Source organism: Notothenia rossii, assembly GCF_949606895.1.
Source record: "Notothenia rossii genome assembly, chromosome: 10".
NCBI classification, from domain to species: domain Eukaryota; kingdom Metazoa; phylum Chordata; class Actinopteri; order Perciformes; family Nototheniidae; genus Notothenia; species Notothenia rossii.
This window is the reverse complement of record NC_136908.1, coordinates 8,259,323-8,547,680: the sequence shown is the minus strand read 5'-3', so window position 1 is coordinate 8,547,680 and position 288,358 is coordinate 8,259,323. Positions and strand designations below refer to the sequence as shown.

Below are 288,358 nucleotides of genomic sequence, written 5' to 3'. Positions count from 1 at the left end.
AAGAAAAAGAAAATCTGTTTACAGTTCTGTCTCATATGGGTGCTGGGAGACGAATCCATAGATCTCTTCATGTTGCTCTCAAAGTGCACCAGATTGATGCTTTCAACTTCCGTATTTAAAAAAAAATCTTCCCGGGTGGAGCATCCCCCGGACCCCCCTAGAGGAGGTGAGGATCCCCCTAGAGGAGTTGAGGTCCGCCCCCCAATAGCACTTTACCCCTGCCCATAGACAAGTTTACGCGCCAAAACACGGGTAGCGCCATGACACTACACAAATGCACTTCATTTCCGCCGGAAGTCTTTTGCACAGCGTCTGTCGGTGTAAACCGATGTAAACAGTCAGACGGGCACTGGTGTAAACACAGCGATTTCGATGCTAACAGTGATGCTAGCTTGGGAACACGATTCTACTTCTTTGACTGGAGATGGCGTTACTCTCCCCCACCCGAATTCAGTGCAAAACTGGGAGGATAACATGACGACGTGGCCCAGCATAAAACCAAAATAAACTGCCTTATTTAGGTCATGCCCACAGGAGCCAACAGTTGTCTGTTGTTTACATAATGCACAATTTACATGATCTCTTTATGCTGTGCAATATATCATATGTGCCTGTACTGTTTGAGTGAAAATAAAGTTTGATGTAATTTCATTTCATTATTGCACTGTTATTGCATTATTGCATTTCATATGTTCCTTAGAGTGCTACAATTTCTTTTAACACAGTTCATCATTCATATTAAGCTCATACTGTACATAAATAACACTGAATGAATTAATTGTTGAGAGGAAACTAAAGAAATGGCTTCAACAAGAAAGATCACATGTTTAATCCTAACAGGTATTACAAATTAAAATATAAAAGCAGCCCACACAATTACATCACTATGAAAATATTCATATATAATATTAAAAAATACAATGCATGCAGTATTTGTTGTGTTTATCTGTATTTAATGAACAACATGGCTGGGTGCTGGGTGCTGGTTTGTGGTCGTAGCACTCTCTATCTAACCACTCGTTCAGGTGCTTTCTCGAGTGATTGCAACCAACTACCGCACACGTAGTTCCCGAACCACTTTTCTTCATGTTGTAATTGTTATATCCTCTTTGTCTCTGCGATATCAGTGCTTTGTCGGCACAACGGAGCTAGCTAGCAAAACAAACCCAGTCCGCCAAAACGGAAGTGCATTGCATCGAAGGGAGGAGTTCAGGATGTAGAGCGGAAACGGCTCAATAACTTGTGTATATGCTGTGAGCTGATTATGGAGCCTTCATTGTAACAGTAATTCAGATGCAATTAGCCTATATAAAAGGCCTCAAATTGGAAGCACTGTCTGGGCCGTCTTTTTCACTCAATTCTGCAATAGGTAGATCTCGCCTTTCACCTAGGCCGAGGTCGGTGATCTTGGGCTTAAAAAGGTTGGTGACCACTGCTCTAGAGCATTAAATAGACCCTCCAGAAAAACGCAATTCTGCAATCGCAGAATTGACCGCATAATCAGCAAAATGGCGAAGATTTTTAAAAGGCCGCATATTTATCAAAAGGCCGCATAATCCCCGCATTTTTCCACACAAAGTTGAAAAAAAAAAAACTTAACTCGTCTTGACGTCATCAGCTCGCGCATCACAGAATGTAAACAACACTGTATAGAGTGAACGTGTGGAGCTCACACGATAGAGAAAACACCAAGATGAAAAAATCTAATCCATCTCATTTACCTACGAACATTTCTACTAAAGACCGGGCAAAAAGTGGGGAGAAACTATTCTGCACCCCGTGCAACTGTGTGTTGGAGCATAAGAGAAAACCGACGGTGACGACCCACTTTGATTCATTCAAACATTCGAAAATGCTTTCTGCTGCTGCGGAAAAGAAAGCCAAACAACTCACATTCACCGAGGCATCAACCTCCAAAACCCTTTAGAGCGCTACAAGAAACGAAGTGAGTAGCCTACAAGATTGAAGCTGGTCAGATAACGAACGAGTAAATGAAAACAGAATGAGGCGGAGAAGTGTGTGTGTGTGTGTGGGGGGGGGGGGGGGGGGGGTGAGATTAAAATAGCCCAATTGCTTTTACAATAAATAAACATTGAATTTGTTTAATTGAATAGTAAAGGGGTTTAACGTTAGTGGCAGGTTGTGTGTGAGAGAGAATAAATAAGCCAGCCCAATATTTAAAAAAATTGTTATTCTTTTTTCCCGCATATTTAGCATATTTCGCAACTTTCCGCATATTTCGCAACTTCCCGCAATTTCACCGCATAAAATCACATAAAAACCCCGCATGTTTAATCGTATAATCAAGGAATTTAGCCCGCGTTTTTCTGGAGGGTCTAATTAAAGGGACAGGACCGATAATGCATGTCAATAAAAAAGAAAAGAGGTGGGCCTGCAAGGTCCAATTACATTTTTTGTAATATATAACTGTAACAATCAACACTCCAACCTTTATTTATACTGCATTGGGAACTCAAGGCTATGCTAACAATGTAATGAGGAATTAAATAGAAAGGCTAACTTCCGGGAACTCAAGGCTATGCTAACAATGTAATGAGGAATTAAATAGAAAGGCTAACTTCCTGTTGAATTCAGTGCATGCGGTCTTCCTGAAAACTTTTGCACATATGCTGCAAAAGCAACACCAAGTATTTTATTCATTTATACATTCATTTGTTTGTTTACATACAGTATTATCTACTCATTTTTAATGTGCTGGAGCCTGGGGTACTTTGCAAAGATTTGTTTGTAGTCTGGGTTGTTTGAATGTATTTTAATTGAAAACCTAATCTACCTATGGTTACAATTACAGACCTGAACCTGAAACATAATATGCCACAAAAGTTAAAAATAATTTCATATTCTTGAAGTTTCCGCCCCTAATGAATGAACTTCCAGTAAACTCGCTTAAGGGATTTTTTGCGAGCAACGCGTCCAACAACCAATCACATGAATCTCCCGCCCCCGACATAGAAAGCAAAAAACCCCGGGGATTTTATGCGAGCAATATATATATATATATATATATATATATATATATAAACTCCCCAAACAGGCGAAAACCTACCAGTTTCACCCACTGTCTCTGCCACCTACCTCCATGCCTGGTTCCTCCGGTTTGTATCCCGGTAAATAGTTCTGGTCGTAAAGAACCGGGTGATTTGCTACCGTAATTTCTCATTTGGAATATGAGGAAATAAACTGCGGTCTGGCTCTCCCAGCTTGCACGCGTTTTGATTGGCTAGCGCTTGTACTGTCAGATTTGCATAAACGGGATTTGATTGGCTGACGCTTCCAGCTCAGCTTCAAAAGTTGAACATTGCTCATCTTTTGAATCATGAAAATCCTGAAAATCCTGGAAATCTTCGCTTTGCTTCCCCACAATGCAGTTCGGCGAAAAGCGAGGCAAAGTGACGTCATCCCCATTCAAAGTTATTCATTCATTTTAAAGCTGCTGTGTGGACGTACCGTTACTGACACAAAGCTTTGTGGAAAGGAAGCGTGATTTAAATCCAATTTGTAGTAATTTGTCTTCACTTGGATATTAAAGAGTCTTGTTCTTTTGATCAGTGTCAAAGTGCCTAATAAATCCAACGTGTTTCAAAGTTTCGTTTTTTATTAGGCACCGTATGCTCTTTGAAAAAAACAACTGGTGACAGGCAGTATCAAGAGCACATGGATGTTCACTGTTCATTTCAGTAATTGCAAGTGTAAATTAGGATGTCAGCAGCTGAGAACAAAGAGATGAGGACTTAAAAGCAATCCACAGGAAAGACTAAAAGGACAACGGGAAAAAAATCACGCAATGAGCCCATAAAAAGGAAAATGTTTGAAATACAAATAAACAAAGCTTTTCATCTTTTTTAAAAACAGCATTGAGGCTCGATGCGTCATGAAGGAGAGCTTGTGTCAGGAAAAATGACAGAGGATTAGACACTATTATATGCTAATAGGCGTTTCCCTCAGAATTGTGACGTTGTTTGATAGTGTGAAGATCTGGAATTGTGGGCTTTTGTGTTACTTCAAATGTCTGTTTCTAAATGAAACACTTTAATACCAAGTCGCTGTGCTCGGAGAAGGATCACAGCTCGCCGTAATAATGTCACAAAATGAAGAAGCTGTTTTATAAACATGAGTGTGAGGCGCTGAGGCATAGCACATCTTCCTGCCTGTGACCACATATTCTTGCTCTGACATCTTTAGCGGCCTCGTAGGCATCTCATTGTCCTCTGAAGGCAAGAGATTGATTCCTTTATTACGAGATATCTATGTATAAAATGAGATATGCTGCTTCTACGCTTTGAAACAACATTTTAGATATGTGTAGCACTTCATTCGTATTCTTCCGGGATACTGATTATTAAATATCAGCACTTGGTAAGCATGCATAACATTTCATCTCCAGTCATATATAATGTGAATTCAGTCCCCTAAAATGCATACTAGAGATTAAATGCCTCCCCAACCCAATGCACTTTTCCTGCTTATTTCAGCAGATCATTTCAGATTCTCACAAAAATGTCTATTCCATTTGGTACTCTAACAGAACCCTAATGTAGCTCATGTTAACTTTGGAGCCTGTGTGCCTTGTTTGTTGCAACACCCTAGCACTGATTCATGTTTACACCTAAGTGGCACAATTAACGGATCAATACGAAGTGGAGAAACACGGAGCTCTTCAGCCAGCCTTTGTTGGACATACATGAAAGCAGACCCTCACTCATACAGTATCAGAGCACACAAACAGCAGTGCCTGGTTACTACTTAATATGCAAATATGCATGAGTAATGGCTGCAAGGCAGACAGGGAATGAGAATGAAGACAAAGCAATGCTACATGTTTATTTACCAAGCCTTGGGATGGAAATTTGAATAGGCCCACGGACATGTATTCCTTTGACTATTCACATGACCTTTACATAATTTGTGATAACATTTACACTAATTGCTTGCATTTATTCTTCAATTACTTCAGCTTTCATCAGTAAAATGAATCAGATTTAAAGGATTAGAAAGCTTTTACAAAGAACATCCAATTACACCTCAAGTCATGCTCTTGAAGTGTGTCTGTCCACAGGCGGCGTGGGGGGCCAGGGTTGTCCCATCACTCTTCAGCCTTCATCATGGATGAGTATCAGCTATGTTTTGGCTTCCAGCTGTGAGTGGCGCTGATGCACACGGACACAAATCAAATCCAAGTGAAAGAGGTGTTTGTGTACTCTGTGGGGAGAGAGTTTGTCTTTAGGTACGTGCGTTACATCACGCCATGTTGTGACATACGTAGTGTGGGATTGTCTGTTGTATAACCACCTCTCAGTGATGGCCAGGTATGGATGTGAGGCAGGCGGGGGGGCTGATTGCGGTGGTGCCTCCGCCCCCTGGGGAGGGACGAGGTTGACGGTCTCAGCTCTCTGATCACCAGGTGATATACTGTATGTTTATGGGATGTAGGGTCTGTTTGATGAGAGAGCATGAAGGTTAGCATTTGTGCATGTGCCCACACGCGCAGGACCAGGTATGTCATCAAATGGAAAAGAGGTAGAAAGTCCCAGTGACAAATTTAACTTCGTCTCTGGGACTGACGGCTTCGGGCCTTGTAACTCAGCACTTTAGTGAACAGTTTGCACTTTATTATCTTGATTGCACAGTACAGTTTGGCATTACATATTCGCACATAATTTCTACTAATTATTGAGGTAGTATTTATTAACTGATTAAACCGTATTGATTGGAATGTCGTCTGGCAGGTGCTGGTCGGGTGCTCGGCTCCGCCTGAAAAGATAGGGGAGTTAGCGAGAGCTCCGAAAGTATTTATGCTGGTGTAAGAATGACAGCGGTTGAGAATAATCAGGGTGCAAATAATATGTTGATTGTGTATAAATTATGACGTTAAGTTGCATTAATTGTACAAGTTACCACTGTGTAAAGTTGACATATCACTCCCCCATGTCTGTTGCTGCTGATGGTGTGCATCTGGTGCCCTGTGTTGTCTCCTCCCCCCTCACCTGTGTCTTGTTGGTTTGATTGGTCTGGGTCTCTGTTTTCCTGTCAGTGTGGGTGATGGTGTTCACATGGACAGTCAGATTGAGGCTGTGGCATGTGTCTATGATTAAATAAATGCCCACACCGGGATAGATGTGAACTCTGCCTCTGCCTCCTTGCTTGGTCGGGCCGCTTAATTGTCAGCTTCACAGTCCCCTTTAAATCCAGCTAGAGTTTTTGTATTTTGGCAAAAAAAGTCGGAGAAATAATGCCTGTTTTGTACTCCTGGCACACACCCTGAGCTTTCGTGTGTGTGTGTGTGTGTGTGTGTGTGTGTGTGTGTGTGTGTGTGTGTGTGTGTGTGTGTGTGTGTGTGTGTGTGTGTGTGTGTGTGTGTGTGTGTGTGTGTGTGTGTGTGTTGGAAGTCATCCACATATTACAGCTGCTGCTGGGTTGAATCACCCCCATACCATAGAACAGCCAGACAAGCCATCGTCCAACAGAGAAGGATTTGGAGGATTTAAACTCTGTGAAGGCAGTGTACTCAAACACACATTCCCACACACATTAAACCTCACATACTCCAAAGAGAAAGAAAAAAAATCACACCTGCAAAGCAATTGAGGTGAAGGAAAGGGATTTTTCTTCTGTCCTCATACCTCATTTAAAGCGCTCTATCTCGGCAAACCACATTTGTTTTATTAATTTAATGTCACATGAGGAGGAGGCCGTCAGGCGGCTGAGTCAGAAACTCAGTTCCAAGAACTTTTTTTCTCTGTGTGCAAAGTACGGAGAGAACAAAGCATCATCGTGTAATAAAAAGGCATGGAAGGAGAAAGATAGTCATAGAGAGGAGGGGTGCTGGGGGATTAAAAGTAGCTTTCCTACTCCGATTAAATTGCCCTTTAGATAAAAGTAAATCTAGTAAAAGGCTGCGTAGAAAAAACAGGGGAAATTATTAATGATTCTCTCCTCTAATGTGATTTTCAGCCATTATGTCAGAGATGAATAATAAAGATAAGGGGGGGGAAATGTGTGTTTTCCGTGTGTTGGGATCTTAATCCCTTTAAAAGGAACTCTGCATGAACCATGCACAAGCCACTATCACCAACACATGTTTCTGTATCAGTTGGGAGTTGAGGACCCTCTTTTATTATGGACATGCTGTGAGGATCTGCTGTACTTCCTCCTTCTGTGTTTGTTTTGTCTGTTTGTCTGTCTCCCTGGATGGGCGTGGCTGTCCTACTTTCAATTCCCGCCAACTCACCTCCTCAGCTGCTGCTCATCTCACTGATTGCCACTACCCACCTGCTTAAAACCCTGGTTCCCATCCTCAGACTTCGCCAGTTCTTCGTTTAATCTTCAGTGGTAAACTATCGTCCAGGCCTACTAGTGGTTTTCCTAGTGACTTTTTGATGCTCCTTGTGAAAGGAAATGATTTCCTAATCCTGCTTGTTTTTCCTGTTCCAGATCCACATACTCCAGCCGCTCTGCCTGCCACGTCCAGCCTCCCCTCCTGGTCAGCCCAGCTCCACGTCTCCCCTCTATTTGCTCATCGTCAACTCCTTCTCAGTGTCGTGGACAAAATAAAGCCTTTTTTTGACACTTCACCACTGTCTCAGTTTTAGTGCTTGCATAGCGGGTTCTCATCTCCAGTTACTTCTCGGGAAGCCTAACACATGCATTTTGATGGACAATATTTCAATTCTCAAAAAAGTTACATCCCTACCCCGGCACTAACACGCTGAGTAATTTCAGACTCAAGTCATCTTGCAATTTCAACATCTTTACAATTAGTGAGAAAAGCTATTATTGCGAATTTGTTAGCAGTGGCATTATGACCCATCAATTAAAACAGATGTTCATCTTTGATAAATACAAAAATAATCCCATACAAGTAATGTGTCGAGTAACTAGTGAGGCATGTAATGACAGGGTGCGAACATCCCTACCAACACATAGAAAGGAAAATAACCTACTCATCTCAACTTTAGTATTTGTTAATGATTGCACACTTTATCAGAAACCTCTTAAGGCTCCAATTAAGATAATGTATTTATGTTTATGTTGATTAATACAAAAATAATGAATGAAGCTTTACTGTGAAAAAAAACTGACATTTATTTTTAAAGAGCAAAGCCACAGGCAGCTAACTAGCTTCTCAACTCAGTCTGTGAAGGAAATGAACAGCTCGAAGGCAATGATGTGATTGCATGTAAAACGGATGCTGGCATTAGCAAGAGTGGCTATAACAACATTAGTGGCAATAATGTCATCCAATAATCAGTATTTTTTCCATTTGTTCCAGGGGCACTTAAGTTATAAGGTCAAAAGGCCACTCAAGCCAATTACCACCAGTATGTTTTGCGCTCATATAATGGACACCTATAGGAAACAATTAGAAATGCCTGTAAAGAGGTTAATACATACATTGCTATAATTTAATGAGTATTTTACTTCTTATATGTTGAATTTCCTGAAATATATTTTAAGTTATTCATCCAACCTCAAAACCACATTAGTTTAGCTCTTTTTTCTTTTCCTGTAACAATCAGGATGCAACAATAACACAAGTCTGTATCTCACTGCATTGCTTAAAAAAATACCTAAACAAATCCCTTAGCATGTTACAGTGGTATGATGCCTGGTTTTCTTAGTGTTATTTTGTTAACAATTTAAGTATAGTACATGTTGTTCTTAAAGTTTACATATTTTTTAATTGAATTTAAGCAATTGTTGGTATATTGATCTTGTGTTTAATATAAAACTTAGATTTAAAAAATGTTTTTAGGTAGAGGCTTTAAATAAGCCCAATGGGTTATTTGCCTCTGCACTGTTGTTCGCATGTTATCTGTTATGCTTGTGTGTTATTGTTGGATTGTGCATAACCATTAAAACCTAAAATAAAAACTTAAAATCTAAAAAATCATTAGCTTCTCAAAGGTAAACAAAAAAAAGCAGTAATACCAGAATCAACTTTATGTCAGTATATGCGAGACTACAGGGAGCTAACATGTTAAGCCGACGCCCTTTAATACTCTGTGTGACCTACACAATCAACATGCAGCCGTAATCTTTCATCAGCAACACTTTCATCAGATTGCGCTCCTGTTACATACAGTTGATTGCCTCCTTTTGCATTTTCATCAGCATATGACTGTGGGTTTAGCCTCAGCATGCTCGGACTACATCATTTCCCCTATTCTCATAGAGGAGGGAAATAATGGCCCTCTGTCATTTATTTGCAACATATTCTGATTAATAATGTGTCTATTCATTTTATTAAATGTGTGATGTGTGATATGAACAATGTTGTGTTAACTATGTAAAATGGCCGCATTGAATTCAATGAAATTCCAGGAAAGGAGGCAATGCAAGTTTATTGATATAGCACCTTTCAACACAAGGCAGTTGAAAGTGCGACAAAAATTAAAGACATTAAGAAAATGGCATTTAAAGACAGTCATTAAAAAGCAAAGATAATAAAAGAAAAATCCAAAGGAAAAAACATGAATAAAAGTTAAAGTGCAGTTTAAGATACGAATAGTTCAATTAAAAGCAGTGGCAAAAAGAAAAGTCTTCAGCCTGGATTTAAAAGTAGTCAGAGTTTCAGCGGACCTGCAGGAGGATTTGTTTGTAAATAATGTGAAGGAAGGTTAACTATTCCTTTACCTTTGCTTCTATAATGATGAATCAATTTGAAATTTCCATTCTCTAGGTACACAACAGTTTTCTCTCTATCCTGTGTGGTGTTGTTTTTCCTTTATTATTCTTTCACCGGCATTGCTGAGCCCAAGAGGGCACTGTTTGATGTCGGAATTGGTATCTTGCCACAGAGGTGGGAAATAGGAAATTAGATTTGTGGCCTCTCTAAGGTATTGGCCTGATGGTGGCAGCAAGTTAGTCTCAACTTTGCTCTGCATGACACTGCCTGGTATTTTTTAATATCAAGTTTCCCTCATCTGATTCAAAGCAGCAGAGACTTGAAAGTACGTATACCACCACAAAACCAGTGCAGAGTAGAGACCCTGCTGCGATGATGCTACTATGTCCCCAATGCTTCCTGACATTTATAACTTTTTTAAATGTAAAACTTATTTTATTCTCTGCCGCAGTCAAGTGCTATAAAGGCCATTATATTCTGGAGCATAAGTGCGTGAACTCAACGAAAACATCTTAGGACATTATGTGTTTTTCTTTTCTGTCAGCTTTTGGTAAACAAAACAATAAATGACTAAAAAACGGGTAACAACAAGAAGGAGGACGCAACAAAATTGAGAAAATGCATGTGATTGGAAAGTAATAAAAATGATTGACGATAGAAATATCAGTGATGAATGATGATGAGTCCCGTTAGTATTCTTGAGGGGCAGAAGACTCCAAAGACAGAGCCAGTAATCCATCTCAAAGCAGTACACTGCCATCGATTGGTACATTTGCTTTTTGTAGCATATAACTATTTCTATCTATTGAAATGTATTATGTTCAGTACATACACTGAACAAAAATATAAACGCAACACTTTTGTTTTTGCTCCCATTTTTCATGAGATGAACTCGAAAATCTAAAACATTTTCTATTTACACAAAATAACCATTTCTCTCAAATATTGTTCACAAATCTGAAAAAATCTGTGATAGTGAGCACTTCTCCTTTGCCGAGATAATCCATCCCACCTCACAGGTGTGGCATATCAAGATGCTGATTAGACAGCATGATTATTGCACAGGTGTGCCTTAGGCTGGCCACAAGAAAAGTCCACTCTGAAACGTGCAGTTTTGCTTTATTGGGGGGGTCTGGGGGGGTCCGAAACCAGTCAGTATCTGGTGTGAGGGTTAGGGTTAGGGTTATGGTTAGGGTTAGGGTAATGTTGTGAATCGAGTGGCCTGTGTTCATCGTCCATAACATACGCCTGCCCATACCATAACCCCACCACCACCATGGGCCACCCTAACCCTAATCCTAACCCTCACACCAGATACTGACTGGTTTCGGACCCCCCCAGACCCCCCGATTATAGCAAAACTGCACGTTTCAGAGTGGCCTTTTATTGTGGCCAGCCTAAGGCACACCTGTGCAATAATCATGCTGTCTAATCAGCATCTTGATATGCCACACCTGTGAGGTGGGATGGATTATCTCGACAAAGGAGAAGTGCTCACTATCACAGATTTTTTCAGATTTGTGAACAACATTTGAGAGAAATGGTTATTTTGTGTATATAGAAAATGTTTTAGATCTTTGAGTTCATCTCATGAAAAATGGGAGCAAAAACAAAAGTGTTGCGTTTATATTTTTGTTCAGTGTATAAAACATGTTGAAAAGAGTAACAATGCAGTGCGATTGTTGGTTTGTTGTTCGCTAATCATACCTTATCTTTTTGTTATTTAGTTTATTTGCCATAACCCCAATCTTTACATAACCATAACCATTCCTTAGAGCATATGCAATGAAGTTAAGATAAGATAGTACTTTATTGATCCCAATTTGGGAAATGTTTGTGTTACAGCAGCATAAAAAGAAATGGCAGAGTACAATACAAATACAAAAATAAGAAATAAACAAGAAAGTAGAAAATATTATACATGTTGAATTTAAAAATGAACAACAACAAGATATAAAGCAAGGTATTATATATACATAGGTATGTGACGGATGGGATATTAAATAGTAAACTGAATATATAAATGTAAAATGTACAGTGTGATTTTACTCCAAGAGACATTGTGGATACCAACATTTTGCATAAACACTAACACCCAGCAGAGACATGTTAGGTATTCACTTCTCAATTTAACATTTGGAATATGTCAAAGATCTATATTATCTTTCCCCAATCTCAATATATTTTTTATTTTGTATTTCTTCACACATATGAGGAACCCAACTAGGAGCGAACTAATAAGTCTTCAAAAGTATTTTAGTGGAGTGCAGTGATGTGAAGTTTCCGTTCTTCAACAGCAGCTTTGTGACTAAGCTCAGTGATGCTAAAGCACAGCCCACAATTGATGACTGTTTCCTAATTAACACCCATCCGGGCAACACAATTAAAAATAACTTCAAAGAAAAACGTAAGCTCTAAAAATACTAACCAGAGCCAGCACTGAAATAAACTACTCTCTTTTCGCTTGATAGAACACACACACACACACACACACACACACACACACACACACACACACACACACACACACACACACACACACACACACACACACACACACACACACACACACACACACACACACACACACACACACACACACACACACACACACACACACACACACACACACACACACACACACACACACACACACACACACACACACACACACAGCCATGTGCATTGCTTAAAAAGATTAGCGTTTTAGGTTTGTGGATTTACAGTCCCGCTATTTGGTTAAGCCCTATAACCAAGGGTAACATAAAGTTATTTTAAATCGTTTGTGACCATTCCGATATTGTTTGTTGTAATTATCACCCTCTATAAGTTGAACCCTAACGAGCTGAATTGTGTCTGGCAAACAACAAACAGTGCTTGTGTACAATCCCCCTCATTATGATTCATCTCCTCCACAAGTGAGCTGAAAGTTATTGCTGGGAAAATGATAAACAAGCCTTCTTCTCTCTGCATCACATCTGTCCTGGCCCTTGCCTGATTGCTTTGTGAGCGCTGCTTAATTGCCAATTAGGGGGAGACCAGGACTGCAATTACAATAGGTGTGTGTGTGTGATTGTGTTTGCTTGTGTGTAGTTCAAAACTTGTAAGAGGCATCAAACGAGACAAGGTTAATTGGTCGTCCTTGAAGCGATGCTCAACATACGTATATGTTGACCAGTCAGTGTAGAAAAGTGCATTGAAAGGTCATGGCAGACACGGGTTTATGTATTCTCCAGTGATGGATAAATACTACCTGCCCAATTAAAAACTAAACCTATGTGGTGTGACTGCGGATATGAGTCTAAATGGAATACTGAATAACAGGACATGACAGGGTTTCTCCTAAAAATATCGAAACCAGCAGCGGAAAAAAAGGAATTAGTCATAAATGGTTGCATGCTGACACACGTAGACTAGATGATTATAAGGATGTCTGTTAGATAGAAAGTATCATCATTACTGGCAATGATAATTGCTGTTCTTGACTATTGTTTTTGAAAACAACATTTGAAGTGAAAAAAAACTTAATTTGACCAGTTGGGTCATTTTGTAAGAATATCTAAAAAAGTGTTGTTGAATTCAACTGAACTGAAATACCCCCAAGATAAAAAAGGCTGTCTCTGTCCCTGGCTCGTGTTTTTTTGTGTCCTTCAGCATGCCTCTGTTGATTTCCAATAGGCACTTGCCCTTAGGGGGAATCCCTGCCGACATAAAAAAAAACTAGAAAAAACTGATTTGAACTTGGTCAGATCGACCCTCTGAGGGGGCAGGCTAACAACAATGCTCCCTCAGAGGAGTACTGAATCGACATCAGTGCATTCAGGGACAGAACATACAACCATGGTTCAGTGACAGTATGTAACATTGTGTAAAACTCCTGTTACTTACCTCCAAAGATGAACTAATGGTGGTAAATCAAGTGTTTGTTTCTATTACATCTTAGGTTACAATGTGTATGTGTATAAAATCACATTAGTATAATTTGATGTAATGAAAAATGTCATAAAGCATAACTAACTTTTACAATGACTTGTTTACTTGTTATTGTTACACGCTTCCCCTTTTTGTTCCCTCTCTTCTCTCCTCTTTGCTCTGTATGCTCAGGTGCTCTAGGCTTTCCCTCTTTAATTGGTCCTTATGTATTGTTGTTGTTGTTTCTCTTAAATATGGAGAATATGGTATAGTCCAGTTTTTGCATCTTTGTTTCTCTGTTGAGTTTATGCATTTGCCTTTTGGTTTTGTTGGGGAGTTATTTGTCCTATACGGCCCCTTTTAATAAAATCCCCTCTTATAAAACACAGCCCCTGTCTCCAGCCCCTGCTCACTCCCCCCCCCCCCCCCCACCCCCCACCCTATACCTGCCATTCTCTACCTGTCCACCAGATGCCCTCACCTTCCCACCGGTCCAAGTCACATGACCCACTCACCTGCTTTAACTTACCCTAATTAACCCCGCAGCCCCCTTTCTCCAGCCATTTTGAAAATGTGCCATGTGCTGCATAGCTGTGTTTTCTAGCCTCTCTTGTCTTTTTACCTGAAACATGTTGGTGTTCCCATGCTCTTTTAAACATCAGATTGGTCTTTGGACTTTATTTATTTGTTTGTACCTGTTTGGACTACCTTCTCGATGTTGACTACCACCTGCTCAATATTCCTGTTCCTGCCTTTAAGATTTTATCAATGTATGTATACCTTTCATTTTGGCAACGAATCCCATGACATTATCATTCAGTCAGTGCTTACATCAACCGTTTTCAATAGAAACTATACAGCAAACACAACAAGTTATACCAGTGAAGTGTGTGTGAGTATTTCTACTTCACAGCAAACATTGCCAATTGAGATTGGTTGTTGGATGTGCTAAATTCAACAAGCTAAGAGACACTTGCCACTTTCATTAGCAAGGAATATGCCACCAGTGTTGGCATTGGCCTTTACCTGGGATTTGTTGATAATGACATTGTACAATTTGACCTTTCCAAAGTCAATTTCTCTCATTTCCTAATTACTCTTTCAACCTAAAGCTTTCTTTTACAATAGTAAGGGAATCTTTTGAGTATTCCTGGGTTTAGGGAGTCCTTCTAGTGGTTTAAAAACCATCTGCTGGCCATTGGTTGAGCATGTTAGAGATTGTGGTGCCTGAGGTGAGCAGGTGCTAAAGCAAGATCAGGTTCTTAAAGGGACTCTAGGAATCTTTGACATTCAATTACCCTTCTCCCTACTATGTCCATTCACTGAGCATGAACTCATGTCCACCTTTTGGTTAGCACATTGATAAGGGTGGCACTTCCCTGCCTGCCTTCTTGCATCCTACATTCAATCTAACAATAGTTGGTGTTGTTTACATGTGTTGTTGGTATCTTTCTTGTTAAATCACTTTCATGCCACAAACCTCACTAAAGCGTCTGTAGCCCGTGAGCTGCCTAAAACTAAATAGCGGATTTCTCACAATTTTCCACACACTGTCACAACATTTAGTTTAAAATATGTATTTTTCCATTTGCGATCAGTATTGACACATTTTTTAAGTTGTACAGAGAACAAGCCTCAAGCCCAGTGTTTTTTTTTTCGCTCCTGTTGGATTTATTTAATGCCCTAGTCTCCGCTCATATGTTTGACGCAGACTTGAGTTGACACTCTAAAAAGGTTAAATGACGCGTATAGTTGTCCTAAACACAGACATATGGTATGAATGTGTGCAATGACATATATTCCTCAGATTTGCTGGTTTTATTGGATTTGACACACTGTGCTGACATTTGGCAAGGACAATTGATTATTCAATAACTCCTGTCAGGCCATGATAGATTGCACCGAATCACAGGCAAGGTGCACTGTTTGCAGCTTTAACCTTTTGCAATTGCTACTAGCTGTGCTTTTGTTTGGTGATAATTTGTTGTACTTCAAAACTGCAGTGGTCTGAGAGGCTCAATGCAGTCACTGTAGTTTCCATTGCTGTGATGTGCTGCATGTTGGTGTTTCACATATCAATGTTCAATACTCATCAGTGTAAACTACAGTTTCACTTCAATGTCATGATCTCCAATTGAGTATATTTTGATGTACTTTACAACTGGATGAACTGGTTAAGCCCGATTTATAAATGTAATCAAATATTTATATAAGCCAATGATTTAAGCAAGACAAGAAACGCCAACATTGTGTCACTGTTTGTGTACAAAATATTTATTTAATACTGCTCAATGTTTAATTTGGTTAGTTTAAGCACTTGAACAAATCTTTTGAGCTTGTGTCCTCTTTTAATATTAGTGTCCAAACGTTCCCACACCACAAATTAATTATAGCACACTCTGAAATGCCCCCCAAAGTGCCATCATTAAACATTCTTTGAAATGTAAACAACTATTACACCAACTTAAAAGTGCCGTGAAGCTTGGTGAATAGAATTATAAAAAGTACTGAGCTTTATATGAGACACATTTTAATTTGTTTTAGATAAAACCACATTCCCTTACGGTGCATACTTCTTTACGGTATTTATCACTGCAGCAGTTGTCGGCTGATTTCATTCTGACTGAAGGGACATATTTCACCCCAAGAGGATAATGTTATCTTCAATGGTAGTTCCATCTGTATCAGTATCTGCTCCTAAAACATTAGCAAAGCGTAATGGTTTAGGTGTCACATGAGTTATCCACATGAAATGCTGGTTTGTATAGTCATTGTCATTGTAAGGGAAAAGAAAAGAAAAAGAAAGCATCTGTTGTTTAGTACATTTGTCCAAATCAAGTTTGTTTGTCTTCAAGTTCTGAAACCCTTTAGTAAGTGGTGCAGGTCATTGTGGATGCTTTTTGTTTGGGATAGAGCCATATAATCCACATGCATAAAGATGTGTGACAATCAACTAAATATGGGACCTTTCCATCATGGGATTGCGGTTTGTTTCCCATTTCCTACCATCAGTTAATGCTAATTTTCATTGCAAATTACCGCTATTGTCTCCCTACCTTATGGTTTCCCAAACCTTAACTGAGTACTCATCTTACTTTTTATCTTATTGATTTTGGGACGTACAGACAAACAAGGAGCCAGCATACTGTTACTGTCAACATGCATGCATGTTATATAAAGTGAGACTTAAAGAAAAAAATAGTTTTAACATAATAAGGGGTTTGACATAGTCGTCCGTGTCCAACCATATGGTGATGTTTCATACATTGCACGTATAATTATACATGATTAAGTATTGGTTTGTTTGGGTTTGGTGACATTATGTTGATGATTAATTATTCTTGCCTTCATCATTCAAGCCATAGTAAACCAAATAATAATATACCTTTACATTTTATTTTTTACATGCTGGTGGTGATTTATGTGTCGATGTCAATATATTCATTTCCTGCAGACTTTTGGCACCATTTGATGTTGTTAGAGCCATATAAGGTTTGCCCATTTCCTCAAACTTTTTACTTTATTCTCATGACCACAGTAGCCCGAAAAAGTCAAATAAAACCCAGCAAAACCTTTCGATGAATATTTTTTGTTTCCCATCCAAATACAGTATTCCTCAGTAGTTCAGTTCTATGCCCTGTTGTTGCTGAATAAAGAACTGCCTGCATGTGCATTTCAAAGGCTTCAGCATCATAAAAGGAAGCGTCAGTCTCGGATGAAAGCTGCTTCACTGTTGACTGAAACATCCAGCACCATCCCTTCCCCTATCTGAGCACTCCTCCTATGATGACACATGTTCTAATCATTGGGTCATGTCACATCTGATGCTCTCATCCACATCAAAAGTCACACGTTGAGATGCAGAAATTCTCAAAGAAGCAGAGGAAGGAGAAGGGAAACCGCCTTCCTGCATTGGTTATGTCAGGGAGGAGTAGAAAACGTTTGACACTTCCTTCCCTGCTCTCCCCCTTTAGAAGCCCTCCAGGATACAAGGAGGACTGTGTAGCTGCTCTCTGCCTCTGATTAGCGGTCATCCATTGGGAATTGGTGCAGAAATTTATTTTATTTATATACATTCATTGTGCATGAAGGAGTCATCAGGGAGACGAGGCAGTGTCAGCAGCGTTGGTCTCTGGCTAGCACGATGCATTTTTTTTACGTTATTTATAGATTCCAGAGCAACCTGACCTAGTTAAAGCGCCTTGAATGGGCTTTGTTACTGTAGCTGTGTGCTTGAATGGAGAAATACTATTAAAATATTCACAGATTTCTGTCAACATGTAGCAAATTATTTGTATGCTAGCTGTTTCCTACTGCCAATGAAATTGCTCGCACAATTTTAACATGAAAAATTCACATGGATAATTCCTTCATATTCACATATTGTGTGTTTCAATTGTTTTTTAGAATTTATAATTTTTTCCCAACGTTTTCTCAAAATACTTAAATCTCTCAGTGCATTTATTTGTTTACCCCCAACAGTGGCCGTAATGCACTGGGATTACAGGATCCAAAGGCACCTGAAAACCATGTTTCCCCGTCACAGGTACGTGCATTTTACACCTACACTGGATTTCTGTTCTAGCTTTGGAGTCCTGAACCTGAGTAATACAAAGCGCAGTTAGCTCATTATATATTTAATCCTACAATACCACCTAAAATATATATTATGTCTACAGTTATGGTTTGTCGCCATGCGTAGTAGCAGCATGCCCGCTCTTTGGTCACCTGTCTTATAGTTATTTATGTCTGCATATTAAATCTACTTAGATACTGATTGAAGATATAATGCTTGATGTGGCTACATGGTATTAAGGTAAACCAATAATGCATTATAATGAATGGATTGACACGACTCATGTGCTCACTAAGATACTCTGACATCTTCAACCAGATCCAAATGGTGACGATATTAAAAAACCTTTTTGATTAACGGCATTCTTTCATGTGTAGCTCAACGGTTGCTCGTATGGACATACACCATAAATGCTATATATCTGCTGCTAGCTAATGAATGTAATACATGTCACTATCCACTCATCCTGCTTTTACTTACTGTACACATAACTCCAGGGAAATATGTAGTTTTTTTAATGAAGCTAGTGAATACTGTTATACTTTTATTTATTTGTCTGTTTTTGTGCAGTGAAAATGTATGTGTTGAATGAATGAGAATAATAGTAATTGGCTCTCACACTAAACAATGAAAAGGGGAAAGGCAAATTGATCCCTCTCGCTCTTTCCGCCCCCCCCCCCCCACATCAAACACAACAACATGCACCTGTTAAAGCCGGTGCCAGCATGCACTGCAGCAACACGGACCCATTAACACACAAACACACACGGACACACCATCTTGGCCACAGTGCACCTGATCACAGCCCACTCACAGGGAAAACATACACATAGCTCCACTTGCCAAAAGAATCCCGGCGTGTTGTGTGAGAGCAGCGGATGACTAAGGCAGGAAATAAAAGAAAGTCAAAGCCTTTTAGTGAGCGGAGAAGAAAAACACTCGGCTGGCTCTTTGTTGTCTGCAGAGTAGAATACAGAGTTCTTTTAACATCTGGAAATCCCATCTTGTAATATGTTTTTGGTTCAATGTAGGAAACAGTGGAGGTAAATGTAGATGAGGCGCATCTCAGAAAGACCTTTCTCTGTACTTCCTTTGTGACTTCTCCAAACCCCCCCAGCTAACCCTCACATCTGCTCGCCCACGTGAGCTGGTAATAACTCTCTGCTCCTGTTCACCTTTTCCCCTCTCATAAGGTTCAAGCTCTGTGGCACATTGTGCACAATGCCGGGTACCGCTCTGCCACTGACCTCTTGGCCACCCTGCGACAGCCACACAAGTAAACCCCCATCACTGGTGCACACACTAAAACATTCATATGCATTAAAGTGTGCTCATGCCTTCTTATGGGCACCGCTCCAGTCTTAGTGACATATGGCTGAAAGTCCTTTAGGGACATGCCGTCCAATATGGACACACACAGTAATGTTATTGAGAAATCTCTGTGGACTTTTTTGCATCACTGCTTTTTGTCCCTGAGGGAGAAATCTCTCTTTGTCATGACGGGGGCACAGTGAACATTGTTTGTCACAAGCATTGGAGTACATTTATGAAATATACTGTGAGTTGTGCTCAGTTTTCAAACAGCTGTGTGAACGTTTTCATTATGAATACATTCAGATTGCACAAACAAAGCATGTTTTCATAAATTGCTTCCAGCTAATCCGCATTATAGTGTGATAAGTATATTGTGTGAACATTTGCAGTGTTTGTGTCTGTAGCAACACATCCTACTTTAGGTGTAAATCACCATTTTAGAATGTCGGAAAAGCTTTAATTATATGATAAGGTGTCGAGAAAAACAAACGTAGGAGCCTTATTCACTTTGGACAGTTACATTTGCTTGTATATTTTCAGCTCCAAAACAATGCTTGGAAAGAGTCCGATTATTCCTGACAATTACATTTGTTTGTTGAGGAACAAAAAGATGCTCTCTTGGAGTAAGAAGCAGGATTTTCTATGAGTGGGTGTGTTTGTGTGAGTGCTTAAGAGAAAGTTAAATAATTCATAAAGCTTGTGAAAACCAACATGAAGCAAAGCCTCCGAATCTCTCCATCCTTAGTGCATCTACAAATGTATATAACGTTAAGGCAAACAGTAATAATTCAAATATTTGTTTTTAGTTTTCTGTTCCTACCTGGGAGTTCTCACTAGAGGAAATGCAATAATATGGCATTGTTACCATGGTGACACCCAACTTGTTGATTTATCTCCCGCTGATTTGTTGCCAGTGAGTTCAGTTTTGAGTGCGCCCTGGGAAATGAAGTCTGGAGGTAGTGAATTACAGTGCTGGTTGATGCACTTCCCAGCCAATAATAACTTACCTTCAAACACAATTAAGGAGACTTTATTTAGGCTACCGGAGTGGAATGGTAAATAAATAAAAGAATACAAGAAGAAAGTTCAGAGGCCGCTCAAAGTAGTACACATTGATCACAAGTGTCCCAATACTGTTCATCAGATAGACCTAGAAAAGGGCTAAGACTAATAACCTTGTGTCACACAACAAAGATTTACAAGGACCTTTAAGCCAAGTTGTGTGAAACTATTATAAAAATAGTGCACATTAGCTTGCCTTTCCTGTCTTCTCCATCACCAAAAACTGTCACTAATGTGCTCCGCCTGCTGTGTGGGCTACAGACAGGAAAGAGACAAACAAATGCAGGCAAACAGGCAGACATGAGTAACCTCGTGTTTTGTTCCCCTCTATCTGTCTCTTTCTCTTACTTTGTTTGTCTTACCGGGTCTTTCATCCTCACATACAGAGACACTTTGTCAGACAGATACATACTCATTCGAATGCACAACGATAACAGAAAGGGAAGGGAAAGACACTCCTTTGCTCTTTAGATATGCTCACGTGAGCATGTAAGAGCCCCCATAAAGCAGCACTCGTGGACGCATACAGGAACACATAATGATATAGCGGTGAGTAATCAGGTCTGCAGTCCTAATTACACTCTCATCTGGCATTCAGTCCCCCTTGAGTAGCCAGGCACATCCGGGTAAACAAGCCCTTTTGTTTCACATCTCAGAAATAACAAGGGTGACACTAGGGGCAGGGACAGAGAAGCATTGAGAAAGGAAACTACTAATGTAAAAAGATACCACCCGCCATGGAGTACAGTTTTTACAGCCCTGTAGCACAGAATGATAATATATCTGTATCAGGTTTAAAAGGTTAACGATGCAGGCCAATGACTCAAGAATGACTTTGCCGTGTGCTAAAGCTCCCTCCCATGCCTTCAACTCCTGACATATGAGAGCTGCGCCTCGTGTGAACAAAGGCTGCAGCGAGACATTTAAGGAAAGCAGCCTTATTTTCCAGCAAAGGACAATGCAGCGGCGTACACAATCACTTCTTCACCGGGAGTTTCTGATTACATTAAGACGTTTGTTCTCTGATGAGCTAGCTTGCCAGCCTCTGTGTTGACTTCATTGCTCGCTACAGGTCAGTGAAGCGTGAGCAGATAGCAGGGGGGAAGCGACGCCAGAGGCTGAAGCAGGGAGAGTCGAGTCTTGTCGATGTTGTTGCATTTGCTGGTGAAAGCTGGTAAAGGTCAGGGGGTCACGCGTCACCGAAAGCCAATATGTCAAGTAATTTGTGGTAATAAGTGCAAAATGTTGCTCTCTTTTCCCCACAGATCTGAAATGATTTTTTTCTAGTTGCAAAGGCATTTTCAGCATCAGGCAACACAACTGGTTTGCACTGGAAGCAGCTGTTGTTTTGTCAACCTCTTTTTACGGAAAAAAATATATAATATAGTTGCTTGATGTAGATTTTGAAATGTGTTTGCCGTTTCCTGTGACAACTATTCCAAAAATAATCCAACAGCAGCAAACATCCAGGTCAATCTTTCAATCATTTAGCACTGTGGCATTTTATATTTACTCCACTGTCAGTGATAGATATTGTGTTGGAGACAAACACTTTACTTTCAACCACTATTGACCACATCTTATAGACAATTATAGGCTAGCAAGATGCTAAGGACGGCTATTTTAAGTATTCTACAGCTGTGAAGCAGTGTCTTGACAGTCGGATACATTGTTGGTTATTTTGCCTCAAGTAGGGTTACAAAGAATTGCATTCCCTCAGAAAAAGGTTCAAGCCTATGGCTGAAGTCGAATAGTCCATTTAGCTTAGGAGCCTTCCTAACGGAGTGAAATGACCCGGAAGTCCCTCAGTGTCAGCCATGATAAGTGCCGTTCGAATTCTCTAGATGATAGGAAAGGAGGTTTCAAACGTCCTTTATAACCTCCTTTAGCTTAGGAACCACTGGACCTCCTTAACCGAAAGGAGAGGAGAAAATGCTGCCCCACAATGCCTTGCAGCCGCGGCATCTGCCGTCACACAACAGTCGGCCGTTCACGGAAACAACCGATTATGACCGAGAAATTATATCATGAAAGTTACGGTGCTTATTAAGCATTTTAAAACGTATGTGGTAAGTTCCCAAAGTGCTTTGTTTTGAACGTTCGTCAGTATTATAATCAAAAAGAGAAATATGAACGTTAGTTTTTACTGAAATGATCAAATAAAGTCAACATTTCACTGAGCTGTGTGGGGTTTGTTCAACTTTTAAAAGATGTTTGAATGGTGAAATACACAGTGATAGATGTTAAGGACTAACGTTTATAATTAATACATTTGTATTTATTTTAAGATCTTTTCATAGTTACATTACATTTCATTTAGCTGAAGCGACTTACAATTACAGGGACATTCTCCCTGGAGTAACTAAGGGCTAAGTGCCTTACTCAAGGGCACACTAGCGGTGGCCTTCCTGGCGGGATTTGAACTCACAACCTTCAAATCTTCAGCCCACCTCACTATCCATTAGACCACCACTAACACAGTTCATACAATCATACGTATTGGGATCATTTGTATAAATGTGGACCGGAGGGAGAGGGTGACGACGAGCATAAGTTTCACTTTCCTTTTTTATTCAATTCCAACTTTGGTCATGAAGAATATGTTTCTCTGTTGTCCACGTTCATAAAGCATAAAACAACAGCATCAGAGCACGGTGCAGAGTCTCTAGATGAGTTTACAGTAGTCCCTCGTTCTTATTATACATCCATGTTGTAGTCCGCTGTATAGAAAACTGTAGTTTCCATAGTTTCCCCACAGCAGCAGACGCACATGTATGACCTCCACTGGCGCATCATAAACACGTCCGATAGTGAAAGTGCAGTCGGATTCTCTAAAGTACCGCAGTCTCTTCTCCTAAGTCCTTTTGAATTCTCCTATCCACTATCCCTTAACCCCGTGACGTTCCACTCAGAGGTCAAGGGATAGACGATAGGGTTAGAATTTAGGAGCTGATTTCTGGATTATCCGACCGCAACCTATCTCTTGATTTAGTTGTGTTGAGTGAAGTAAAATAGGCGACTAGAGCCCGACTTTCCCTAACAGTCAGACTGGGGTTTAAGTTAGATTTGATTTGAGGTGGCCTAGCTTGCAGCTGGAACTGATAAACTTTGGGAATTGGAAGAGAAGTTGTTTTGTTTATTTGAACAAGAGGTAGTGGGACATTTTGACTTCAAGCCCCACTGCAACGATGACAGTTGCAGAGACAAGGGAGCAGGAATAAAACTCTTGGGAGTGAATTACATCATTTGACAGGAAATTGAATAGATATGACTTCCAGGCATCTGTAATACATAGAAGCCTGCATATACTAGATTTAACTTGTATTCCTTTTGCGATTTGGCCCAGTTTAAGGTGTTTGAGTCCTGCAATAAATCAGTAGTTTCTTAGATATTGGAGCCGGTTTCATCATCTTTGTTCGGCAAAGCACAAATAATGCTTTGGAAATAATAATAATAATAATAATAACAAATGATATTTATATTTCAAGGGACCCAAGGTCGCTGTACATGGTGGACAAACAAAACAAACAGACAATCAAAGGGGGGACTAAGAAAGGACTAGGGCCCGAAGGCCAGGGTGAACAGGTGTGTTTTTAATGATGATTTGAAGGTGTCCAGGGAGGCAGCATTACGGATCTCGGCAGGAAGTGCATTCCAGAGGGCGGGGCCCGCAACACTGAACGCCCTGTCGCCAACAGTTCGGAGGCGAGAGCGGGGGATGGAGAGCAGGCCCGTGTCTGAGGACCGCAGACTCCGAGAAGGGGTGTAGGGATGGAGGAGGTCCGATAAGTACTGGGGGGCGGAGGGTATGGAGGGATATTTCTTCTTAAAAGACCCTTAAAATAAATCCTTGTGGATGAATTGTGGATTTAATGTCAATTTCTGCTACTGTACATGAGCTGGTTTTATGTTTCCTCTCTTTTCTTACGTTTCCACCTATTTTTGTATGTGTTGGTGCATTACATTGAATGTGCTGATGGGACAATGACAGGCTGATTATACCGCGCATAAATCGTGACCAATTCAACCTGGCAAATTAGCATTATGCTTCCTTATGCATTATGCTGCCTGTCCTTAAGTACCTCCATTGGTTGCCTGTCAACTTTAGAATAGATTTTAAGATCCTTTTTATTAGTGTTCAAATCACTCCATGGACTGGAGCCTGAATACTTGTCAAACATCCTTTCAATTTATGCTCCCCCTAGATCCCTCAGGTCCTTTGACACTGACCTATTAATTATTCCTTGGATAAGGACAAAGACACAGTGCGAGGCAGCATTTAGTGCATTCAGTCCTCCACTCTGAAATGACCTGAAAATCTGAGGGCATCAGAATATAATATAAATGCCTTTGAGCAAATAAATCGTTTTATATATTTCCTATGTGTTTATTGGTATTGTTAAGCACTTGCATTGCAACCTAGGGTGATATAAACATTAAGTTGGATGAAAATATTGGGAATGGATGACGGTGTGGCTAAATATCACAAATGATTATTTTCCTATACCCCGGAATATCTGTTGCTTTGGCTTGTGAACACAGAGGCGCTGTTATGTTTGATCATTTGAGTAAAGCGTTTTGTTCACGCTTTTCATGTGAAATACATTTTCTATTGATCTTACTTCCCCTGTGCTAACCTGGTAATCATGCTGATGCTAATGTACTGCTTCTCAGTCACTTCCCTCTACACCAATTCCACTTTGCTCTCACCAACATCCCATCATCCACCTGTGAGCATCGTCCCAACTTCTTCCTGTCACCCAAAGTTCCTCTCCAATATGTTGACATGGAGTGACAAGATCCATAGATTTGCTACTAAAACATATCAAAGCACATGTTCTTCTTATTTGCATCTGTGTAGGGAGAACCATATGTTGAGTTGTGATACTACATCCTTGTTTCTGAAGTTATTGGACATTGCAAAGACCACGCTATACAACAACATGTATTTAATATTAAAACAAAAACAATGAGAAAGCTGCAGAAAAAGAGGAAACGAGAATAAAATGCGTTTTTGAAGCATAAATGCCGGATAAGTCAACATCATTTCTCGTGCTGATAGTCATCATTATCACATGCTGTGATCCCAACGCCATAGATACAACCAAAGGGCAGACAGAGAGAGAGTGGAAAACTGGAGTAGAGCTTCAGTCCCTGCTGGTATTTGTGTTGGTTTGAGTTTGAAGTATCATCAATAGAGTAAAGTGTGTTCGGTTTTAAGCTTGTTTTTGAAGACTTCACTGCCAATTATTCTTTAATCGCAGCAGGGAGACTGTTTCATGGAAAGGGGAGCACAGTGCACAGAAAGCTCTATCAATACTTGTCTTATGTACCACTGTGATGGATGAAAAGCCTACATCTCGCGTTTGGAGGTTGCTAGATAATATATGCGTTGTAACAAGGTACAATACAGAGAATAGGAAGCTGTAAGTCTTTGTCATGTGTGTTCTTTTAGCTCATTGAAGTCACAATAAATAGGAGACTGTTGACAAAGGATACAGTACTATTTGAAGTCAGAATATTTGTATGCCAACAGCAGAATACAGTTAAAGATGAAGATGTGTAGTACCCACATTCAGTCGGAAAACAACTACTTAACAAAAAAATATAAACTAGATAAATATAAATGTATAATAGAAATCCATCTACTGAACAATTGGTTTCCCAAGTCCCAGCGTTTTTTTATTTGCCTGCACTGAGAAGGTTATATTTTAAAATATAAATCCCTGTCTAAAGGCTCACATTTCAGTCCAAGATGTTATGAATGGTGTTAATCAGGAAACACAAGACTAACAACAAGACGAAAAAACCACTTCAATCATCTCCAAATAACTTGTTTATGTTACGCATGGGTCAGTTGATTATGTGTCATATAAAAGGTGTTGATTTCAGTTTATCATCTGACTCTGCATTTCCTCTTGGCTTTATAAAAGAGGATTGCAAGCTTGCCGCCCTTTGTGTGTGTTTTGTGGTCCAGAATTCTGTTCAGCCTCTGTGCCCTCATCAACCTTATTTCCATTTGTGGTTGGCTGTTGTGGTTAGTAAAACAAAAATGATGATAATAATTTATTATAAGAAGTGGACACAGTCACTTTGAAGCCAACCATTGGTTTGTAGATTAGGGGTTTTGAAGCCTACAGTATAAGTCTTGGTTGTCAGGGGGGAGTTCAAGTTGTAAGATAAACAAGACCGAACAACAGCATAGCAACCTTTCACTCACAAGGTAACCCTGCTCTGAGTATATTACCATTAATTAACCATAATGTACACAATGTTGCCTTGACTTATTGAGATCGTAAACTCGTCATAAAAGTGTTTTGAGGGAATCAATCAGGCAAGAAGTAGGGTCATTTCCCTATAGACTTCTATAAAGCCATATCTTTTGCACATTGTTTAATTGCTGGATCTTCGCGATAATTAAAGATTAAGACACTTAAACATTTGCCTCCTTTTGAGACATGGCGGTTGCAGCCTATCCAAAACATACTGTACTGTACATCACAATGGCCAAGGCAAACTAGGTTAGTGCCTAGCCTGAACAATCTGTGGATTTAGCATGTAGCAGCAGCTGAGCCAGATGTTTCCCTCTGGGGTTGAATACCTTAACAAAGCACACAGTGGCGTGGGTATTGGTTTTACATTTGCAATGTGATCAGAGACCTGTCCATATAGTTGCACTGCTTTGTGACTGACAGATGTGTAAATGTGCAGCTCTTAGCAAACATTTTCACCGCCGCTGAAAACAAGATTATATCAATGTTGTGTTTGCAGCTATTGTACTTCCCCAAGAATCAGTTCATGCATGTTAAACCTTAAAAGCTCTTCTACTCATGAAGCCTTCAAGGGAGTTGACCTTATTTAAAAGAAAGCCATGCTCAGGTCAAACATTAATAATGCATAGATTCCAGGGTCAATAAGTAGCACCAACTAAGGTCAGACTACCCTAAGTGGAAACACAATAGGGGGATGTAGCTATGTGAAATTAAATTGAATGCATTAAGCTTTGGCATGTAGAATGCGTTTAGGGCTGCTCAAAGGACCAATTTGAGAGTTCGATATCACAGCTGCAACTGGAGACGATTTAGTGCAGCTGGTGGCAAGCGCTAATCAAATTAGAGCTAGTTGAAGGGCTGCGGCTGACAAGAGGCTGCTATGAAGGCTGTGTTGCTAGTGATTGGGTTCTTACTCGGGGCCAGGGCCGGCCCTTGGCATAGGCAGTATAGGCGAATGCTAAGGGCGCAATAATCTATGGGGGGCACCGAAAATTGAACAAAAAATAAAAATAGTTAGACATTTAAAAAAAATGTTTTTATTTCATAACAACACAATTTCACGATTTTGGATCCACAAAGTATATCTTATTATCTTATACTAACATAACTATGCCTATATTGCGTACAGCGCCCATAAACTATGCCACCCCCCCCCCCCCCCCCAAAAATCAAGTTGAACTGCCCCAGTAAAAACCAGAGGTTTATGTGAAAAAGTTCTTTTTTTGAAATAATGGTGTTAGTAGGTTTTCATTTTGTATTTGTGTTAATTTAAAATAAATCAGACTCCCAAAAAACGTATACAGCTTTTATTAACATTGGAATTTATTGTGCAGGCAGCCGCGGGGGGGAGAGCTTTGGAGAGCTCTCTCCTGAAAGACTGAGAGGCTCTGATAGCCTCAGCTCAGTGAGGTAAAGGCACACCGTTATATGATCATTATAGTTATAACAAAAAGAAGATATAAAATACTATATGACAATAAAAAAAAGTTGTTATTAATAAACAAGAATAAAGTTTAAAAGTAGTGATTTATAAAATATCCATAAATAAAAAAAAAATCTGTTTACAGGTCTGTTTCATATGGGTGTTGAGATGTATCCATAGATCTCAAAGTGCACCAGATTGATGCTTTTAACTTCAATATTTAAAAAAAGAAATCTTCCCGGGGGAGCACGCCCCGGAGGTTAGGTCCACCCCCCACTTAAATCATGTTCAAATGGATAGGATACTAAATACATTTGCACACATCTTGTGTCCATATCTTTCTGTTTTGGTGGTCATGCCACAACCGTGCACGTGCATGCATGCGCAAGTCATAGTGAGTGTCTGCATTTTGCAGCTAAAATCTTGTCTAGGGCAGCAAATTGGTCAGGGCCGGCCCTGCTCGGGGCAAGGGTGATTGACATAAGTATCAGCGTTCACAACCGCAGTACATCATTCTCATGCTCTGAGACAATAAGACTAATATTGCAACAGATGCAGGCTATTATTGGTTGTGTATTTCCAATGGGTTTGGGAACAATGCTAATATGGAAATGGATGCAATCTGTTAATGTGGAGCATGCCCAGCAATGACTAAGCTACGCTTCATGAGCCTTGCTGGCCTGATGGAGAGACTTGACTTGGCTAGTGCGACCATGGAAGTGTAAGCATGGGCATCTATTATTCAAGACTTAATTATGCAGCGGGCCGCATTGTCAGCCAGTCAATCAGAACCCAGCTTTTCATTAGGCTGCCTGTCATAGCACTGCGCTGGAGGCATGCCTTTCATTCACAATATACATGCAGGACACACAGCCACGCTCACTTATACACATATAGATATACATGCCAATGAACATAAACACACACCCATAGACACTCTATATTCTCACTGCCAATATATCATCAGAAAAACAAGAGGAAGCGTCAAGAAAAAGTAGCAGAATGACCATAGCTCCCTCCTAATTTCCCTACTTTTTTCGTCCAATAGGCCCCCATGGAGATTCAATTTAAATGTCAAATGAGACTAATTGGATTATGGTAGAGTGAAATCTGAGGAAGACAGACTGAGAGGGAGGAAGGGAGGCAAGAGGGAGGGATATATAAGGGATGTGCTGATGGAGGGTAAAAGGGAGGGGGGCGATATTGGCTTGCAATGTAACCTTGTTTAGTGTAGAACTGGCAGCATTGTCTTTAATATACTATGATGGTTTGCACTTTGACTATAACATAATAAGGAAAGAGATTAATAATTCAGGTCAATTTACTTTTAGAATATAGCTCATGGTGTCCTGCTGTTCTGTACAGTAGAACATGCTACGTGCATACTGCATGCACACAAAACACTACTTCCTGTGGTTAACACATGGTGAAGAATGAATAATATACCAGATAAATGTCGATTTTAGAATGCTGACCTTGAATTCTGAGCTCTAAGCGCCATTATATTTAAATAACTATTTGAAACACAATACTAAAAAAACTAAATATTTAATTGATTAAAGTAATTTTGGAGAAACCAGCTCGAGTGCGCTAGAATTTGAAAATACACAGCCGGAAAAAATCTGCCACTTCCTTAGAGAGCCCCTCCTCCAACACACACGAACGCGCACATGACCAATGAGGGCACGAGATACATTTGTGCACAGATGGAAGGCTGACAGGCAGGTAGGCCATCCAGTTATTTTAGCCGGACCGGCTCAGAGGATTGGTCGTACTTTTTACAGTACTACGGCTTCCACAGATGACATTTTTTAATGGATTTTTTATCAAAGCACTTAAGATATTCATTGCTATCGGGATGTTAAGAGCATTCCATGGAATATAGCAAAAACTGTATCTCGAGCCGGTTTCTCAAACTTACCTACCCCACCTTTAACAAAAAATAATCAAAGGATTCATCCACAATGAACATTATGATTTTCAGCCCTTGTTTTACTCTATAACCCGTTAGAGAAATGTTTTGCACTAAAGAAAGGCTGTTAAATGTGTCTTAATTTGAAGTATGTGTCGTCCCAATACAATACAAATATTGTCATATAGTCCCATTTATAAACCTTAAAAAACGGGGCTTTACAGTGTTGCATATTAAACATAATAAGAAAAACATAATGACCCCAGAGACGCAAAGAAGAAATTGTCAAAGAAAGCTACGCTCTGTTGAAAAGGCAAAACATAACACGGTATGACTAAAAGCACAGGGAGGATAGGAAAATAAAAAGGTACGTTCAGAGTCACGATGAGAGTGAATAAATAAAGAGAGAACAAATATCCAGAAAGGAAAGAGGTATGATATTAAGAGATAATGATGGGATAAGGGGGTAAGTTGAGCCAGTGGGTAAATTGAACCACCCCCTGTAACAAGGCAATGCCTTATAGTTGTAATCAAGTGACCAGAAATTATGCAAGCTCCACCCATTTCTCATTGCCTGTGAAAGAGAGATACTCATTGTGGTCTGGTAAGTAAACATTTTTACAAAAAAACGTTTTTTGCTTGTCAAAGTAAATGTTCTAGATGTCAGCTATATCGGCTGTCATGTAAAAAAAAAAGTATCCAGGTTTAAACATATATATGTTGATGTGTTGGCTGAATCATTAAGCTAAAGATGACTCTGAATTTTAATGCTAGGCTATTTTTTCTAAAATGGTGGCTATGGGGTGAAGTGAACCATGGGCCTTGGGGTAAGTTGAGCCAGTTTTTCAATGGAGAAATTAATGAAAGTAGGCCAAGTTGATAATAAGAGCTCATTGTAGTCTACATTTAAAGTTGAATTTATCCTGTGTTTGATTGGTAAGATGTATGAAATTGTATCACCATTTGTATGATTACTTTTCCTTTTAACATGTTAAAAAAAATCAATCAATTTAATCGAAATGTTTATAAAAAATATTAGAAAAACTAAGCTTGTATTTGGTTTGTTATGTATTGTTTATAGTTACCTTTAAGGTATGCCCAGGTTTGAACAGGTATGCCCAGGTTTGAACAGTGGTTCAATTTACCCCCTGACCTGGATCAACTGACCCCTACACTGGGGCAAGTTGAGCCACAAGACAAGAAGTAATATTTTCACTGCCCTTGATCAAATATGAATTATTATCATTGCCATTGCTAGGAGACATCCTGAATTATAGGTGTGTGTTTTCATTTTTACTATGTGTCATCCTTGCTTAGAGGACAGCATAACTACAAAATGGCTCAATTTACCCCACTCTCCCCTACTGTACGTCCCGATGTTCTGAAAGGAAACGAGGTTGAGGACATGCTTTCCTGCTGTAGCCCCTGCAGTTAGATTGCATAAATATGGATGTCTACATCTTGTACACACATGTTCTTTCGCATAGGAATGTTTGCTCTCCTTTTGACCAAGACGTCTCATTATATGTGACAGGCGTGAGGATGAGAGGAAAAGGGAGGTCCGTGCTGTAGACCTTGGGATCAAAGCTATCAGCATTTCGCTCCACTCCAGAGAAGAGCAGCGTGCAGTAATGATGTTGACTCAAGTCTGATCCAATGTGTACACTTCCTCGTCACTCGGCGTGCCTGGAGAGGGAGGTTAGTGGATGTTTAGTTTTGAAGGGGCGTGTGCATAATCAGCACAGTGACAGAGGGCTACAGTTAGATCTACATTACAACAAGGCCGTCCGAACATTTTTGAATACTGTTGCAAAATTGGTTCTAGATATGTTTGGGTGCAAGAGTAAAGACAGCAGTAGGATAACGCAGTTAAAGGAGCTGCTCACATGTTCGGGTAAGAAACCTTTCTGTGTCTTGAAGGACAAAATCAAATATAGCTTGTTTGTTTATTTTACTTGTTGATTTAAAGGGGATCTATAATGCAAAATGCACTTATTCACGTCTTTTATAGATACATATGTGTCCCCGGTGTGTCAGGGAACTCACAAAGTGTCAGAAAACAAAACCCCTTTCTCTTATTTGAGCTGATCCAGATTTGCGTCATATCGTTAATGCAGACCCACGGCCCTATCAGAAACGTTGCTATCAGAAACAATGCACGTGTTTTGCACGTAACATGGTCTTTGTTTACATTAGCAAGCATCGCTAACACTCAGCGCTAACCTGTACTGGAGAGAGTTTGTGTAAAAAAGCAGGAAATAAAAACAAACAATATTTGAGACTCATAATATATGCCTAAAAATATCACAATAGGAGACCTTTAAGTGTCTCTAATAAGAAAAAGCGTAATCTACAAAGTTATGAATTAACTTGACTGTAGCCCAGGGGTGTCAAACTCAAGGCCCGGGGGCCAAATCCGGCCCGTGACTTCACTTCATGCGGCCCCACAAGAGCTTGCAAAAAAAATATTACATTTATTATACGGTTACAGGCCGATTTACCCGTTGCACATAAACTACATGTCCCACAATGCATCTCAAATTTGCCTTTTTTTCTCCAAATGTCACTTCCTTTTTTTTCATTCTGACTTTTTTTCCAGAATGTTGCTTTTCTCTTTAAATCATTTTTGTGACATTCTCACTGAAGAGACTTGCAATTATTTGCCCTAGACTTCTGCTTTCAGACGTAGTTAATTATGAAGTTATTACCCTATCCGATAATAATCCAATGCAGAGGAAATAATGGAATATACATTATTTTATATATTAAACATTTATATATGTATTTGTATATAGTCTTGAAGTTACAGCCGGCCCTTTGAGTGCAACCATAATGCGAAAGTGGCCCGCGATGAAATTGAGTTTGACACCCCTGCTGTAGCCTATACATATTTGCATCCTTAACTGTAGCATTGCACCAGCGAACTCCCCCTCGCTCTCAACCCATTCCCTTCAACGCCTCGGAAGTAAAGCAAATGAACAATAAATGAGGAATCTTTGGTTGTTAAACAGTTATTCAAATTGTCGACAGATTTATTTAATCAGAGGAAGTCAGAGCCAACAACACATGAGCTGGCTGCCCGCAGGTATGTGTGCATGCTAATCATGGGTGTGTTTAGAAAACGGGGAAGAGCGGCCTCATTAGCCGAGATGTTTAACAAACAGAGGAGGAGGGGACTCAACGGGCAACGTGCTGGGAGAGAGGTGGAAGAAAAAGGAAGAAGTGACAGTGTAGGAGTGACGAGAAGGAATGAAATGTCTTGACAGTTGTTAAATAGGCTTAAAAATTATTTCTAAAATCCTCCTATAAAGTTGTTGTGGCATGTTTGTAGGAGACAGGAGACAAGTGGCAACATTAGCGATCACTTGGAGACATGTTTTTGGCCAACTAACGAATCACTTTTATTATTTTAGCACTACATGGTGCACATCAACTCCAAAGGGAAATGTCTCTGGAGTTGCTAAATGCATTAGTCACTAACTATGTCTCTCTGCAGTTAGATGGAGCATTTACAGTGTTGAGTTGTTTCACTGTAATCCGCCTGTTTTAGTTGCAAAATGAGTGGAGAGTGAAGAGCAGAGTTACACAAAAAAATGGATAGAAAAAGGGCTGAAACGCTCCTTAGATTAAGGAATCCTTGCCATAATATCCACTTTAAAATATTAATATTAAATTAAAATAAACCATTTTATGAATTTAATTTATTATAAATAATTAAGTGCATATTTTAATGAAGCAGACTCTCTGATATGTTGCTACAGTGTGAAAGCAAGTTCCAAGCACTTCCAATCACATTAATGATATTTGAATTAAGAGCATTATTTTTGCAGTTTTCATTATTAGTATCACAAGATCATCATTGCTTATATTGTGATTAGCAATAAAGTAAACATTTTCACTTTGAACTATTTGTACGCTAATTTGGCACTGGAAGGTCTGATAGGTTTTGATAAGTGAGTAAAAAACATGAGCAGAATTGATTACATTTTCCCTTTTATTATCATACATAATAAAAAATAAATCATCACCTTGCGTCCGATAGAAGTACCACAGCAATGCCTTGAAAGTCCTAGCAGTATTACTGGAAAGAATATCTGGAGGACCTTTCTCCGAATATCAAAAAACAAAAATAAAGTGGTACCACTTTACAATAAGACTACCCTTATAAAGGATTCATAAAGGGTTCATAATTAGGTTATGAATTAGGTTGTAAACACTTTATTAGTCATTAAGAACCATTTATAAACCAGTTCTAACATAGTTTTCATACATCAACACAGGCTCACTATTTGGCAAGATGACTAAGCCTTATATTAGCTACTTAGCGAGAATCAACTCAGTGAACAGATACCAAGGATGCTTGCTGATGAAGAAGACGAAGTAAGCTAAGTAGCCAATATAAGGCTTAGCAGCACAGATAAATGTGGGCTCACTATTTGGCAAGCAACCGGTCACAGTTGCCCTGTTTATCTCATGTCTTATAAAAGCTTATTAGTGATTTATAAAGTGTTCACAACCTAATTAATCAATTAATTACAAACTATTCGCAAACCCTTTATACTGTAAGGGTAGTCTTATTGTAAAGTGGCACCTATGTGTTTGTCAAATATTAAAGAAAATATTGCATATCTGTCAAACCTGCCAACACCTGCATTGTTCTTGTTAACGTTATTATGTTTCCCTCACATATCTTTCTAATCAATTTCCTTAAATTGCTCAGGGAAATGTCAGGCGACTGTGTTTTGGCCCCTGGTTTGGATTAACGGGGAATTTGGTTTTCTGAGAAACTCCAATTTGTCAGGAACAATCCCATTTGAAGAGACAAAGGGTTTAGTTCAATGGATGATGTCTGCTTCCATTTTCTTGAAATGCTTTATAAAAGCACCATTCTCGCCTGCCTGCTGTTACATTTTAAGCATTAGCTAGTTTTGTCTCTTTGTTAAGTCATAGTAGTTATCAGTAGTTTTTGGTGCTTAAGTGCAGTGTTTATCCACAGCAAAAATACAGTTCATATCCCCCTGCCAATGAAGAAAAGCGATCAGTTGAACATGAATGAAAGAGAAACGGCCATGAGTCTGCCAGCGAGGGAAAGGGCCTTGACTGCCTCTTCACCTGATAATGCTTTTGATCTGATGTGTCACAAGATGATGCACAGTTGACAATTGCTACTCTACCGCAGCACTCAGGAAAAAAGCACTCTTTCCAGCCTACATACACTCAGGTGCACACATACAAACTAATGTTCCTCCATTCGCTGTTGTGACCACTTGGGCCAGCCTCCGACCTGTTGAACACAAAGCCGAGATAAGATGGATTTAGGCACCCTGTCTCTCTTTGTGTTTCCCCGAGCAACATGTCAACAATACAAGGTGTCCTGGGGAGTGGCTCAAACGAAATACTGTCAGTCTGTGTGGCCTCTGATCTCCTTTGATGCCACGTTGTTCCATTAAAACTGTGAAAGGATATGGCTTCCTTATCTTCCATCTACAAACTGCTTGCCTTGCCTATGGGTGTGAAAGTGTGGGCATGTGCAGTTTAAAGTATAAGACCAACATGTCTTTGTGGATATAGTTTGTGTGTGAATGTGTGTGTAGTACATGTGTGTGTACTAGGGGAGGTAAGTGGCTTTTGACAGTCCTTCTGGCATTGTGCAGAGAGCCTTGAGTGACGTGCGGTATTAAAAGTGTCAGTGTTGGGTGACATGGCTGCGATAAGGAGCCAGTGAGAGTCATCCTCATTAAACATCAATCCAGCTCGGCTTACAGGGTTGTTGCCCCGGGCGACACCCTGAATGGAACAACAACTAATGCAAAAAAATACACATAAATTCTTTCTCCGTGTGCTTTTCACCTGGAGGTAATATGGTGTGTTGTTTTGTAGAAATCTGATGAACACTGAAGCATTTCCCTGTTTTGACACTTTTACAGTCAACATATGAGCAGATTAGTTGGAGATGCATGCGTTTCTTTTTCTGAAGTATTTAATTAAATTCTAGTCATCTGTTGAGTATTATAGGATTACAATAAGTTTGTTACCAAATGAAAAGGATTCCTGGTATGTCAGTGTGCAAACCTTTCATATGCATCTGTGTGCGAATCAGTTGTCGTTGGAGCAAATAATAGAAGCAATGAGACCGGCATGATGTGGGTCTCACACTGGGCTTGCAATTGATATAGTAGCAAGAATGTTGTAGCAGCTGTTCAAAAATAATTATAATCTTGCTTATCCTGGTTCGATTTTTAAATGAGGTTCTGTATTTCATGCGTTTTTGCTACTTTTCCTACATATTCAACCATATGCATGCTCAATAGAATGTGATGTTCATTTTAAGAAGTATGCTCCTTTTTAGAGGAAGTAGAATATGAACCATAAATGCTTTAGGGCGTGGCTACCTCGTGATTGACAAGTTGCTTCCACACTGTTGACTAGTTGGGTGCTTTGTGTTTTTGCACCACTAAACCTACACCTCACTCTCACTTTTGGTTCCAAAAAAACAAGATTGAGATCCAAATCAACTTCCACAAACCAGTGCATGACATTATGATGACGATTTCCACTTCTTATATTCAGATTCCATCCCTTTCTGTTTTCTACTCTGAGAGGCTATGAGGACTTTTCTTATCCAGACCGGAGTCACAGGCATATTTGTTTTAATGGCACTGGTCTCTGGAAGACAATTCTGGAGATGCAAACTGCAGTGATATTGATATTCTCCAAATGAGGTGCCCTAGCACAATTCCAAGCAACATATTTTTTATCCTTTCATGTGCTCATTTTGTCAGGTGAAAATCAATCAGTTTGGAAAGTGTGTGTGCTCCACTTCCTTGTCAAAGCGTATCATGTGCCTGCCAATCGATCACGGAAATGCAAAATTGGCAGGTGTATCAATTCTCAAAGGGCGAGAAGAGCTGGGACCTCACAAAAACCAATCAAGTGCACGTCCAACTGGTTTCCACCTCGAAGAACTCATCTTTGGAGACTGGGAGCTATCTCTATTCATGACTCACTGCTGATTATCTCCTCATCTCTGGAAATCCTGCAGTACGTTTTCCCTTTGGCCTCCCTCCACTATAACTCTCTGAAGTTTAAATGGACCTTCCTCCTGTTTCCTTCAGCAGCCAATCACATCATTTAGCGGCTGGTGTCATGCTAATTACCATCAGCCCAAATGCCTCAGTTCAGAGGCTATGTTGGATCCAGTCTTGGTTATGAGTCATTGGCCAAGGGGCTGGCAACTGCGGTTGGATCATTTGCATGAAGACACCAGCAGAGTTTGGCTTTAAATGATCAGGGTCAGTGGAATAATAGAGCGATTCCTTTTTCTTTTTAATCAATGTGGTGTCCTGAGGCCTTGTGCGAGGCTGTTCTGAGAGTTATTAGGAGCGCTTTGCTTTATGTACTCTGCTCATGCTGAACATTTTGCTGACAATCAGCAGTATTGGATCCGTGCTGGATACACTTGACCCCATCTGGGCGAATTACATACCATGCGTTCTCCTCCCATTGGTCTATTCACTCTTTTTTCCTTCCAAACCCACAGTTTTTCAGTCAGAGGCATGACTTCAGATACATAAATCCCTAATTCACATAAGCTTGATATCATTTTGTTTGGAAAATGCAGACTGAGATTATTTTTCCCTAAGCTTTTAAATGTGGAAAACACAGTAGTAAATTAACCCCACCAGGACTCTTGTCATTGGACAACTATAACCAGAGTTGTAAATTAACTTTGCCCGGTTTTAGCAACTGATTTAGAGCCCTTAAAATACTCTTTGTTTTGATGTTGTGTTTAATAGATGAGGTCAAAGGTTTGTCCTGGACCCTGGAAAACAGCAGCTGACAAAAACAACTTTAGCATGCTGTCTATAGTTTTTCTGGAGCTGTGGAGAAACAGTCTTATTCAGAGGTGACGTCATGTACAATAGTCACAAATTATCTGTACGCTGTCAAAACCTGTATGGATATAAACCCCTCAGTATTTGTTAAATGTTGGAATAGTTTTGGTGTCAGACCAGGTCAAATACATGAACAGGCATTTGTGAATGAAGGTAAGCATAACAGCCCTAACAATGCTACTATTATTGTGGGATATATCAAGAATTGGGGGTGATACCTCCTGCTTACACTATAGAGAGGACTGTTTATTTAATGAATTATGTTGTAATGATAAAATAGTGATGGAAAATAACACATTCCATTTGCTTAGAATAGCTTAAAAAACCTGAAACACCAACTGCAGCAATACATTATAAACAAAATGATTATTATATCCTTTTGGTGTTACATTTTAGCCATGACACTGATGTGACTCGTGTGTGTGTGTGTGTGTGTGTGTGTGTGTGTGTGTGTGTGTGTGTGTGTGTGTGTGTGTGTGTGTGTGTGTGTGTGTGTGTGTGTGTGTGTGTGTGTGTGTGTGTGTGTGTGTGTGTGTGTGTGTGTGTGTGTGTGTGCGTGTGCGCGCGTGGTCAAATCAATAGCAGGTACTGCAATAACCCAACAGTGATAACCCTAACCCATGTTACAGTCCAAACCCCAATATATCATTTAAAATGAAATGCCACTATGAGAATTACTGTATCTAATGTGTCTGTTTTACAATCATTACATTTTCCCATGAAAGCAGATGCTTTATGTTCCTTTTTTAAATGTCATAAATGTACCTTAGCCTTAATCAAATTGTTCAAATCAAAATCAAATCCTGTTCCTTACCAACGATTTATTTTCCTTCCCGTTGAAGCTAATCATTTCACATGATGAACACATCAAAAATTCATGTCGCATTTACAGTGTCACATGGTTTGTGGTTGCGAAATGGGATTTTCACATAATTTATCTCCACATCATGTAATGTGTTTCCCAGCTTGTTCCATTCAATAACGATGTATATGGCTGTGTGCTTATGTCATGTGTATTTCACGTCACGCCTTGACATTAAGCTTTACAGTTTCTTGCGGGCAAGTTGCTGAGATGTATTACTTGCCCGATGGCCAAACGTGCTTTTCCCAAATAGAAAATGTAACAAGACTCAACTCACTTTTTTTTTATGTCTTGGAACCACGAAATCGGCATAAAAGTCAAAAATTGAAAAGTATTTCATTGAGCAGAGATGTGATCGTTGATGGGGTTTGAATTTGATGCGGTATGCGAATGCGAGCAAAAAACAATATGTGAAACCCATCGTGAAACAAAGGATTGGATCAGCAATCCACATGTTAAGAGTGTTAGGAACCTTGACAGACACTTGGACTCAAACGCACAACTCAAAAGAAAGTTTGTTCAAAAAAAGTCTTTACTTTGGAAAAGTATAAAGTTCAAACAAAAATCACTCCTGAGAGGCAAAACGTAGCAAAGCAAATTACAAACTAAATAAACTTGACTATGGTCACAAAGTACAATAATCTCTTGGCGAGACAAGCTCGCTCTCTAAATGACACAAGGCACAAGACATACTGGCACAGGACAAAGGGAGACAGGACTATTTATACATGAGGTAAGGGGAACTGGTGGAAACAAAAAGGGGCGGGGCTGACGATGGCGGGAAAACACACAAAGGGAGGAAGTAAGGTTACCTGAAATGAGAGACAAGAGGTAAGTACAAAAATAAAACAGGAAGTACAATGACAGGACTAGACAGGTGAACAAAAAGACTTGACTAAACATAAATCTAACATGGGCTATGAACTAAACGTGAAACAATAACATGAACCTGATTAACATGACATGAATAATTTAGCAGACATGACGGGATTTTACAAAGAGGCCAAAATGCATCATTCCGGAGTGCTTTTTTAGGGGACAAAAAACATGAGGAAATAAATACCGTAGATATTCTTGATAGGCCGGTCTGTATCTTGTAGTATTATTCTGTTTGTGTTGTGGATATACCCAAGTGCATCTTTCAACATGCATCTTTTGGATCTCTGCAGTGTCTGAATCACACATCAAAGCCCTTTTTGTGGAGATGAAGTGCCATTTCAAGTTGACATTTTCATTCACTTCCAGAAATAACTGCCATTTAAAAGATTTTGTTTTTCCAAACCAATGCAATCCAAACTGTAATGTGTCTATCCCCAGATATTGTTTTTGTTCCTGATTCCGTTATCTCTCCTGAAGCTCGATTGCTAGGCAGACATAATTATGAACAACTCATTTCACAAACCACATTACAAACAATTATGATGCAGGACGTGTGTATGAAGTGAATTTTGATAACAAAGGTGGAAAAACTTCCAACTTAACTCACAGCAACAAGAGTTTTGCTCTTGTGTAACTTATGTTAACTTATGCAGCAAACAGAGGAACATGGGCATTGTTTTGGAGTTCCACTTGGAGTGGAAGATTAATGTTCACTGGCATTTTATCCATTTTTGTTTGGAACATTTTTTGTTCAGCAACCCTGTTAATTGAGTGCAGCTGCCCCTGCTTTTATATGAAAGCTCAGTGTTAGTTTTTGTCAGACTAACAAGCAACATGCTAAGTGTGAAATTACATCAAGCAATTAGTGATACATAGCATGTCTGGATTTATCTGAAACGTTTATAACAAACAATTAATAGTTATTTGCAAATAAGTTGGAGGAAACTTTGGCCAATATGTTTCCCTGAAGTATTATTCTGCACAATAGCTGCTGAATGGTTCAAGAGCAACATTGATCTCACGTCTCACATGACAGTTGACTTGCTACATTTTGGTGACAAATAGAGACATCGTAGATCATGTAAAAGGTTTCATTACCTAGGCATTGTTTTGCAGTGGCATCAATTGGTAATCCCCAGACACACACACACACACACACAAAACACACGCATATGTCCCAACACACCATCTTTCCCTCATTTGACAGTCTCTGCAGTCTGCCACACTGCAACACTATGGACTCGGGATTGATTTTAATCAGGGCTGTCACTGGATCAATGGAAGTTTATTACCCCCAGAAGGAGTACTGGCAATGAAGCTCTGCCCCCTGGGATTTTAAGTTTCACCAGCCTTCATCATCCAGCCTGCTAACACACCTTTGGGAGCATCTGGTATGGGAATTGCAGTTTTTATTGTTTGCAGTAAACCTCATTGTTATTCTTCTGAAATGTGATGGTTTGGCCAACACTGGTGTCACGGAGGAAAATTGAAAGAAGCGCCACAGCAGAGTATACATTATGAATAAATAGCTGAGAGCAAATGCGCCTTTTATGAAATGCAAAGCAATGGGTCCAGAGGTGGATAGACAAAAGGGAACTGAACAACAGAGCGATGTTATTTATTAGTGTTCAAAGTCCTGTCAGTATCCAATGTCGGGGGTATTTGCGTGCACCAGGCGTTCGTTTGACAAACAACCGAGCTTACAGCACAGCATGATGTTTAAGAGCCATTTAGATTGACTGCTGGAGCCCACTTCCCACTGCTCTCATTACACACGGGGTTTCAGTTGCCCAGGTGACCACTGCAAAGCTGTGATTAATTGCACTTTGTTAATAAGCAATTCATCCAACTACTGTCTACGAGGGCAATTATACATGTCTGCCTCGGTTGGCAGCAGAGGTATATATCTGCATACACACACACACATGTTTCTGCACCAAGCCATTGTGCCTCCGTGCTATTGTACTTGTTCACATTCACTTGGAGGTTAAAAATGACCAACAAGAGAAGTCTTTACCCAATATCATCCTCATTGCTCACTGTCCCCACCACTAGTATTTGTCCAATGATATACGAGGTGAACCTAATACTGTTCTCACCAACCCAATGTCCTGATTACAAACAATTATTCATTGTTACTTACAGTAATAAAAGGGTAATGGGGCCTCATAAATCTACTAGTTGGTACACCCATTCATTCCCAGTGGGAGTTGCAAGACTGGGCGAGCAGGATGTTCAACGCCAATGTTAAATATTTTGAACTGCTTCATTGATTTACGTCTGCTTTATGGTCACATCAAAAAGCATCACATTATTGTTTAGTAAATGGTACTGATTATAAATCTTGGCTGCAATTTCACCTCGGCGGAAACGGACAAGACGTAAAGTGTTTGAGTTTGTCAATAGATGAGGGCGTTAGAGTTGAGATGCATGCCAGCCAGGCTCTGATTTGATGCTCTTGAAAACTGTGATTATTAGATGAAAGAAAAGGACTTGGGTGTGTGGGATCAGATTACGGAGCATAATGAAGAAGGTGACGTTTAATTATCTGCAAGAAGGTTGATGCTTTCAATTATATGCTGATGTTGTAGAAACTTGTGATTAGCACATGTCAAGGGAAAAGCTTTTGATGTGCAATGTCAGGGAACGAAATGAGAGAAACGGGGGAGGGAAGTTGGCAGAAGATCTTATATAATCTCAGCGCATGATTTAGGTAGCCTCCCTCCACTAGTTCAATCTTGAAAGAAATGCAACATTTTCAACAAATCAACTGATTTCTCATTTCCCACGCTCTTCCTCCTACGCGCAGACACACACACACACACACACACACACACACACACACACACACACACACACACACACACACACACACACACACACACACACACACACACTTGATTCCTGGACTACCTTGCAACAGAACGGCAGTGTTACAATGACGCTACTCCAGTCAGTCATCAAGGACAGCTCGTTGAAATTCCGCTCATCTCTCCCCTTTCTCCCTCACTTAGCCTCTGTCCTCCCAAACCCTCTCTCCTTCCAAGGCCACAGAGAAGCGGCTTGCTTTTGTTAACAGCATTACATAAGTGCCTGAAGACGAGCAGAGCTGTGAGCAAGGGAAATATGGAGTGTACAAATGCAAAGAAATCAGCGGCCAAGATTCTGCAGAAAAAAAAAATCTACTCATGTATATATTACTAAAATAATCCGCTGTAAACCACTTATTATGCGCCTTTGTAAAACGGGGATAACATGATTAGGAGGCCATTTGAACAGAACCCTGCTTGTCCCCCTTCCCACCAAGACCACACACACAAAAACACACACTTACAACCCACCACTAAGGCGATGATAATTGCCAGGAAGCACTTAGCATTGCACTGACCTCAGTGTTTATTGTGAGGATGGAAGGGAGGATTATAGAAAATATATTATAGGGCTGCAGATGGGAGGGGAAAGAGGGTGTGGTGCGCAGATGGATGGAGGAAGGCGGATACTTAGGTAATTTGTGACGGCAGACTCGTTGAGGGAAAGATCTTTGATGGACTGCATGTCCGGCGCTTCAAGGACAGGTTGAAGTCGATGCGTGTAGGCGGGGGAAGTAGAGGTTAGGAGAAGGGGTTTGTGGGTAGGCTGGTGGTCGTTGTGGTGTGATGCAATAAGTGGGCAGTTTATTCAACCGCCATCCTCGCACAACATGTGTTTCATTCCGCTTCATTTAGCATAGCCGAGTCCAGACCCCCTCTTATACTGAAACACACACACATTCTGAAACCATGAGCACCCGCTTACATGTGTTCACATGCCTACACTCATAGGCGCCAATGGCATAAATATCCATCAATACCATGCTGTAGGACTTAAATGCGCACAAACGTATAGTTACACACACACACACACACACACGCACACGCACACGCACACGCACACGCACACATACACACACACGCACGCACATACACGCTTGCATACATGAAGCTGCACCTGCCTCTGACTGGCCCATTAAGCATGTTGAGAGGGAGGAAAGTCGGGGGCAGTGGAGTGTCTTTTATTCCTACAATCAATCATACATTAGCTAGATAGCATATCCAACTGAGCAAACCGACCAACCAGACAGAGAGACAGAGGAGGAAATCACTAACACCAGGGGCCAGATTTATAAAAGTCTGTTTGAGTGTATCGGAGATGATTCATATTTCTAAAGATGTTCTGTTTTGTAAATTGTGTGCACATACAGTACACAAACCTGATTTCCACCCCCACAGTTAGCCATCATTTGATTTTGTAATGTCGTTGGGCCTGTCAGTGAAAAGTATGCAAAGGAAAGATCTCCAACATCAGAGCAACAGTGGCCATGTATAGCTTCCACACTGTCATTAATGGATCACATGCACCTGTACCTCATTATGTACGCAGCCACTGTGTCGTCACCCACGCTGGAGAATGACTGTTTAGAAGGCATTTTGGTTGTCATCTTGTTTTTTGAAAACAGAAGTGCTATTCAGGCTGGAGCTTATTACAACCAAACACTGAATAAGAATAGTTTAGGAGCCTAAATTGTTGTAATGAACTTTCATAAACCAAAAACCCCACAGTGAAGGGGTGAAAGTTCTATGATGAAAACAGGGAGAGAACTCAGAGTGGATCAGCTTCAGCTGTGCTCAGTGCTGATTAACATGCTAAACAATGACATAACCGCTACAAATCAGCCACCATTGTCATTGTGAGAATGTTAGCGTTATTATGTTCTCATTAAGCTTTCAGCACCACTGTACCTAAGTAGAGCCCCCTCACAGTAGTCTTGATTGCGCTGCTAATGCTTCACTTCTGTTGCCTACTATACCTTAAAAGTTACAAATACTGCAGGCACGAATGTGGATGGAGGAATCAAAGCCAAAAAAGTCAAAGTCAACTTTAATGTCAATCTTTCAGTTTGTGTGTAAAGACAGAGAGATCGAAATGACGTTTCCAACAATCCCGAGTACAAAAATACAATTATACAATATACAGATACGTATACAAATATGTATATCCTATATACACAATCAACACATTTGCACATATGCACACATTAAGATAAAAAACCCAACAATCAATATGTACAAAATAACAGTCACTTCAATATCTTTGGGAATTTACATTAGTGCAAGATTGTCCTTAGCAGCATATACAAAAGTGTCTGGTGCTGGATTTGAGTGTCTGAGTGTGTGGGGGAGTTATAGTCCAGTTGGGGCAGGGGGGAGAGAGGGGAGGGGGGGAGGGGGGAGAGGGGCGAGAGAGTTCAGCCAATTGACGTTTTTGTTTATAAGAAGCAGCAAAGAGTAAAAAGAACTTCAATCAATCAATCAATCAATGTTTATTTATAAAGCCCAATATCACAAATGTAAAATTTGTCGCAGTGGACTTCACAGTTTGTACAGAATATCAGTATGACAATACGACACCCTCTGTCCTTAGACCCTCTGTCCTTAGACCCTCACATCGTACAAGGAAAGACTTCCAGAGAAAACCCACAGTTTAAAGGGAAAAATGGGAGAAACCTCAGGGAGAGCAACAGAGGAGGGATCCCTCTCCCAGGACGGACAGACGTGCAATAGATGCCGTGTGTAAATTGAAAAGATAATACATTTACAACATAGGTAGTCCAAATGTTTGGAAATGCATGTGTGTATAATAGGAAGATGAATCCATGAGTATATCCATCCAGGACTTATGATCCAGGACCACAGCCACGACTCAAGATCCAGGACTCGCAATCCATGACACAGGACCGCAGGATCATCCATGACTCCGGATCCCGGCGTATATAGACACCAAAAAGAAAGAAATTTGGGGAAGCTGGGTTAATCGGAACATGAGAGTACACAGGTATAGACAGAGAGAAGGAAGAAGTAAGATGTCCCCCGACAAACTAAGCCTATATCAGCAAAACTAGGGGCTGAATCTAATCAGCCCTAATTATAAGCTTTATCAAAAAGGAAGGTCTTAAGCGCACTCTTAAAAACGGATAGGGTGTCTGCCGTCCGAACACAAACTGGAAGCTGATTCCACAAAAGTGGAGCTTGATAAGAAAAGGCTCTGGCTCCCATTGTACTTTTAGAGACTCTAGGAACAACCAACAACCCTGCATTCTTGGAACGCAATGCCCTAGTAGGACAATAGGGTATAATGAGTTCTTTAAGGTAAGATGGCGCCTGCCCATTAAGGGCTTTGTAGGCGAGAAGAAGAATTTTAAATTCTATCCTGTGTTCTATAGGGAGCCAGTGTAAGGCAGCCAGAACAGGAGTAATGCGGTCCCTTTTCCTAACTCTGGTTAGTACACGAGCTGCAGCATTTTGAATCAGCTGAAGCGACTTGACTGACTTCTTGGTACACCCTGATAATAAGGAGTTACAATAATCCAGCCTTGAAGTAACAAATGCATGGACACTTGAACATTGCTACTGCAAATCTGGAGACAGCAAAGTCTCGAGAAACAAACTTAGTTTAGAAATGTTATCAGAAGGGCAATTAGGGAAACAACAGAAGATGTATAGGGGTTGAATTAAAAATGATTGAGTAACAGGAAGCATTTAGATAACTTTATTAACACTCTGATTAAGGCTTAAAAAAAGCAAACTACAAGAGTTGGTTGTATTATCTGAAGCTCTACTAGGAGTATATCCTTCGCAGTGGTAATGTTCAGAGCAATTGTTTACTGCCATTAAAGTCAGGCTTTAAGAGGTTGAGTGGACCAACAGGAACTGCTTTCCCATTCCCTTTTATTTTATATCTTCCTCAGCAGTTTCTTTTATGTTGCCATTGCGTACATATCAGCAGAAATACTGTAGTCAACACAACAGACAGTAACACATGCTTCAGTGAAAAGATTCAGGATTCATGTTTGCTTTTCTGTTCCCTGACATTTGTAAGTATTAAAATTACATGAATCTCCTTTGTTTCAGCGTTGTCACTGCTGCATCAGCAACCTTGCTCAAACCTAATACCTACATGATGGAAAGTCATAAAACTCGACATAATGTCACAAAACAGATGCTTTTATCACATCAACAAGGAAACAAAATGTGTGTGACTTAGGGAAACAGGTGGAGCTCAGCTCATTGAAAACCAACATGGCAGGGATGGTTGCTCTAATGGAAAAAGAAAGCACATACAAAATGAATGGAATTGAAATACGGGAACAAGTTTATCAAGTTTAAGATGCAGCAACTTCAGAAGTTAGTTATAAACTAGCCAAGCCTGACTAAATGGGTGTTTGGAAGTCATGACATGGTTGACTGGTCTAATATGATTGTGTAAAATCGTCAAATATTGGAATCCCATCTGCATATCATAAATGAAGCAGTGGTGCATGATGGTGTAGGTTTAGCATTTTAGTGCCACACAAAAGTATGTGCCATGTTGGGATCTGCAACTCATTTTAGGGGATGCATTATTTATATTGGTGCTATGGTAATAACAGCAGACTGAGGGTGCTTATTCACATCAGTGTGTAAGAGGACATTAGTGGTGCTCCTGTTTGTGTAGGCCTAGTACTGTAGCTTTTGTCCTTTTTTTCATAGTTGAACTTTCTTTTTTTAGCACCACGGGAAAAAGGGTCAGAAATGGCAACACCGTAAGTTCAAAAACATGATTGAATTTCCAAAGAATCCACAAGGAAGCCACTCGAGGGCATTTACTCTTGTTCTATCAGGACAACAAAGCATCACAGGGTTTTTTCACACACACTCCTCAGATCCCAACTCAACTTTTTATTTTTTTCAGTTTTTAGATCAATACTTCTTTTCTGATTTCTTTTACAGTATTATTCTGCACTCAATACAAATATCTTTTATATGTCATGGAACAAATCCTATTAAAGTAAAACAAAATGGACCCATATCTGTGCCAGCATTAGTAATAGCAAGAACTTTTTGCTCCAGTGCCTTTCCATGTATCTGTTTTTATTCTTATCTTTAAGATGCTCATTTAAGTGAGTGAGTCAAAAAGCCAGAAAAAGTTCCAGGTTTCTTTCCTCATGTTTCTGTTTGTTTTCCATCGATTGAGATTACACTTTGCATCTTTGAATAACATCATCTCTTTATACTCTCTTCCTTTGCAATAATTGAAAAGCACCCCACTGGTAACATTTCCCCCGAAAGCTGTATCTTGTTGAGATAAAAGTACTGGATGGAAACAGGCTTTCATTTGCATTTCCTCTTACAAATATTTCCGGAAATTCTGTTAAAATGTATACATTTTTATTTTTATTTAACCAGAAAAAGCATTGAGATACAATCTCATTTTCAATGCTGACCGGGCCAAGAAGGCAGCAACGTTACACATAAACAAACATATAAAATACAGAGAACATAACTAAGAGAACAAATATATGATTACTACCCTGGCTAACGATGCCCAGACCTCTTATTAAACGGTGTCCTCTGACTACATCATGTGACACTCTGGTATGGTTTTGGCCCACAGAAATCGTCTCTACTGCATCCTTAACCCTTATGTTGTGTTCGGGTCTCCCGTGACCCGTTTCAAGTTAAAATGATATATTAACTACGCTCTAGTTTTTTTTATCAGAACAAGGCTTCACGACATCCTCCACAACAGCTTTATAAACACTACAAAACAGATTTTGACAATTTTAGCCAAGTCTGAACGTCTCTAAAAAAAAAGTGTATCATTTGGTGTTCGGGTCTGGGGAGACCCAGCAGAATTGTTTTGGGTGTCTCGAGGTCAAATGTTGCCCAATCAAGATTCATCTTTGACTTTGACCCCCTTCATCCACTGTAACAATCATTTAAAACTTTTTTGGGGGAAATTGTATTCTAATAGTCTATTATAGTCAGATAACGTAATGATCCACTGTCTTCACTATAGGAAATATTGAGTTAATTGAATCGCATGCGTTACTTAAATATGTGGTGTAATGTTTTTTGGGGCCATAAAATACAATAACAACAGGATGGTATGGTTATGAATTCATAATAAGTTAGTTATGATGTAGTTAAAACAATATTGGATGATTATTTTTGAGTGTTTTGGACTGAGATAAATCATGGGTCAAAAGTTGTCACGCGAACACCATGAACGGTAACAGCTTTCGAACACAACACAAGGGTTAAATCAGTATCTTAAAGCAGGAGAAATAGCCAAAAGTCAAACCAGCGGCAAGTTGCATTCAAAAGCTTTCATGCAAAAAACTGCCTTTCATAGGAAAGTAGAGGAAGTGGATTGTAAATATTTAATATTTACTGCAGTCAGCCACCATGTGATGCTGCTGTTTGGACAGCTTTTTTGACCTTTCCTTGCTCGTGGGGTCATGAGAGGCCTACCCATGTTGCGACAGCCTGCTATCATCATCACATGCGTCCGTCTGTTCAACAAAAACATGCAACACATTTAAAAAAAAAAAGAATTTCATGACCCACTGAGCACTGGAAATGAAATCCATTCAGTGTGTGCAGTATGTTTTTCTTCTGTGTCACTGAGCACATGCTGCAGCTCTTTTTGAGCCCCGTCTATTAAAAGATACCACACGTATGAATAATGGATGGCCTGTTAGAGGCTAAAATTGAGCCAAAATGGCTATTTCTCCTAAGAACAGAGCATGCAGCTTGAGTGTTGTTCTTTATGCCGACAAATTGCTCATGTAGCGCTGGCAGAGTACAGTATGTGCTCATTAAGTAACCCTTTGATTGCACGGCAGAATACATTAAACAACAACTCAAGTCTACAACATGTGTAACATTTTTGATAATGTCTTCCGCTTTGCTATCTCACCCCTACTTCATTCCTCTCTCGCACAAGCAATCACAAACCAGCTAGGGACTAAGGGCCGTGGCCTTTTTACCTTTTAGTGTTTGGGGTGCTTATTGGAGCGTGCCGTATATGCCATGGCCCAGCTCTCAACAATGGCCTCAGCAAAGATCCCATTTAGTTAAGAGCCCATATAAGACATATCTTGAGGCTAAACACAGAGTAGGAAAAAAGGAAGGAAGAGCAATACACATAGAAGGAGAGGAAAGCTGGTGGAAGACAACATGAGTACCTGGTGGCACGGTTGGTGATATATATCTACTATTGGTTGGTGAAACTAGTCTTTATTGACTTGTCATCTCTCCTTAAACCCAGCTCCTTCTGTAAATAATTATTTGACTAATAGAAACCTTACTAACTACCCGTGTTGGACAACTTAAACTAGTCAGCGTTTCTGATAACCCCTCTCAAAGTCCAACTCTCAATCTCAGTACACGGAGCAATCTCCCTCTCATCTTGATTCCCTTTTGGTATTGTCAAAAATGATGGAAATAGCAGCAATTCCTCAGTGAGTGTAGCTCTGTAATGGTGATGGGTGTTTTTAGCTGGCATGAAATTGCTAACTCATCTCTTTGAGGGCAAGATCAACCGTCATCACTACTGTCACGCCAAGTTTTATTCATCGCCCCACTCTGCCCACCTCATGGTGATGGAGTACCACAAAGACTCGTATTTTATATGCCCTAAACACTCAATTAGGATCATGTCTGGCAAGGGAAGCAGCCACAGGTATATATTATAATGCAGATAGAGTTTGACAAGCTTTGGTGAGTTTTATATCCTTTTCCAAAAGCAACTGAAACCACATATATTTTTGTTGGTAAATAAATTACGAATTGATTCTGTGCCCCAGCTATAAGTTTTCAATGCAACATTTTGTCATGTTGACGAGATACGGTAATTCTGACACCCCAGAAAAACTATCCTGGGATATTTTACTCCTGTCACAGTTGTTTCTTATATTAGTGTCACGATTCTTGTGTTATGTCACGTTTTTAGTTTTGTATGTCTTGTATTGGGTTTGTTTTGCTGTTCGGTTCTCCATATATTTTTCCTCCCTGTCGTTAGTTTCCCTGCTGTGTCTGATTGTCTGATTGTGTTCACCTGTTGCCCTTGTGTTTCTCCTCCCCTGCCCGGCTGTTTCTCCTCTCGTGATTACCCCTCCCTGTATTTAGTCTTGTCTCTTCCTGTGTCCAGTGTTGGTTCGCCTTTTGTTGGTGACTGAGTTCACCGGGGAGTGTTCTGTTTGTCCGAGTTATATGATTATCCTTATCCTTGAGGTTATATCAGTGTTATCTGCATTTGGGTCCTGCTTGCTTCACTCACCGTAACAATTAGCCCTTGTTTGCTTATATTTGCAACTTTACATTAATCTGGACAAGGCAGTTCATTGTTTTGCTTCATCAGACAAAAACTCCAAAATACCCTTTAAGCAAGGGACACACATAATGGCCATTCCTGTGTTGCCTGGCATCCCACTGAAGCAAGCTAATGGCTTCCTAGATTGAAATGATTTTGTGCAAACACTAGGGTGTGTCGAGTGTTATTCAGTAACTTTCTGACAAGCACATGAAGTGTTCTGTACAGTATGTTCCAAATGAGCCAAGTTGAGAGCTATTCTTGACTATATTCAAGATGCTGATTGTGCCTGAAAGCCAATCAGAGGTATGTGTTCCATGCAGGAGAGGGAGGTCATAATGAAACACTTTTATTCTCTCTTTCTACTTGGAATACATCACGCACAGAAGATGCCCTTTTCCAACCCACAGTAAAGGCTATTGAGTGCTATCATAAAAACCATGCTTTCTGCTTGCTAGATGTGAAATTAAAGATACTTACTTTGAGACCATGTTTATAATTAATCCTTTTGATTTTAGTGTTCTTCACATTCTTTGGAGAGAAAAAAAGAGATGCAAGCAGTGAAGACCAACTTTGCTTTAAACGCAGAACTCCAAACTTACCAAAATGACTTTTATCAGAGTTTTTTAGATCTGAGGAACAGCTGGGGCACAGCAGCCCGCCCAGCCAAGAGCAAGGTAGACTTAAATCATAGATTCTTTCTTTTTTCTTTTGGACCTGTTTGGTCTACAGTCAGCCATGATGGATGGGGCAACAAAGTATGGTCTGCTGTGGGCTTCCGCTGCTCTTAAATGTATGAGCAGGGGGGCTGGAGAAATTGGATGAATGGAGCAGACAGAGAGATGAGATGGAGGGACCAGAGGAGATATATGAGAAGTAGGCCAGGGAGAGGTGATAGATTTATATGAAGGACGGGATAGGAGAACTGAGATGACCACAGAGAAGTTATACAGTGGGCAAAGCAGTGGCTGGGGGGGGGGGGGGCATGGTCAGCCTGCGATCTGTCTCTGTCAGCTGAAGGAAAGGATGCTTTCCCTCAGATAATCTGAAATGTAACACCACAGCTGAAGGTAAAGGTGGTTGTGTGTGGGTATGTGGAAATACACCACTCACTATCTGGCCCTGTGTGAGTGTGATTTATTGCATGGTGGGAATGGACCTGGATGCTTCCTGATGAGCCTGACTTTGTGGGCTCACCATCATGACTGTAGCGTGTTCTCAGAATGATGAGGAGAAAAGAAAAGAGACAGAGATGAATAGGCATGGTAAAGGGAAAAGGTACAGATTAAGCAAAAGGAAGAACATGTACTTGATACATGTTTCCATTAACACTAGAACCGCTAACGGGTACATTTTACCCGCAGCTGTTTATTGATTGTAGGCAACTTTCTTTTTAAATAAAATATTCAAGTCTCCCAGTCCGTGACTTTTCCTGAAAGTGTGTTATATAGCACCCTCTGTTGTTAAAAATGGTCAATATGAAGTCAGATTAAAAAAATTGCCAAAAAAGGGCCATTTATACCCATACCTTACCTTATAGAACATGCAGTGATTTTCGCGCGATTGATCTTGTGCGTAAACATGACGTGTTGCTATAGCAATGCCTGTTGTTTAGATAGATGGATAGATTGATAGATGGATAGATAGATAGATGGATTGATAGATAGATAGATGGATAGATGGATAGATGGATAGATAGATAGATAGATGGATAGATAGGCAAGGCAAGGCAAGTTTATTTATATAGCACTTTTCAACACAAGGCAATTCAAAGTGCTTTACAAAAAATGAAAGACATTGATAGATAGAGACACTTTTAGCGATATTTTATACTTCATGCTATCTGCACAAACTAGATATCATGTGAAAGCTGAGAGTCCACAGATTATATTGGTATAAAAAATTCACTGTTAACCCTGTGTTCTAGTATGATAAATAAAAGAACATTGTACCTTGAAAATCTATGCATTGGCGGGTAAATTTGACCCGTTGGCGGTTTTAGTGTTAAAGCACCTGAATCGCTTGTAGTTCTACTGGAACATCAGACAGTAGTGTATTCGCCTCTCCTCTCCTTTCTTCTCTTTTTTTCCTGTTTTATTTTTTTGTCTTTCACACACATTTCCCACCACTCATAGGTTTAAAACAAATACAGCAGACACAATACAAAAGAAACAATAAATACAGTTTTAGTGGTCAAACATTATATTCAAAAGAACATGCTCAGTGATACACTGATACAGTAGTATAATGCCTTCCCTCCCAGATTTGCCAAATAAAACCTATTTAAAAAATCCTGCTATAAGAATATGAGTCATATTAATTTAATCTATTTAAGGCTGTCTTCCAACGATAATTAATATGATATCTTCCTCAGCTTAGAAACTGTTTTTGAAGACAGAAACAAATGTAGTTAAAATACAGATGTCATTTGGGAAAAGGCTCTCCAACGTCTTTACTGCCTATCAAAAGCTGATTGATGAATCATTATGAAATGTTGTACAGACAGACCATTAAAGCTAATGACTTTGGTGATAACTGATATTTCCACAATTGCCACAATTAGTTTGACACTTGTTGTTTTATGTAAGACAACTAATGGATGGATTACCAAGACATAGGGTTATATCCGTACATTACATTACATGTCACTTGTTAGACGCTTTTATCCAATTTTGGGGTGAAGTGTCTTGCCCAGGGACACAACGACATGCTGACTGTAGTGGGGTTTGAACCTGTGCTCCCCTGATCCGAAAACCATCGCACACCCCAATGCACCACACGCCTCCCTGTATACCTGATCAGCCTTCACTTTGCTTGTATAGTGGTTGTATGTGGGAAAGACTTTGCATAATTAATGTGTGTGTTATCATTACATTTTATTCTACTGTTGAATACATACATGACTACTGTTATCCAAAAATATGTGTTCTACTGGACGTGGCAGCTTCTCTACCAAACAAGTAACAGAACAAAATGCACACGACTTTCTGATTATTTTCAGGTCAAACCGTACTGCCAGTCGATGATTGAAATAAGACGGGAGCAGAGGAAAGGATGGAAATGTCAGAAGGGGCCTGGACAGCTCAACAATAAGTCAAAAAAGCAGTTCAGTGAGATTCTGCATGTCCTGCAATGCCGTCATTGTTTCCTTAATAGATGTCAAAAGATCATTGTGATCTCAATTCCTTCAGTTCCACTTCAATCCAACTCGAGCCATTTAAAGACCCTCCTCTACACACTTGGCAGAAACTCAACAATTCAGGCAGGAACTTCATAGAATATAATGGATTATTGGCTTTGAGGAATGTCTCTTTCTTTCCCATGTAGAGAAGTACTATCAACAAGCCCTTTTTCTGTATGGGAATGTTCCCTTTGAGTGTGACTGATAATTACAATGACGTTCATTTATTAATATTATCATTATTATAACTGCACTAGCATGTGAGCGTTGTGTGTATGTGTGCGTTTTCGGATCTACATCTTTTTTGCGTGACTTCTAAATTCTCAATATCTTCTTACGTGTGTACCCAACCCAGTCTCACATCTAAACGTGTAATAACTATGTTGGGCCACAACTTGGGACGTACTATTTCTACAAAAATGCCTCTGAAATTGTACGATCCCTATGTTTCTTTTCACCCTTCATTTCCAATGGCTGGCGGCTATGTCGCGTAATCTTCAAATTTCTCTCAAAAAACATTGCCGACCTTCGTTTTATTCTCGGTGGAAAAATGCCTATTTTAACACTAGAACCACCAGAGATTTTTTTATACCTAAAACCGCCACCGGGGTCAAATTGACCCGGTATTAGAATGCAGTGATTTTCAAGGTAAAAGTATTGCTTTAAAAAGAAAAAATTGTCCTGTGGTATTGGTATTCTTGCAATTTTGTTAAATTGTTTTGTTTATTAATGCTACAACATAGCGTTTCATGAGGCAGTTGTCGTTGTTTGGTGAAAAGCAAACAGCTGTTTGCTGCGGAGCAGTTTCCCGTGAGCGGGAGCGCGCTCCTTCACTACAGAATGTCCCTATCAATATCTCTCTCTCTCTCTCTCTCTCTCTCTCTCTCTCTCTCTCTCTCTCTCTCTCTATAAGGAACCGCAGTAGACAAAAGGCGTTGCTATAGCAACACGTCATGTTTGTATTCAGGCAAAATCAATAGCGCAAAAAGGGGTGGGGTCAATATGACCCGCTGGGCAGAAATACGTATAAATGGCAATCTTTTGGGCAATTTCTTCAATCTGACTCCATATTGACAATTTTTAACAACATTGGGTGCTACATAACACACTTTCAGGAAAAGTCACGGACTGGGAGACTTTAATATTTTATTGAAAAAAAAGTTACATACAATAAAATACAGCTCTGGGTCAAATTGACCCGATTGGCGGTTCTAGTGTTAAGGTTAGTTTGGCCATTAAAATGCGTTTTGATGTCATTTGATGCGAGAAATATGAGTTGTTATTTCAGATTATGTGTGCAGTGGATGCACATGATCTTTAGTTTGCTAGTTATTACGAAGAGTACTTCAGGAAATTGTGTCTATACAACGTGTTCATTGTTACCAAGGTGGTTGCTAGGGACGCTGCTATCGATATTATTTCTTTTATGTTGTGTAACTTTTTAATGGTGTTACCTTTATTGCTACCCCCTTCCCCGTCAATTTATAGTGTTGGTCCACAGCGCAAACGTATTAGTTAAACAAAATCTGCATCTAAAATGGTGGCATAGATACGTTATTTTCCCCTGTGCAATTCTCCAACCCAGTGTCACATCTCACATCACATCATCATAAGCAATACCGGAAACAGACGTAGGCAAGATCCTCAGCTCGGGGACGGTTTAGCCGCAATGCACGTTGGGAAATGGTGTTTATGCGATGTGAAATCCGAAAACATTAAAATAATACTTTATTCCGAGTGTGCTTGCTTTTCTCTTTGGAGGTCATCACATAACGGAAGACTTCTAGACAAACAGGAGAACTGCCGCCAACACTGAAAACGTGACGTGGATCATAAATATATCAGCAATTAAACAACATCTTACATTTCTTTTCACACAATACGTCTCCTCGCAGTATCAACACTAATTCATCTGACTTTTATATTTGATCCAATTAGTAGATAGGCTGTATTTACACCATAACGGTGCACAGCTGATAGAAAGGGACACCTAGTGGTTAAAGCACGTTATTGAATTGTATTATTTGTATTATTAGATATTAATAGGATCCCTATAAAGTATATTCATTACTCGTTATTCTCTACTAATAGTTAATTAAAGACTGTATATAATGACTGTTTTGCTCATCCCTTTCAAGATTTCAAAATGTTCTAAGGTTTATTGACATATCATATTATACACAACTACGGTGTATTTATACAATGAATGAAAAACTTGGGTCGCAGGTTCCTCAACAGTGCATTACAAGACATCTATCAATATGTGTGTATAACTTCAGCAATGTTAACTATGTTGAAGCACTTATTTTAACTGATATTAAACATATGAATTATACTCTTATGTATGTAGACAGTATAAGAAATGTGCACAATATGACAGTTTAATGGTGGAGGTATACACACATATTGATAGATGTCTTGTAATGCACTGTTGAGGAACCTGCGACCCAAGTTTTTCATTCATTGAGTTGGATGTAGAAAAGTCAGAATCAATATAGATGTTTTTATTTTAAAGTAAATTCAGAATGAACATAGTAAAGAAACGTAACTTATGGTGTCCGTCCAAAAGCAAAACATTACTTAAAGTGAAAACCACCCTTGAAGGAGGGGATAGCAGAATAAAATCTTTAGGAATCCAAACCATAACATATAATAAGTACCCTGTATCAAGATTGATGCAAAACAAGTGATATTTGACCTTTTTAGAGAGATTTAGAAACAAAAACCCCTTCTCTGGGGTCATTTGAGTGGATTTGCCATCTCTCTGGAACCCATCGGTCGATTTTGATGATTGACACTTTTGAACCGTTAGAGCCAATAGAATCGAGGGGAAGTTCCTAAATCCATCTCAACTTTACCATTGGTGGGCTATGGGGCTTAACAGGTTAAAACATTTTGTAAACAGGACACAAAACATTGGGAAGTTTCCATTTAACCTTGGCTCTAAATATATTAGCAACTCAGAGACAACAATTCCATTTCAAGGCATTTTAGATTATCAAAGACTCACAACTTTTCAAACGGAGAGGGATGCATGCACTGTTTCCCGTAAGGATAGCAAAAGATTGGCCAACATAATTTCTCCATATGATTTTCAACTCTTTACTTAAATGTTTTTATGTGTATCTGTGTGAATGAATTGTTTATGTTTACAAACGTGCAGGCCTTTAATTGGTCCTTCAGGGATGAAGGGAATATTTTTGAATTCATCATTAATGCAGGTGGAGAGAAGAGAGTCTGATGTTGTTGGTGAGTGAAAGATGAGAGGGATATATGTATTACTTTTGAGTGGGTCGGGTAAACATGAACTGAAAAAGATGCATGTTGGAGAAAAGGGCAGCACGCTGAAGGATGGAAAGAGGAGGTGGCAATAGGTGAGAGGAGTAAGGAATGCATGGGGGAGTCATGGGGGAGTTTTGTACCAAGGAGCACTATCATAATTGTCACATTTGATCAGGGAGGAACTCCAGTAAGCTTCATGGACCGCTGCTTTTTCCCCAGCTCCCACCCCACCGAGGGTTCAGTAGGATGAGCATTACACACACACACACACACACACACACACACACACACACACACACACACACACACACACACACACACACACACACACACACACACACACACACACACACACACACACACATACACATACACACACACACAGACACACACACACACACACACACACACACACACACACACACACACACACACACACACACACATTCAATGTTCTGTTGGCATTCATGTACAGTATAGGGTTAAACACAAACACATGTGCAAACGTAATCACGCTCGCACAAGTATACACATCTGTACATTTTGCAGATATAAGACGAATAAAAAGGGAGATTTGTAGCTATTTCCTGATATTTTATTCAGATGTTTGTGTGCTCGGATTTAGTTCAACACAACATCCCCAAAGCACTCTCTGTCTTGATTTGAAATGTAGGCAGAGGAGAGATGCATTAGCACAGAGAACCGAGGATCACTGAAGTGTATCTCTTGAAAGTGTGAATGGCAAAGTGGAAGAGGGAAACCATTACTATGTTTGTGTTATGTTTGATCGAAGTTGGAGCACTGGCAAACTTCAAAGGGATTACTGCAAACAGGGATCAGAAAAGGAGAGGATGAATCCTTAAGGCAAGTGATGAGTACGGACATTCAAACAGCTGCAGACGTCCTGCAGGGAATATATAGAGCTCCAGTGAAATACCAGAAAGAAAGTTCTGTGTATGTTTAGCAAGTTGTCAATGTAAGTGTGATTAAATTAGGCCCACTCTTTTTGCTTATACTAAGTGGAAAAACACTATTGTTACGATGGGAGATCAACCCAATAGCTCTGCTCTGTCTTTACTTGCTCTGTGTCATTGGAAACAAATCAAACACACCATTGTTCAAAAGCCATTTAGGCTACATCAAATTAATCAAACTGGGGCAATGCAGTTTTCCGACAATGAAGGCGTTTTGCAATAACAGAGAGGAGGAGTAGGAAATTACATTTGATTAGGGGAAGTGTGGTGGGCTTCTGCTTGTCATTTCATGTCAGTATTAAGCCTCTACACATAAAACCCACATTGATGTCACTGGAAAATGCTCAACATACTATTTCTTGAATGATACCAGCAGAATACAAGCTACATCTATTATTTAGAGTTGAAATATATAAATAAAATGTCTCTGACTATGTCTGTCCTTCAAGATTCTCAACAACCATTCATTGGACCTACTTTACACTTGACAGGTTTATTGCTAAGGACACAATGAAGTGCAGGGTCGAGTGTTACATTGAAGTTGTTTGGATAAAGGGTTCTTTAGAAAATATGCAAACAGCAACACCTAAAGCCAAAGCACACAGCACTAGAAGCAGCACATGGAAAGTGGGATTAGATGTGTTTATTTGGACAGATACATATCAAGCAGCAAAAAAACATAGTTACAGATTACCCCAAAGTGATGATTCCTCCTCATCATCTTATTACCTCATTGAGGTTGTTATCTGCTTTGATGATTTCTTCCACTAGTTCTTCCTATAGTGTTTGTACAGGAGCACTCCCTCTGGCCACAGCAGATGTGTTCTAATCAGGTCAAGCTGCCTCATTGACTTGTGCTGGAGTGTACATACTGTACGTGCGACACACCATATCTGTTATGCAGCTGCATGGACAATAAAAAGCTTGACCTAGCTGCTTTCTGAAGCATGGCCACCATACATAGGAGCAGGCTCGGTGCTGAGAAAGTGTAGGGTTCTAGAAAAAGATTGTTTTCTAGTAATCATGGTTAGTGAAACTCTGGGAAATAATTTGTTTTCATATGCTGTTGAGTTGTTGACAATGTTCAAGGTGTGGCTTATCCACAGTCACATGGAAGACAATGCCATCTGCTAATTAAACATGAGCAAAGAGATGCTGTGTATGTGCAGAAGAGCTAACATCTCTGAAATGCGAGAAAAGCATGAAAGGATATTATTATCCAATGGAGTTCTTAATAAGCTTTGTTTCTTTTCTGCTTTTTTTTTCAAGGGGGAAATGTTTAGTGCAGAACTACAGAACTGTGTGTGTGTGTGTGTGTGTGTGTGTGTGTGTGTGTGTGTGTGTGTGTGTGTGTGTGTGTGTGTGTGTGTGTGTGTGTGTGTGTGTGTGTGTGTGTGTGTGTGTGTGTGTGTGTGTGTGTGTGTGTGTGTGTGTGTGTATTTCGGTCCATCTTGTTGCCAAATCTGTGTAAATAGGCTCAAAATCACCTTCTATTCTCTCTGAGATACTGACGGAGCTCTCCATGGTGCTGAAATCTTCATAGGGTTTTGTGTGCGAGAGAACTCTTCTGTCTGTGTGTGTTTCTCACTAAAACCATGATCTCTAAGCTTCTAGGAGCTCACCATTGTGCTGAAATCACTACCAACTTGGCATACTCCACATTCCATCCAGTTCTTATGTCACTACTTTAGCTTCCCTTTCACTGTTTATTTTGAGTAACAAGGTCACAGAAGCTAGCCAGTATAACCAGGAAGCATAAGGAGAACAGGCAGTCGTTCATAAAGCCCAACATTACAGTTATTCCAATGTTTTAGATGGTTCTAGAGACACACAACAGTAATGGTTCTCAAAACTGAGTTTAATATGAATATTTTAGGCCTTATATAAAATTAGAGTGGCACTGGGCAGACATGCATCAAGTCCAATTTTGCATGCGTGTGCCCTTTGTATGATCATGTTTCCGTTGTTCTTTCGACTTCTGTGTTTTTGTGAGCTTTAAGTTGCAATGTGGACACATGGACACTATGCTGAACATGTGTTGTATTGTCTAGAGCCTTTGACCAAGCCTTTGATGGCTGTTTCCGAGTTGTTGTAAATGAACAGGCCATTCATGTGAGATCTGTTCATGATAGTGAAAGTAAAACATATTGTTTTTATGATTCCCTGAATGAAATGAATGGGGTTCTCCATGGCTCATGCTACACTCTTCCACATTTTGTAGAAAATAGGACCAATAGTATTTCTCCCTCAATTCTGTTGGAAATTAGAGCAGAAACATTAGCTTCTTGACGGGCACAGGTCAATTTAGTCCAAGAAATAGGTCCAACATGAGTCCAATTAAGTAAGTGGAACACTCTTTATGTATTATCTTTAGAGTTTCCCATATGAATGACTGTAACCTTATATAAATAATTTGGAGCATTGTGCTGTAGGACTATTAGACCATATCGAGCATCCAGCTGTGGATCGACTGCTAGATGTACTTTCATTGTAGAGGTATGCTTCTAGCTCCTGTCAACCTTCCCCATTGTAATAGCACATTGTCTGTCTATTGTCTTTGTTGTTCACGATCAAATTTGACCGGCCCTGTTTTAACTGCTATTACATTAACACAAAAAACATTAATCATCACCACATTTAATTTAACGCCCTTTCAAACTGTAAATATTGTATCAGACTACTGGTATACATGAACAACTGATGTAAATGTACAAAGAATAGACACCGAACATGTATTGCGTGTGCCAGGTGTGATCCATGTGGGGGGATGGGCACATAACAGCGGGAAATGTGTCAAATTGTTCTCTGTGTGTGTGTGTGTGTGTGTGTGTGTGTGTGTGTGTGTGTGTGTGTGTGTGTGTGTGTGTGTGTGTGTGTGTGTGTGTGTGTGTGTGTGTGTGTGTGTGTGTGTGTGTGTGTGTGTGTGTGTGTGTGTGTGTGCCAGGTGTGATTCACATGGGGGGATTGGGCACATAAGGGGGGGAACACATCTAGAGTATGTGTGGGTGGGTGTTTGTGTGTGAGTTTTATCTGATCTGGATGCTTACTAATTCCTTTTCTTTATGGCGGTCATTTTCGACCGGGTACACCATTGGTGTTACAAAGTTGACTAAATCATCAAAAATGCAATAGAAGTGGTGATCAGCAATTTTATATGTTCAAATGTCTACTGTGAAGAATATCATAAAGCCTTAATGCAATCAAATCTAAAACAAAAAAGTTATGATTGATGAAAGTAGTAAATCGGTCAGATTTGACCCGAAGACAACAGGAGGGTTAATAGTTCTGACAATGTGATTACTCTGTGTGTGCCAAAAAGGTTGCAAAAATAATTGATACAAAAATAAAGGTCTCAAATGTTGTCTTGCCAACCGGTTGATGTATAAAGAAGTGAGCATGTTATGTTTGAGTGATTTCCGCATAACATGCAAGACATGTTCAGGAGACGTACATTTGGGCATTATCTGTAGTGTGCCGCTAATCCTGGCAGAGAGTAAGGCAATTAAAGGTGTGGAGAAACTTTTATCAATACAATGTGCCACGATTCCTTGTGATGCCATATTCTAATATTAATAAATGATTATTACAGACATTCTCCCTTTTGATCCGTTTTGTGCTTTCATTTGGTTCATTTGGGAAGCCACAAATTTGAATCATTTTAGGCAAATTGCAAATTACTCATAGAAAGTCGCTAACAAGAGCCAGAGTACAGTAGGATACATTGAAAAAAAAATCATAATTTGCACATCTGCTTACCATCCCTAGTTATCTTTTGTACACCATACTATTTTGTGCAGAGTCGTTTGGTCATAGTCAGTCAGTCAGTCAGTAGCATATTCTTAAACCTAAACAAGTTAAAAAAAAAAAAAGATATTTAAACCAAAGTCAATTTAGATTTAATTAAATATGTGAAAACTCAAAGAAATAGCCATGTAATAAGTTACATAATGTGCAGGAATTAAAAAAGTTTCCTCACTTTTTAAGTCATTGTTATGTGTATAGTTTCATAGTTAAAACTCGGGATCTGACACGCTGTTATCTGGCACACACAGTCCCTGATAGCTTATTTTTTCTCTGTATCATCTGCCGCCGTGTTCACTGAGTCCCATACTAAGCAATTTTTCAAATCTGTGTTGTGAAAGTAATAGGGTCCACTTTGGAACTTCAGAGACAGACTTCATTTCATTTGATCACACGGTGTTACTCTGTCTTTGACTGCAAATTTAGCGCCTATTGTCTGCTCGTACAAAAAGAAACATTGTTTATCTTCTGAGGTTAAAGGAGTATACAAATCTAATTATAAAAGTAATTTAATAACAGTAATTGTGATTAAAATGGATGGATTTGTAGAACTTTAAGAAGACTGCAGAATAAATGAAGGAGGAAAATATAGACTGTTGTTAATCTTCAATCCTTCAAAAGAAGCTCTTGAGCTGAATAATGACCCGCACTTGAACTCATCCATACTATAACATATGCAGCAATGCACCTTAACACTCATCACCTGTTAGAGAATGTTATATAAGCACGAAATCTGCAGCAATGAAAACAATTCCAAAGCATGTTTTTATTTATTATTTTTAGGAATTGGCTTTTTAGCGCAGGGTTAATATGAAAAGTCTAAATAGAGCCAAATATGTTCTACATTTGATAAGATTTATGGTAGAGGCCCAGAAGAGCTGACAGGAACATACTGTTTGTATCGTAAAACACTATCTTTTTTTAATTTACTATGTAAAGATGTGTAAATTGGATGCTAATTCCTTAAAATAGGGTTTGCATAAAACGTTAAGCCTTTTATTTGCTCTATTAAACCAACTATTACATGATAAATACTTTGGAAGTAGCCTAGCCTGATGACAGACAAACAGGAAAACGTGGTCCATATAGGTTGAAAAGTGGATAGTATACTTTGCATGTGATCTTGCTGTATTTGGAAACTGCACGTGCTGACGTCACTACGGGTGATGTTAGTGGAGGAAGAGTTTCGTTGTGAACGCGCCTGACGGATCCCTGGCGGAGGGCAGCGAGGGCGCGCATCTCTGTCCTCCGCTTGTGAAGCGACTGCAGGGGAGCCAGATGCCCGACTGCGAGCCGCTGCCTGTGGATACACATCTCAAATGCCAGAGCAGGCGAGAGCCACAGACACATTCCCCATATGACAGGGGAGAGGACAGAATACACGGAGTAAGATTTTTTTAATTTCTGAATATATATGTTCCTTTTACCTCCCTTGTTGTCTCTGATACAACCTCTGCTTCAAATGAAGAGCTGCCTTGGACTTGGAGTACCGGGCATCAGTAGAACAAAAATCCGTTATCCCACTCAGCCCCTGCTGCTGCGGTGCTGCTGCCTGTGAGTGGCTCATCTCATTGCATTGGATTATACAGCGTGTCTATATGCGCAAAACCATGGAGATTATATGACGTGGATTTATTTTTTGAACAAAACTGGACATCTACAAAAGCGACGTGTCCTGTTCTTTTAATTTTCTTGCCTTGCCTTTTTATTTTTGCGTTTTTCTGTTCCGTTTTCTCGTTTGATCTATGGCTACTTTATGATTTCATGTCCTTAGCGATCGTTCCTTATTTTCATTTATTTATTTTTTTACACTTGTTTTTTTTTGGAGACGCAGAAGTGGGATGCCTCGCAGAGAACATTTGTGGGGAGAAGAATCCGCGCAGCAGCGAGGGTGAATGAATGATAGTCTCCCTCTCCATCTGAGACGTGCCATGGATGGGAAACTTAATTTGTATCCACGGAACCGATCGGGGAATATCCTTCGCTTCAAATAACTACTGCTGACAGCGATCAGGTAATGCATTTCGTCTTTTTAACTCAACATCTCTGTAAAACCGTTTGACTGAGTCTTTGCGCCAGAATGCAGCCTGCCGGTTTATGTATTTGATTAATGACATCCCTGTGAAAAGACCAGTGTATAAATGAAATCCAGATTATCTGACGCATAGATTGAAGGGGGAATTGGACCATCATTTCCCCTAGTTTCGCTGTTTCAAGACTGAAGTGTATCGGCAGTTATCCGCGGGGATGAGATATCTGTGAACCTGTAGGCTACGGAAGTACCAGTCACAGAAAATCCCCAAATAAATCTCAGCAGCTGAATTACAGCCCATTAGTCGAGCACAGGTGGACAGCAGTAGCCCCCTGCATGCTGAATCTCTCAGTGGGAGACACAGGCAGCTGTATGGTTGCATCTAAAGCCGCTGGCAGACCTGTAACTTTGCGCAGTGGCCAATAAGACACACACACTCACGCACACACTGCACATTGTGCACACATAGCCTGCTCAAACACTTTTATTTCCACCTTTACTGACTCGTCTCCCTCAACACTTTCACATGCTCATGTCAGCCGCCCCCTAACACATACACACACACACGCGCACACACGCACACACAATGATGGTGTTCTCTTCCCTTGTTGGGGGTTTGCCACGATGCCATTTTGAGTTTAGAATTACATTTCTGAATCAGAGCTGCTCCACCCGCACTTAAGCCTTTTCAACACTGCCAGGAAATGATTCTGGTCTTCATGTATATCTGTAACATTTGGTCAGAGTGCTTTTTGCAATGTTTCTTCCCGCCTGTGCGCCTGGGTGAGTGGGTGCCTTCTGCCGATGAATGCTAAAGAGCCAGGATGTACCAAAGACGCCAGTGAGTGTGCAGTGGAGATTGAAAGAGGGGGCTGCTTGATTTACATCCGTACTGGCATCTCACGACGTAACAGAAAGCCCTTTGAAAGCTACCTGATCACGCACTGAGGTCCGGTTTATTAGCGGGAGCCTCTGGCTGTGGAGTGCGTCTGCCGCAGTGCCGCCTCTTGGTACCTGCTCTCAGCCTTTCCGGAGTTATTTTTAGTAGATTCATAAGTATGTGGGGGGGTTTATCGAGAGTCTAAGAAAAACTGCTCCTCAAACGCTGGCGATCAGGTTGCTCCTGTGACGATGAACCGGCATGACAACGGGAGTGCAAAGGAGCCTCCGAGCGTCCTCTGTCTCTCTTCCTCCGCCCATCTGTTGAGCTTACAGTGTGTGCGCTTCTTCCGCACGCATCTCAAAACAAACTCCCTACTATCAAACCACTTTAACAATGGGAAGTGACACACATGGCAGAGGCAACCTCGTTTATTGTATTCCCCATATAGCCATCTGTGGCATGTTTCACAATTTCCTTCTTCACCCCACTTATTCCACCACTGAGTCAAGCTCTGCTACAGCAGCCCGTGGGTGAACTGGTGGAGGCTCTTTAACAGGGACACCGATTCATGAGCAGTGACTGTCTCTTTGCACCATTTAGGATTTGGATTAGCAGGTCAGATTTAGCCTGTAGTGTTAATCATGTTCTAAAAAGAAAGCATGTGATGGCTTATTAAGAAAGTCACAACAACACTATTCATGTTTACCCTACATCATTAAAGCAATCGTGACTATTCCTTCATAGAGCTCTCTGTGCAGCCATGTCTCCTCCCTGACTGTGAGCAGTGAATAACCATAATATTTCCACACCTTTTATTTTTTTTAGACGCAGTGAATAACCTCGTTTGTTTTATTTCTCCGGGCTGCTGTCGGATCTAATGGAGCCGGCAGGGCCGTGTCCCCTTTTAGCAGAGATGAGCAAAGCTTGGATGATGGCTGATGAGTTAGATGTGAGAGAAGGCTCCTTTTTAACACCGCTGTGTAGAGGACAGGGGGTGGGAGGGGGCCATTGGTTCAGTAAGTCTCTCAGTCTAACATAGTATAATTTGCAATTTAAACTCCCAAGCCTGCTAATGGTTTCCACTCAGAGGATCTGTATCAGATTCATCCTGAGAACATGCAAAGCAGGGACTAATTTGCTCACAGAACGTCGCTTTGCAAAGCTGCGGTGGTATGATCTTTTTTTCTTCCTTCCAGATAAAATGGTTCTGCTCTTGGTTATGCAACTGCAGGACAGCTACATATAATCTGGATTTATTATGGCTACTCTACAGAATGTGACACAATTTACCTTTAAGGGATTTATCACAAACGTTTTTTTAGAGCAACACTATTTGGGTGCCTGTTGACAGCGTGCTCCATGAAGGCAGGTCATTGTTCTATTAAAAAAAGGGTTGGTGTTCAATGCTTTCTTGCAATTAACAATACTTCATTAACTCTATTGGATATGGGATGGATAACCCTAAACCTGGTAAATTATTACCGTTAAACCCATATGGCCAGATATATTCAAGGATCATTAGGCGCGTTCACACCGGAGTACTTTTACCCGTACTTTTCCCGTTTAGTTCAGTTAGTGCCTGTAATTTTGCGTTCACACCAAAAAGAGTAGTTCCGAGAACTTCTATCCCCATTTTCAGTGCCTGCTAGAGAGGTGGTACTTTCCTGGGGAGAATAAAGTACCAATTTGGAGTGGCTGGGCGAATTACAAACCACGCCCCTTAAAACTCTGAAAAGTTTTGTGAAGCCGCCATTGTATTTGCTGACATTGGCATTATTAGCATTAGCCCCGCGCACCAACGGAGAGAGACTAACTTATGGCAACACAAAAGAAAACATGGGAGCGGTGGAGATGAGGAGGTGTCGGCGTTCTGGCGATTTACTCTGAAGCCAGTCCCCAACTCCGGGGACTTCCGGCCGGGTACTTTGGGTGGCAGTATATGCCATGAAGTTGTTCCATGGTGTTCCATGGGGGTACTAAGTGCTGGCACTAAGTGTTGGGCACAAAGTACGGCAAAGTACTTGGTGTGAAAGCTGCTATTGAGAAAAGTTTCTGTTATTTTTTTCTAAAACATTTGTTTTAGCCTGACGGCTCAAGTATTAGACCTTCAACTACTAGATACGAGTGGTCCACAACTTATCACTGATATCATATTGACATCTATGTATTGTATTTCTGACCAAATCCCATAAATATGGAAAGAAAATATTTTTATAACAATCATTTTGTATGAATGCGGTCAATAATAAATCTATACATCATTCTAGACAACAAACTTCATTAGCTTGTTGAATATACAGTTCTATGGCAATACGACTACGAATGATACCAGGTGTCATATTTCTGAGGGAGCATATCGCCATGTTTCTGTTTCTGTGGTTTCTTTTCTTTTGCTTGGAGTGGTTCCAGAAGCAAAGCCCTCTGCTTGGCGTGCTCTTTGACAATCTGGCCGAAGCCATGTGTCCCCGGCTACCTCCAGAGATCTCCTTTTAGCTAGAGCCTCTTTTCAGGGAGCTCCTTGTGATTTTCTGAATGATATCAAGTGATGTGTTACATTCAGATGCTTACTGCTCAAATGGTACTACAAGGTTGTTTGAAAGCTGATCAGCATTGCAAGATGTCATGTAGATAAATGAAGTATTTTCTTTATTGAGGTGTAGAGGTGTATCTTTTTTGGATCCTGTGCAGGTGTCGGATATGAATGTAGCATAAATGCATAGCTGTATCTGGTCGTGAAAAGTCCTCCCTTAAATGTAATATAAACGTCATTCACATGATTTGAAAGATTTCAGATTTGAATGTGAATGAGACCTGAAAAAAAAAAACATTAAACAAATAAAATGGGTCAATTTCGACCAAAGCACAGCAGGAAGGTTAAATGGGTCTGAGAAATGAGTCTGCGTGTAATGACTGTTTCATCAATGAACTATCATCTGTTCAGCTGTTGGAAAAGCAAATGATGGTGTGACACATATCAGCTGAAGATGTATGGAAAGCACCCTGATTTGTGGCAGTTTTATTAGGCCTGTAAATGTGATACGAATAACATCTTCAATATCCGCCCACATGTCATGCACTAATGGTGGCAATGCAAAATCTTCCTCCCTCTCTCACACACATGCTGTACAACCGCCCCACCTATCTCTCTATTTCACATCCCATTTTCCCTCTAGCAACACTGATGGGCAGAAGCGTACAGTGCTCAAAGGGGTAGTGGCACCTGTTTGTGTGTGTGTGTGTGTGTGTGTGTGTGTGTGTGTGTGTGTGTGTGTGTGTGTGTGTGTGTGTGTGTGTGTGTGTGTGTGTGTGTGTGTGTGTGTGTGTGTGTGTGTGTGTGTGTGTGTGTGTGTGTGTGTGTGTGTGTGTGTGTGTGTGTGTGTGTGTGTGTGTGTGTGTGTGTGTGTGTGCGTGCCTGCTGTCTAAAGAGTGCATATGGAGTAGGGGCCATGCGACAGCTCGGTGTTGCCTGGATCGCTGCATCCTGGCTGGGCCATTGTTCCTCTGACACCCCCTTACACACACACACACACACACACGCACTCCCCTTCACTGGCCTTAACAAGCTTCCTGCTCTCCATTCCTCCTTATCATATATATTTTTTTTTTTATTCTTTAGATATGTATACAGTGTAGTGTTCCTTGTTAAGATATTATCCTAATGGCTTGAGTGGTTTCATGATGTGTCCTTTTAGTTTGGCCACGGCTTGGCAAGAAGAGGAAAAATAGAACAAAAAAGATAATGAGATTATGCCTCTCAAATGAAATATGTTATGTTACATGACCATGGTCCGATTATGTTTTACATGAAAGGTTACCAATAGTTTTGCCAAACATGGTGTCATATGAAGTAGCAGGGCTTATCGTTGAAATACTTTTTCATTGCACATAATATGTTGAAAGGGCCCATGAGTCTATTTTCTGTATTATTGTGTGGTTTCATTTGATCAATGCTTCATTTTCTCTTCCAATGTATGGATATACTTTAGAAATAAGAGTTTACTTCTCGTTGAAGTGCATTATCTTGCTATCCTCAGTGGCAAAACATGGCCTCAAAATTACAATTTCTTTGGACGTTCAATATATCCGACCAAAAAAGTAATTATCCTGACAGACCTGAATGAACTATGGAAGGTCTGGGTTTCAGAGTGAATAATACACCATCATGCTAAAATGTCTTAGTAGGGAAATAATATGGCGACGTAAAGGGGCAAGTACTTTCCTCTTCTGCCCTCCTCAGCGTCATACATGGTGCCCTCCTTCTTCGTATGCTCTGCCACGCTCCATTTGGAGTCGCAGATGCCTCTGTCAGTGGGGCAGCATTCGTTTGGCTCGGCCCCGGGTGACTGTGTCAATATTTGCAGTCAGAGCCATTTTGTTTTGGGCGCTCTATAAGCATGACTGGGCTTGGCAGAGGCTAAGGCTAAAAGAAAATCAACAGGAAACAAAAAAAGAACCCGGCCCTATAGACTTGCTCTCTACAATTAATTAAGCCTTTTGGCAAGTTAAGTGAAAGGATGGGGCCTCATTGAGAATAGATTGGGGTTGGGGTTGCAGGAGGATAAGGGGGGAAGAGAGAACAAAACAAATGAATTGCCTTGAATTGCGGGGATAATTCACATCTCTGATTAATATTGATCGCACGAGGGATAAGGAACTGCCACAATACAACCATAGAGAACAGTTAATTCAATGAGTTGCTTAATAATTCTCCCTGTGCAAAGATGAACCAGGAGATTCTGCTAAACAACGACTGAGCTTTTTGAGCTTTATACCTGGTGTGTGTGTGTGTGTGTGTGTGTGTGTGTGTGTGTGTGTGTGTGTGTGTGTGTGTGTGTGTGTGTGTGTGTGTGTGTGTGTGTGTGTGTGTGTGTGTGTGTGGATATTTGTTTTTGCACACACCTATAGGTGACTGACTGCAGTAATATTTGGCTTTTATGTAATGTTTTTCATAATGTGTGGCCCTTGGGGACGGAGAAAGAGCAGGAGCTGGCAGATTGTATTGATTCAGAGCATCTAAAGCTGCTATTTTATAGCGCATTACAGTGGGGGCCTGCAAGGATCGCCTAAACTTATAATGTTTTCATGATTGCTTTTTCTTTGGTTGCATCTCAGCAACTTACTGAACAAGTCTTACGTTTTCTTTTCTTTTTTATCATTTATATGCCTCTCTCACCTTTTTATGTCTCTATTTGTCTCCACTTGCTGTTGTCACCTAATTCTTATTTTTGCTTACTCTTATTATGTAATGTAAGATGTCCATACTCCCGACACCTACCGAAATACAGATAGATTTGTTCACGCACAACCACGCGGTTAGTCCCACTGCTTAAGTTAGCATCAGAGGGCGAATACTCATTTGCCTTAGCACATGTGCCTTGTCATCCGCTGTGACACCCATCGGCCTCCATTACGGCTCCTGGAGGAGGAGGCTCCGTGTTTGCGGGCCAACCAGTGGAAAGCTTTGCCCCGCTGAAGCAGATGGAAGGAGCCTGGACTCCTTTGTGGTGTGATCTAATGGGATCTGATCTGTGCATGTGCGTCCAGTGTTGTGAGTCTAGGCTTGGCAAATACGATGTTTAGTTCATCTAAGACCTTGTCGTGGGAAATGGTGAAATATTACAGAAGTTGGCCCTACGGTAGGGTTATATTATTGTAGCTGCAATATGTGTAGCTTTTCAGGTCAGAGTTTATTTCGATAAGGCATAACAATGAAGTTTATATCCTTTCCTTTGGTCAAAATGTATCATCAGTGTTGCTTTAATTGAGAAGAAATTGCCTTTATTATAGAAATGGACTTTGAAACCTTACGTTTTGCTACAAGCACTTCGCCACAATGACCTGTCAAACACAATGTCAATTATACGCTTAATTATTTTGAATGCAACCATAACTTTCAACATACAAGGACCACATGTTGTTTTAAAAAAAGACTTGCAACTAGCAAGCTAATACATCAAGTGAGAAGTAGGGTCATTGTCTAATAAACTTCTTCACAATCTGCCATTGTTTTTTGTAACCAGAAGAGTCTCACCCTGCTGGACACTAGAATATGCTTCGCTCGTCTGTTTGAATAAAGGTTGAGACAAAAAAAATCTGCCAGGCTTTCAGGGAGTAACATGCTGTGAATTGTACGTGCTGCCAGTTTTCATGTTTCATTAGTTCCGGGCAAGTCTGTGTGTACATTGATGCATGTGCAATTATCCATGCCTGAGATGTGTTGTGTGTGTGAGAGTGAGAGTGAGAGTGAGCGTGTGTGTGTGTGTGTGTGTGTGTGTGTGTGTGTGTGTGTGTGTGTGTGTGTGTGTGTGTGTGTGTGTGTGTGTGTGTGTGTGTGTGTGTGTGTGTGTGTGTGTGTGTGTGTGTGTGTGTGTGTGTGTGTGTGTGTGTGTGTGTGTGTGTGTGTGTGTGTGTGTGTGTGTGTGTGTGTGTGTGTGTGTGTGTGTGTGTGTGTGTGTGTGTGTGTGTGTGTGTGTGTGTGTGTGTGTGTGTGTGTGTGTGTGTGTGTGTGTGTGTGTGTGTGTGTGAGAGGGTACACCCTCCTCAGGTCCAGTGGCTTGTCAAAACTAAAAAAACTAAAAAATACAGCTTGTGTATTTTTATGATGAAACGAAGTGGACAGGTGGATTTCCAGCCCAGAAGCATTCTGGGTAGAATCACAGTTTGGCAGGTGTGGACATTTGACAGTGCGGAGTTGCCATGGAGACAATTATCTAAATCCCTGTGGTGCATACTGTATAATCTTGTTTTCTGTACATGATAAAAACTGTGGGCTTGTGATTAATGGAGATTAATTGTGCTTGTGTTTCTCGGTGTGAGTCCATGTGTTTGTTTGCTCTGAGGCCAATATGCATTCTTCAACGTCTAATTTATCAATTCTGTTGAACTTGAGTGTTACAGAGTGAGAAAAAAAAAAAGGCGAACAGTAAATAGAGACGGTCAGAGGTCTTACTGTAATAGCTTTAGACTGCGCTAAGAAAGTTGCATGCTAATGTTGCTCTCCACAGTGAATAAAAGTCTGCATCTATTAATGAAGTAGTTCTCGATTACTGTTAAATGGACTCAGTAAAGGAGACTTGAAGTAGGAAGTGTAAGAAAAACAATTGTCAGCAGCCAGATTACTGCACCAATTTAGAACTGCACTTATAGTGAAACTAACAATTGACTAAAATGTATGCAACTCAACCAGCAATGTTGTTTTTTTATAATCTCCACATTCTTCTTCCATGTCACAGCCTTCCGCCTACATTTCCCACAATTCAGCTGACATATAAGTTTGGGATTTGGATATGTTTTAAGATAGTAGCAAACTAATATAGCCTATAGCCCATACAGTACACTCAATGAGAAATTGTGAGCAGGCTACAGAGAGCTAGTTAGTTCATTTCTTCTTAACTCCATACCCCCATATTTGTCATATTTTTAAACTTGAAGTTGTCATCACTCAAGAAAGATTTCTGATCAAAACAAGGTTTAGAAAATAGCTTTGTACTCAATTTAAGATATTTCCAAAAGGGATTTCTACCAGCTTTGGACATATTTGGCAGATTTTGTATTGAGTCAAGTTTGTGAAATGGACTATTAAAGGTGGGGTAGGTACATTTGAGAAACCGGCTCCAGATACACTTTTTGTAATATTCCATGGAATGCTCTTAACGTCCCGATAGCAATGAATATCTTACTGTAAGTGCTCCATCAAAAATGTCATCTGTGGAAGCCGTAGTACTGTAAAAAGCACGACCAATCATCTGAGCCGGCCCGGCTAAAATAACTGGATGGCCTACCTGCCTGTCAGCCTTCCATCTGTGCACAAACTTATCTCGTGCCCTCATTGGTCATGTGCACGTTCGTGTGTGTTGGAGGAGGGGCTCTGTAAGGAAGTGGCAGATTTTTTCCGGCTGTGTATTTTCAAATTCTACCGCACTCGAGCTGGTTTCTCCAAAATGACCTACCCTACCTTTAATCACAATTGAGTGTACTTGTTGTGACCCATGCATTCTTTGTATCCACAATACCCCCAGGGCTGAATTACCTTTTTAAGGCTTCATACAAATCCATCTCTATTGTCAGGATTGGTACACTCCAGCTATTACTACACAACCTGTTGAACATTGACACAGCCTGAGAGGAAGGCTTCAGAAGTGCAGCTAAATTGTGCACTTAGGTATATGAAATAGCACATTTCTAGTTCCATTTTCCATTCACTTCACTACAACATTTCAACTCATGCAAGTGGCCTGGAGCGTGCAGGGTGTTGCAGACAGGCAGTGGTGTGATGTGTGGAGGAGCTTTCTGGATGGTTGTGGTTTTAGTTTTTTTCTGATGCTCCCTTTTAGTGCATTTGCAGTCTGTCTCTCTTGGCAACCAACATCAAGTGTATGTGTCCCTATTGTTCATGGGAGGACATATGTTGGCTTTAAAAACACAAACTGTGGATTTTATGACTGCCTTTTGGGGTTTTGTGACAGTTCAGATGGGCCGATTTAACAACGTACCAAGAGCTCTCATAGTTCTCTTGTGTCTCCCTTTTGGACCATCATCTTTTGTCGCTGTCTCTGTGTATTCATCAAGTGGAGTCACAGGCTTCTTCATAGCATGGGGAAGCTGGGAAAATGTGACACATCTTTGTCTCAGTTGTAATCTGGGCCCAGATGCTTCTGTTAGAATCTTTATATACAAATAATGATTTTACGCCACCTTTTTTAATTCCACTATCAGCTGTATAACACAAGTAAAGGGCAGATTTCATCACATTTGCTATGGAGCCGGACGTAAGCAGGTTTTCTCCCAGCACGGGTGGAGAGAAGGTGGAGAGCAGCAAATATAAATCCAACAGCAGCAGGGAAGGGGAAAAAATGGTTTATTTTGATCTGGGAGAAACCGCTACTCTTCCACTCTGCTCACAAACCATGGGATTAAGTGTGATGGCGTGGTGTTATGGTGTCCTTATCGGTCAAGTTTGATTTGCTTCGGTGTCTTTTCAATAACAATAGCAGGCTTTACATATAATAGGCTTAGTGTTCAAAACCATTGGTTCTTTTTCCGAAGCGAGTCTGGAAAGTTTAATGGGAACGGTCGTCGCAGGTAAAGGTATTAAAACTTTTAAGAAGTAATCTTTAATTAAAGCACATTCATGAGTCTATTATAGATATAGTCCTTTGTGGCTGCAGTGTTCATTATTTACCTTCTCAAGGGAAACAAAAACAAAACCTCTGCAAAGAATATCGGGCTTGCAACTTTAAATGTCTAGAAATGAGTTACTGCAGTTAATAACATGACTCTGATTTTCATGGAGTACCATGGAGGAATATGAGTCTTTCACAGCGGGACTGGGGTCCCTTCACAGATGCCTTGTGTAATTTACCGTCTCCACACTAAACAACGCGACCAGAGTAGAGGCTGTGTCATCATGCGGCCTCCTGCAATTAGACAGGTAAATGAAATGGGAGGGTTGCAGAGGCTAAAACTGTAATTAAACTTGGAGAGAGAGGCCACTGGGCCCTTTTTGAAGTACTGCCCTAGTCTCATACTGCATGAAGGCCTTCCCTCTATGGCCCGAGTGTGTGTTCTTCATTTATATGGTTTATCTGTCCTGTTTGTGTGTACACGGAAACGTTGAGACCAATATGATATAGTGTAAAGAAATAATCTACCCAAAAGATGACTATTTAAAGTAGGGCTGCTCAATTAATCGTATTTTAATCGCGATTACGATTATGGCTTGCAATGATTACAAAAACAACGTAATCGAAATAAAACGATTATATTTTTATTATTACTTTTTTTTTTTTTTTTTTTTTCAGTTGAATTATATTTAAAGTTCAGGGTAATCAACTGTTACAAATATACTGTTCAAAAAAATGTTCTCCAATAAATTGATGTTTTCAAAGTAAATGGATAATCGTTTTTAATAATCGTGATATCAATTATTGACGCAAATAATCGAGATCCTAGTCTTCAGTACAGGTGGCAATATTGTCACCTGCCTGTGCTCGTCTCTGAAACCAGACCATAAAAACAGGCTGGTGTTTCTAGCAAAAGATCTTTAAGAGATGACATGAGCAGCCCTACCAGCATTTGCCATGGTGGCCAAAAGATTTTTATTTGGTCTTAAATTGTAGTTCAACATTTATTTCCTGTTACTTCTGGACCATGACGGTGGGCCAGCCTTTAATGTTTAACTAAGTGGAATATGTTGAATATGTTTTACCAAAATGTTGGCTATATGTTAAGGAGTGTTCAGGTTGTGACAGTGCACTGCAACATGTTTGTTGATCTTGTTTATTGGTATTTATTATTTTTGATATTATTTATTTAAATGTAGACATGAATGTATAATTTATTTTATTTTATTTTGTATTGGTTTTTCAGTTGATTACCCTGAACGTATAATTCAACAGTTAAAAAGTTCAAATTATTATTTGTATTTGTTTTAAAGTACAATAAATGGACGTTTTCAAAGTCAATGAATAATCACATTTAATAATCGCAATAACAATTATTGACCCAAATAATCGAGATTATTATTTTTGCCATAATCGAGCAGCCCTAATTTGAAGCACTTCAGACTTGCAGACAGTTAGGATACCTGGCCAAACATGAGACTGTTTCTGCAGAAAGGTAAGCATACGTCTCTAGATATATGACACTTGTGTTCTACACAAGCTGTGTGAGATTTTTAACGGATGTTTTGCCAACGGTTTTTATGATAAACGCGCCTCCCCCAATTTACTTAAATCCTTTGAAGATGTTGCAAGCATTTTGTATTTTCGCTAATGAGAAAGGTTCATCTGAAGGTTAGGAGTAGCTCAACATTTATTCGAAATATCCCCATTGTTTAAATCTCTAAAAGTGGGAACACCAATATTAAAGACTGATGTGTTGTTGCAGAGCTTGGGTTAGGCTAGCATCAGTAAAGTGCAGATGAACAGTAGCACATCTCACACGTATAAAGTTATCAATAGTGTTAGTATGTATCATCTGGTTTGTGTGGATCACATGCAATGTTGTGTGGCAGGCAGGATTTCTGTGACCAAGTTAAAACATGTTGTGTTCTCACCAATTGTTCTGACAGATAAACTGAGCCTTAATGACATCCCCCCTTGTGTCTCATGTGGTTTATAGAAAGTAATGGCACCAATATGATAGCTGGAGCTCTGATTTGTTTCATCATATCTGGTCTGTGCTGAAACCGCTCCTGTGAGTGTGCTCTGCTGACATGAAGGTGGTTTGGTCTGCGCTAAACAGAGGCTGTAATAGACCAAAATGAATTGTTTGTTTGGTCGAGTGTAAGGCTAAAGCTTCGTGGCATACTGCCTCGCCAAATTGTCCGAGTGTTAACTGGAAGCTAGAACGGCCACATAGTGCAATATGAATTGTTAATCATCATCCGTTCCTCAGCAAATTGAAATGAGATGCCTCGGGGTCTTGCAAAACCTCATACATCCAAAGAGTTAAGCTATTCTGGAAGTATAAGAAAGTACAGGGTGAGTGTCCCTGCCCTGATCTTTTAATGCATGTCTCCAGTGAAGCCTCAATGCAGGATCATAAAGAATCTTTTCGAGCAGCAGCAGATGGCACAATTAGAGGTAAAAGGTTTCCATGCGTGTGGAGGACTGGAATTGTATCCGTTTAAAACCCCGCCAGGAAACATAGCTCATAGTAATGGTTGTCTTATCAAATAACTATAATTTAATCAGTAATACGTTTGTTCCTTTTTCATTTTAAATCCAGAAGATGCTCAAGTTTTATAAGGTTTGCTTTTCCTCCGTTATCCTCAGCGGCTATCCCCTGTTCAAAGTATTTTTTACGATATTTGATGAGCACACACATACAATTCACCTTAGAGTGCGTACTGTGTCGCAGCAGTTGTTGACACTAATCCGATTTTGCTTCACATCATCTCCCTGATGTTAACTGTGTTTATTATACCGAGAAAAATCTCAGCCTTTACATAGTGAAGTGATTAAATCTCTCCATAGGACCCCAACTCTGCAGCAAAAGAACTGCATGTTCCCTGCATCTTGTCCCTTTTTTCTAAGTTGATGTAGTGCTTCCCTCCTGAGCTTTGCGCTATGTGCATAGTCAAACACACACACACACACCACGGTTCCCTCTAAGTAGCAACACGTAGTACATATACACAGCGTGACACATTCTGACACATGGAATCTTGTCCTGTTACAATTACAGCTCTGCAGATTCCCTAATCCAAGAATATACTTTCTGAGCTGTGCTTTCCTCCAGAGGAGTTCTTTGTTGCTATGTCATTTTTTTTCTCTTGCTGCTTGGGACTCGCAGAGGCACTTAGTGTAATCCTTTGATTCTGACAATGACGTGGATATGACGACTGTGATCTTAAAAGGACAGGGTAGAAACGAAAACGTACATAAGATACAGAGTAAACCGGACGGGACAAGTTTTACCCTCTTGATGTTCCTGTATAGCTGATTCACCAGCATCATCTGAAACATAATCTCTTTTTAGATACATATGGAGCTTTTTAGTACACTTGCAGCCGTTGACTACACATGAACCTTAAAATCAGCCATTAGTATCACATGATTTTCTCTATATATGCTCTAGTGAAGAAGAAAATCCCCGGTGATGCTTTGATAGGTTTTATTGCTTGAAGCCTGGCAGCGTTTTAATTCCCCTTGCAGTTCCAGTATCATAGCAGCCCAATCTCCCCTCCCCACACCATCAGCACCTTACTCCCGGACCCAATTTAGCTGGTGATCCTAAATCTAGCACGCTGGAGACTCGAGAGATTCAGAACAGTGTACTTGGTGGAATAGCAACCCGTAATGTAATTAGATGCTGCCAATCTCTCACAATCGCTTGGGAACCGGGCTAGTGGGTCTCTTAATGGAGATGGTTTCTGCATGCACGTATCCTTTGGAAGTGGAGCAGAACTCACTCTCAACCCAGCATGTTAAACATCAAAGTATCTTGTTAAAATGCCCGTTGTTGTGAGTGTCCCCCGTTGGATTTGATCTCATTTGTTAAAAGATGCTTTGTTAAACTTGCACGTCCTGTAAAACAAATTCATGACATTCGAAACACAGCCAGGCTTTCTATAATTAGGAGTGAGGGGTTATTTGCTTGCACACACAAGTGTTCATCTGTTGGGAATATTGAAGATGGAGGGTCATTTAATATTTCACCTTTTTGAGATGCTTATTTTGCAAATAAATTAATATCACACAGTCTAGTATATATTCGCTAAAGTGATATTATCTCATCTCAAACTGAGACACGTTGTACTTTCTCGACACATATAGGGCCAGTATGATTATGGGTGAATTATAGTGGCTGATGGTGTTTTAAACCCCTTTATAAATGTGGTTTAAATCCTGTACAGCTTAAGATGGGATGAGAATGTAGCTTATGGGGCTCTTTCCTCCACTAAATCTATTACCAAAGTCATCCCAATGCTTGGGCCATCCATTAAGGCTTTTTATGACATGGCAAATATTGGAAATATGACTCACTATTAATGACCTCCTACTGGAAGATTAAGCTGTAAAAACCTATAAGACGTTCTCACGCTATAGAGATATGGGAGACATTGGATGAAGTGTGCAGACACACCCTGCTGAAGCTGTGGATATGTGCTGTGGAATCTGCTGAGGACTGACTTCACTGCACTATACTCAATATGTGGTCTGTTCTCCCTCCAGGCAAGGTTAAATGGCTGTAAATACCTATCGAGCGAATGAGAGTGCAGGTCTGATCACATGAATCACAGAGTGCATATAGGAGCGTATGTTTCGGTGTGTGGTTCTCACTGTGGATTTGCCTACGTGCATTCAAGCGCCTGGCAGTGAAATGATAGGACTTTCTCTGCCTCTTTCACAACGGTATCCTATATCTACTCTGCTTCACAGTTACATGATTATATGTACCTGTGTGTTTGTGTGTGTGTGTGTGTGTGTGTGTGTGTGTGTGTGTGTGTGTGTGTGTGTGTGTGTGTGTGTGTGTGTGTGTGTGTGTGTGTGTGTGTGTGTGTGTGTGTGTGTGTGTGTGTGTGTGTGTGTGTGTGTGTGTGTGTGTGTGTTTGTGTGTGTGTGTGTGTGCACTGTGTTTTGAAGGGCCAACTTGTGTGAGAGCTACTGTCAGAGCTGGACAGCAGAAGGTGGCAAATATATAAGAGGCTACTGGCATTATTAACCCCTCACTGGGCTGAGTGAAGCAAGCAATTACAACCAGTCATGTGGCTGTCATATTGCCACAGGGAGACAGCTCTAACACAAGCACACACACACACACACACACACACACACACACACACACACACACACACACACACACACACACACACACACACACACACACACACACACACACACACACACACACACACACACACACACACACACACACACACACACACACACACACATTGACAGACACACACAGTAGCCTATCACATATAATAACTTTGATTAAAGGATAATAGTAATAGTAGTGGTATTATTCCTACTTTTAATTAGATTGCATTCACAGTTAAAGCTTTTTATTGTCATTATACACAGAGTATAACGAGATTCAGAGTGCAACTCTGTCCCGGTGTGCAAAAGATACGAACAAATACATAACACTAAAAAACACGGCAATAGGACAGACAACATACAATCATACGGGGGAATAAATAGTTAAAAATATTGATGTAAAAAATAGTATATAAAGTGCATTAAAAGTGTGTGTATGTGTGGGAGCAATTAGATTGCATTCACAGAGGTTATTGCTGTTACCATAGACGTCAGCAACAATGATAAGGACTACAAAAGCATTTAAATACAATTATTTGAAGGCAAGATATATTTTATAGTTTCCCTTGTTTACAAACGTTCTCATTCTGAATGTTACTTGCCCCGTTGGAAAATGTATGTTGCCGTTTCCAAAGTTATAAAGACAATGTGATCATGACCAAAATAAATTATGGCAAATATCATATTAAACTAAAAGGACACATGGAGAGCGCAGACCAGAGATGGCAAAAGTACACACATCCTTTTCTCAAGTAAAAGTACAGATATTGGGGTTAAATATCCTCTGGTAAAAGTATAAGTACTGACTAAACTTCTTTACTTAAGTAAAAGTAAAGTTCTTTACTTAAGTAAAAGTGAAGAAGTATGGGCCTCGAAATGTACTTAAGTAAAAAGTACCCATAACTAGCAGCTGTTTTAAAGAGTACCTGACCTCCTTTTATATTAATAGAACAATAATGTCATTGTTAGCTAATGAATGTTTCCATGCTGAACAACGGCAACATGACAACGTTTTCATTGGTCCCTCTTCTTTAGAGAAGACCAGGAAATGATGCATACACGGATCGTGTTCAAATCAATAGGCACGCACATGAAAATGTAAGAATTAGAAAGTACAGGTATTTGTGTTAAAAATGTAAGAAGTAAAAGTAAAAAGTCGTCAGAAACACAAGTAGTGGAGTAAAGTACTGATACCAGAAAAATTCACTTAAGTAAAGTAACGAAGTATTTGTACTCCACTACTTCCCACCTCTGGCGCAGACCGCTGCTAACGGCGTGTGTCGCCACAGTGAAGTGATCACAATGCACAACGTCACATTCTACCTTTGAATACATGTTTCTAAAAGGCTTTCCCTGCTTCACATTTTCTCTGTTTGCAGCCATCACCCCTGCTACATCTCCTCATTCTTTTTCGGTGGTACAAACACTCCGACAACACCGACTCTCTCCTTCTCGCGCTCTATTTCAGGGTGTTAAGCTGCTGAGCACGAACAAACCTGCTCACAGCCGTACAGTATATCTGATTAAATCGATACCTATTTCTCCCTCTCACACTTCTTCTTTTCTTTCCCCTCGGTACTGACTGCGGTTAGCCGTGGTGGGATGATTGGAAGGCGATACATCCACAGGCTCTCTCTCGTCTCTGTGAGATAGATAGATTAGCAGAGGGGGAGTAAGATCAGTGAGAGGGCTTCGCCATGCTGCACTGCAATAAGGTGTTAGCAGATCCATCAGTGTAGCACGCTTACTGGAAGCCAACTCAAGCTCACTGGACTTGCTCCTGATGCGATGTAACTCCTCCATCTCCTTTTCCCTTCACGTCCGCCGTTAACACCTCGTTTGGCCAATAAGATACCAGATCGAGATGTCTTACAAATATTTTCCAAGGTTTTCCTCCACCAGTGTTGCCTGTCAGAGACACATATCTCTCACAGGTGTCCATTTTTGCCTCCGTTCTTTCCTATCTGTGCTGTCACTTACATCAGGGGTTCCCAAACGTTGCCATGCCAAGCATTATCCTCTGGCGGGGGACCCCCCTGTTGCAATTTTTTTTTAAATGATGAGTACATTGTTATGGAAAATATGACTAATTAATCATACCGCTTAATACATTTTCTTAATATATATCCCTAACACAATATTAAACAGTAATATCAACAGTAAACATATTTTAAAGCATTTTTAAAGGGATTTCTGTCTTTATCATATTATATAATTTTGAACAGTAATATGAACAATTAATATATATTTTTAGCATTTTTGAAAGCTATTTATATATAATATTCAACAGTAATATTAACAATAAACATATTTATATTAATATAAACATCAATATTTGCTACATCCAGCTGCAGAGCAAAATATTCACTAGCTCTCACTTGCTCCAAAAGCTGAGCAGATACTCAGTTTCACTCTCAGCAGCTCGATGCTGATTGGCTTGAAGGGCGGTCGTGAGATTTAAAAACAATAAAATAAAATATTAATAAATAAAAAATATTAAAAGATTGGCATCAAAGGAGGACACATAGAATGATAGATATGCAGTTATTAATAACATCTAAAACAATTTTTTTTTTAATTTAACTTTAAAAAAAGAAAATAATTCCCCTTTCCCTCAAACTTTGCGTGATCCCCCTAGCGCCCGCTGGCGGCCCCCCGGGGGGTCGGGGCCCCCACTTTGAAAAACACTGACTTACATGTATTCCTTTTCCATATACTTAAAGAGTGTCACATTTGTTTGCATCTCCAATGAGAGTTAAGCCTTCCTTCACCTCGATCGGTCTCTCTCCGTGTGGAGGAAGGTTTATTATTATCTGGAAGCAGAGCATATGAATCTGTTTTCTTTTTGTTGTGACCCCGGGAGGTCAGCTTGTCGCATCTCTGTCCAGATGTCTTTGTTTTCCCTTTTTCTCTTCAGTTTTACCGGCTGCTTCAGCTTCTTCAATTGTGTTTTGATGCCTTTGTGCTCGCTTAGGTCCTTAGTTGAAGGAAAATGTGAGGAACCACAGTACTTTAGTTAGTACAGCGTGTCCCATCACAGTATACTGAGCACACATAAACACGCTCATCTCAGCCATTAATTCATGACTCAGCCAGGAGGCCAACAGTGTGAGCGAAAGTAGGGATGTGTGGTGCCTTTGTGTTTGCTCTTTTATCAACATCTAAAGGCTTTCCTGTACTCATGTCTTCACACACGTACCTCTGTGTATAACTGTCCATTCCTATTACTCTTAGCTGTGTCACTCCCTTACACGATGTTATCGTGCTGCACACACACTTAAAGGCGGTGTTTCTCTTCTGAAGCTTTCTTACATTAGAGGTTTGTCAAAAAACATCTTTCAGAGCGGCTGCTATGGTAACAAGCTGGCTGTCTTTGAAAATGTAGTTTTCTGTGCGTGGTTTTGAAACTCTTTTTAGTCCTTGAGCTTGCAAACACATACACATGTCTTTCTCTCTGTCTCTCACTGTCTTCAAACGTCAGCTGGTGAAAAAATGTCCTTTTCTGTAACACTATGTTTTTCAGTCTGCCACACATGGGGAAAACTGTAGGCTACTAATGCAGCTGAAAGGACCTTACATTGTTTAGATGTAAATACTATATTGATTATTGTCTTTTGGACGATGCATTTACAAAAAAAGAGTTGCCATCAACTTGAATACTTTGTTGGACATCAACACTGGTTCTTGCAATTGAGAGTTTATGAAAAATGTTTAGCAGGGAAGTTGAAATGGTTAGCCAACCGTAACATATTACATCTGAAAAAGAGAACGGGCTTTAAGTATTGGATAGCCAGTTTAAATAGTCGACTTGCCCAAGTGAATAGATAATTGAGCTATTGAAACGGTTGGCTAAAAGCAAAACCAGGGAGTTGAAATGGTTTAGCTAGAAGTAACACAAATTAAATATCACAAATTCAAAGAAAAACAGAAATAGCATAAGCTATTATCAACTAGCTAGCTATTCTAAGCTAGTCTAGAGTAATGGATGAACAGTTGAGAAAGTTAGCGTAAACAGTGGAAATATTTAACTAGCCAAAGAAAAAGTTTGAAATATACGATATAACATAGCAGCTGAAATAGTTAATTGGAAGTAGGCCTAATGGATTTAAAATGTTTGTTTAAAACTTTCAATAAGATAAGATAAGATAGTACTTTATTGATCCCAATTTGGGAAATGTTTGCGTTGCAGCAGCATAAAAATACATGGCATTGTGCAATAACAATTCAAAGACTAGAAATAAACAAGAAAGTCGAAAATATACATGTTGAATTTAACAAGGTATTACATAAATATATATATATATATAAGCACCTTAAGTAGTTGACTAGCTGAAAGCATTTGATATTCAGTTGAAATAGTTAGCCAGTTTAAGCTCAAATGAATGAATACATGGCTAAAACATTGACAATTCAATAATAACATCTTAACTAGTTTTACTTTTCAACTGCTGAATATAACCATTGTTTCTTTCTCTTTACTCCCCCAGCCCTGTCACAAAACCTCCTCCTCAATATCGCCTTGTGCTGCTTAACTTTACATTTGTATTTTACCGTGTGACTCAGTTCCAGTATGTGGATTCAATCGTCATGTATTTTATAAGAAGTCTTTAAATGTTCTCCAATTCTGGAGGCGTGGTGCTGAAAGAGACTTTCCCACTTATCCATTTTACATTTCCCATCTTTTTTTGGCACTCATCCTCCCTTTTTCATTTCCATCCAACTCATCTGAGGGTCCTCTAAGGGAAATAATGATACGACTGAAGCATGAACCCAATCAAGTCTGAGCTCTGATAGGCCGACAAACGCATCCCCATTCCTTGATCGGAACTTTGATTGACACCCTCTCATAAGCGCAGTTTAAAACGAGCTCACTTAAACAGATTTGTAGCCTTCATTCGCAGGAACAGATTGTGCTCTCATCCTGAGTACATAATGATTCATAAATGTCAGTTATGGTTATTATTACATTACATTGCATTTAGCTGATGCTTTTATCCAGAGCGACTGACAATAAGTGCGTTCAACCAACAAGATACAAACTTGAAGAAAACAGAATCATATAAGTACATCAGGTTTCATAGAGCTAAAACATTTCAAGTGCTACTCAACTGGCTTTAGATAAGCCAGTCCTTTATTAGTATATAAGTGCTTTGTTAGTAATTCTATCGCTCGAAGTGGAGTCGAAAGAGATGAGTTTTCAGTTTGCGCCGGAAGATGTGTAAGCTTTCTGCTGTCCTGATTTCAATGGAGAGCTCATTCCACCATTTTGGAGCCAGGATAGCAAACCCACGTGTTTTTGCTGATGGGAACTTGGGTGCCCCTCGCAGTGCGGGTGCAGCGAGCCGTTTGGCTGATGCAGAGCGAAGTGCACGTGCTGGGGTGTACGGTTTAACCATGTCCTGGATGTAGGAAGGGCCAGATCCATTCACAGCATGGTACGCAAGTACCAGTGTCTTGAAGTGGATTCTAGCAGTTACTGGAAGCCAGTGAAGGGAGCGGAGGAGCGGCGTGGTGTGGGAACATTTAGGAAGGTTGAAGACCAGACGAGCCGCTGCATTCTGGATGAGCTGCAGAGGTCGGATGGCACATGCAGGTACACCAGCCAGGAGGGAGTTGCAGTAGTCTAGGCGTGAGATGACGAGAGCCTGGACCAGAACCTGCATTGCTTTCTGGGTCAGCTGGGGACGTATCCTCCTGATGTTGTAAAGAGTGTATCTGCAGCAGCGGGTTGTTGCAGCTATGTTTGCAGTGAAGGACAGTTTGTTATCTAGGGTCACAGCCAGATTCCTTGCAGTCTGAGTCGGGGAAACAATAGAGGTGCCGATGTTGATTGTCAGGTCAAGAGTGGGACAATCTTTTCCCGGAAGGAAAAGCAGTTCAGTCTTGTCAAGGTTGAGCTTGAGGAGGTTATAATCAAAATGGGTGTGATGGATCCTTTTTGTGTGTTGTCAGTAAATGACACCCTTCTTTTGGTTTCCTCTTGGCGTGCTTTGTTGCAGGGGATTTGATTCATCAGGGTAATGGCAGAAAACGTCAATTTAATGAGATATAGCTTATATACATATGGCCCCTAGTTCTAAAAGACCTTTGTCTGTCAAGAGCCATAAAGCAATAACACTTTGGCAATAAAGGACAACCATGTATGAACAATGTATAATTGGTGGTTGCCAAAGAGAAAATGGAGTAGAGTAAGTATGGATTATAGTTAGAGGAATGTGCTCTTTGCATAAGTAGCTGTTATCCTAAGCCTATCAGAAGGATTTAGTTCTGGCATTGTGATCCATAAAAACAAAAGTGAAACCCTTTCGACTTAAACAGTGTTCAATAAGAGTATAATCCGTTGTATTAAAGACTGAAGTGTAAAGCAGTTAACCGTTAGCCGAAGCATTTGGAAAGTGTGTGAGCATTTACTGTTGAAGTGGCCAAAAACACAAATGTTTCTAGAGACCCAATGCAATATTTGCTAATAGTGGGATTTGTCTGTCTAATAAAAGGAACCGTAAAAAAAAAAAGAAGTCATCCTTAGCTCATTAAAAAACACTAACCCAGCACTTGTCCCGCAAATAGAGGACAGAAACAGTGTCGGGGCAGTAAAGACAAGGAGGGAATAATCATCAAGAGGTTTTTCGGGAATTATTTTTCTAAACCATATCTCTTTACTGTACCTGCTGCAACTGCTCGTATCTTGGCTTTTTTCACCTTGTGTGCGATCTTGGCAAAATCTGCCGCTTGAGACGTGTACTTTTGCTGGATCTACCACGAAAGTAGTTTTGGATACTTTTCCAGGTGTGTGTACGTCTGCTGTTTCTTTGTTGACAGATGTTGTCCTTAGTGTCACAACTGTTCAAAAAGCAATACTTGTGGTGTGTAGCTGCAATCAAAATGAAGGTTGAGTTGGGAGATGGGTGCGGTTTGAGCAAGTGCGGAGGAATCATGTGGGAGGAACCAGAGGATTTAACCACGTGCTATCTGATAGTTTCCATCAATTTCTCATTATTTCCCAGTGATGTTTTTTATTTTACTGTTCTTCCCTCATCATCGTTCCATTTTACTTTATTTATAATATACAATATATCCACTTCTTTTTACTGGGGCTCAAGTCACAATTTTTATTATATTAGTATCTGAAAGTAAAATCCGAGTTCAAACCGGGCCAGCAGGTAATACATTATAATATCTTTAATATCTTCCACTGGCTGACAGCCAAATCTCATCTGAAAACGCTCTTTGGAGGTGTGTATCAGGATGGTTGTGTATCAGAGGGATTGTGTATCAGGGGGATTGTGTATCAGGATGGTTGTGTATCAGGGTGATTGTGTATTAGGGTGATTGTGTATCAGGGTCATTGTGTGTCTGTGTGTTTGCTATTTAAGTGGAATGATCTCTCATCTCTATTCCTGTCTGCTTCCTGGCAGGAAGTTGCATCATACTGTATGCATGAACATTTCAATAGAAATGCACTGTCATGTCTCTGCATCTGAGTAACCTTTTCCCACATTTCAGAAGGTTAATAACTTTGACGTTTGTCCACACATTGAAGTTAAAGTGACAATGTGAAGAAAATGGTTCAAACACCTGACTAGATTCAACGTGTCATCACACAGAAAACATACTTGCTTTAGATTAGAATATAGTACTTCATTCATAATCAACTTATATTAATGTCCAGTTTTTGATGAGCTTGTCACTTTTTTAGTTGACTTCAATTCTTTATAACCACCATAAACTCAGACACTATTAGCAAATCATCTTGGCAACCAGGCAAGCTCCTATACAGTGTCAAATACAGTATGTGCTGGGCTGCTGCTCTTTTTGGCAGATATCTAAAATAACTAAGCCTAATTGGAGGGAAAAGGCCAATCCCACGGTGGGTACTGAAGTCATTCGGCTCTAGACCCGAAGACATTCAGAGTGTTGCCCAGAGTGGGCTATAATGCTCTTTGCCTTCATCTGTCCCACCCACATCATAGCTCAAACGGGAGATGTGAGATGCTGTACGCATTCATGCACGTTTATATGAAAACTGCATGCATGAAAGCATCCACGTGTGTATGCAGACATGTTCATGTAGGAAACGCAACCAACTGGATCCTACTTGTGTTGGCTAATGTGAGAACAAGACAGATTAATCATGTTTTCCTCATAGACATTCTACACAGGGCTTTAAACAAGAATAAACATTGACAACGGTGTCATTTACCTCGTCAATGATGTGCTAGACACATGTCTCGCCGGGTTAACGATTGTGACTGAGTGTCATTCATCTGTACATACAACACAGACAGCCCCCAGGCTTTGTTCCTATGATTTGGGCTTTGGTAAATGGAAATTATACATTTCACTTTCATATTGCCTTATCCGTGCAATAAGACTGTCGGACTGCACTTGTCTTTTTCATGCATTTGTATGGGGGTTGATGCTCAACAATTAAAGCACAGATTTGGGCACTTTAACCAAGGGTACGCGCAGCAGTCATTGTACTGCAAAGATGATAAGGAGAAGCCGAGTGTGGGAAGAACACAGCGTCTGATTTGGCTGTAGTGCTGCCTTCTGTCTGATCTTCAGCTAAAAAGGCCCTAACTCCTACAACAGGCTTATAACCTCTTGCTAATCCCCCCTTCTGACTCATTTCACTGCAGTTTGAAGCTCTCTTTTTAAATCTCTTGTTCGCTCGCTGTCGTGCATTTGCACACACACACCCAACACACACACACACTCACACACACACCATGCCAGACTCTCTGTATAACAAAACCCCTTCAGTTGAAATGGAAATGTCTCGCTGGACCGGTAAATTGCACTGTGAGAAATATCTTCAGCCAAAATGTTCGCACACAAGCAGAGACACAAGTAGACACTGCAAATCCATTTTGTGGTTTTGTGTTTAATTATAAGTGAATTGATGCCAGCCACCCATGACCTCCATTCATTTTTGTGTTTTCTTTCATCTTGTGTTCAATATTTTCTTGTTTCTGAGCATAACGCTTTGGAGGAGAAGAAAAAGGACGCTTTCACTGAATATTCACAATATACATGGACACACACACACACACACACACACACACACACACACACACACACACACACACACACACACACACACACCCAACAACACTGATACAAATGTCCTGTTTCCCTTTCCTTTTCATCTGTTTTTACAGACCTGATTGAAAATAGTGTTTATTGTGAGTGAGCGTGGCTGTCAGGGGTTATCAGGGGACAGGAAGTAACACCTCCCCCTGACAGAAGGCCTTTGTGTCATTATTAAAGATTAATGTTTCTTACGAGCACCGCAGGAATTAGCATTAGTGACGGTTTTAGTGTCAAATGCTTGTTTCAGAGCTGTCACTCGCGCCCGCCTCTCTAAAATGAGACGACTTAATATCATGGCTCCAATAATACCCTCTCATCACAGTGCCAGAATAGCAGATCACAGACATGGGTTTAGTGGTAGGGGCAGAAATAAAGAAGAAGAAAGACACAATTCTGTCACACTGCACTCTAATGGTATTCATAGGGACGCTAAACCTACTTCTATTTTTTGTGTCCGTTTCATATTTGATTAGCACGATTTTCCTTTGATCACCGTGTGAGGATTCTTCTGTTTTTCACAGGGATTTTGGCAGCTTAAGAACTGAAAAACAACATTATTAATATGCCACGTAAATAGAGCTTTTATTTCAAATACTTAGTGCTCAATAGTCGCTGAATGTGTGTCTTGCAATGAATGTAATGCAGAATATTCCTCAGTAACACATGAACACTCTCTGGTAGTTCCCTCTGATGTATTGTCCTGAATCCATTGTGGCGCTGCAGCTATACCTCTTCATCTTTATTTCCCCGCGGAAATGCATTGACCAGTCACATGTAAATATGGTTATGGAGAGATGGATATTTACCATGCAGAACATATCACCGTCTGCCATTCAGAACCATTAAGCTCCATTCTCAAACAATATGTCAGCCCCTCTTTAAGGTCAGACTGCCAGGGGGCTTTTTTCAAATATGATCTAATTACTTTGGTAATCCGACAGCCAGGAGTTAAATGGCACTGATTCTCATGGTGTGCTCAGGGCCTTGTGACAGACGTACTTAAACCCAGACACTAGTATAGAGCCTCCTATGCTGCATGTAAGATGTGTATAATGGCTCTGTGAGGGCAGGGCATATTATTGGATGTGTGGACCATTTAGACCACCATTACATAAATTAATACACTATCTTTTTTTTATTTTTTTATTAGTGAATTTATTGAACATGTCAGAAACAAAAACATACAACAATAATATATATATATATATTTTTTTCTTTTTTTCCTTTTTTTTCTCACTCAAATTAATAATTATAACAACACTATACAGTAGGTTGAATGAGCAAATGAGCCGTTTTAGACTTTAGACTACAATGGTGTGTGTTAGAGATTCTGTTTTCAAAGGATGGTTCATTGGCAGATAAAACCATAAAACTACATTATTGGGTATTTTTGATAACATTGACTCAAATGGATTATTTGTAATGGGTAAGGGGTTGATCATAGGGCATACAGTACATCATAGTATAAGCAATAGAAGCATATTTTCACCCATCTTTTTAGCTCTAGTACTGTAGTTTAAACATTTTTTGCTTACTGTTTGGTTGATATTTTTCCTATTCCTAAGTATTGGGATCTTTATGAACTGCATCGTTTTATAGCAAATAAACTCTTTAACAGTGACATTACCCAAACAGTGCAATTGTACTCTCGGAGCTCCACTGGGGTGCATTCCATCTAATTTCCACCCCTGTTTACTGCTAATTGTTAACTAATGAATGGTTCTTGCTTCCTCTTTAAACATACATAACTAATGTACAGGCAGACAGCTCCTGCTTAGCAAGGAGAATCCATTACACAAACAGCAGAGAATTAAAGTGAGCTTCGAGTTAGCGAGGCTTTCTGTAATGAACAGTGGCGATCCTAGAGTCGGTGGTGGCCCTAGGCAAACATTCAATGGGGGCCCCTCGAACCAGCTTTTCATCACCACGCACAGCCGACAGCAGCCCCCCCCCCCCCCCCCCCCCCCCGAGCGGAGCAAGGCAACATAACTTAAGATAAGAAGCAGCATGGCACGCTATGCATGGGGCCGCCTTGAGGGGGTTTCCCGACATGTCGTTGCACTAAATTAAAGGGTGTGTCATGTTGTTGTTGCTGTGGACCTTCTTAATCTACCTTATTTGGGGGCCCCCTTCTGGCCCGGGGCCCCAAGCAGTTGTCTGCCTTGCCTGTTCGCAAGGGGCGCCCCTGTGTTCACATCCTTTGTATCACTTTGGAACCTCCTTGTTTGCTTTCTGTCAACACCCATATGTTTGAAGTTTACAGTAGGTTTTCAGAAAATATTTTCCTGCAAACATGCTGTACAGTTTAGGCAAACAGTACAGACATGAACTGGTGTATTGCTCTAATATTTAATATCCTTTGTTGTCAGACTTTGTAACACCGACACCGTTCCCATATTTGTTTATCTATTATAGCTTTATGCTAATGAGAAACTAGGTAATGCATGCTAGTTAGTATGCAAGGGGACACAGATTGTTGCATTTTCAACCAATATCTGTCAATGTCTACAGCTTGTCCTGGTTGAATAAACAGAGAACAAGCGAGGATGGAGTGATAAGGAAGATGAGAGGGAACATGTTTGATTAGCCTCTGAAGTGAAGAATGTGCTTTAATCCATCCCATAACTAATCCCTCTCATCTTAGAGGGTCCTCACCGCCTGGGGGTGAACAGAGTTGTACTTTGAGTGTGGAGCCAGTGGCCATACTGTAGTTTTTTTTTTTCACTTCTGGCCATCCCTTTCATCCCTGCAGTCTTTTTGTGCTGCAGTATCACGTGAACGAGGATGTTTCATATTCAGTGCAGAGTGGAAATGTTTGCCAATGATGATGCAGTGCATTGAACCAAAACAATTATATATGACGACTATTTTGTTATCATTACAAGGTGAAAGAAATACCTTAACAACACTTTAAAGCCTGCTGATAGACCGAGTTTTCCTTTTGTCATCCATGAGATGGACATTTTTGTATTCAAGAGATATCTCATACGAGCAAAGGATGGCTTGCCACGAAATGAGGAACAAAGAATAAACCCTGACATCGTAGATAGTAGGTGAACTTTGCAATCTTTTATGTATTGGCACAAACAGTCCAGGCATCCATGTTCCTTTCATGGTGAAATGTTGTAAAACCTTTCAGATAGCATAAAGTCTTACATTCCATTTGGACAATTATTTGTAATGCTCGTAAAACTAACCATATTCCCATGTTTCAGACCCATTTTGTGTTTCAGAGCTAATTAAAAATGTTGCCAAAAGGCTAAACTAAAATGTATTTCCTATGAAGTTTCTTTCAAGTTGTAATTATAGAACAAGGTCACAATTGTACTGAAGAGTAAAGCCATATTTCAGTCTATATGTAGCAAGTTGTGTGGGGGGGGGGGGGGGGGGGGGGGGGGGGGGGGTGAAGTGACAGATAAAGCTAATTGTGATTCCCCAAGCTCAATTGGAGTTTGAAACCTCAGCTTGTAGCTTTATCCAGATTACTGAGCTTCAGCCGCCTGTACCCATTACAGGCTAACATGCCAGAGTAACTCTTGTACTGTGCAATTCAATTTAGCTAGACGACTATCCGGGTTCCAGATAGCATGCTCTAGTAGTTATTGCAAACCTCGGCGCAGACAGCTGCTGTCATGAAAGACCTGTCGCTGCATAATGTGTACCAAATGCCTCGCCAGTGGTATCAATGTGTGATCAATATGCAATAAAAACTAATTAAAGCCTCCTATGTTCTGTCATGGAAATTAATTCCGGAAGACAAATCTGCGATGTGTCACCGTGGATATGATTTCAGTCCATCCATGCAGAAACAAGTTATTTAAAGGCAGAAATTGGATACGGAAGGGGGTGTGGGGAAATGAGGGGGGGGAGAGAGAGAGAGATACAAAAACAGAGATGGAGAGAGAGAGAAAAGGAAGGATGAAACCAACCCATCTGGAAGAGAGGAGACAGAAAGAGTATATGACAGCCCAGCATAATGAGATTGAGAAGTCTGTGTGGCTTTCAATTCACCTGAAAAAGAATTAACATAAAAACACACTGGCATTCTGCTCACAGCTTCTCAAATAATCATTGCTTCATATCCATCCTTCCCACTCTCAGTGATTTCGGCATCTGGTAGATCAATCTGTGTTTTTCAAATGAAGTTTTTTTTCTGATTCAAAGGCATGGAGACAGAAATGTGACGTGTGATCTAACCATATGCAAACGTCCAAGATACATTTCCTGGCATCATGTCTTTGAATATTTTTTCCACGGATGCTTTTTGTTTTTTAATCTTGCTTTCAAGGCTTTTGTTTTAGGAATACTGCTGTGAGCTATGAAGGGAAACAAATACAGAGGGAGATTCAGCGGGGGATAATCTATGTCTGTATTCCCTTTTGTCGGTTAAGGACACGAAACTACTGACGTTACAATAACAGCTCAATCTATATGATAAAATGTAGCGGTTGGGAAATGAAGGTTTCCTCCCCCTCTGCGAAGGTTGACATTTTAATGGCTTGCTCTCCGTTCAATTTTTTGACAGGCAATACTTTTCTTGTTTTAGGGGAATAGAAATAAACATAGATATATATGCAGGTTGCACAGAAATACATAAGCCACCTTTCCTCCTACTCTTTTTCCTTATATAATCCCAAATATTACCCTGGTATGCAATTATTTGAAAATCCAACTGTTTATTGATTGGCTTGGTTTTTCTCTGCACATTTGCCTGAAGAGTAAGACCAACTCAGTCTGTGTTTCAAGAAGGAATGAAGGAAAATGTATCCATCTGGCCTACGTCAGTCTTTTAAATGAACAGAAACAAATTCATATATACAGGATTCCTAGAATTTAAAGACAAGTCAATGGTGCACGCTTGCTAACTTGCCAAGGTTTCAGTGAAAGAAGCCGATTGATTGTGTGGTCATAGAGGGTATAGGCGATATGGTTAATTGGGACTTATATTCAGTTTTCTCCCATTACCTGCTGTGCTGAAATAGTATATTGATTTATATAACACTACCCCGGTTATCTAAAATAGTACCCAGCTTTTGAGAGAAAAAGCCCCCTCTGGCCTATTGACTCGTGATGTGGATTACTCGCATGTATTACTTTTAAAAATCAATGTGATTGACTCATTACCAATACTCTTGGATGGTAAATCACCATACAGGTTAGCACAGGGCTTGAGGGCTTGTACTTTCACCTTTTGTGAGTGCTGTCAATAAGCTAACTAATGATAATGTCTGGGGTCAAGTGGTTGTTTTTTTCTGAACAAAATGCTTTATCTGTCCATGTCTTTTGCCGTGCGATGTGTGAACATGCACTTTTTGTATGCTTGCCATGACTGCAGTATTTCCTTCTGAGTCAGATCCTGTGACTAGCTCGGCTAATTTTTCCATTTTATCCCTGACTCTGCGTTTACAAATCGGCCCTGTCACATCCTATTCATCAGTTCCCGGCCCTTCATTTATTCAACAGCCTCCTTTTCTTTTATCACATGTTTTTCATATCTCCTTGAACCAATTGGGCCATTTGCAGCCAGACCCCCAGCACTGTACCAAACACATATTTAGACAAAGTACCAGGAGGGAGCTCTTCTGGGAAATCCCAGTTGCTTCCAAACTTTTTTCCCCCCACCATTTAATCTTCTGTCTGTCCTCAAGTAACCTCGATCCCCTTCATTTGTTAAGTCAAGTAGTTCCTATTTGCATACCACATTGGAATATTTAGTCTCTATTTGCTTACATTAGGCGAGTCCGCAGGAATAACAAGCCTTGGGAACATTTGTAGTTCAGAAATGCATGACAACACATGCACAGGGTCCTCGCTATGTAAAATCACAGATGAATATTCATAATTCTCCCCATCTGTTCGACGAATAATCACCATCAATGTAATTTGCTCTGACAGTGGACTCAGTGGAGCAGCCAATTGCAGCCAGCTTTGACTTGAAGGGCCACAGTTAACACCACTTTTGGAAGATAACAGGACCACAGTTTGCACAGCTTTAGCTCATGTCCTTACCTTACATCTGAATATTTTTATCTCTATCGTTTTGGCTTTGCATACATGATCGTCAATTTCATTATACTGCAGGGTTTTTGGAATTTATTTCAACTGAATGAATCACAGCATGTCTGCCTTTTTATCCTATCCATCCTCTATTTGTCTGGCTTAGGATTGGGCTTGCTGGATTGATGAAATGGCTGGCAGGGCATTTCCTTTACTACTCTTTCCTGCTATACCATGGAGCCTTGCCAAACTGCCTTTAACTGGTTCGGTGGTTTATTGCTGCTTAACAGTGAAAGTGTGTTTCTGTGCGTATGTTTCCATATGAAACTGCTACACACACATTCTGTAACACACATAATAAATCTGCTCTCCTGTTTTGAGTGTATTTTTCTCGTGTGGCCTTATTTCTTTTGTGTGGTGGCTGACTGTTGCTGTCTAGGAGTGTGGAGTCTGACTGAGTCTGCCATAGAAAACCCGGCGACAGCACAATGTAGGTGGCTCAGCTTCCACTGCCCCAGGCTCTATATGAATTGACTCACAGGCGGTTCGTTTACTCACATTTAACTGCAGCAGATAGCAATATCAGGCTGGTCTGTGTGGAATATCTGCTTTTCTTCATCCAGCTTCATCTCGGCTAAGAATACAGTTTATTCATCCTTTAAAGAGATGAATACAATTTTCTATTACTATCTTTGAAGTACGGCCGTGGAAAAGGCATATTCCTGCACGTATTATCCCAACTTTGATGATTCAACCCTTTATTTGGCATTTCCGCAGCTTCACATCGTTACCTGAAATAAAAGTTGTTGGCTCTATAAAATGTGTTGCACCACATTACTGACTTAATTCATGAAGCATATTGAGCTTAATCAAGTGTTTTTAACTTTAATTAGCACTTCATGTAAGTACAGGAAAGGTTACAGTTCCAGAGTTAACATTGCTTCCAATATGTTTAACTATAAAGAGTGAGATTAGCAAAACTCTGTAAAATAGATCTTCTATTGTTAAAAGCTGTGCACACTTTGACATTTTTGAAGATATGCTAAAGGTTCATTTATTTCAGAAATACTTTTTGTTATATTCCATGGAATGCTCTTAACATCCTGTTAGCAATGAATATATTAAATGCTTTGACAATAAATACATACAAAAAATTCATCTGTGGAAGCCGTGGTACTGTAAAAAGCACGACCAATCATTTAAACCGGCCCGGCTAAAATAACTGGATGGCCTACCTGCCTGTCTGCCTTCCATCTGTGCACAAACTTATCTCGTGCCCTCATTGGTCATGTGCGCGTTCGTGTGTGTTGGAGGAGGGGCTCTGTAAGGAAGGGGCAGATTTTTTCCGGCTGTGTATTTTCAAATTCTAGCGCACTCGAGCTGGTTTCTCCAAAATTACATACCCCTTTTAATGTAATATAAAAAATGAATAAATTAAATGTGAGTGAAAGTTTTCCATATTGGTTTAAGGAATGAATATGTGCCACTAGTTTCTTGATCTAAATTTAACAACCAAGATCTGTGCCATACTACCTGATTATCTTTGTTTGTTCAGAGCCAAAGATTCCTCCTCTAACTTTACTCTCAAATGACTTGTTGCAGGTTCACCTGCAATGTACAATCTCCTGTTTAACCAGCAGTGTGCCTGCCACTGGTGAGGAGTGTCATAATCTGCATATGGCTCCACATGTTTGTGCCTGCGTGTGTGTTACACTGTGTCCATGTTACAACTAATCCTGTTGGTAGACCGCAGCTGCGAGAGATTTTAATTGACTTCAGGGGACTTGGAGGGTAGATTAGTATCTGTGTATATTTGTGTGTGTCTGTATATGCGTGTCTGCGAATGCATTAATGGGGCGTTAACATAGCTATTAATGTCACAGCTGGGGGGAAGCATTAGTGTGGTAAATGGAATTTGTATGTGCATGCGTGCATTTATGTCTATGCGGGGTGGGTATGAGTTGGGGGCAGAAAGTTCTCGTGTGGCACCTTTTTCCATTTTAGGCCCTAAAATATCTCCCGGGCATCCAATCAGCTCTGACTGGTGGGATTGAAAGCTGATGGGAAATATGGCTGGACTTCATGGCAGGAATCTGGGACAGCTGGTCTTTTAAAACCGGGAACATGGAGGTCTCATTACTGATACAAGACCACTAACCACCCTACACAGAGAGTTCACACAACACACCTGAAATGTGTGAAATAGCAGAATGTAAGCCACTGCTTCCGTCTCATGGCTGATAACACAATGATGATGATTGTCACAGACTACGAGTCAGAGGAAACTGAAGTAAATAAAAAATAGGTCACTTTATGAAAGCTTTCTCTAAGGGGACATGCATGAGAGAGATGGGGATTGAGCACACAAACAGGCTAACACATTCACACAAAACACACACAGTGTTGCTGTTGTGTTTCCTCCGTAGACATTCTGTAAACTCCTCTGTCTTTCCTGACCTGAAATAGACGGCCTAATGTGTCAGTCTTCTCCCCAATGTGGTTGTCATTAGTCTGGGATTGGCTAATATGAGCTTGTGTTTTGGCTTCTGCCCATATTTGATTAAGATATTTTAGCACAGGCCTCTGCGGCTATATTGTAGTTCAGCAAGAGTTCAAAACAGTTTGAGGTGTTTTAGAAAATCCAGTAAGATGAGGGGGAGAAAATGTTCTGTGTTGCATATGTATCGGAAACTAATCAAACTTAATAGGTGTTGTTTTTCAGTCAAAGTGATTTAATCAATCAATATTGTACATGCTATGCTATATAACACTTATGTATGTACGTACGCCTATTAGGGCAGCACGATTTTGGGAAAAAATCTAATTGCGATTTTTCTGACAAATATTGCGATTCGAATTGCGATATTTATTTTTAAGCGACCCAACGTAAGTTTATTGTAAAATTCGGCCATAACTCCGGCTAGGAGTCTCTAGCACCCCCGCAGCCCGGGCTACGAGTGAAAGAACTAAACTTAAATGAACTTCCGTTGGGTTGCTTTAAAGTCAAGCTTCAGTTTAAGATTCACCCTGTAATAGATGTAAACATGTGATGGAGCATTACTAACCTGACTCAGACGGTTTGTTTCACCAAACCATCTAGGAAAGCTCCATTGGAAGCCATTTGGAAAGGGCAGGCACTTTCAAAAATACTTGGCAGGTGATTCGATCAATCTGTCTATCACCTTCTATCATGGGCCACTTCTGATTGGTTAACAATGGCTGGTACATGTGGAGCACAGCACTTCTGATTGGTGTGGATGACTGACACACAAGAAGATTTTTTTTTGATAATCGCATCATTTCAAATCGCGATTTCGATTTAAAATTGATTAATTGTTCAGCCCTAACGCCTATGTATGTAACAACAGAATCCACATGGTTCACCACTCTCAATTATCCATAGGCCTACTGAAAAAAAATGTAATAGTATGAAATAACTTATCAATTAAAATAGTCAATTAGGGGTGGGCCAAATCATATTACCTAAAATGAAAATGGTAAACATAATAGTTATTAAACAATATTAATAATGTAAGAGAATATACAGAAACACACTTTACTGAAAGCATATACAGTGTCTATCTAATATCTGATTCAGCTCATGTGACAGTGATGATTGATCAGTCGACTAAGGTCAGAACAACAGCTTGTCTCAATGACTCAAATCTGTGACTTCTTCTGAAGAAGAGCTGCAGTCTCTCTAAAACCTCTAGTGTATCCAGTAAATGTACGGTATCAGACTGAAAGGATTTAGGAAATGGCTTTTATTTTGTGATTCTTTTTAAGGCATCATCACCCACCCTTGTTGACTGGGCCTTGTTTGGATCTTCCACGGTTGCATTGAAACGGTTGGAAAGCGACATTTTCCTATTTCTATCAAATTGCATTCACAAGCCAGGTCTCACAGTGCGGTTTCTTTAGGCAATGGTGAATGCATTAATCACACTCTGGTGCGATCAAAAACAACCACACACATTTTCCGTCTACATTTTATACAGCCACATTTCTGACCAATGTGAAAGACTTCTTCTTAAAACTGGTGACATAAACTTCAAGACAATTAGATTTGACTGCGAGTAAGTGGGTAAAAACGCACTTTCCAGTATGTCATTTTAAGTTTGATTTATGATTGGGCAACTCGCTAATTTTCTTTTTGAAAAACATAAAAGCAGAAGTGGGAGCATTACACCAAATTACACTAACTGAGGCTTTCTCCCAGCGGCCAGTCGGGCCACGGCTCTGCTTATTAAACGCCGAGCTGACATGAAGGCGAAGAACAGAAACCTTCTGCTGCCTCTCGGAGGTGAGCCCAGCACAGGAACGCTTAAGAGCTGGAGAAGAAGAAGAGAGGCGAGGGAAGAGTGAACTTGACAGTTGCCGTTCAGAGAGCATTTTTCTGCTGACAGGTCCCATCTAGCCTGGGTCAAAGGCAGGAATTGAGATGAAAAAGGTGTGGATACCTGGGATTGGAACATGATGAAGGGCGGAAAAGGGAAGAGATGATGGAAAAGCTGTGGTGGGAGGTTTATGTCTTACAGCTGTATCTGGTACTGTGAAATAAAGTCTGCATTTTTACTTAAGGAAAAGCAGGCAAATAAATAAAGAAACATAAATAATAATAACTCAGCTTGATCTTATCACTCTAAGCTGTTGGTTTTCATTTTGTACAAACTGATATCACGCGGCCTTGTCACAATGCATTTTCATTTGGCTGAGGGGGGGGGGAGGGGGGAGCTGCTGCAGCACTGAAGTGTAATCCTCTCTCACAATAATACATTTATTCAATCCACAGCTAGTGGATCAGTTGACATCTCTGCTCTCATAAGCTCCTTCTTTCTCCCCATCGCTTCCTTCCGGCAGATCCCATATCTGCTTTCACAGACATTCGGCCTTTCTGTTTGAGGAGTCACCTGTTACTTGTTATCACAAACGTTGTAAAGTCTTCTATATGCACATTAAAGACACACTGGCTCAAAGTCCCGATGAATGGTGCCAATGGATGGATAGATAGGGCATTCACACAGGGGGAGGCGATTAAAAAGGGTCGAGGCAAGGAGAGGACAGAGTGGGGAAAGCAGGAGAGACAAGAAAAAGACAGGACAGCAAGGCCTTATCAGCATTTACTCATCCTACAGTGGATGGAATTACCCTTCTCTTTCGCTCTGTGTCTGCGGTCATTGCTATCTGCCCTGGCTGGGGGATTTGCAATGGTCATAAATCTGTGTGTGTGTGTGTGTGTGTGTGTGTGTGTGTGTGTGTGTGTGTGTGTGTGTGTGTGTGTGTGTGTGTGTGTGTGTGTGTGTGTGTGTGTGTGTGTGTGTGTGTGTGTGTGTGTGTGTGTGTGTGTGTGTGTGTGTGTGTGTGTGTGTGTGTGTGTGTGTGTGTGTGTGTGTGTGTGTGTGTGTGTGTGTGTGTGTGCTTTGGTGTGAGTGAGACCGGTTAAAACACAAGTCTTTGGGCACGGGTGGATGTTTGTGTTCCTTTGCCCTGTTGTTAGGATGACAAGACAGAATGTAATTCATGGAAATTAATCTACAGCATGAGACACGAGCACCTCTGTGTGTGTGTGTGTGTGTGTGTGTGTGTGTGTGTGTGTGTGTGTGTGTGTGTGTGTGTGACTGTGTGTGTGTGTGTGTGTGTGTGTGTGTGTGTGTGTGTGTGAATGTGTCTGTTTTTGATTGTTCACACCTCACGAATAGTAAAACAACATTAGTAACAATTAAGTGAGGCTGTCTGGCTTTTCCTGCATCTTTTTGCGTGATTATTCCGTGTGCGCCTGCTCATTTGTGCGTGTGGCTTAGTCTGTGCTGGGACACTAGTTAAAAGAGCCCTCCGGTTGATGAATTCCCTTTAGAGAAAAACTGCTTTAATTGGGTTGCTCCCCAATCTTTTCACCAATAAGGACGCCTTGATAAAAGATAATTCCCCTGTTTTCTTTTTTGCTTCATCTTATCGCATTTCTTCCTTCTGCTTTATCTGCAACATCTCTTTTTTAAATCTTCCTTTCACCTTCACTTTTTCCCCTTCTATATTCTCTCTCCAGCTTTCTCTCCTCTCCCTGCCCCTCTAATTTATTTTCTGTGTGTGCTGTGTGTGAAATGCTAAATTAGAAGTCGGGTAAAAAGAGGGCCTTGGAGCGAGAGACATCAATAGCTTCCTTTTAATTCTGAGAACTCCCTCGCTCTCCCACTTCCTCTCTCTCTCTCTCTCTCTCTCTCTCTGCTAATAAAGCCAATTTAGCAAGAAAGCTGGTGACCTCTCCCCTCGCCTTGTCTCTTTTCTCTGCTTAAAGAACCTTGTCGGGGGATGAATTGACAATGACAAAACGGCTGATGTCATTTTCCATCTGAAAATATCCCCCGCACATCAAGTCCCTTTTTATTTTTACCTTTTTTTATCTCCCTTTTATGCACCATGACGTCTAATCTGTTTGCTTCGGGTGCCATTCTTGAGTTCCTGCCCTCTTTCACAAAAGACCTCAGAATTTTCCGTCTTCCTTTTATTGTCTTTTTGTCGGCATTCTCAAGGGAAAAGTGGGTTTGAATTTTTTTTTTATGTCTGACTCACTTGGTATGTATTTAATAAGTCTGCCTGCCAGCCATACCTGCCTGCCTCTCTGACTTTCCCCTTTTGAAGGAGTTGCCGCACAGCAACCCCGAGGTTGGAGAGACTTTCGCAGAGTTAAGATTTAACAATCGAGCTTCTGTTTTCATCTCCGTGTCTTCCCTGACCTTGAGGGGCACTTTTTCTTTTCATGCCGACATACTGTTTTGTGAAAAAAGAAACTTCTTCAATGCCTTAACTTGGACAGGGCCTTCTTTGAATTCCCAGAGTGCAGGCGGGAGTTGAGCGCACCTGTCATTCGCTTGTCCTCTCTTCTCACAACTTTGGCTATGAATTTAAAATAAAGCATTTCACTCTCTTTGTCCTTCCCTGGGTACACACACACACACACACACACACCACACACACACACACACACACACACACACACACACACACACACACACACACACACACACACACACACATACACACACACACATTCTGGATCCCTCTTGGGTTATTCATTTAGTGTACATAGCAGCATTTCATCCATGGCTTATTTGCATTTCCTTTGTTCTCTCCCTTTACTGTGGCCCTCTCTATTGACACCCTTGCTCTGATTTTGGCCGTTTCTTTGACATCACACCAAAGAGTGACATAGAGGGGAAAAGTTTTGAACTGGCGGCAAGTATGTAGTTATGATATGCGATCACCATTGTTTCTATTTTTCAATTTCCTTATTTGATTAATTCAGGTCTCCCCTTCTGCTGTTTTTACGTTTGTTTGTGTGCCAAGATGTTTGCATGCAGCCTGTGAATATGCCAGTGCGTCCTGTCCCTCCGGGAGTATTTACACATTAAGTTTGAGCCTGTGATTATTTTGACTTGGTAGCTGTGTTGTACTCAAAAGAGCTGAGGCACTAATATAATTGGCAATTAAATTAAGGAAGCAAGCTTTCCACACAACCCCCGGTGAGTTTGCACAGTGTCTCCTGAAGTGCTCCGCACACATGCGCTCAATACTGCGACGAACCGACTCCCCGAAGTAATAAGCTTCCAGAATTTTTATAAGATAAGCGAAATGTGAAATGAACAGATTCTTCGCTGTCATGGTCAGCCCTTTGTTTTTAGCAAACCCAATTTTCAGAATCAACTCTTGATCGCAAACCAAAGCCACTTTTCTAGGTCATTGAGTCTGGTGTTTCATTTATTTCGTTGCTTGATGCTAAAAAAAACTTCTCATTCAGCTCTGAGTCACAATATCAAGTCAAAGTTCTTCAGTACAAATCTCACTCAAGTCATTGTATTCAAATGGCCTGTTTTTGTCACAGAAGAGAAATCAAAACTCCAGAAGTTGGATTTGTTTTTGCATTCTCTTATAGTCTTGTACTCAGATAGAAGAATAAAGTTGATTAAAATACTTGAATACATTTTTCTACACAACACTTTATGTTTCTAATCAAAGCAATACTATAAATTCACATACACAAGTAATGCACATCCTCTTGACGCTGATGAACCTCAGGCCCAACAGGGAAGCAGGAAGTCTGCATTAGTATTTGAAACACCCCTCTCCTCAACTTTCTAAATTACACTCTGCTCTGCCCATTACCGGGAGCCCAATGGGAACGAGGTTTGTTTAGCTCTGCTCCAATGGGAGTGGATGTTGTTTGAAGGCCTGCCATTTCAATCAGGCTTGTTGTTCAGCTGTTGTTGTCTTTTGGGAAACCTGGCCAGGCTCATCGCCAGGGGGACACATGTGGTTCATCACGCCTGTAATTGGATTTGATTTTTCCTTCGCCGCTTTTTCCCAATGTTCAATTAGGGGACCATGCCACTGAGGACTAATGCTATAGTGGAATAGACCGGATGAAGGAAATTCTGACGTGGAACCCAACGTGAGGCTGCATGGTGATTTAGTGATTTGGGAAAAGTGGGCAAAGTTAATTACGGGTATTCGCCAGTTTACAATTAATTTGACTCTGACTCAAGGGGATGGAAGTGGTTGTATACAGGATTCAAATGATTATATTAGAGACCGGTGTTTTCAACTCTTGTGTATGTGTATCAGTTCAACAGCGAGACTAAGGGAGGGCGTGATATATACACAAGGAGCTGCACCGATTATAATACGGGCTCCCTCTCAGGGGGAACCATGCTCAGGCCATTTGTTTGACAGTAAAGGAGTGGGGGGAAGTCTATTAACTTGGTGCCCTCATGGGCTGATGACAGGCAGCTGTAGGGCCAGGGGCCGAGCCCGCTGGGACTTCACTCCCACCCTGCTGGTGGTTGAGGCGGAGAGAAAGGGGGAGAGAGATAGTGGGAGATGGGGCTAACGACGCTCCAAAACCCCAAGGGTGCTCTGAAGGTCAAGATCTTTGTACAGACTCACTTTTGATCTGAACAAGGAGAGAGGACACTGTGTGCGAAAGGGAAAGAAAAGGGCAAAAGGGCATCAATGATGACTTTCACCTTCTCCTTTGAGTTTGTTGGGGGCACACGTTTCTCACATGGCCACAGTGACACATGTGAAATAGTTTTTTTCCTCGTTTGAATGAAGAAAGTTAGAATAAAGTATTGTTTCACCATGATGGCAATGCTCACTGCTAACGTTAGCTCACTCTAAGCAACTTTTGATTTGGCCAGAAACGTAAAATAAATTAAAGGGAATGTAAATAGCAATTTTTTGCATGGGGTGCAAATTTAAATGTAGTTTTTCATTTTTGTGAATGAGCCCAGTATAATTTCCCCTGATTTCCATAAAGTTTATTTAAATAAATATAGAAGTTGGTCTAATATGAAATGATAGGAAAGCAATCAAAAGCAATCTTCTGACCTTCCGATATTGTTTGAAGAGAAGCAATATTTGGATCTGCAAATGTAATCATCCCTCAAAAGGAGGTATATTCTGTATTTGAGGATATATATTACATTTGGATTTGATCTTACTAGTGTTGTGTATTGTTTTTACGTCATGTAGGAGAGTTTTTCAGTCTGTGGCTTCTGATCTGGTTTCATGGTCTCGTGTTTTACATTTGTTTCATGTCCTGTCTGTTTTGTATGTATGTATGCTATGCTTTTATACAGTTGTTGTTACTCTGTTGTTTTTAAATGTGCTATAGAAATAAAGTGGATTGGATTGTATACATAGTTAAATAGGTGTCAGGTGAGTTATGTACAATTAAAGTAGCAGGTTTTTTGTAAACTTATAAACCCCTAAAACCAAAGAACAGACTGTTATACAATTATAAGAAATCGAAATGATCTAATAAGAATTTCAAGAATAAGATGTATTCATAATGGCCAGGCACTGATCTCCAAAAGCCTATTAAATGTCAGGAAAACCACACATATTCAAGAAAGGTAAAATCCTGGAAAATAATGAATAAGGCAAAAAGAAAAATCCATTCCCCCAAATGTCAGACGCACTGTGCAAAAGAACAGTATTCCCAGGACAGAGCTACCTGACAGTGGCAGTCAGGAACACCGTCTGTTAAAGCTTCATTAACTGGGTAGAGGTTGAATTGCAATGCATCAACTGACAATCAAGAGAAGCAAACAATTATTTATGGGTCAATTGTGCAGATTGCCGCTCGCAGCATTTAGAACCACCACAATCAGTCAGGCTACTTGGCTCACAACAATTGCTAAGTGGCTTCCTCCCTGGCTGTGCAGCTTTAGCCTCAAGCTAAGGCAACACTCACTCCCTGCATTCACTGTCATAGATCACATTTGGGCACTGATTCCAACTTGTTTAAATTCCCCCAAAAATATATATAGCCCTGAGCTGAGCTTGAGTTAGCAGCGCCACTCCTCTTTTTTTTCTTGCACAAAATGTAATGCAGCCTTGGAAACTGCCTTGTTATTTTCCCTTGCTGTCATTCTGACATCCCACTGCCCTCGTTGCTGCCACCCACATCGAGATTGGCAGTGGCTCGCCCACAGCATTACATTGTAATTTAAGTCTGGCACTGAATGACCATCAGAACAAGTTGCTTATGTAAGCTAGGAGTCCATCAGCTCTGGCATACATTACTGTATAGCTAGCACTCAATTATAGACTTCTCTGAGTTGTTATTTTGCAGAATGTTTAGCATTGAAGCTATAGTAACTTGAGGTATAATTCATAATAATTCCTTTTTCCATGACCCAAAGCGCTTTACAGATACACATTACACGTATATCAGACATACATGTAATGGTCATGTACTGTGGACAATGCCCATAGGAGCAAATTCAGGTGAAGTGTCTTGCCCAAGGACACAACGGCTTTACAGACGCAGCGGTGGCGGGTTTCGCCCCCTTGATCTGCTGATCAATGCACAGCCCACTGCGCCACACCGCCAATCTTCACACCTCAAAGTCATCGAGGCGCTTTACAAGCACACATTGATATCATACATGTGCTGTGGACAATACCCACAGAAGAAAATTCGGGTGAAGTGTCTTGCCCAAGGACACAACGGCCTGACGCGGCGGAAGCGGGTCTCGAACTGAGTTCCCCAACGCCCCAAGTTTTGACACGTTTGATTCCACCTTTTAGCTTTATGAGCCTCAGGCAGCAAATACTGTATGTCTTTAACTGGTGTTTTTTTTAAATCAAGACACATCTTTTTACATTAGCTTTTTATTAGCAACCCCCCACTTTAAATGTTCTTTTAGTCTTTATTATTTACCTACCTTTATATTATTTAACAAACAAATAACCTGGGGGGAATTTCTTGTTGTTTGATTTTAACTTGGGATGTGTCATTTTGTAAAGCACTTTGAGCTGCATGAGTTGTATGAAAAATGCTATATAAATAAAGCTGTATTTATTATTATTATATCTATGAGCAGTGTTTAACATACTGGGCTGCTTTGCCCATGCTTGCACACCCAAAATAAAAGAACACATTGGAGAAAAGAGTAACATAAAGTGGAGAAAAACAAGTTTCTCGTTGGGTTTCGGTCACTTAAACAATCGCCATGTCCTTGGATCTCCTGTCTGTGCTGCAACTGCTTCATGTGGGCTGCAGGGCGAGTCCAAAGAGATGAAGCCGTCACAAGCCCTTCACTCTACAAACAACCGTCAGTTACAGAAGTGAGATAGATTTGCGTCCTCAGGGTGCAATTTCAGATTTAGGTATAAACATGGCCATTTTCAGTGCAATTCCGAAAGGTTATGTTGTCTAAAAAGGAATGAAATAATGAATAAAAATCCTGTCTGGGAGCTATGCAGACTAAATTGCTATGGAGTCAAGTACAGGGCTGTTAAAAGGAATAGTGATGATTGTACAATTTAACTGACAGAGAAAAACACAGTGCATCTACAGATTATGGGAGTGAAGAGAATTTTCTTTCGGAAGTAATAATGGTTGCAGATTATACACCAGAACTGATGCAGATAATGTTTTGTATTGCACAAAAAAGGCAACAGTTTTCCAAGGTTATTCCGACAAAGATGTTCTTTCTCCAATAGGGCTGGAATTGCTTCAAAATGTATTAACTTAAAGGTGACCTATCATGCAAAATGCACTTTTGTACGTCTTTTACACATGAATATGTGTCCCCGGTGTTCCAGGGAACTCACCAAGTGTCAGAAAACACAACCCTCTCTATTTTCCTCCATACCCAAATCTCTTAAAAAGGGGCTGCAACGGATCTGATACAGACTGATCCAGATTTGAACACTTCTATGACGTCACAGAAGTGGCGCTACGGCTATTGGGCCAACTCCACCAATCAGGAGGAGACAGCCACGGACATTGCCGTTCGAACGCGCTGGAGACGCTGTAGTACATATGCCAGGCCTGTAGATGGTGCTGTTCTCACAGAATCAGCCCATGCAAAGACAGTGTTAAATTGAGCGAAATGAGGAATGGCTAAAATGCATGATCTGTTTGGTATTTTGAAAAATAAAAAGTATAAATATGCCTTATATAGGTATGGTCCTACACTATATTATTCAAATGTAGCATGATAGGTCCACTTTAAAGGTGGGGTATAGGTAATTTTGGAGAACCCAGCTCGAGTGCGCTAGAATTTGAAAATATACAACCGGGAAAAATCTGCCACTTCCTCACAGAGCCCCTCCTTCAACACACACAAACGTGCACATGACCAGTGAGGGCACGAGATACGTTTGTGCACAGATGGAAGGCTGACAGGCAGGTAGGCCATCCAGTTACTTTAGCCGGGCCGGCTCAGATGATTGGTCGTGCTTTTTACAGTACTACGGCTTCCACAAATGACATTTTTTAATGGATTTTTTGTCAAAGCACTTCAGATATTCATTGCTATCAGGATGTTTAGAGCATTCCATGGAATATAACAAAAAGTGTATCTCGAGCCGGTTTCTCAAACTTATCTTCCCCATTTTTAACATCAGGGTTGCTAGAATAATTCTATACCTTTTTGTCATTCAATCTCCATTTTTCGTATGTTGTTTTGTTGATTGAGTATCCGCTTTCAGATCCTCAGGGCTGTCATGAAAGTGTTCTTCTTTTTCTGAGCGTGATCCGTAACGCAGAACAAAAAGATAAAGTTGCACACATGCAAGATGTTTTTTGGAAAAGGAATGAGTTTTTCTCCCGTGAGACAGAGCAAGCCACCATGACACACAATTGCATTCACAGGAAAAAACATTAGCTTACCTGACAAGAATCTTCCTACTCCCTTAGATTTGAATACCTGGGAGAATTTGTGTGGATCCATTTTCTTTTGATAATAACAAGAGATTTTGTGAAAGTGTATGATTTATGTTTCTCTGCCTGAGAGTGTGTGTCTAGACTTGGCCTCCAACTCGTCTGCAGCCGACCTATCATAGACTGCTCCGCTCAGCACTGCTGTAATATCCACTCATTCTCTTCTGATGCCTACAGACACACACACTCACCGATTCTGCACACACACACACGCACGCACGCACGCACGCACGCACGCACACACACACACACACACACACACACACACACACACACACACACACACACACACACACACACACACACACACACACACACACACACACACACACACACACCCCTGTTCTGTTCCTCTGGCCAATGCTGACTCAGGATATATGGCGACCAAAAGAACAGACAAAGAGCTGACAACACCGGGTCATTTGGCTTGCGGCAAAAAGCTTGCATCGGTTAACAAAATGTACAGCTCGGCAGCCTTGGCGCTTAACGCATGGTGGGGTGAACGTTTTTTCCTTTTTTTGATTTCCGTATTCATAAAAAAAACGACAAGAAAAAGACACCTTCCTGCTCTTCCATTGTCACGTCGTTAACTTGCAGCATTTCATCCATCTTAGCCGTACTGTGGGATAAAAATAAAAGGAAGAAGAAGTCATTTGCTCTATGCGACCGGCCCTTGCTAGTCACCGCCTCCTTATCTCATCATTGATTGGCTGCTGGCTTGGCCACCTGCTTTCACCAGCGTGTGGTATCGACGGGCTGCCTGTCACCATCGAGAGAGCCCTCTAAGTCAATGAATAGAGCTCAATGGACGGAGGGCAGGGGGTAACGATGGCGACCTGGCAACTCGTGAACATCAGACGGGTCTTTTGGCGGTTACCACCGGGCGTCTTTAGCCGGGCTTTTTAATAATAATAACAATAAATATGATTTGTATAGCACCTTTCATGCAGGAACCAGCCCAAAGTGCTTTACAGAACAAGAAGAAAACATAAGAACAATATTAAAATAAATACAGAACAAGATGACATGTGGGACTGCGGGAAACGATATCTCGAGATTTCTGGACGTATAACACATTTTGACAATAAAGCTGACTTTGACTTTGACTTGACTTTGATAAAACATCAACAGTGAACCAAATGAAATCCCATTGAATTAAAGCTGACAAGAAATAGAAATAGGTTAAAATAAAACAATTTAAAAAAGAAAAGAATAACTGTTAACTATAAGCAAAACTGAAAAACATGGACAATGATACCTGTGATAATTGAAAGTTAACCCAAATTAAAAGCCATATTACAAATATTTAAATGTGCTTTTAAACATTGCAACAATGCTCTGGGGTTGCAGTGTTTGGGTGCAACACAATCCTCATTTCTCATTGCAAAATGAATGCTGTTTAAGTCATTACTTCCCGGGAGAAGTGCATTCATCACGCAGCTCTTTATATTACCTCTGCCTAACACTCTGAACATTGGCAATTGCATTCTGTGTGACCTTCAGAAATAAGGATGATTCAATTGCATCACCTGTGTGCAAGTGATCGGGGAATTCAAACCGCCTTAATGTCCGATCTGCCAGATGATTTATGTTGTTGCTGCGAACGATACCACAGAGGGAGTGAATGCGGGTCTAAACGCGTCAGCAGGGATGATCGCGTGGATCCAGTTTACTGTTGATGGATAGGGTGGCCATGTAAACGTTGTTGTGCTTTAGCTGCAAAACATGAATCTGAAATCGTTAGTGATGTTATAAAGTTTAGGGCCTAAATTAAAATGATCTTTCGCAGCCATTACTCATCACAGTTTGCTAATAGGTTTTGCAATTTCCTTCATTGTTATCAGAAGAAATGCAGCATTTAATACAATTCTGAAATTGATTAAATGTATAAGTGGAAGAGATATACTGAGGTGAGAATTACTTCATGGGGCAGAGGCGTAATGGAAGGAATTAAAAGGGCTCTAATGATGGTGGTATTGATTTCCGAAAAAGCAAAAAGCACCTAAAGGTTACTGCAGAAAACACTTAAAGAAAAAACGTGAGAAATGCTAGCGGTTGTCATCTCATGATGCTGTGTCCTGTGTGCAAGGGAACCAACTAGTCTACAAGCATTCAAATGGAATCTTGATAATTGAATACTCAAGCAACAAACTGTGGACACTGTTTAAAATGGTTTGATTGCCAATGTGTCCCTTGTTTGTTTTTAATATATGTACTAAGAAATATGGAAAGCAGTAAGGTAGAGGCTTGCAGATTTTGTCATCCATTTTATACCGTTTGTTTATTCCTTTGGGTATTCCTGGGTTTTTAGACAACCATATTTAGTTAACCTAGATGTGGTGATTAAGCGCTTTGGATGTATGTTTGTCTGGGATAAATGTAATGGGAAACGTACAGTTCCTAAAGATTGTATTTCCTCATGTAGTGGTCTACAAGATATATTGGTTTACTGATGCGATTCTATTGGAGTACTCGAATAAGTTCTCTCATCCTGTTTCAATTTGCTTGGCATGCTTACTTCTAAATGTTGTGCTCGACTATAATTGTAAGAAAACAGATTTACTGTAGTATACAATTTATTTTTGAATTGGTACATTTTTGCTTTGGGTGAATACAAAAATGCTTTCCAACATTGCCGTGAAGAATACAAAACGCTTATTATTTCTCTGCTTGTATAACATACATTTATTCCAATTCAACAGATTCAAGAGTTTGTTTCTTTTCTATTGCAGTTTGCACGATACATAAATACAGTATGCGCATGTTCCCTGGTGTGTGATTGTGTGCTGGTGCTTTCAGTGCTTTTGGGATCATCGTGTGTTTCTGCCCTCTGCCTCCCCCCTGAAATCCCGCTGGGTCGTTGTTCCTCTCTGGAGCGAATGCTGCCGGTCTGCAGCTGGAGATAAAGTTGTGGCCCTAAGGAGAGAAGGCAGGCTGCATCCACCCTTAATCCGCCCTCTCTCCCTCTCATCCCCTCCCTTGTACCTTCTCTCCATCTCTCTATCTCTCCCCCTGCTCACCACCTCTCAGACCTGTGTGTCCTTCAGGATACCACACTCTCTCATCATCTCACACACCGCTGTTTTTTTAACAGCTTCCTCCTGCTGCTCCTTCCTTCTGCCTTGTCTGCTCACATTTCATTTTTATTTCCCTTCCCATCTGCTCTTCCAAATCCATCCTCCTATTCTACTCCTTTTTTTGATTACCTCAGATGGTGGATCACCATTTCTTTGAGTAATTGCTGGCCTTTGATTTGGTGTGGAATTAGTAGAAGGTGAAACCATGTAGAGTGTTATGTCGTCCCCTCAGTACGCACGGTGCTTGGGAAAAAAGCCATATCATACTCTGCCCCCTCGACCTGGAACACACTTCAGCAGGAACTTAAGCTGACCAGTTTGATACCCATCACGGATTTTAAACTCATTTAAAAAAAAGCTGTGGGTGTTTGCACCTGCTATATCTGACTGTATATGGATTTTAATGACTACTTTTTTGACGATGTTGTATTTTAGTGTTAGCTCTGTGTTTAGTGTCCTGTCTGTCTGTAACTTTGTGTGGTAGTGTTACCACTGACAGGTCTCTCTTGAAAATTGTGTCTCAATGAGATCTACACCTGTATAAATAAAGGCTAAATAAAAAAAAAAAAAAAAAAAAAAAAAATGTCTCAGTAACTTAGATCTTATATGTTGCCCTCTGCATAGCTCTTTCATTTGACAGTAAGTAGCACCGATGTACATACATTTCTTGTTGAATTTGACCTGTTACTTTGCCAATACTGAATGTCTTTTAGGTGTAAAGAATGATTGCTTTCAATGAAAATGTAGGATATTTTTCAAATAAAATGCTCCCGATCAATATGACACTTGGAGACACTTGAAGACAAAGTCAACTTGTTCTAGTCATTTCTTTTTGCGGTACTATTTTCTACAAGCCTGTTTTACACCTGCAGAGATAATGTGACTGTTTTTATCATTCATAAAGCTATAATCGTGTTAGGACCTTGAAGTTCACAGAGAAACATTTAAGCTATCAGAGACATTTAGAAATGCATTGATTGCTTAGATAATGAGAAAAATGGGCACCGCTCTTGGCAGTTTAAAAAAGTACACCAATTTCTAAAGTAAGCTATTAGTGTTTGGATTGATTTTCTGACTTTCAGACTGCTATTACATCCTATTCATTCACAAATATGAAAATCAATGCTTGTTTAAGTGATGCAGGGACACTTTTGTAATGTTTCCCTGGGTGGTACGTTTAAAAAAAAAGCTCAAAATCTGATGTAATAGTCAATGCAAGAATCTATTTTACCCAAAAGTATTCTGCCTTTCAAATAGTCATCAGCGATTTAGAAGTAATTTGAAGTTAATAGATAGAAAGCCTGTTGAAAGCACTGGTTAGTAGACGCTTGTGTAGTCACAGTTCTTTCATTTGTTGCTAGGCAGTGATTTAACTTCAAGGACTTTCGATCTGTAGGCACATTTTCTTTGTCATTGACTTAAATGACGTTCACACTTCTGTCTGACTTCTCTGTGAACTTGACCCTTTGGTTACTGGAGGTCTCTAGAGTTGGAATGGATCTCAGAAGCCAACACACCTCTAGCTTTGCTTAAAGGTCTCCTATTTTACTGTTTTTCATCAATATTATAGGTCTCAGATATATACAAATGTCTCTGAAGTGTTTGCCTTGAAATACCAAACAGATCATTGCAGCATCCCATAATCCCCTCTGTTTCAGCCCTGTTTCCAAAGTGGTTTTTATATAAATGGATCAGGACAACAAGTGAGAGAATCTTTTTCCCTGAAACTTTCAGAGTCTCTTTCCACAGAGGGGACACATGTTGATGTAGAAGAGACATGAAGAAGTGGATTTTGCATAATAGGTGACCTTTAAGGTTTCAAAAATGGCCTCCCCTAGTCTTACTTGCATCAGTCTGGCTTCAGTCTTACTATCTGTGCAGTTATCTTATTGTGATCTTGCGCTTATAAAAGATGAATGAGTCCACGCTGAGATGCAATGTCAATTCTAGTGGAATTGTTTAATTTTAATTTGAGAGCAGCATTTATTTTGTCCCTTTGTTTCCAAATATCCAGCCATAGTCTGAATGAGAATGATTGTCCTCTGCCACTGTCGTTAACATTTGCATTTCAATAGTCCTCGCTTGATTGAACACCAACAACAGCATAAGTGATTTGGTGGGACAATTTCCTTTTTGCCTCAAAACAAACATCCATACTTATTGATGTTTCTTTTCATCAAAGGCTAGACACATCATTGTTTGCGGCTTTCACTTCGTCTGTTGGACGATATTACATATTATCTGTGTTTGCTCTTTTCTTTATCATTGATGCCATATCTTTTCATTATTTAGTTTCCTTTCTTTTTTTTGCTATATCTTCAGATCTTCTGTGGGGTTTGCAATGTCCGTCGGTCCCTACTGAAATGTATTTAAAACAAATGATGGATTGCCTTTGAAGTCATTCATGATTCCCAGAGGATGAATCATAATGACTGTCCATGTTTGACATCTAAACTAAGTTAATAACATCAGTTATAGTCAACGTAACGTAAATGAGTCAATGACAGATTTTTGGTTCTACACGAGGCACAGACATCATACCTCTCCACCTGACTTCCAGGGCTCTGAGGATCTAATATTGCTGCGACAGGAAATGATACCTGAAAGGAAAAAAGGCCTAGTGATAAAATACCAAAATGATTTTAGAAACTGGCTGGCACCCCATAATAACAGTAACTGGTAAATGGACTGCATTAATTTAGTCCTATGTTGTGACACCTTAAAAGGGTTTTACATACAAGTCAGCATTCACTGACACAGTATCCCTGAGAAGGGACTTTGTATGGCAGCCTCTTTATCGATAACATTATCACACATTTACACACTGTTAGCCATTTAATTGGGAGCAGTTTGAGGTTGAATCTCTTTCCCCTGGAAACAACGACATGTTGCCTGCAGATGATCGAACCAACGACTTTCTGATTGGAGCAGGACAATTTACCTCCCGGGGCCACAGCCGCCCCTTAGTGAGCAAATGGTGGCAGTTATACCATGACCGCTGTGTTTCATTCAGACATCCTTTTATGTGATGGTCATTATCAAAATTGACCATTTCTCTACAGAGTTCATACAAGGGAACACATTTGTTTCCTGCCTTTCTCTTTTTCTCAACTTTGTTTCTATCGTTTCTCTTTCTGTCTGTTATTGCAAGCCCTCCCTCTCGTCTTTTCATCGTTCTCTCCATATATCCTTCAGTGTACGAGGTAAGAAGAAAAAGTGACGCAGGCAAGAAATATATCCCTGTGAAAGACAGGTCTGGATAAATAAAGAAGAGGTATACTCAGCCCTACCCAGGAGGGCACGCTGGAGGGAGACGAGGGAGGTTTTTTTCCCCCCCTTTTCCTTAAGGCAGATGTCAGATTTGAAGCAGACGATGAACAAGGGAGAAGAAAGGTAGAAATGAGGAAAAGTTGAAGTGAGCGTTGTTCAGGAGGGGGAGATGTGGGCTCGATGGGTGGTAATGAGATATATGGACCAAGCCAGTGTTAGTAAAGAAGTTGAAGATGGATGCAACATGGTTTGTATCAGAGTTAGTAAACCTGCTGAGTGCCGTCTTGGTGAATTAGTATTGCAATGACTTGGATGTGTTGACTACTTTGTAAAACATAGCAACAAAGAGTTAAAGGTCTCCTATTATACTGTTTTTCATCAATAAATTATAGGTCTCAGATATATACAAAACATGTCTCTGAAGTGTTTTGCTCCAAATACCAAACAGATCATTGCAGCATTACCCATAATCCCCTCTGTTTCAGCCCTGTTTCAAAAGTGCTGATTCTCTGTCTGTTACTTTAGATGAAAATAAGGAGCCCCTCCCCACGCCCCTCTGAGAGATATCAGACAGGTTTTTATAGAAATGGATCAGGACAAAAAGTGAGCAAATGTTTTTACCTGAAACTTTCAGAGTCTCTTTCCACAGAGGGGACACATGTTGATTAGAGATGTCCCGATCCGATCACGTGATTTTGAAAAGATCGGAATCGGGAGAAAAAAATCGGGGATCGGGATTTTTTTTTTTTTTTTTAAATTTTGTATTCAATGTTACAAAACAAAAATGACCATGTTCAAGTCTTAAAGTCATCCTGAGGCCTTAGTTTTGGTTTCAAATTCACAACATCATGTATGTGTTGCTTCTTTGGGGCTTGTTTTCATAGACCTGGTTGCTTATTTCTCTCAAATCTGGCAACAGAGTGGGCAGGGCGCAGTGTCTAATTGTAGCAGTAAGCTAACGAGTACTGATAAGCTTTATTTTGTTTTGATCCAATGCTGCACAACTGAACTGATCCAATGCTGCTGTGAAAGAAAGAAGCTATATCCATGTTGGATAGAATATCCAATTTAAATAAAAAAATAACCTTAAAGGACAACTTGAATGCTTTTTTGCTTTTTTTTCTCTTAATGCATTGCATAAAGATCGGATCGGGAAAAATCGGTATCGGCAAATTGTCAAAATCAAATGATCGGAATCGGATCGGGAGCAAAAAAAGGTGATCGGGACATCCCTAATGTTGATGTATGAAAGGCATGGAAAAGTGGATTTTGCACAATAGGTGACTGGCAGGATCATAAATTGTAATGGTAATTCGAACCAAAATATGGAATCACATACATGAATGTCACCAAGATTCCATGGCTTTAAACATACACATTACTACTAGTTGTTGCATGTTAAGGGAGATTGTGCATATCATTTTCATTGGAAAAAGGCGCAGAATCCTAAAATGTCAACTTTTCAGGAGCTGTTTTTTCTCTTATTAATCTCCTTTGAAAAGGTGTCTTAAACCCTATGGCTATGTCCTCAATCCAGAGAGGAGCAGAGCATCCTTCAGTGACAGTGAAAACATGAATACCAAAATTGCAATGACAAGAGTTTCACCTGACAGCCATGATGTCACATTTCCAATATTTTAATAGTCCCTATCTATTTTTAGTCCTCAAAATGTAAACCTTGAAGTTGGGAATTAATGTGCGGGAACTGGTGCACCTTTTATGAATATGTCTTGATCTAACTTCATGTAGGTAACTCCATTAGACCAGCATGACAGCTTAAGTTTTCTCCTACATGAAACCCCCCCGTGCTGGCAGCTGTCTGCAGTCCACTCATTATGGTTTTTAATTGTGTGTCTGTTAGTAACAGAGGGTTATTTAGTGGTTAGAGGTTTATAAAATATAAGGAGACAGACTGCTGTTTACATAACGCATTACAGCTTAAATGTGTTCTTTAGGTTTACCTCATTTGTAGATGAACTCGGTTCCTTTCCTTTTTTTCCTTTGAACATTAAAACACTTTGCAGTGAATTATGCAAGACTGTTTGGAGGAATTTTAGAAAATGGTTTAAGCTTTCAACTTTGCCTTTTGTATTTCGAACAAAAAGAGTATTGGCCTTTTTTCCTCATTTGTTTGTCATGGTCTTCGAATAAGAAAGCACTCTGAAAACTCAGTTTAGCCTTCAGTTTGGCAAACACAGCTTTCCCTGTACAACAAATATTTGTGTATTATGAGGTTTACCCCAGGATTTCCTCCCGATTTATTCTTCTGTGGAATTCAGCGCATAACTGAAAATGTCCACGTTTAACACTGTTGTATATATTCTAGCATTATGTACCTTTTTTTAATAGAAGTTCATTGGTAAAGCTGTTCTATAATACTTCACTTTGCGTAAGCAGGAGGAAATTGGATGTGTTTTAGTTAAAAATATGGAACGATGTCGTCTTATTCGGAGCGGAAATGTTATCATGGCTGGTCATGTTGGTACTTCTCTATAATAACTATGGCTTTAGTGTTGGTGTGTTGTTAATTATAGTGTGGAGGAGTGTGTTGACGCTGTTGTGGGCAATGTTCAACTGAGCATGTGTTTGTTGTGTAAAATGCCACTCATTAAGTCACCGGAAAACTGTGGAGCTTTTATATTTTCTAAACAAAACAACTTGATTATGTTTGAAAGCATGATTAATTTGTTTTACCTCAAACGCACCTTTTCTGGGCCATCACATTTAAACACCAGTTAAACACAGCTGTGATTGAACAATTACCGTCACATTTCGATTAAAATAGCCAGTCTTCTTTCGAATCTCCTTGTTTACTCTTCTGGTCACTTTTCCACTTCGCTATAGGAGGACGTGGGAGAGCAATTCACTTTGAAATGTTATTCAGTGGAACATCCTAATGCATTTATAACAAGCTGTTCATCTTATTTCTGCTGTTTCACGATGCTGTCAAGACTAAAGGGCAAATTCACAAAGGGACTGCTTGGCTTTTACGGCCACTAAATCTGCACAAATACGACAAGAAGGAATCCGCAGTACCCTGCTGCCAAGCATCTTGGTGAGCCTTTGCTATTTGAACATTACATTTACATTGTATGCATACAGGATATTGGCACAAAATTGTCCCATTTATTTACAAATGATACAACAATTAGAGAGTACCTGAAGCAAAGGGGTGTCACGCCCAGACTTTCCATTTATCATGGCAGCCAGTGTTGATTCTAGAGTCTGTGGGGGCCCTGGGCAAACATTCAATGGGGCCCCCTCAAACCAGCTTTTCATCAGCACGCACAGCCCCCCCCCCCCCCCCCCCCCCCCCAAGGCAAGGCAACGACATTTAAGATAAGAAGCAGCATTTTCCGGCGCGCTATGCATGGGGCCGCCTTCAGGGGGTTTCCTGACATGTCGTTGCAGTAAATTAAAGGGTGTTTCATGTTGTCGTTGCTGTGGACCTTCTTGATCTACCTTCTTTGGGGGCCCCCTTATGGTCCGGGGCCCCAAGCAGTCATGCCCTGATGGCAGCAGTAATGCTCAGTTCTATTTCATCTATTTTGCAGTGACAACATGCATTTGTGTCATGAATTAATTAAAGGAATCAAGCTTCTCTACAGGTATTTTGTTTGTAATATATTAAATTGTAATTGAAAAATAAGTGTATTGTATACTAAAGTAGATTAATATGAATTCCCTCTGCAAAAAAAAGGCCAATTCCACTCAGCTTCAAACCTTCATGGACGTTATAACTTATCTTTTTAATTGTGAATTGGACTTGCACATAGAGCAATAAGTGGTAGAAAGCGGAAGAAAGATTCATCGTGCTATCATCCGCAGCCGCAATCAATTATTTATGAATCACTGTATTTGTGAGTTCATAGAGGGATTTGTAAACATGAGATCATTGGCACACTTCATAGTCTGATCTAAATGATCCACATTCAGCTGCAGATCACGTGTTCATCGCCTGCAATAAGACTTTAACTTCAAGCTATGTACTTTACCATATCTATATTTAAAAATCATATAAGCAACATGTATCAAAATAACCATATATTTAGCACAATGAACGCAATGAATGTTCATAGTGTTCAGCTTACAATGGGGTATATATTGCAGACACTGGTGTAAAACGGCAATACTTCACAATCTGGACACCTCATGGGTCAATATTTGTGTGTGAAAGGTCGGCTCTCCTCGGTGCCCCTGTGGGTGACACAGCTTTACTGTGGACATGGGGAACGTTGACCCCTGAACCCCCGGCGGAGGTGTAACACGTGTCAAACAGAAACAGAGAGAAAGGTCATAAACGCACGCAGGTGCTGGGTGCATTCACGTCCTCTTCAAGGTCTCTGTGTATTTCTTGCTGACATGATGGATACTTTGCTTGGAGCATGCTCAGTAGGTGATCTTGTGTTTGCCAGTTCAGTATCTCCCTTCTCCCAGCAATGTAGGCTGTCTGAGGCCCACTGTTTTTTGTGGCATACTTTGAAGTGCACACAAACATTTCAATACATTTGACATTTATCCTTTTGACTATAAGACCAAAATAAACATCAAACCTAAATCCCTATTATAAAAAAAGCCTGTAGTAGCGAAAAAGGAAGACTTTCCCTTCTTTCCTTTCTTGTGGGAACATATCCTCCACATAAAGATGTGAACAGCACACTGACACAAACACACAGTTGTAGGCCCGTACCTGCACCGTCAGCTTTCCTCTCCTCGACTCCTGTCCTCCCCTTGATAGCAAGCCCTAAAAACAAAGAGAGGAAATAGAGTGGGAGAGGAGATAATGAAATAAATACCCTGCCTGGCAACACTTCAAAGAGAGAGGGAGAGCTTGATCTGCTCTACTGCAGCTAGAGGGAAGAGATGTTACATAAAGACGAGAGATTCGGAGATAAAGGCAACAGCCGCCTACACATTCACACACAAACACAAACAGAAACCCGCTAATAAGGTTTGGCTGCTTCTGAGCTGGATAGTTGAGAATCATACTCTGTGTTATGAATCGTTTTGAGCCACTGATCAGCATTAGTTAGTATATATATATTAAATTGGTTTCTCATTAGTCCTAATATGAGCACGTTATTCCACCACTTTGGCCATGGCGAAAGCTGTCAAAGCTGAGCAAAGCTTGAATCACGTTTATTCCTGTTGTCGTACAAGCATGAGCTTTTTTCTCCCATCATGCTCTCATTTAATGTATTATTCATACATCTACACACATGTAGGCTGAAAGAGTACAAGCCCGTTTGAATTATTCTCCGCTTTCCATAAGTCCGGAAGCATGCATGTATACAGTATGTATATGTACAGTAAACGTGTGTGTGTGTGTGTGTGTGTGTGTGTGTGTGTGTGTGTGTGTGTGTGTGTGTGTGTGTGTGTGTGTGTGTGTGTGTGTGTAAACACATGAGTATAGTTGCCTCACTGTGTGGTCATGATTTGCATCCACTTAGGCTGTATATAAAAAAACACACACACAGTTCAAACATGTTTTTTATTTGTTAGCATAAAAATGTGTCCTTTTTTCAGAGGTAGTTTTCACATTGTGAGATATATGCGGTATTTTGCACACACACACACACACACACACACACACACACACACACACACACACACACACACACACACACACACACACACACACACACACACACACACACACACACACACACACACACACACACACTCCATGTTTACCTCAACTGTAACACTTTTTTGTAATCCCGCAGCCACAATTATAATAAACTATTGCTTTGTTTGTCATATTGTCTTTTTTAATGAATGTCGCTCCATGCAACATTCTTTCCACTCAATAAATGAGTTTTGGAATTTAAAAAGCCTCTTTAAAGCCATCAACATGCCATTCAGATGACTTAGCTTTAAATGTGCATTTTAAAAATATATGTATTTAATGTCAGGGTGCATGGAAAAGGTAGGACCCAAAAGCAGTATGAACAAAAAGCGAACTTTAATTTACAAAAAAAAGCCGATGACAAAAGAAAACAAGAGACAAAGTTAGCATTACCAAAACAGGGGAGCACGAGTAAATAATCCAGGAACAAAACTTCAAGGGCAAACATGGAGCGTGGCATGAAGGGAAAGACAAACAATGAACCGACACCGAACACAGGAAGAGACAAGACTAAATACAGGGAGGGGTAATCACAAGACGAGAAACAGCCGGGCAGGGGAGGAGAAACACAAGGGCAACAGGTGAACACAATCAGACAATCAGACACACCAGGGAAACTAACGACAGGGAGGAAGACACAGGGAAAAGGACCAGACAATAAACCAGGAGGAAAACATGACAGGGAGAACAACAAAATACCCAAACCCAGACATAAAAACGTGACAAAACATGAATATCGTGACATTTAAGACCCAAATCCATGATCTGGACTCCAGCAGTGAAATAGAAGCAGCAATGCTCTTTAAATATTGGTGTGAATCAATTGCTGCTCATATTTTGCCTTGAAAAGGAATCATTAGTTGGTCAAATCTCCCCCTTGTGAATTTGGAATTTAATAGGTGACTTTGTTGCATTTAACGAGCCTATTGATTAATACATTTCTTATTGTTTATTCTGATGACAAACATTGTGGTATATGCATTGTAAATTAAAGCATCAGTATAGATTTGATTATATTCTTTTTCTCTGGCTGTGTCATTTTGTAGTTAAATCTTCATCCACAAAATGGTGCAAACAATAAAATCCAATTCTATGCATTGGGCCAAATAAGCCAAATCACATCCATGAGAGAAAGAAAAAATGGCCGGCATTCTTTTTTCTTACATTTGTGTGCCAATAAATGTATAACCTTGATAAAGACCATTTTCACTACTGAGCTTTTACTTTGCAGGACCTTCAGTAAGTTGGTTTTCTAATAAAAGCAAGCTGTTAAACTTTATGTAAGACATTTCGTAGACTGCTTAGAAAGGGCATTGCGTTTCCTTCAAAGTATTCCCTCTGTGTTTCTGCCTCCCACACCCATCTTTGCTGTATTCCTACCCTCCATACCATAAATTTATGTTGTCTTCGGGGAAAAAACGAGCTGGTGTAAGCTGAACTGTTGGCAGGGATATGCTGCAGAGGAAAGCCGATCACACTCTTCCTCAGTCTGTGATTCTCTATTTCACAATGAAACCCAAATTCCCTCCAGGCCCACCACAATACTACAAGGCCCTTTTCCAACTTCTCATTGGACACCCCTCAACACACACACACACACACCCATACACCCACACACACACACACACACACACACACACACACACACACACACACACACACACACACACACACACACACACACACACACACACACACACACACACACACACACACACACACACACACACACACACACACACACACACACACACACACACACACACAGATATATGCAGATGTATACAACATCCCAGTGTGTTCTGCACACAATGGGAAGGCTTGCTTTGCTCTCAGTCCAATAGGATATGACTCTGTGTGCATGTGTGTCGCCTCAGATCCTGTCCAAACACTCAACAGATGGTGACATTTAGTTTTTTTCCATCCGAACCCTGACAACAAGGTTGAGGGTGTGAAGACGCTTGAGTGGGTGTTTTGGGGTTTGTAGGGTCGAGCCTGACACATGCTCCTGCATCTGTTCATCTACGTTCTGCTAAAAGTCTATCAGCCTATTAGCACAAATAAAGTGTGATGTTTCAGCTAGTATGCAGGATGAGCAGCAACTGGAATTGGCAGGCAGACCTTAGGACAGTTAATATCAGCACGTTGTGTTTATGTCAACAAGACAATAGCATTACGATTCTTAGCTTTTAAAAGAATGTATGGGTTCAAAACTCTATTTTTGCGTATGAAGTTGTGTCGAGCAATGTGGGATTTGTTGAAAATATTACACACAATAACAGTTTTACAATTTTGAAATTGAGGAGTTATTTAGAAATAATAGGCAGCTACCAATGTAATAATGTTAATGGCAGCATTTGTATTTTTTGTATAACTTAAACATTTTATTCTTGCAATATTTAGAATTGAGAATTATTAAAATGATATAGCAAAGTTTATTCAACTATAAAAACCTTATGATGATAATTTTCCACAGCGCTTATTTAGTGGACAGCAGAATGGATCCTGAAGTTACCGTACATTTTTGAATGGAGATTTGAACCATACTCATCCATGTTGTGAGATCATGCTTCCCAGTATGCAGTGTATTTTCAGTTCAATAAAGCCTCTATAATATGTCTGGCTGTCAGCAGGAGTATTTAATGCACTATGGGATGTGCTAACGCTGACAACCAGAGATTACACTGAATCTCCCGCATTCAAATAAGAATGGGCCCGACATGAAAGTGTTCAGTAGACCTGTGTCATAAACACATACTGGATACAACCTCCAAGTCCTGGAAGAAGCAGCAAACTTAAAATAGAATGAATGCTTATTATATTAATTCTAAATGTTGATGCGAGTCGTTGTGATCACAAACATCCTGGATGTGCCCAAGTGTTCAATTGTTGGAAAATCATATATGAATATTATACAAGTAGATGATATATGATTGTAAGTGGATTGTTCTAGTCTTTTCATTTGGATATCTTCCCATGCATGATTCATTTGTGTGTGTTTGTTTTGAAATGTATCATCTGTAAAGGAGAGAAACAACTTCAATACAAGACATTAAGAAGTGCTTTAGCAATGCTTTCAGCCTCTTTTTGCAACCTCTTCACCATAATCCTTTTATTAAGCCTTTGGTGAACAACTGTTCAACAAGTGGTGCACTTTGAGGACATATTCATGTGGCTACTATTTTGTAAAAGAAAAAATGAGAACCAAAAAGACCAACATCATACTTCCGCTCTGCAAGCAAACTTTCCCTTCGTCAAATCATTTAGATTCAAATTGTTTCTTCACTCATATGAAATGAATGACTTTCATTATCAATATCTCCCGGTTGGGGCAACACAGATCAATACTGAAATGCTGGTTTGAAACATATTGACCTAATGTTGCAGAGCAGATATTTTGTAAAGACTATGACACCATCTACTAATGAACTTAAATGTTTCTCCATTGGTATATTGAATAATGGTTTTGCTTCAGTGTAATTATCTTAGTGTAGTGCTTGGTTAATGAGGTGCAGTTCTCTTAAAGCAACGTGAGATGACATGTCAATGAATTTTTACCACAATACAACTAATGGAGTTTTCATTCCTTCTGTGTGTTTGTTTCGTATGGATAATGACACAAACTGCATCCTATAATAAATACAGGACTGATGGTTGCAACAGGGTTTTTACAATCTCCCATGAAAATAGCTTCCTGATGGTCTTGGCAGCCATTTTGGTCATTTCCTTTCTGTTTAATCAGAGCTCGTATTCACAGCCTGTATACTGTCTGTCTCTGTTGTGCTGCTGATTACAGATGTTATGGTTCTCATATTGGTGGAAATTGCAGTCATAAAGTCATTTATAAAAAAAGGGACTTTCCATTTACATCATAATACAACACATTGTTTCCTCCCTTACTGCTGCCTCTGAAACCTTCACATCTTTGCTCTTAACTTATCAAATCTGCCGTTAAACAGTTTGCATCCAGGAGACCAAGCAATTGAAGAATACAAAATTGTGAATGAAAAAACCTTCAAATGCCTTACGTTCAAAGTCAAAATCAGCTTTATTGTCAACATTTCTACGTGTCTTGAAATACCGTTTCTCGCAGTCCCTCAGTGTGACATATATACATACAACAAGATACAAAAAGGGCCTGGATAAACGGGGTATACAATTACATATGCTGTGCTCCATCAGTAGAGAATGCTATCTCTGCTACGAAGCTATTACAACTTGTCATCATCCACAACTCAGTATGGGCACAGAGCTTTCCGAATGAAACTGTTCCAGCTTTTTTTTTGGTTTCATCATCTCAACTTTGTTTATAAGGCCGTTAAACAAAGCGTAGGATAAACCAGCAAAATGTAATAGCAATGATCGGTAGTTTTCTGTTTTCAAAGTGTACGATGATATCCAGCCCTCCCATCACTTGTCTTTAGCACTTTGAAGTGTCATTCTGTGGATTATCTTCTTTAAAACTTGTGTATGCCATCGGTTGCCCCACTTCTCAACCTGAATTAATAATGCATAATTAATTCCCTGCTCAGTATCCTCACACACTTATGGTTTACGCCTTGTTCAATGTACATATCACATGTCAAGTTGACGGGAATTTATGAATATGTATTCAAACGAAATGGCCTTTGCTGTGATTGAGGGGCTTAGTTCTGCTGTCTCTTTTCACAGCATGAGATCCTCTCGGCTTGTCTGCCATTTGTGAATAACTGATAAGGCAAAGTTAAAAGCACTGCGCCGGGCTGAGCTTGTTAAAAGGACAAACAGAATATGAATTCTGAAATGTCAACCGGGCTAAATTATTTGAACAACATTGGTTCTCCATACTGGTTTGCAGCCGAAAGATCTTATCAAGATGAAACACGGGGAAGACATGGATGGGTAGATGTGGGCAAATAAATTAAGTTTAACTTTGAGGACGGCTGAGATTTCTGAATGGGGTGAAGCTGGAGATGAGAAGGGGCAGAGATGAGGATTTTATGCTGGAAGGCAGAGAGAGGAACATTTCATGACTTGTTAATCAATAGTACCAAAGAAACTCCTCTGTGCCAGGATACAGTCTTGAATTTTTGATAATATCGTGTTATCATTCAATCGAATGTGTCATGTGTGACTGTGCGGGGCTCGCACATGGATCCGTAAGTGTGCATTGTTAGATGTGTGAGCTCATAAAAGCACTGATCTCTGCTTTCAATACAATAGCTTTCTTCTTCCCCTGAGCACATATGTTGGCTATAATAATAAGCGGTTAGGGTTGCGACGTTGAGGGGGGGTTTAAGATGCTCCATCGCAACCCTCCTAAAATGCATTTCCCAAAACAGGAGCACCCTACTGAGGGATATTGTTATGTGTGTTGCCCACAAACTATTCCACTCTATTATTTCACCGGAACAAAAAGGTCTACTGGAACCTCAATGCACGGATAGCTATTCATAAAAAGGTTATTCTATTATTGCTGACTTTATACAGGAATGTACAATCTAAAAAAGGAACACTCTTTGTAAAGATAACCTTGCACTTGTTCTTTGAAGATGAATGTAATAACCCTGAACAATAAACTATACTTTAAGTTCTCTTTGCTGCTGGAATTTCATTCAGCCACAATGAGTCTGCATTGGTCTACAGGATAGCAAGTCTGTCTGTTCTATACTGCTCACAAAAATCGAATTAGAAAGGATATCAGACGCCTAATAACAGCAGTTAAAAATATTTTGTCGTCGCTTAAAGATGACACTGTCATACGGTAGAACTGCCATGTAAATTAGGTTTTGATGGAAAATAATTGACTACAAGATATCATTTGTTTTTGACAAGTTCCTTACTAATCCTAGCCCACGGAGAGAACAGGCTGGAGGGTCAAACAAGCAAAAGGACTGTAATCCAGGGGACCAATGTTCATGTGCAGTTTGAAATTATAATTCACATACAATTAACCAATGATATTTTACTAAACCTTAGTAGTTTATTCTTAAAATTAGTCTTTTTTTTGTTATAATCTCATCTAGATTGTTATCATTTACAATATTACAATGCATTATGACTGCAATCGCAATCCAGGACAAAATATTTGGAGCCTGAGAGTGAGACTATATAAACCTTTCACACTTTTAAAATGTTGTACATTCCCTGTGCTTGTGTTTTTGTTTTGCATAATTCCTAAGCATTGATAGTTAGGTTGAATTTCAACATTATGATTTCATCAGCAGTGCATTTATTCTGTCCAAAGCATGAGGTTCTCAAACATTCAGTCTGCTGTCACTTTATTTTTCAGTCACTCCAAATCACATTACAGTTGCATTTTAACGCAGGCACAACCAAAGCTGTTAAAACTTTCCAGCATGTGTACCAAGACTGTGGGGCTTATAATATAATTGGTTGATAGTTCTTATTCGCTGTAGGGGAAACAATACAGTCAACATTATTTAATCCCAGAGTCTGTTTGAATGCTGAATAAATGCAGAGCAGAGAAGCGACGCGTTTTGACTTTTTTGCCAAGTTTCTTCCGTATACATAAAACTAAAGGAGAATGTATAAGGCTGTGGCTCAGTGGGTGGTGTGGAGGACTTTGAATCAGAAGGTAGCAAGTTCGAGTCCAACTGCAGTCAGCATGTCGTTGTGTCCCGGAAGACACTTCACCTCAAATTGCTCCTGTGGGGATTGTCCACAGTACTGAATGTATGTTAGTCGATTTGGATAAAAGTGTCTAACTAATAACATATAATGTATAACTTAATGCTTTAATATATTAGTAAGATAATCCCTTATATGGAGACAGTGATACTTCCAGAACTTTTCTCTTTTGTGTGAGTTTTACAGTGGAGACAAAATCATAAAATGAAACCGAGATGAGACATGGAGGAAAGAGAATGAGGGATACACATATTTTGCTATCCTTGGTGATAACATTAATGTCAAGATGGAAGGGGGTAGGAAGACAGCAAAGCTAATGAATATGTATGGTTGCCGACAGTAAAGTGCTGTTTTGGAGTGAAGTGGGAAAAAAATGGCCTCATGAAGACAGCACTTTAGGGCCTTCTCTTGCACAGATTGTGGGTCTATGAATATTCATTGGCCATTGTCCCAAAATAAAATGTGCTTAACGCTTCTGACTTCTTCTCATCCGTGAAATACGCAAAAGATTTAACCTATGCATGGTTTGGCCTATAACGCCATCTATCCACACTTTTGATAGGGCAAGATAGACTTCTATTCTTTGTAAAGAGAAAAAAAGCACTTTTTAAAGCATATACCAGATATGTATAAGCTCAGTGTCATGGGGAAACCAGAAAAGCTATTTGTCATATTCTGTACTACAGAATGTTGCATTACATTCCCAGTGAATCCCTGGATTTAACAGTTCAGTGACACGTTGTTAGCGGGATATGTGCCAGTGGCTGCGACGGAGCCTGTATGGATGTTATATCATAGCATATTTGTTGGAATCTGAGCGTGCTCAAGTGACAAAGTCTATAACCTCATCATATGCCAGACAGCATGATGTCCTTGAGCATATTTCACAACATGCTACATTAGCTTTCACAACACTGCCATGCATTTGTCAAAGTGTCACAGCAGCCGGAGCCAACGCTGTTTAAAAGGCCTCTATGTCATGTTTTCTGTGTAAAAAAAAATCTGCAGGTGAGAATTCTGTAAGGGAAAGCCAAGTCTGAGGGGAGACAGAAAGACAGAGAAAGAAAAGCAGGAGAAAAAATCAGAAAGTAGAGGTCAGGACATATTGTGTTTCTATAGTTACTTGTCTCTCAGTAGAAGCTTCTCCTACAATAATCACTGCCTGATAAGCCAAAGGAATTAAAATGTCTTATTTTATTGTGGTCTAAAGTACAATTATGACCCTACCCTGACATCTACTTCACTTACAAAAGAACGAGGAGAACATCCTCACTTCAAAATGTTCCTTTGAGCAACTTGTTTCACTCTTGTTCCAACCAATTTAGCCGCACTGTAAAAATGTATTAAACTCAGCTAATTCTACTCCACAATTTCTTCTGCTCAGCAAGTTGAACTAGAGGTTGCACAAACCTTCCTGTGGACTCAGTGTTACACATTTAATGTCTGCAAAAGACAATCTGTGTCCATCAGAAACACCATGTGTACCGTCCGCGAGCTCTGAGCCAGCATCAGCAGAATGCATTTTAACCTGGGATGATGCACATTTCTAACATATTTTCACAATTCCAGTATAATTGCAATAATTACCTCGTCCATCTCCCCTGCTTTGTAGCCTCCCTCCATCAGCAGTCTGCCTTCCATGTATGTCAAGCTCTCATTAACACCACCGTCCTATAAGCCCTTACTGCCTCTTACTGTCCAACCTATGTGGGGTATCTCTTGACATGGTGAAGTAACTACAGTTCCTAGCCCCTGTTATCCAGGGCCCGCATGTGTTTAATGCCGTAGAGCATTAACAGGCCTGGATGAACCATGTGAAGTGCATGATACTGCTGTGTTTCATTAACCTAGGCCTTAGGGAAGTGGAGTACTTCCTCTAAAAGGACAAACCTACTTCTTAGAGGCTGCTTCACATGTTAGGCGACCTCGGTTGGTGCTACAAGGAAGAACAGTTTGATATAACAAGGGAACATTTTATAACAAGCTGCATGTACTCTCTTGAATCTGAGCCTTGTTGTTTGTCCAAAGGAGGATGGTAGTGTGAGAACAGTAGGCCTTCAATTTGAAATAGCTCTGCTTCCTTTTAGCGTTTTTAGCTATCTAGCTGGTAAACCTTTTTAGAAAAAAAGAGAAGTAATGGATACCATTGACTGCCTTTTCTTTCTTCAAAATGTTTTATTAGGTTATTAAATAGGCCACAATTGGACATGGAGTGCTCCTTTAGATCTCATTACAGCTTTAAACCTATGAATATAAAGAACATACGGATAAACAGCCAACCACAACCAGGTTACAGTTATTACTAAAGTATATACCATCTGGTTGGCATGCCATACTGCCATAGGGTTGCTGCAGTAGTAGAGTACAACCAACCTTTCCAGTCTCCAACACATCCATCTCAAACTACATTTATGCAGAACCACTTTCGACTCTCGTGTGATGGAGCAGACACAAGGGGTATACAAAAATATAGAGGGTATTGAAGTAGTTTCAGGCAAAATACTAAAACAATGTATATGCTGTTTATGGGTTTTGTGTCAGGAGTGTGTGTATTGTGCGATGAAAATGAGGCTGTTGGCAGACCCTTACTGTGTTGGAGTTGGTAATAGTTTGCCTGAGCCTTGGGGGAGCTGCTCAGCAGGCGGTGCTGTGCGTACGTGCATTTTCCCGTGTGCTTGTGTGCAAGTATCAGCAGGAAAGGCTTGTGCAGGTCCCGCAGTGCATGTCTCAAAAGCCAAGTCATCAACCCTTTTTAATCCAGCCCAGCAGGGATGTGTTTCTGTTTTTGGCACTGTATGTGTGCGTTTGAAGAACGACTTCATGAGAACTGCTGCTGTAAACTTGGTGATGTTATACTCTGAGGCGAGGTTAGAAACTCGTCCTAGTTCCAACCAGACAAGATTATTTTGTCTCGACTTAAACTGAAATACTGATTAGTTCTTCTTTTTGCCCAAGTCATGTTGGTTTTATCTAGTTGAAGATATTTCCTAACATGTGTCTAACATACCGCCTTCTCTGCTCTCTCTTCCTCTGCAGGACGAATGTCATAGGATGAACACTGCTGGTGGGGTGTGTCTGTCTGTGCTGTCCTCTCTCCTGGCTGTGGCTGGGGCCCTGGCTGCCGTGTCTGCCCTCGCTGTAGCTCCTCTCTCTGCCCTGGCTGAAGCTGCCGACGGCGTCCCTAGCACCGGGGCAGAGGGGGCCCCCTCGCCCATCTCCTCACCATGCTCCAGCCTTGTAGCTGGGGTGCTTTATGGGTCTTTCTCCCTAAGGGAGCTCTTTCCATCCAGGGCGCCGGGCTGTTCCTGGTCCCTGGAAAACCCTGATCCCACCAAGTACTCCCTCTACCTCCGTTTCACCCGGCACCCTATCATCTGCCGAACACACTCCCCCATGCTCCTCTCCCTTGATTACCACCTGGCCAATCAAAGCTGTCCCCTCCACTTACAAACAGCCACAGCCAAGGATCAGCAAATCATTGATTTGTGTGGCAGCCAATCCAACTCAGAGGGACCGTACTCGTTCCTACAGTTTGATAAGAACTTCGTCCAGCTATGTCTAACGAGACATCCAGCCGCGGGCGAGCCTCAGGTATCTAAGGAAATACTGGAGCTGAGGCTGGTAGAGGTGTTGCTCATTAACAACGAGAACTCCAGCCAGTTTACCTGCGGCGTGCTCTGCAGATGGTTTGAGGAGTGTTTACGCACAGGTCACAATGGAGAGCAGGAGGTGTCTGACGGAGATGGTTGTGGGATGACGCAGACGGGATGTATCTGTCCGAACCACAACATCATGGCACCACCTGTTCCCTTGCTCCCGGAGACGCCCCACAGTTTCAGCAACGGCTCGGTTCTTCCTGATGACTGCTGCGTCACTGAGCTGCACTCCAATGAAGCAATCGCCATAGCACCCCGAGATGTTCGACAAGGTAGGACTATGTACAACATTATCACACCTGCATTGTGATAATGAACATGTGATTAATGCCCTGTAGACAGATGTTATGTATTAATAGTACCTAGTGTTGCAACATCTACCAATACTAGAAAGGTATTCGCTGCTCTTAAAAGTTAAAATATCCCATTTTATTTGTGATGGTACTTTAAGAATAAAAGTGTTTGTGGATGTGTGAAAGCGGGCTAGTGTGTGTGCGCAGTGGGAGCTGCTTCCACTCACTGCAGGCATAGTCGGCTGTTTCTTCAGTCACATTCACGCCGCAAATATAAGTGCTTTTCGAACCGCACATCATTTGTCCACAAAGCAGACGTACGTAGCTACATTTGGCTCTAAAGTCTTGCTAAGGGTTATGAGTTGTGCCTATAACACAGAGGCTCTTTAGTCGGAACCTAGACGGAAAACTCTTTAGTGCTCTTAAATTGTTAGCGATGGTGCATTACGGACTCAGACTTTCCATTCGTACCTTTTTAAATAAAAGCTTGACACACACAACATCACTGCTTACTTACTAAAGGGAACTAACATTCAATCAGAGCGTTTCACTAGGAGGCAACCCAAAAAAATGCCTCACAGTACTGCTGACACTTAACTATTTTATATATTTACCAGCTCTTTCAGAACCTTCTATAACCAGTGACATGTGAAGGTGGAGACGTGGTGTCATGGTGTATTTTCACTATTGATTTGAGGTACTTAATCTTAGTCATAATTATGGTAGAAGGACTACACTGATGGTAGCTTATACATTACAAAACATAAAATAATGCATCCTCATATAAACAGATCTAGTGAATCCATCTTGCAAACAAGCAACAATAACAATAACAAACAATAGATATGTTATCCTGGCTTTTGATCGGCCTTAGGGAGGCCACGTGCCTCTGCTTTACAGAGAATTTATTATTTGGATTTTGTTTGTTGCCCTTTTAATTAAAAAAACGAAGCAGTTCAAAGGCGGCCCTTTTAAACCTTCCTTCAAAAGATGTGTGAATATCTGTCAGAAATTCAGCCCTCTGATCTATATTTTAGATATTCCCCCATGTGGCTAAGAGGTGTGGCGCATACTTCAGTATCAGACTGTGTGTGTGTGTGTGTGTGTGTGTGTGTGTGTGTGTGTGTGTGTGTGTGTGTGTGTGTGTGTGTGTGTGTGTGTGTGTGTGTGTGTGTGTGTGTGTGTCGATGTCGGTGTGTTTCGGTGTCGGTGTGTGTGTGTGTGTGTGTGTGTGTCGATGTCGGTGTGTTTCGGTGTCGGTGTGTGTGTATGGTTGTGTGTCGGTGTCTGTGAGAGAGAAACCATCTGTTGACAATGTTAGGACAAGATCAGATTTGACACCTATGCACACACACAGATGCAGGGTCATTCATACATCAATGATTTGAACACGAGGCAGTCATTCCCTTAGCACACATAACACACAGGAATATGCAGGCATGTGTGCAACTCGTAAATCCCTGTGTGCGTGTGCGTGTGCGTGTGCGTGCGTGCGTGCATGCGCGCGTGCGTGTGTGCGTGTGTGTGTGGCCTAGCATTACTATACTTGTGGGGACCTAAATCTGTTTATACAGTCACGTGTGGGGACTCGCTTCCCTTATGGGGACAAATTTGAGGTCCCCATGAGGGGAATCATTCATTTTAGGGTGAAGACTTGGTTAGGTTTAGGGTTAGGGTTAGGGTAAGGTTAAGGTTAAGGGTAAGGGTTAGGGTTAGACATGTGTTGATTATGGTTAAGGTTAGGATAAGTCTCCAGGAAATGCATGTAACTCAATGTAATGTCCCCTGAAGTGATGTATACATGGTATGTGTGTGTGTGTGTGTGTGTGTGTGTGTGTGTGTGTGTGTGTGTGTGTGTGTGTGTGTGTGTGTGTGTGTACCTTTCAGCAACATAGATAAGCGTTTTATCCATACCGAGATGGACTAGTGCTTGTACTTAAGCTTTCTTATCCATTTGAGTTCATCACCGCCACCAGAGTATTTCCTTTAACGTAATTAAATTAGACTAATATAGAAGTGAATGTAGATAAACAGAGAGATGTTGCAGTTTCTCTTAGAGTTCACAGTATTACATAATAGCGTTCCTCTGGGTGGATTATTGGCATGTTTGCAGAGTGAACCGCGCCAATTAGATTCCAGTTATTTCTATTGCATGGCTCTGACAACATACTTACACAAATACGTAGAGCTCCGGGGAGTCTTACCTTGCTAAGGGGAAGGTTATCGTTCTCTGGATTCAATCAGCAGGGGGGGAGTGTCTCATCTAATACACTCAGAGAGGAAGAGGGACAGAGGCAGAAACATGGTGTAGGAGGACTGATAATTGAGACAAAAGCTAAAAGGATAGAGGCACTGGGTAAATGAATGCCAAGTGTCAGGAGAATACTGAGTTCATGCTAATTGCCTGGAAGCTTTGTTGGCCTTTTTTCCATCTTACCTCAAAGACACTGATGTTGCATACATGTTGGTTAGCGGCTGCCGGTCTTTCTATGATGAAACTTTCAACATGCATAGAGACCGCTGTGAACCGCAGAGAGGCCTTGATAAGGAAGGCAGTTTTCTTCCAAACAATTCCCCCATGTCCTAATTACCCTAAAATAGCAGAATTACTGTAAACCTAACATTGCATTTTCAGGGTGCGAGCCAGTGTCTTGCCCACATCCTCCTCCTGTCCCCCTTCTCTCCCTTTCTAAAAAAGAACAACATCACTCTTGCTGAGTCAGAGGCTCTTGAAAGCAAAGCTTACATTATGTCTCTCCACCTCTACTTTGTGTAATCTTTTGCTCATGTTTTGACTCAACCCTTCTTACAACTCTTTCTTTTTAACTGCATGTAAGGCAAGGCAAGGCAAGTTTACTTATATAGCACCTTTCAACTCAAGGCAATTCAAGGTGCTTTACAAACATGGAAGACATTCAGACAAAGGCATTTAAAAACAATCATTAAAAAGAAAAGATAATAAAAGAAACATTAAAAGAAAAAATACATTAATAAAAAGTACATGAATAAAAAGTTACAGGGCAGTTTAAGATATGAATAGTTCACACAGAAGTTCAATTTTACTGATGTAAGAGAATACTTGACAGGAGCACCTCAACATAATTACGACAGAGTATTAAGGCCACACTTAGAAGAAAAAAAAAACAGAGAGATTTCGAGAATAAAATCGTAATAATACGAGAATAAAGTCGTAGTGACTTGAGGAATGTGGAGCATCTTGTGAAGCAGTACTTTAGTTTAGGTTTCTCAAATAACTAAATACTTAATCTTTTGGCACCTCAGCATCAGATTATCATAAGTATTAGAACTTTGAAAAGGTTATGCAAGAAACTATGTCTATTATTTTGAAGAAAGAACCAAACGGACTTGGAGGAGATTGTTTCCTTTCTGAAGGAGGAAATCGCTGGTTCTGGCCGACTACCAGGCCATCGTTGGTTACATCTACGAGCTGTTCAAAGGGGATTTGTTGTTTCACAAGAAACGATGAGACTTGTAATCAAGGCTTTGGATCCAGAAGGAGTCGAACGATAGCCTTGTAGTGGAATGGGGACAGCAGAAAGCTTACACATCAGACTGAAAACTCTCTTTCGTCTCCACTTCGAGCACAACAAAGCACTTATATTAGACCCTCCAGTAAAACGCGATTCTGCGATTGCAGAATTTACCGCATAATCAGCAAAATGGCGCAGATTTTTAAAAGGCCGCATATTTATCAAAAGGCCGCATAATCCCCGCATTTTTCCACACAAAGTTGAGAAAAAAAAAGTTAACTCGTCTTGACGTCATCAGCTCGCGCATCACAGAATGTAAACAACACTGTATAGAGTGAACGTGTGGAGCTCACACGATAGAGAAAACACCAAGATGAAAAAATCTAATCCATCTCATTTACCGACGAACATTTCTACTAAAGACCGGGCAAAAAGTGGGGGGAAACTATTCTGCACCCCGTGCAACTGTGTGTTGGAGCATAAGAGAAAATCGACGGTGGCGACCCACTTTGATTCATTCAAACATTCGAAAAAGCTTTCTGCTGCTGCGGACAAGAAAGCCATTCAACTCACGTTCACCGAGGAATCAACCTCCAAAACCCTTTCGAGGGCTACAAGAAACGAAGTGAGTAGCCTACAAGATTGAAGCTGGTCAGATAACGAACGAGTAAATGAAAACAGAATGAGGCGGAGAAGTGTGTGTGTGTGGGGGGGGTGTGTGTGAGATTAAAATAGCCCAATTGCTTTTACAATAAATAAACATTGAATGTGTTTAATTGAATAGTAAAGGGGTTTAACGTTAGTGGCAGGTTGTGTGTGAGAGAGAATAAATAAGACAGCCCAATATTTAAGTAATATAATACTAATATAATAATATATATATATATAATAATATCATATTATATTTATAGCCCAATTGCTTTTACAATAAATAAACAAAATTGTTATTCTTTTCCCCCGCATATTTAGCATATTTCGCAACTTCCCGCAATTTCACCGCGTAAAATCACATAAAAACCCTGCATGTTTAATCGCATAATCAAGGATTTTTGCCCGCATTTTCTGGAGGGTCTATTATATACTAATAAAGGACTGGTTTATCTAAAGCCAGTTGAGTAGCACTTGAAATGTCTTAGCTCTATGAAACCCGATGTACTTATATGATTCTGTTTTCTTTAAGTTTGTATCTTCCTGGTCGAATGCACTTATTGTAAGTGGCTTTGGATAAAAGCCTCAGCTAAATGTAATGTAGTCGGCCAGAACCAGCCATTTCCTCCTGCAGAGAGGAGACAATCTCCTCCAAGCCCGCTTCTCAAGTCACTTATGAAACTACGACTTTAATCTCGTAATTATTACTTTATTCTCATAACATTACGACTTTATTCTCGAAATCTCTCAGTTTTTTTTCTTCTAAATGTGACCCCTAATACTCCGTCGTATATAATAAAGCACATGCAACGTAATTATAATTTGTTTTAGATTTGGATCTCTTTTAGTGTAAAGTGATGATCCCCCCCTATTTATAAAAAATATCAAAATAAAATGTGCTAATCCTTTTCAGTTATTGTTAGCCAAATAGGAACATTATCGGGGGGGTCTCTGGTCAAATAGTGCGACAGGAAGTTTGAACTGAAGAGCGCAGCCCTTACTAGATGCAATATATTTGGAGAATGTGTCAAAATGATTGTGTTTTGGAGAATGTATGCATATCAAGACCAGGAAATAAGTGCATCCTTCAAAACAGATTATGAGAACGAGAACTATCAGAATAAATGCCCCAGTAACAAATGTGATAATCGCAGCTTTGGCCATTTGATCTCTAGCTCTTTGTGTCTTCAGGTTGAAATATCCATGGAACATTTTATTGAACCACAAATTGTTCTCCTTGTCAAGGCAGCTCATAGCGTGGAAGCTCTCCACCATCAGTGTGTGTGAATGATTTGAATTATTGAGTGCTTGGATGAAAGCGCTATAAAAACACATCCGTTTGACCTTTGTTCATTCTTTGAATTGAAAACGTAATCTATTCAGTTTTTATTTGAAAAGAAAAATATTGATACAATGTGTTGTTATTTTAAACTGGTAGGTAAGTTGTTTCTATTAAATAAAATGTGCCCATGTATTTTGAAAAGTACATGTCCTTTAACAAAGTACATTTAGTGATGAGTCCGCCTGCAGCTTGAGAGACGCAGTCATAGATTAACAGACGGCTTTTTTCTTTGAGTGGAACATTTTGCTCGACACAAAGGCTAACCATTTTAAGGCACCGCTCAGCAAAGATGTTATCTTCCTATTGTGATTCAAGCTGTGTTGGACAATAGTCTATTATATAGACTGACCTTCACTAGGCTCATTTCATTTCTGTATCGATGAAACCCTCATCGCAGGTTTCACAATGTGATTCAGATGAGTTTTTTGTTAATGTTGAGAATGCTGAGTCTTTATCATGGATCAAACAGGTAGATTGACCACATTTGCTTTGTATGCAATTAGGTTAACCAAAATGACATCAAGTTGGATCTGTTAGTAATGAAAGGTAATCAGAGCAAATACATTTGTGTCCTTCAACCTCCTTGTAAGAAGAGGAACAAATACATGTGTTTCAAAAGTAAACATCTACTGTAATGAAGATTTGCTCCGGGGAGTCTGGACTCTGCTATTATAATTTAAATCCATTTTCTTATTCTTTTTTAATTTTAGCCATAGGGTTCCTAGGTCTTTGTCCATCAAATCTATGAATGTATTAACACCTTAACACTGATAACATCTAAACCACATATTGATGTTAAACAAATATTGTCTAATTTTCATATAAATTGGGTATTAAGGGGCAATACCAGCTCAATTATGCTATTTCTAAAACACCTAATTTCCTTATTTTGTATATAGTTTTATTCTTGCTTTTATTCAACACGAAAAGGCATCAAATACATGTGTTTATATCTGTCTTTACTAAATCAAGCATTCAATCAGCAAAACCCCGTTGGATTGGACACACTGCCGATCTCACTTCCAGTATGTGTATTACTCTCAATATAAGACCAACATAACGACAGCATTTTAAAAAACTGGAGACTTTTGGCCATTATTTGTATTCTCGCTTATGATGCAAGTCTTAGAAACCAAATACTCTAAAATCATTCCCATACACACACGTATTTGTTTTTTGAGAGATTGTGCGACTGAATGTCAGGTCTGTAAAAGAAAACAAGATCCCCAGGTTCTCCTGTCAATCAACATAAATCACCCTCCAACAGCCAACACAGACACCATCATAACTGACACTCAATTTAGTTTGATACAAAAACAAATATACCGCTGTGTATCACCTTCTCATTTTCACTTGTTTTCTTCTCCTCACCATGGTAACACTTTCATTGTATTGATTTGTGTGCTACCTTTCTTTTTTGGCCTCTACAAAAACCTTGGTTTTCTTTCAGCCGTAATAAGTCAGTAGCATCAAATTGAGTTTGTGATTTATCTACACTCCCCTGCCTGACTGTTTGTACAGTAGATAGGCTAGTTCTGAAATTGAAAATTCAAGCCAACTTTCCACAATGACCAGTCCATGAACGTATAAGCTGAGCTGCAAGCACTGCACACGTTCTTTTTCCACTTTCCTTAAGGTTTGTACTGTCCTTGTACGATAATATTCCCAAACACAATACCTCTCTTCAGACAAAGTTTTCACCTCAATACTCTAGTTGGATGTTTTTGTACTGTGTAGAAAAATCAAGGTGAATGTGCTTTATAGGTAAGAGGGCCTATCAAACCCAACAAAAACAGAACTTAAAAAAGTCCTAATGCAAAGGAGCAACAAGAAAGAAGATAATCTCCATTTAACACATACAAAGAAGCTATATGATTGGTGTATGTTTACAATAGTTTGGATTTAGATACATTTTCAGTTTTGATTTAACTTAAAGGTCCCTTGTCATGGCCATTTCTACTGATCATATTTCCATTGTTGAGGTCTACTAGAATTAAAAAATTGTGCAATTCTCCAAAATCACATTGGTTTCTCATACAGCATCTCTGTATAGTATGTGTATTAACTCTCTGTCCTAAACGGCTTGTTCGAGCTCCTGCCCCCCCCTCCTCCCTGTGAGCCCACTGTGCTCTGATTGGTCGTTGCTTCTCGCCGCTGCTGCGAGGAGCGGACAGGTTTCCGGGTCGGCGATACAGCGAGAACAAGCTAAACTCATCCTGAGCACACACAAACACTCACAGCCGAAGTAAAAACAATAAGTGTGGCTTGATATTGAGTAAGAAAAAGGTTTATAAGTAACGCTGTGAGAATGGGTCTGCGGAGAGCATTTCTCCACGATCCCTACTCGTCTATTACCAGCGTTCAGGGAGCTCTATGCAAGTCAATGGGGACTCCCTGATAGTTAGCCAAGGAATCCTGATGAGTGAGGTGCTCCGCGGATTGGTCCATTTGGGCCAATTTCATTTGTTGTTGATCACTTCTAAATCCAACTAAACATTACCATTGAGGAGTTAGAATGATGCTCGCGCGGTTTGCCCAGAACCGAGCCTCCGTTACACTCTAAAGGGAAAATACGTTTATGCCATAAATGTTAGGTTGGGTTGTGGGGGCAGGTGCTCCTGGTATGAGCGACGCCGCGGAAAGAGCAGATGTGAATTAGGCGGCAGTTACAGAGAAAGCAATCTAGCTCATTGAAGTTATTACACGCCATCCTGCCTCCCTGCGGGTGATACGGTTGAAGTCAGAGGCGTTGCGTGATGGAGAGGGAAGTCAGTGAGGTGTTTGAAGTGGTGGAGCGCTGACTGAGCATGCTGAGGCCGGGTGGGAGGGGGCTCCACATAATTGGCAAGAGAGGGATGCGCGTGCTGCGAAGATGCGGCAGTAAAGCTCGGAGTCCATAGCGCCCCAGTATGTTCCCTGGTTGAACTGCTTGATACGGCCGGCGGCTTGGCTAGCGAAGTGGACGTGGTAGGTGTAAAAACCTGAGCCTCCGAAGCGTAAGGCCATGTCGAGCTCTATGAGGAAGTACTCGTCTAACTCTGCGGGGGTTAAGTCCTTAGACCTCAGAGCTGATGGATTTCGCAGCTGGACTAAACCGAAGTTGGTCTGCATTTCCCTGGGCTGGCTAGTGTCGATGATTGATGGCTGTAGTAGCTGAGCTAAGTGTAAGTAGTTACCTAGGAGAATCTGCTGACGCAAGACGGGGGACACGGGGGAAGGGCGATAGACTGAGGAGGCTGGCTGGATGGGTGGTGTTGCTGTGGCTAGAGTGCAGCTGGTTGCACAGGGAGGAAAAACATTTGGGTGTTGGGGAAGGGATGGGGGGAGGGGGAGGGGGAAAGGATAGACCAGTTTGAAAAGAAGGTACTGGGTAAGAGTCGGCTAATGGGTTAGCATGTAGCGTGGCCCCTTGGGTTACTGGGTGAGGCGCCGTTGCTACGGGGTTAGCTGCTAAAGGAGGAAGGTAAGCAGAAGCTGGGTTGCTGTGGACTGCTGAAGGTAGAGAAGAGGAAGGGATGGAGGGATGAAGGGATGTATGTGCAAGGGGATTTTGTGAAGCCTGTGAGCACAGGGACGAGAGAAAGGTTGACATGAGCTGCGACATGTCAGACACAGAGAGAGCAGGCACGGAGGGCAATACGACCTGGTAGTCGTGCTGGTGAGTCAGGTCCGTGGAGGAGGAAGGAGGCCTGTGACGTCACGACCCGTGGTGAACGGTGAAGCGTCAACGCACGCCGCTGTGTGGACGGGCCGTTAGATCCGACTGCAGAACCGTGGATGGCGGGTAGCCGATGTCGAAGAGATCTTCATCTGACTCCGGTGAGTTGATCAGCAATTCGGGATCCATTGTGAGTTGAATGTTCTCGTGGTAGCGTTTAGCTTGTTTGAACCGTGACGACGCGCGGCGTGAATCACGGTCTGGCTGTCAGTCCTTGAAAGGATGGAGACAATCAGTGGCCGGAAGTTTTGCCGGATATAAGTAGGGGTGGCCGTGGTTCGAGGCGGAGTTTTAGGCGTGGCCATGCTCCTGAACCTATGTTATCAATTTAACCTCATTTACCGCACTAGCACTGCAGTAAATACGCCACCATGACGGATGATGGATGCCTCCTGTCCCTCTTTAAGGTATTGAGATCCACAGGGAATGGACCAAGATACGGCCCTTCCTATTGGTTAGCTCTATAACTATCAAGAAACAGATTTATGTTATTGTGAAAGCATAGGTTTCCTCATGCTAGCTGTCAAGGGTTGTGTTGACATGTAGACGGCTCATTCATCCAAGGAACACCTTTACATAGCGAATGGTCTTAACACAATTGTTCTCAATCATCCATCAATCATTCATAGGGAAATTACACCATCCTCTATGCGTTGGCCCATCCATCATGCTGCAGTAACCACATTACAGCCTTTTAATTTAATTAGTTGGCTTGCAAACATTAACTTGGGGGTGGATTTGGAAGCTTCATCATAGTTAATATTTCCACTCTTGCTTTTTTGCTAATCATGCTATAATTTGCTTTATGACAAAGTTACAGCAGGTTTAAAATACAGAGTGATATAACAAATAAAACACTTTAACCAAGTACGCTTCAGGAGAAAGACAGACACATTTTATCTACCATATTGTCCAAAAATACTTATTTCTTTATGCCAGGTGCTTTTGAATTGCATATCACAAAGATAGTCATTTGTGGTTATCGCTACTGATAGTTATTTTTGCAAGTTCAGTTTTTTTTGTGCAGTCAAACAGTAATTGCAGACGCTCTTTGGTAAATGTTTGTTGTATCTGTATAAGCATTGTATTATATTGTGAAGTGGTCTGGTTTAGGACCATAAAGAACTAAAATGTATTGTCCAGTAATATCCTTCTTCCACACAGCACTACGGCTTCCACAGATGACATTTTTTGATGGATTTTTTCTCAAAGCACTTCAGATATTCATTGCTATCGGGATGTTAAGAGCATTCCATGGAATATAACAAAAAGTGTATCTTGAGCCGGTTTCTCAAACTTACCTACCCCACCTTTAAGCATCTATGAATTTTACACACACACACAAACACACACGCACACACACACACACACACAGGTAAATCCACATAATCACTGTGAATCAGCATTAACGCAGTTCGTTTTTTTATAAGCAGAATGAGGGAGGCATAGAGGGAGACAATGAGGAAGAAAGGGGGGACAAATAGAGACAAAAACTAGAGAAAGGACTGGGATTTGGCTGGGACACTTGAGACCAGATCACCCTTGCATTTAGCAGGAGCCAGCGGTCCGTCACTTAACAGGCAAACACACACGCACACACACACACACACACACACACACACACACACACACACACACACACACACACACACACACACACACACACACACACACACACACACACACACACACACACACACACACACACACACACCCACCCAGGCACTCATCCTTCCTCATGGAATACTATCTGCTTTCCTGGTAATTAGAGCGGAGAAGTGTGTGTGTGTGTGTGTGTGTGTGTGTGTGTGTGTGTGTGTGTGTGTGTGTGTGTGTGTGTGTGTGTGTGTGTGTGTGTGTGTGTGTGTGTGTGTGTGTGTGTGTGTGTGTGTGTGTGTGTGTGTGTGTGTGTGTGTGTGTGTGTGTGTGTGTGTGTGTGTGTGTGTGTGTGTGTGTGTGTGTGTGTCTTTAGCAGCATGGGCAAGAGAGGTGTTTATTTTCACGCTACGTTGCCTTACTCTACAGCACATACAGGTGTTTTAATAACCCTGAGGCAACACAATGAACACGTGTAGACATGGGGAAACATGCCACGTGCGTGCTGTGCACTACAGTGATTTTTCTTTCCTAAATGAATGTAGAAAAACTGCATTTGTGTGTCTGTTTCTGCTCAGGGTGTCTGTGGCAACAGGATTAGTATTCTGTAATCATGAGCTATGGCTCTCTCCCTCTGAGAGCACTGAGCCCCTTTATGCTCCAGAAAAAGCCCCAACACACACATTCACAGACATGCACACCTTGCCATTCCTGTCCATTCCCATTTTCTCAATAGAGCTCTGCAGATCTGTAGGGATTGGTAGTACACCGCCTGGCCTTGGCAGTATTTCAGAGGCAATGCACCATGGGCCAACTTCCTGTTGATGCTATTAAAAATGTCATATATCAAAATAAAGGAAAAGTTATAGTGTGTACCTTGCAATAAATAGACCTCTTTGTCTTGCTGCACCATATACTGGCAACACTTATATACTTAATTATAAGCGTTTTTTTCTGTGTAGATTTTTAATGCATTTGCAGTTTAAGCATTCTTACTTACTGACACCTACACATACTCTTCCAAAATATTCTACGTCCATATGCACAAAGAGAATGTATTTATAACTTGCATTTTCAAATATGATCAAAATGAAGACCATTTTTCGGATTTTGTTTGTGGTTCAGTCCAAAATGTGGTGATATAGAGGGAGATATTGGAGAGAAAAATACATTATGCCGCTAAAATCCATTCGACATAATGATATACTGCTCGTAGACTAATGTACAGCAGAGTGTATAAGTATCCCTCCCACTTCTAACAGATCCCAGAGGATTTAACCAGTAGAAGGGGATAAGATGAGGGCCAAAGGTCGGCTGTGAATGAGGTCCATTACTCTGTCTGCACCTCATAAAAGTTGTATGATGTTAAGAGTCGAGCGGCAGAGAGGGCAGAGCAGATTGGTGAGCAGGATATTTTAGAAGGAGAGCGGAAGTTGGGAGCGACATGTGAGCATGTGAGATTTAGTGAAGCGAGGGAGATGTGGTTAAAGCACCAGTGGGCCAAATTAGCTAACCTCTAGAGAACCTTCCCATCCTCTGATGACTACCCGTCGTGGGACACTGTACATTTGTGTGCGTGTGTGAGTGTGTGTGTGTGGGAGAGAAGGCATGAGCGCGTATTCTCTGTGTGGGAATGAGCGGATGACAAAAAGCCTCAGAGCTAGAGACAGTCTCAGAAGGCTCGTGCATCACTAGAGTGGTCGAAGAGCAATTCGATGATAATGGAGTACAGAGATGTATTACCGCACCCCACACACACACACACACACACACACACACACACACACACACACACACACACACACACACACACACACACACACACACACACACACACACACACACACACTCAGACCGTCTGCATCACTCTCTGGCCCAGTGACTCCTAGTCAAGCTCCACTGGCTTTGTGTGATCGATTAACTGCAGAAAATAGACAGGCATCCCATAGTGCACCTGTGCCCACGGTCGTATGATATAATCCCTGCAGGCTTGTGTTTTCGTATGTGTGTCTGCTCAAGTTCCAGTTGTGTGATGATTTAAAATATTGCAATTTCAAACTCAAGCATGCAAATCTCTGTGACAGGTTTGACATGCTGTTTGGTTGCTGTGGTTTTATTTAAAAGTGTTATGTTTGTGTATCTCTTCAAACACAAACTCCACCATTGTTGTGGACATTTTTTGTAAGCTTTGACATGCAGTTTGGAGCACTGGCCACAGCAGACTGAATTTATGAACACTTTTTTTTACAAAAACAGGTATTTTTGCTTCATTAAATCAAGGAATCAGAACATAACATGTGGACATTTCTTTTGTATGTGAACAAACAGGAATATTTTGGTTTAGCGGTTCTTAGCTAAATGTTTTGTGTGCAAACATTGAGGTCTGACAAAGCACTTCCAATGTCCACATTTTTTTTTAAAGCAGTTGTTTTGATCGATCTGTTAAGTCTTGTTTAAAAAATCCACTGAGTCACTGCCAAGTAAATCATTCCTCTTGAAAATGGTTTTGGCCTTGCTTAAAAAGATACTAATCTTAAAGATATCCTAAAAGAGCGTTGGATTACTGCAATGAAACAACCCAGTCTCACGGCATTTCGTGTAAAAGTCACGAAATGTAGTGTATTCACCAACACGATAAAAAAAAAGAAATGGTGTCGCACAGAACGATTTTAAAAGCAATGTATTTATATTGGTAGTACGTTTCGTGCCTGCACCAAATAATAACAAATTAGAAGGAAAGAAAAGATTTTAAAAAATACATATTTCAATATTCTGAGCCCCATTTCTTTTCCTCACGGATGCCAAAAAAAGTCTGACATTATACACTTTTAAATAAAAACAATAATCGTGGCTTGATATTGAGTAAGAAAATGTTTTTATGAACCACACAGCTTCCGGTCTTCCAAGACCCGACCGGACAAAAAGACGTGGTGCAGGCACGAAACATACTACCATTAGAAATACATTGCTTTTAAAATAGTTCTGTGTGACACAAAAAAAATGGGAAAATCGTGTTGGTGAACACGAATCATTACATCTATTTCGTGACGATAACACCGAATGCCATGAGACTGGGTTGGATGAAAATACTCATATTATAGTTTTGTTTTATAAAAGTCAGTGATATAACACTTTTCTAAATCCTTTTTGAACATGGTGAATAGCATGCAGGCTACTGTACAGATGTAACCGTGCGTGGAAAGCTCAGTGTTGTGACCCATGTGGCAAACCACTGGCCACCTGAGCCCACAGCAGTGCTTCTGTGCAAGCATCATAAAGCATGTGTGCATCCCCGACAATATGTGAGACAATATGCAGGCGTGTGAAAAGATGATCTAACTTTCCGAGCCATGGAGAAGATTTACAGCGGCGGCATAATTACCTCTTGGTACAGCACGGTGATCTAGTGTGCGTGGGACCTGTCACCTCTGAGGTGGAATGATACTAAGTGCGCCATAGCCGTTGACAACCCGTGGTTATCTAATACCATTCTGAAGGCTCTATAGGCGCGGCTTCCATCTATTTCCAGAAGTGAGCTGATGGTATTGCCGCCAGGAGAGACATTCTGTGACAGACAGAAGGCAGTTATTGATACCAAGCAGCAAGGGGCACATGACAAATAGCCTGACATTATGCAAATGCAGTTTTTTTTACATCACATTATCAAGACAAGATTCCTATCCATGCTGTTGCTGCACTGTGTTTAAGATCAATGTACAGGCCTGTGAGTTAATGTAGTCATGAGTGCTCTCCGTGGTTAAATACAGGGCTGCTGTATGTTACAGCCATGCTGACTTTCTACCTGTCACCCACATGTCCACTTTACCCGTGAGATGTCCTTCCCGATAAGTGTCACAGGGACACTTCTGAAATGTCTCCTCTAGGGAACTCATTTGTGTTCATCTGGCTTGACGTGAGGGGAATCTGTTTGCCAGACACAGCCTTATATGATAGACATGGCTATTTATCTTAATACAGGAAGAGAAACTTCCCGAACACACACACACACATCCAGAGATTTCTTCACTCATACAAGCCACCATAATAAGATATTGTGTTTTGTATTTCACATACTGAACAGAAAATAACTATGCTTTCCCCCTTAGCCATGAGGTATGAATATGTTTTGTTGTCTGTTTGTTGGAAGCTGGTCACTTTCACATTTTCATTGAAAACGCAGCTGTGCAATGCGCATAATACAAACATCCACACACACCACGGAAAAGCACGACATTGTGGGCCTGCGTGTACACATGCCACCTGTTGCTGTGTTAGTGCATGCATGTGTGTGTGCCTGCATTATGTACCATTGTGTTTGTGCACCGGCCATTGTGTACATTGACAGTAAGGCTTGCAAAAGAACCGTTGTCCTCCTCCTGAGGCTGGGTCTCACTGGGTAGTGATGACACCTGATGAAATACAAGATTACATGCACACACGTGAATACACACACTACAGTTAGAAAAAAACACAAAAGCTCGCAACAAAGGACACGCAATGTTTACTGAGATGAAATCTGGCAGTGCAGAAATAACTCAGCATGAAGGAGGATGTGTGTGTGTGTGTGTGTGTGTGTGTGTGTATGTGTGTGTGTGTGTGTGTGTGTGTGTGTGTGTGTGTGTGTGTGTGTGTGTGTGTGTGTGTGTGTGTGTGTGTGTGTGTGTGTGTGTGTGTGTGTGTGTGTGTGTGTGTGTGTGTGTGTGTGTGTTTTAGAGGACAGACAACAGCCCCTTCCAGTAGCTAAAACCACAAAACCCCTGAAACATGATAGACACACGGATGTGTAACGCTGACCACTGAGTGACAGTCGCTCATGCCCTTGCAAAGTAATTTCAAAAACAAGTGGGACACGCTCCTCTCTCTCTGCCTCTCGCGCTCTTTTTGTCGGCCCGCATTAGCATCACCAGCCGGTGTGTGGCAATTAAATATTTCCCTGGGCAGTGAGGCCCTATTTAGAAATCATTACAAGACAAGGAAATCATGCCCCACGAGTTAAGCAAAAACACGAGGGAAACTGTCTGACTGCATGTGTGTGTTGGCGGTTTCTCACGTGTGTTGCCTTCCCAGCCTTCCCCACATCCACCGTTCTATTCCACTCATCCATGGCTCTTTGCTTTCAAGATAATGCCCCCCCCACCATCAGACAGTTTCCAGCAGAGCTGTGAGACCTCCCCTACCTCCTTCATCACCGCCTGCTTCCTTGCATGCTGAGTGGAGATGATATCATCTGCATGGGAGTCTAATGGACCGATGAGGAGAAACCATGGTCAACTAGACGTTTAGCGAGTGTGTGTGTGTGTGTGTGTGTGTGTGTGTGTGTGTGTGTGTGTGTGTGTGTGTGTGTGTGTGTGTGTGTGTGTGTGTGTGTGTGTGTGTGTGTGTGTGTGTGTGTGTGTGTGTGTGTGTGTGTGTGTGTGTGTGTGTGTGTGTGTGTGTGTGTGTGTGTGTGTGTGTGTGTGTGTGTGTGTGTGTGTTTTAGAGGACAGACAACAGCCCCTTCCAGTAGCTAAAACCACAAAACCCCTGAAACATGATAGACACACGGATGTGTAACGCTGACCACTGAGTGACAGTCGCTCATGCCCTTGCAAAGTAATTTCAAAAACAAGTGGGACACGCTCCTCTCTCTCTGCCTCTCGCGCTCTTTTTGTCGGCCCGCATTAGCATCACCAGCCGGTGTGTGGCAATTAAATATTTCCCTGGGCAGTGAGGCCCTATTTAGAAATCATTACAAGACAAGGAAATCATGCCCCACGAGTTAAGCAAAAACACGAGGGAAACTGTCTGACTGCATGTGTGTGTTGGCGGTTTCTCACGTGTGTTGCCTTCCCAGCCTTCCCCACATCCACCGTTCTATTCCACTCATCCATGGCTCTTTGCTTTCAAGATAATGCCCCCCCCACCATCAGACAGTTTCCAGCAGAGCTGTGAGACCTCCCCTACCTCCTTCATCACCGCCTGCTTCCTTGCATGCTGAGTGGAGATGATATCATCTGCATGGGAGTCTAATGGACCGATGAGGAGAAACCATGGTCAACTAGACGTTTAGCGAGTGTGTGTGTGTGTGTGTGTGTGTGTGTGTGTGTGTGTGTGTGTGTGTGTGTGTGTGTGTGTGTGTGTGTGTGTGTGTGTGTGTGTGTGTGTGTGTGTGTGTGTGTGTGTGTGTGTGTGTGTGTGTGTGTGTGTGTGTGTGTGTGTGTGTGTGTGTGTGTCAGAGATGGAGCACCCACATAGATGTCAGTCAGGGTGTGGTGGTTTAAGAAGCGGTGAAAAATGTCCTTGACCAGTTGTGTGTGTGTGTATGTGTGTGTGAGATTGAGCACCCACGTAGATGTCAGGGTGTGGTGGTTTAAGAAGCGGTGAAAAAGGATTGCCCTCACCGATGTCCTTGACCAGCTGTGTGTGTATGTGTGTGTGTGTGGCATTGTTTTTTTAAGCATGTATGTTTTTGCAAGGTTTAGGATTAGTGGGATTAGTGACCTCTCACATGCAGACATGGTTATTATCAAATCAGTTCCCTCCTTTTCCTATCTTTTTTATTGTTTCTTTGTGTAGCATGCTTTATTAATATCATAAAAGGCGTCATACATGAATAATTAAGTAATGTTCGGCATGGGTCGCTTCAAATATGAAACAATAAAACAAAAGAAGTGAAATAAAAAAGTTCTCCACAGTCACGAGTTGTTCCCCAATTAATGACTTTTCCATTAAAGAGGATGTGAGACACTTCTTTGACTTTTCAGACAAACATGGCGTGCTTAATTGTCAGAGCAACTTTGAATAATGATCCCATTAGCCTTTTTTCAAATTATTGCGAATCGACCATTAGTGTTTTATTGCCTTTTATTTTTGGACGTTACAGTAATCTGCATATCTAATGTGATGTTTTGAGGAGGGAATTTAATCCCTCACATTTCTTCCAGATGTGTCAGTGAGTTAGCATGAATCCTATCATGCAAATGAAGAGGTCTTCCATCTAATAAACATGCAGCGAAGAGAGATATGAAAAGTTAAGGAGGCCACAAACATGCCATATATAATGCCCGTGCTCCGTTCAGACTCCAGGAATAAAATAAACGTTTACGATGCGTGTGAACCCAGTAATATAAAAATAACGGGACAAATAATTGAATTTGAAAAAAAAAAAATCACCATGGCTTTTTGTTCTGCAGGGGATAAAAAGCTAGGTATGCTCCCTTGGTCTTGCGGGAAATAAATGCGCTTGGGATTTATCGACACACTGGCTGTTATAAGCCTACTGTCACACTACAGCAGTTCCCCATGGCGGATTTAAGACTCAGGGAAGAAGAAACACTCTTAGTCTCCATCTCAGTCTCGTTTCCCTTTTCTTTCGCACCCTGCTGGAAGCACTTTTATGCTTCTGCTGCCAATTCTCACTCAAATGTGGTCAAGTGGAACTGGATAGGTATTTTGGAACGCACATTTTTGTTAAAGTTCTTCAACAGGAGCATTTGCATCTGTTCCGGCCCTCCTCTAATCCCCACCTATAATTTCTGTTGATAGAAAAACAGGCTGGGCACAGAGCCAGCGCTCCTCTCTGCCCTCTCTGTCTGTGTCATGTGCACAGCTGCCCTGAAATTGCATTTTGTTTATATGAAGGTAAAATATTCATAGAGAAAAATAGCTGGGGAAGCTGTCCATATAATCCCCCATAAACTGATATCTAAATCCATCACACACACACACACACACACACACACACACACACACACACACACACACAAGTGCACACACAAACAACCGCGCAATGAGAGCTGACAACCTCAAGGGCACAATGCAGTGAATGACAGCGCATGGATCCGTCCTTAGTGCCAAAACATCTTGCTCATACACCGACAGATATGCACGCACAGATGCCCAAACACACAACGTGCACGGACACACACACACACACACAGCTCCCAGACGAATGCTGCGGTTTGAGCGTCGTATCGATCGACACTCGTCAGCATGTCCTCAATAACAAGCACTGTCCCCGAAAGCGCTGCAGCGAGCCTGTCAGGAAGAGAGACACAGACGAATAGTGGGGGAGAAGGAGGGGAAATATGTACCTGTGCAGAGAGAATAACAAACTGAGGTGAACCCTACTGCAGGTGACTGACCACGGATCAGCCAGCAAGCCTTGATACAAGACAAATGTCTCTACCCACACTGCATTGCCACAAGGCAGAGCGTCCTAATTCGTCCTCGACTTTTACAGTTTTTTGTTCTCCTCTGCAAAGCCCGCTATGAAGATTATGAGCAAGGGCACGGTGGCTAGAACGGAAAGCGCGGGCCTGATGATAATGATGAAGTATCTAGCCACCCGGCTAACGAGAGCCCAGATCTGCCCTGAGTCTGCCTGCTATGCAAATTTCCCTCGCACCAGCAATGAATCAAGGCTGGAGCAAACCAATGTTTCTCTTCGCAGCACTTTAGCAAAGCCATCATTCACAAAGGACACGGCAAAGGCACGCACGCTCTAGGTACGAGCACATACACACAGAAATAGGGTACACTTGCTTCAGTGCAAAAGACGAACAACTCGTTAAGCCACTGTTTATGTGAAAGAAAAACACTGAAAACACCATCCAGTGCTTATGTGAGCTGATTGAATCCAAGCACATCAGTTTGGCGCGCATGTGTGACACTTCAAAACACGATGGCCTCTAACATTGAGTCGACAATAACAAGGCTCCGGAGACAGATTCCTCCAAGTTGATGTTCTTGGCAGAGAAACACAGCGACATAAGACAGATCTTTTCCTTCCCTCGCCGCTCTGACCTCACAGCACCCTTGTGTTCCCGCAGCATGGTTTTTTAATGCTTAACAAATAAAATGCTTCTTTGTTGCCAAGATGAAGAGTAGGGGATCAGAGAGTTAAGGCTTTAATTGATGGATGGAGACATGAGAGCACTCACAGATGCACCCAAATTCACAGGCATGTTGAGAGTCACTGCATGTCCTTCGTTCTCCCTTGTTCCTACTCTGCCTCCGCGTTCGTCTCTCTGGCCTCTCATTATCTTGTTGCTGTCAGGCCTCTAGGTTTGCCTCTGGGGTGTTGAACTGGCAGAAGTAACAGTATGATGGGAATTTGCTGGAATGGAAGGTTAGACGGGCTCACCTTACCTTTTAAAAGGTGTCAGACGGCAGACCTTTGACTCCACAATGAATTATTTAACACATTTTCCTTTTTTCTGTCTCGACTAATGTCTTAATTGGATGTTTACTAAGGAATATTACACATTATTAGTGTTAAATACATCTTATTTTTCATGCAAATAAATATAAATACATGTATTTATTCATGCATGATTAAGAAGAAGCTCAAATCACGTCTGTAAATGCATATAATTGCATACAGTACTGTAAGTAGCCACATGCATGTACTCACAGGTCATACAAGCGCACACACACAAATAGACAGTGACAGGCTTTTAAGCGTTTGTCAGATTAATAGCCACTTTCTCTCGCTGGTCAATAAATGCTGCGGGGACTTCCCTAAAGGCTGCAGATAGCTCCCTCCGTGTGTGTGTGTGTGTGTGTGTGTGTGTGTGTGTGTGTGTGTGTGTGTGTGTGTGTGTGTGTGTGTGTGTGTGTGTGTGTGTGTGTGTGTGTGTGTGTGTGTGTGTGTGTGTGTGTGTGTGTGTGTGTGTGTGTGTGTGTGTGTGTGTGTGTGTGTGTGTGTGTGTGTGTGTGTGTGTGTGTGTGTGAGCATCTAACAGGCCTCATGGGTCAACCTGTCACCACAAGGATAGCTAAGCAGTTGGTTGGCCAGCGGGAAATCAATGTGAAAGGTGATGAGGCTACTGTGTGTGTGTGTGTGTGTGTGTGTGTGTGTGTGTGTGTGTGTGTGTGTGTGTGTGTGTGTGTGTGTGTGTGTGTGTGTGTGTGTGTGTGTGTGTGTGTGTGTGTGTGTGTGTGTGTGTGTGTGTGTGTGTGTGTGTGTGTGTGTGTGTGTGTGTGTGTGTGTGTGTGTGTGTGTTTGTTTTTATGCATACCTGTGCTTGTGTGTGTCTTTATGAATAACCTGAGGAAACAGGTAAAAACATAGGAAAAAGTTGGTACAAGGTGTCAACAATAACATATAATAATGGTCGATGGGTCCCATACCAAACGTTTAAATATAAACATTTGTTTTGCATCTTCATTATTTTGTACCCTTGTTGTACCCACTGGGCTGAAACAAGTTTATTTTGAAATAAGCCCTTAACTAAAATAAATCCTTAATTCACTACCAGATGAAGGTTTTTTTATCCAATTAAAACCGCTGAAGTTTTAAAATGTCATGTTTTCATAACTTGCCACTCAAAATAATTTACAATGCTACTCATTCACTATTGAAGAGCTTTTTTTCAGCTCTGTCGGAGAAATGAGCAGAATCTCTATCTGCTCCAAACTCAGACTTAAACATCCCACTGCGGCACGCTGCCTCTACACAATCTGCTTTTCATTTTCACCATCAAGCAATGGAATATAATTTATAATATAAAACAGACTTCCACTCTTTTCCCCATGGTGCAAAAAATAGGAAATTGAGAAACCTTGTCAACAATAATTACACTTTGATTCAGGTTTTTTATTCGTCATTGTATAGTTGTAATGGATTAATGTGCTGGTATTCATATTGTTGGTGTCACACTTTGGTGTTGCATGAAATCTTTATTTAGTTTTTTTGTTATTCTGTGTGTACCTGTCCAGGGACTGCTGATGGGAATTAATTAGCTAATAAGGCCAAATCTGGCATAAATAACGTAAAGTATGTTTAAATCCATGTGCTTTTTTAATAATCATAATAATAAAATAAAATAAATATCTATAATTTAAAATAATAATAACAATAACAAATAATCTTTTCAATTTTGTACACGCCAAATCATTTCCAACTGCGTTTAGTAGCGTACTGTAGTTGGTCATTAGTGTCTGAAACTTGGCTCCAGATCTCACAATGTGGAGGTGGGAAGACAGTATGGAGCCAAACGACACTTCTGCCGCTCACACCCACAGTGCACAGCTTTGTTGGGCTGCTAAGGGCGGTGGGCTCCTTGGGGGGGCTGAGGGGTCAGAGTGAGGGAGATGAAGCTTGTGGCCGAGTCTTGATGCGATGCGGGCCAGAGATTATAAGACTGGGAAGTACTGAAGCTGCTCCGCCCCCCCCCCCCCCCTGCCTGCTCAGGGAGGGTTGGAGCTCCAGCTCGCTTCTCTGCTAGTGAACCCTGGTTGTTTAAACGAGCCCCAGCGGTCCTCATTACCCTTTCCCTGGGCACACTCACGCACACAGATTCAGGCGCACACACTTGTGAGTGTGCAGCAGCAATCTAGGAGGAAAAAAGAAGCTCTTGCAGCTGTTGGCTTTGATGAAGTGTAACAGAGCTGGGAGCCAGTTCTTGATGGTTCGCTCGGACAGCTTTCCCTCATCAACCGCGTGGCTTAAGGGGTCGTTACCACAGTAATGATCCTTGGACTAACCAAAGGGTCGACTTAACCACACTCCAAAAAACAAAGCCTTTTCCGTTGACCGAATACAGTTGTATTATCTTTCCATTCATAAATGCAACAAAAAAAAAGTGCACATACTGTATAGAGTCGTTGGAACTGTATCATTTATTCAGAGGCTGTTTTTTTTTTTTTTATTAAAAGAAGCATTATTCCGATTCATTCGATTCAAGATCTCTATACCGTCAAACTCCAGAGCACTCAATCGCTGCTGGAGATAAGCATTGTCAAGCGAGAACCCCCTTCTCTGTTCTTCCTCTCAATGCTCTTCATCATGTTCTCTCTGGAACTTAGTGGTCCTCATACAAGCCATGTAGACACGTATAGAAACAGGGTCTCAAAAAGTATTAAACGGCATTTTCCAAGGTATTATATTTTGTAGCTTGTTTTCAATAAGTATATAAATTGTCCAAAGAGGTTGTATTCTACAGTCTGCCTGAATGTAATCATTGCGTAGCTGTGTAGTGTGATTCTGTGTAGTTTATTTATGACATCCCGTTGTGTTTGACGTCATCTGAACAGGACATCGCACGCTCACTGCTCGATAGCGTTAATAAGTGTGGCTATTGGCTAGAAGTAATCAAGTGATTAATCAGCCTGAGATTCAGCTGACATGGTAAATCCCGGAGACAGACTTATGGATACTGAAAGAAGGTGTATAAAGGGAATAAAGAGGAGAAACAATCTTGTAAGAGTTAAAATGAAAAGCAGGAAACAATAGACAAACTCAACAAAAAGTTGATCTGCTATCCTGGCAGAAACAAAACTACTTCCAAACACACAAATAAATCGAAAACTAGTAGCTCTTAATACGACACTCCAAACATCGTAACAACTTAAAAATGTTCCTTAGTGTAAGATAAGGGGTATAAGGTCCAGCCAAAAATAAGGGTGTCTATCACAAGTAGGAGAAAGTCAACTCCACTGAATAAAATACGATAAGGCAGGTAGATTTATTTCCTTGCGCTGCTAGTGTGAATTTCCATGATGATGATGCAATGCGTTGGTGGCATTGTTAACTGCCTGCATCTCTTCAATTCCCAGCAGGTTGTTGGTGCAGCATTATCACAGCCACGAACACTCATTAGAATACACAAATGAATGTAAAACTAAAACCTGGTGGCGCAAAACCACTTGTTTACCATACAAATGCTGCACTGCATTAACATTACCGCATTTATTTTTGTTTAAAATGGGGTGAAAGCAGCATACCTTTGGCTTATTGTTTGACCTTATTGTGTTTACACTAAAATAATATGCACCATCTGTTGACTCTGTGGAAAGCAGACTGTGAGGCAGCGCTCATGTTCTCGCTTACTGCTTTGAAGCTGTGTATTGTGTCCGAGTTGTTTAGCTAGTTATCCTTAGCATTATACTTTTTTGTCTCTCCGGAAAAGGCGAGACTTCATACCAATTCCAATAAAACCAGATTTATCTTCAAATTTACAAGGGCATCAAAAGGCGTGCAATTTTCTTTGATTTGTCCAAAAATAAAAGTAAGAGCAATTTAATATTTTACAGCTCTCTGTTATATCCCTTAGAGTGGCTTCTACTTTGATAAATGTAACGATGTGTCTGTGTTGTGTTTTGTCTTGTCTTTTTCTGTCTTTGGTTTCCTGTTTTATTTTGAAAAGTGTTCAACCCCTGTCTTGCCTGTTGCTTTCTGTCTGTTTTCCCTCCTACCTGATTACCCGATTGTGTTCACCTGGTGCCCCTGTGTTTTCTCCTCCCTCCTCACCTGTCTCTTGTTTGTTTGATTAGTCCTGTGTGCATTTAGGTTCTGTGTTTTTCTGTTAGTCTTGTGAGTTCCTTGTTGAAGCTGGACTGTGTTCACGGGGAAGGGAGTTCAGCTCTGTATCGGTAGCCTTGAAATAAAAGGTGTTTTCTGTTTATCTGCATTTGGCTCCTGCTTGCCTCACTCTTCCCTGTCAATAAAGAAAACATGTAAGGCATGTGCTTCTACTTGTGTCAACACAACCATTTGCACATTTTTGGGAATTTGCAAAAAAGGCAATGCAATGTAATAGAAGGCAAAGGAAGGAAAGGGTAATAATTCTGCTGAGGGGTCGGCAGAAGGAGAGTAATAGACAGGTATGATTGGGCAAGGCGCCTGTCTGGTGCCATTGGCCAGAAAGAGTCATGATACAGGTGTAACAGCAGGTGCGAGAGTGATAATGAGTGATACTGTTGTTGAGCTGGCACGCTCACGCCCATCAGGGACGAGAGTGTGATGGTTTATTTGTTGTTCTATTTTGAGAAAAGCATTGAAGGAGAACTGTGAGAAAATGGATGTTATGATAAAAGTTAAACGACTGACACGAGGAAAATCCTACCTCAAAATAAGATCAATTGAACGCTGAAAGAAGCTCTTCCACCAGTTGTCTATTTCTGTTAACAGAAATGCCATGGCTCTGTGAATTATCTCAGAATTGGAGAGGCTTGTGGCGCAGTAGGTTGTCCGTTGGTGTTCGGATCAGGGGGTTCAAACCCCACTGCAATCAGCATGTCGTTGTGTCCCTGAACCTCTTCACCCCAAATTGCTCCTGTGGGGATTGCCCACAGTATTGCGTATGTAAGTCGCTTTGGATAAGTGACATGTAATGTATATCATTGAGCTGATCCGGGAAATCAACATACCTCCAAGGTAAGGTAGTGAACAAATGAAGCTTTTTCTATATAATAATGTACATAATTTAAATGATGTATACTGGATGTGTATCAGGAAAGGAAAGAACATACACACATGAGAGAGTGAGATATATCTGTCTGGCACTGCAGGGGTTAGGGCTTTGAGTCCCGCTGGAACATGCTGAAATGCCTTATGGTACCGCGAGGCATGCTGGAAGAAAAGGAAAAGTACTAATTTATCCTTTACTGTACGATGCTAGTGTTGTGCCGTCTTGTAAAACTGTACTATAAAAAATGTATGTTGTGTTCCTGTAAGGTTCTTTCTATCAAAGTATCAACCAACATTTACTGTAGACCTGGTTCTCTACATTGCGTTAAATCATGTAGTGCCACGTCATGTCTCCTGTTATTGAGCTCTTACAGTTATGTAGGCAACACATATGCGATATTCAGCAAAAACAGCAACAGCGACATCCCACAGTATGTTTGTTTTTGTCTTGATAGCCATTTGACGCACTCATTTCTTACTTCCACTGAGTAGTAATTAGCTCTGAGGAGATTCTCTGGAGCTTGTGTGATCCAAGCAGCAGCCCAATTGCTAACTATTGTGAGAGAGGAATGCGTATTCTCGTTGGGATTGACACTTTACATTTTCACAGTACAGAATACCAAGGTTTTATGTGAATTGTTTTATGTTAAATTATCAGCACTGTTCACAGGGTTAGGGTTAAGGTTAGGGTTGGGTTAGGGTTGGGGTTAGGGTTAGGGTTAGGGTTGGGTTTCACCAAAAGAAACAAGGCTTTCAAAATGAAAGATGGTGAGACATCTGAATATGTGATGGAAAAAACGTACAAGTTTGTACTTTTCAGTTCAGTGAAACACAAAAGGACATTAGGGAAGTCAAAGGAGGTCACAGAGGAGACAACTTTTTCAATAAAATGTTAGAATATTCAATTTAGTTTAATCCTCTCTCGCAAGAACATTGTGCTATGTCTTGTAGAGGGGGTGTTTTTCATATGGAAAAGCATGCACAGTCACGAATACACACTGAAAATATACGCACGTGTACACGCACACACCCACACAGACTTTGTTTCTGCTCGAGTAACCATAGACACATCTAGGACAGAGTCTTATTTGATGATTCACGGCAGGATCATTTAACTAAGCATGGTGGCCTCAACATTTGGGGCGTTAACATCCCTACAGCAATCTAATTGTTGGTACATATACACAACATTTCTAGTTGGTTCGATTTTTTTCAAAAGTAGTGACATAACAATATCTGGGTTTACTTGTTTATGTAGAAATTCAGTATTTTTCACTAAATACCACTAGCAAAAGAGTATTTTTAAACAGTTTAGTTTATTTATAAACCGTATGATACAGTTAAAAAAAACTGATTTTAAGCAAGTTGAGCTTCCTTTCTGTAATTCTCAAAGGTGAATCGAGGAAAATGGTTGCACTCACGTGGAGACGCCGATATGTTTACCATGGATGCCAACACAAACAACTATTATTGCTTACAAACAGTGTTTCATCTACACATAGCTCAAACAAGCGCAGAGTAATACAACCGTGCCGTAGGAGCAGAATAGGTCTGACGGATATTTCCCTAGGTGAATGTGGACTGAAAAAAAAGTGGTAGATGTCAAAGATCTTTTGTAGTTTAATGATCAGCTGTAAAAGTCAAACAAAATATGTATTAATTGACCATATGGAAGCTTTAATACTAGTGAAACAAACATAACAGGCAAGTGAACAAGTAATATTTCGAACCGCATCAAACATCTCGATCCTCGACAGTTTTCAAAACACTGTGATACAGACATACTTTTTCGTATCAGAACAGTGTTACGGTTCAATATGTATCCTTTGATCTGTCTGCCTGCAGTGTCAAGTACTTGTGCGTCCATTTCTATTTCTCCATCTTTCCTTGCTTCATCCCCTCTGGTTGTTGTGTCAGGGTTATGTCTACATTGTGAGCCATCCTTTCACTTTTTTTTTACGATCTATAAAGCTTATATGGGCTCAAAAGTTACGATTGAACTTTTACAGATGCAATCTTCTGCAGGTGCAGCAATGTTGTGAAATCCCTCTTTCTAATCCACCAGGGAAAAAGTTGGCAGAGACACATTTGATAATGCCAGATATTAATCCTCTGTGCCCAATGAATGAGAGTTATTGTGAACGAGGACCTTTGTGATTAATGTTTTCACGTCACGGTATAACTTTGACCTTACCAAGCATGCATATCACAGATGATAATGCGCAAAGGTCCACAATGCACCACGAGCAGGAAGACCGTTTTCTGGATATGGGATTACAGCAAGATACACTTCTGATTCAGAAAGATATATAGGCCTATATTTAAAGGAGTCCTTTTATATAGAGATGTCCCGATCCGATCACGTGATTGGGGATCGGAGCCGATCACGTGATTTTCAAAAGATCGGAATCGGGAGAAAAAAATCGGGGATCGGGATTCTTTTTTTTTTTTTTTAAATACTTTTTTTTTTATGTTGTATTTAATGTTACAAAACTAAAATGATCATGTTCAAGTCTTAAAGTCATCCTGAGGCCTTAGTTTTGGTTTCAAATGACAGAACATCATGTATGTGTTGCTTCTTTGGGGCTTGTAGACCTGGTTGCTTATTTCTCTCAAATCTGGCAACAGAGTGGGCAGGGCGCAGTGTCTAATTGTAGCAGTAAGCTAACGAGTACTGAAAGCTTTATTTAGTTTTGATCCAATGCTGCACAACTGAACTGATCCAATGCTGCTGTGAAAGAAAGAAGCTATATCCATGTTGGATAGAATATCAAATTTAAATAAAAAAATAACCTGAAGGGACAACTTGAATGCTTTTGCTTTTTTTCCCCTAATGCATTGCATAAAGATTGGATCGGGAAAAATCGGTATCGGCAAATTGTCAAAATCAAATGATCGGAATCGGATCGGAGCAAAAAAAGGTGATCGGGACATCCCTACTTTTATGCGTTTTGGGTTTCTCTTTCCTGTAGTGTGTTACATAGGTTTGTGTGCATGTAAATGGTCTGCAAAGGCTAACAAATCACACTGTACGTGATGAGCTAAGATAGGCCAAGGGGTGGGATATCTCCAAGGGGTTGACCAATCACAACAGAGCTGGCCAGCTAACCAATCAGAGGAGACTGGCCTGATGACTATGCTCAATTTAAGTCCCTTGGATAATGATTTCAAAATAATGATCATTTAAGCAGGGACATCCGTTTGTCCTAAGGAAGTTCGGTCAGGGATACTTATCTCACGTAGTTAACCATTTATGACAGATTGATACAATAACATGCTCAACTATAAAAGGGAATATAATTTGAATAACCTGAGCACCAGTTAGGAAAAATCAATCCCATACTGTGCATGAACATTAAATCTTATGCAAATCAACTTTACCAAAAACTGAGCATCAATATGATTGGTTGTTGTAGTCAGCTGAGGGTGAAAGAAGCAATGGATGCCATTGTATGGACACACAATCCTTTCAAAATACACTTTTGCAAAAGAAAGCTCGACATTTTTATGATAGATTCATGTATGAAACAGAGTGCTTTCAACATTTCACAACGTCTATGTGCTTCAGCTTTCCAGATTCTTTATGTCGTTCGACTTAAGTCTCCATCTCTAACACGTTTCTAAACAAGACAATTGGGCCATGCAGGAGTGCGTAATGTGGGTGTATGTCAGTGTGTTTGTGTGAGAGAGCATGTTCCTTTTAGGTGAGCATGAAGTCATGGTTGTGTATTCGTCTGAATGGGCACACAGAGCTCATTGATGTGTGATGGTTTTATAGAGCATGTTGTTCCAAAGGCATAGCTTAGTATTTTTCGGATATTGAGAGAAATATCCGTACTAACAGCATATTATGGATTCAGTTGAAGAGTTTCTATATCTAAAGGTGAGTACACATGTGGAAAAAAACAGAACATACTCTAACAAAGCATTCCAAGGTAAACCTGAGCAGATATTAAAACTTAACAAAGCACCTTGGGTACTTTGTCAGACTGTACCAAAGCACAACAGTATGACACAGAAGAACATACACAAAAGATAACATCTATTGATCAAACAACAGATCCGACAATGTTACCACAACAATAAATATGCTTTCAGATTTCAAATCACAACTCGATCTGATTTCCAACTGAATGAGGAACATAGCCAATCATGTAGAAACCCAGGACACCATGTGTTTATCAATGCCTGACTGTATTACTATAGTTAAGCTTCTTTAGTTTATTTAATATTTTTTGCCTTTTTATCTCTCATTGGTTCATCTTACCAACTCACCTTAATTAGAAAACAAAACAGCAAAGCTAGGTCTGATTCAGATCCTTATATTGCTGTGGACTTGAACATTACCCCCGCTAAGCCAAGCATATCTGTGAATGCCTCTTTGTGTGTAGGAACATAAGTGTTGGGGTGCATGTCCCTTTACGATGAGCATGCATTTGCCCCCTGTCCTGCTTCGCTGACCCCTCCCTATGATGAAAAGTAGTTGACAGAAGAGATAAGTGGTGTGTGAGTGTTTGTATACTCAGGAGAGAGGTCGAGGGCGAGAGTCAGCGCCTGAGTATCATTTCTTATGCCCTTCTATCAGGTGGAGAGCCAAAGTCTGGCTATACTGCACTCTCCTCATGGCCCTCTCTTATGATTCATGAAAAACACCTGCCAGAGTATGCCCTGGGTTGCTATAGCCTGTGGGCAGAGTGCCCATGCAAATGCTGCCTGTTAGTGGATGTGTGTGTGTGTGTGTGTGTGTGTGTGTGTGTGTGGGGGGGGGGGGGGGGGGGGTGTGTGTGAGCACTTGCACGAATGCATTTGCCTGTGGACAGATGTGGCTCATTTTCTGCTGCAGACACAGAATGCACACAGTGCAGGATACACAGGCTGCCTTTTTGTTGACTACCAGAAAGAGGAATCAATGCTACAGTATGAGTAAATAATAGTAAGTGCCAACATTGACATGTATGATGTTTGTAAGATGCAGATACTGTAGACACAAATGTGAGAAGACCTAGATCAGTGTTGAGAGACTTAAACTAAATTAGTGAATATAAGAAATATTGAAAGAAAGAGAAATTAAAGAGGAAGAAAGTTATTTTTTAAAAGACAAATAGAAAAAGGAAGACTTAAAGATGGAACAAGAAGTAATTGACTCCAAAAAAAGGAGAGAAATACATATTTAAATCATAAACCGAACATAAAAGCAACCCAACAAATAAGCAGGGGAAAAGGACGGATAGAATAATAAAGAAAGGAATACTGATGCCGTAGCTTTCACAGTCATGCTGTAAACCACAGTTTAGAGCAACCGTCCTCAGACTCCATTCACCTCTCAGACACAGGACTGTCGACCGAGAGCGGACACTGATTTATAATCCACTTCCTTCCTTCCCTCCCTCCATCCGTTCCTCTGCAAGCCTCCACACCAGAATCCCTTCCGCTCCTTTACAGTGTCAGCATGACAGTGTTGCTACGGCAACAGCATCCCACTGCAGAGGCAAATGTGAGCAGTAATCGGTCTGTTCGCTTGGCTGTGTCATTTATACTTATCACTGTTGTCACGTGAAATCCTTATGGTTAAATGTCTCTGAAAAAGGTTTATTGAAAGAAATGTTGGATACTTTTTGGAGATCTGTATAAGGGAAAATGAACGGAAAGAATAAGGGGAAGGAAGGAGGACATGTGGCAAGACCTTTTGTCCTAGATGTGTTTTTACTCCAGACATTGAAAAACCCTCTCCATGAAGCTTGTCTTTAGCCATGCTAGCATCTTTAAAGTATGAATTGGTTGGACTTTTTTCCAGACTGAAACATCTCAATTAGTGTCGGTTTGGTTTCATGGAAATGTTTAACATTCGTCATCTCCAAACTACGAATCTAACTTTGGCAGTTGGCTGTTTTCTTTAGCGTCCCCAGCAAGTTTGTTCTAGTTTTTTCATCTAAAGTATCAACATTATTGAGAGGGTGGTTATTAGAGGGCGTCCGCGGGGTCTTAAAAAGTATTACAAGTTGATCAATCAATTTAGCGACAATTAAGGATATTCAAAAGTATTCAAAAGTATTAAACGGCATTTTCCAAGGTATTACATTTTGTAGCTTGTTTTCAATAAGTATATACTGTACATTGTCCAAAGAGGGCAAAATTGTCCATTTCATTTAACATGCTTCTAGGGTTAGGGTTACGGTGTTGTGTTAAGCTGTGTTGTAAACACTTCACTATCTTTCTACAAAGCACCATACAGAGTTGCTTGAACAAACATGCCAATCCATGGGTGCAATTGTCTGCAATTGATCAGGCAAATGCAACACAGCAATCTTGCTTGCCCTGCTTTAGATGAGTTGTTCTGGCCATCCCTGCATTGATTGCTCCTTGATTGTAGCTCTCTAGCTTTCCTCTGGGTCAGCTGGACTGTAAATCCATCGAATTTATCATATTGTTATGGAACTGAGGCTGAAATGGAAGACAGGGGATGGAGGGGTGGAGGGCAGAACGATAGACCAAATGACTCTGTGGTGTGGGAATTGGAAGATTTGAAAATATCTAATAAGAGAAAGAAAAACGGGGAAAAAGGGCAATTTGAGATGGAGAATGAAAGCGAAATGAAACAAAGCCAATTTAGCAGTTTGGAAGTATACCAGGGCTTATGAGGATTTGTGTATATATGTTGTGTGTGTGTAGGTGTGAAACAAACCCGTCAGCCCAAGGGGATGAGAAAACTCGATTCTGAATCCATTTTGAGGGCACTCAAATGACCTTGAGGCCCCCATAGCCAAGCAGACGCTGTCCTGCACCGAACTGATTCAACGTCTCTCTTCATATCTGCTGCTGAGTGCGAGAGAGGAGTGAGGGAGAGAGATGGAGTGGGTCTGTCTGTCCAGTAGCTTATAAAAAGTCCATTATGGTGCGCTTCTATCAGTTTGGGCTCTCCCAGATGGACCCTGGAGTAAATGGACAGCACCAGAGTGCTATAAACTCAGATTTGATGTACGGCTGAGAAATTGCTCTGTGTGTGTTCTGGAGTGTCTGTGTGTGTGTTGTTGTGCGTGTTTAGGAGTGTGTGCATTCAATCAAACGCGCTGCACTGAAAGAGCTAACAGTAGTCAACTGCAAACATTCTCGTGCCACTGTTTTGCGCATGCCATATACTTAACACAGCTGTTGTATATGTTAACATATGCATTCTCCTTCCACACACACACACACACACACACACACACACACACACACACACACACACACACACACACACACACACACACACACACACACACACACACACACACACACACACACACACACACACACACACACACATACACACACACACACACACACACACACATACACACATACAAAGGCTTCCCAGCAGGCTTAAATCCTGGCTCAGTCTGACAAAGGAGCCTGTGGCTCTAACTGGCTCTGCCCCAATCCCTTTCCCCAGCCTGCTGCTTTGTACAGGCTCAAAACCGCTTTACTGCATGACGTTTATTTATCAGCCATATTTACTTCCTATTGTGTAGCTGTGTGTGTGTTTGTGTGTGTGTGTGTCTCAGCGTGTGTCTGAGCTACATGAAGGTATATATTTGAGATTTGGTGACACTGCTTACGTGTGTGATTTTTAATGTGTCCAATATTATGTATTCATTTGTGTGTTTATTGTGGGTATCCTGTCGCTCTTTGCATACAGTTTAGGAAGCTGACAAAGCTGCCTGCTGAGCGATAGCGATCACCACGCTGTGGATGTGACTTGGTCTTTATACTTACTTTATCAAAAATGTTTGGTCTGTGAAGAAAGAGAGAGATCAAAGAGCAAAGACTTGAATGACTTTGGGAAGCATTGCTTTCATCTTAGCAGGTTTCAAAAAACAGACTAATCAAATGGTTGTCCTAAAATAAGAGATGGCTGAAATTGGTTATTAAAGCAGGGTCAGTTTTATTCATGTTCTTTTAACAACATTTTGTTTAATCCACTTTATAAAGGCAGGTTCATGGAAGATGCTCCTCAGGAGACCTTGACTTGCGTGGACTGAAATGCCCTTAAACCCTACATAACAAATGACCATCACTTTATATGTTCCATGCACTGCACTGTTCCTAAAGAATAGGTGATCTGTTCATTTGTCAGGGCAAGATTCGAGGACCCGACTGACACTTCTGTCAGATGAAACTAAGGCATCATTTCAAATGTTGAATCTCCACTTCTGCTCCTGACCAATCATAGGGTTATCGACCTTCCTCACGATTGGAGTGATACTGTCAGCTATAGATGAAAAGCAGATTCCTTTGGAGATGAAGAAACAGCTGAAATGGATGTAACAAAGTAGGGATGAGAGAGGGCAAGAAGATTGGATGAAGTGTGCAATGATGTGTCCATTAAAGTGTGCTTGAGAACATTAAACAATAAAGTAGGGGACTGTAAAGGTCAGTACTCCTGAGGGGTCTATCCATATTGATCTTTACCTTCGATTGTGCCGGACTCCGCAGCGGTGTCCATCTAAATCCTCCTCTGTGCTGTAGACCTGGGGGAGAGAGGTTGAGAAAGCAGACACATTGAGACAGAGAGAGATATTAAAGAGATAGAGAAAAGTTGTCCTCACTGGTCATTTTATGTGAGACGTTACTCCACTGCCCTGCTTCACTAACCTCTGTATTCCAGAGGGCTGAATGTACTCCCACACAATGGCTTAATTTGTGGCCGAATCTGCCATAAAATGATTCAGACACACGGATCGGGGCTTTGTCTTGAGCCTTCAAATGAGATCAATGTTTCTGAATTGTTTAAAGTGAAACTCTGAGTTATCTTGTTGAAAATGGTGATATATTGTGAGTCACTGATTTCCCACTTACCTAACTCTAGAATCCATTAAGTAGACAGTTGACCTTTAATAAAATCGTTTCTAGTTTTGCCTGCGTAAAACAAAATTGTATACTATATCCTTCTGTGTGAATGTCGACTGTTTAGGGTAGTGATGGCAGTTTGACTTCCTATTCCATAGAAGCAGTGCTTCGAAGCTTGCTTCAAATCACGTGACATGTGACGTCCGAAGCAGCAACTGCTTCAAATCACGTGACATGTGACGTCCAAAGCAGCAACTGCTTCAAATCACGTGACATGTGACGCCTGAACCAGCAACTGCTTCATTTCCTGAATGAATGACTGGTTCGCGGTCCAATCACGCGATTCAATGCACTGCCTCGTCTCTATTCTGATAGGTTGAAACAGTTTCAAATTTGAGCGCTTCAACACTTTATAACCGCTCTAAACAATGTGCAATTTGTGGGTTGTTGAAGTAGTTTGCGTTGTTGCTGTTGAGTTGTTGTTTGTATTGCATTTGAATTGGATTATTATAGAGCAAGTCAGGAAGAAAGATAGGTCTTTCTGGCTCGGGAAACACTTCGAAATGTGGAGAAGTTGTGAACAAAAAGACAATCAGTAATATAAAAACACTTTGACACTTTAAGGAATAGACAGCCCAGTGGATAGAGCCGGCGGCAAGGATGCGGAAATGTCCTCCGCGCAGCTGGTTCAAAGCCCGGAATAGTTAAACTTTAATCAATGCTTTTCAACTTTAATATATAATAACTGATAAAAGGCCCTCTCTAGTCTCTTCTCAATAACTCAATACACACAATTATCAATCTTTAATTGCAAATATAACATGATATTCAGTCTTAGTGTGTGTGTGCATTGAATATTTTTCAAGGCAAAGATACGTTAAACCCACCGCAGCCTTGCACTTCGCCAGGAGAGGTCGCTGTAACTGAAGCTTCGAGAAATGAACCTATTTCCGATACAATTGTCCAAGTGGTTCGACGCTTCATTCAAAGCTTCATTTTGCCATCACTAGTTTAGGATGATGTGTCATCTTATTATGGTGGGAGATAACAGTGAAGATGAATGTAGAAAAAACTAGGGACAGTCACGATTCTTACGTCATATCACGGTTTTAGTTTTTTGTGTCTGGTAATGGGTTTTGTTTTGCTGTTCTTTTCTCCCTGTGTTTTTCCTCCCTGTCGTTAGTTTCCCTGGTGTGTCTGATTGTCTGATTGTGTTCACCTGTTGCCCTTGTGTTTCTCCTTCCCTGCCCAGCTGTTTCTTGTCTCGTGATTACCCCTCCCTGTATTTAGTCTTGTCTCTTCCTGTGTTCGGTGTCGGTTCTTTGTTTGTCTTTCCCTTCACGTCACGCTCCATGTTTGTCCTTGAAGTTTTGGTCCTGGATTATTTACTCGTGCTCCCCTGTTTTGGTAATGCTAAGTTTGGCTCTTGTTTTCTTTTGTCATCGGCTTTTTTTGTAAATTAAAGCTCGCTTTTTTGTTGATACTGCATTTGGGTCCTACCTTTTCCACGAACCCTGACAGAATGAACCGACCAGTAATGGACTCAGCAGTTTCTTTTTCGTTGGCTCAACAGGCGGATCACCTCAAGTACGCCCTAGAGTACATTTTTTATACTTGGTTGACAGCCTCATCCAGACGGGCTAAAGAGGCTGCTTTGAAGGAGGCACGCCAGGAGGTTGCTCGCAAGCCCGGGCTCAGTAGCTCGTTGCCTGAGTGGCTTAAAACTTTTACAAGCTGCCCTGAAAGCTTGTCTAGAGCCTCTGACCCTTTCTTGGGGTCTGGCCTGGCGTTTGGAGGTCCCCGGAGCCTCCAAAGGACCTCTAAAAAACGCAAGGTCAGGAAGCCAGCTCGTACTTCTGTTCCGTGCCCAGCCGCCATGGTTCCGTGCTCCAGTGCCGGCCCACACAGCCATGGTACCGTGCTCCACTGCTCCAGTACCATCCCACACAGCTTGTCTTATGTCATGTCACAGTTTTAGTTTTTTGTGTCTGGTAATGGGTTTTGCTGTTCTTTTCTCCCTGTGTTTTCCTCCCTGTCGTTAGTTTCCCTGGTGTGTCTGATTGTCTGATTGTGTTCACCTGTTGCCCTTGTGTTTCTCCTTCCCTGCCCGGCTGTTTCTCGTCTCTTGATTACCCCTCCCTGTATTTAGACTTGTCTGTTATTGTGTTCGGTGTCGGTTCATTGTTTGTCTTTCCCTTCACGTCACGCTCCATGTTTGTCCTTGAAGTTTTGGTCCTGGATTATTTACTCGTTTTCCCCTGTTTTGGTAATGCTAAGTTTGTCTCTTGTTTTCTTTTGTCATCAGCCTTTTTTGTTGTTAATGCATTTGGGTCCTACCTTTTTCCACGCACCCTGACAGGGACTGTAGATTGCAAGCTACAAATATCTAGCTCAGAGTAGGAGCAATATGTCCTTGCACATGGTTTTAGGTGTAAGATATTACTGTAAAACCTGCAGCTCAGCAAGTGGGCGTTTGTACTGTGCTCTGACCCGACTATAGCTAATAAAAACCTGTGAATCCCAGAGCTGCTGGTATGTGCAGCACTACTTTCTGTTTGATTGTCACATGAAACGCAACAGTATTTTAGAAGTCTTTTTTTAGGCAAAGAGTCGACTAAATAAAATATGTCTTTGAAATACTTTCAGAGCGCTGTTGCACCATTTGCTTGTCTCAATATAGAGAAAAAACACACTCATGCATCGTTTGTTTTAACAAGGGCCAGATGCAGATATTATCTACACAGCACAAAAACACAACTATCACATTGTTTCACAGAAAGAATATTTCTCTTTGGCCTTAAAGCAAAAGTGGTCCTGCTGAGAATGAAGCACAACACAAGCGAATGGGAGGGAGAGTTAGACACCATCGATCAAAAGGCGAGATCTGGACGATAACAAACACAAGTCTCTTATTCCTTTCAAAGGGTTATTTTTATAAAAGGCCAAATTAGAGTGCTGTGTGTGATGGGCGCTTGAACAATCAGACCCTAACTACCGATTCCCATTGTGTGTGTGTGTGTGTGTGTGTGTGTGTGTGTGTGTGTGTGTGTGTGTGTGTGTGTGTGTGTGTGTGTGTGTGTGTGTGTGTGTGTGTGTGTGTGTGTGTGTGTGTGTGTGTGTGTGTGTGTGTGTGTGTGTGTGTGTGTGTGTGTGTGTGTGTGTGTGTGTGTGGCAAGGATTTCTAGTGCATTCATGTCTGTGTTCTTCCTCAGGCCAACCTTTTGACAGAAGTTAATGTGGGAAATCTCACTTTTGCACTCTAATTCACACACAGTGACATTTTCATGTGAACTGTATGTTTCAGCTGCTTCATGTAATTTCAAGCAATGCAGAAAATCCCGTAGGCAAAAAGTACCCAAGTATAAAAACTGATCTGTTGAATCAAAGATTGTTTCTACTGCCGAGGGAGTTGATTAAGTCTTGAGTTGCTGAAACTAAGCCTACAAATCAATTTGCACAGATCAGAACAGACTGTGCCTCCGTATGTTTGTACCAATTGAGATAAACTGACTTAGATATGTTGCATGATTTCGCTTTCTCCATACTTCCTCTAGGCAATCGTTCTGTTTCGACAAATCCTTATTGCTCTACATTTATATGAGGTGTTCTAATATAAATAAGCTCTCTGACAAATCAGATCCAGGCCATTCTCCAGTGTAGCTTTTACTATTTGTACAATTTCATAACCATGTCAAGGCTTTTTTTTATAGCTTGCTTACTTATCGTTCCTCACATTGCATTTCAACCTATATTTAATTTACATTTCATGCTTTGCCTCTAATGAGACGGTAAGCATCCACCTGATTTTCTGAGATTATACTGTAGACTTAACGTTCTATTACATTTCAGTACGATGTGTGCTGAAATGTATCGGTGTGTGCTTTAAATATTCTGTAACAGGGAGCAAGCCAAGGAAATGTAGGCGTCTGTATATTATTTTGCCAGAGTCGTGTTTGGGTGTACTAAAAAACCTGCTTTTTTTAATTCTCTGAATGTACAAAGTACATATCGATGCCTATGAAGACTTGTTGACTACAGCTTTAAAAACAACGATCTGTATGTCTTGGCACAAATATTTGGAGTAAAGGAGGTTGATATCTACACACCAGCATTTATGCTCTTAGAGTTCAACTTCGTGCTGCATTGCCTATATCCAGCAGTGCTATTCAATACAAGCTGAAAAGTAAATGTAAGTAAAATCTAAAACGTTTCCATTTCAGACCCATATGATGATGATGATCTGAAGGTGAAGACCCAGAGACCTCGATCAGCTGACCAGCCAGGTGTGTTTCAGGCACAAACTGGTGAGTATGTGTGCATGAGTCCAGCCTGGGACGCAAGAATTCAACTGAACAGGCGGTGTATGTCCATAAATAAAAAAGTTCCTTTTAAATAATTTCTATACATTCACCTTCCGAAGCCTGTCTGATCTCCGGGGCGGCTGCTGTAGTTAGCCGTTGCGTGTGTGCGAATCGTACATAATGAATAGGATTGCAAATGAATAATGGAATTATTTATGACATAATCCATATTGAATATGTCACATGTAGTTTATATAAGCAGAGGAATCTGCCTTATACATACATGACATTACATGGTGGCTGATTCACCCGCATTAGAATAGGTCATACACACATTTGTGCCCATGAGCATACACATATAAACACACACACATTTACATATTCATAGCTCCCAGTGTGTGGAGGAGGGAGTCCCTACCACAAGGGAAACCCCTGGCTCTGTCTTGTCATTCTCATCCTCCCCCCCACCCCCCCCCCCCCACCCCTCTTCTCCCCATTCTTCCACTCCTCCAGGCATGTGTGATGAGCTTAAGCCCTGACTCACGGCATGCTAATGGAGATGTTATGCGATTAACGGACATGCAATTAATTTGATTTCCTTCTTTGCCATGTGATGACGCCTCGATCAAAGGACACGGCGCTCATAAACAATTTAGAAAGACAGAAGCGCGATGACTTCACACTTTTTTTTCTCGCTGTCAAGGGCGTAACTCGGAGGGAACAGTGGGAGTCTCTTCCCAGCCGCCTGCAGAACTCACAATCCCCCACAAAACATCCCAATCTTTGCCACTAAATTAACAACTAAAGCAATCCTTCTTGGATTATCTGGGAGATCTTGTGTTATCATAATTCCATGAGTATTCATTTGATTGAACAGGATCATCATGCTTATGAATATTCAATCAAGGTGTATTCACATTAAGGAGCTTGAATCGAATCCCCCATACTTGTTTCTGCAGGAATATCATACAGACTATTGGGGATCGTAGCTAGTTTAGGTCAAGATTACACACTTGAAAAAATGTACCCTTTGTAAACCGAGCTCAGAATAAATATCTTGTGCTTTTATCAGGGGGAAAAGAAACACTAATCCTATAAAGAGTCTGTTGAAAAGTCCCAGGCTTTTCTCTTGACAAATGTATGCATTACAATTGAGTTTTTCTTTTATTGTACCACTGTAATAATGCAACGTGTCACTGCCGTCCTGCTGTAGGGATTTTCATTTTATTTCAGTAAATAAACCTAGAATTGCCAAAATGAATCAATAAAGCAAACGTGATGACTTGTTCGGTCCTGGGAGCATTTGGAGGGAGAATTAAGTGCTGTCCACTCAAAGTTACGGTAGCTCCGTTTTTGTTGTGGCTTTTTTTGGCTGTATTACCCCCATGGTAACAGTATTACAATCACACAGTATAAACACTTACAAATCTAACGAGACAATATGAACATGCATGTCTAGACCTACATGGATGTGTTGTCACCTGTTGCATCCCCCATGCTTTATTACTTTGGTTTAAAGCCTTGTTTATTTTTACGATAAGCTGTTGTGTCAGTAGGCTGTGATCATTCCCAAAACAACTGCCTCTTCAGTTTTCACTCTCTCAGAAGCGGTAAAATCCCTAAACTAGAATCATTGAGAATGACCCTGTCTCTGTCCACCTCCGTCTTGCTCTTCAGGCGACCCTGCGGCAGAGGAGTGGTCTCAGTGGAGTGTGTGTTCTCTTACATGCGGGCAAGGCTGGCAAGTGAGGACGCGATCATGCGTTTCCTCTCCCTATGGGACACTATGCAGCGGAGCCCTGCGGGAAACACGCATGTGCAACAACACCGCTTCCTGTCCGGGCGATCCGGGCATCTCGGGCTCAGGTATGTTCACTAACTTTCAGCATTCCCTGAAATCCCAGAGTGGAGCCAACTGGTTAAAAACGTCGTCTTACAAACACAAAATAACAACGGTTATATCTTGTTCTTTGTATTTTGTATCGTTTAATTAAGCGAGGGGTTGAAAAAACTGCCACGGAAGCCTATTTTTCTTAATTTCTTCAGTCCCTGCTGACTTCTACAGGGTGCTTTTCTACCCATATGGTGTTTTGGGATATGCCCCCGGCTTATTTAATAAGGGAAAAATAAATGAAAACGGTTTAGCATTGTTGCAAAAATAATGACCGAATACATACAGTATGTGAATTTACTCCAGGCTACGGTTTGGTTTAGTTTTTTTAAACGTGCAGATTGACTAAAGGCAGCTTTTAAACATAAGCTCTGTGCTAAGCGCCTCACTCACCCGTGCAGCATTTACTTGTCTGTTTAGAATGTGTTAGGAAAGCTGTAAAACTGAAGAAAAAATAATGACAGTGTGAAAACTCTGTCACTTTGGAGGAAGGTAGGCGGCAAGCACATGCACACACACATAAACTCACCCACACACACACACACACACACACACACACACACACACACACACACACACACACACACACACACACACACACACACACACACACACACACACACACACACACACACACACACACACACACACACATCACATGGGATCTACTCAGCCAAAGCACAATCTAACCAAGCAGAAAAGAACCCACAGAATGAGAATCTAATTTTGTCATTTCGATTCACACAGCTGGCCAGTTGAGAGAGAGGGAGAGAGGGAGAGAGGAAGAGAGAGGGGGAGACAGACGTGACACCTAAGCTCAATGTCAGCAAGTCTATTAGACTTTCCACAGCTCAGAAGTTCATACTTCCTGGATTCTCTATATGTAGCTCTCCTCTTTTACTTTTTCGTTCAGCATTGCTCCTATTTCCATTGTATTTTCTATATCTACGCATGCATGCATTTGGTATAATGAATACTTAGCTGATGTTTGATTAACAATGAACGGTAACATTTACTAAGCTTACATGGACATTTAAGAAGAATACAACCATAAAATCACCCTTGGCATGTTGGCATTACAGTTAAAACATCAAATCAACATGTAAACAACAGCAACTGCATCTTTTGCTTTGACATTTTAGATTCAACGGCTTCTCCAAAACATGTTTAACTGATCAAGTAAAATGTTCGTATGCAAGCCTGCTCTGCCAATTCAACCCTGTCTGCTTGCTCCAAAAAGGCTGGATCAAACTGATGAGCACCTCAGCAACACACAACACAATCAAGCCAGATCAAGTCGCTGGGGGAACTTGTGTTCCTCTCATTCTGAATAATGTGAGTTCCTCTCTGGGTTTGATTGCCTGTGTAGGTCTTCACTAGATGAAATGTTGAAGAGCTTCCCGTCTTGTTCTGGTTTGATTGGTTGTCCTGATTGCATTTGAAATGAAATCCTGATTCAGTACTTTCAGCTCCAGTTAAGGACCAAGATTCAGTGTTGCTCTGTAACATATAGCGTGACACACCCGCAACTCAGACCGAACCGTTGGCACTTTATTTGCATTAGAGGCAATGTAGGTGCCAAGGCTTGACAGGGGAGAAAAATGTATGGCACAAAAAGGCAATATCTCTTGTTCTGCTGCATCAATTTGGATACTTTTTAACTGTCCATTGTGAGCCCGAGAGTCTTACGTTGGTGCTAAGTTCAATCAATCCAGTACTCTTTCAAGCTCAAGGCTCTGGCGCTACAGTCTTAACCACAATGGAGACAGTCAAGGTATCTGCTAGCTTCACATTGTGTTGCCTGTCTACTTCCATGGTGTTTCACATGAAGAAACACCCCAGTGGACCAAAATGAACAGTGGAAAATATCGCCTTGGATATTTATTCCTCGTGTGAACCTGTCAAAACCTGGAAATTAGATTCTTGGCTCCTTAAATATAGCAGTGTTTAAGCGCCTGAACAAGTATGTTCCTTAACGGAAGGAAGAAGGCATGATTCTCTATTTTCTTTTGACATCTGTAGGCTAACATTCATTATCCCTGTGGCACCTGAGAAAGTGCATCACAGAAGAACAGCACCAATGTCCTCCATATAGTTCCATTCTAATGATAACAGTGATGTTTTTATATGATGGATTATGAATTGAAAAGTATGAGCCCATAACTTACAAAAATTATAATAATTATAAAGGAGAGACTTCTGTCTACGTGTCATCGTCAAAGCATTGGATGGGGTCATTGGGCATCAGCCTCTAAAAGGAGTGCCACCTTTAAACAGGTCCTTTCCACACATTGCTTGAAAATAAGTGGATGAGGAACTATTTTATCGGAAAACCTTCAAATTAGACAACATTTTAAAATGTCACAAGCTTTCCCTATGTTCCCTCTGTGTCACATTTGTGCTCATTCAAGGTCTTTGCTTCTAAGTGTGCACAATGTATAATGTGTTGCTATTGTTATTTAGATACTTATTCATCATTATACTTCAAGTGCAAAACAGTGAGTTTCAATTGCGATTTCTGTTTGTTGGTATGAGTTTGCAGATTTTGTATTTGCACACTTGTGCTTTCACTTGAGATGTAGGTGTCATTCAGTGCTTATTGAAGTCTCTAAAAGCATAAAGAAAATATGAAAATGGAGAAACGAGAAGCCGATTTTCCCCTTCCCTGTCGGTGCATATGCTAATCTTGTTTTTATGCAAATGCAGCAACGCGATTTGTATATCTAAGTGCCTCATTTTCCATTCAGTGTCGAAATTAATATCCTCAGCCGCTCCTTTGATGGGATATTGGTTGTTGTGTTATGTGCCGTTTATTATTTCATTTATTCCCCCACTCCTCTGATGTTTCCGGACGTGGTTATGGAGGGGTGTGGGGGGGGGGGGGGGGGGGGGGCACCTCTGGGATTGCCTGAATGGGATCACACCAAATTCAAGTAGACTTAGAATGTGGGGGTGTAAGCAAAGAGACATACAAGTGTTTAATGAACTTGATGTGATAGAATTTTTTTTAATAGTTTTCTTTTTTTTTTATTCTGATTTAAAATCTGTTTGTTGGATTGGTTGATCTATTTGTTCTTAGATTAAAGCCTAACAAAAAGACATGACATGCATATGTAACAATCTCAATATAATGTTTCCCTTGCTTATACATCAAATGCTCTAAGATCAAACATATGCAGTTTGAATCTGAGAAAATCCAACACATAAACAGCTCACGCATGCAAGCATGAGCCTTTTCAACCCTGATGTTTAGAACATGGCGGCCAATCGAGCTAGCTCACTGATTTATCTGAAAGATCTGCAAGGGAAATGTTCTTTATAAACATCCTCTATTCTGTTTCATATGCATATTATCCACTCAAAAATATACAAGGCACACAAGCAAAGTGTGAACACGCTCACTATTTCACAGTTTCTCCCAGAGTATCCTGAGGTGGGGAGAGTACAGTCTGCATACTTAAATTCAGTTGGCCAGAATGTTCTATTTTCGTTTTTTTTTTAACATTTATTTGTGTTTGTGCAAAAGTTAGAACTTGGATGTATTGGTATTTTATGAGTGTGGGTGGATATGTCTCTGGGCACATCTCTGTGCATGCGTGTATGTGTGTCTGCACAAGTTAGGGAACATCAAAGAAAAGTAGCTTGGACAGAAAGCCAATGAAGTGAAAATAGAAAAAAAAAAAATCTCCTTGTTTTCTCAAGGATAAAACTCCTAAATTAAGGTGATACAGATAATCCATTTTAAGTAATGCACTGAATCTTGACAAAGCAAACTAGGCAGTAATTGCTTTGGCAAATTAACTTTTTTTGAAATATGTACTGAAATCTTTTATGCCCCAAGGCGTGCAAAGTAAAGTAGTATCCCTCTACTTCTGTTCCGTTTAGCTACTGCTCATTTACCATAGATTCAGTGACATTTAAAATATGGAGCGGGACAAATGTGCATTATAAACACAGTGTGTGTGGGTCAGTGCGTAGTCAATCGCTGCTACATCACACTTCCGGGAATGATTTAGAAAAGAGACCGAGGGTGCATGCGAGGATACATGAACTACTGTAATGGCAGAAGAACACACAAAACTACACTTTGCACAGAGCCTTATAAGCAGCTTTATATAATGCAGCAACCAGAGGAAACTGCTACTATTGATGCTTTCTTAGGATCAATATCATGCATGTGTCCAATTAGAGAATATGCATTTGCAAAAGCTAAAAAAAGTTAAAGCCGATATCTTTTTACATCATACATCATTAGTACTTATATTTGAAATGAAATAGATATTAAAGACGAGAGTGGTAGTTTTGCATCCTAATTAGGCATAGCTGTATTCTCTGTGGTGTGAATGTGTGTCCCGCTAAGTGTGTGTGCATGTTTGAATAAAGAAAAGTGTGCATGGAAATGTTCCCCTTTCTCGTTGAGCCTATTTGCATTGGATTTAGAAACCCAGGCCAGGAGTAATTCATTCTATATGCCACCTTTTATTTGAGCACTTTTTTTCAGCCGACACACTTTTTCCCCATTCTCTTGCAAAGATGAATATCTGGCGTTCATTGACTTTGTGAATGGGTGTTAAGAGATATATCTGTCACTTTGGGGTTTCAAAGTTCATCCGTTTGTTATTTTAATTTTTTTTTGTCCTGCTGCTTTAAACATGTTCTTTTCCATCTCCCTCTGTGACTGCAACACGGGTGGCAATAACATACCTTTTTAATGTGCACAGTTGAACTACAAAGAGCTGTTTTAATGTTAATGGTGTTGTTAATATAGACAATAGTTTTCAAAGAATTGCTTTTTTTATGACTGGAAATACAACTGGATGGGGAGTGATTACTCTGTCACCAATAGGTGGTGTAAGAACATCCTAAATGCTGTCTCTGAAGACGTTTGTATCGTGTTTGTTACTCTTTTATTTGCTTATCTTTTTCTACCCATGTCCTCCTATCTCCAATTTATCTTTTTTCCACTAATGTGTCTTAGACCCAAAGCTGCTCTTGCTTGGCTTTATAGGCTAAATGATTGGCTTTGCACAGTCAGACTTCAGTTCTTGGTTTGAGAGATGGAGATTACATTTGGATGAATAAGTAATGTCTTACAAGCAATCTTGTAGTGTCGAAGTAAAAACAAAAAATATGCTAAATAACAGAACTGCGACTGAATTGTGCGTTTTTTTTGTACTGGGTTTGATAGATGAAGATTCGATTTCAATGAATAAGTAATGTCCTACAAAGCAATCTTGTAGTGTCCTAGAAAAAAGGGAGGTTAAAATTGCTCCTACTGAGCTGATTGACTGTATTTTTATTTATTTTTGAACTTGTTATTGTATCACGTTGCTTCTGTCTTCTGAAAAAGTTTGGCAGTGTGGGATGAGAAACACCTACGAAATCTGCCTCACTTTGAGGATTATATTTTATTTTTATCAGGACTTGGAAATCAGTTTTATTCCATATTTGATACCAGACTAATTTCGCTATTAAGAACCCAACATTGCCTTTTATACTGCAGTAAAAAAATGCTTTCAAACCAGTAACATGATAATGAAATTTAAAATAAATAAAAGATTGCACTAGTTGTTCATTGCTGGCCAGAGTACGACTTAAAACTACCAAAATGATTGGATTGCACTATAGTTATTTTTAATTATTCTTACAGTCTTGATAACTTAATCTTGCTCAAACTGATAGCAAACGGTTCCAAGATTGACGCTAACCTAGCCGGCGCTATTCTGCTATTTAGTCCGATACAATAAAAGGTTATTGCCATTGTAACTTGAGTTATGTTTTGCTTTTGGGGGTATGCAATGTGAAATCAATATTAAACAGCTCATTAATGAAGTATCCTCAAAGATAAGTCCTCAATATTTAAAATGAGCGAACAAACGTTAGCTTTATCCATCGGTTTGCTATGCAGCATTTACAGAAGTATGGGTTAATATTTAACCACTATTCTCTATGTTAGAATTTTTTTGTGTAGTGGAAGCTTTTTAAAAAATACATATTTGCTAAGTTAACATCTACTTGCTTGTACTTCATTTCAGCACGGCCCACTTTTGAGCTGGAAAAGGCATTTCATAAAGTTTAAGACTAAAATACGGATACAATCCCCATGCTGCTTTTTTCCTTTACTCTTGCAACATACGGTATAGCCATTTTGTAGAGCAGCTTTATTAAAAAGCACTGATACCATCTTTTTAAACTTAAATTGAGAATATTTCACTATTTACCAGCTCTCTATATCGCTGTACTTTTTAATACCATAACTCTCGCTCCATCTCAGCCTTCTACTCCTGCTCCTCTGAGCCTCGCTTCACAGAGTCGGCTAAATTATTTATCGCCATAATTTATTTAGCTTTGCTCAACACAGGACCAGCAATCTTCATCCTGCTGTCTCTAACTTTCTCTCCCTTCCCATCCTTATATCTTGGTTTCTATATTTCGTTCAGCATCTCTTCAAATGTTCACCTCTCTCTTTTGTCCATGTCTTTCAACACGGCTTAATCTCCTCTGGTCTCTGGCTGAGGCTTTCAGTGTTTTTCGAAAAAAAACGTTCTGTTTTTCTTGGCCTTTTTTCTTTTATCCCAAAGTCTGATAAACGTTTTGAGCCCATATCTTGTCGTGTTCTTTCACATCCACTCTCCTCCTTTCACAAATGTATCTGTTTTCATTCATTCCTTTCTTTGACACATTCATTATGTAATTGTTTCCTTTTTTGGTGTCTCCCAATAAACATTTATTTGGTATAATTGTTCCTCTATCTGTCTCAACATAATCATACCTAAAGGTTGTTTTAGACAGCCTCAAATGAGTTCAGCCCTTTTTGAATGTTTCTTTATATTAGTTTTTCTCTTAAATGGCACAATATGCCAACCTAACAAAGCTTGAATACTGTGCAATAAGACATGCAAGAACCTGGTGTCAGTCAAGCAGCATCACAAAAATTCACAAAAATGTTTGGCAACTCTTCTCATGTATTCTTTTAATCAACGTATTTCATTGTTAGTTGATGTAAAAAAAAAGGGTTGAAATGTGCAATGGAGATAATACAAAGCAAAACGGAGGGAAAAGGATGAGAAACATTTGGATTCTTTAATTGGTGTGTGGCGTGTTTGAAGTCAGTTGAGTGTTGGATCGTCTGGGTACCTCTACATACTAACTGAAAGCTTTAATACTTTCAGAGGTAAACTTTCCACATTCGTTATCATGACTCAAGCTGCATGACTTCAAAAAGCGCCCGATCCTAACCTCCATTCTCTTTCATGTAGCAGCATGTCAGTGCGGCTTCATTCTCACTGCTTGTTGTCCATTGAAACTGGAATGTTTTTTTGTTGAGGTCAGGAGTTCACCTCCTTCATGTTTTTTTTAAGGAATGTGCTCTCAGACTCATTTGATATCTCATGTTTCTCCCATTCTCTAACCCTCCTGCCTGCGATGGGATGCTCCGACCAATCCCTCATCTCCCATCCCCATCTTGTGCGTATGTTTGTGGGTGTTTGCAGTGCATGGGCTTTGGGAGGAGTGGTCGTCATGGAGTCTGTGCTCTGTGACCTGTGGGCGGGGCTCCAGGACTCGAACCAGGAAGTGTGTAAACGGAAGCGCGGCAATGGCTTGTGGATATCCCGAGACTCAGACCAAACTCTGCAACATAGCAGTGTGTCCTGGTTAGTACCATCCCCATTTACATGATACACCCAGACCAGCATGTCTCTCTGTCTTTTCATGGATCACCATTTTCAAAAACAACTTTTATATGTACACTTTCTCACTGCATTTATGTTTTCTGTTCTTCCATTATGCTCTTGTAGTGACCAAGTTATTCCCTCCTCTACTGAATTAATAATTGGACTAATACTATAGGAGCAGTTGAGTAGAAAAACATACACGCTAGCCTCCATTAGCTACAGCTTAACTTTTCTTAGTTTTAAATAGCCTTTCACTTTGTTTGAGGCCTTAACTACTGATCTCTAGTGGTGCTAAATAGTAGAGTTAGCATGCTGAACTAAGATAGTAAACATTGTAAACACTTTTTTGAGGAATTAATTAGCTTTATCATTGTGAACATGTTAGCCTGCTGATGTTAGCATTTTGCTCAATGCACCATTGTCCCTATAGTTGGTTTGACAGTTTGCTGCTTTCCTTTTTCTTTCTCCTGTCTAATGTTGTACACAAGACCTACTGTAAAAACTATTTGTTTCACTCGTTATTGGAATTCAACAAAATACATACCACAATGCAAATGGCTAAATTGGGCTTACTTTCCATGATTCTATAGTGTGACAATAATAGTTATGGGTGTAAACAAATTGGAATAATGCATGCATGAACACTTCCAATTTGGAGTAGTGGGAAATAGTTTCCATTCTAACTTTTCTGCTGACATGGCGTGAATGCAACAACCTCCATATGTCCCGCCTGCTTATGCTCACTGCTTAATATCCTGCATACTTTTCAGTTTCATGTTCACCTCTGGTCAGCCATTGCAGTCATGCCCACTCCTCAACGCTCACACCAGAAATCGTGCTGGGTCGTAGCCTAGCAACGCCTTTAAGTTGGACTTCTATGCTTCCTCCATGGTTGGCTCGGTTTAGATTGCTAAGAAGTCCTGCCGTGGAGGTCTTCAGCTTTTGTCTCTGAGAGTACCTGTTGGACCTTGTCAAGAACAGCAATAAGTCACTGGTGCAGCCCCATCTAATTCTAGTATCAAAGGTATCTCGGGACTTTATTCCAATCTGGCTCAGGCTGCCCAGCTGAAACATCTTCATCAGGCTGCATTGGAGTGGAAAAGGACAGACTAGCTTGAAATAAGCTCTCAATACCAGACTCTGACAAAACAGAGAGGGAGGTTTTGGCCAACAGCTACCTCAGCCTATCACAGAGGAGGTTTCCAGATTCAAACATTTGAGATGAAAATACTTACATCTACCCATTAGATGTGATCAGCTTTATGAAAGGAAAACTCTTTGGCATTTTGAAACTACACTTCAGGCACATATATTGCCACGGTGCGATGTTAATGTTTCTTTAAAGTGTAACTTTTGAAAACCACTTAATATGAAAGCATTGACATTAGAACGGAATATGAATTCCAGTTATTAAATGTGTGCTTGCTGCGTTCTCAGAGGTTTCTATATAACATTGGAATAATGGCATCAATGGACACAAACTAACACACAAGACGGCTTGTAAAACAATTGCTGGCTGCTTTGTTCTTTTGCAATAATAACCGTTTTAAATCCCGACTTGTTTTGAGTGTGTGCTTATATAGTATGTACTCACTCACTGGCTAAGCAATTATAACAGGGTGAGTGATTTTTATTTACAATTGCTAAGGTAAAGAATCCTTTTTCTTTTACCTTTATGACAACATATTTATTTATATATATGTGAATGCCACTGAATCCTTTCTTGGCTAAAGATTTAGTGTTGTTATGCTCCCGACTGAGTCATGTTTTTGTGTGGCTTTTTTGTTTTAATGTTTTTTTTCAAAGCAGTGGTTTTATAAGGTTAATATTTAAAAACAAAACTGTCCCCATTGCCAGACAAGGAGGCTGCAAAGTTATGGCTCAAAGAGGAAGAAACAGGGAGACGTCGTAATCCAAAGTATTGCCTCCGGGATGTTTTGCCATGCTGTTTTGGGAACAGTGATGGAAATAGGGGGTTTGGGAGGAAGGCTCTTCCTTCAAGGGCCTGAAGGAAATGTGTGTATGTGTGTACTCGTATGGTTTATGTGTTTGTGTATGAGTGTGTGAATCTATCACAACAGATTATGCTTGCTTATGGGAGTTCAAAGGCAAATGGTCCTTTGAAATGATGAATACCAGCACAGGCCTTTTGGCAAAATCCTCCATGCATAGAAAATATGTGTGTGTGTGTGTGTGTGTGTGTGTGTGTGTGTGTGTGTGTGTGTGTGTGTGTGTGTGTGTGTGTGTGTGTGTGTGTGTGTGTGTGTGTGTGTGTGTGTGTGTGTGTGTGTGTGTGTGTGTGTGTGTGTGTGTGTGTGTGTGTGTGTGTGTGTGTGTGTGTGTGTGTGTCAGAGATTGGATCTTATTTGAAGGCAGATATTCAGACAGCATACTATGCCATATAATATTCTCTATCCATACTGCACAGTGTTAAACCCACATAGGAATTAATCAAATTGATTCTATTTCTCTAGTATTTCTTATCTCTCTTCACAGTGGCTCATCACGAATGTAAACATAGACTAAGACATCAGACAAATGCATGGATGTTAAGGCAAAGCTGTAAATGTTAATGGCAGCTGATGCATCACATATGACTACAATCAACAGATTAAGAGTTAAACCGGCTGAAATGTCACACATGAATAATTGATTTTAACAGACCTTTTATAATGTCAACATCTGAAACAAGCTATATATAAAATAAACAGTCAGACATGAATCCCTACATGTCATTGGCCATACTGTCTTAATAGTTTAAGTCACTGGCAAGAAAACAGCCTCCCAGGAGAGAGTTTCCGTGCTAGGTTTCTATATGCCGTTTGTTTTGTCACGTTCACACTGAAATTCTATCCAACAGTGTTGGCCCCAGCTAGTTGGAACAGAGTAAAAGCCACACACAGCGTGATTGACCACATTACCAAGGATAGATGGCAATGGCTTCCCACTTGGGAGAACCAGACAAATACATTTACTGGACTGTACTTCACATTCTCTGCTACTTAAAGCCCCTGTGTGTAGAATGTGTGCCTCGATATATCATTTTGAGCCCAAACAAGTAACAGTTCTCACTTTGAATTGATGTTCTTAATATAAACACAAATAGACAGGCTGATCTATTAAACAATAGCTATATACGGACCAGGTTTCTTCTCTTTTTCATAGCCTGTTAAGATGTGATTAAACTTACCTTGACTTAATTTATTCTACACAGTTTCAAAAAAGACTTTGCTTGAACTGTCAGAGCATTTATAATGTATATTTATTTTCAGCATAGACCTCTGCATCAACTCGGCTTGACTTAAGGCTACATTAAATAGAAACATCCAACTTATATCGGTTGTATGCAAGCTCTACAACAATATTCTTGATTGATCAAATGTCTTTCAATTGTAGTTAAACCAACAGATAATTCTCACCCAACTCTGCTTTATACAGAGTTTGAATGTATTAGTTTCGTCTTACAGTCCCGTTTCCATCAATCACTTTCAAAAGCTGGCCGCTTTTTAAGCAAAACATTGTTGGATTTGAATAGATGGTACAATATATAATACATAATTGCTCTCTGACTAGCTCACCATTACCCCTTAACAAGGTCATCTGAGTTAAAGGTTTTGTGAGAATTTCAGTTAATTTCTGCGTCAGGCCGTTGTGTCCTTTGGCAAGACACTTTACCCGCATTTGCTCCTGTGGGTAATGTCCACAGTAATGACTCTTACATGTCTAATATGTGTAATGTGTATTTGGAAAGCGCTTTGAGCCCCTGTAAAAGCGCTCTAATAAAAAATGTTATCCATTATTATTATTATTATTATTAATTTTGAGTCTAAAATCATTACACTTTGTTCAGTACAGTTATGTTGCAAAATAGGACAATTCAAAGCATATTTCACGTCCATATGCTGGAGGCAGCACATAGTAACACTGCTGTCAACATAATTGAGCCTTGTGTTGTTTGTCAATTCAAATTATCACCTCTAGGAATGTGTGTCTGATTAAAAAAACAATACATACAAAAAAAAAAAATCAATAATTACCATTTGCAACAATACAATATTAAGCCCCTTTATAAAGAGTATGATAACATATACATCGCCATTGTCACAGGTTGGTAATTGGTTCTCCTGTGATTTTTCGGTTTTACTCAAGGGTTCTAATAAATAATGCATTGAGGAATGAATTAAGAATATTTGTCATTTGCCTTTTCTCAGCCGAACGCTGTGTTCTGTTTTGTGACACAGATCCTCAAAATTGTCTTTTACAAGCTTTGAAGTTAATGGCATACTAGAATTATGCACCCAATTAATGATTAAACTCCCTGTTTGAGATGATATAATGCAAAACAATCATAATTGTTTTGCATTTTGGATATTCCATTTGACGACTCAATTACTCCAGGAATGCTCTCTTATTAAAGGGGACAGTGGGGGCTTTGATTACACCTGTGCTCATGAGGCTTTGGTTAAGCTATTTTATTTGCATGCATTGTTACGACTGGCAGGTCTGAATTGTACTGAAATGATGTGTATTCATCTATTTCTGCATAAAGAGTCAATAAATCCACATGTGGAGCCTTTCTAATATCACTTTGAATGAAAACCCAACAGTCTGTACTCTGTGTGAACTCTTTAAAACACTGCATGATATGAATAGTAATGGGAAAATTTCCCTACAGATATTTATAATGTCAATAAAAGAAAGAAATATGTTTGTTTGTTTGTTGCTTTGAATGAAAACACATTGTATATTCTGTTTACTTGTAGCCCTCTCACAGTTTCTGTCCTGTGTCTTTTCTGCCTTTGCACCTTTCTTGACCCAAAAATCTGCTTTACCAATCTGAATCAATTTCCCCTTATTTCCCCATGTCTCTCAAACTCTTCTTCTATCAATCTCATACATTTTCCTGTCTCTCTATGTCTCTCACCCCCTTTCCCCGCTGTCTAGTGGAAGGCCAGTGGTTGGAGTGGGGGCCGTGGTTGAAATGCAGTGTGACCTGTAACACGGGAAGCCAGCAGAGACAGAGGCGCTGCAGTGCGTCTGTGCACGGCTGGGCTGAGTGTAATGGGGATCATCAGGAGAGCAGAGAATGCACCAACCCTTCCTGCAGTGGTAAGGCGTACAAATGAATTATTAGTATTCACACTCGCAAACGCAATTATGCAAACATGCATTATCTAAAGGCATCTGTATGGTTTTCTTTGATTCTAGTCCACACACCAGCAATTTGTGTGTTGGGACCCAGTTTGTTTGGACTGGAGTTCCCGGAGGACAAACATACTAGTGTGTTTTATTGAGCCTAGGGCCCACAATGGGTTCCTATTAATTAAGTTACCACACTGAAAAATTGAAAAAGCCTAGAAATTGCTGCCTTGAAGTTGTAACCTAAATTTGCTACTCTTCAACAACTCCCATATTTTCTTCACTTAACATGCTGCTTTCTTTCGCTCTCACGCTTCCTCTCTACTCCCCAATCTTCTCCGGCGGTGCTATGCTCCTGTTCTAGGTGGAGGTAACTGGGGCAACTGGAACCACTGGAACCTCTGCAGCAAGACATGTGACTCGGGTTGGCAGCGCCGCTTCAGGATGTGTGAGGGGACCGGAGACCAGGGCTATCCATGTGAGGGCTCAGGGGAGGAGGTCCGGGCCTGTAATGAGAAGAAGTGCCCTGGTCAGTGACTCTGAATGTGTGTGTGAGCGGAGAAAATGAGGGATTTATGTAATCACTATTCATGCTTGGAAACGTGCTTGGTTTCATTTCTCTGCATGCGGCTCCTGCTGGGTCCCTGTTGGAGATTGTGTGTATCTGTGCCCGATCACATGCACAGCAGGCTGTCAGGCAGCATGGAAGTTATTACCAGTGGTTTTTCTTTTATATTTGAATGTAGTTTGTGAGCCCTAACAGTAGATTATTATTTGATAGGAAATACATTTTTGGGGAATTATTGATTTTGTATGTCTGTGCCTTGTGGCGCATTTATTTCTTCTTCTCTGTTTACCTAAGAGATACTCCATTTCTCCTTTTATATCTCTTCTTTAACATTGTTTTTATAGCACTAATCTAACTCGCCTTATTTGAACCGTTTAGTGTTTCTCTGCCTGGTCAAGACGAGATGTTCAATGTCATTGTCAGCCGCTGCAGGAAACAGTTTGGTTTAACAAGCATTCCTCTTGACTGTAGCTGTGTGTGCTTGTGGAATATGCAAGTGTATGTTCTGTAAAAGCCCAAATGCCATACAGTATTTGTACGTACTTGCTTTTAGCTCTGACAGGCTACAAACTATCAACTTTAGAGTGTATCTTCCATCGTGACCCCTTTGTTTTGAGTAACTCCCGACCATATTTGACACAAGACGCGGATCTTTTCTGTTGGCATTTCAGGGGAACATCGTATCATATTTTCTCTCTTTTTAAGTATCTCTCTCTTTATATTCACTCTCCGTCCCTTTTCATCTCTATGCATTGCCTCTGCCAACACTCGTCTGCCCCCTCGGAATATCTTCAGAGCACACTCCCCCGTTTTTTTTTTTTTTCATCAGGGTTATGAAAGAGAGAGAGGGGGGGGGGGGAACAGATGAATAAAGAGAGGGGGTGAGATGAAGGGGGAATGAGATACTGTACTGAGGCAGTGACACTGACACAGAGCACTGAGCAATGTACAAGGGAATAAGATTGGGAGCTGCTGCAGGAGAACATTGATTTGAATCTTGTTTTTTTATTTGGTGCTTCTCTGTCTCCCTTTTCTCCTGCGATGTACAGTATGTGTCTATGGGAGTGTGTGCATTGTGATTTCTCTTTTTTTCTGTGTGCCTGCCTGCTAGACTGCTTTATGTTACTTTTATCTGCATTCTTGGTTCGTTTAGGTTAATATTCTTCGGGCCTACTTACCTGTGGCGTCCCTCAAAGCTACATTTTGGGACCTCTTCTGTTTTTATCTTATTTGCTGCCCTTTGTGTCCATTATGTTTGAGAAAGAAGATATTCCTTTGCATGGTTTAACTGAAGCTGTACAAATCTACTTGTTTCTAAAAAATACTGAGGAATAATTGAAGCTTTTGGATGGACTTTATCTTTTAATCTTAATAAAGATTGGACTGAGCACGTTATCCCGGAAGACCTGACTTATTCGTGACTCTGGATGAGCCCTTTAGCTTCTCCCATTTGTTCTCATTATTTTTGACAACTTCTATTTCATGAACCAATATTTTAAGTTGTGAAAAACTAGCTTTGATTAGTCAAGGCTGTTAGCCCTTTAAAGCCTAGTTAGACATTGAACTACTCTTTGGGTGTAGAACATTTGTCTTAGTCATCTGCAGTTACTTCAGAATGCAGTTGCTCGTCTTCTTCCTGGAAAAAGGAAACGTCCTTTTATATCCCCTTTGTTTGCCCTCCTCCACTGGCTACCTGTCGATTTCCGGATTGATTTAACGGTTGAATTGCCTCTACTTACTTCTAAGTAGAGCAATATGGTCGAGTAATCAGATGCTCCTGGTTTTTTCCAGAACTAAACACAAAACCGGTGGTGACAAAGCTTTTGCTGTATCAGCCACTAATCTGTGGAACAGTTTTTATTCATTTACAAATTGCTTCGACTACAGAATCCTTTCAGTCGCGGCTAAAGGCCCAACTCTTCCTCTTAGCATTTGATTGAATTAAACATGACACCTTGACTTGATCTTCTATTGTGCTGCAATTGCTTTACTATTATTATGTGTATTGATTTTCTTCTTGTTATTGGATTGTTTTCGAATTGTATTGTTTGCCAGTTCAGCACTTTTGTCAACTTCTATTGTTTGTATTTGTGCTATGCCAGTGAAATTGATTGACTTTATTTGTTGTGCATTTCTCACCTTACTCTACAGCTCCTCATGAGATATGTAACGAAGATAACCTTCTCTCTATGTCATGGAAAAGGGCCTCAGCTGGAGAAACTGTCTACAACAAGTGTCCAACTAACGCCACAGGTCAGTCACATGATATGCTATATCCCAAATATGTTGGCTTTAAAAAATATTTTAGCCAAGGCTTTCTAGAGATTGTGATGGTGTTAAGCTTGGACTCATTAGTATATCAACAGACATTACACTATACAAACGTGAATTTATTGGTTAATCGAAAAAAAGTAAAAAGCTAGCACTAGAAAAAAGACCAAGCACATGTCCAATAAGATCAAGTTTTCTATCCTCATAAACAAACTCAGTATTTGACATGAACAGTGTAAACTAAAACGAGATAAAAAAGAACAATTTGAAAATGTCCAAGAAAAAAGAAGAAAAAAAAGGGCAGCAGCTTTTGGAGACAGAAAGACTGCAGTTACTCAAATCAACAAATAAAATCAAAAACTATTGGTTGACAGCGGTGGACATTATACTGTTTTCAACTCATGCATTACCCAGCGTCTATTCATCAGTACAGCAGATGTGTCCTGCTTGATTGTAGTCAACCCTTATTTGTTTATTACTTATCACAGTAATTACTTATCACAGTAATTTGAATTTAAACGATTTTCTTGGGCAGCTGACTGCCAGGCATTCCCTTTTAACTTCTAAAAACGAAAACAAGAAAAAGCCTTGATTTTCTTGTAGACACTTTCTTCTTTAGAATTTAAGCCAAGAGCAGATGTGGTTCAGAATGCTTCTGATATAATCGTGTTTCTACATCTATCAAACTATGGTGTTGGATCTGACATCAAAACACGTAGAAAGCAGGAATCAGGGAGCTTGCCAGTAAAATATTCTCGCTTCAAGGATATTACATTTATGATTGGCTTCAAACTAAATTAAATGTGAAACTTAACATTTGATTAATTTCACTCATACTATAAAAACACTTATTTGGCTAGGAAAACATTTGTTGTCTTAGTAAAGTATTTTGGCAGCTTCTCCAGAGTGTCTGCTGTCTGCCATGTTAGAAACGTCAGCAGGTGCAAGCTGCCAAACACTGAACAAAAACAATTCTTCTTAACAATTCTGCTCCCAGAAAAGGCAAATGTAGAATAAGTCCCCTTTTGGTTTTAATTTGTAATAATATAAAAGTGCATATAATGATGTAAATGGTGTTAAATGTGCTCAGGCTTCTCTCGTAAAAATTAATCAAGCTGACTGCCTCTGTATCAACCCCGACTTTATTAGTGTTACAAATTGGAATAACTCTCAGATCAAGAATTCAAGCAAGATGGTTATGTGTTTTGGGCACTAAAATGATTTTTAAAACAATGAAAATCCTTCTTAATTTAGCATCATGTATTATTAGCCTGGAAACAGCAGCAGGGTTATTAATCATTAATGGAATACTTTGGACACAATATTACAAGGAATGGATTCTAGGATTTTGTGGATTAATTATAAACGATTTCTCTCTATGTCTCTCTTTCTAGGATCTGCTAGTCGTCGTTGCATGCTGGATAATAATGGAGTTGCTTTCTGGGGTCCTCCGAGCTTCGCCAGATGCGTCTCACTTGAATATAGATATTTACATTTATCTGTAAGTACTTAGAAATTCTTCCTCAAAAAGGAAAACAATTAATGTGTATGTTCGTCTAGATTACATCATTTCAGCCAGTTATTTATCACCTCCTACGTAACTCATCTTCTGAATCATTATTGAATATATGAGAAAGGAAAGGCTCTGTCTATTTTCAAACATTATTTTCTACCTCAATTGTCCTTCTTTCACCCAACCTGTACCTCTGTTCAACTTTCTTTGTTTGAAAAGTTAACACCGAGTGTCTGTACTCGAGGCTTGCCATATCTCTAATTAGCTTTTCCAGAGCTTTGTGCTCGCACTTATCAATTAATGAATATAGCTAATGAATGTGTTCACCAGCCAGACTGTTTTCCTGCTCTGTGAACTTTAACCTCTCTCATCTCCTCGATGATGGCAGAAGGAGAGGGGGGTCAGGGATTGTGCACCGTGGAGCTGATTGCACTGTTCGTTTCTGTTTCAACCTTTCATTCACACCAGGAGTCAATAATTAATTTTCTGTGATTGCAGTTATCTTCTATTCTTCCAGGCTCTCTCGCCCTCTCTCTCTCTCTCTCTCTGCCTTTCACATTCTCACTCAGCCTTGCTCTCTGTATCTCTGTCTCTGAAGTGATGAGATCCAATTTTTGCGTGAGAGTGTTGCTTGCTCGCCTATTTTAAGCACTAGAACAGAAATCAAACCATGTACAGTGAACCGTATCCTCATCCCCCTTTGGCTCACCCTTAAAATTCCTGTGATTTCTTAGGAAAGAAAACATTATATTTGGTTTGTCATTTTTCACCAGCTACTTCTTTTGAATATGTCTACTACATGCAGTTAGTGCCAATGGGCATGCCTTGTATTATCAAGCAGGGATAAAACCATTAGCATCTTTCAATTTCTGTCTCTCTCTGCACACTGTAGTTACGAGAGCATCTCGCGAAGGGTCAGAGGACCCTGGCTGGGGAGGGCATGTCTCAGATCGTAAGGACTCTCCTGGAGCTCTTGCAGAGAGGGAGCTACTACAGTGGCGACCTTCTCTTTTCCACGGAGATCCTGCGAAATGTGACGGACACCTTCAAAAGAGCAACCTACGTCCCAGCTCCCGACGACGTGCAGGTGAGCACTGAGCCTAATCTAAAAGCACCCTCAAGTCACCAAACAAAACACACAGCCACACACACAGTTACATTTGCAACCCCTTCGAATATATTCAATATAGAGGCTCCATTTTCTACTGCACGTGGTGTGCATAAGAATGAACTACATAGTTGCTCTAGCCTCAAATGGGATTGTTTGCAGCATTTTCTCTCTTTTCACTGCCTGTAAGAGAACAACATGTTTCAGTCAGTTCTTTGACAGACATTGTTTTATGTTTTACGATATGTACAAATGATAAACTCTGCTAGACTTTACAGAATAAAGTGTGGTACTGCTGCTTTTCTTATTTTTCTCATTGGATTTGATTCAGTCTCATGTGTGTGCAAAGAAATACAATATTGTTTTTTAAATGGTGAGTGGTTTCAGGTTTTCTACCTAAAGTATAGCTTAAGTAACTGCATTGACAACATCTTCGTCTTGTGTTTAGAAACTCTTCCAGGTAGTCAGCCTCATGTTGGACATGGACAATGTGGAGAAATGGGAGGACGCCCACCAGGTACTCCCTTTTATGTGTTTATGTGTGTTACTGTATGTATACCTTTTTTATTTGATGACTAAATCGAGAATATTACAAGAATCTACCAACAACATTAAACACTTGGTGACGATAACAACATAAAGAAATATCATTGACGAAAAAAAGGTTTAAAACCTTAACCAGGACATTTGACACGGGACTAAGATTCAATAAAAAAGTAGCACTTTATACAGCTTCCTATATGTGTGTGTGGTCAAAACTGTACATTTGAATATGTGTAAAAGTGTGTGAAAATGCGGGAATGACCACATCCCACAATAACTTTTCATTAGTCATAAAAGCACAACTGTTTACTAAATACAATGGCTATATATCAACTCTACTAGGTGTGTTTATGTGCACATTTGTGTGTTTTTTGTGTGGGACCACGTTTGAGCCCTTGAGGAGGTATGTTTACTTCCCATCTGGACCCAATAAAATATATAATATATCCTGCATCGTTACAATGAACCATTCTGGAACACAAGAAAGTGCCATGGATAAACATTATTCCAAGGGGCGAGACATTTCTCATAGAAAGTTTTCAATGGATTATACTTTTATGAAGAAATTATTCAATATACTTTTTCACCCTTCCCCCTTTTAACTGAAGGTCGCTCCCGGTGCTGCTTTGCTGATGAGGATATTAGAAGATTTCATTCACCTCATTGGAGAAGCCCAGAAGCCTTTCCAGAGTTTCTTGGTGGTTACCAACAATCTTAGTAAGTTTCCAAATCATCCAATTCAAATGCTCATTTAAAAAAGCCCTTGTTCTTGCGATAATTTGTTTTTGCTCAACTTATCTATAACCAGTTTTTTGGCAATGTTGCACTGCATTGAGTGAACGGAGTATGTCTTATTTGTCCAGTGATAACCGTCCAGAGAGAGCCAGTGTCAGCCGTTTCCAGCGATATCAACTTTCCAGTGAAGGGCCGGAGAGGGATGAAGGACTGGGCCAGAACATCAGAGGACAAGCTCTTCATCCCTAAAGAGGTCTTCATCAACCCGGCTGAAGGTAGGAAACTAACACAGATTTACACTTCCTGGGATTTGTTCATACTTATGTGCTTTTTGTACCAATCTGTACCACTCTGTTACCACCATTAGTGACGACATTAGGCTTATGTTCAGGGGTGCACATAAGTGGTACGCAGGTACGCATGCGCGGCAACAATCTGAAATGCGTACCGTCACTTGTGTCACAAAGCGCATTTGCGTAACGACGTACTTGTGAAGCTTTTCCAGAAGGCGGTTAGATCACCGGACGACAGAGTCGGTCTCCGTGTGCACAGACAGGGCTGCTGTTAACGTCGGTCATTACAACGGAATTGTGCCAAAACTACGGAGGGAGACTCCCCCCCCTTCACTGGAGAACTGCGCTAAAACAGCTGATTACAACGTTCACGCTCTGTGGTCACAAAGTACTCCACTAGCCCCCGGCGGCGGCGGCTTTCACAAAGTACTCCACTAGCTCACCCCCCCACCCCCCCGTCGGCTTTTCCCCGTTGACGTTCGCGAAACAGAGGGCTTCATCAAATAACTTTGAGTGGAGCCAGAAGTTGGAGTACCAAACACTGACTCCAGGTACTCATCTGAGTACCTCACTGAGAAAGCTATGTGCACCCCTGCTTATGTTGTTATTTCTAAAGCAAAAAGACAGTTCCAGAAGTCCATCTCAAGTCAAGTTTGAGCACTGAGCTCATAACCTTGAGTTTGCTCTCTTTGAGTCGTCCTCATCACTTTTCTTCTTGAATCTTGAACATATGAGGATATCAACTGCTCAACCCTCTCTCCAGCCAAGGTCGGACCAAGATGTTATCCCGTAGTGAATTCCTACACTCAGAGATGTTTCCCATGGAAGCAGATAGATGGCTTTTCAAGGGCATCGAAGGATAATGCTGGGAAGGACTTGGACTTTAAAAAGACCCTGGAGGGCTGCTCAAAAAGATGCCGGTCTTTCATCCGTGAGAAAGTGTGCCGCATTCCCTTTAAAGCATCAAGTCCTCATACGGTTTTAAAATACGTCTCTTCGTTTTTAGCCATACTTGAAAGCGAACTGCTGGGAATTTCATGTGGTTTCAATTAAAGCCAAGAAATGTGTCCGAATGCACACGTCCAACTGTGGAGGAGATTAAAGGTGAATGAAAGAGGACAACAGGAAGCAGGAGAGCTAAAATAGTTTCAGTGGCTAAAAGTGTAGAAAGAAAGTGTTTTTTAGACAAGAGAGTAGCTGTGGCAGATGCAATCCACTACCGACAAAGACAAAGGTCACATCCCACTGGAAATAACACTGGCAGGCTTCCTGTCTGGCACCCCATGCCCAAATTAAAGTTCAGAATGGCTGTAGGCCGAGAGTGCAGAGCTGTCCGACCTCTGACTCGCTCTGATGACACACACTCTCTTGGATTGGCATCCAACACATCCTGTATGCCGACCTTAGCACACCTCACTTTAACTCTCTTTATCGTGCATGAAATACTCTTATTTTTGACTTTCCTTCCTAACCATTGATCTTGTATGTAACACAACCTGTTTATTTAGTTTCCATGAGGTGTTTTGTCCAAGATGTTTTTACCGGATTTAAAGGAACATCAAATTAATATCCTTCAAAGGAAACGTGTTGCAACTGCATACACAACGGTGTACAAAGCAACATCTGTTTATAATGCTGCTGAATTGTAATTGATGTCACCCGTATTTTATATTCTTTATTAATCAAGCCTTTCTGTTTCACTAAAAGTAACGTCCCATGCGGTGCTTGTAGTGTAATAAAAGCAAATGGCAGTTCCACATCTACTCTGCCATTTTCTCATATGATATTCAGTGCATGCCATTGCCACTTTGGCATATGCTATTTGGTAAATTGTTTAATCCAAACTGCATGTCGTCTGATGAGTTAGGGCATTATTAGTACTCTTTGCCCCTTGCGGGAACTCTGCCTCTTCCTATTGGCAGTTCATGAGTTGAGGTCTTCAGTTGATTGCTATCTATTTGATTGGTTCATTTACCACATAATGAAAGCCTATCTCAGATGGACAGCTTAACTATGCTCATAAAGGCCCATCGGCACCTTTGTGTGTGCATGTGCGCACACAGTTGAACATACACGCGGCCCATTGATAGGTTCATGAATCGCTTCACTGAGCAGAGCCTGGGACTGTTCTTCACCGATTTTCGAAGTCCCTCTCTCTCCCCACTGACTCTCTCTAACACAAACACACATGCAGGCACTCACTCGGTCTTGCAGACACGACCATACATACATACATCCATACATACAATCCAGCAATGCCTTCATATTTCAAATATGCCATAGCTGGTACATGAATGTAGTTATGCTCCTTTAATTTTGAAGTATTTTTGAGCGAGAACCCAAACAATATCTGCTCTAATATATTGTGTTAAAGAACCCCGCAGTTTTTTTTGTGACTGTGTTGAGTATCAAACTATCACAAGTGAGGTGGATCTATGATGATTGGTTCAAATTAAAGTAATGTGTCTATTAGGAATAACTTGACACCACTAACCCTGTTTTTGTGCTTTGAAGTACATAGTGTCACAAATGGGTTAATAGCCTAGCTTAAAAATGGGATGCCTTGGCGGCTAGTCAACTGCTAGCCTGCCTCTCTCCAATGTGGAACAATTTACTGACTATCTTATTTCATCCTTTCGCAAATACAACTGTTAGGATGACATGTTAGCTTTTTTCAACCTTACAAAACGTAAGTCCCTGCATCCAGCTTTTGTTCAATAGGAAATGTCAAACCAGAAAATCGGTGTCAGTTATGTTAATTAGTTCGCTTTTTTTAAGATGTTTTTTTTATTTGGTCCGAGCCACCCAATGTTCAAGTCCTGCTTACCATTAAGCTAAATTAACCTCATTACTTCCTGGCTAATGCTTCTCACTTAACCCAAAGAAGTGCTACTGCTCATCTAATTTACCTCTTTGAACTGCTAAATAGTTTAGAGAATATTATATTATATATACAATATTGAGAGAGGGTGACAATTAAAAAATCAGTCTGTTACGTCAGCGCCATTAACAGCAGCATGGATTTATCAATACACAGTTAGGCTACTGACATTTCAGGGGCCATGGATTCTAACTTGTGGAAACCTCTGTTGGATAATGGATCAATGACAATGAGGCAATCAGGCAGACTAGACTAAAGCCCCTTTCACACACTTCCTGCTTAAATCACAATTTGGTCCTGCACTGAAGGTGGACCTTGTGCGGATCTCTGGATTCTCTGTTTAAAAGGAGCTAAAGACATTAAATATTCAGTGATACGGTTTAGTGCAAATGACTGACCCTTAATAGTCACCATTGCAGGCATATCTTCAGCACATTAGTTGTACCCAGTCTGTTCAACTGGGTTAAAGTAATGCCTTTATTTTCATGTCTTGAAATGTTCCGTGTCATGCAAAAAGGAGTAACTTACTAGGGACCGTCTGTATGGAGCTGTCAGTCTCTGATTAAATCCATCAATTTGTAACGATCAACGATCAAACATAGCTGTGTTAATTAAACGCACAAGGGGTTCTTGATATGAAATAATATATTAAAGGTAAACAGAACTGATAAACGAACAATCTACTCTTTCCACAAAATAGTCCCCATAGTGTATTTACTACAGTCTCCATCCACAAAATAAACAAAGACAGGTTTTATACGTTATTCAATTACATTCACAGTTTTCCAGCCAAACAAAACACAAACAAAACTCAACAAAAAGTCTGCTCGGCGATAAACCGAAATTGTCTTTACTGCCTAATCCAGGCCACTATAGTTAATTGACAAAAAACTGTTGCTCCTGCGCCCGTCGCCAGCAAAAAAACGGAAATGTTTGTAGGCCTATTTAGGCTATAATCCACGGAAAGAAAAACACGATGATCGGCGTGGCACAAAGGAGCGATCTCACCCTGTGTTGGAGAGAATCTCTCTCTCTATCTGTGCGTGTCCTCTCCACAGAGACGTGCTTCTTGGTCGGATCGATATCCACATTCAGTTATTTTCCCCGTTGCATTTTAACGTACATAAACACATGCTGAGGAAAACTTCTCTGAATACCCGCGTTCGCCACACACACACACACACACACACACACACACACACACACACACACACACACACACACACACACACACACACACACACACACACACACACACACACACACACACACACACACACACACACACACACACACACACACACACACACACACACACACACACACACACACACTTCCTCCTCCCGTGAGAACCAGCCCCTGGCATCCTGTTGACACGCCCACTAAAAAGGCCCCGACGCGCAGCGACAGGTGAATATGTAGATGAGGCCTAATGACCTACACCCCCAAACCGTACATAACAGTGGACATTAAGAACTGCAGTTGCGAGGATATTATAAATGTATCATAGTTCATTTCATTTCATGATTATCAACATGCCTTAAACCTTTTCCCCTGCCACTACAGTTTAGAAAAAACACCTTCAATCAATATGTGGCCGTCACAAATGATTGCCTTGCATAAACTCCGATCATATTTTTCCTCACAAATTGCATATTAAAGTTTGCAGCTGGCAACTGGTTTGCCATTTTTGCTGGATTACAGCTGACCACCAATCATTTAGATGTTCAGAAAAGAAGACTGACAAAAAAAGTATGTTCCTGGGAAATTAGAGTTTTATGATGGAGTGCTTTTGTGGTATTAATCATCCTCATGCGTAGGAGTGCCCCACCATCACACAGTGATTTAGCATTTACCCACAATACACTGACTTTCTCATTTGCATGGCTTTGCAGACACTGTCCAATTAGGATCCATCACACTCACAGGCTTTCTCGTGCTGACTTTGATCTGTTTTTGCCTCCTCACAGTCAAACAATCGGGTTTTTTCAACACTGTTCGGGTTCTTTTTGTGTCTTCCTCATCGGTCGTGCATAGCTATCTCTCTTCCTGAGTATTACTTCTTAGGCAGCAGGCAGACAGATTTTGGATGAGTCACACAGTACGTCTGATACCATCAGCCCCCTCTGTCTCTTTCTCTTCCGCTCTCTGTGTCAATGATCCTCTGTCGCTTCTCTCAGCCTGAAAGGGCAAAGGAGGGAGTGCCGTCTCTCAACATGAACTCTTTCCCTCATACTTCTGCTCTCTTCCTCTTTTCCTTCCCTCACTTGAGACAAAGTGACATTTACAGAGGGACACTACGTCTCCTTGGGAGCCCTTGCTCTTTTTGTTGAAAGAAGACTGAAGGGAGTGGTGGAAGGCAATGCGTTTTAAAGGAGGGAAAAGTTGAAGTGTGGCTTGGAGAATCACAGCAACAGATTTAAAAGACAAAAAAAAGGGTCAAACTAATAGAAAGGAAGCCATTGTCTAACATTTGCCTTTTTAAAAAAAATTGGAATTAAGTTAATTGCATGTTAGACCAATGGACTTTTTAGAAACCAGGCTTAATTGAGCTGCTAAGAGGCAGAAATTGTGGCTTCACGCACACAAATTGAGGTTATTTCACCTGAAATAGTGGAATTGTTAACTCGGAAGAATAAGTCTGAGTATGGAATGAGTATGGAAGATGTAGCTGTCATATCAGATGCTGCAATTAACAAACTGTTCTTATTTTGATGTGTTCAACAGAGCATTTGTCAGTGACAGCTCAGGAGTAAATACAAATTAAGCTGACATTGCAGTTTGATGAGACAGGTGAAATCTGTGCTTGTTTGCTTCACCAACTACTCGGTGTATTTGCGTATAGATACATTAAAGTGGACCTATCATGCTATATTTGAAACATATATTGTAGGGCCATGCCTATATAAAACATGTCTGTGAAGTTTTTTTTTCAAAATACCAAACAGATCACCCATTGTACCCATGCCTACTGCTCAAACCCCTCTTTTGAAGCCCTGTTAGAGAAACGCGGATCTTGGGTCCTTAGCTTGAAAAAAAAAAAAAAAAGAGGAGGCGGAGCTAATGCCTGATCAGAATTCTACCGGACATAAAGTTAAATTCTGCTGTGATAAAACGCCATCCTGTTTAAACAACGTCAATGATTATTTCTGAAACAGTATGGAGCTCAAGTGCTTTTTCTCTTGCAGGTTTATCACAAGGTGAGTTCATTTTTATTTCCTGCTTTTTAAACACATGTGCTCTACAGTGCAGGCTAGCTCTGAGTGTTAGCGAGGCTTTCTAATGTAAAGAAAGACGTCCAAAACACGTCAGGCATTGTTGCTGATCGTCACCACGGATAGACACCCGCTCGTTGTGCACCCGTTTCTAAAAGATGTGGGTACGAAGGAAAAGAGAGAGGGTTTTATTTTCTGACGCTGCGTGAGTTCCCCGACGCACCGGGGACACATATTTATGTATAAAAGACATCACAAAGTGCATTTTGCATGATAGGTCCCCTTTAAAGTAAGTTACCTGGTAAAAAAAAGAGTTGAGGTTATCTCCAATCAAACATAATTTGCAGTCTTTTATTTAAACCTTAAATCATCAAACTCACAATTACTTTCCAGAACTCCAAAGCCTAACCTGTCCAAAAACATTTTCAGCAACCCCTTTCCTTGCACACGATGAAAAGAGGTATGCAGAACAACCTTGAACTGGTGGATAGATGGATTGTCTAATGTGATTTTTGAAGACGTTTCTAAGCAAACCATTGCCTCTGATCCGTTGCACATCTTCCTGTGTTTCAGAGACAGAAACAGAGTCAGATGTTCCGATGTACTATGTCATCGGAGCCATCTTGTACAGGACGTTGGGCACCATCTTACCCGCACCAAAGTGAGTACTTCTCCTGTGATCAACTGTATTCGCTGGCCTTTCTTTTACCTTTTATTTTGTCCTCACTTCTTTTTTTTAATCTGTGCCCTTTCTTCTGTCGATTCATTTCTCTATCTGGTTCCAACATTTCGATTCTACCTCTGTTTCCTCTCTCATGATGTCTATTTTCCACGTCTTTTTGTGTTGGCCTAGTTATCAGACAAATGTCTTGCATCCCCATTGATGTGTGTTCCTTTCTTTTGTGTTGTCAATGTATTTTTGGAAGTCTACAGTGTCCATCAAATGCGAGCGGGCTTATTGGTTTCTAAAACGTATAGAACATGCAGTACCACTTTACAATAAGACTACCCTTATAAAGAATTCATAAAGGGTTTATAATTAGGTTGTAAACACTTTATTAATCATTAAGAACCATTTATAAACCAGTTCTAACATAGTTTTCATACATCAACACAGGCTCACTATTTGGCAAGATGACTAAGCCTTATAATGACACTAGCATACTTTGTCTTCTTCATCAGCCAGCATCCTTGGTTTCTGTTGTTCACTGAGTTGATTCCCCCCCCCTTCCATCTTGATATTTCTTGGCATCTCTTATGACCATTTATTTATGAGTTACTAACATTTATAACTGCCAAAAGGGAGCCTTATTGTAAATTGTGAAACACATTCCCATGTATTAATGAGTTGCTACCATTTATAATAAGGCTTAGCAGTACAGATACATGTTGGCTCACTATCAATCAATCAATCAATCAATCAATATTTATTTATATAGCCCAATATCACAAATGTTACATTTGTCTCAGTGGACTTCACAGTTTGTACAGAATATCAGTATGACAATACGACACCCTCTGTCCTTAGACCCTCACATCGGCAAGCTCACTATTTGGCAAGCAACCGGTCACCGAACATGCAAACATATAAGTTAGAACGAAACAAGGAGGTTGTCAAACAGCCACTGTGATACGGTGTTTGTGAAAGCCCTGGGCTCCTTTTTGCAGGTCAATGCTCTTGGTTGTGGATGAGCTGGATCTGTTAAAATCCCTTTCTCCCTGTACTGTAACTCTGCTGAATGCTAATAGGTCCAGTGGTCAGTTTTTTTAAGTGCTAGCTCTGGCCCCGGCTTTCTCCCTTTCTCCCTTTCTCATTAGGTTTTTATTTCTAGGTTTTATTATTCATGCATGTATTTAATTTTGCAAACACACTCAAAAACCATCTAAGGCTATGTTTCTGAGTCAGATTGCATTCATGCATGTGTATTTTTCTCATGAAAAACAGCAGATAAAAGCTGCTCACCAGCATTTATTTTGTTCATTCAAAATCAGGGAAAAAATTCAAATCCAAATTTGAATGTGTGGCACAGTTAAATAATACACTTGATTGTGTCTTTGCAGCGCCCCTGCTGTGATTAACTCGAAGATCCTTACAGTGACAGTACGACCGGAACCACAACCCAGCAAGCCCATGGTGGTGGTGGAGCTCTCACCACTTTTCAATGTAAGTTACTTTTTTAATATTAATGAATGTGTATTTTGTATCTCTCGGTTTACCCTGCAATAAGGTCTTTACTGTTTTATGTGTTTTCATGCGATACAAAGCCCTGTCTGTTCAGCTAGATCATTTCAAAATATCATTATTTGAGAGAAGGGAACATTACTCTTATATTTCCCTCATGTCAACTTTCCAAAACCACCAGAAAACAAGTTATCTTTCCCAGCTTGCATTTTTTGTTAGAAACTTGTATATTGAGCAAGAAAAATAGATGTGTTGAAGGCTATAAAGGATTCCTTCTCTCCCAGCTGACCCATGAGTTCAGATGAGAAATAAAGTGCCGCATGCTATAAAGTGCCATAGTGCTCGTTGAATTGCCTGAATAAATGCAGACCTTTTTGACTTCCTTATTTCACAGTGTCTCCCGGTGCATATTCAGTTTATATTACCGCGGGTTATTATAAACGACTCGCGGGGTGTCTTCAGTGGAACGGACTAAGTGCAAGTTTAATTAGAGGCTCTCATCATGACCTCAATAAGATGTTGGTTTCATTAGCAGTTCTTGTGTGCAAAGGTGGGCACAGTTTTGAAAATAATGTTGAATATTTAATAGCTCTCTCCAGACGACACAACACACACATTCATACAGATTTATTTTAAATGTTCAATGAAATCACTTTTATCCCTATGTTCGCCCAGGACCTGAGGGTCAACTTTATTGCAAAGTGTTTCATTTAAATTACTTTGCATTCATTCTCCATCCCCCGCCACTCCATCGCCCTGCTTTAAACCACTAAATCATTATTCAATTATGGCAATTCTCTTTATTTTATCTTCCTATTATTCTGCTTTTTAACACTTCTGGCAAAGAAGAGATACCACGGGTCCCTTCTCTGTTAAGAGGATAATTTCTTGATGCGGATCCAAGCATGCTGCTCTTTTAACCAGAGGCACCCTGTGGACGGACACTTTTCCTACGGGCAGTACAGTGCAGGGCAGGGATGCACATATGCACACTTTCTACCAGTATTAGCAAGATATACCTGTTTGGCTAAATGGCGTACTATTTAGTCACATTTTAAATACGTATTGCGATAACTGTTGCAACACAGGCACTTTGTATATGTCAAGCAACATGAATGGTCAATCCAATATCTCCCATTTAACTCCGATGTCTTTTATTAAGGCCTTCCTGCCTGGTAAGTGGAAAGTTCCTATTTTATGATGCAGGATTTAAAAAAAGTTTGTCTAGGGTAAAAATAAAATACAGCATAGATCAATAATTGACTAAATTGATGTAAAACATTTATAATTAATTATTCTACTTTAGAAAATGGATATCTCTTCCACAACAAAAACTAAATGACAGTGTAGAGGGATTGAAGTGATTAGCATAATATTCATTTGGTTTAATTTGAAATGCAACCACTCCTCATATCCATAAATGCTACTTCAAATTAATTAGGGTTTTAGCATCTCTTAAAGGCAAAATAAAAGAACAATGGGTTTTTTTATAACCAAAATAATTTGTTTTTGTATTATTGCACTGAAGGACTAGATTGATTAAAGGAGTTTTATGACATTTTGGCAAATATGCTAATTATCCTTCGTCCCGAGAGTTAAATGAGGAGATAAATTCCACTCTTATGTTTGTTTTTTGAACCAAGCAGTGTCTGGGATTTAGGAGGATTTATTTGCAGAAATGTGGATCCCATAATACATTGAGTTGCTTGCACCACTATGTTTCAGTGGCCGTATTAATCCTATTCTGATTCCAGGGATGGTCTGCGTTGTTACGTCACCTGAATGCTTCTCTATATTCTCCGACATGCTTGTAAAGAGGAGAGTTGGGCTATTCAGTTGGTTGTAATTTGCAACATCATAGCTAGATGCCACTAAATCCTACACAGTGCTCATTTAAATATGGAGCAAAGCCGGTTAGCCTAGCTAGCTGCTTACTCTAACTGGTTCCCCCTTTTCATGCTAAGCTAAGGTATGCAAGTTACCAATCTTCTCATTTAGGAGAGAAAGACATTGAGAATAATTGGATCGAGGCAAACTGAACTGAAAACATTTTTTCACATTCAAGCGTTTTTACTTTAAAGGCAGTGTAACCTATATGTTCAGTGGTGCTCAGCTAAGTCGGAACTTCATTATGCATAACATGCTGAACTGCTATTTAAGAACCAGAGAGGGCATGGAAGTGAAAGAGAGCAGAGTCTTTTGTCCTGGTCATAAGCTGCAGTTCACTTCGACCTTGGCCAGTGTAGAAACACCCGGCTACTGAAGCTGTGCCGTATAAACCGCTGCCTCAGGCTTCCTTCTCAAAGGGGAGTGTGGGGGTCTCTGTTCACGGTCATGTTTTCACTGACAGGACATCTGCTCCAGACTCCTCACACATTTCCCTGTTGTTAAAGTGTGTGGGTGTGTATTTCTTTAATGTCGAGTAAAAAGCAGAAGGCCAGGAATCTCTGTTAGCCCTCAGTAGAGCAGTGGACCCACACCCACAGCAGCTCTGGTTAGCTTTCCAAACATCAGCCTCAAGCCTCTCTGGTCATTTAAGTGTAATCTAGTTTACTTTCATCAGTCAAAAAACATCACGCAGGTTACTCCATTTCATCTCCTGAATCTATAATCTTTGATATTAAGTGGCTTTTAAGACTCCCTGAGCCAGTGAGGTCTTTTACTGTTGCTCCTTTCATCTGATCAGATCAACATATTCCCAGCCAATATGCATTAGGATACCACTTGTAGATGTAAATACCTTGAAGGAAGTAGCTGTTCCTTTTGAGAGTAAAAGGACAGAGCTGTTTATTACCGTGCAGCTGCTGGAGTCAGACACACAGCTCTCCCGTTGAGTGGCATCAGTCGAGCAGACGCTGTCATTATGCAACGTATCGGCACTAAAGAGGAAGCAGACATTATGGCAGTACATGGATGTCACTCCCGCAGCATCGTACAGCTGGGCACGATGCACGCTGATTGATAGTTGTATGCTAACAGAGCCCGCCGCCACGCTAATACACGCCCGGGGACATCTAATGTCGGCGATGGTGGCGGTCTGCGCACGAGGCAGAACAAAGTGCTGTCATCCATCAATCTGTGTCGCCCAGCCTCTGATCCAGTGTATATAAACCTTGTATCATCCCGTCCTCGCAAGTCCAGCCGTGCAGAGACCCCCAGGACTCGCTGATTCATGGGGGATCAGTTACGAACTAGTCAGAGAAGGAGGGATGACCTTGCCTTTAGGGGAATTAATCATAGTTTAGACTTGAATGTGCCTTGCTCTCTTCCTCATTTAGACAGTGTTGATATTGAGAGAAAACCTTCGTTAAGCTCTTTACTCAAATAGAGGTCATTTTCTCAATTTCTTCTCAGACTGTGATGAGTCTTCTCATCCATGTTATGCTGAACAGAACAGTGTGGCTGTGGATTTACTGCTATAATCCCCTTTACCATAAGGGGGAGCTCAAAGGCAAAGGGCTTAAAGCAGGACTCAGTGAGGAGGACCAACAGACTGGGACAGAGAGGGATCCATCAGCGGGAGAACTGCATCTCAGTTTATGAACCCGATGTAGAAAAACAAGATAATATTCGTCTATTAGTCCCCGAGGGGAAAATGGGTGGCAGCACATCACAAAGGCATTTAAAAAGATAAGACAATACATCACTGACAACAACATAGACACAGATAAAAAATAAACAGACATAAGAAAACCAGATATCGGCAGACGTGACAAGGGGACTATAGGCCCTCATTTGCGAAATAGGGGGGACAGGCATGAAAAAGGACGTAAAAAAACATCAGCTGTTTCTCTTAGACTGAACCAGTATGATACAAGTAATGCTTTTGATTCAGGAATCGATGTAAGAACCAGAATCCAGCACCCACAAAGTTCACCTGAAACAAATCACTATCCAATCCTTATACCAAATGAGGCGTGCAGGTTCAAAGGGCACATACGTTTCTTTAAAAAGCAAATCAATGGCGAGATCACCAGTGGAACAAGTTGTGATCAGTCGGTTAAAGACATCGATCCTGTGATTGATTCACTGATTGAGTCTTTGGGAGTCTTCCACCTCAACCACGCGTGACTGAGCTCTGAATTCCAGATGATTCCCCGCACCCTCGACCAAAGCTATTGGCTTTTGGATCCAGTGAGTCGATGGATTAAGAATGCGCTGTGTGACCAATCACCGTCCTTTTTAGACTGAAATCAGAAATGTTTTTTTCACATTGAATAAACATGATGCTGTTTGGAGATGCCGCATGTATTGCATAAGTACTTTACTTTACTTACCAGTTGGTCTCATAAGTTGTTATGCTTAAGTGCATTTTACGGCTTTATTGTTGTTGATGTTTACTACTTCACGCTGTGGTTGTACTTTGGTAAATAATGTGACTGCCTTTCCACTACTGGATGTTTATGACCCCAACTTGCTGTGTATTATTGTCCATGAAATTACTTTTTGTTTGTCTCTAACTCTTCCCCATTCATTGCTCACACACCTTCTCTCTTTTTGCAGCAGCAGCTATTTGCTGCTCCGTCACATGACAGTGATTCTTTCTCCATCCTTCCCTCCCACCGTTTGTCTCAATCCTTCTCTTTCATTGTCTGTTTACCTCTCTCCATCGCCCATGCAGCATCACTCTTTCTCCTCTTGCAAAAAGCCATTCCGTGTTCATGCTGCCTCCCTCTCTCACTCATCCTCTCGACTGGCAATAACCGCTTATCTTCTCTTTTCCCGCCCCCTCCTTTCCCCCCCCCCCCCCACCCTGTATCTTGCAGGGTACATCAGATCCACAGTGCATTGTCTGGGACTATGGCAACCCGTAAGTTACTCTAAATGATTTTTGATGTGTGCATGTGAGAGAGTACAGTGCAGCAAAGCATGTGTCTGTCAACGTGTGTGGTGCTGTTTATCTTGTGTGTGTGCTGATGCTCAGTCAGATTAATTTCATTAATGAAGTGAAAACAGTCTAATGAAGTTCCCTGTGTTAGTGTTAATTCAATTAGTCAATGAGAACAAACACCATTCTCTCTGTGTTGATAAGAATTCACAAGTAACATCACTCAGAACGCCTCACTGGAGACGGTTTTACTTTGTTACAAGCTTTCTTTTATGTTGTCCTTAACGCAAAACCATGTTGAAGATTTAATTCGCAATTCCGAACTGTGGAAATTTGGCTTAATTTCTACAGTCTTGTTTTTTTTACCGCCAGTGACCTGAAGCCTTCATTTGTTGTCCGAATGGGTTTCCTCTCATTTGTCCATGTACGCCACTGACTCCTTGATGTATGTGGATAATCTGGTAAACTACATGATGTTAACCAGCACTATTGATTTCACTGTTTTAACCAATAGTAATTACTCTTTCTGTCGATAACAAAGTCAAACTGGTTCAGGACCATTAAGCTACGGTTTGGTACCATGTCGTGGTCTCAATACACTTTGACTTTGATATGTTTATATAGCCCATATCTTCTACCCATGCCAGTAAACGTAAACAGGTGCAACCCTTTCTCCTACAAAACACAGTGATATACCTCTCGTTATAGAGTTAATGGATGAAATTCACTGGCCACGCTACACATGTTGTTACGTTTAGGCCAATAAATTACTTTGATATAATTATAATGACACATCTTGTCACATGCTTTAAGTAAGAATAGATGTTTACAATTATGCCTTAATATAACCAGAAACATACGTACTGGATAGGATATTGTTTGGACAGAAATAGACATTTCCTCCTGAGAAGTTCTTTCTCGCTTGTGCTGGAGCTTTGGAGTGTATCACATGTTCCTTATTAGCAGATTAGGTTTGCTGAGTATCCATGGATAGTTCCCCGAAAGAGTTTAAACTCTGTAGAGTTCAATGACAACCGAGCAACCACTATCTGCTGATGAAACAGCAGATTACGTTTAGCAGCTCCTGAACACTTAAGTGGATCTTGAGTGGAGATTGATTTGTCGAGTGTTGGATTTTCAAGTTGATTTAAACATGCCATACAGGTGGCATTACTCTGCCTCCGAATATGATTTGATTTCCAAGAGCTAGATTTGACGGATACAAAAGGAAACTTTCGACAGTGACAACAAGATGGATGACGAAACATTTTGGTCAGCTCAGCTTCCCCATCAGGATCACATTATGCAGTAGGTCTTCTTGCTCTAGAACAGCACTCCCCAGTGACCAAAGCACACAATGGGGCCCAAGGTTCACAGGAGAGTATAAGACATTCTGTAACTTACTGTATCAAACTACATCTTCATCGAGGTGGGAGAGGAACAAAGCTCGGCAAAGTCAATTAACTGGCCGGCAGATTACAGCTGCAATCAAATTAAATTTGCAGACGCCACCAGGGCAGAGAGCCAAACAGAATATAAAGTGGCAAGGTGACAGCGATGTCTATCAACCATTCATACTCAGAGTGGGAAGGAATGTGGAAAACCTCCAAATGTGTTTGCCAGGAATAAAGTAATATGTTTGCATACATAAACGGCAGGGAGTGCACGCAGATGGTTCAAAGCTTTCGAACACAAAGCCTACACACTCACCAGGACCTAGTTAGTTTGACTTACACTGAAATACAAGCGATAAACCAGAATGTTCCAGTTATTATAATTGATTGTGATTATTTTTTAAGTCTATTTTAAGCTCCCATCTTTTCTAATCACTGCTCAACAGTTATATTGAGGATGTGTGTTTACATGTTGGGCTAATCCAGAGACTTATTTTGTGTTAACAGTATGAGCTCATTGGAGCATGATGTTTCTTGCATGTTTTTCAGAGTGTAGGCTGGACAAAAAAGAAACTATTCATCCCAAACTACAGTACTCTGATTTTGATATTTTTTCCTTGCTACTTAAATCCAAGTATTGGCAGTTTATACAGTATGTAAATCATATAAACAAGCAAAAGCAAGGACAGAAAGGCACAGAAATATAGCATGTATACAGTACGTACAGTTCTCCATTCGCTTCCTTTTGCTGGGCAGCAGATCTTGACTAAAGCTGGGTGTGCAGTTGATATGGGCAGAGAACATGTTGTACAAAGCAGCGGATTGTTTGCTGTAGGATATCACCTCAACCTGGCTGTATCTCTAACTCAGCCACAGGCTTTGAGGTTCAGCGGGAGGTGGAGAAGAGGTGGAGAATGTATAGATAGCAATGCGGAGGAAGGGCGAACACAGCAGCAGCTGAACCAGACAGCAGGAGAACAGAAGTTCATCTCAGAGACGTAACTTGTAACCTTTCCCCTGTATACGAACGCTTTATTCAGTCCACACAGAAGCACCCACATAAAAAAAAAAAAAAAAAGATTGTATCCTGTATCTTTTTCCGTTTATTATTAAAATGTCTGTGTAATGTGTACTTACTTGGAGATCAGAGGCTTACATCTCTAAAGCCTACTGTCATCCCACACAATTATCTGTGTGCACGTTTTTTTTCTTCAAGCATTAATCGTATATTTTGAAATCTGCAAACAATTTCAGTGTCAACTCTCTCCCATTTACGCTCTTTCTGAGCTGGCTAAGTTGGCCAACAGTTTGTGGCACTCACAGTTCATCTCAGTATTTATGTGTGAGTGTTTATTTATTTATTTTGCCCCTAACAGGCCCATATGTCGACACCATCTGCCCATCCAAATTGCTGCACCCGCCATGCCTCTCTGTCTTCCCCCCTATGTGCCTGACTCCTACTCTCATTCAGTTGCCTTGCCGGCGCGAATACGTACTGATATGTTTAGCTCGAATAAAAGTTTTACAAGTTTTGAAAACAGGAGTTCAGGTTATTGGAAGAAAAGAAGGTTACCCTGAATAAAAGATGTACACGTGTTCTGAGCATGTCTGTAGGAAGACATTTCTACCTTGAATCTTGATTGGGTTACTTCTCCAAAGCGTCTCTCTCTCATGTTTCTGCCATACCTCAATAACTCTCACTCTCCTCCATGGGAAATGATGATGTTCTGCTGCGTGTTTGCTGACCTTGCCTCTGGCATCTCCGCGCTGTGACCCTCACTCCAATTCCGTATGGGATGTCGGGCTGAAGCCCCACTGATATACACCAACTCAATGTACAGTGCGGTACTTATGTTATGTCTTTTACATTATACATTGTATATATACCATACTCACATGTGCTACACTGATTATAGCTGCTGCTTTTTCAATCAGGACAAACCGATTTATGCTGGCCTTTATGAAATATACAATGCACTATGCATTATATATTTCATTTCAAATAAGCTTAGAAGCAACACACGGACAAAGCTCAAATGCATTATAGGCAGACAACTGAGCAATCTCCATTGAAAGCATGCTTAATTTAGTGTTTCTTTTATTATCTTTTTAATGACTGTGTTTAAATGCCTTTGTCTGAATGTTTTTCATTTTTGTAAAGCACCTTGAATTGCCTTGTGTTGAAAGGTGCTACATAAATAAACTTGCCTTGCCTTGCCTTAACAATATTCCAGTAGTTAGAGATGAACACACTTTAGATGGATGCATGACGGTAAGCCTTTCAAAGGGTGAGGGTCGCTTAATCCTATCTCTAATCGCACTTATTGTAAGTTGCTTTGGATAAAAGCATCAGCTAAATGCAATGTAATGTGATGTAATGTAATCCTCATTGGTCTTCTGCTTGATCGGGGATCAGTGGTTAAAGACCTGGGAACCCCACCCTGCCGTGCCCCACAGCCTGGCGTGCAGCACAAGTACCTTTAGCGTCCCTGCTCCGGGCTCCGACTGATCTGGCACTGCTATTGGCTTTGGCACCGAGAAAGATTTCAACCTTAAATAAAAAGGAATATTTCATCTGTACACTGCCAAGTACTAGCTGGACACAAATCTGGCCAAAATGTAATCACATTCATTTCACAAAAAGGCATAGCGACAAGGTCTGACCTTAGCCAAGTGTATGATACTTGTATCATTCTTGTGGCAGCGTAATGGCCATTTATATGCCATTGATTACTCTCCTGTGCAGCAAACAAGCCGATAAATGAATGAAGAGAATACCCTACATAAATTCAGTGTGCGTTTTTCACCCTCTTGAATACTTAACAATCCACTTAGTATGTATGGTAGTAGCGAGAAATGTAGCCTCAAGTCAGTAACCATGGCATGAGATGAGAAACCTACAGCCTAGCACCAGATGCACTTGACCTGTCAATTTGGTATAGAAAAATGCATGAATGCGATACAGTCAGTTTTATCCCTGGGGTTCCAGCTGCCTTAAAATAGCATATACCCGTACCTATAACAAGTACATTATACAAGACCAACTAAAATGTGCTGAAATATTCCATTTATATGACATGTCTCTATTGTAATGTTATGTTTAAAGTGTTAGTCGGCCTTTGTCTCTCCCTATCTGAAATAGCTTCAACTTTCTTCTTACTTGTGTATATTTCCTCTGTGTCGTCAAAGAGACACGCTCGGAAACGTCCACACACTAACACACTTAACAGCACAGACACCGGAAGGAGGCAGGGAAGGGGGGGGGGGGACAGAGCTTGCTCCACTTTCCCATCTGACAGAGCAGAGGGGATCAAGACTGTGTCAAACAGCGAGCGAGGGAGTCGGCCAGTAGGGCTTATGAGGGCTCTGCCTCCATTGGGCGTTACAGACGTGGACCGGCTCTCCGCTCATTCCCCTTCACAACAGTCCTTGGAGAGCGCCTTCACGTGGTAGCTTCGATTCTCAGCGCACAATACTCTGGTTCTTGTTAAGGACAGTTAGCTTAAGGGCACTTTGGCTGCTTTAAATAGCTGTTGAGATCAGATCTAAGCAGTGAGATCTGAACTTTAGATATGATTTATTTCTGCTACCGGACTCTACGGATGAGTGTGGGCTGCTTGCTCTTAAGAAAAGTTCTCCTTTCTTGATTGGGTGATGAGGTTATGTGCAAAGCACCAAAGGGTTGTTAGGTTAGACTTTTTTTTTACGTCATGCATTATGTGTATTGATTGCGTCATCATGTGACCGGGGGAGTGGAATGGTTTACTGTATATTACTGTACAGCCAGGGATAGTTTTAGAACTGCCTCTTCTTCCCCTGGGTGATGTTAGGTATTTGTAGTGGTTAGCATTTGAAGCTTGGATTAGAAGTAGAGAAAAAAACAAGTCTTCTGTTGGAATATATCGCCTTCTTGTTGTTGGACATTAGCAGTTTTTGAGCAACTGGGTAAGTAACATCTAACTCCCCTTTTCAAATCTATTCCCTGTCATTTTGAAGCTGTTTTGTTAAAATCTCCCGCCTGAATCAGCGCAGCAATTTCTCGCTTACAAGATGATGTAACCTGAGTTGAGTGCTCTATTTGCCTTATGCTTAGCTTGTTGACTCGCACATTATCCTCTTTTAGTGTGCACCTGCAAGTAGGCTGAGAGGGCACTGGGTAAGTGCTTTGTGAAATTCAGAGTTGTCCCATGGGCCCGAAGTGTGCTCTTTGAGCCCCTGACGAGATGAAAAAACTATTTTAAGAGATATACAAAATAAAAAAAACCTGCGTCGCAAAGAAACAACATAATAAAATCCCTTTCAGAGATCATGATTAATAATCCATTTTCTGCAGGAACTACTTTCTTCTTAGCCATGCGCCGTGTCGCTGGAAATGCAGGCAGTCAGGACGGCAGGCCTTTATGGCTGTAGCTGAAATCTGTATCTGTTTGCTCACTAACTTACACACCAGGAAGAAAGATAATCCGAGCAAAGAAGCTTATAAATTAGCCCACGGGCATGCCAGAGAGCAGATCGGGGAGGTGGAGGTCAATAACAAAGCATCCTCGCACGAGATTGAAAGAAGCATGAAGTAAGGTTTTTATACAACATTGTCACGACATGAGCTACAAGAGAGACAGGTAAGGAGGTTAAGCAAGGAGAGTTATTTTTATATATTAAATATCTATTCAAGTTGCATTTCAAAAGACAGTGAACTACATGTAGAAATAAATTATTATTGCTGAGTTACTTTTGTAAAGTGCTACCGTACTCTGCTTTACAAATAATAAGTGTTCACATATTTGGCCTTGTGAAAACTAATTAATTGTTTTTGTTTTTTATATATATATATATATATATATATATACATTTTATACAGCAACAATCATTATGAATGTATTCCTGTGAGAGGAAACCTTTTATTTGTTTCCAGAATCATTCAATAACACATGGGACATCAATAAATATGTCATGTTTGAGTTACCACTAAAAGGATAACATTTAAAATCTTAAGCAGTACGGTTTTGCACATAAACTTCACAGCAAGCCTCATATAATCTCACAGCATGTTCTTGTAGTTATAAACCCCGCCTTGACATCAGTTAGTTGAACGGAGGAAAGCTTAGATATTACAGAGTTCATATCTGGGTCAAATACATTTATGCGTGCAGACACAAACATGCAATGAAATGCAGACACACGCCTACATTGTGGCGAGTACTGTGTCAATGTTGGATGGTCAGCACTGCATAATAGGTGCTATGAAAGGTTGAGCAAGCACAGAGGATTTTTATCATGTGAAGATTTGCTTCAGTGCTTTCCAGCTGCATGGAGTAAAAGGCCAATGTGCGCTGACTCTGGTGAATGTGCATTCTGGCTCCCTGGCGGGCGGGGATGCAATATTAACCAGAATGTATTCCATCAACTGGAATAGGTGTTTTTTTCACACTCTTTCCATTTGTATATCCGTGGTGTCAATCAGGAAACTATATTCCTTATTCCTCTATTCAAAAAAGATATTCAACAGTGCAATCTGTTAAAGTGAGTCTAATAAAACCACTGATTCAATTATTGAGAGAGGAAAAAACATACATTTGGGCACTATCGGATGCCTCCATTAGGCTGTGTTAGAGATGTCCCGATCCGATCACGTGATCGGGGATCGGAGTCGATCACGTGATTTTCAAAAGATCGGAATCGGGAAGAAAAAAATCGGGGATCGGGATTTTTTTATTTATTTTTATTTTTTATTTTTTATTCAATGTTACAAAACAAAAATGACCATGTTCAAGTCTTAAAGTCATCCTGAGGCCTTAGTTTTGGTTTCAAATTACAGAACATCATGTATGTGTTGCTTCTTTGGGGCTTGTTTTCATAGACCTGCTTATTTCTCTCAAATCTGGCAACAGAGTGGGCAGGGCGCAGTGTCTAATTGTAGCAGTAAGCTAACGAGTACTGATAAGCTTTATTTTGTTTTGATCCAATGCTGCACAACTGAACTGATCCAATGCTGCTGTGAAAGAAAGAAGCTATATCCATGTTGGATAGAATATCCAATTTAAATAAAAAAATAACCTTAAGGGACAACTTGAATGCTTTTTTTTTTTTTTTTCTCTTAATGCATTGCATAAAGATCAGACCGGGAAAAATCGGTATCGGCAAATTGTCAAAATCAAATGTTTTGACATTTATTTTCAAAAGATGGACTGAGATTTAGTTATTAACAATTGTTACTTTAAGAGTTATAATTTCAAAAATGAAAAGAAAAAACATTGTTTCTTTTGTATCATTTGAAACATGATAATTAATCTTCAGCAAATCAGGGAAATACAGATAGAAGTATGACAAATTACATTATTTGGCTTAATTAAAACCGTTGCGTTTCACAGACAGCCGAGCCACCAGATGACCAGTGTGGGTGTGAAGCTTTACATATATGTCTAATTAAGTGTACTGTACAGGGATAGCAAGTAATACTGTACCTCGTGGCTTATCACCTTAGAAGTATTGGAAGATAATGAAAGGGATGCTTATACAAACCTTTTTCAGAGTTTCTCACTTATTTGTTTCTGGTTAAACCTCTGCTCTTGAAGGTCTGATGTAAATAGGCCTTTTTGGACAGCAGTCATTTTGACCTTTCTCCCATTAAAAGCATTAACAACAGCTCTGTTCCTATCAAGCGCTTAATAGTTCATAACAGGGTCACAGAGCCATTATGCACAATAGCATAATAATAGCAAACGGGACCGAATGTTAATGTTATGCATGTGTGACTGTGCGATATTAAATGTAGGAACTATTTATTTTATAAAGCTATTCATCACCCCACCTTAACACGGAGATGTTAATCAAGAACAAAATAAAGGTCTACCAGGCAAACTAAGAAAACACATCATTTTGGGTGAACCAACGGGGGCTTAAAATACTGAAAATCTTCCAAATATGTGTTATTTTTGCATTCTTACATTTCCTTTTAACGCCTAATTTTAGAGAAAAGATGGAGAAATGTTTTTATTTATTTAAAACATGACCGAGCATACTATTGCCTTAGTGTGCCATTGATGCTGGTGGTAGGCTTTAACCATTGCAGCTGTGTCCACTTGAGGCCACTTACCTCCATGATCCTTAAAATCCCTCTCTATTACAACAAGCCCTCTCATTTCCAATAGCCCTTTCTGTATATGAATCATTAGCTCTCTGTTTCAATGTGTGCCACTATCTCTCACTCTGTTTTAGACATTGACTGGCCACAGTTCTCTTTTTTAAAGCATATAAAAACATCACGGAGTACATGCCGCAAATTGCTTAATGGCTTCACAATATCATGCACTGCATATTCAACTTGTTACTTCTAACTTCTAAAGACATAACAGCAGATTGAAAGTGTATTCTATGTAATGAGGATAGGTTTTGTGATTTACATGCTATTGATTTCCATCAATGTGTGAAATTCTGTTGTCATCCCTCAATGCCTTCATCTCTTTGCATGCATTGCTGTTTGCTTTAACCCCCCACGCATTTTTTGTATCTTTCTACTGTGTAATAGCTTTTACTGCCTGCACTTCTGGCCACTGATGACACAACTACACACAAATCTGATGGCACATTTTACCAGCAATAAGCAATGGACAGAGTGTGCAATTTTACTTCTAAACTGTATTTGTTGGCCGCGGTCGTCTCATGAATCAGTTTTGACAGTGTTTGCAGCTGAAATTAGCTGATAATGTTAATCCCTATTACATCAATGACAGCTATGTAGAACAACGTTTTCCCTTGTAAAATTGGTTCAAATACTTAACAGTGACAACACTTTAAACGTTGCTTAAATGCAGCACATCAGCTCGTATCATAAGGCTTAGTGTCTGTCAGTGTCCCTCTACCTTACAGATATCATCATCTTTGCTAGTTTGGATGAGAAACATTGGCCCCATATTTGATGTGCTAGGATGGAGGGTAGCTTTTACACTGACTTTACCTCCATGCAGCTCAAATCCCTGCATCAAGCCTGTCAACTTAAGAATTCAAAGCATGCTTAACCTTTTTTTTTTTCTAAACAGGGTGCAATTGGCTTTCATAGCATTGCCCTTTCAGTCAAGGGTTGGTGCCAATTTGTTCTCAGTGGACACAAAAGGTCACTTTATGCTGTTGCTCAGGAAGTATATTTCTTATTTTTTCTTAACAGTTGCAAAATCTTTCTACAAACGGTTAGGAAACCAATTGGACAGTATATTTGTAGGCAAACTGTTGAAGTATGATGCTTTAGCACTGTATTACCGCATCATTAATGATTTTGACAGCTATTTGGTGGATTGCTGTGGCACACTAATTCATGTTTCCACTGGAGGAATTTGTACATATTTGACCTCTAAAATGTTCCTCGGGTCAAATCTAAATATGTCCAATATTTTGCCTACTACTTGCAAAACGTATGACATTCACTTCAAGCCCAGCTGTGCTTTGTGTTTGATGCTAATTAGCTAGTTGTATAATGCTAAGATGACAAAATATATTAGGAAAACCAATAGCAGCAGGAGTTCAAATCAAGGAAGCAGCTGATTAACTTCTTTATAAAACGACAGGTGTGAAGTTTTTGAATAACGACTAAGTAAATAACATTGAAAAGCATACAGAACCAGAGTAAATAAGTTTACAGTAACAGACGTAGACCTATAAGGGACATTTCAAGCATCATTGCGATACACAGCCACCGAACTGATTACCCAAGATCCTCAGCTATGGTTTAAGCTTGCTGATTGGATGTTTAAGCTACAAAGCATGTAAGGATATGGTGTTAATGCCATATCAAATCCGAAAAACATTTCTGAGTTTAGGATGGCCAAAGACACTACACTACCCATAATCCCAAGCTATCGTTTAGGACTACTGTCCCCGTGATTAATCTTCAAGCTCTGGGATTGGATGTTGGAGTGGCAGTGCGCCAAGGTTACGCCGAGCGTCAAACAGCTGTTTGAAATGGAACGAAACCATGCCAGACTATCCAAAACTGGAATCGAACGCCCCCCCAGAACTACACATGCTGGCTATTGTGTTTCGCAAAATGTTCTATGGGACGTCTCTACTGCACGTTTTCGTTTTTTCCCACAATTAGAAGTTGTCAGTATTAAAAACATTGGTGTTATCAAATGTAAAGCATATAATTAATAAATGGGTGAACATTGCTTGTGTCCATAATGGGCAGCATTAATATATACCCACATGACAGCTCATTGTTACTTTGTAATTCTACTCCACTACAATTCAGAGGTTAACCTGGTATTTTTACTCCACTACATTTATTTGAGTTACTTTGCAGATTCTGATTAATGATGTGAAATATAAACAACTCTTAAATCAGACTTTAGTTACACCTGAGTAAAATTCAGGGAAAGGTGATTGTCAAGTGCCAACAATCAGGAGAGATATTTGATAGTTGGTGTTTGAGAAGACTAAACATTTATCTGCAATTGCCATGAATGGAAACGAGTAATAAAGTATATTCATCACTCGTTATTCTCCACTAATAGTTAATTAAAGATTGTATAATGGCTATTTTGCACATCCCTTTCAAGATTTCAAGATTTTCTAAGGTGTATTGACATATCATATACACAACTACGGTGTAGTTATGCAATGAATGAAAAACTTGGGTCACAGCTGAGGTTCCTCGACAGTGCATTACAAGATGTGTGTATACCTCCACCATTAAACTGTCATATTCTGCACATTTCTTATACTATTTACATACATAAGAGTATAATTCATATGTATAATATCAGTTAAAATAAGTGCTTCAACATAGTTAACATCGCAGGAAAGCAATACATTTGACGTTAAGTACTTTGTCAGGCTTAATATTTATCTGTAGATACCCCCAAAGCTTTTTTCTTATTTCAAAGAAGACCTTAATCTAAAGTATTATTTAATGTTTAAATAAAGGTTAATTCATTTTGTCTGTTTTGCACCTCCTCCTATTAATATCTTTGTACATCCTGCACTAAACTGTTTTAGTGTAGAGATCACTTATAGTATCTTCTTGATTTTTTGTATTCTATATTTCTATCACAGACCTTCTGCTTTCCCCCTATGAAAGTATGTACTCTTAATATTTTTTTCATCAAATATAACACATAAAAACAATAATTCATTAACGTGCTTTAACCACTAGGCGGTGCACACAAGGTACACACAGCCATAATAACTTTGTATTATTAGTGTAGGACACTTATGTATGTACAACATCTGAAGATGTTTAGTTTTATTCATGCTTTCACATCATTTTACAGCATATTGCTATACTATTTCAGACTCAGTATTTACATTCTTATATTCAAAGAAAATCAGTAATATCTTTAAAAACTATATCAGCTGTGCACCGTTATGGTGTACATATAACCTAGCTACGAATTAGATCAAATGTAAAAGTCAGCCGAATTAGTGTTGATACTGCGAGGAGACGTATTGTGTGAAGAAAAATTGAAGATGTTGTTTAATTGTTGATATATTTATGATCCACGTCAAGTATTCAGTTTCGGCTGCATTTCTTCCAGTTTTTCCAAAGGTCTTCTCATCAGGGCTCTATAAATAAAGAACTACGGCAGATCTGTAATATGTAATGCAGCCGAACCGTGTATTACAATGCCGTTATGTGATGACTTTCAAAGAGAAAAGCAAGAACACTCAAAATAAAGTATTATTTTCTTTAAAAAAAAAAGGTTTTTCGGATTTGATATGGCATGAACACCATATCCCTACATGCATTGTGGCTAAAACATCCAATCAGCGAGCTTAAACCATAGCTGAGGATCTTGGGTAATCAGTTCAGTGGCTTTGTATCGCAATGATGCTCGAAATGTCCCTTATAGGTCTACGTCTGTTTCCGGTTATTTTTATTTTGAAATTCAGTTCCTGACGGACGCCAAAAAAGCCAGAGATTATGGAATTAAACAAATAAATAAAAACAAGGATAATTGTGTGTTATTGGTGAGTAAATAACAGTGTGTTATTTAGAAAAGAATAACAAATTAGAAGGAAAAAAAGATTTTAATAAATACAGATTTCAGTATTCTGAGGCTCTGAGCCCCATTTCTTTTCCTCACAGACGACAAAAAAAGTCCGACATTATACGATTTAAAATAAAAACAATAATCGTGGCTTGATATTGGGTAAGAACATGTTTTTATGAACCCCACAGCTCCCGGTCTTCCAAGACCCGAACGGACAAAAAGACGTTCTGCAGGCACGAAACATACTACCAATAGAAATACATTGCTTTTAAAATCGTTCTGTGTGACACGAAAAAAAGGGGGAAATCGTGTTGGTGAAAACGAATCAATAGATTAAATGACGTGACTATAACACGAAATGCCGTGAGACCGGGTTGTCAGTACAGCCTCGCATAGCAAATACCATTCCTGTAGACCCTCATTCATGTTGAATCTATATATTCGATTATGGCTATGGTGTAATCCCCATGTGCACTGAGGGATATCTACCTTTCAAAATAAAAACCAACTCGAGCATCCATAAAATAAAACCTTACTTTTTGTCAAAGTCAAAACCAAACAACAGATGCGTTGAATAATGCAATGCCAGCAAACATGATGGTGTTAAACACATTTACCCATCTCAGCATTTGTTTGGATAATGCCATATTGATATCTTTCGGTATACATTTGGGATCCCTGGGCTATATATATAGTTGTTCACCTGTTTATACATCTGGGTTCTGTTTTCCATGATAAGAGTAGCCGGCAGCAACTCCCGGCTAATTCAACTAAAACAAAAACTCAAAACAAAAGTTATTTCCTTTTCATCTTTCCGTGCCAGCTTAGCGACACTTATAATAATTTACTTATAGAGCCCAGCTGGGTCTGGAGCAGTCGTGTGTATCAGAAAGCGTTTTCTGCAATATCAAAGCTCCAACTTTGTGAGCGCATTATAACTACCGGTATGTAAATGTCAAAGCTGACATTTTGCTGAAAGACATCAATAATGAAACTCAGCAAGATAAGGGTCAATTGTTGTTTGAAATTCAGCAGCTAAACAAAGAGGTCAGAGATTAGTTGTATTTCTGGTGTTATCTTTAGCCATCCCCCTGTTGTGAGCTGTCAGACTGTTTGTCCTTATCCAGTGCTGTCAGAATGACATTGACTACTTGATGTGTCCGTCCTTGTTTCATGTAGTTAGATCATTTGTGTGAATAAACAAGTGACGTGCATACTTTTAAATGTGCATTTTCCTTATTTTACATCAATCAACATGCATAATTCAGTGCTTTACATTTGCTCATGTGGCATACAATCATAATGTGTAGTCAGAGTACAGATGGCTTTGCTTTTCTGGTGTGGATGAAGCTATTTGTTAAAACTTTAAGCTGCTGGGACTCCCAGCAGCTTCTACTGAAGCCTTCCGAGTAAATCGCCAGAACGCCGACACCTCCTCATCTCCACCGCTCCCATGTTTTCTTTTGTGTTGTCATAAGTTAGTCTCTTTGCGTTTGTGCTTTCGGCTAATGCTAATGCTAATAATGTTAATGCGAGGATAAGAAAATGGCGGCTTCACAAAGCTTTTTGGGAGTTTTACGGGGCGTGGTTTGCAATCCGCCCAGCCAATCAAAAATAGGAACCTTTTTCTCCCACGAAAGTTCCTGCTCTCTAGCAGGGACGGAAAAGGGGGTAAAAGGTTAAAAAAAAATGTTGATGTGAACGCAACATTTCGGAACTATATTGGAACTAAAGTGGGAAAAGTACTGCGGTGTGAACGCGCCTATTCAGTACATTATTTATTTTTAATGGATCACTGTATGAGTCATTGTAAGTTCAATTGATTCCACATGTATGTGTTTTTAGAAAAATAAGAAAAATACATCTTACCTGAAAAACCTTAATGTACACAACTTGGAAGATTTATTTAAATAGTTAACAAGTGCATGTATTCTCTCATTCACCTTCTTTGTCGCACAAAGAAACACACAAATCTGCGCGCCATGTTGCTTCCTGTCAAGATGTCTGCTCTGACTCAATTTCGTGTCTTTGAAGTGTCACAGTGCAGTTGATGATCATCAGGGAACTGTCCTCATATCTCATTACTGACATTGTGAAGCGAGTGTGTTTGTGCGTGTGCATTTCTTCACATTCAGATATACCTTTGAGAATTAAGGTTGACAGTCTTGTCATCTAATGTCACCCTGATTGTGTTTGAGTGGCCTGTCATAGTAGAAGTATACTTAGTAGTGCTGGGGGGAAACGATTATTTTGAAAACGATTAATCGGGCGATTATTTCATCGATTAGTCGACTAATCTAACGATTATTTTTCTGTTGTTCGATTTATAAAAAACATAATGTATCTCAAATAAATACCAAAAAACATTACTTCATTCATGACAACTGCGCACCAGCTTACGTGCAGCCCTGGCCTGGACATTGCTTGGCTCCGTTAGTTGACATACATTGATACTATAAGCTGACTAACGTTAGTCTAATGTTATGTTTGACTCGTAAACTACCACAACATGAGTTAGCTCTCTGTGCAGTTTGTTCGTTCCGGGTTAGTAGCGGCTAGATAGCGGTGTTCTGCAGACGTAAACTAGCTACCATTCCAGCCAACATTAAATGCTGACAAACGTTAACTAACACACAGCTGGCGCCGCTAGCTAGGTAGCTAACATTAACTACTAACCAACCAAGCACGAACAAACCGTACGGAGAGCTATAAGATAGTTAGCACTACCGAAGTGCACAGAACTCAAGCTGCACAACACACTAGGGCTGTTCCTATTTATGAATATGCTTTTATTTTGAAGGAGAGGTAGCGCTGTTGACAGGAAGTTGTTGTTGCTATGGAAACAACGTGACGGAGATTAACGGAGAAAAGTAATATCTACATATAAAGACGGAGAAAGTAAACGATAACGTTTATGGTTAAGTGTTAGCACAACCCCGAACAAGCTCTTACGTTGATATTGGAGATTTCAATAAATTAAATTTGAAAGACCTAGGGCGAGATGTTTTTGTTTGGGGGCTTTTTGCAGGGCTCCGTACGCAATCCTGTGAGGAGGAGGTGGTAGCCGTTTCAGTCTCCATAGTGTTTAAAGTGCGATTGCAAACTGCTTGTTGTTGTTTTGGGTGACCCACGTGTGTGTGGCGATGCGTCGACGAGGAAATATGTCGTCGACGATTTTTTGAATCCAGCACTAATACTTAGTCTTGAGTGATGCATTGGGTTGTGCTCTGGTAAAATGTTGTCAATGTTCTTTTAACATTTTGATGGCGTTATTTGATCGACAGTAGAATAAACCGCACTGTGAATAAAAAATGTTTGTCAAGATGAAAAGCAATTCAACTTACTTGTTCATTTGATATATATTTATGATATTTGATAAGATAATAAGATCAGAGGTACTTTATTGATCGTTAGATTTAGACAAGTTAAAATCAGACTTCTTAAAATAATATAAGCGCAAAAGTCAGAAATTAGCAATAACTTTTTAATTTGAACTTTGAATTCAGAGTAGACACAAATATATTAAAATGTCTTCCCATGACAAGTTTTTTTAATTTTCTCTGTTTTATGTATTTATTTTTGATTTTTTTAATTATATATTTATCCTTGTAAGGTTTTGCCATATGAAAGGTACACTTAGCCACATAATAGTGCATCTCAAGTTTTTTTTTAGATATTATGTCTTGTTATTTCTCAAGTTACAATAGATACAAAAGGCAACAAGTCCATATTTAGTTAGTCACTTCTCTCTCTCAACAGTGTTGTTGTCAAAGTGCTGTTGATCATTGCTACAGTATCAGCTTGAGAGGATATGATTAAGGTCTTACTCATTGATTAGTAGGGAAAGAACCATGTGCACAGCAGTCTGCAATAGGATACAGTCTACAATGTATGTTGGCAATAACTCAATTAACACATTTGTGTCACAAAAAAAAATCGCTTTAAACATGTTTTTACAATTTAAAATTGTTCCCCTATTAGTTTTATTAAAACGTTTAAAATGAATTCCTTAAAACAAAAAGCAGTATGAGTGTCCTCAGATTTAACTTCAGTTGCAAAACAACCCACATCAGATGAGATGTCATCATATTGTCACTGAAATGGTGCTAAGAACTGATGGTTTAATGTAACACCTCCTTCAAGAATCTGAGCCCCACCCACTTCAAACCAGAAGCAACAAAATGAATGACAGAAGTCACTCATTTGATACACCCAAAACGATTTTTTCAGAAATAGTGTGTTTTTAGGATCTCCTATTGTAAAATGATGAGTTCTTGTTGCCTCTGTACCCATGTCTCATTGAGCTTTGGCCCAAACAGGACACCTGTGTAGCTGCTCTTAATGTGCCTCTCCCACACTGTGTCTATCTATCTGGTATCTAGAATAGTGTATCCAGGGTTAAACATAAGGTTAATGTGTAGTTTGAGCTGCCAGGGTAATTAGAGCAGTTGGAATCATATTGATCGACCTCTACTCTCAACCTTCTATTGAGCGCATAAAAAGGGAAGTAGAAGGGAGGGGGGAAAATAAAGGGAGGCCGTGTGGGGTAATAAAGTGTACAAGGTCGCATGTGATTCTAGGCAGTGTTTTACCCAGAAAGGTGTTGCGTGTCAAAGCAATTGACCATTTAGTGCAGAACAATCCCCATCCACCGTTTAAGCTGCACTAGTCTTTTGTTAAATGTTAGCTGATGCAACCTTTTACGATTGGCATCAAGGCCTCAAGTCTCTTAGGGTTTTCTTCCAAGAGTTGGAATAGAGAAAAGACAAGAACAAAGATGAGAAAGAAAGCGTTTAGGGTGCCAAACACGGACTTAAGAACAAGTGAGGTGACATTAGCTTCTAATGCCAGCGGAGTAAAAGAGCCTGTCAGTGAGTTGGCGTGCGTGTGGCCATGACTGCATATTAAACCTACAGAGTGGATGGGTGAACTCGGTAACCTTGATGATGCTCCACCCTCTGAAACTTTCTGTCCCTCTTTCACCCCTCCTTTGTATTGGAATTTCCAATGGACGTGTTTTGGTCATTTGACAGCTTGTTTTGTGTGTATTTGTCTCACAGTCGCTGTTTATGTCCCCTGTGCCCCCCCCCCCCCCCCTTCTCCCCACCTCCAGGGAAGCTGGCGCAGAAAACTGGGGCACAGAAGGCTGCCAAACGCTCGCGTCAACCACTGTCCACACCAAATGCCTCTGCAGCAGGATATCCACCTACGCCGTGTTAGCGCAGCAAGCTAAAGACCCGGTGAGTCACCTATGCAAAGCCTGTTAATATGTGGCACTTTGGGGGGGGGGCAAACAATGCTACTACCAGGGGCCAGGTCAGTAAGCGGTTGACTTGAAGTAGTAGGATTTGGATAGCATCCCCATCTGTTGGATTCTACGGTAAAAAAAAAATAACAGGTTTTTAAGGCTGTCCTTGGTTGTCTTTGATATGGCTGTCTTACTTTACAACAAGCATGTTTTCCTTATCTGACAAAAATAAATGGCGTGCAGAGTAAACAGATCCATCAATGTTTAAGATTGTCACGCTATAAGAAGCTGTTTTGATCCGTCTGTCTTGCTTTTCTTAGAACATGTTTATCGTCAGTCACTCTCCACAATGTGAAACTTTTCTTTTACTCGCTTAAACTTGGAGAAGGTCAGGTTGTTCAGCGAGCTACTTCCATGTGATGGGAGAGAGACAAGGCGTCAACAGAAAAATAAATACATATGGTTATGTCTGTGTGATTGTGCCGGCAGCGCATGAACCTGTGCTTCTATAAATAGTTCACGTGGCTCGCAATGTGCGTTTGACATGATTAAAGAAGGCTTTTTAGTAGTTCAGGGTAATGCCTGTTCTGATACATTGACCCATTCTCCTGTATTTATTTTGTGCTAATGGTCATCCAAAGACCTGATAGCTCACCTTCCTCTCACAGCCTCCCTCCTCATAAAAAAAGACTCACATTAATTCATTGTAAAACATCCCACATAGTCACCTGTTTATTTCTGTTGTATACACACATAAACCAATTTAATATTAATAACCACTTTCTTGATCGCTTTTTTTCCCTCTGATATATTTTCCATTGCTATTTTCGGTGTTCTCTTCCTCCTTTCATTAACCTTCTCTTCACCTTGTTAACACTTTCAGTTGTTATTCCTACTTATGCCGCAGCTCCTTGACTGCTGCGCTCACAAAATGTTCCCTTGAGCTTTGGCTGTTTATTTCTCTCCACGTGTGCATGATACTAATACCAATGAGAATAGTGATTGCCTTAAATGATGAGAGTGTTATGTCCTCGCACGGCTTAGTACAGCATAGTTAGGCCTTGTTAGGACTGAATCACTTTACGCTGCGTTTACATTACAATTTAGTAGCTGGGGTAGTAACTATAGTAACGCAGTTTAGGCGGAGCCGTGACGTCATCTTCAACGCGAACCACAGAAAACCAACATCAGCCGTTAGCTGTTAGCACTCAAACCACAGACTGTCTGTGTCATGGTGAATACAGTCGCTGGTTTATTTATGTCTGTAGGTCGTTGTTGTGAGTGTGGACGATCGGAGCATATACAACGTTAGCTTAGCCGATCTCCATTCAGAAAACACGCATTTTAAAAGAGTTTTCGTCTGCCGTCTTGTCTGCAGACTTGTCAAAGCATTAATTCATGGTTTTTACTAACCGGTATCAGTATGTTGTTACTTCGGCATCATTTAGAAACGTGTATTAGAATTAAATCACGGTCAAATATGTTCATTGTGTTGTAGTTGCCAGCGATTCTCTCACTAGTTTAGCATACTCAGCCCGGTTGTTGGCCCGGAAAGAACCTCGATTTTGGAGAGCCAGAAAAACTGTGAAAAAGTACCCGCTAGCCGGAACTACCCCTAGTGGAAATGCAACCACAAACGGGCCGGGCACAGCACGCTTAAACCGCGCTCTGCGCTGTAGTGGAGATGCGCCATTAGATAGTGTTTGGTAAAACTGTTGTTACACACTTGAATCTGCGAGTAGTAGGAGAATTTCTCTCTTTTTTTAAGGGTGAAACATTTCAGCCAGCTAAGCAGATACCAAGTAAGCACTGCAGGGTAACTTCAGGTGTCACAGCAATTGAAAGTGATGGGGAGGAATGGAGGATTTTGGGAAGGAAATGTTCAACCAAACAGAGAAGGCAGTCAGCTGTCAGGGAAAACGAAGAGAGAGAGAAGGGAAAATGCACTTAAGTAATAATGCATTAACAACCAGTGTAGCTAAAATAAAGAGCTGTTGGCTTATGTGGTTATCTATCCCTGTGTAACCTTTAAGTGTAAAACATTGCCTCCATATAGCACTCAGGTGCTATGCGTCTTCCCCTTTCGCTGTTACATTACTGTGAAAAATGTCCTTATACGCTCTGCATTAAATATGAAAATGGTCATGTAGTGGACTGGAGATTCTGAACATAGACACACAGTCACATGGTTAATACAATGTCCCTATAGGTTTACGAATAGATAGGTTTTTAATTATTTCTGATTTAGTTTGATTAGATCTGCTGGTTAGATAGCTGTAATACTACGATACCCATGAATGTTAGCTGCCGTTGCTATGGTGAAGAAGTCTGTCTTCACTGAATCAAATCTAAAACTTAATTATTGCAGTTGCCGACAAAACATGGTGTAATAGTTGCCAATTTATCCGTGCCATTATCTTGAACTTTAATGTAATTTAAGCTCCTGATTTCATAACCTTTAGCTTCTGATTTGTGAACACACGACAGAAATGATGGATATTTTGCACTAGAAATGCACTGTAAGATTCATTGTTATTTGAAACGTTTATATTTACATTGGCATATACAGCTGTATCAAAGGTCCTGACACTTTTTAATTTAAGTAATTTAAAACCCCAGAAATAGAAATGGACATTTGTCAAAATAAATAGTGTATACTTGCTGTTACTCAATAAACAGAAAGCACTTGAGCCGTGTCAAATAAGTTGGTATATATTGCAAAAACAAAAAAAGAGCCAAAAAGTGAGAGGTTACACTTTATGGGTGGATCCAAGTGACAGCTGCTTGAATGTTCATTTGGGTGGATTAAGTCATTTAAGCCATCCAAATGTGGATTTGCTTGTTGTTTTTGAGTTCCTTTTTGAAGCACTATAAAACTAACTTGATTATTATTATTAAGTATGTTGCTGAAAAGTGTTGAATATACTTTTTAGCTTGATGATATAAACCTCTAATATTCAGTTGGCATGTAAGTCTAGCGATCTGTACACTATGTTGTACAAAGTATTTCCCCTCTCTTTTTATTAAGTGTAAAGAGGGTCAAAACAAGGTGATGGCCTTCAGGTGGGTAAATGTGGTTATTCATTATTCTGTCCCTCAAAGCCTGAATTACTTCACAGGGGTCTGCAACCTATTTCAAAGCTTGGGGAACCTTAATTCCCATTAAATGGAATAAAACAAAGGTTGCGACCTATAAGCTGAGTGGGTGGTTCTAGCCGCTATTTGTTGTTCCTGTAACTCCACTTTAAAATGAACAGTATTGACTGATGCTGTTTCCACATCAAGCAGGTCGAGGCGTGTTTAGTGAAAGAGGGCTGGGAGGGAAAGCACATTGACTTTTTTTGACATTTGTGATATCTGTGAAGAGTATGCCATTAGTGATTCACCATGCAGCCCCCCAGTTCCACCATTAGACCAAGTGCTGAGGACCGGAAGGTATGGGTCAGTGTGCTTGTGCCTGTGGCTCTCAGGCAGGAGTTGTTGTGGCCAGCACTGAGTGCACTTTGCACGTTGCTTTAGGGTCCTCGAGAGTTAGCTTTTTATTCCAGCTGAGATTGGATTCTATAAAAGAGGAGGGAGAGACTGATTGAATTTGGCAAAACGTGAAAAACCAGCCTCATCCAGACATGCACGCACAGACATCTAGGTATAGATGTTAGTACGTTCATTCGCCCTCGCACACCCAAGCGTACATGCACACACAAAAAATGTCACGCAGACACTCAAACACACACTCGGATGTGCTGTGTCCAGGCTGTGTGGCTGTTAGAGGAGAGCTGAGTATCAGCAGCCCAGCTCTGACAGCTTATCCTGGGCCACAGCGCTGGAGACAGGAGGGGGTTGAGGATTAACCTCCATGTTTAATAGAAAAGGGAGGGAGGAAGGGGGGGGGGAAGAGATGGAGGGATTTAGAAGCAGTGCTGCCATTACAGGCCGTTTACAGTGGAGCAAGGAATAGCCAGCTAATCCTGTTTACTTTTTATAGCCGCTGAGATTTCTGTGTTTGTGTATGTATGTGTGTGTGTATGTGTGTGTGTGTCTATAGAGAGACCTTTACTATCAGACACAAGGCAGAGGTTGTTACTTTTGAGAGAGAGGGGGAAGAGAGAGGGAGAAAGAAGAGTTGATTGAGGGAGATCATGGAGCCATACAATAAACCAAGCCACTTAATTCCCAGAATGACTGCAGAGGGAACACAAACCCTACGGAAATGTTTGGACTCATTGCCCCTGCAGCCCTCATTGGGGTCATGGGATTTGGAGTTGAAGGAGGTATTGGCTTTATAAAAGTCAGCTTAACATGATGTGCCTCAAGTTAATCAAGTGAGTTACACCTCTTTGGTTCAGTTGTGTCAGCACATAGGGCTGCTGGGTTATTTGTTTTTGACATCGAAATTAAACATAGTTTGCTTGTGCCTCCCTTAAACATGTTGAGATATAGCTAAAGTGGGATTCATGGCTTGTGCTTGCCTAAGCAGGAAACCAGAAATTCAAACGAGAAGGTCAGTGGTTCAAACAGCACCTGAGACCTTGATGCAGTCAGTGTGGATGAGTGCACAAGCATACTGACACACATTGGCTAGAGAGAGAGTGAGTGAGAACTCATTTATAAGGCAATTACTGCATCAAAGCAGGAACAAAATGTGAAGTGATCTCTTCTCCTGCTGTTAAACATTTCTCACCTCTTATTTTACTGTACCTGCCAGGCTAACTGCTTTTGGTCCAATCATTCTCATGAAATGATTGGGTTTACTCTAGTTTGTTTCCTCCACTGTCATTAGCACTCACCGGCACCTAATCAGAATGAAAATATCTCCCAGCTGAGTCCAGTGGCGACTGGGCACAGCCCCACCTAGTGTCAGCAGAAAGTATTAATGATTACAACAAAATGCAAAAAATAAATACAAAAATATATAAAATATATTTTAAGATCATGTTTAATCATCTGATTCGTCTGTACATTGCTGTTTTAGTCTGTGTTCTTCTAATTAGTGTCTACAGTGTGTGCCTATTGAGCTGTTTAGAGCCATGTGGGACAACACCCGATCATGCCCTCCTTCTCACTGTCTAAGTCAGGGGTGGGGAACCTTTTTCCTCTCGAGGGCCATTTCAATTTTTTCAACATCGTCCGAGGGCCGTACAAATTATTGACCTCTGCTTAAAAATACTAAAATCACAGCCCATTCATTTGGTCTTTCTTTCATGCTGTGCAAAGAAAAAGCAACCTCTTAATCCAGATATCGTACCATGACTCGCGCATGCATGCACGTGCACGGTGTGGCATGACCATCAAAACAGAAAGATATGGACACAAGATATGTGCAAATGTATTTAGTTTCCTATCCATATGGACGTGATTTAAGTGGGGGGGTACCTCACACCCTCTAGGGGGGTCCGGGGGGCATGCTCCCCGGGAAGATTTGTTTTTAAATGTTGAAGTTAAAAGCATCAATCTGGTGCACTTTGAGAGCAACATTGAGAGATCTATGGATACATTTCTCAACATCCATATGAAACAGAACTATAAGCAGATTTTATTTTTCTTTATGGATATTTTACAAATCACTCTCCTTTCAAACTGTATTCTTCTTTATTAATAACAACTTTGTTTTACTGTCATACAGTATTGTATACCTGTTTACTTTATTGTCTTATTTTTTTATAACTATAATGATCATATCAATAATAATAATAATAATACATTACATTTATAAAGCGCTTTTCCTGGTGCTCAAAGCGCTTACAAGCAAGTAAAACAAAAATAACAACAGATGAATAAAGATAAAATAAATAAAGATGATGATAAAGATGTGCCTTTACCTCACTGGTTGTAGAAAAAGCTTCTTATATTCGTTAGCATAGCTAGCTAACCAGATGCTAATAACAACAAAGTTATTGACTGTATGATCAGTATGACAGATGAACAGATCGCCCACTAGGCTTTCAACTAAAGACGCAGCCACGCAAAAACTGCGGCATGTGTACGGCTCCTTATGGGTACTGCAATTTCTCAAGTGCCGGAGCGGCGTTCTGGCGCTCTATGTCAAAACTGCACCCCTGTCAGACACGTTAGGCTCGTGTTGTGTTCAAGGACCCTAATCTTGGCCAGGAAAAACAGGCACTCGCTTTTTTTTTTTTTTTGCGGTCTATATTTCTTCAATTTTTTTATTTTTTGCGTGTGTTTATAAATTACCTCGAGGGCCGTACCAAATGGTCTCGCGGGCCGTATACGGCCCGGAGGCCGGAGGTTCCCCACCCCTGGTCTAAGTGAACGGTGATTGTAAAAACTACACTGCGCATGCTCAGAGTATTGTCCTATTTAATGTGTGTAACAAAACAAATAATGACCATAGGGCAGTGGTTCTCAAACTTTTTCTGTCAGGCCCCCCCTTTGGAGAAAAAAAAAAGTCGGGCCCCCCCAAAACGAATAATCAGGCTCAGTGGCGGCGCCAGAGATTTATTTTGGGGGTGCTGTGGGGTAGCTTGACGTTTCATAGAGGGTGCTCAAACATTTAGGGTTTCCCATTAATGTACCGGTCGCTACAGTGGAATTTTCTACTGCAACAATCCCCACGCAAATACACAACGTACCCGCGACTGTTGCAATGAAGGCTCAATATTCAGCTCACGGCATATAGGTGTAAGCAGGGATAAAGTGCTATTTTTATATGTGATGTGTGGACGTCACATAGGGGGGTCCGGGGGCAAGCTTCCCCGGGAAGATTTATTTTTAAATATTGAAGTTAAAAGCATCAATCTGGTGCACTTTGAGAGCGAAAGGAAGAGATCTATGGATACATCTCTCAACACCCATATGAAACAGAAATGTAAACAGATTTACTTTTTCTTGATGAATATTTTACAAATCACCCTTTTAAACTTTATTCTTGTTTTACTGTCATATAGTATTTCATACCTGTTTTTCATTTATTCTCTTATTTTTTTATAACTATAATGATCATATAAACGTGTGCCTCGGAAATAATTATTTACATTAATGGTGACCAAAACATTTGAGACCCACTGAGATAACACTGAGAGAGTCCTTTAGCTCTCAGTCTGACAGGAGAGGACTCTCCTCCACTTTGTTGTTGAAAAAACTCCTTATATCCGTTAGCGTAGCTCGCTAGCACCAGAAGCTAACAACAACGATCTCCAGTACCGGTGCGCTCTCTCTCTCTCTCACGCGCACACAAAATGGCTCGTTCCACACACATACACAGAGCCGAGCTTTAATGAAACAGAGACCCAGACGTAATAGTACTGTACTGCATCATATTATTTTCGAATCAATAATTTTTCAAATTATGATTTTTATTTTATTTTTTATTTTTATCTTTTTTTATTTTTTTTTATAACCATTTTTCCTCCTGGTCTCTCGCGCCCCCCCTGGCATGCCTCTGCGCCCACCAGGGGGGGCGCGCCCCCCACTTTGAGAACCACTGCCATAGGGGCAGAGTGCTGCCATCCCCACCATACGTCATCTCACATAATTCAGAGCTGATTGGCTGTAAGTACGTGTGCCGCGAAAAGTGTGGTGTGTGAAGAGGAGACGAGAGACGCGTCCTAAAACCCGGAAGTAAGCTGCGCAGGGGTTCCCTCCACAAAAAAACAAGGAGATTTCTCCATAGGATTTTAGAAAATAGCTCAAAATAGGATCTTACTAAGAGAGAAAAAAATCAATATTTAAATGATAAAATAAAAAATGTTGGGTATCCTTTTGTTGAACTCTCTGTTTAAAATTAATCGAAGCATTGGACAAAAAAAAAGCTTTTGAAAATAATATTATATTTTGATTTAGGTCAAAATATAGTATTTGTAAACCTGAAGAGTCAGTGCCAGTGCCTCACCAGCCATGAACCTCACTGCAGAAGCTTATATATACATGTAGACATCTAAGTTTTTTGTGCCCCACCACTTTTGTACATATAAAAACGCCACTGGCTGAGTCTATCATTTAGAATGAATGGCTATTTTCTGATTTGACTGTGGAAGGACGAGGGCAATGATGGAAGCGCTACAGGTTGGCAGCTCAAATTTTCACTTATTATAACTTAACACAAAATGTCATTTAAAAAAAAATAAGGCCTGCCTTAGATGGAGCCAGACAACAAGGTTACGGAATTGCATTAGAATCTGTGGCTCCCTCATCGCATTAATTGAAGGTTAGTTACTGGCAAGGGAGATGATAAACAGCTGAAATGATTTAGTGTTGTTTCTCTGGCTGGAGACGCATAATGGCCGAACGTGGGCGTGACAGATTTATTTTGTAATTAGATTGTTTAAAACTGATCAGAAGGTGTTGTTTTGGCAGTGGTGGCCTTTTTGACACAGTATAGCTGTTTCCAAATATACACAGTTTTCTTGAGGTTACCTCAGTTAAAATGTTTTAAAGATCACCTATCATGCAAAATCTACTTTTCCATGTCTTTTATACATCAACATGTGTCCCTTCTGTGTAAGGAGACTCTGAACGTTTCAGGAAAAAAGATTCTCTCTTGTCCTGATCCATTTATATAAAAACCTGTCTGAAAATGAGTTGATCAGATTTTGGCCACTTTATGATGTCATAACGATGTTTTGGGTTGTGTAACCATTAGCCAATCACCAACCAAGGTAACCCCCCCTCCCCTTATCACCTGAGTCTCCTCCTAGAGCACCATTGTGTTCTTTTTAACCAAATATCTCTCAGAGGGGCGTGGGGAGGGGCTCCTTATTTTCATCTAAAGTAACAGACAGAGAATCAGCACTTTTGAAACAGGGCTGAAACAGAGGGGATTATGGGTAATGCTGCAATGATCTGTTTGGTATTTCGAGCAAAACCCTTCAGAGACATGTTTTGTATATATCTGAGACCCATAATATATTGATGAAAAACAGTATAATAGGGGACCTTTAAGATGTGTTTGAGCCAACAAGGTCTGTTTAAGCACATCAATGAGCAGTAAACAACTTCAATAGGTTGTAAAAAAAAATAGCTAAGGATCAGGCGAGCACTTGATATGATGACAGTACATTTTTAAATCAGTATATGTCAGCTCTACAAGTTGTCATTCAGTGCCAGGAGACTTATGGTTTCGTCTTGAGGCAACTGAAACCTGAGTCTGTCAAGGCAAACCTTTTACGATCTGCTGAATGCAGGTAAAGCATATCGCAGGCAGTATTTACTTGGTGCCATGGCAGCAAAACAGATATCTGAATAGCAGGAACACAAGATTAGCAGGATGTGGAGTTTTACATCGCAGCAGTGGCGCAGTCTGCATTTGTATACTGTTTGTAAGCCTTTCACCTGTGTGGGGACCAAAGGAGTACATGACTGCTGATTTTTGAAAACGCCATCCTTCTCATATCTCAGGAATTACTCAGCATTTCATAAACATGTTCTCAGCCAACAGGGACTATGAGACACACTGCATCACACAAATATATACTGCAGAATGAAAACCCACAATTGTATGACCAATGAAAACAGCCAACTTGAAAATTATATATAGATTCTACAAGACATCTGAAGAATAATAATAATAATATAGCATTTGGAGTCTGAGTGTGGCCTCATTAGAAGACATGCAATATTGTTCTTGTGTGCAAATGTCTTAAGTTGAAAGAACCAGTGATATCTTCTTATAGCATTAATAATAATTTACAGACTCACAAGAGGAAATGTCTCTGGGCTCAGTTTAAAGTCAGGATTATCTATTAAAATAAATCCTTTAAACATACTAGACTGTGTTTACCTGTTCCCGACATGGACCCCTTGGGACTAGAAATGCACAGTATATATCGGGACGAATATATTATTATTATATCTACACACTCAGAAGAAAAAATTGATTGCTATTTTTCGTCACATTTGAACTGTTTACGATTTTTTGTCAGGGGTTGTCACTTAGGTTTAGCTAACTCAGAGCTATGAATTATTAAACATTACATCCATCTTTGCTCACTAAATCATACCCTGAACATTATACTTGCTTTACACAATAATGTTAGCAATGTCATGGGAGGATGTTAGCATGACAATATTAGCATTGAGCATTGCAGCTTTACAGAGCTGCTACTATTGCTGTAGACTCATATAAATGTTTAATATATAAAATAATGTATTATATTCCATTATTGCCTCTGCATTGGATTATTATCGGATAGGGTAATAACTTCATAATTAATTACGTCTGAAAGCAGAAGTCTAGGGCAAATAATTGCAAGTCTCTTAAGTGAGAATGTCACAAAATGATTTAAAGAGAAAAGCAAAATTCTTTAAAAAAAAAGTCAAATTCTGAGAAGAAAGGCAAATTGGAGATGCATTGTGGGACATTTAGTTTATGGGCAACGTGCTTCTGTAAATCGGCCTGTAACCGTTGTTAGAAATTTAAATCAATGTTTTATGGCATAATTGGCATAATACCGTCAGTTTAAATGCTGTTTTATTCTGAAAAACCAGAAGTTCTCGCGCACAATCTCTGATGTCAAGATTTTATTCTGAAAATCCTTCATCTCCGGTTAACATTTAGCATGTGGCTAATATTCCTTTCCCTATGGTGAATATAGAAGTGAAATGACACGGAGTGTTGCACACCAAAACCTACTGATTTTTAAACATCTATAGAGGTCGAGATATTATTATTGTGGAATATTAAATGAAGGTATAGTTTATTTTAATACGTTTTGTTTACAGACGTGGGTAGCATATGACAACATCTGGAACTACCGGAAATGATAACTGCCGTGAAGTATTTCCAGTATTATTAAAGTAACGAATTACAGCCGTTAAAATGCAATAAATGAAAAGTGATGAAAGAGAATATGAGGAGAAAAGGCGTGTTTAGTTATGAATTAAATGTACAATGGCTGAGTCCTCTGTTATGCGCAACAACGGACATTGAAGACGAGTGGAGGGCCGGCCCCCAGCAGCGCCAACCGGCTAACCAGGAGGGGCCATCGGAGGAATATTTAAACAGCTGAACAGCCTTCTTTCGCTCTCGAGACGCCGAGAAGACAGCTGTTTTCTCTCTGAACCATATCTCTGCTTGTAACATTACCGCACCATTTTAATTAAAGTACCCTTTTGAACCTTATTCGAGAGACTCCATTGGTCTCATTTATCCTTTGCTTCTCTCCTGGACGCGAAAATAACGAACAAAGCTAATACCGTATAATAATAGTATTCTATTTTTTGCAAGCTCTTGTGGGGCCGCATGAAGTGAAGTCACGGGCCGGATTTGTTTGACACCCCTGCTGTAGACTCTCGTTTTACTCATGACCCAAAATCAATTTTCCTAACCTTTTAAAACTGGACCTTTTTACATAAATATCACTTTTTCATAGCCTAAGGGACTACTGCACAACAAATAAACTACACCACATGAAAAACTAATACAATGCGAGATGTCTTCTGTTAGTCCTCCTATCCTACTACCTAAATAGATGGAGCATTGTGCTGTGTTCTGTGATCGCAGCACTGTACATCTTCATGATCTCTTTTCAGTTAAGAAGGGAATTTAAGAGTTAGTGGGAAATCATTACAGAGGTACAGATGGTCCTGGAGTGAAAGAGGAGAATTGGAGAGACCCACTGCTGGGGAGTGAGTGAGAGGTTAAGGGGAGGAAGTAAGAGGAAGAATGGGAGACACAGAGAGGCAGAGGGAGGGAGGGAGGAGGCTGGTTGCAAGATAGGGAGGAGTGGAGGGAGGAGGAGGAGGAGGAGGAGGAGGAGGAGTGTCAGTGAGAGGAGATAAGTAGGTTAAACTTCCTGAGCTGAAAATAGCTATCTTCTCCATCACATGGTAGCCAAGCTACCCAGGGGAGCCCGGCCATACAGCATGAGCCTGAGCACACTTTTTCTAATCTGTAATCTCTCTCTCTCTCTCTGTGTGTGTGTTTTTCTCTTCTCACACACATACATGCACAGCACACTCACAAAACACACCCTCATGCCCCATCCTTCGGCAACATAATATCACTCTACCTATTCAGAGCAGGGCATTTGTGTGACACCTTAGCCTCAGGCCTGATGTTACTTTTCATTCCTTCCTTTGTAGCATCCTTCCACATTATGACATTAGATGCTTCATAATCATCACGCATACATAACCTAACCATGCCAATTAAGAAAAACCCCTTTCAAACTAATTGACATAATGCAAAGCTGAGGGACAACTTAAGGAGGTACATATATTGAGTGGGTTACCAATTAGAGTGAAACTATAATAGATAATAGAAGAAGAAGGTGTGTAAGGGAGTGTGTGCTTGTCCTTCCCTATGCCGCTCTCATGTCTGATCTGTCAAAAAACACCAATGCATATGTTTTCTTTGACCGTACTCTGTACACAATATCAAACACACTGACTTTGTGTTGTCTTCTACTCTCCTTCAAAGCCTTTCCTTTTTTCCTGAAGCTGATGTTTGTCATATTCCCTTTTTTGACTGTCTTAGAGGTGGTTTTGATTATGTTCCATTTCCATTCTCCCCCCATTCCCTTTGTGTGGTTATGCTTTATTGGTAATCCAGCCTATTGAGCTTCCCTCTGGAGAAATGTGCTTCCTTTGATGAGCCAGGGAAAACCACTAAAAGAGGAACATCGACTCTCATTTTCTTTACCTCTATCTGTTTCTTCCTCCTCCTCCTCTTCTCTTAGTTGTCCTAAACTCTTCCCACTCCATCTCTCTTCCTCTTAAAACTCTCTCCTCTTTCTTCTTTTTACTTTGCTTTCAAAGTCCTTTTTTAAAGTCCTCTCTCTTGCATTCCTCCTCTGCCTTCAACTCATCTTGAATAGACACACTCACACACATTCTCACAGCTTAAACACTGACTTTCAATTACTTGGCACATCTGCGTGGACATGCCTTTGTGAGTGAGCATGTGCTTTATTTATTATAAAAGACACCTTGTGCAGTGTGTGTGTGTGTGAGGGTAGTGATCAATCTTTGGGATGAAAGGGAAGGCAAGCCACCCTAGGAGGTAAATTGAGGTAAATTGTGTGATTGAGAACTTAAAAGCAGGCCAAACATTAAACCCATTTGGGACACGGCAGGGAGTTTGCTCTCCGTGCAGCTTCATTTGTCTGTTCCTCATCCTTTCAAAGAAACACCTCGGGAGAGAGGCAAAGCAGAGGTCCGCTGTACATCGTGACCTAAATCGCTTAATTATGCGCTATGGTCTATAGTGCAGGGGTATTCGGTTACTAAATGTGGCTCCTAGCAAAAGTCCAAACCTCATCAAGTCTAAATGGTCTCCTACGGTACAACCTAACCCCTTCACGAAATCAACAACTGCCATTCCATATCGTTTCCAGTGTACATCCTCTACCTGAGCAGCAGTACATTTCCTGAATAGGTCCTCGTGTCTGTGAATCACACAGAATAGAAACTATAATTATAATAACATGGTCTGTATGTGACACTGGAAAGTAGTATAGGTAACATCAAAGTGGGGAAGATACTGCTAACAAAAAGCAACTTTCCTTTTAGTGTAATTATGTGTTATTATCCGGCTCCCTCTAACAGACTTAATTGTCTTTAATTAGCAGTCACAGTTAAAAGAGGCTACCAAAGGGATTAACCTCAGGTAGTAACAGGTCCTGTAAGTGCGAGACGGGAAGTGTGCCAACTATTCACTAATCTACGTAGCCAAATAATCCACCATGGGTTATTCCAGTCCATTATCACTTTCTCAAACATCAATCCATGTATCTGTCTTATCCATCTTGATATTTGGTTTTCATGTTTTAGCCCCGATTACACGGTAAACATCAGCATTTGAACATTCAGGGTGTCACATAAAACTGGAGTCAGGAACTAGCTTCAAACATGTCTCTGGCAAACGAGGTGTCAAGGGGTGAACTCTGAGGCGTGAACTCAAATGTACGACTCAACTCAGACTCATGTAGTGTTCAAAATAAAGACTTTGCTGGTATCGTCACGGTAACAAAACAGGGAAAAACAATAACACTCTTTCGAGGAAAAACAAGGACTATGATCATGAGCTTAGAGGAACGTAATGTGTCCGTGGAGTAGGCTTGTACGTGTATCCTAAATGAGGAAACGAACTGGCAATGGACAGGAGGGGACTAGCACAATATATACACAGGGTAAGGGGAAACAGGTGGAAACAATCAGGGCGGGGAAAACAATCACGGACACAGGAGACAGATAGGGGCGGGGAGCGTGGAGGCCTGAAATGAGAGGGAGAATTACTTATTGGAATAAACATAAAGCACAGGACAAAGGGACATGACAAAACTAATATAAAGAATAAACTTTCACAATAAGTTTCTTAGACATGACACACGGTTGTTTGGATTTGGCTTTATTGGTTTTAACCTATAATGTTTACCAGCACAATAGTGTAATGTGATTTATTTATTTAGTTAAAAAAATAAAGCCGATGTTTACCTCACCATCATAATCGTGCAGTTTTTAGTCTTGTGCTTCCATTTTGTTTGTGTCTTTTTCCCTTCTCTTTTTTCTTCTTGTCATCCGTTGCACTGTTTGCGATGACTCACTGTGAGCCAAGGGATTTGCAAATGAATGTATCCAATCAAATGGGATTTGGGGCAAATAGCTGAACCAACCCTTTATTTAAAGCGACTAATTTTGTCCTGTTTTAGAAGAGGAGAGTTTGTGCTTGGATATAACCCTTTTGTTTCTTTTCACTTTAAGATGTCTGATGATGGAAACTGATGCTCTAACTGCCATTACTGTGACTCAAAGTCATGTTGTTCGTCTGGTTTATCAAAAGCAAACAGGGTACATGTGTGGGATAATGCTTTGCGGTACATTTTAACTATCTTTCTCTCCCCTCTTCTGCCTCTCCTCTTCCATTCCTTATCACTCTCTTCAGGACATGGGTCCTTCCAGCATGCCCTCTGTGCCCCTCATGGTGGGCTGCGGGGTCTCCTGCACCGCTCTGCTCATCCTGCTGCTAATCTACGCTGCCTTCTGGAGGTACGTGTGCTCACACAAACACATCCCATCGTGCAGACAGCGGGCGTTTTCACTCACTATTCCGGCTCCAACCAATACATCAAATTGCCATTTGTCAATGCCCACTTCTGTGCCAACACTCCAACGAGGCCTAATAAAGAACAAATGCTTCAACTACAGCAGGGGGGTGGTGATTCGTTTTTTGGTAGCATGCATGACAGATGGCGAAATCAAACAAATGACTCTGTCCAATGTCCAAAAAGATGCTGTTCAATCCGTCAGTCTGTCGTTAATACTTATCGCAAATGCCTCTCCCCTCTCTCTGTCACTCTGTAGGTACATACGCTCGGAGAGATCCATCATCTTGGTGAATTTTTGCCTCTCCATCTTGGCCTCCAACTTATTGATTCTGGTGGGACAATCTCAAACGCTCAGCAAGGTGAGGCACAGATAAACACAGAGAGACAGAACAAAAATATAAATGCAACACTTTTGTTTTTAGGGTTAGGGTTAGGGTTAAACCTGACTGGTTTTCGGACCCCCCCAGACCCCCCCAATAAAGCAAAACTGCACGTTTCAGAGTGGCCTTTTATTGTGGCCAGCCTAAGGCACACCTGTGCAATAATCATGCTGTAAATCAGCATCTTGATATGCCACACCTGTGAGGTGGGATGGATTATCTCGGCAAAGGAGAAGTGCTCACTATCACAGATTCTTTCAGATTTGTTAACAATATTTGAGAGATGGTTATTTTGTGTATATAGAAAATGTTTTAGATCTTTGAGTTCATCTCATGAAAAATGGGAGCAAAAACAAAAGTGTTGCGTTTATATTTTTGTTCAGTGTATGATGCCAGTAATGCTCCACTTTTCAACAAAGTCTTTAAATACAAAGTGTTGTCAAGGTTCACACAGTGGAGTTCTCAAAGTGGCAAGCTGGCACAAAGCACTCTGAGTACTCCCTGACTAAGCAAGACTGCACTGTGTAGTGGTCAGTATCGATCACAATAAGGAACACAGCAGTGCCAGGGCTGACTCCTTTTCTTCTAAACAATGCATGCTTTATTAGAGCGCCTTTCCGCCATAGTCCTCTTTGTTTTGTGGAGGTTTTGTTTCCCTCTGCTGAGTATTTCTAATAGACGATTCATTATGACACCTCTCACACGACCTGTGTAACACATCGTTTATGTATGTCTTTTCTCCCTTGACTGTATTTGTCTCCCCCTTCAGGGCCTTTGTACTGTGACTGCCGCCTTCCTGCATTTCTTCTTCTTGGCGTCCTTCTGCTGGGTGCTGACGGAGGCATGGCAGTCCTATCTGGCCGTCATTGGCAAAATGAGGTCACGACTCATTCGCAAGCGTTTCCTGTGCCTCGGCTGGGGTGAGCCTTTATTTGATGATGTCATTTTTAATAAATGAAGTCATAAAGTTAGTAACCTCTTTTCCAAAGGTTACTTTTTATTGTGAGAATTAACTCGGCGTGATTGAGAATGTTGAGTGATTCGTTAAGTTTGTCTTCTTGCAACAACCTTCATTGGGATCTGCAGCTTGCCAGTTCATTGTGCGTTAACGACTCGAAACTCATTGGTCACTGCGTTTCAAAAGAGACGCTATCGCTATCGTAGCCTCATTCGCTACACTTAGAAAGCTTAAGTAGTCTGTCGCTGCTGTAACGGGAAATATGATCTGTCGTTGTGTCCCAGAGGATTTTCAGCATAGCGAATGGAGAGATGAATTAGATGCTGATTGAACCACTGTTGTGTGACAACAGTGTGTGATTGACTAGCAAGACAGGCTTTAAATAAAATAAGCAATTGGAAGTAGAAGTGACTGCATTCTGCTTAATAACCTTCCTCTCTTTTCACTTGTATCCCATTTTCTTTGCTGTACATTACTATTTGCTGTTTCAAGGAGGTTTCACTCCAATATAATCTTACTTAAAGGTCACCTATTATGCAAAATCCACTTGTTCATATCTCTTCTACATAAATATGTGTCCCCTCTGTGTAAAGAGATTCTGAAAGTTTCAGGAAAAAATATTTGCTCACTTGTTGTCCTGATCCATTTATCTAAAAACCTGTCTGAAAATGAGCTGATCAGATTTTGGCCACTTTATGATGTCATGACGATGTTTTGGCTTGTGTATCCATTAGCCAATCACCAACCAAGGTAACCCCCCCCCCCCCACCTTATCACCTGAATCTCCTCCTAGAGCACCATTGTGTTCTTTGTAACCAAATCTCTCTCAGAGGGGCGTGGGGAGGGGCTCCTTATTTTCATCTAAAGTAACAGACAGAGAATCAGCACTTTGGAAACAGGGCTGAAACAGAGGGGATTATGGGTAATGCTGCATTGATCTGCTTGGTATTTGGAGCCAAACACTTCAGAGACATGTTTTGTGTATATCTGAGGATTTAAAACAGTATAATATTTGACTTTTAATGAAGCTAAGGCTGTTAATTGTTACATGCACACACAATCACAAAGGGTCACAGTAGGCATTGAGAGTCAAGATAATCTCACTCCTCTCAGCTGTACATCACCCTTATTCTATTCACCCTCCAATTCCCTCTATTGTGCTGTCTTCACGATGCACCACAGCGTGAGGCAACAGGCACCGTGGAGGATAATCGAAACATTTGACACCATCTGCACAACACTGGCAAGATGCTTTGAGATAGCAACCAAAGCATCTAACACCATCTCCACACACGTTCACGCTCACACACACTCACACAATCACATCGTCCATTGGTTTCACTCGATATTGATCCCACCAGTCTAATCTGCCAAGTCACTGATGCCCTTACCTGATAGAAAGGGCGGAATGTATAGATTGTTGTATAGTCGCAGATAGAGAGATACTAAGTGTGTGTGTGTGTGTGTGTGTGTGTGTGTGTGTGTGTGTGTGTGTGTGTGTGTGTGTGTGTGTGTGTGTGTGTGTGTGTGTGTGTGTGTGTGTGTGTGTGTGTGTGTGTGTGTGTGTGTGTGTGTGTGTGTGTGTGTGTGTGTGTGTGTGTGTGTGTGTGTGTGTGTGTGTGTGTGTGTGTGTGTGTGTGTGTGTGTGTGTGTGTGTGTGTGTGTGTGTGTGTGTGTGTGAACCATGCAGTGGCGGCTTAATAATTATCCGCTTTACTTACAAATGCACATACAATGCATGAAACAGTGGAGCAGAGTGAAGGGGATAACACAGCGTAGCCTCCTCACACCCATTTCAATATTTTGTCTACAATTTATTTGATCGAAATGAGTTGTCATGGAAACAGGGGACTTTAAGGTGTTACCTGATCCCTTTTAGATTACCCTTAGTGTATGTGTGTGTAATGTAAATGTGTGTGTTAGCGTATTATACGACACTATATGCTAGGTTGATGTTGTCGTTGTCCGTTTGAAACTTAGCGCATGCTGCCTAGTGGACCAGCCTGGCTCCCCACCATCTTATTTGTTCATTTTAATGTGACTTTTTCTAATAGCTTTTCATTTGCTGCCATAATCACAGCTTTGTTAATTACATGAATATTTCAGAGCCAAGCTCATTACGGAGCCCAGCATATTTCCTTCTTTTTCTGGCACGCGCTCTGTGACACTCAAACTCACTCTCTTTGCCTCTCATTTGCACACACACACACACACACACACACACACACACACACACACACACACACACACACACACACACACACACACACAACACACACACACACACACACACACACACACACACACACACACACACACACACACACACAGACACACCCACAGCTGCTTGATTTAGCTAATTAATGCATGACTTATTGACCACTCCAAGCTATACCTCGCATTTTGTATGGACTGTTCTCCAGTCTCACATGCTTTACTCACCCACAGGCATTCTGGGTGTGTGGGTCGCCTATAGCATTGTTATGGTAAAGAAGAATGTCCTGATTGGCTTAAGGATACCTTCCCTCCCTGCACTGATCTGGGATCTGAGCCCAGTTTTCACGCCTGTAGCTACCCTGTGTGCCAGCGAGCACATGCAGCGCACTTGGGCTCACCTACAGAGCACTATGTCAGTTTCAATCACACATGCACACGTTACACGCTATTGCATGGCTGCTTAGCATTTGAATGGGAAGAGCCATATGGAGTGGTTCACACCGAAGTATCCTATTTGGCCGACATGCTTCATCGTGCCCATTAAGACTTCCTTTTATCATTTGTCTCACCTTTTGATCTTCCTCTCTGTGTCGGCAGGTCTCCCAGCTCTAGTTGTAGCAGTGTCAGTGGGTTTCACCAGAGCGAGAGGTTACGGCACAGCAAGCTAGTGAGTACCACTTCCTATAGCGACCCCCTGGATTCTTATAGATTGCTGGATTTGGACATTATAACTCAGCATAGCAAAACTTTTACCAACATTTACTGCCATTCATTCAAAGCATTACAAGTTATCCCTTTGCTGTTTGAAGCGCTGTATCCTCTTATTTCCCCCTGAAGGTCTCTAGCTTCATAGATTTGTATTATTATTTAAAAAAAGAAAAGAAAAAATAGCTATCTGGCAGAGGCAGTTGTTGATGCTCAGTATTATCAACAAAGCCAGAAACAACAATCAGTTGTTCTCCCACCATCCATCAATCCAATTTCAATAACCACTTTCTTCCAATCTGACTCAAGTTTGGTGAAATTAAGATCACAGAACTAAAGCCCCTTTAAACAAGTTGGAAATCTGATTCATTTAACAGTCACTTATTCGTGACTAAATAAGGAACAGTCCAAATTAGAGTTAGCTTTTCCTTATTTTGTCTTTAGATATTTTTATTATATTCTGAATCCATCCAAAAATTGTATTTGTTGTGGTTTGTTTGTAATAGTTTTGCACAATAAATAAAAAAATACATACATATTACAGATAGTGAATAAGGAACAGTGCAGGAAGATGTAGAAAACCTGCTGGGCTTATTTGGAGCCTTCACCTAATTAATGTAAAAAATATAACAATTTTCTAGACAAGACAAGTTATACAAACAGTATATTACATGTAATAACGATGGCACACTTTAAGAACAACATAAACAATTCAATACATTCAATTACACATGTAAAGATAATTGAAAAAATAGATGTACATTTACTTTAACACATTTGATCCACAGCCATGTTGCATTATGTAACGCTCGTTATGGTAGATGTACATTGAAGGAGAACATTTAAAATACGCTATCGACAGTTACTGTTGGATTTACGATTAAACAACAAACGCCCTCAAAATTCTCTCTTAACCAGTCAACCGATTAAATCAAAACACATCATGATTAAAATATGTTTACAACTTGGTTCCCTTTTACTTTACTTATCATCTCATTAATAAAAGGACTTTATATCAGCTTTGGGGCTGTGGGTTCTTTCATCTCCTTTTTTTATTGAGCAGCAATTAACACAACACAGGGGTTTCCAGTGTGCTCTGATGACACAACTGGAGGACACATTTAAACTCATTAACTCTCCGTTTTTACACTAAATAAAATTCCACAAGAGGGTTTTTGGTTCGGGGATATGTTTTAGGTAATGTACATTATAGATTTGCTCAGCACTGAGGGCAATATCTTTAGAAAGAGGCCCTTAACCAAGCCACATGACTGCTTCACATCTCATTCAGAAAAAACTCAAGATGTTTAATTGGTTTTGTACTAGTTTATGGTGAAGTGTTTGGCACTCACAACAAGTGAAATGTGTGACCTACGTGTGGGGAAGTGAAATATTTGAAACAGTACTGTACTTCTGTGATGCTTAAAACACACCTTTGTTTTATCTTCATCTCTAGTTGCTGGTTGTCCTTGGAGGGCGGCCTGCTTTATGCCTTTGTTGGGCCGGCTGCTGTCATTGTATTGGTAAGTCTATCCCTTATTCCCTTATTCTTCTACTCACATTGCATATTACTGCAAATATTTTTCTTAAGTTAGCCTCCTAGCTAAGAGTTTTCCTTCTTCCTTCACTCCTCCCTGCATATGTGAGCTTGCGTAACCGTGCGGTAGCTGTGCCAAAATGATAAGAGGAGCACTTTGATCCTTGAGTTTTAAAACGTCAGCTCAGAAACACACAAATAATTTCAGCGGGCAAGAGCTTTCCGGCAACTCCTTGACTGAATTATTGCCCAACAGCCAAATCTTCCTCTGTTATGTGTAACCATGAGTCACTGCACCCAAGGCTATAGTCTGTTAAAAAACCTCCTTTTAGACATGCATTTGTGACTAACAATGTTGTCTACAATCATAATGGTGTGTCTTCTTGTTTGCTTTTGCCAAGTGGTGTTAAACAGACATTTTAATGTGCATGAATATACTGCTCTGTATTGTTCTGCAGCGACATCGATTGCATTGATTGAATCTCAGTGAGAGTTTTAATCATCTGTTGTTGTGTGTTTGTTTCTGGGATTGCTTAATTTCTCCTAAATGAGTCCCTGGACAGATATTTCCACCACTAAGCTTAATAAGTCTGGATGGGGTACTAAACTTTGGTTTGGTAATTGCTGCTGCTGCTGCTGCTGCTGCTGCTGTGTTTCTGCTCGCGCTTTCAGATTTGATTTCCTCGTTGCTCGCACAATCTCTCTGTTTTGTAAATGTCAGTAAGAAAGTGTTTCTCAGACAGCGTCACAGGTGTGCACAGTGATATGTGTGTTTTTGAACTAAATTCCTGACAAGAGAGTGGCACTTTGACAGTTTCCTACATGAGTGAATACTGGATTTAACAGCGCTGAATATTATTAATTATATTCCAAAGACTGCTGTTATTGGATATTACATAGTCAGAAAAAAGAAAACCACCACTTTCACATTCAATCTCACACTTTTTGGAGAAAATACACACCAGAGAGGCGCTTTGTAGAACGAAATCTATTCAAAAGGTGTATAATTTGAGAGGAATGGTAGGGTTCCTACACAATTCTAATGAACCACAATAATAATGATCAAAAAAGTTCAATATAACCACAGATGTCTGTCAATGTTTAGTCAATGTATTTGATAAACACACAGTTTTACAGATCCTGAAATATTGTAACCGTATTATCATAAATAATGATTTATTTCTGTTGACACATTTCAAAATATAAATACAAATGTAGGAAGTCTTAGATGGTTATGAACATAAACAGAAATAATTCTGACACACATGAGCTATTACAATCTACCCTTTTATAAATGCATTTTAATAAATGGATGTATCGGGAATATATATGCACATTTATAGAGGTTACTCTCCCAAACTAAAGACACAAGAAGGGAAGTCTATATCATGCCTACATGTGTAATGACATAACAGGGATAACATTGAAAGAGAAAGTAGTTATACAGGAGAACAAACACTTGAAAGCAAAACAAAATGAATCAGAGCCTTACTGCATTTTATTCCAATATATTTAGAATTGTCACTTTCCGCATTATTTTTCATTTTATTTATATCTTTCCCATAAATAAGACTGTTCACCGTAAATAGGTGCATACAATCTCATCTGAATGCAGGAAATGAAGAGCTTGATACTTAAGTATTCCCAGGGGAGGAGCGCTTGAAATGTGTCGCCCCCATCGTCAAAATCTAACCTATGCCCTTGAAACACTGTACATTAATTTATAATAGAAATACACAGAGATGTATCCTCCTAGGTTGTGTGTCGGTGTCTGGCGTTCCTTGGAATGATTCCAAACCTCAGCAATGTCGACTCCACACCCCAGCTGTTATGTAATGGTCCCCGGCCCCCCGGTGTTGTTGCTGGGGCCCCTCTCTAACAAACATCTGTAATGAGAGAGGGACGACGGGCAGAGAAACACAGACCTTCCCACAGGACTCTTCTCTAATTAATGAACCTGGCCCTGGGCAAATAGCAGAGCAGGATGATGCTGACTCACAGAGCCGGGGCCAGACATGACTGGCATGACAAAAGTGCTCTCACAATCTGGCCCATCGTCGCTAGTTGTCAGCGGCAACACACACACACACGAGAGGGAAGGAGATCAGACAGAGGGAGAGAGTTTTTAGCAAATGGCTGCCAGATGTACCGTGGATATAGCAAAGCGAATTGGCTTCAAGTAAAAATCTGGCTCCGGTAAAAACTAGAATTTCAGCTGAACACAAGAAACACCTTAACGGCTCAGTTTTTTTTTTCTTGACTTCTAGCAACCGTGCATTGAATCTTTCAAATGTATCTGCCCTGACAGAAGCTGCTCTTAGTAACAGATGAAGGAAGGGATCTATGCAAACGTTTAGTTTAGGACCTTGATAGTAACCAAAATGCATTGCATACACAATGTAGGTATGTACCAGAGCGTGAATGTCATTACTCGCTAATGCACCGCTGACACACCAAAGAGCAGCAGCAGATGAATTGCAAAACAGAGACGACACACAGAGAGGCATAAAGGGCTGGAGGAAAGAGTGCATATGAATTTCAGAAATCAGGATTAGAAGGAATATGTCGCTGGCATAGAAAATCTCCCAGATGGCCAGGATTTCAGAGAAGAGGTCTACATGTGGCACGCCTTGGCTCAAATCTGTGTGCGCCTTACAGAGTCTTTGTCACTGGGTCAGTGTGGCCAGATGTTTGGCAGGCTTAGCTTCAGGCTCCTCATTAGCAAGAGAAAACGGGATGAAAGGCGATGTAAGGTGGTCACAACACAAATATCACAGCTTGGAGTCATATTATTTGCTGGGGGAAAAAAGTGGATGATAACACTGCATATCTGAAATATTTTTCAAAGATTTCCAGTTATTTTCAAAGTAAAACAATACATTAAATATGTAAGACTTCAGAATGCTCAGAATGTAATTTGGCGAGAATAAACAGATTATTATTAGTCGTTATTAATATAAAAATAAATAGATTTTTTAGAAGCATACTTCTCAGAGTACATTTAAAGTTGGAACAATTATTTTGTCACAAGTGCTGCCCGGCACCATTGAAATCTGCACTGCCACTAGTGGCCAAAATCGATACTGCAATTAACTCTACATTTGCATAGAGAGGCGAAGTCCCGCCCCATGGGACCTTGTTGGAAAAATTATCTATTGAAGTCAATGGAGAGAGAAAGATTATCTTTTGATCCCGAATTGTGCCACGAATTACACATAATGTTTGTCAATTTAAAAAATCATTTCCATGTCAAAAAAGTCACAGTTTGTCGTAAAACTGTTGAAATATAAGACTATGAAAAATATGCAACTAGAAAGACTACAAATCCCAGTGATGTGTCAGGGTTTGAGTTTTGTGTGTCTAGTTTTGCGGTTATTTTGCTGTTCTGTTCTCCCTGTCATGTTTTCCTCCTTGTTTCTTGTCTGGTCCCTCTCCCTGTGTTTTCCTTCCTGTCGTTAGTTTCCCTGGTGTGTCTGATTGTGTTCACCTGTTGTCCTTGTGTTTCTCCTTCCCTGCCCGGCTGTTTCTCGTCTCGTGATTACCCCTCCCTGTATTTAGTCTTGTCTCTTCCTGTGTTCGGTGTTGGTTCATTGTTTGTTTTTCCCATCTCCATCCATGTCAGTCATCGTCAGCTTTTTGTATTGTATCGTCCTTGTGCTTCCTTTGTGTTTTTTGCAATGTTTTTGCCACTAGCTTTTAAAATAAAGCTCGCTTTTGTTTTCTAGACCAACTTAACTTTTTTGTAGTCTGCTTTTGGGTCCTACCTTTCCCAAACCGTAACATGATGTCATTAACGTTACACATTACACTCGTGCTACCCACCGAAACCTTGTAAAGCTGGTCCCGTATGCTGGCTCTTACGGAACCGACTAACTCCCCTTTTCCGTATGTGCAGCTCTCAAAATGCCCGGACTTAGAGTGATTTTCTCTTACTTTAATGCTTTTCGCCTCATTCTGAAAGAAAGAGGTGAAATGTGCTAACGTGACGGCCATCTTGGTGTTGGTGACGTGTGCAAGACCAGAGTTGTAGTTCATTGAGCGTTTCACACAAATAAAAGTGTTACTTCACAGCTTTACGACACATTTTAATTGTTTTGAATTGCAAAATTATCTTTTAAATTGACAAACAACTAGACCCTCCAGAAAAACGTGATTCTGCGATCCAAAACCCTTTCGAGGGCCACAAGAAACGAGTTGAGTAGCCCACAAGATTGAAGCTGGTCATATAACGAACGAGTAAATGAAAACAGAACGAGGCGGAGAAGTGTGTGTGTGTGTGTGTGTGTGTGTGTGTGTGTGTGTGTGTGTGTGTGTGTGTGTGTGTGTGTGTGTGTGTGTGTGTGTGTGTGTGTGTGTGTGTGTGTGTGTGTGTGTGTGTGTGTGTGTGTGTGTGTGTGTGTGTGTGTGTGTGTGTGTGTGTGTGTGTGTGTGTGTGTGTGTGTGTGATTAAAATAGCCCAATTGCTTTTACAATAAATAAACATTGAATGTATTTAATTGCATAGGAAAGGGGTTTAACGTTAGTGGCAGGTTGTGTGTGAGAGAGAATAAATAAGACAGCCCAATATTTTTAAAAAAAATCTATTCTTTTTCGCAACTTTCCGCATATTTCGCAATTTCGCTGCATAAAATCACATAAAAACCCAGCATGTTTAATCGCATAATCAAGGATTTTTGCCCGCGTTTTTCTGGAGGGTCGAAACATCATATGTGTAATTCGTGACACAATTCAAACGGGATCGAAAGATAATCTTTCTCTCTCCATTGACCTCAATACATACTTTTTCCGAAATAAGGTCCCATGGAGTTCCACCGGAAGGGGAGGGACTTTGCCTCTCTATTGTCAAATCTGCAGAGGAACAACAGTTTGTGGTAAAAAAAAAAAACTGATAGGACCCTTTAAGGAACATAAGATTAGTGTACTATGTATGCAAAGTCGGGACGCGGAAGAGTTAAGTGTTCGAAATTATGTTTTATCTGAAGGCTGTGTTTTTGGAAATATAAGTTTTTGTAATAAGCTTAAAGCTTGGTTTTTGTTGGAGAAAGAAAGCTTTGGTACCATAACAGCAAAGATACTGTCATGTTTAGTCTGTGGTACAATCAAAGTCTTCTTTAATCAACTGAAACATTAGGGGAAAAGAAATGTGAGCATGTTGGATTCCATTCTAGCAATCCTGATCCATCTGTCCTCTCTGTCTCTCTCAGGTGAATATGCTCATTGGAATCGTGGTTTTTAACAAGCTCATGTCTCGAGACGGCATCTCAGACAAGTCTAAAAAGCAGCGAGCGGGGTAAGTTAACATCCTAAACTCTCTGTCTGCACCTCACACACACACACACACACACACACACACACACACACACACACACACACACACACACACACACACACACACACACACACACACACACACACACACACACACACACACACTCACACACACACACACAACACACCGCTTACTCATTCAACCACTGTTCTTGGTGGGGAATGACTACGAATGTGCTGCATTAAATACATGTCACCTTCTGTCAGACACAAACTCAGGGAGGCAATATTTGTAATGCAACAATCTGCGTTCAAAGGACTCTGAACACACACACTTGTGACTCCCAAGACAAATTATTATAAAATACAGTCAAATTTGGCAAAAAGTCATCTGTTGTGTTCTGTTGCTCTGTGAAATCTAGCATTCACAATCACTTCCAAGTCTGCTTTTCTCAGTTGTATGTGACATAGATGAATAGGTGGCCATGTGGATCAATGGTAGATGCAATTCTAATTATATTTCGTGAACACACAGGATTATGTTGGTTGAATCGAAATCAGAAAAAATGCAGACACACACTATATGCATACATACTAAAGTATTGAAGACATGTTTATGCATCCACCCACATCTTTACTAATCCTTTGAGTGGGGATTTCCGCAGCTCTCACAGCCAAATCCATGTTTTCATTTCCATACGTATAGATTCCATGTATTCTTTTCTCTATGTTTTTCATTACAATTCCTCCAATGTCTTTCTCTTGCACACATTGAAATTGATAATGTGTGTATAGCTGAAAGGGTTAATAAAACTGATGGTCTCTCCAGGGGGTTGATTAGCTTTTGTTTCCATTTGAATCAATGGAGATTAAACCGGTTGTTGTTTACAAACATACACACATAAACAGATGCACTCTTCTTTGTTACAGGCAGAGTCCTTGGTGTATTCTGTTTATGATCAAAAATATAGTTTTGTTGATTTGAATTGAGGTGGTATGAGGTTTTATCTAAAGTTAGTGTGTAACCTTCAGTACATGAAGGTAGGCTGAGCCCTAGTTTTGGAAGCAGCCAGGAGTTAACGCACAGGAGTAGAGCAGTATTTTAGCCAACTAAAGAAATGGCAAAATAAATAAAAAAGGTTTCCTTATTGTATATATATATATTTAGAATATTTTCATCACTCAACCTTGCCGTGAGACCAATCTGTTTTCAAAGGGGAACCGTAGCCGTTACCAATTATCTCGCCAAAGCCACTAAACTTACTTGAAATAAAATGCTAGTTTTACCATCTCAACACTGGAGTTTCTGGGTCTCACGCTGCCTGATTGTCTGTGTTATTGTGTGATTCTATTATAAAATACAGTCAAATTTGGCAAAAAGACATCTGTTGTGTTCTGTTGCTCTGTGACAGAACACAACAGATGTATACACATAGTGTGTGTCTGCATTTTGGTCAGATTTTGTCTGATTTCGGTCAAACCAAAGTTCTTGTAGCAACAATATTTAGCGTTGGACCAGCAACCCCTGTGTTTTTTTTCAAAGGATTTTGGTGGTTTTGACAGTAGCATGGATAGCAGCTTCAGTTTCTTGTTAAAATTGACTGTCTCCAGGCAGGTTAAAGGGGTTCAAATACTCTCAATATAGCGTGCACTCAAACATATATATTATTCTTGAGGGGTTGGGAGCCTTTCTTTTATGTGGCTAAAATCTCCTCTGCTGCAGCGCTCCTTCAAAGCAGAACATTGCTTTTCCTTACAAACTGGGATCATACAGACCTCCATATACATTAGGCACTAGACTGACTATGGATACTAATGACTTAATGCGACCCCACTTCAAAACATACCAACTATAAGCCCACTCTCTCTCAGATTCTCAGACGTCCATGTTTAGGAGCGCATACATATCCCATTGCTACTTCACACAGTGGTTGCTCGTGTTGCTAACAGGACAGGCTGTCATTAGCGTAATGTTTTTTTCTTATGAAGCCGTGGGGATGTGGCTGGCGCTAAAGCAATGAGCTGTGATGGGACGTTAATGTAGCATAGCCCGAGCATGGCCCCATCATTCTCCAGTCTATATATACACACACACGTAGCACGAACACATACACAGTTTCTCTCCACCTGAGTAGTCAACTGTAAGTAAACAGCCAAAGTCTTTCTCTTCCTCTGCACCCTGATAAAGCTCCATTGTGCACAGCCCTGCTTACACAAGCAGTGGAATAACATAGTTGGTGTGTTTCCTGTCTGTGTCACTGTAATCTGTTATTCCACACTATTCTGCTGTAACATTGCAATGTGCGTCTCTCACTTTCTCTGAGTCAATCTTTGTATTCTGACTGTTATTCATTGCTGCTACTTTTTAAAGATCTGGTTTTAATTTGCCTTTCTTTCTTTTTCTCCCTACCCTTCCCCCTTTTTTCTTTTCTCCTCCCTCCCTTTGTTGTGTCCACTTTTACTTATTTTCTTTTGGTTCTTTTTTGCAACCTACACATTCACCTGTTGCCATGACCGACACTTGTGTTTCCACACATTCCCCCCCAACCCCCACTCCCATGTCTCCCACCCACATGGTTGTGTGTGTTTGTGTGTGTCTTTGTGCACATGTCCTAAAGTGTCCCAGCTGAGGCGCGTAGCCGACTGCTCCTGAAATGCTCCAAGTGTGGCGTGATCTCGAGCACCGCTATGTCCAGCCAGACTGCCAGCAGCTCCATGTTAGTCCATCTTCATCTTTCTACTTCTTCTCTCTCCCCATTCCTCTCTCTCTGTCTCTTACTCTGCACCATCTTCTCTGCCTTCTTTACCCTAATCTCTGGCTGTTGATAATGATGCAGGATGACATTCAGGAAAAACAAACACATTTAAAAGGGAAAAAACGTCTCCAATAAGCCGCCGATATTTAATGAGTGCATGTCTTGATCCAAAGTGGATTTTCCTGAGGTCATGCAACCCGACCTGTGTCAGGCAGTGTTTGTAAATCAGATTGTTTGAACTTGTTGGTAGTGCTTGATTGTAGAGGCTTGACTTGTTACGGTTACGGTGTGGCATTTTAAGATGTGTTGCTGTACCTTTGTGTGCTATACAAATAACTGGCAAAGCATTTGAAAATATCAAATGTGCTAACAATCTTTACATACTGTAGAAACTAGAGAGTGCTACACGGCTGGAGGAATGAGTTCCTAAGTATGTTGTGGCTCTGCGGGATGCTTTGTCGAATCAGTATTACATATTAGGTTTAGCAGTTTAAAAGGCCGGAGAAAACATTTTATAATCCAATGCTTTTTGAATTTTAAATTTCATATCAAGGACTAAAGGTCCAAATATCTCAGCCTAAATGTTGAATTAATCTGTTTGAATACAACATTTCTCAAACAATGTTTATTACTTTTATATTTAATATATGCAAATCAATATCGTGCAACTTTCTAAATGTAATAATAAATGGAGGCTAGTGTTGTATGCATTTCTCTGTATGCATCTCCTATAGGTTGTTAACGTGCTTCCACATAGTCTTTTAAAACAAATAGACCTTATTTATATGTAATTTCTTTCCTTGAGAACAGTTTTGTTTTGTATTCATGGTCTAATGTTCAGAGCAGCCAGTCTGTTAATGAAAGACCCTCCTCCCGTCTTTCGCTTGCAAACCGTCCTTTGCATATTTAACTACGTCCTTGTGCAAATCTTTCATTACGGCTTTGTGTTTGTTTTAGAGGAGCACTCTGTTTAAAGCAGGAGCACTGATCTTAGTTGTGTTGTTGCATGATTGGACACTAATGGAATGAGATTGCCTATTTGCAGTAACAACTTTGTATCAGTCTCTTGTTGTCACTAGGGAAACATGGGGCCATTATCGACTTTCTTTTACCCATCTTTGTCAATCTCAGATCCACCTACATCTTTGCTGAATGCATAATAGTATATTATTAGAATTCATTTATACCACACATTACTGCGTTCATTCTCGCTGCTTGTGAAATTCTACTTTGGCTGGAGGGTTCTTCAGAATAATGAGTTCATAGAAATCCTAGCCATAATCAAACAGTCTGTGCAGTATAATTTGTAATTTACTGAAAAAGCATTCAAACACAATAATTCACCTTTAATGTTTCTCACATTACACACGCCTTCACTCTCTATAGTATTATTATATAGTAAGCCGGGTCTATTTATACCTAAGTGATAAAGCTTTAAAGAGTAGTACTTGGGAATTTATTTCTAGATGGAGACAATTAGAATTTTGTGATAAAAGCGTCCCCCATATTTCTCTCTCCCAAATGACATTGTAGCACTTAAAAATAATAGCTCATTAAAGACACTTATTATTTACAACGAGGTACACTGGAAGTATTAGTGTTTCTTTTCTCTTATAATGTGTTAAACCATATACTATGGTTTAAAAAAAAAAGACTTGGAAATGTTAGCAAGAGGACATGTTTTAGTTAGATTTTCTATTTTAATCATAGCTTTGGAAAGGCCCCTGTATAATGACCTGCTTAACTCTCAGCGCAGCTAAACAGAGCTGTCTGTCAGTCAGACTGACATTTGTAAAACTAGGAATATGTGCTCGAAAGGCATGAACATTTTAAATTGGTGTCTGACTCTGTAGAGTTACACACACACACACACACACACACACACACACACACACACACACACACACACACACACACACACACACACACTCCTACACACACCCGTACTCCTCAGAAGGGCCCTGTGTCAGTACTTGTCAATGGCCTGTCTTCTTCCTCCCTTTTGGCCCTCTGCCTTTTGCCTCTCACTCCACCAACATGACACTTGCTGCACACCAACCCTGTAATTGTGAGCAATTGTCAGTGTCATAACTATCCACATGATTACACATCATCTAGCGCATCTCAGTTGGAATATTAAGCAAACCTCGGTGTGCCAATCAGCTACAAACTGCCCACCACTGAACCTCTGACTGATCTGTGTGTGTGTGAGAAGTGGAATTGTAAGACTTACCAAAGATGGCTGGTCTGGTTTGAGACTGAACCCCTTGTACCTTCTCATTGTTTCCTCTCCCTACCCCCCACCCTCTCTGTGTCTGCCTTTCTTTCTCTTTCTCTGACAGGGCGTCTCTGTGGAGCTCCTGCGTAGTTCTCCCTCTGTTAGCATTAACCTGGATGTCAGCAGTGCTGGCCATAACTGACCGGCGCTCCACACTTTTCCAGGTGATGTTTCTCAGCAATACCCTTACACACTGTGTCTCTAAGACAAGTGGTACACTATAGAAAAGGTGGCTTTACATTGGTGAATGGCATCAAATAGGGGGGGGGGGAGGCATGCTTTTTTAACTTTATCACATTAAAGGGGCCCTGTTATGGAGATGTCCAGGTTTCATAATGGTATTCTGTGCTTCTACTGTACTATGACATGTTTCCATGCTTTAATGTTTGAAAAGCTCTTTATTAGTCTCCTACTGCCTGTGTTGCAGCACCTCTTTGCTCCCTCTGTCTGAAACCAGAGCTCTGATTGGTTAGCTGGTTAGTGATTGGCCACTTATTGGAATCTCGCTTTGGATAAAAGCATTAGCTAAATGATATGGAATAATGGTCAACCGCTTACAGGTGTTATGTCCATTAGCCTGGGGAATTAGGCATTGCATCCTTTGCAGACCATTACATGCACACAACACTAAACACACTATAGGAAAGGAACACACAGTAAAGCATAATGGGGCCCCTTTAATCCTGAATGGTTATGTGTAAATAAACCAAAAAATAGGATCAACTTTGGAAAAAAAATAAAACAATGAACAAACGATCCCACTATGTCAAGACCATGATCAGAGACACAGCCTATGAATGACAATATGAATGGCTACACTGATTTATTATGAATAAACACGGCTTGGTTGACTTTTTTAATTCCTGTGTTTCTCTAATGATCCCTGAGTCCTTTCCACTACAGCACCACAGGATTTGATAGTATATGGTGGGTTTGAAAAAAGGGTGCTTCAACATCCTGGGGTGCCTTAAAGACAGTTCAAGAGTGACACAAGAGTCTCTTTTTTTTCGGAGCGTTTTTCATCTTTCAACTAGTCAGAAAACCGTAAAACAAGGCATTTACTTAAAGGGCATTTTTATATTCCGTTCGCAAATGTATGAAAACAGGGAGAAAAAAGGCATAAATGAATAAAATCACCATATCAAGATCCTAAGTTAACTTTGCAATAATACCACAGATAAAAAACGGTAATGGCAACTCAGGTCTCTTGTTGCCATGGTAACACAACACACTTTCTGGCTCTTGGGTTTTCCCAGGTGAAAAGAAGTCGGAAATAGCAACTGTCAGAGCGGTGATGGAAAGATTAGCACTGTAAACTGCTCAAAGAAAAAGTGATGAAACAATGATTTGTAATGCATTGAAACTCTAATGAATGATACCAAATATTGATATGAGATCATATATATATCCTGTGTGACACTCTGTATAGTACGTGTTGTGGGAGGAATCCATGGAAAACAAAAAAAAATACTTTACACAGGTGCAATTGTTTTTACATTTGTTGGGACCACTATGAAAATATAATGAGTCATAATTAACAAGGAAACATTTGGTTGTCTCCTCCAGGTCCTTTTTGCTGTCTTTGACTCCGTCCAAGGCTTCGTCATCATCACCGTCCACTGTGCAATGCGTCGAGAGGTAAATCGTTTTTTTCCATTTTTCCTTCTTCCATCCTAGACATTTCGAGTTCATCCATTTTTAATTCAGCGCCACACAGTGACCTCAGCGACATTCACTTCCTCTGACAGGTGCGATTCATGTTCGTAAATGTCACGTTAGTTTCCAGGTCAGTTTGAAGTCTCTGCAGAACACAGGCGGACCAGACATAAGAGGGATTAGCCCAGTATTTCTGTCCTGTGTTGTGGCGCTTCCTCTACATAATGCAGTATGATAGCGCAGTATTGTCCATCTGATCCAAGGCTGCTTTAAGGAGCTTAGTAATATGGTGTGTGAAATAAGACGATAAGTCCCTGACTAATACCCTCTAGTTCCTTTTTGCCACATGCTTGTGTGTGTGTCCCGGAATGCTGGGCTTTAAACCCATTGTCAACATACATGAAGTCGTGCCCTTGAGATAGACATTTACACACACTCATTTTCCATCTGGCTAAATCAAAATTGGACTCAATGAATGGATTTACAATGTCATCGTTTTTCCATAACTGTAAATGTGTCGCTGATGCATGTACACCACACAGAGCCTTGCCTTTATCCAAGAGATCATTATGATATTGAATGCACTTCATGGTGTAAGTGAATTCCTAAATGCTCGATGTGCTTAGCTGCATTAAATCAATATCACAAAAGCGGCAGGGATCAGGGTACAGTAAATCCAGGAATTATTTATTGTAAGTGTATGAAAATCCCCTGCGTAAATCCTTCGTAGCTGCTGAACAACAGGCAGAGGGGAGTGCTGTGCCGGAGGGAAGGGAGGGGGAGGAACACGGGGGGGGGGGGGGGGGGAACAAGGAAGCATTACGCTGCAAAACAAGAGGGAAGGCAGTTGAGAGTGTGATGTTACTTGAAGTGAAGCACAGACTCAAAACACGCCCTCTGATAGGGCCTGTTGCATGTAGGGGCACAACGGAGGGTAAAAGGAAGGAGGTGGCAGGGTAAGCCTGCTGAGATCAGTCAGGAGCCAGCAGGAGAGGAGACATGTGAAGGTATTCTGTGAGGGAAGGGCTTAGTTAAGTGAGTAGAGAGGAAGGGGAGGAAGGAGAGTGGATGACAAATTGCATGCAGAGATGGCGAAGGGGACGTGATTCAAAAGCGAAGCAGGGGATGATGGTAAGGGAGGAGGAAATGGAGAGCAAGGTGGCGAGAGAGGTGTGGACACATAGTGGAGCTCTTCACTTTGATGTCAGGATGAGCTGCTTTTCACACACACACACACACACACACACACACACACACACACACACACACACACATATACACACACACACACACACACACACACACACACACACACACACACACACACACACATGGGAGAACAGGAAACAAATGCCACGAAGGATGAGTATGGACATGAAAAGAAGAGATGGATGGAAGGAAACAATGGAGGCAATATACTAGCCCATGCAGTATTAATCAGACATAGATTCTTCTCCAATCCACTCCATTTGTAGCGACACACACACACACACACACACACACACAGATGAGACCACCCAGCTAGATTGAAGATGCTCTCGTTCGCTCTTGCGCAGCGTCTTGCTCGAGCACTCTTGTATTTCCACCCATGAGATTCTTATGGGCTTTGACAGCGGCAACATTGAGAAATGATGTTGCTCCTCAGCAAGTATCTAAAATACAGAGCCCGATGGGGGGAAAGAACCTCAGAGTCGGTTGTGAAACACGATGCACAGGGATCCATTTGATTTGAGCTGTGTTACAAGAACCTGACCTTTGACGGCCGGCTACCGGTGTGTTTGCTTAGAATGGCGTACTTTGGAGGGTAGAGAAAAAACAACAAGACGGCAGTCAAAAAGCCCATTGGTTGGAACATCCTATAAGCCACGCTGCTGATTTTAATTTGGGCCGAGCGGCGCTGATCTCACAAGGCACAAATACGGCACTTTAAAGAACTGCTTTGTGCTTTCTATACCAACCCACTGAAAGTTACATAAGCTACAAGGCTGAGCTATTTGCATAGAATATAGCTTCTTTTTTTTTTTACCTTTTCACATCATTTGGTATTCACTGAACATCTGTCATTGCAGTGATACAGACTGGGAATATATCATGTCTGAGGGAGTGAGTTCCCCGTGTTCCAGCGTTTGCCAAACCTTTAAGTAAAAAAAAGTAAAATGTCTGCAAACTTATTTTCTCCCTTATTCTGTTCCCCTCCCACTCTGTATTCATCCTCTTCTCTTTTCCACGCCTTTAGGTGCAGGATGCGGTGCGCTGTAGGATGGGGGGATGTAAAGATGACAGCGAAAACTCCCCAGACTCCTGCAAGAATGGACAGGTGCAGATCATGGTGAATAGCATTTCATTTCATCCCGCATTGCAATCCATTAGCTTCATACTAATGCTGGAGCTTTGTGGCTTCAGCTCCAATAACAGGAAGTATGATTGTTGTGCTCAAACTCATACCTGGCTCTCACTTTTTCCCCTTAAGGAAGTCATTATTGTTTATGCATTATGCATCTACCATTTGTATTTTTCCCCGAAAATGTAATTTACCTTCGAAAATGCAATTTCCCTCCCAGCCTAAAAAATCCTGTGGTGTCATAACTGGACAGGAAATGTTGTCAAAAGAATCCACTTCTGTAAAAGTAGCCTGCATGGATTCATTTAATTGCATTTTGATATTTTTGTTGCTCGCATTTTATTTCTTGATGAAAATGTGTGTATTGCTCATGGCATTTCGTGTATCACCAAAACATTCATTTTAACACTTTTATTTACTTTGAACCTAAACTTCCTGCTCTGTATTTGAAGAGCACGGAGCTCCCGTAAGGTTATTGTACGTGTTCCAAATCTGGCTAATAGTGTGATAAATCATATAGACTTGAAATGCCTCGCCAATGTCAGCACGGTCACACTGCGACTATGAGAGCACCAGCGACTCTCACAACGCTATTCCCTTTATTCCTCCCTCAGACCTGTTTGCGGTAACGATTATGGCTTTCTGAACGCCCCTCTGAGGTTATCAAGATTAAACTTTGGAGCCATCATTCTGCTCAGAGAACCCATTATGACACATTTTCTCTCTCTGTTTTCATAACCGAGAGGAACATCTACAGTCTAACTGAGCTTATTTGATTTTGGGTTAAATGTATTGATATCATACACACAGCTCGTTGCTGTGCCAACTACTTCTCGGCTGGTAAAGTTTCATCTAAAAGTGACGGCACATATGCATGGACGGTTTAATGCACACAATACCCTTGAGAATATTAATTATGATGGATAATTTGGAGCCACCAGTAATGCAATGTCCCCATCATAACTACTCTCAGGTCGTTGCTATATTGTCAGTATTTAAATGTTAAACCGCAGACATTTAGAGATATTATAAGAAGTAGAAGTGCAGCTACACCTTCTTCTTAAAGCAGTATAAAAGCCTTTTTCAGTTCAAGTGTTTAATTAGTTCATCTCCGTTTTATTTTTGTATTCATTCATTCCTTTTACACCATCAGAATTGCTCTAATGTGAACTTCAGTGGGCAGCAGTATGGCTCTCTGCGTATCGGCACCCCCCCGTGTCTGTCCAGTTGCCACCAGCAGTTGCCACCTGCGGGCCACCAGGCCTGCCAACAAGCCTGTTACCACAGTCTGCCCCGCAGCAACAACCAGGGCCTCGAGCACAGCCATGCACACCAGCATAGCCCCATCCTGAACAACACCCACAACCGCAACCACGCTCATAACCATAACCACGTCGCCCACAACCACATCGGAAGCTTTCCAGTATGTCACTCGTAGAAAAGTCATTGTCATTATGAATAGTGAAGCAACTAGAATGGATTAAAGGTGGAATCTGTAGAATAATATTTTTGCAATGATTAGGAACAGATATGAGAGGAATGGTTAGACATTTAGAAAAATAGCCCTTTCTAGGAGGTACATGAGAAGATGGAAGCCTTTTATATGTTTTCTAAATATAAAACCCATAGCCAATAACTGGCTTAGCGTGTTTTAGCTTAGCTTAGTGCAAGGACTACAAATGGCTCAACTCACTCATGGACTTTCTATATGTTGTTTAATCTGTAAACAATCGGAATTTGGAATTGTTACTTTATGGTTTTAAAGGGGGGTACTGTGGATGTAGGGTCACTTTGCCCAGACAGAAAATAGTCCCACACAAACCCTGGTAAAAACACAAGGTAGCAATTCTACATGTTTCATTTATCTTAAATAGACACAGAAGACATTACATGCTTAGAAGTGATGCTAAAAAGCTGGTAGGCATATTATGTTCCTGTTGGAAAGTGGCAGGCTAGCCTTTTCCCATATTTCCTGTATTTATGCTTTGTTTTAATTACATATTCCACCTTTAAATCTACGTAGGAATAGCTGTGGTGTATAATATAGACTCCCTCTTTTACTTTAGCATGGTATACAGAAAATAATGTGTTTTTAATTGATTAAGAACATATTGGTTTCTTTTGCAATTATTTCAGTAGGAACCTCCCCAGAAGGCTGTGTTTTATTGGATGTTTTTTCATTCAACAGGACTGAGCAAAATAAACGTTGTTCCCTTATAGTGTTTGTTGACGTTGATGACTTACTGTACTTAACCTGAGGGTTTCATAGAGAGAGTGTATTATAGTTAAAATAAAGATGATTTGTTTTTCTCCATTTGAATGGTAGAGAGTGTCTGAGAGAAAGAGAGAGCGGTTTATTTCATATCCTCATTCGTCCATTTAGTAGAGACCCATTTACGGTGCTGCGGGTGATTTGCGTACTAAGAGCTTTGCTGCTCCTCTGAGACCTTCACATAGTCTCTCCTTCTCTCTTTCAGTTTTTCATTCTCCCCTTCCTCTTCTCTTTGCCTGTGTGGCGTGCCCAAAATGTCTCAAATCTCTAGTGTATCATCCAAACAAAAGCTTTTGTAAATGAATCCCACCGAGGACAGGAGGAGGCTCTTTGGTGAGAGAAGGGAAGACCACAACTGCATGGCAATGAGCTTCACTTTCACTGAAAAACTTGAGTGATAGCCATTCTAGAAACAATACCTTTTAAATTCAACCCACCGCCCTCAGTCTTTGGTAGTTTCACTTTACCCCGAGGAGAAGTGCCACCCTGCTCTCCTCAAGTGAGAACAAACTAAATAAACATACATTTTGAACCTTATCTACATAACAAGTGAATCGGAGTGCAGGTTAAACTCAGTGTTGTATGGGATGTTTGTGTTATGGTCCCTAGTGTGAATGAATTGTAAAGGTACAAAGTGTGTTTTTCCAGTCTAACAAATGCTCGGCTGGAAGACGGCAAAGTTGTGCTTCAAGTGGCCCAGCAGATAATAGTTTAGCTGCAGAGTAAATGACTCTCCCTGTTGGCATTTAGACAATAGCGAGGTGACTGTTGAGTCGTATAGTAGCATTACATAGCTGGAAAAGCAGAAACTGGGTTCTGCTCGTCTTCTTTCAAAACTGTATTTGGATCTGCTGCTGTGCACTGATACACATTAGGAACACAGTCGCAGTGTTTGCATAATTCTCTGCTCTTTTTTTTTTTTTTCAAAAGACCTTGAAAAAATTCACTTTGAACAGATGAAAACTGAACATGTATGACTTAAGGCACCGTCTCATTCACAGGGGGCTAAACTAATTTACTTGGTTGTAAAGTGTCACCATAGCAACAGATCCTTTCGTTTTTTTAACTGTCAGATTAAAACATCATCAGATACAGCATAACCATTTTAAATCCAATCACTCACCTGGCTGGTGTCTCTATTAATACGTTGAATGTAATGACACTCATTGTATTTCCTCTCTCTTCCCACCCTTCCTCCCTCTTAGACGGACTTTGAGAAGGATGTGGACTTGGCATGTCAAACAGGTAAGCTCTCCCTTCCAAATGATTTACTTTTCCATTTCTCCCTTTGTCTCCTCTTTTGTCCAACACAGGATTAGCATTGCAGAGAGGCAATGGAGAGCTGCGACGTAGCTTGCTGCTTTGCATGTTGATAGACTGACAGGAGATGATGTGCTGCTGCAGTATATGTCCACACAGCTGCACACCAATTATTATTCCTTATCAATCACACTGATTCTGCCCAATGTGTGTTCAGTGAGCATATGTTTGAATGAGACTGTGTTTAATTGTGCATGATAATAACACTCCTCAGTGTGTAAAGACCTGTTTCACTCGCTGCTGGTCTTGTGTTTGGATATGTTACAAATGTATCCCGATGTTTTGTGTTTGTGAAATATTAACACAGTCACTTTCCCCCTCCATCCTTGCAGAGAGAGGACACCCATGTAAGTTGTGCACACGATTGACCTTATTAACACTGCCTGGTTTGTCCCTCAACCTAAATAATTCCTATAGACGAATCTCAATTGTACGGGGATGTAGAAAATCCAACATTACTGCAGTGGTAGCTCTCTTGTAAACAGACTTTTTGAGAAAGAATTCTAAGTTTTAACAAATGGCTATTTGTTTTTGCTTTGCTTTGCTGTTATCAGCTGCAACGACACGGAATATAAAAACCACAAGCACATCTGCTCAATGAAATCCATTTCGCTTAGATCTTTTAAGTCAGTAACCGAGAACCAATCAGCTGCCAAGAAAAAAAGAACCCCCATAAACATTATTTGCTACTTTCTGGCCAAAATACCAATATGACAATTCCCCCCCCCCCAGTTTTTATCAAATGCTAATTTGTACCTCATTAATCAACATGAATACCATGCCACCGCAGTAATGGTGTAAAACTACCGCCAAATTCGTCTATAGTCCATTCTGTTGGTCTCCGCTGTTGGATGCAGATGTGAAGGGATCAGATTTTGCAAAACCTTGTCAAGTCCTTTCATATAACGTTGCACCAACAGGACGGTAAAACACAGAAAATGTGATGTTTTGTACTCAGCCAGTGTCCTTGCTGTTATATTCAGACTCAGCAGGATCCCGCTTCAATTTTTGATGAAACGTGGTGCTTTTGAACATTTTGTCACATCAATGCTGGTTACACAAAAATGGTCTGTGCTAGATGCTTTGGTTAAGAATTGGATTTTGGGGCCACAAAAGTACATTTCCTTTCCTCTGATGGTGACAGAATGAGCATGATATCTGGCATGAACTTGAAAACGCTTTGAGTTGTGTTTGATTGTGATGGTAGATTGATGTCAGATGTGATTAAGCATCGTCTCTGATCAGCATGTCATAGTTAATTTTGGAGTAGCTATTCTAGAAATATATAGTATTGTTTGTAGTTTCCTTTCCTCAACAACTTGCATGAAAGCTAACCCAAATCCACTATAAATAGTTTTTTTTTACGGTTTTATGAAATGAAAACAGGCCCTGGGCTAATACAGGAATACACGTTGATGCACATGCATTAAAGAACATAGGTATACAGACTCACACACACAGGGCATACTAAACTGTGAAGCAAGATAGCAGGGATAGAGGATTTGGCTCCATTTCCTTGGATGCACATTTTGCACTTTCTCCAAGCTAATAAAAATCTTGGCACACCGACAAAACTTTAGTTGGAGCAACACTTTAAGGTCACAGTTTTAGAGACACAACTCATCTTAGTAACTTCAAACCGCATAAGACCAAAAACTGAAGTGACATTCTCTTGGATATGCAATATATCTCGCAGTCACATCAAAGATTCAAACAAACGTCACTATCGAAACCCTAATGTATGTTTCTGTTTCGCCTATCTGTCGCCTGTTTAACATTTATCAACTTATTTCCATTTCATTACATTCCTCTTTATACTTCTCAATGTTCTGCTTCCTCAACATTTGCCTCTTCCTTAACCTCACTTTATTTTAACTCTTCTTCTTTTCTTGCTTTTACCAACTCCCCTTTCCGCGACTCTATGTATTACCATGGCTTCCCTTGTCTCCTCGCACCTTAGTCATATTCAAGGAGGTCAACACGTGTAACCCGGCCACCATCACTGGCACCCTTTCCCGCATCTCCCTGGATGATGACGAGGATCCAAAGCTAGCAGCCCATCAGGAAGGGGTCAACTTCAGCTCCCTCCCCGGGAACATCCCCCCTCCCAACCTGATCGTACAGGTGCAAGATTAAAGTTTACATTGACTGACCTATTGCTTGATCTTTTTCTAGTCCCAAAACTACATTTAAAAATAATGGAAAATGTAATCTAGCAACAATAAATGATCACAGTTGATGATGAATGAAAATAACATTCTTAGAAATACTAAAACGTTTCTGTTCCACAAGGTTCCAACCCTGAGCGGCCTGAATGAGCTGAGTGAGACGCCCCTAAAGAAGGACGTGAACCTCGATCAGCAGAGACAGCATGGGCAGCAACGTAGCGGCGCTCCAATCTACCTGTGCACCGAGAGTGGCCTAGGGTGGGCTCGACCGCCCCCCTCCTCCAACACCTCCCAGGACGGAAGTGCCTGTAGTGGAGGCAGTGGATGTGGGAGCGGAGTAAATGGAGGAAGTGGGGAGGGAGATTACATGGTCTTACCTCGTAGGACGGTTAGTCTCAAACCTCCAGCTCCCTGCTCTCAAGGAGGAGGCCTGGGTCTGGGGGGCGAGGACAAGCCCCTCAACATCGCAGTGGAGGATCCTCCGTTCCCCCCGCCTCCCTCACCCCTGACCCTCCACCCAGCTGAGAGCGAGGCGTACCCGGCGGATTTTGTGCCGTCAAGCGTAGGTGACATGAACATCGCCATGAACCTCAACCGCTCCTATGGGACGATCAAAACCATGCCCCACGGGCACGCCCACATGATGGCTCCGGGTGGTCTTGTACACTCCCACGGAGGACACATGCACTCCCATGGGCATTCGCTCCAGCTGAAGCAGGGCCAGAGGCCGTCGGTCAGACAAATTCTGACAGGGGGATCCACAGTGGAGAGAACCAGGACCCTGCCACGCAACTTGGGCAGCACCAATGCCAACAGCAGCCACTCAGCGGGATCCTTGGAGGTGGGTGAGAGGTTGAGGGGGTGAGGGAAGGAGAGGCTCCAAGTGTTGGTGCCGCTATGTTCACCTTTCACTTGAGCACACAGTTGATGTTTACGGCTTATGGATGCAGTGGTGGGGGTGTGGCTATGTATGTGAAGTTGTGGTGGTAGAATGACAAAGGGGAGGAACGTTCTCTGTAGTACTCCTTAGTTGGACCTGTAATCCTGTAAATGCAAGGATTGAAAACACTTTTTGAAACATTTTAACAGTAAAATCCAAATAAAACCATTTACATCAAATGCAAAGTCGCTTAGTTAAAGAAAGATTTTAGTGCTATGACGTTTGCTTTTTTCAGCTGAGTAGTATTCATTGCTGCCGACTGAGGCAATCAGCGTTGAAATGAGTTATTCTCTCAATGGAAGACAGCTTTGTCTTAGCGTACAGTGTGTGTGTGTTTGTGTGTGTGTGTGTGTGTGTGTGTGTGTGTGTGTGTGTGTGTGTGTGTGTGTGTGTGTGTGTGTGTGTGTGTGTGTGTGTGTGTGTGTGTGTGTGTGTGTGTGTGTGTGTGTGTGTGTGTGTGTGTGTGTGTGTGTGTGTGTGTGTGTGTGTGTGTGTGTGTGTGTGTGTGTGTGTGTGTGTGTGATACCCCCTCCTAACTATACGAGGTGGTACAGCAGATGGACTGAGACAGACAGGATCAGAGGAAATACCCCTGGTGAATGTTTCAGCCCACCTTAATTGTACACACACACACACACACACACACTGACGCAAACACAGAAACAAGCATACTTACACACAGAAACACACACTTTGCATCTTTCCCCAAATGGCATCTTGAAATGTTGATTAAAGAGATGGAAGCGACACTTTCATCGAAAAAGTGCAGATGCTTCACTTAGGGCTGAGGACGATAAGGATGTGTCATTAAAACTCATAAAAAATCCGAAGAGCTACGAGAACACTCATGAATACCAATAAATAAAAAAAAATGAATCTGCAGAGAAACCTGCGGGATGCAATTTACTGCTATAATTTCACCCTGTTTGAATATGCTCGATTCGGAGATGGATATCAGAGCGTGCCTCTCAAGATTAAATCACAGCAGTGCACTCCCCAATTCAAACACGGTGATACCTAATGGAGGGATCACGCAAATAGACTCTGTGTTCATTTCACTGTTGATTTTCAGTTGGAGGATTGTAAATGTAAACTCTAATTATGTTGTCAATGCTTACGAAATGTTCACAGGGCATATTAGTTTATTATCGAAATATAGAAACCAGTGGAGGGAGTATTCCTTACAACTAAATGTTAGCTGTAGAGGACAAGTTATCATATGGTTCACTGCATTAAGTACATGCAAACTGTGAAAAAGCAGTGTGCTATAGAACCATCATGGGAGGCTGTGGCGCAATGGATAGTACGTTGGTGTTCGGATCAGGGGAGCACAGGTTCAAACCCCACTGCAGTCAGCATGTCGTTGTGTCCCTGGGCAAGACACTTCACCCCAAATTGCTCCTGTGGGGATTGTCCACAGTATTGAGTATGTAAGTTGCTTTGGGTAAAAGCGTCTAACCAGTAACATGTTATCATTTCATTGTATAGCAAATCGTCGGGGGATTCCTCTTGAATTTTGTATGAGTGAGTTAATGACTGCTTTATGTGTGTGCCCACCAAAACATGCAATATACAATACATGTTGCATGTTGCATGTCTACCATATTACAAAGGAAACTTAATCACGGAATTTCTCTGTCCAAGGTAAGGATTTATCTGTCGGAGAACCCCAATGCATTGTGTAATATGAGTATAGGATGTCTCAAGAGAAAAACTTAACCTCTCTATCTGTTTGCATATGTTTACCTTTTAAAACTTGGCTGCCATAGCATTAGATCAGCAATCCGCTTTTAACAAACTGTGGAGAGCAGCTCCTGTCGTTGCCAAATGCAAATGTGGCAGTCTGCGAGAGCCAAATAGGAAGTCAGGGATGGAATGCGATGCAATGTCAGGGCCAGATGAGTTGGAAATGTCTGCAGCTGTTCAATTCACAGCTTGTGTGCCAATCGCTATAGCTGCCGAAGCACTTAAGAGGAGAGTGGTGGGGTCCAAACAAGATTAGAGCAAGAAAACCATTCTTCATATGTTTGCTGCAGCTCTTCTTATCAAAATGTCTAAAAAAAAAATTGCAAAGGAGGTTGATTTATTTATGCTGGGTTTGTAAAGATTGTGAGCCAAGGAATTATTGTTTCGTTCTAATTCTGGGTTATTCCACTTCACTAATCTCATTACGTTCAAATAGACTGAATAATTAGTATTTTGCCTTGACATTTGTTAGGGTGTCTGTGTCGTGTTTGGCAGCCAATGCATATTAGCTTTCTTCTCGTGACCGAACAATGGCACTTAGAGTTCCACAGATGCATTGAGATAGAGAGGTCTTAAGTTCAACAGTGGTGGAGGGGTTGGTCATTGATGCTTTCTTCTCTCCCCCTGCCCCCACCCCTCCTCTTCCAGAGGAAAAGAGTACGGTACTCTGAGCTGGATTTTGAGGTAAGATCACAGACCTCAACCCACTGTCATCAGCCTGTATGCTTTCTTGTGCTTCTGCCAGGACTTGAGTAACGCATAGTGGAGCAAAAAGCACTGCTAAATCCCTTCCTTCACACCTGTGTCTCGCTTGCTTTTAGGACTATGAACTGTTCTAGATCTACCTTAGATATAGTATGCTGTTTCTCCAACAATGGCCTTCAATCTCTACTCTATTTAGAGGCTGTCAATTTATGAATCAAATAAAAGAGAAAATAATCATCCGAATGTAAAATCAAATCAAACAATAGTCATTTTGGGGGTCCTGGTTAAAGAAACAGCTAAGTGGAGTGCTTTTTGTGTCTGAATGAATACAAGCTATTCAGTTATGGGTCAACACGTTTATGGCTGTAGTTGTTTGGCTGGTTTGACGGTTTTCTCTTGGAACAACGTTGGTTTGGCACTGTGTGAGTATGTTTGTTTTTAGAAACACCTGGGTGTCCTGTGAATCTCCAGTCTATAGCCAGCATCACATTGCAACAAAATACTTTCCTTTTCATTGCCCTTTTTTGCGGGAATTCAGTTTCACATAGACTGTTGCAGAGACTGGACATTCACTTTCCACCATGGAGATATATCTGCATCTAGGTTAGAGGATATGTGTTGTCACAAGCTACTAACAGTGACTTTGGCTGACTGTTTTACTCATCCAGAAAATGTAATGGAGTCATTTCTGGCCGCTGCATGAATTTAGAAGAAGATTGCCTCTCTTTGACATCAACTCTATTCTCATCAATAGACTGTTGACTTGAGAAAGAGGTTGACGTAGAAGTACCACTAATATAGCAAAGTGTAAACTTTCATGATTTAATGGAAGGTAATCCCATTTTCATCCATGTTTTATTTTTTTTCAAATAGAGTTTTCCCATGACTTTAGAACGTAACAAATTTACTTTATATAAATTACAATGTGTATATGGACAGTAAACGTTCCCCCTTTGGATCCTTTCGGGTTCTGCATTTAGAAAAATAACTGACGACAAGTTGGGTCTGAAATTGCGTTCACTGTAACATGATCGTCAGGATACAATAGCAAGCATTCATTAGTTTTAAAGAGCCACATAAACTCTACCAATAAGTCTAACTTCAACCAAACAACCTTAATATTTCAGTATAACTTTAACTTGTTTCAGCTTGATAACATATTGTTACTAAATAATGAGTTAGGAGTTGGCTAACATTACCTGCTGTTAGCTAATTATGCTAATGTTAGCAAACAAACATTAACTTTAGCCGATGTTAGCATATCTAGATACCTTAGCTAATTCATCAGGTTATTTGCTGCTTAACATTCCGTGACCTCCCTTTTAGTTTTACAGTAGTCAAATAGGGTTACAGGTTTTATTGGACGTAAATAAAAACCTTTGATAATGTGTCTCAGAAAAGGACAAATAAACACATAAAAAGGAGCAAGGAACTAGTAGCACCTTCTTAGCTGAGCAGAGATGAGAGTGCCCACTCTGGAGTCATTGGAGCCAGTGCTAAGCATGAGTCCTAGCTGGTAAGTGTGCGGGTGTGAGTGCTGGCACCTTGCCCCTGTGTCACTTTCAACCTTGCAAGCTACTTTGACGATTAGCTACTGCCGAGCAGCTACAGCACTGCTCATTAGCACTGAGGGACAACAGCAGTGGCACTGACAAATGTAGTTTGCTGTCAGAGGTTTATAGATCTGGATTTATTTTCCTTCCAGACAGACATATTCAGAACTCAGGGATGGCAGTTTTGTCAAATATCATCTCAATAGGGCGAGAGTTAAATATCAGCCCTTCCTTTAGACATTTAATGAGATAGACAAAATCCTGATTTAACAGGACTGCCAGCTAGCAGAGCCCAGTCTTGAGCAATGGCATTTCTGTCAGTCATTTTCACAGAATTTTTACTTTAAAGACTCGTCTGCCGCACTCCCAGTTGCCAAATTCTTAAAGACTGGGGAAGTGGATGATGTATGAGCATGAGCCAACAATCGATCGATCTGTCGGCGTTCTTCTAACCCCCTTTTCACGGCTGGCGCCACTGCAGTCCCTCAGCATTTTACCCATTTTCCCTTCCCCTGCCTGCCCCTATATGGCCCCCCCTCTTCTTTTTGCTTTTTTTGTTCCTGTTTTTGGTTCATTTTTGCTGTCCCTTCCTCTCTTCCCTTCCAGAAAGTGATGCACACTCGCAAAAGACATTCTGAGCTGTACCATGAGCTCAACCACTCGTCCAAGTTCCACACCATAGACAGGTATAGCAGGGACCCAGCCATGTCCACATTCAAGGTAAGACCATTGCCCAAAGCGGGACGGACCCCGCTGTATCAATGCATATCCACCCCTTCCGCACTTTTTCACAACCCTAAAACCCAACCCCTTTAACACTAAATAAATGAAACAAATTATATCAAATTCTGACTTCCGCTCAGATTTAAATTGCAGTAGCATGCTTCACAGAAAGTAGTAGTCATAGCCTGTCCACCGTGAAGTACTTTTGAAAGTGGCTGTATTCATAGTATATTCCAGCTTAAATGCTGCCTTAGAAAACATCTAATGTAAATAGTGTTTATAGTATATTTTCATTGCCATTTCATTAATTCACTGTACTTATTATCACACCCTTTGGGGAATCGAGCAATAACTACCTCATCAATACAACTTTAAAGGCACAATTTATTCCAGCTTACTTACGGTAAATATATTTTTATACCTGCTGTAAATGGCCTGAACCTAATTTGTTCTCACTTGTGGTTATTAAATACCTGTCAAAACAGTTGATAACTTAAGCTGTTAGCTGAGGGATAATCAATCAAAGCTGTTTAATACAAATCCAATTGTAGCAATTTAAGACCTGTGAAACTATTTCTCACTCTTTCCAAATCACCTCACAAAATTGCAATGCTGGTAAACACGATTGTGCCTTCACACACAAGTTTTTTGTCTATGCCTGTGTCACATTGGTTTAATCTGTTTGTTTTTTGGATTCATTGTCTGTTTACTCTACGTTAAGGCTTGGAATTTCGTCATTTTAGGGGCAAGGCCATTTGGCCTTTGGTGTCACACATTTTTTCAGGGCGCAAAGGCCACATGCCAGGGCACAAAGTCCATTGAGGGAAACATTTGGATTTGGAGCTTATAAATAAATAACTTCACTTTCTGATAAGAAAACACACAAATGACATGGGAAACAAATCACTGTTTTAATCATCATATAGGCCTATGCCTCCTTAGTATTACCGTATATAAAATACTTTACTTTGAATAATTAGTGTTTGGTATGTTTTCCATCTACTACTTCTCCCATTCACAAATCAAAAATCAAATCAAAAAATCTAAAATTATATTAATATGTAGCCTAACAAATATATTCAATTTCAGAGCAGAGGTTAGAAACTGGACAAAAGTTCAAAACTGTCATGGCGAATACAATCGCTGCTTTAATTCTGTCTTTAGGATGTTGTTGTGAGTGTGGACGCAGCAGCTACAGGTTAGTTTAGCAGCCTGATTGATCCATTCAGAAAACACGCATTTTAAAAGGTTTTTCGCTTGCCGTCTTTAATTCATGTTTTTTTACTAACCGGTGTCAGTATGTAGTTATTTCAGCATTATTTTGAAATGTGTATTACAATTAAATCACTGTAAAATAGGTTAATTTTGTGTAGTTGGTTTCCACAACTATAGGTTACTTACGTAACCCCAGTTCTCAGAGTAACATGAAGTGAGATGTCTCACTACGGGATGCGCCTCATCGCAGAGCAAACAGAAGCATCAATCTCACATACGCCAATCCTGATTGGCAGGTGATCTTGACGTCAGCGTCAGGGAATCCACCCCCTATAAGTAGCTTGCGCTACGTCGCATGCGTCATTCAAAATAAGCACCTCTTCTCGCTTCACCATAGCAAGGAGGGCCGTCTGGTGAGACATCTCACTTCATGTTACTCTGAGAACTGGGGTTACGTAAGTAACCTATAGTTCTCATTCATAACACTCCGTTTGATGTCTCCCGTATTGCCAGACGAGCTTATCTCGAAAGTCACCAAGACCAACCAGAACCTTACAGTTAAATCCCTCACTCAGCAGGGGGCCCAGTACTGCTCGAGCCACACTAGGAGCAGAGACGTCTAGCCTGTAAAAGAGGACAAAAGTGAGCGGTGAGGACCAGCTCGCTGCTCCACAAATGTCTTGAATGGAAACACCCTTGAACAAAGCCCAGGATGTAGCCATACCACAAGTCAAGTGAGCACGCAAACCCGAAGGTTCCTGCAAACCCTGACTCGTATAGGCCAAAGCAATTGCCTCCTCAATCCAGTGGGAGAGCCGTTGCTTGGTAACAGGCCTGCCCTTCTGAGGGTTAGCCCAGGACACAAAGAGTTGGTCATTATGATGAAACTTATTTGATCTGTCCATATAAGTGCGTAAAGCACGGACTGGACTCAGCAAATCCGGCTGCTGTCCCCCAGAGGGACACAGCGGCGGAGGAAATGCTTCAATGTCAATTGGAGTACATGAACCAACCACCTTAGGTATAAAGGCAGGGTTGGGCTTCAGTAACACCCTAGTATGCCCTGGGGCAAACTGGGTGCATGAAGGATGCTAAGACAGCGCATGAATGTCACTGACACGTTTGCGGGAAGCCAGGGCCAGTAGCAGAACTGTCTTGAGTGACAGGTGCTTCATGTCAGCTTCTTCCAGGGATTCAAATGGAGCTCGAGTGAGCCCATCTAAAACCACTCTCAAGTCCCATAAGGGCACCAGTGACCTGGAAACAGGAAGGAGCCTGCGAGCTCCCTTCATAAAACGGCAGACCAGGGGATGCTGGCTGGCCGTCTTACCCTCAAAGCCCACATGGCATGCGGCAATAGCAGCCAAGTACACTTTGATCGTGGAGAAAGCTCTGTGTTTATCAACCAGGTCCTGTGGAAATGATAAAATCACTCCAACAGGACGCTGAAAGGAAGTGTGCCTCTTTTGAAGACACCACTCCTCAAACACCCTCCACGTATAGTCATAGAGAGACCTGGTGGAGGAGGCTCTCGCACTCTGAATAGTGGTTATCACCTCTTGCGGGAGACCCACTGTACTTAAATTGTACCACTCACGGACCAAGCCCAAACGGCCATGCGCTCTGGGTGTGGGTGAAAGACCGTCCCCCCCGGCTGAGACAATATGTCTCTGCGTAGGGGGAGCTGCCACGGCTGACCGTGCAGCAACTGATAAATCTCCGCCAGCCAGTACATTGCAGGCCAGCGCGGAGCTATCAGGATCATTGTGTGGCGCTGTTCCCTCGCTCTGGCCAGAGCTTAGGGTATGGGGGCGAGCTAGCCGTCGGCGGAGGCTCCTCGTGGTGAAACGAGTACAATGCCCGCATGAGCCGGGGTTGTCGATAGCCTCCTGGGCATGTTGCAGCCCGAGGCAGGACGAGCAGACCTGGTGTGCGTCTGTGTCCGAAATCTTTGACCCACAGCCGCAAAGCCGAGCCTCCGGTTCCCTGGCTCGTCTGGTGTGAGGGAGAAACGTGTCCATCTTGTTCGCCATTATGGCGACGTAGGAAGGACGCGCTCGAGAAAAAATCCTCTCCAACCTGTCGTTAATCCGGGGAAAAGACGACGGAGTAGGATTTATTCCCGAAGAATATTAACTGGTGTGTTAATATGTTTTACTTAATCCTATTCTTCTCTGGTGGAGAAGAAAGAAAAAGCGTCCTCGCTAGCGTGGTGTCGGTAGCAAGGAGGGTAAGCTAGCAACAGGTGGGCTGCTAGCTTAAATCAAAACCTTACCTTTTCGATTTCCGAATAAAAAATAAAAAAGGGTGAGGTCGAATGTGGCACTAACTGGTGTGTTAGTCTAAGTCTAAGGGTAGCTCGCGAGCATCCGTCGACCGAATTTAGCTAGGATAGCTTGGTTCCGTCTGTGAACAGTTAAGTTGCGCGGCTGCCGATAAAGAGATGTGCTCTGAAGCGAGAAGAGGTGTTTGAATGACGCATGCGACGTAGTGCAAGCTCCTTATAGGGGGTGGATTCCCTGACGCTGACGTCAAGATCACCAGCCAATCAGGATTGGCGTATGTGAGATTGATGCTTCTGTTTGCTCCGCGATGAGGCGCATCCCGTAGTGAGACATCGAACGGAGTGTTATGAATGAGAACAGTATTGAAATACAAGGCGGGGCTTATTTCAATGTAAATACCGTTCTCACTGTACTCCCTCTCCAGCGCGTCCTGTTTGAAATGACAGGAGTAAACACAGCTGACAGCCGCGGTGAAACTCCAGCGGTTAGAGCGATGAGAATATTCGCATCGCGTCTGTTGTGAACGCAGCATAATGCAGTTCAGAAAACACTGTTCTGACGCTTTTAAAGCAACTTCGAGATTTTAACAGTGTGAGGGGCACACAGGCCATGGTGGCCGTAGGACGTACAATTATTTGTGGGGCATAACGGCCAGACCGAGGGGCTACGTCGGCCATGGCCTACATGGCCGTCGTGAAAATCCTACCTTGTCTACGTTAGTGTTTCTTTAATGTGTCTGTCGGGTGTGTTGTGGGTGTGTGCGTCAGTGGGGTGCTTGGGTTTGCAACTGTGCGCATAAGACACAGAAGTATTTTTGAATCATTAATAAGCCATTATTAGCAGCAGACGAAAGAATCCCTGCTGACCTTCAGAGGGCCAGTTGCATTACAATTTAAGTACACACGCATTTGCTCACACTTCCTTCATCTGCGGAGCTTCAGTGCGTAGAGCCGTGATGAGTTGGCCAACCTTGTTAGGTGTACTTTTCCCTGGCATCGGCACCATGCTGGCACATCTTATTTACAGCGCCAGTAGAGCAACAGAGGCCAGCCTTAAATCGCTCATATTCCCCACGCCACGTAGCAACATACTGTACACATACACACACATATGCAAAGACGCTGCCATTTCCCAATGCCAGACCCCCGGCCTTTTCCTTCATTCCTCATTTGCTCAACGTCTTGATCAAGACTTTCAGAAGCGTTGGCCGTCTCCCCATTCATTAATTCCAAGCAAACACTTTGTGGAAGAGAAGAAAAATGGCAGGCATGAGACATATATTAGTGTGTGGTTCTTACCAGTTGCGCTGCAGAATGCTAATGTTGCTCAGAGGGAGAGCAGGTGTGCTTTTAGATTACGTCCAATGGTAAAAGAAATGAAAGCACAAGCAAATAATAGATAGGCCTTATTTTAGGTAATTAAGACAAGTTGAAACGCACATTTCCTCTGGGTTTGTGATGTCACATACGTTGTGAAAGGAAAGGACAGCATAGATATGGCTTACCCATCCAAATCCATTATGTTTAAAGTAAGTAGGCAGTTCACTTAACTGTGAATAATTACATGGATAATGCTATCAGTGTCAGGCCTTTGACAGGACCAAGCTTGAGTTCAGCTCCGCTGTTGTCAACATCTCACTTCGAGAGTCACCCCCGGACACGGACATGCTGACTATACAGCAATTATGGAGATGAGAAGGGAGTGTGTGTGGGTGTGCGTGTCTGTACACTTGCATATCAGAGTGCCTACTGTACGTGTGTGGCTGCTTCACTTAGTGCGTGGTTGTAGGCTGGAGTTTGTGTGTGTATGAATCTTTTTGTATGTTCATCTGTTTTTTGTCTGAGATCAGTTTGCTTTACTTTCTGTGTTCGAAGCACATTAACTATGTTTAAGAGCGCATGAGTAATGATATAATTGTTTCATAATACCCTTAATAACCTCCTTTCTATGCCATATAGCAAACACCGACAGTGATTTTAACATTTACTAGACAAGTGCTGTGATTTAATTGCAAACATAATTGCATTTCACTATGCTATCTTCTCACGGATGGACTCCCACAGTACTTTTGCATTTTATATTCACCCTTAACTTTGTATGGCCAATTGACTTAGTCACTTAAGGGCTGGCAATATTGAGCTTTTCACCTGTAGTGACATGGGAGGATAGCCAGTTCAAGTCAACACAAAACAAGTAGAAGGGAGAACTTCATCTTCCTTACTTGTCTAACCATTTACCGTCACCTACCTCAGGCAACGACGCCTCAAAAACTCATTAACCCCCCTGACTTTTGCAAGCCTTTCTCTACTTCAAAGTGCCTAAACAGTATTTTAACCCGAACATAAACAACTTTAACCCTTTCTAACCACCCCGGACTGTTCGTCCAACACAGGTCCCCCCTCCCCCACCACCAAGGCACGACACAGAGCCATCGCTCGTACGAAGAGCCTCAATCGTTTACAAAGAAAGTCAACGTAAGACCTAATAAACCATGCATAAACCTTGTGCAGTAGAGCCCACTTAACTCACTCTAAAACTTGAGTTGACGCGCTACATGTGACTGTATGTGCCATAGTTTGCCACTGTATGTGCTGTATATGTGTGTCGGGGCTGCAAAAATGTACATTTGATATTAAATTGACTGTTCGCTAAACAACTGTTAATAAGCAGGGGTGTTGAGTTTGGATCTTTCCACATGTTGAAGTGGTGGACATAGGGCTGTTGGCTACTTGGGGCAATCCTCAGCATTTAAGAAGATGGTGTCTGCATTTGTAGCCTTTCAGGAAAGAATATGGATTAAAAAAAAATGTTAGTGTGCTCCAAGCTGTTTTCGTAAGCATGTCCGCCCCCCTAGCTTGGTACATTCAGTAACTAAACATCACTTAAGGCCAAGGAGCACATCTTTAGTGTGTGTGTTTACAAGTTGCAATAGCAGAGTTAAGGCTTACATTAGCAGTTCAGTTCAGTGCCCCTTTTTAGGACTCAGGGTAGTTTGCCTTCAGGCAGCCAAAGCCAACATGATCTGGTATAGAAGTAAGTTTGCAAAACACAGTGGTTAGTCCTCATCCTAAAAGCCTTTACTCTTGTAACGTTAGAAGTGAAAACATATTGTACAAATATGTATGCAAGCCAAGCAGTCAAACAGGGTTGCAGTACAAGAATCATTCCAACATTTATCCTTATCATAATTGGCAAACTGTACAAGGACAAATGCATAAAAAGATTGCCTGGGACTCCCAGCTTAAACTAGCTAATCAAGCTACCCAACTAGCGTAGGAGGCTGGGGTTAAACGAACAGTCAATTTAGAGTGAGGTACTTTAAACCTAGTAAAGTAATACATGCTTCAATACATGTTTAGTGAAAAGCCTTTTCAATATTAAATTATGTGTATGTGTCACAAAGACAGTGTCAAACTATAATTCACATCCATGTGCTCATCTACTACCTGTCAGCGCTGTCTCATGGTGAAGTGACTGTGTTTGATGAGCCTATATATTAGATAGTCCCCTAGTGGTGTGGTGGTGTAACAGTTCAGTGCATCAAAGCTTTTACCTCCTGTTCTTCTGCATTCATATTATGAATGCTCCCCTTCCTGCATCAACTCCTGAACAAATTCATTTTTGAAATATACAATCTGGAATCAGTAGCCAGAGAGATGGATTTGTAAGATCGTTTGATGCAGGACTGGATTTACCTACCATGATAAAACCAAATCATAAAAATATTTTTGGGAGGTTTTTTTTGTTGCTGTTTGGGGTTGTTTTTCCATTCCTGTAGCGCCTGTGTGTGGTGAGACAATCCATTCACTCATAGTTCCCATTTCAGTGCCAGAATTAAACCTTATGACCCAAACACTATAACCAAGTGATACATGAGTTCATAAAAACAATGACCCATCCAAAACCGATTTATAATCACCTCATAAACCATGACACTCCATAAACTAGCTCCTTGGCACTAAAAAGGGACAAATATGATGCACTTTGTGTGGGTGCCTATACGAGAAATATCTCTTATTGGGTCAGAAGGAACTTGATCCATGTACTTCTCTGGAAAGGTAGGATCTCTGTTGAGGGGATGAGTGGATATCAGACAGTGTCCCCCACACACAATCATTTTTCTACATTCACCTCTTATCCTATTTCTGTTCAACTGCAGTGGGCTCAAAGTGGTCTTGGGCCTTACATGTGCCATCACAGATAGAATCAACACACTTCAATCTCTTGAGTTTCCTTGTCCACCCATACTCCTCATACTGTTACTTTTATATTGTTCAGTAACTGGTAATGCCTTATAGCTAGAGAGGATGATGCATGTGATATGCTGTATAGATGTAAACGAGATGGAACTACTTGTCAAGAAAGAAGGAGAACTCGTTAGCCATTAACCTCAATGTTGGAGATCATCTTGTCTGTCTTTTCTATTAGGCTGCTCGTGTAGCTATTCCATTACTCCGTAGATAAATGTAGACGTTGCTCTCTGTTGCATATTCTGTTTTTAGAAAAATAATATGCGTGACCTTTCAAATCTACTCTTTATTACATTGCATTTAGCTGACGCTTTTATCCAAAGCTACTTACAATAAGTGCGTTCGAACAACAAGATACAAACTTGAAGAAAACAGAATCATATCAGGTTTCATAGAGCCAAAACATTTCAAGTGCTACTCAACTGGTTTTAGATAAGCCAGCCCTTTATTAGTGTATACGTGCTTTGTTAGCAATTATTTATTAATAATTCTATCGATCTAAGTGGAGTCGAAAGAGATGAGTTTTCAGTCTCCCCCGGAAGATGTGCAAGCTATCTGCTGTCCTATTGTCAATGGGGAGCTCATTCCACCATTTTGGAGCCAGGATAGCAAACCCACGTCTGCAAAATGTCTTACTGATAAACAATCGCTAACAAAGGTCAGTCGCAGGCTGTGACACAAACATATGTTTCTCCAGCCACTTTCAGACATCTGTGTGCATTTGTAATGCAGCAAGATACATAGCAAGTGCTATACATTCTGAAATGTTGCTACGAAGTCACAGAGGTCACTTCAATCTAATGTTGATTGATTGTAGATTGTTTTCCTTTGTTGACATCAGATGAAAAGCTGCTGACCTCGAATCAATTGTTTCGGTATAGATGCACAAGTGTCTGCACTCATAAGAAACCCATATTGCAGAGTTACACTTGTTTTATAGCCCTATTGAAGTGGATAGAAAGTGGGCTTCACATTAATGCAAATGATGAAAACAAATCCAAATCCTTTGTTTAAAGTGGAGTGGATGCTCAGGCAGGGGCCACATGGCTAGCAGGGTGATGGAGTCCATTTGCATTATGTGTCTCGTAATGGTGAGAGTAGACAAATGGAGTCAGTGGGGTTACTGAGAGCCAGAATAATGCAGTGTTTTTGTACCTCGGTATGTAACAGCGATACTGTGTGCGCTGATGTTTATATCCAGAACTGCTTCTTGGCCTCCTTCACTGTGGAGTTACCCTGTCATTTTCTCTCCTCTCCACAGGGTTCAGCAGGTCATAACGCAAATTTGCATGCAGTGCCCAGTGATGCAGTGTTGTGCCTCTCCGTGTGTGGGTTGGACGATGTGTGCGAGAGAGGAAAAGATAGTTTGCTCTGCGTAATGGCCTAGCTGATGCATTTTTTTTAGCTCTCAAATGGGATGTATTTCCATCCCGTCGTCTTCTGTGTTCTTGATTTAATGAAGCGTGCTTGGCTTCGCTCTCCAGATAGACAGTGAGAAGTTGCGCGGAACGCAGTGGGATGGAGAAAAAGACAAAAGAAACAAGTGCTCTACTTTGTTATGAATTCACTCATGCTAGATCAGAGGAAGGACAGCGAGGACATTTTCGATTATGAAAGATATATTTGCAATTCAACGGAAATGTAATATATTCTGGTATAGTCTAAGAGGTTTCTCCTATTATCCTTTCCCGTAAAGAAGAGAGGTGAGATCAGGTTCTCTCTTTATGCTTCCTCAGTTAACATGAGTGGCTGTTATTGATATTCTAGCATGTTTTTAGGCAACTGAAGGGGATTGCAGCTAAGGTAAAGTGTACGCTTTGACGATGTCTCGTGTAAAATGCTGATGTATAATTTGAAATGACAAAGGCTACATTTTTGTTGATTCAGTAAGGGCAATTTGCCTGCACTTGCAAACACTGAAGGTCTTGATAGTCAATGTTCTAGTATTAAGCTACTGTAGAGGGCTTCAATTTCACATCCCAGCAATAAACCAAGTCATACCCTCTTCTCCCTCTCCATATCTCATTCTCCCCTCTATTCATCCTCACGGCTTGACATTTTCTCTCTTGCTGTCTCTGTCGTTTTCCCATTCCTCCCTCTAAACTCAGCCCTCGGTGGCACGTTTGAGGCATTAATTGAATAATTAATTCTTCTCATTAGCTTGTTTTTAATTATGTCCATGCCCCCTTCTCCGTGCCGAGCATAAACTCATCAACTGTTTTCATCCTTCCACACAAATTGCCCATGAAAACTGAGGGTTGGCGGAGTGTAACTTTAGAGCACTGGCTCTATCAGTGGCTCCTAATGAGGGGCCTGTTAGCCCAGGCGGAACAAGCCTAACACTGGCTTCGTGCACCAAGAGGCACAATACTCATTTAGCTCATTTAGTGTCCTTGGGCCAATTAAAGGGAGGTGAAAAGGGCCGAATAGCTAGCTGGAAATGTTTTCACTATAGGCACTGGCCTTGGATTACATCGCACTGATCCAGACAGCAGCAAACCAAGCCTGTGTGTCTGATTGCTCATTTGTTTGCAATGTGTTGCACTAATGGAATTTATTTGCTCTACATTCTCCAGATTTGGCTCCTTTGAAAGGCCTTATTATTTGTGACACAGATTCCTTTCCCAGCTAAGGGGTAAATGGTCCTAAAGACTGCTATACCCAGTTAGGCTATTTAGTGCCCTCTAAGAAATGATGCCGGTACTGAATAGGCAATTTGGATAATTATCTTGATAATATAATGTACACATACAAACCTTGAAATAGCCCAGTTCTGGTTCAATGACCCAAAGCCCACTGACAGCTGAAATACTACAGTCATGTTCTGGTATCCACTCAGTCGGCTCTTGCATTGTTTGATGTTGCTTTTTATTTTTCCTTTGTGTATGTGATTTTAGTTTGTGTCATGTGACACTAAGTGTATGTCCTTTCTTTACTTTACTGCCACATTTTATTCATTTCTATTTTTTTGTTTTGTTTCCCGTTGTTTGTGCTTTGTTGGCGGACTGGGCCTTGTGTTGCATGCTTGTTCTCATGTCCCAGTATGAATGTAGCCAGACAGTCAACAGAACCATGGGCATCCAAGTCAACAAAGGTAAAGTTAACCCACTTACCCACAACCACATGTCCTCCCCCATCATCTCCCAAAAACAGCCTGACACATTGCTCACCCACATCTAGACACAATTTCCATTCCGTGGTCCAAATGAGGGGGACTCTGAGTGGCAGAGAGTGGGCCTCATCCACCAACACTGTGGCGGAGGCTTCTTGAGATGGCTTTAGATGTTTGTGCAGAAGCATCTTGTTCTAGCGAGTTCTAACCCTAAACAAACTCCCCTTCATGTGGCTGTGCCATGCTTGTAGCTTGTAGTTTTTTCTCTCGGAAAAAAACCTGTCACTTGCCAAGTTGCCTGTAACCTCAAGTGTTGGGCGATTAGGCAGACATTTCACATTTCTAACTGTCACACCTTTGGCAATCGTTGGATATTTTACTCGTGTGTTACTGCAACATACACTTAATTTTACCCTGCTGTGCCTAAAAATGTAAAAAGCAACCATTGATTCCTCTTCCTTTTAAAATGGTGCCGTTGTTCAGGTACAGTATCTGTGAATGAAACCCTGTATTGCCAGGTCCATAACAAACCCCAATGAAGCACAAACTGCGATTTTTACAGGTTAAATATTTCAATCACGTTCGTTTCTTTGAATGCTGATGAGAAATATAAAGGCGTTCATTACAGTGATGAAACATTTCCAGAAACAAAGTCTGTCAGACATTCATTTAGCCTATAACTAATGGCACACAATGTTCATTTAGTTTCCCAGGCCTGACATCTTTGGCTTTTTGAGAGGCTTTTTCTGTAGTGTGACATTTACAAAAGCTGCATGTTGAGTCATTAAAGTGACAAATAAAAGCAGAGATATAGTCGATAAGTTCATCTCAAGATATACATCTCTATTTGTCAGTTTAGTCTTTACCAATATAATATTACATTTTGATCTTTTGATGCTTGATGTGTTTTTTAGGGTTACTATAAACTAAATCAGATTAATGTAGTAGGAGTAAAATGTACTCAATACTCGTATTTACATCCACTGATGCCACTGAGAATATATAATCTTATATAATTAATCTGTTGTATAATAATGCAAATTAAAATGTTCTATTAATGCTTTGCATGCAGGCAGAGCTAATGAGCACTTCACATATGGCGTTAAATGTGTTTCAGCCTACACACATTTTTAATCTCAGCAGGGGTTTGTTTTTTTCAATCTTACACACCAACACCTACAGTAAAAGTGTGTATTTGTGTCTTTCACCACCCAAACACAAACACCCATTTAAACACTTTCACAAACAGCTCAATTATGTCTGCTTCTTTTTATATTTAAGAAATGTACATCCATGTGTGTCACTGCAGAAGCTTTGCAGCAGGTCACAAAAAGCTCCAGTCAAATCAGGCAATATTAACCACGTTGTTGGAGCTTCTCAAGGGAATCAATTTGTGCCCAGATAGTCCTTCTCTTTGTTGGCACTAGTGTTGCTGGACTCATCATAAAATCACACCCTGACCAACCAACAAGGAAATTGTGTTACCTCAACTGCACATGTTAAAGAAAAAAAAAAAAAAAGACCTCCCAAACAAAAGCATAGCACCCCTCTGGCAGGAACATAACAAAAAAATGATAGATAACTCAGAGCTAGAGCAGGGCACGCAAAGGTTTATGTTTTTAAGCCTTAGGCCGAACATACAGAGTCAGCATGTCCACTTTATTGCCTAGCTTTAACAATTTTATGTGTTGTGTTAACACATACAGTATAACATCAATAATGCAGATAGTGTACAGTAAATAGCACTTCCTTGCACTAATAACCACATTCGTTATCTTCTTTCAACATTATGTAGAAAACATGAGCCACGAAGCCCCCAGCACTGCACAGTAGATTCACAGTTACGTTTTTAGAATCCGATCACTCCACACCCACATACCCTCGTCTCTTTCATCCCTTTTCTAGTACTTGTAGACGCTATTAGTGGTGCGTAGCATGTGGAATCCCTCCTGCAGTCTCTCTGCCCTTGCTTTGTCAGGTGTTCCTCTAATCGTTGACAGGTTAGGACGATAAAAGTCAACTATTCCAACACAGTTTGAAAAATGTGTGAAAAAGTGTTTGATCACTGGTTTCTGCCCATGCGTGCATATTGTGTGTGTTATATGTTGGAGAGGGGGTTTGAGAGAAGGGGCAAGGTGTAAGCATGAAGCAACTACTGCCTGTTCACCTGCAGAAGGTGTGGGAACAATGCTTTTGTTTCAGGGCAGAGTTGTCAGTGACTGTGATCCCCCCCCCCCCCCCTCCCCTTCTTTTCTCTTTCTTTTTCGTCTTTCTGCCTCTCTCTCTCGTCACCCCCTCCTTGTCTTCTCCCTCCCATTTCATCACCACAGAGGGAAAAGCGATGGAGCATTTCGTCTGCCGGAGGTGAAAAGAACTCGTCGAGTGTAAGTAGAGGGGTTTCTGGCCGAGAGAGAGGGGCAGAAAGAGAGGGATGAGATGGGGCTTTGGGGCAAGGAGGGAATGGAGGCAAGGCAGAGATGGCGAAAGGGAATGGATAGACACGAAGTAGCAGCACAATCGCGTTAGCCTGGTCTCCCTGGGATAAAGTTGGGCTTAACTGCAGCATTACCCACACTCCTGCATTACAAAATGTTCCTTCGCCAGCATTTAGCATGCAAATTGGCTCCCAGATTATGCCTTTTGTATTCATTTTACCAACTGTCAGGCTGTGACGCATGGAGAATGATAATCAGGCAGATATTGCCCTCTAGCGCACTGGCGACGATCATCAAACTGCAACAGGGGGGGGGGGGGGGGGCGGGGGTGTTACTGCAGATCAATGACTGGTTTGTTTGTCTGTCTCTGTTGAAGAGTTAGACAGGGATTGAGAGTTTGAATATCTCAAAGAGAATAACGTGAGTATCTTATAATAGTTGGGGCAAAAAACAGGTGGGATTGTGGAAAGGAGATGAAGTAGATGGTATTGCTAGGATGTAGCGGGAGAGCATATACAGTAGTGCTCTCTGGAATGGGATAGTAGGGCTGAACGATATATCGTGTCATGGCGATAACCGCGATATGCGCATCGCGATACTCACTTCGCAGGGACGTGCGGTTTTATAAAAAAAATTATCAAACATTTTTTTTATCTTTTTTTTTTTTTATCTTTTTTTTTTTTAGGACGTGCGATATTAAGTAGCTACATTAACTCAAACACGTCATGTTACAATTATGTTGCTGCTTGCTACAAAAGGAAAACGTGCATGGCTCTCATGTCAGGGGTACTTGAGTGAGTGACATGCAGGCTCTGCATGCACAGCAAACCACCAATCACAATCATTCTTGATCAGATCACAGCAGGCCCCGCCCCGCTAGCTTGCAGACCATCAAAACACCGGTAAAAAATGAGCGAGGCACAGGAGGACAATACCGGCGAGAATTAAGATTTACTTCCAAAAAGAAAAGCAACATCTGCCATCTGGAACTATTTTGGATACAAAAAGGTTCTGGATATATTCCTGCATAGAATAGGATAATTTCGGCCCGCAGGATAATTTCTAATTACTATTAGATCTGGCCCACCGGTATATTGCACGCACACCTTCACTCAATCCTGAGGGTTTCCTCCGCTCAGAGCGTGACCCCAAACATTGATGAACTTGCACCCAAGATGAGAGTAAACTAGCATCACAGAGCAGCAAACTGAGATTCAATGGATGTTTCCTTCTGCACTTTCTTTCTCACGACAACAGGGCATGTTTGGTTTGTTCTTTGAGGGAAATAGTTTTGTTGAAGCTGTTGTTGGCCTGTGGGAAAATGTAATCATAAGAAATGACTCTGGAAAAGCTGCAGATAGAGCCATAAGAAATGAATGCAACTGATTATTTAATGTTGTTTTTATAGGCAATCATTTAAGCTTTGTTAGTTCCAGGTTTAATATGTGCAATAAGTTCATTTCAATACGTTTTGCAATAAACATTGAACCAGTCCAGCCCTCAACTAGACTAGTACTATTTTAAAATGTTGGCCCATATGATGAGTAAACCAGTTAAGATCCAGACATCTGTGACTAAAATCTTTCATCCGGTTAAATATAGTTAAAAAAAAACGCAATATAGTATATCGCAGGGGGGAAAAAATATCGCAATGTCAGTTTTTTTCAATATCGTGCAGCCCTAATGGATACGCACAAAGAGCACACATTTCCGGATGTGCTCTGTGAATGTCCCTCCTCTAAATGTGAATATTCAGCTCCATGTAGTCCAGAAGCTCTGCTGCATCTGGGTCCATCCTGTCCCACATGTAGTCTGTCTTGTTTTTCCTGTCTTTGTACGTTTCTCGCTCCACCAAGAGTCATGTGGGCCAGCGATCCCTCATGTCTTTCCCAGCTCGTATCTGCAAAATCATTATCTCTGCAAGATAACGAGTCTGATTTGAATAATGCTGCCCCTTATCTGAAGCATAATGCTATCTCCAATTAGGAGTTTTTTTGTTAATCCCCCAACATGTATTTTACATGCGTGGTGGGCCCTTCCGCGGAACACATGCGGAGATCACAGACCCCGGCTCAGAAGGTCTCATGATATCAGTAGTCTGAAAGTCACTGATTGGGAGAGGTGGGAGATAAAGGAGGACAGGTATCTCAGTGGTAGTTTGATGATAAAAAGGCACAGTAGAATGGAGCCTAGGATTACAGGTATGTATGGCACTGCTTTTTAGTGTTCTTCTAAGAAATGCCACTGATTGGTTGGACTCTGTGTGTACAGTATGTGTGTATGTGTGTGTGCTGGTACTTTGAAAGGTGAAGGATCAAATAGCTTCTATGAGTGTATTCATCTCCAAACTGCATAATGGCCATGAAAGGCTAAGGCAATTGTTTTCTATAGGCTCTTCATTTTATTACAACTTGGGTTTTCTTTTATTGAGTTGCCCATAAATTCTACCAGTATTTATAACATTGTGTTCACCTTATTTTTAATTGCTGAAAGTTGTAAACAACAAGTTTGACGTGTCAGAGAGATTATCTAATATAATGAGGTTACATTAGCTGCTAGTAGCATAGCACACCCATATCTACGACCGAATTGGCCTGCTCGAGTTGTATTTTGGGAAATGTAGGCATCAGTTATGCACAAAGGAAAAAAAAGTGTGCAGAATCTATCAGTCGCCTGGAAAGCTGTCCTATTTGGCTCGTTTTTAATCTGGCCTTGCATGGAGATGAAGTTGTAGAATGATGGGTGTCGAAAACAGACAACAGGTATTTATTTATTTATTTATTCAGCCATTTCCTTGATTCTGACTTTTGTGTTTCTTGCACAAAAACGATGAAAACGCTGTTATTATAACACAAATGGTGTCCGAACCATCAAATAAGACCCAGGTTGTATGAAACAAGACCTTTTTTTATATCACGTTATCACCTTAATAAGGAGCTTGATTTTCCTTACATGGCCCTTTTCCTTGTCCTCCTCCTCCATCAGGACAAGTCAACCCCGGAGGAGCAGTGCTCGTGGGACAGCTTCAAGACCATGACCCCCGAGCTGTCCATCGTGCCTGGGGAGCAGAAGGACCGGATGGAGCTGCACAATAAGAACTGGGACTCCTCCTCCGCTAACACGCCCGACTCATCCGAGGGAGACTTCCAGACTGAAGTGTGAACACACACACGCGGGAAAACACCCTCACTTGAATACGCACTCTCGAACTTCGGAAAAGCTATACATAACTACATGATTTCTCGCCAAGATCTCACACACACACTGCTCCCCGTCTCCTGCAATGTGCTCTGTCCGGACGCGTTACTGTATTTGTTTACTGCTGCAGTGGACAGACATGGAAAGAAAACTGTTCTACCCTATATTTTCGCAAAGACTATTGAAGAAAGAGAACAGGGTCCGGGTACTGAAGAAGATTTTTAAATGAACTTGAAAAAAAAAACTATGAAAAATGTATTTCTGAGAAAAAAAGTCTTGATTTTATTCTGGAGAAAAAAGAAAATCTCTTTCAATTGTTTGAGGATTTGGGGGGGGGGGGGAAGGGGGGGGGAGAAAAGGAATATTTCTGCACCGTTCAGTTCTTTTTATAGCAAGGGAAAACAATCTCAATGAGGTTTCTCACGCTGGTAGCCCCCCCTAGGCACCCTACTTTCATTTATTTCCTTTTCCCTTCTAATGAATGACAGAAGCATTCTATCTCTCAGTCTTTCCTTTTTTATTTCAGTTTTTTTACTTTTCATCATTTCGGATGGATGTGGGATGTGGTACAGGATAAAAGGGGGTGCTCATTGATATGTGCTATCCTCTCTGCTATTTTTCGGGCTCCAGTTCAACAATCCCATCCATCCACTCCTCTCACATTCTGTGTCAACAATGTGTTTCCCCTTTTTTCTGTATTTTCTATGGTTTAGTTAAAAAAAAAAATGTCCTCTATGGTTTGAAACTTTGAAATGAAAAAATAATATGATTGAAACAACTGTTCAAGAAGAATTGATTTATTTTCAGACTGGTTTCATTTCTGCTGCCTTTTTTGATTTCTTTCATTTCCTGTGAGAATTAACCCATGTGAATCTTTAATACATTGAGAACACACACTGTATATGTGAGCTTACTTTCTGAGGGTGACATGTGGCGCATGTTAGCCAACCTTGAAGGAAAAGAAGAACGGTGATCGTCATGCAGATTCTCGCATCCCCTTTTTCCCCCCCAGTGCTTGGAGATAAAAGCCTTTAAATATTGCAGCATCTGATTCCATTTCAACCATCGACCAATCAAAGTGAAAAAAGAATATATCAGTCACTTTCAGCCCAAATGGAATCCGTATGAGCTCAAAAACGTACGATCATGCCGCTTAGTGAACCACCAATCCGTTTAGCTGCTAACTCGCTCTTCCCCTGTTGCTGAGGGTTTATTGTTTGCTTCCCTCAACCTTAGTAGGTGTTTCTACTTACCCTAGAACCCTTCCATTGATTTAAAGATAAACATGCCTTTCTTTACTTTTCGTCTACCACTTTTTTTCTCTTCTCCTGCTGCCAGCCATGCATCGTGCTACCAAGAGGCATGATATCAACATGTTAGCTGTGAAGCAAGATGTATAATTCTCATCCACATGGACACCTGTCCCTGTCATTTAATCCTGCACTTGTGAGCACAGCGGCTGCAGAAAGAGAGTGTGATAGGAAGACCGAGTCACAGAGGTTATGAGGCTACAGGGTGGCAGGCGAGGCGAAGAGGAAACAGCCACAAAAAAAAAATCAGCCAGTGGTGAGGCTTGCTGCTTGATATTCCACATCCGTACTTCGGTCGCTGCAAGAGGACAACCAGTTTCCTGCTGTTGCTACATTAACACATCGTAGCCCACACACACACACACACACACACCGGCATAGAGAAAGTGCCAGGGTGCAGGATGCATTCAATAGATGGTTCGATAACTTTTCTGTCTATGCTCAATGCTGCTCCGATTAGTCATTAGAAAGAGATGAGGGACAATTTAAGGAGAAAATCGTGCAAGAGACAATTATAGCCAAGAATTAAAAAAAACATATAATTAGGAAGCTTGAGGCAGGAAGAGATGCCGAATTAAGACGGGAGCTCTCAAAAATGTAATTATCCGGGGATGGCGATTTTTCCTGACATTTTCAGATGCAGCCCTCAAACCATCTGTTTAAAGATCCCTAATGTGGGAGTAGTGCGGCGTGGCGCAGATGGTGAGACAAGAGTGCGGCCCTCCTAACCTTTCAAGTTAATCAGCTGATAGACAAACATAACGCTCCCCTCCCTCTCAGAGGAGCGAGGTAGGTTCGGCCCCCAGGTTGCAGAGCTATAAGGTCACATTCACCTGACCTTCTACTACGCTCGGGATCCAGGTGTAGAGTGTGTCCAAAAAGGAAAAAAGCAGTGGCCTCACACAGTCTCATTCGGCTGGCGTTAGTCCATAGCAGAGGAAACATCAGTCTCAGGGGAAACGAAGTAGACCTAAATGTAAACACGTTTTTTGTATACATAAAAATGTTTTAAGGACAATGCTATGAATTCTCTACAAAGCCTTGTTCCCATGGTAACTTAAAAATGGGATTTGAAGAAAGAAAGAGAAAGAACTGTGATTACAGCGCACTATGAGATTTCATTAATTACCTTTTTTCCGTTATGAGCTTTTCCATACTTTGAATAATGTGACAGGTTTCACCTCAATGAGGGCTGGAGTTTGCTGGTTTTCAGGAACGGTAAGTTAGATGCTGCCTGATTTATTGCGAATGAGATGTTTGACCACGACTAAGGATCTACACACAATTTTACAGCCGTCTTGTCTTTGATTAACTCAGATGTGATGCGACTGCTAACACATGACGGTTTGAGTATGTCATCTGTTTCATTTGTGTGCTTGAATCCTGCCAAACTTAAAATATGAAACACAGCCTTGGATGAATGTCCAACCTAAGGCGGAGGCCAGCTCCAAAACCTACTTCACTCACCTCACCTCCACTCTTCGGCCTTTTGATGCTTAGGTGTTCATCGCCTGCTTCAACCATCCAACAATCCAGCTGATTTATTACTGAAAACCCCTCCCTTCACTTTTCTCTCTCATTTTTGTTCTTTTTATACATAAGATTGTACAAAGTAGTCCTCTAATGTTTTCATAGTGTCTTTTTATATGAAAATAAATTTTCAAATTGATCTCAGTGTCTCATATGTGCATAAACACGCTGCTTCAAGGGCATCTCGATGAGCATGACTAGGCTCTGCTGTGATTTGCAGTGTACTCGCAATCCCACATTTTCACATTGGGTGTTGGGCATGACAAACTCTGTTACCCAGAAGCATTGAAGCTTAACTGTGACCAATCAGAGTCCCCGCTGGTCTGTCTGAAAATGTAAGAGGAGCAGTTCTGTGGGTTTTGAAGTCATGTTGCACTGGGATAACCATGGGGGGGAAATGTCAACTCAAAGTGATTATTTCGTTAAAATGTATAAATCTGAGCAATGTTTATGCTATAACAATTTTGAGAGTGATTTCCACAAAAACGGTTTTGATATGTTACACGGTGAAAATAGTCACAGCAGATAGGCCTTGACAGTCAAGTCAGTGGTGATGAAAGGAAGGAACAAGAGGCAAGAGATGAAAACAGTCACATGCCTCAGTCATTCCACATTTGTCCTCCGAGAGGCTTGTAGGTAATTCAATGTGGTTGACTCTAGCCGTGGAGCTGCAATCACTCACCCTAGAGGAAGGCCACCAACTGCAAACTTTCTCAAGGAAGTGAGGGGGAGGTCAGAGGAGGAAGAAAGTACAGAAAGCAACCAAGGGCAGGATACATGGTGACAGTAAAGGCAAGGATAAGCTTTTCACATTACCCCTGGCAGGAGAGTCACAGAGATCAGAGTTTCCTCAAGTCTGTGGGTAATTAAGTTGTAGTAATGGCATGTCACCAGGCAGTGACCTAACGAGAGATCTGATTTAAAAATGGGAGTGGAGACAAGGTGAGGAGTGGTCAGACATGAGTTGGAGGATGAGTTAACACATTTCATCTTGACTGACTGAGGCAGTGTCCATAAGGAACATCTTGTCTTGGCTTTTTGGTGTATGCAATGGAGACTGGACAGGACATTGTGTCCCTGACAGCACTGGGAGAAAAGTGTGTTGTATTGCTCTGAAGAGAAGGTCCTGAATTTGTTATATTGCTGAGTCGAACACGAGCAATGCAGAGTGCTCAACTTTGGCTTTTCAAAAGTGACGCAGCAGGAAAACGTTGCACTTTTCATGCATGGTCCAGCTGATAGGATTATTATTTTCTGTGGGATTTTGCAACATCCAGCAAACAAGCGGTCATTGTTGTGGTGTTTTGTTTCTCTATTCCCATGGATCCCTGCACAAAAGACTCGCCAGTAGTGTGACGTCAACCGCCCAAAAAAAAGAAGCATGGGCTGTGCTACGGACACCAAGAACAGAGAACATTCAAGCACCCGCTTATTAGCCAATTCAAAAGCCATCCTCAGTGGTTGTCTGCCTCATAAATATGTGTTAGAACGGGCCAGTAGTAGTACACCCACTAGTAGGTTCAAAAGGCAGTTATCATCTGTTCACATGGGTGATCACCAATATAAATACAAGATGACATTAACCTCTATTGGCCGTAATAATTATGACAGGAGCAAATGAATAATGTCTTGTGTCACGTGTAAATAATCACAGGACTTTTAGGAGGAGGCTGTCCTTTTTTGAAAACAAAAACTCAACAGTGGCTTAT

At 40.7% G+C, this 288,358-nt stretch overlaps 1 protein-coding gene and 1 long non-coding RNA gene across 13 annotated transcripts in view; both read left to right on the top strand.

Annotated features, from left to right (window-relative positions):
* LOC307022105 overlaps window positions 1-8,793 on the top strand; it is a 9,152-nt gene extending 359 nt beyond the window's left edge. The window contains exons 2-3 of the long non-coding RNA XR_013803302.1: window positions 7,258-7,350; window positions 7,453-8,793. This is a non-coding gene — a long non-coding RNA (uncharacterized lncRNA). The remainder of the gene's footprint in view (window positions 1-7,257; window positions 7,351-7,452) is intronic.
* Window positions 8,794-63,383: 54,590 nt separating this feature from the next.
* Window positions 63,384-286,788, top strand: adgrb2 (adhesion G protein-coupled receptor B2). Of its 12 annotated transcripts, XM_079652985.1 has the most exons (36): window positions 63,384-64,177; window positions 129,312-130,203; window positions 168,242-168,325; window positions 170,000-170,188; window positions 177,707-177,868; window positions 182,834-182,998; window positions 183,393-183,557; window positions 185,748-185,849; window positions 187,262-187,368; window positions 188,273-188,467; window positions 188,937-189,005; window positions 189,640-189,748; window positions 189,895-190,041; window positions 196,729-196,816; window positions 198,217-198,319; window positions 203,104-203,147; window positions 220,655-220,781; window positions 235,629-235,732; window positions 236,048-236,150; window positions 236,941-237,091; window positions 239,944-240,013; window positions 241,508-241,574; window positions 246,793-246,878; window positions 249,475-249,573; window positions 251,955-252,054; window positions 253,457-253,528; window positions 255,783-255,875; window positions 257,041-257,310; window positions 259,365-259,404; window positions 259,812-259,826; window positions 261,440-261,603; window positions 261,772-262,488; window positions 264,982-265,017; window positions 267,198-267,311; window positions 280,507-280,560; window positions 283,597-286,788. In XM_079652985.1, exons 2-36 carry the CDS (start codon window positions 129,327-129,329, stop codon window positions 283,771-283,773), a joined length of 5,265 nt encoding a protein of 1,754 aa, XP_079509111.1. In that variant the 5' UTR covers window positions 63,384-64,177; window positions 129,312-129,326; the 3' UTR covers window positions 283,774-286,788. The 12 variants fall into 12 exon arrangements, with proteins under 12 accessions (XP_079509111.1, XP_079509115.1, XP_079509118.1 ...); XM_079652989.1 differs by lacking the exon at window positions 177,707-177,868; XM_079652992.1 differs by lacking the exon at window positions 257,041-257,310 and having other exon boundaries at window positions 255,783-255,863.
* Window positions 286,789-288,358: the final 1,570 nt, after the last annotated feature.

Coding starts and splice junctions, on each gene's coding strand:
- adgrb2 (XM_079652985.1), top strand. CDS start 129,327: ATGAACACTGCTGGTGGGGTGTGTCTGTCTGTGCTGTCCTCTCTCCTG. Junction 182,999..183,392: donor CACCAACCCTTCCTGCAGTG/GTAAGGCGTACA, acceptor CTCCTGTTCTAG/GTGGAGGTAACTGGGGCAAC. Junction 220,782..235,628: donor CGCAGCAAGCTAAAGACCCG/GTGAGTCACCTA, acceptor CACTCTCTTCAG/GACATGGGTCCTTCCAGCAT.